This window comes from Spermophilus citellus, assembly GCF_964194105.1.
Source record: "Spermophilus citellus genome assembly, chromosome: 3".
Taxonomy (NCBI): Eukaryota; Metazoa; Chordata; class Mammalia; order Rodentia; family Sciuridae; genus Spermophilus; species Spermophilus citellus.
Window position 1 is genome coordinate 117,313,344 of NC_138184.1, and position 288,358 is coordinate 117,601,701.

The 288,358-nt window shown below is 36.6% G+C and overlaps 1 protein-coding gene and 1 pseudogene across 2 annotated transcripts; one reads left to right on the forward strand and one right to left on the reverse strand.

Annotated features, from left to right (window-relative positions):
- Positions 1-16,576: 16,576 nt before the first annotated feature.
- On the reverse strand, positions 16,577-106,675 carry LOC308643414 (zona pellucida-binding protein 1-like; the record flags this gene model as incomplete). Its single annotated transcript, XM_081283268.1, has 8 exons — positions 16,577-17,115; positions 52,021-52,198; positions 64,072-64,148; positions 73,531-73,749; positions 85,286-85,435; positions 90,564-90,689; positions 104,545-104,625; positions 106,552-106,675. The coding sequence occupies 8 exons, from the start codon at positions 106,673-106,675 to the stop codon at positions 16,577-16,579; spliced, it is 1,494 nt and encodes a 497-aa protein (XP_081139394.1).
- Positions 106,676-108,703: 2,028 nt separating this feature from the next.
- LOC308643416 (protein SPMIP7-like) lies at positions 108,704-177,960 on the forward strand (annotated as a pseudogene). The gene is made up of 9 exons: positions 108,704-109,256; positions 118,860-118,957; positions 149,103-149,180; positions 150,470-150,608; positions 152,331-152,398; positions 156,295-156,336; positions 157,421-157,528; positions 168,841-168,948; positions 177,837-177,960. The product of its transcript is annotated as a protein SPMIP7-like (transcript).
- Positions 177,961-288,358: the final 110,398 nt, after the last annotated feature.

The window sequence follows — 288,358 nt, forward strand, 5'->3', positions numbered from 1 at the left end:
AAGGTATTATGTCCATCTACAACTAATTTTATGTGTGTGTATAATTTTTTTTAAAGAAAGAAACAAATTCAATGAATTTAACTTAAATTAAAAGGCAATCTGTATGGAACCCAGTGTTTCTCCCAGAGTCATTTGGCCCTCAACTATTTGCCCAACTATAGGAGAAGCATTTCAGTCAAAATATAAACCTTTCCTTTAAGCATTAGAATACTTTAAAAATGATGTCTGGGAAAATACCAAATGCACACTTTTCTAACCCATCCACAAGAAAATTATCTGAAGTATATCCATTAAAAAATTTCATCTGTTCCATAACAAAGGAAAAATACTCGAAAAAGTCAAAAGAATACTGGGGAATGATACTGGCCATATATAATGTGCATGTGTAAATATGTAACAACAAATGCCACCATTATAATTATAATGTACCAATGACAGGATTTCATCCTTTCTTATAACCAAATAAAATTCTATTATGTACTTATATATCATATTTTCTTTATCTAGTCATCAGTTGATGGACACTTAGGCAGATTCCATTTCTTAGCTATTATGAATAATACTGCAAGGAATGTGAGATTGCTATACACTTTCATTCCTTTTGGATAGGTTAACCCATAGTGGGACTGCTGGATCTTGTAGTAGTTCAATTAATTTTCTGAGGAATCCCTATACTCTTTTCCATAATGGCTGTGATTCTAGGCTCAGAAAGACAAATACTACATCATTTCATTTATATATGGAATCTAGAAAAAGTGATCTCAAAGTTGAGAGTAGAAAAGAATAGCAGTTACTAGAGGCAGGGGAGAGAAAAGGAGGGATGAAGAAAGGTTGGTCAGTAGGCACTACAATACAGTAAGACAACAGAAATAAATCCTGGTGTTGTACTGCTCAGTAGGGTGGCTACAGAAAACAATATTATACTGTGCACTTCAAAAATTCTAGAAGACTTAAAAAATGCTAGAAGAAAGGATTTGAAACATTTTTGCCACAAAGAAATGTCAAATATTTAAGCACATAGATAGACTTACCCTAACTGAACAAAACACAGCATATATATTATATATAGAAACATCACATGGTAACCCATAAATATATGTGCAATTTTAGTTGACAACTTAATAGTTTCTAAAACCACTAAACATAGTTGGGCATGGTGGCACACACTTGTTGTCCCAGGTACTCATGAGGGCAAGGCATGAGGATAGCAGGAGTTCAAAATCAAGGCCAGCCTGGGTAACACAGCAAAACCCCCAACTAAAAAATGGGGCTACGCCTGGGAATGTAGCTCAATGGTAGAGCAAGCACTTGCCCAGCATACAATTTCCAGTACCAACCCCCCAAAAAGAAATTTTTTTAAAAATATTCTTAGCCAAGCATAGTAGTAGTACAGATCTGTAATCCCAGATACTCAGGAGATTAAGGCAGAAGGATCCTGAGTTTCAAGGCCAGCCTGGCAACAAGTAGAGACCACCATATTGAAGAAAGAAGAAGAGGAAGAGGAAGAGGAAGAAGAAGAAGAAGAAGAAGAAGAGGAGGAAGAAGAAGAGGAGGAGGAGGAGGAGGAGGAAGAAGAGATACACATTTATTAAGCATTCAAAAAAAATAAAAACAAAGTTGAATAACACACTTTCCAATTTCAAAATTTATTACAAAAGACAGCAATCAAGACAATGTGGTGCTAATATAAGAATAGACATAGATCAAGGGAATAGAAGTCCAGAAATAAACCCTTACATATATGGTCAACTGACTTTTTACAGGAATGCTAAGATAGCTCAATAAGAATCATCCTTTTTTTTTTTCAACAAGTGATGAATAACATAAAATTAAAAACCATTACATGGGGCTGGGGATGTGGCTCAAGCGGTAGCGCGCTCGCCTGGCATGCGTGCGGCCCGGGTTCGATCCTCAGCACCACATACAAACAAAGATGTTGTGTCCACCGAGAACTAAAAAATAAATATTAAAAATTCTCTCTCTTTTTCAAAAATTCTCTCTCTCTTTCACTCTCTCTCCTCTCTCACTCTCTCTTTAAAAAAAAAAAATCAAAACACCTAATTCTCCTTTTGATTATATAGCTCCAGATGTGGTAAAATTATGAAACAAGATTAAGTTTAGAATTAAAAGAGAATTTACAGGGCAAAGTTTCCAAATTAATATTTCATTTATTTTTTTGATGGGAATTTAAATTAGTATAGCCATCATGGAAAATAGTATGGTAGTTCTTCAAAAAATTAAAAATAGAACTAGGATATGATTTAGCCATCTCACTACGATGTATATATCCAAAGGAAATGATATTTGTATATGGAAGAAACATCTGCACTACCTGCTCATGGCAGGATTATTTTCAGTAGCCAAGTAATGAAGACAACTTAAGTGTCCATCAAGTCATGAAACAGCATGTATTTCATATACAAAGTTAAATACTGTTTATTCATTAAAATAGAATGAAATCCTGTCATTTGCAGCAACGTGGATGGAACTGCAGATCACTATGTTAAATGAAATAGGCCAAGCACAGGAAGATATATTATTGAACTAATATTTTGAATCTAAAACAGTTGATCTCATAGAAGTTGAGAGTAGAATGGGGGTTACCAGAGTTTGAGGAGAGTAGAACAATGCGAGAGATGAGAGAAATTAAGTGATGATAGTAAGTTACCATTAAATAGAGTAAGAAGTTCTGGTGTAATATTGCTCAGTAGAGTGATTATTGATAACAATAATGTATGGTCCATTTTAAAAAGCCAGAAAAAGAAATTTTGAAAGTTATTACCATAAAGTGATAAATATCTGATGAGATAAATATGTTCAGTTTGAATTAAACTTTATGTAATTCATAATTATATTGAAAGGCACAGTACATCATTAATATGTAAAATTGTATGTCTTTGTATGTTTGTTAAAATATTTTTAATTAAATATTTAAAAATATTTAAGAGCACATGTCTGTATTCCCAGTGGCACTAGAGGCTATGGCAGGAGGATGGTAAGTTCAAAGCCAGCTTCAGTAATTTAGCAAGAAAAAAGAAAAAGAAAGAAAGAATAGCAACAATGGGCTGGTAACATGACTCAGTTGTTAAGTGCTGCTGGATTAAATTAAAGTTATCAATTGACATTTTTATAAAGGCAAAAAATACAGGCTGATGCAAAGAACATATATTATTTGCAGTTTTTCATGATATTTTTCCTGGCATTAATATATTGAAAATATTGTGTAAGTAAGGAAATTTTTGCTACTGAGCTGCAAAAATAATGAATAGATAAATGAAGTGAAGAAATGTATATATAACTGCCTTACAACTGTTGTTTATTTGAAGAAATGTCAATTGAAAAGTAATTACAGTTGTTGGTAAAAAACAAAAATACTCATTCACCTCGAATATCTCTGTATAAAAAAGTACAAGCACAAATCAAAAAGTGAAATTTATAAAAGGAGAAAAGGGGGAGCAAACAAAAGATCTCCAGTTATTCACATAATGCTTTGGATACATTAATTGTTTTATTAGGTTTGTTCACTATTACTATATTTTTTGTACTAGATGGCAACAGAAGGTTTGATTTAAAATGTAACACTGGTAGAATGGAAAATAGTTTTCAATAACCCTTGAGCACATTTATGTACCACCTTAAGATACTTGTTAACGAAATCTGAAACCTCTTGTGTTTGGAATGCAATGTGAATATGTATCTTCACTGTAATCACAACACATAATTTCTACTTTTTTTTCCCCTCACCCAGTGAAATCCTTTAGCAGAAGATGCATGCAGATCCTGGGAGTGATAAGCTAAGCTGAAAGACTTGGAGTGACATTCACTTGATACTCAGTATTTTTTACAAATTAAAAATTATCATGTGTGTCTACAGAGTCTTAATCTAAAATCTAAAAGAATTACCTGTCCAATTTTGATTTCTACTTTGAAATAAAAATATATACTCAGAAAATAGGTCTTGGAAGTTCAGGGAACCTATAGTAGATTTGCCCCAACTTTCACCCCCCCAAAAAAAAGATCCTATCAGAGGCATAATATTGTCAAACTGTAAAAAGTACAAGGTGAAAAGAATAATTTAAAACAGCAAGTAACACCTAGAAAATCTGCACGAGACTAATAGCAATAACTTTTTAGCAAAAATTGTAAGGGCCAGAAAACAATGGGGTGTTGGGTTCAAAGTCATAAATAAAGCACAAAAACAAAAAACAAACAACAGATACCCAAGATTACTATTCTTAGCAAAGCTTTTCTTCAGGAATGAAAAAGATACAATGACTTTTCAAGACAAAAAATATGAGGAAATTTATTATAACTACATAGTCCTTATCATAAAAACCCAAAGTGCCACATTAGAAGTGAAGGATGATAATTAATGTCAGGGATATACAAAAAAATACCAAACTCAGTGCTAGATCAGAAACACAAAAGAAAAACAAAGAAGAGAATCAGTCATAAATGAAGAAAACCATCCAACCACAAACATGAAAAAAAAAGACAGGAAGACAGGAGAATAGGGTCTACCAAACAGTGCAAAAAAAAAAAAAAATAGCCTAAGGACAGGAGTATATCTGTAGTAATCTTAAACTGAAACATTAAGTTCCCAATTTAAGTCAAAACTTGATGAATGGAAAAAAAGCAATGTCCAATGATATTCTGCTTCCAAAAAACCCACTTCATTAAAAAACATTAATGTAGACTGAAAGTAAAGGTATGGAAAAAATTACAAGGTAAAGAAAAACCAAAAACATATAGATGTACCAAGATTTATATCAGGTGGAATAGACATCAAGTCAAAATAAAATATGGAGGATTAACTTTAATCAAGGAAGAAAATAATATCTACATAGGAAACTACAAAACACTGGGGAAAGAAATAAGAGGTCAAATATAAGATGAAAGTAAATATATACCAAGTTTATGAATAAGAACAATTAACATTTGTTAAAGTGCATACTACCCAATGTGTCTACAGATTTAATGCAATTTTTATAAAAATACCAATGAAATTTTTCACATAACTAGGGGAAAAATACAATATTAAAATGTTTACAGGATCCAAAAAAAGAAAGACCTTCAAATGTCAAAGCAATCATGAGCAGAAAATACAAAACTGGAGTCATTTATAACACCTGACTGCAAAATATGCTACAAAACTATAGTAACCAAAGAGCATGGGATTAACATAAAATAAACAAAAAGTTATACAACAGATTAGAAAACCAAGAAATAAACCTATATTCTTAAACAGTCCACTTATTTTAACAAAGGCATCAAGAACATACATATTAAAAAATCTTAGGTCATATTAAAAAAAATTAATTCAAAATGAATCACAGACTTAAATGGAATTACATCAAACCAAAAGCTTCTGTACATCAAAATAAAAGGATCAGCAGAGTGAAGAGATGGTTCAGGTAATGGGAGAAGATATTTGTCAAATATGTATCTAAAATGGAATGACCTGATTTACATTTTTCAAGACATCCATGAGAATGATCAAAGAGTATATTGAAAAGTAATCTACATCACAATCTCCAGGAAAGCAAATAAAAGGCACAATGATCTTACTCCTTTTAGAATAGTAATTACCAAAAGGAAAAAAAAAAAAAGCAAGTACTGATGAGAATGCAGAGAAGGGTAACTACCATACACTCTTGGTGGGAATGCTTTCCATTTTGGAAACCAGTATGGGTGTTTCTCAAAGTCTAGAAATGGAACAGCCATATGGTCCAGCATTTGCACTGAAAACAAAAAGTGCATAAATGCACTCTACTGTCATGTATAACTAATTAAACACATTTCTTGCCAATGCAGAACAGATTCAGCATGTTTTAGCAGCTTCTACTTGCATGAATTTACTCTATTCTAAAGGAGAACCCTCACAAGCTAGCAAAGTCCTTTTCCATTGAGCTACCCCAAACCCTTGAAGTTGTTTTAATCCAGGACTTTATTTTTCAAGAAGCTAGAATCTATCCTGTTGAAATTTAACCATCAAGAAAGACAGGGCCTGTATCTCAGTCTTTGTGAGAAGGAAGGAGAACACTTGTAATAATGGTAATTAGTAATCACAAATTGCCTAATCCTGTCAACCAATCTTACCCAAATCCACAATGTTTTCTCAAACTATGCACTTGTTAATCCCAGTGATTAATAATGTTTTCCTTCAGCAGTTTTGACTCCTGTTATAATTGTCTAAAATAGAGTCTCCTAAGCCTCTTTCCTGGTGAAATTTTTCTTTGAAAACTGTCTCTAAATCAGACACAAAAATTTATTCAGGCAAGCAGACATACAATCAAAGAAGAATGCAGGTTATCTCAAAGAGTGATGACTTTGGGGGAAAAGGAAGAAATACACATTAAGTGGAGAAGGTAAGCCATCTAGAGAGTGAGAAACATTGGGGTAAATCAAGGAATACACATTCAAGGGAGAATATGGACCATTTACTGTAGGAGAGAAAGGAACTCTTTATTCTAAGGTGTTAATATTTATAGATAATAGCTAGGGGCTGGTCTAGAGGTGGAGTTATGTGATTAGTCAGCAGTTTTACAAGTGCTTTCTAATTTTCCCTCCTGTCATATTACTTTTTGCAGGAAAGGGCATGGGCCAATGAGGAGGTTTGGGTTTCTCATGAATTACTTGTTTTGCATTTTAAGGTTCATGGATTAAAAGGCTTCCTGCATTGTTAATGTTCATGGGCACTTCTCTTTTGAGATTCAATATATCTTCTTTTTTCTGACAAATTCCTATGTCAAAAACCAGGTTTCTGGTTTTTCCTGTATTTCTATCTCAAAAACAGGTTTCTATTTCTAAAAAAAATAATATATGCATTGTCCTCACTTATTTTCATCTCTATAATGCAGTTTTTTCCACATCATAATAGCTTTATTAAAATAAGCAAGCACAACACATAGACATGAGCAGATGGAGAAAAAAAAATAGTGATCATCTCAGTTTGAACAATGTAAAATCACTCCCCTTTGGGTGACAGAAACTCCACCCATAACCTAGCCCCCTTCATGCTCAGAAACTACTTTCTTAAACTAGATAAACTGGGTGTAACCAGCTTAACCATTCCACTTTCAAAACATGCGAAGAGTACGAAAGCATCATCATCTGAGGGAACTTAATTCACTTTAATTTTTATCATGACTTTAACGTGCATAGATTTCACCTCGATATAAATGTAAAGTCTTCAACATGGCGAACCTGTATAAACACACTACTGATGCAGATTTTCCAATGTGGCCAAACCAGTGTAGACTCACTACATCATGGCCCCAAAACCACAGTAACCACCCCAATACATAATACATGAGGAGAGAGACTCCCAGACCAAATATACAATCTTTCCATTTGGAAAGACACAGGCCCAGTACTCTCTGGATGACTCCTACTTCACATGGATCACTCTCTTTGCTTATTCTATAAGTTTCTTAACCAAAATTTTCTTTGAGTAAGTGAGAAGTAATATTGCCCTGCAATAGCTTTATATCACTTATAATGCTAAGAAAATATATCTGCATATGATTATAATTTTAATTATTAAATATATGTACCCTACTACCTTGTATCACACTTTTAAATAATATTACAACCTTGAAAGTACAGATATTTAAATCTTATGTAAATAAAATATAATTTGAGTACCTCCTAAAAATAAATGTTATGCTAAATAAATCAAATTTATCAAATAAATTTATCTTCATTATCAGAACAATAACATAAAACATTACACATTTAACTTAATGTTAATATATGTTAAAAATTATCTAATGAATTTAAATTATATGAAATTAAATTTTAACAAACACTTACACTTCACTTTTGCCTGCAAATTTCCAGTGGGTGGCTAAATGTGGGATTAAAGAATTGGCACTTCTGCATCCAATATGCATTAATCTCCTTTGTTCTGAGTCACCTTGGATTCTAGGAACAATGTTTAATCCTACAAATATCTTGTGATGAGTGAAAACTACCCCCAGGCAATAGCAACTTTGTAATGCTGGAAAAGATCCCACCTGACCAATCCTGAGATAATGATGGACAAACACACTTGATCAAGATCACCTGCTTTGGCAATTGTGAGAAGCCTCCCTAGAGGCAAAGCCATATCTAAATCCATAACATATATTCAAGTAAGAAGGCAAAATATAAATTTTTAAACATCACCTTTCTTCTTTGGGAAGAAAATGTAAGTGGAAAGGAAAAAAAATGGAAAGATTTTTATAAGGTTGTTTTAATTCAAAGAACATACAGAATAATGACAAAAGGCAAAAAATATCTTGTTGAGAATCTTGTCACATCTATCAGTTTCTTTTTCACCATTTTTGTGCTAACCTTTGATGGAAACGTGATAATAATAATAAAAGTAATTTATCTTTTATATTGCATCATCTCTTAGAAGAAGGAGGGGAAAAATCATGCACTGAAACTAAAGAGAGTTGTATAATCTGGGAAAAAATCTTGGATTTACTCAAGTACCACTGAATCATGTCACTACTGTTACAGGGGGTGTCACCCTGTAAAGTGTCTCCTGGTCAGCTTGTTTAATTGATTGTCATGAGAGAGAAATGGTAATCAGGGTAGGACCTAAGAAAGGTCAGCAACAAGTGACCTGTGGGCTATATGCAGGAGACATAATGAGGGACTAGTAACTTTGAGTAAGACATTCTTCAGTTAAGGTGTATCCTATTCTTCTTTAAGGTGGGCTACATGAGAATCCTGTCTTTGGGGGAAATTCAACTTTTACCCTAAGTGAAGCTATATATCTGGAGTCCCAAATAGAAGCCTTTTGATTCAGTATTTGAGATCAACGTTTTAATCTGGTTTAACTCAGGTCTCTTAAAAGATTGATATCATACATATAGATTTAACTGGAAAAATTTAGACTATACAGCATATGCTTTATAAACATTTTCATTTATGAAATTAAATAGGCAGGTTGCAGTGGTACACCTCTAATCCCCAGCAATTTAGGAAGCTGAGGCAGGAGGATTGCAAGTTCGAGGCCAGCCTCAGCAAGTTAGTGAGGTCCTAAGCAATTCAGCAACTCTCTGTCTCAAAATAAAAATTAAAAAGGGCCAGGTATGTAGCTCAGTGGTAAAACACCCCTGGGCTAAATCTCTATCACCTAAATCAAACCATGTTTATTATTATTTATTTATATATTTAGGCACCAGGGGTTGAATTCTAGAAACATATTTTATGTCCATAAGATGTCATCTGATGGAAAATCTCTAAAAGTTGTTAATATATATTTCATATGAATGATAACATTTCTATGTTCTGGAAGAAAGAAAATTTGCAAAGTTGCATTATTGATATTACCATAGGGATCCAATCACATCAGATAAGGACAAAGTGGCTGCTGCTTGTGAATCCGAATTTGAATTCTGACCCACACTGGCAAGCTGTACTATATTCTAGTTTCTTCATCTGGAAAATAAGAGTAATAGTAAACACACAAGCTCAGGATTAACAAAGTATTTATAGTAAACACTCTATATGTGGAAGTGATTAATGTATGATATTGTCAAATATCAGAAAGGAAAGTAATTCTAGCTTTATGGTAGAGCACAGTGTCTACTGAAAACAAACAGAATTATTTGAACAGTAATTGGAAAAAAATGCATTTGTATAAAATCACACACATACTCTAAGCAGTAAATAAGGAAAACATTTCCTTTCTTTGGGATCAGTGCAGTTTTAAAGTTTATCAAATAATAATAAAACTGCATTAATTTATTTACATATTATAACATACTTTAGCTCATTTTAACATTAACAATACTTTTTCATTAAAAAACATATTAAGACAAAAATATATAAAATATGCTTAATTAAATATGTTGATAGCAATATTTCCTTCTCAGAATTAATCTATAAGCACAATTTTCATCTTATAAGATACAATTTTTAAATGTTGCAATTGATTTTTTTAATTGAAGGTCAGCTTCAATGTGATACATTTATATGAAATTAACATCTGAATTTGATCAAAAGTATAAAATGTTCTTTTGAAACTATGAAGTACATTCCTTTTAGAAATACTTCATGATTTATATTATTTCAAATGCATACATAGCCACATTAAGAAAGAATGAAAGATGAAAGGGGAAGAGAGTGAGCAGAAGACAGGAAAAGGGACAAGAAGTAAAACTAAGCACAAAAAAATCAACAAAATATTTTATATCAGGGAAAAATTTTTCAGATTGAATTCAATAACTACTAATTTATAACATGTTGCTATTCTTTTTTTTTTTTAAAGAGAGAGTGAGAGAGGAGAGAGAGTGAGAGAGAGAGAGAATTTTTTTTTTAATATTTATTTTTTTTTTAGTTCTCGGCGGACACAACATCTTTGTTGGTATGTGGTGCTGAGGATCGAACCCGGGCCGCACGCATGCCAGGCGAGCGCGCTACCGCTTGAGCCACATCCCCAGCCCCTATTCCTATTCTTTGTTTTAATGCAATATTTTACTAACACGTGTAATCATATATTTTGAAAATTGTCATCTTCATAATTCCATTAATATTACTGAAGATCAAAGAACAGAAACGGTTAGCTATGATGTCCCAAGTATTTGAGTGCTGAACTCTGGTCCAAATCACTCCCACCTGAGAACTGAAAGAGGGTATTCAAGATTGCAGAAGACTGCAATTGAAATCTATTCTCAGGGAATTTCAAACACACAATGGATTGTATTGCAATTTACACAGCACTAAAAAATTGTTGAATTTATTTTCCTGAAACAAAATTTTGTAGTCTTTGATTAACCCTTCCCCCAAATCACTACATTGATAATTAGTTTGTTAGGTAATGTGTATGCTAATTATCTGGATTTTGCTATGCTACAATGTATGTATATTTCAAAATATTATGTTTCACAACGTAAATATTTGTATAATTTGTCTTTGTCAATTTAAAATACGATTAATTTTAAAATTATTTTAAAAAGATAGCATTTAAATGAATAAAGTCATAAAGCAAGATTCAACTTCTTAAACAGGTTGATAAATATAAATATCAGTGATATATGAAAAGGCATAAAATTTTATATATATTATATATATATGGTAATATTTTATTCTTTTATTCAACATATAAAACAAATATTTTATATATATATAATCTCCCAATGACCAAGGTTCTCTCCTCCATTGGCGGGTCCCCCTGTGACCACTGCCTGGTGCAGACCAATAGATGAGCCAGGTGACCCCCCAGTCTCCTGGGATGACCTGCGCTCCTCTCTCACCTTATGGAGGGTTTGCCCCTTAATCTCTGTAGACTTCAGTCCTCTCTACAGACCAGGGCAGCCAGTGTCCTGGACCTCAAGACTGGCCAATCACCAAAATGTGCCAGGTGTGCCCAGCGCTCCCCTGGCTGTGCTCACCTGGTGAAAAGGAAGGAAAAGCTGGTTGTTGCCCCTGAAGGGGTTTAAATCTCATTAGGGTGAGACTCCACTCTCTCCCCCATGAACTCTGAGTCCCTTGAGATGGGAAACATGACTTCCAGCTTCTAATCCTGGAGGATGGCTGGCACAGGGCAGTTGCCTAGTGAAAGGCTGAATGAGTAATTCAAGTAGCATGAAACAGATTTTTCAAGACCAAAAGAGCATGAACAAATATCCAGTCAACAGAGTGGCAACCATTTACTCTGAGTGAGCCTGAGTAGAGAAATATTAGGCCAAATGGAATTTGTTAAGCTGGTGAATAATAATGTATTGAAACAAGCTCTGTGACAAGTCTAAGTCACTGGGTGAACTCTGTCAAACCAAGTTCCCTTGCTGAGCTTCACTTTCCTTTTCTTTATGGCTTTATATTTACATTTTAATCCATGATCACTTTGAATTAATATTTGTACACGGTGTGAGTTTTAGGGTGAGGTTCTTTTCTTCCCCCCCCTTTCTTTCCTTTCTCTCTAGCTGGGACATTCTCTTGTTCTACCACTATTTCTTGAGAAGACTGTCTTCCTTTGCTAAGTTCACTTTCCTCTTCTTTCAAATGAAGGAGTCGGATTTATGCTAGAGGAAATCACTGTTCCCTTGTAGCTTTACGAATCTTTTCAACCCACTTTTCCTGATGTGCACTTCCTGTGAACAAAGCTATTCTTCATATCATATATATGTAAAAAAGGTCATCTAGTTGAAATTCAGAATTCATGTTGGATATTGTTCAGTTGATAGGAGATTTTCCTGTAAAAACTATGCTTTTAGAAGTTTGATGAAAATGCATAGAAATTCTTAGTATTAAAAAAAGAAAAATCATTAGTCTATCATGTATGACTTTTTTGGACATGTATGACTTTTGTGGGTTTTGCTTTACTTGGAATGGAGGGTGAAAGATGGTTTACTTCTCAATTAAAAAGCAACAACTGGTTAATCTTTGTATTGGATTCACAAACTGAAGGGGTAAAATAGTAATTGTGTCATTATTATAAAATAGAGTCAGGTGGAGATCAAGAGGTAAGGCTGGAGTCAATTTTTTCCCTCAAAGGATCACAGAAATCTTAATTCTCAAAAAGATCATCAATCCTCATCACAGAGAAAACATATCAAACAAGAGTGAATGATATGGATGCCCTGTGGAGATTCACATGTTTGTGTATCCAGTATGTAAACAAATATATAAGCAAAAGACATTTTAGAGTTCTGTTCCTAAAGTCCATAGTTGTGAAATATCTTTTTAGTTTTTAGGTAATGAATCAGAACAAGGGGATACAATACATGTCAGAGCTATTCTCTGAGAATGGGTGAGCTCTAGAGTCATACTTCCTGGGGCTGCCAGCTTGTGAGCTTTCAAAATTAAGAGAGCTTGTACTTTAGTAGGAAATGTCCACAAAACACATGCTCAAAGGGAGAAACAATGGTAGAAACCAAATACTAGAGGTTGAAAGGCGCCTGGTTATATTGAGAAAATAATTTAGGTCTTTTTCTTGAAACAAGTTTGGCCTAAAACTCGAGAAATAGACCCAACCATGTTTAGATACAAGCAAGTAGCAAGCCCTACACCTAAGGAGGTACTGATCACTGCATCATATTAGATGAAGTGAAAGAAAAAGAGGATTTTATTTTGGAGAATCAGTCTACAAAAACTCCTACATTGTAAACTAAACCCTTTGTGTTTTAATTCTCACTTCTGTCACTCTATGTCTGACTATCCCTGGGTCAGCCCAGGATTTTGGGGGATCTAGATTTTCTCACCTAGAAAATTAGATATGTGGACTAGATGACATTCAAATTTTCTCCTACCTCTAAAATTGTGTGACCTTTTTCTAGATCATAAATTCTTTCTTTCTATACTGCTTCTCCACTAGTTCAGCAAATATGGAGCCACTCTTTTGTTTCCATACTGTGACAAAAAGTGCCACATCTTATATAATTTATAAGAACTGTTCAAAATGGGCAAATCCATAGAGATGAAAGGTAGATTAGTGGTTACTGGGGGCTGAGAGTAGAAGAGAGTGAGAGTGATGACTAATGGGACTGGAGTGTCTTTTAGGAGTGATGCTGGTTTGGGGATGTTTCCTAGGAATAAAATCATAATATGTGGCCTTGTGTGTGCTTCTTGTAGTGTAATGTTATCCTTGTCTGTTCATGTTGTAGCATGTAGCAATACATTTCTTTTTTGACTGAGTAATATTCCATTGTATGGACACAACCCATTTTATTTATCCATTCATGTGTTGGTTATTGTTTCCACATTTGGAATTTTAGGAATTATACTGCTGTGAATATTATTGTTTAGGGTTTTGTAGATATGTTTTATTCCCCCAATATATGTCTAGGAATAGAATCGCTGGGTCATTGCCACATGCACCCATTCTGTGCTCAGGCCTGTGATCCCTTGTCATCCTGCCTGAGAAACTACCATGTCTTGCAGACACAGGTCATTATCTCAACTTCCTTTGTTCTAGACTAGAATATTAGCTTACAACCCCCAGAAACCAATTACTTAGTGTTAATGTGGGATTTATATCTGTATAGGGTCCTCACTTACTGAGCCTAGTCCTTGTGTTGAGCTGTAGTCAAGCCTCACCTGCCATATCCTCAGCTCTCTGAGAAAGATTGGGTAGTGATCTGAGTTTGGCTTTCATTTGCAATCCTTTAGCTATTCTGTGTGGCAGCTCCTACTCTTCTTTCTTCAGTTTCCCAAAGCACTGCTTGCTTCCTGACCCATATATACACACACACACACACACACACACACACACACACATACTGGCATCATAATATTTACTTAAAGAGCCTCTCTATTATTAAGAGAGGCCACAGATCCTGTAGAATTCCCAGAGGAATAGAGTGCCTGGCTTCAAGATGCTGTAACTTTCCTAGCACCCAGGAATGGGTCTGCGGCAACAAAGCTGAGGAGTGGACACCCTTCCTCTGCTGCTGGCTGTGTTGCATTCTACTGCAGTTTCCTTTCTTTGCATTGCTACACATAACCCCTCCAACCCCCTGTGCTGGCCCTGCTGATCACAGTGGAGAATTTTGACTCCCATGGGGTCAATGTCCTGTCAAGCAGTTTTTATTGACAGCTTTTTGTTTGCTGTGCATCTCCTTGGCTTGCTTACCAACACCAAGTAGATTTGGTTTCTTTCATACCCAAACCAGAACACATTTGGGTATCCTGAGATTTTATAGAGCATGTAATTTTTGTTATATGAACCTAACCTAACTTGTATTCTCATATGAGGTAATGCAAATCTACTTTTGTTCTAGTGGAGCTATTTTGGTAACATATAAGCAATTTTGGTTCAGTATAGGGGGTGAATTCAAGGTTTTTATAACTCAGTTTGAGCTTCATTTCATATTAGTGACAGCCATTTTAACTTATCTGAATAAAACATTTTTGTTTTCTGTCACTGTGTGTTACAAAGATTCCCCCCACTCCCCTGGTTCTTAAGAGAAAGAAAATCTTTGATTTGTGTTTATGGATTCTATCCTCCTTTGAAAGCAGGGTCTAACTGATCATTGACGCAAATTAGTGTTCTAGAATCTACCTTCAGAATTAGAGTATTATTGGGTGAGAAGAAGTGAAGACTATAGGTCGTGGGCTTTAGATATCTGCAGGGTTGAAGGGGGCAAGGTGAAGAGGGGGCAAGGTGAGGGAGAAGTGAACCTCTGCCCCTGTTCTCCAGAGAAGATCTGCTTAGTCCTGTTTTGTATTTTGAGAAACAACATAAGATCATGTTTACACAAGGAAGAAATGGTTCCACTTAACTTTAAAAAAATAAAAGAAAATGGCTTAAAATATATTTCTAGAGGTCATAGAGATAGGACTCAGGCTTTCTTCGCATTGCTGGATGTAAGCCCTTGAGACCACACATGGGGGAAAAAAAGAAAAAATTAGCTACATGTTTACTAACTTCTGAAAATCACAATCACACACACCACACACCACAAAATAGGCAAAAACAGGCACTTCTCTCAGGGCCATGTACATTTAAAGTTTAGATGAAATATGGTTAAGTGGTTTGCTCATTTTCAGAGTAAATGGGACAAATTTGAGGGACAGAATCAAGCTTTCTTATCTTTAAACTGGGGCAAATATCTCATAGTTATCTTTGTGTCTCCTTTTTGGACCTTATCCAGAAAGTATAAAAATTATTAATATTCTCATGTAGTAGAATGACAGGGGACTCAATTTTGTGCAGCCATGGATATATTAGGATACACTCTTTGGATGTGTTACTGCATATAATATTAGGTGGTTACCACCAGCCCTTCCAGTAAGCAAATCTGTAGGCCAAGCTGATGACACTCTACACACAGTGAAGCATTCATTCACCAAGGATGTTTTAAGAAGATATGATTAAGGAAGGGTACCATGGGGTGGAAAGACCAGGACCTGTAATGCCAGACAGATGTACATGGGAGAAGAGACTCAGCAAAAATAACATAAAAAAAAAATGGCATATGCCCTTGGAACCTGTCTCCTCATCAGTAAAAGAAAAATCATAATAACCACTTTGCAGTGTTGTTCTGTTAGAAATAATGTAGAGAAACTACCAGCTAAGAATCGACACATCATAGATATCACCCAGTCAGCACATAGTGTGGTGTGGTTCACTGACCTCATATTGACTTGCTTGGCCAGTGGCATAGCCACTGTGGACTGCCGTAGCCCTGTGCCATTGGCAACTGTTACTCTTGTGGCAATTTTACTTCCCATCCTGCAGAAGAGCAGTGCCTTTGGGGACCTAGCCCAGGGTCTTGAACACATTGAATACTTGATGGAGGGAATTGAGCTCATCCACAAGTATTGGCTCAATGTGTCTCTTCAGAGCCTGCCTCCAGTTCTCATTGTATTGGTGAGACTTGTGCACCATCACACAGGGGAAGGACATTGCCTTCCTACTGGCAAATGAGACGCAAATGACTATGACTTTTAAAACAAAACTTTACTATGTAACATCTATAAAGGTTATGACCTGTGTATCAGGATCACAGTCTTTGACTCCTTTTTCTAATACCTGGCCCCTGAAGCTCTTCCTTTCAGTGAGAGGAGGCTTCAACCCTGTAGTCAAAGTCTACATATTGGGGCAGTTCACCCCTTGGGCCAGTGCAGGAAGGGAATACTAGTGGACCTGCCTTTCAGGAGCCTTGAGAAAGGGGTAGGAGGCAGAGTGGGACAGCATGGGAGGAAAGTTCAGGGTGTGGAGGGGAGGGGCAGAGGGGATCTCTGGAAAAACAATCGGGAAGGGCGATGGGGTCTGGCGCTCTGGCATCCCCTTAGGTGAGGGCTCCTGTGAAACCACCAGAGCAGGTTGGAGGGGAACAGCGGCTTCCTCCTTGGGGCTTCCACCTCTGAAGGTGTGACGCATGTCTTCATGGGGGAGTGGATCCGATGGAAGAACCGGAATCTGGAGTTCAATATCCGTATAGGCAACAGGCTGGGGAGGGTCTATTCTGATGGTGGCCATCATGCCATGCCTGCGTAGTTTGTTGACCCAGTACAGCAGTGGGCTGTAACTGAAGGTGGCAGCTTTCATCACCTCCACCCACTGCTGGGCACGCTGCCTCCTCCGCAGGTTCTTCCTCCAGTGGAGTAAGAGGATGCAGCCAACAGTTATCACGGTGCAGAGCCCCAACAATCCAAAGTACCAGGGCACCCACTCTGAGGCAGTAAAAAAAAGAAAAGAGGCAAGCTGACTGACAGCTCTAGCTTGGGACCTGAACTGTATCTCATTGGCTCATTCATCCTCTCATTCCCTCCCACCTTTCTCAAAGACATGCCTAATAATTTCCTGATTCAGTCAAAGCTATATTTGCAGGGCATGTAAGCGACCCCATTAGCCTTTTACAGATAAGGAACACTAGGTGTAGAGGGGCCATGATCTGCCCAGACTCAAGTCAGGCCTTCTGGCTCCTGCTGCAGTCTGGCTGCAGCAAAATAACCAGGGGGTGATGAAGAACTTGTGTACATTGATACAGCAGGAGTGGGAGCCGTTTATTGTAGGACAACAGAGGTATTTATACATTCCACACAGCTTATCTTAATTAACATAAACTAGATGCTGCAGTCAACCAATAAGAAATCTCCACACTTAATGGCTCCCTGGCGTTACTTCACAAACCACTCCCTCTGGCAAGATGCCAGGCGCCATCCAGACTTGTTTACAGACTCTAACAGGCTCCCAGTCCAGGACCCATACAGTCACTCAGACCCAGAAGCCTCACTAAGGGCAAGGACCTCAAGTGTATCTTTTCTGCTTGGGCAGAACATGGTCTCTGCCTTCGAGGAGTCCTTAGTTTCCTAGAGGAGTCTGTCTCTTAATTAAATAGCACTCCATTCAGGCAGCCACCACCCCCATTCATTCAAAGGGTCTTCCCTGAAAGTTTGTCCCCCACACTCAAAGGTCTGGGTTTACTTACTGCCTGGAAGGCCCATGTCCTCCTTTTGTGAATCCGTAAGTTTCACTCTGGTTACCAGGACTATGGCTCTGGAAAGAGTGAACTCACCCACTACTCTGCCCACCAATGGGAGTCCCCAGAAGGCCCAGTCCCATTGTTCTCTAAAGATGAGGTCACCAGGTTCTGAGCATCAGGAATTCTTGGGCTGGTGCTTGTAGAGTGGTTGGCAGTTGATGGAATAAGGGACTCCATCATGTGACATCTCATGAGCATGTTGTTTTCCATGAAAGACTGGTCCACCATTGAATTGTCTGTTCCCAACTTTGTGTGGTGAACTCACAGGGCAGCCCCCATGAAAGGCCCTTACACCCTCAGGAACTTCTACTTGTGTTTTCAGTTGTTAGGGAGCCATTTTTCAGTGGGGAGTGGGGCAGGGAGGACAGTGAGCATTGGACATCCTTACCCTCAAGAAGTGTCTTACCTAGTTGTCAGGGAACAAAAGGGCTCAGAAGAGCCCTACTTTTTGCTCCTACCATCTCTCTTTTGTTTCTTCAAGTGTTTTTTGAGCATCATCAGGTCCCATGGGAGCTCCCCCATATGGGATCCTACTTCTGTTTCCAGCTTCATCTCCCTCCCCATCCATCATATACTGTTTTCCACACCTCCTTATCCTCCCAGGTGGTCAACTCCCCAACTCTGACACAAAGAGTCCTTTCAGTTGATTTCCAAATTTCTAGAACTCTGAAGCGGATGAATTTGAAACAAATTGATTTTACTATAAGTTTTACTATAAGTTTGTATAAGTGGAAAATATAATGTTCTACAGATTTAATATATGATTTTCTATATTAACTGGTATAAAAGTGATGCCCTTTTAAACAATACAACCCACCCACCATGGACAAATAAAGTTCAGTTAAGTATAAATTAAATTAAAAACTTAACATGAAAACCCCAGCATGATGCTCTGCCACTGAAGTTTATTTTAAAATCAACATTTTTTATTTCATCTTCCTCTCCCCGTACCTTATCTGGGGGGGGAACAGGATTACTTTTTGTCCAGTTATCTGTCCTTGAGCACATACCCACCACAGGAGTGAAGAAATTCAGAGTTGAGAATGGCACCATAAGATTTAAAAAATGATTATATCTCAGATTAACAAGTGAAGTAGGACCAGACACACCTGAAATCACATCATTAAAAACCGTCTGTTCCCCCTGAGGTGTAGAATCACAGCCTCTGGTATAAGAGTCCCCTGTGTTTTTCCTTTGCTTGCAAAGCAATTAAACTTCTGTCCCTCAACTGGTATATGAATAAACAAATGGGATATATCAATCTAACAGAAAATATGTGTGGATTTGTATGTGTATATATACATTATATTTACATAAGATTTTGATATTAGGGATGGACCCCAGTATTCAGTTATTGAATAAACACTGTAGGAAGCCTAAATCAATTAAAAATTGAGAAATAATTTTCTCTCTGAAAAAAATTTAATAGCAATTTTTACTTATTTTATATATATTATTTGTTGAGATGTGCATATATATGTTTGTATATAATATATGTATAATATAAAATATATAATACATATACATATGTATATGACTACATATATTTATTTGTACATACCTATACATATGTATCTATATATTTGTACATATGTATATATAACTAAATATACATATATATATATATATATATATATATATATATATATATATATAATTGCTAAAATTAAGAAATCAAAACCAGTTGACTGGTATGTATTTTAGACCCAGAGCTCAGGCCCTGAAACACTTTGCTTCATGTGCAGAGCTTGACCTTCACCCTGTTCTGCAGTTTCTTCTGCTTGCTGGTTGGCAATCTTGTCTGGTTATCTTCCTTCCATTCTTCCATATGAAAACAGCCTTACTCTCTGTGCCAACCTGAACCATGAAGTACTCTAAATTGAAACTACTTATGATTTTGTAATGAAGATATTTGAAAAAAATGCAAGAAATACCAAAGAGAAAGTAGTCAAAGAATTCATTGGGTTAATTGTTTTTACAAAGTAAGTCTGTTTTTTAAAAATATTACACAATCATTAATTTGATTACTGCTTCTGCCCAAACAAAAGATGTTCCTATATTTGTTGAATCACTGAATGTTGAAGTTTAGGACTAGAAATAGCATGAACTCTACATCATAATAACTATTTGCTGCTCATCTCATCTGTTTACACAGCCTGCTAGAGGGTCTCTAGGCTCTACTGTTCCTCAGTCTCTGATGCCCATTCATTGGGTCTGCTTACCCAGAGCAGCATGTTTTTTCTGCATTTCTTTTCTCTTTTTATTTTTTGGGTGAATGACAGGCTATTTTAAAAATCAGCACTTAAGTATAATGCATTGGCTACTTTTTTATTGGAACATTTTATCTTAATGTTTCTTCTACACAAGAAGTATTCACTTGATAAGACAGTGGATTTGAATAACCAATTACTTTACCAAAGCAATCTTCAAAGGACAAAGTTGGAGAACTCACATTCCCCAACTGTGAATTTATTAAAAAGTGACAATAATTGAGACAGGGTGATACTGGCACAAAGTTTGACCTGCAGGCCACTGTAATAGAGCTTAGTCCAGATGTTGGCCCTCATCTTTGCAGTTACTTAGTTTGACAGGAATGTCACGATAATTAAACAAGGGGGAAAAGTCTTCTCAGTTATATGCTGGGGTGACTGAATATCCACCTGACCCCTCACACAATGCACAGTGTTTACCCAAATTTAATTCCAGAACTAACTCAAAATAGACTTATATGTATGTAAAAGCTAAAGGGGGAATTTTCTTTGAAGGTATAGGAGTAAATTTTGACTTTATTAGGCAAACTATTCTTGGATAGGACACTAAGAGCACAATGATAAAGAACAATATGGGTAGATTGAACTTCAAGTTAACAACTTTTGTTCAAAGTATATTGTCAAAAAAGTGGAAAGACAACTGACAGACAAGGACAAAATATGTGCAAGTAACATGTCTTAAAAGAAAATGTATCCAAAATATATAAAGAACAGAACCCAACACAAAGATAGCCAATGTTTAAAAAATGGACACATCATCTGAGTAGAACTTTCTCTACAGACCTTCCTCCAAAGCAGATATTCTGGCCAGTGAGCACATAAAAAATGTTCAACATCATCACCCAGTGAGACTCAAAATAAGGTACTACTTCACATCCATGAGCTAGCTAAAATGAAATCAGATATAACAACTTGGTAAGGATTTGGGAAATGTAGAACCAACCTTCCTACATTGCAGTAGAAATGTAAAATAATGTAGTTTCTTTGAAAAATATTATTTGAGGAAATGTCAGACTAAAGATAGCACAACATATGACCCGGAAATTCTACTCCTAGTTATATACCTAAAACAATGGAAAACTTTAAAAAAATTTTAAATATTTTTATTAGTTGAGAGACCTTTAATTTATTTATTTATGTGCTTTGCTGAGAATCAAACCCAGTGCCTTACACATGCTAGGCAAGCTCTCTACCACTGAGTCACAGCCCCACCCCAAGTAATGAAATTTTTTGTCTCCCCAAATTGGTACTTGAATGTCCATAACATTATTCATAATTACCCAAAATATAAATAACCCTAAGGTCTATCAACTGGTATACAGATAAACAAATTGATGTATCCATCCAACAGAAAATATATATGTATTTGTGTGTATACATATGCATTGTGTGTATATAAGATTTTGATATTAGATATGGAACCCAGGGCCTCACCCATGCTAGGCAATGCTCTACCACTGAGCTAAAGTCCCAGCCCTTTGTTTTTGTTTTTGTTGTGTTTGTTTGTTTGTTTGTTTTGTGACAGGGTCTTGCTAAGTTGTTCAGGCTGGTCTGGAACTTGTCATCCTCCTAACTCAGTCTTTCTAGTCTTTGGGATTATACACATGGGACATTGCTTCTGGTTCCAATATGACATTATTTGGTAATAGAAAGAAATCAGTTACCAACACTTGCAACAGCCCAAATTAACCTTGAAAACATAAAGTTAAGTGAAATTCAGGAAAGATTACATGTATAATTCAATCCACATGATACTTGAGAAGGCAACTCTTAGGAGGTAGGAAGTTGATTTCTAGCTGACTTAGGGTTAGGAGGCTGGGGTAGAAATGAGTGGTTGCTTGTGTTTCTGATGCTCTTTCTGGGGAGGTAGAAATATACTAAGATTGTTGATTGTACAACTCTGCAGATACAATGAAAGCCATTGGCTAATCCCCTTAAATGGGTGAGTTGTACAGTATGTGAATTGAGTATTAATATATCCTCCAATTACTTGGAGGATTAAAAATACTTTTGTATGCAATGACTAAGTCAAGAATACCCTCTTATGTTGGGATTACACCACAGATACAACAACAGAACCTACAGGGTGGATTCTGTCAATTGGGATCAGACTCCCAGAGATACATTTAAAAAAACAGATGGCAGCTAAACCAGCATTGTGGACTTCTATCACCAGGTAGGAAATTTTATTTATAAAATATATTTGAATCTTAGAATTTTTAACCTTAGTGGAATCAAATTCTCTGAAGTCTTATTTAGAAACCTTAGATAAATAGTATTAACATAGTTTCCTTTGGGGACTAGGACAGCTTCATCCATTATCCATGTGTTCAAGTGCCTGTGTAGGGGGCAATATGGCATCATTACACAGTTCTAGCAGGGCCACTCTGTCAGCATTAGAAGTGGCTAGAATAGTTTTCAACATGTAGACGGACTGTCGGATAAAAATAAAACATGGTCAGTCTTCAGATAGAAAAAAAATGTACTTGTCTAGAAGTCTTATCTCTGTAGTACTTGGTGCAAAAAGAGTAAAAATGATTAATTACATTTGATGTGAAGTCAGTTATGTGCTAAGCCTTACAATTCATGGGTTCCCCAATCTCAAATTTGAGTGTGCACAAAGAAATAAGTAAACTTAGCTCAGTAAACCAGGAAGCGCAAGTTGACATGGTTGACTTTCTAGTTTTGACAAATGAAAGAATGATCATTTAAAGAAAGCCAGACACTTGGAGCAACTAGAAACCAGTTGCAGATAAATGATAAGGAAAAGACCTCTATTTGTTTATAAGAACCCAAAGTATAGCCATGTGCAGCCATTGGAAATACACTGCACTCTAATGGGCATCCAAGGGAATGGCCCAGTGTCAGTGTTACCCTGGCATGTGGGCCAACTTCAATGTTTCTGTATTTTCTCCAATAAAGCAGTTAGTGCCTCAGTTGCATCTTGGCTGTGCATGCTAGGACAGTTGAGTCTCCTGATTGAGGGACTTGGGTTCTCACAGCAGGCAGATAGGATGAATCTGTTCTGATAGTATTTCAGGTTATGGAGATTCTCTCATGGCTCTTTAGATTGTGTGTCATGGAAAACTTCTGAGAAGCTGAAATATGCATGTCAGAAGTGAGCTGTGTGCAGATCAGGGCGAGGAGAATGAAGGGGATGACGGAGGCACAAAGACACACTTTTCAGGATGGGCCTGTTGTGACCCTATCTCAAACAGCTGGTGTGTTCTCTAGAGAAGTAAGATGGATACAGGGCAGGAGGTGTAGGAGCAGGCAGGGGCTGCACCCTTATTGGAAAGTGAGCTAGGGAACACCTTATATAGAACTTTGTTCCCTGCGACAAATTGGACTTTGCTGAGATCATGTAGTGTTATGTAGATGAATCAAGTGATCTGGTTTTTTTTTTTTGGGGGGGGGGTTGTTGTTTTGTTTCGTTTAATTTTGTTGTGGCCCTGGGATTGAACCTGGGTTCTTGAGCATGCTAAGAAAGCACTCTACCACTGAGGCACATCCCCAGCTCAAGAGATCTGTTTTTAAATACTATTTTATCAATATGTACAAAGTGTGGGCAGTGTCTACATAAAAATGGAGGTAAGGCACCCAATGAGAAAGTTGTTAATGTGACTCATGTAAATGGTGGTGTCCTGGCTTGGAGAGGTGAATAGGAATGGGCAGGACTTGTTGATGGTGTGGATCTTTGGGGTACCAGGAAAAGGAGAGGAAATGGGTGGATGATGGCATCCATCATCATCTGGGATGGGGAGCCTGGAAGAAGCTGGCTTGAGTGGGCTGGAGATATGAAAGGCTCTGATGGAGTTGCAAACTGCAGAATCATTGAACTCCATACCATGAGAAAGTTCTAGGACAGGGACACAGGTGAATACCAGGGTTTTTTCTAAATAATTACAAAACTCTTTGCATCAGTATCTTAAGAATTCAAACTAGGAGGCTGGCTTAGAAGAATAGTCACAAATGCCAGATTTGAAGTTGTCTTCTTTGAGGTGTGAGAACTCTTGAACTTCCCAGGTGCTTAAGAAACACCTGGTGCCAGAACCCTTGTGACAGATTATCATTTGCAAGGTCCTTTTTGATGAGTGCTATGGAAGGCTCTAGCAGAATCACTATTTTTTGTTGGGAGGAAAGGCACTTTGCCATTTGAGAATTGCAGCATAAGTGTAGGAAGGTGTTTGTGACATCTTTTTTTAAAAAATGTCTTTTCCTCCTGGAAACAGGAACTATGAGCTTAGGGGGAAAGACTGAGAAGAAATGTTGGGTGTATATCTGTAATTAAAAATTTTAAAAGGGGTCAGGGTTTGCCCTTCCCCATTAGTGCAAGTGTTCTTAAAAGTTCTCAGAATGCTTTAGGAATTTTCAAAGCAAGCTCAGTGAGCACTGTATACTCTTAAGTGTCTTTCAGCCATCACTGCATACAAGGGTAGAAAAGAGAATAGTCACTTTAGTGTAATGCTTTGTGGGATGTATGCCATGTGGGCCATGTATGCCAACAGGAACCACAATGATGGTCTCTTGGTCACAAAAGGCAGATGGAAAAAGTGCAATAGCCTTATTCCCTGTTCACATGTACATCTTGCTGAGCTGTGCTACCTGACAGGTAATGGTGACTGAGGTAGTCTCTGTAGAAGACAACCCTGTCTTTAAAAGTTAGATTTAGCTGTTGTCATGATGTGCATCTATAATCACAGCCACAAAGGCCAAGGCAAGAGGATGACAAATTTGAGGCCAGTTGAAGCACCTTAGTGAAGCCCTACCTAAAAAAAAAAAGGCAAGGATGTAGGTCAGTGATAGATCCCCTTCCCAGTTCAGTCTCTGAATATTAGTATCAAAAAGAATAAGTCACAGCAGTTTTAAGAGGAAAGTTCATCGCCTGGTGGTCATTCCTCAAAAAAAGAAGAAACCAACAAATAAATGAGCTCACACTCCAACTCAAAGCCCTAGAAAAGGAAGAGCAAAACAACAGCAAATGTAGCAGAAGGCAAGAAATAATTAAAATCAGAGCGGAAATTAATGAAATTGAAACAAAAGAAACTATTGAAAAAATTAACAAAACTAAAAGTTGGTTCTTCGAAAAAATAAATAAGACCTTTAGCCATGCTAACGAAGAGAAGAAGAGAGAGAACTCAAATTACTAACATACGGGATGAAAAAGGCAATATCACAACAGATGCTACAGAAATACAGAAGACAATTAGAAATTATTTTGAAAACCTATATTCCAATAAAATAGAGGATAGTGAAGACATCGATAAATTTCTTAAGTCATATGATTTGCCCAGACTGAGTCAGGAGGATACACACAATCTGAACAGACCAATATCAATGGATGAAATTGAAGAAGCCATCAAAAGACTACCAACCAAGAAAAGCCCAGGACCGGATGGGTATACAGCGGAGTTTTACAAAACCTTTAAAGAAGAATTAATACCAATACTTTTCAAGTTATTTCAGGAAATAGAAAAAGAGGGAGCTCTTCCAAATTCATTCTCTGAGGCCAACATCACCCTGATCCCGAAACCAGACAAAGACACCTCAAAGAAAGAAAACTACAGACCAATATCTCTAATGAACCTAGATGCAAAAATCCTCAATAAAATTCTGGCGAATCGAATACAAAAACACATCAAAAAAATAGTGCACCATGATCAAGTAGGATTCATCCCTGGGATGCAAGGATGGTTCAACATACAGAAATCAATAAATGTTATTCACCACATCAATAGACTTAAAGATAAGAACCATATGATCATCTCGATAGATGCAGAGAAAGCATTCGACAAAGTACAGCATGCCTTTATGTTCAAAACATTAGAAAAACTAGGGATAACAGGAACTTACCTTGACATTGTAAAAGCTATCTATGCTAAGCCTCAGGCTAGCATCATTCTGAATGGACAAAAGTTGAAGGCATTCCCTCTAAAATCCGGAACAAGACAGGGATGCCCTCTATCTCCACTTCTATTCAATATAGTTCTCGAAACACTGGCCAGAGCAATTAGACAGACGAAAGAAATTAAAGGCATAAAAATTGGAAAAGAAGAACTTAAATTATCACTATTTGCAGATGACATGATTCTATACCTAGAAGACCCAAAAGGGTCTACAAAGAAACTACTAGAACTAATAAATGAATTCAGCAAAGTGGCAGGATATAAAATCAACACGCATAAATCAAAGGCAAAATTTCTGTATATCAGCGACAAAACTTCTGAAATGGAAATGAGGAAAAACACTCCATTCACAATATCCTCAAAAAAAATAAAATACTTGGGAATCAACCTAACAAAAGAGGTGAAAGATTTACACAATGAAAACTACAGAACCCTAAAGAGAGAAGTAGAAGAAGATCTTAGAAGATGGAAAAATATACCCTGTTCATGGATAGGCAGAACTAACATCATCAAAATGGCGATATTACCAAAAGTTCTCTATAGATTTAATGCAATGCCAATCAAAATCCCAACGACATTTCTTGTAGAAATAGATAAAGCAATCATGAAATTCATATGGAAAAATAAAAGACCCAGAATAGCAAAAGCAATTCTAAGCAGAAAGTTTGAATCAGGCGGTATAGCGATACCAGATTTCAAACTATATTACAGAGCAATAGTGACAAAAACAGCATGGTACTGGTACCAAAACAGGCGGGTGGACCAATGGTATAAAATAGAGGACACAGAGACTAATCCACAAAGTTACAACTATCTTATATTTGATAAAGGGGCTATAAGCATGCAGTGGAGGAAGGATAGCATCTTCAACAAATGGTGTTGGGAAAACTGGAAATCCATATGCAACAAAATGAAACTGAATCCCTTTCTCTCGCCATGCACAAAAGTTAACTCAAAATGGATCAAGGAGCTTGATATCAAATCAGAAACTCTGCGTCTGATAGAAGATAAAGTTGGCTCCGATCTACAGATTGTGGGGTCGGGCTCCAAATTCCTCAATAGGACACCCATAGCACAAGAGTTAACAACTAGAATCAACAAATGGGACTTAATTAAACTGAAAAGTTTTTTCTCAGCAAGAGAAACAATAAGAGAGGTAAATAGGGAGCCTACATCCTGGGAACAAATTTTTACTCCTCACACTTCAGATAGAGCCCTAATATCCAGAGTATACAAAGAACTCAAAAAATTAGACAATAAGATAACAAATAACCCAATCAACAAATGGGCCAAGGACCTGAACAGACACTTCTCAGAGGAGGATATACAATCAATCAACAAGTACATGAAAAAATGCTCTCCATCTCTAGCAGTCAGAGAAATGCAAATCAAAACCACCCTAAGATACCATCTCACTCCAGTAAGATTGGCAGCCACTATGAAGTCAAACAACAACAAGTGCTGGCGAGGATGTGGAGAAAAGGGTACACTTGTACATTGCTGGTGGGACTGCAAATTGGTGCGGCCAATTTGGAAAGCAGTTTGGAGACTCCTGGGAAAGCTGGGAATGAAACCACCATTTGACCCTGCTATTGCCCTTCTCGGACTATTCCCTGAAGACCTTAAAAGAGCATGCTACAGGGACACTGCCACATCGATGTTCATAGCAGCACAATTCACAATAGCTAGACTATGGAACCAACCCAGATGCCCTTCAATAGATGAATGGATAAAAAAAAATGTGGCATCTATACACAATGGAGTACTATGCAGCAATAAAAAATGACAAAATCATAGAATTTGCAGGGAAATGGATGGCACTAGAGCAGATTATGCTTAGTGAAGCTAGCCAAACCCTAAAAAACAAATACCAAATGTCTTCTTTGATATAATGAGAGCAACTATGAACAGAGCAGGGAGGAAGAGTAGGAAGTAAAGATTAACATTAAACAGAGACTTGAGATGGGAGGGAAAGGGAGAGAAAAGGGAAATTGCATGGAAATGAAGGGTGACCCTCATTGCTAAACAAAATTACATATAAGAGGTTGTGAGGGGAATGGGAAAATAAACAAAGAGAGAAATGAATTACAGTAGATGGGGTAGAGAGAGAAGTTGGGAGGGGAGGGGAGGGGGGATAGTAGGGGATAGGAAAGGTAGCAGAATACAACAATTACTATTAGGGCATTATGTAAAATTGTGGATGTGTAACCGACGTGATCCTGCAATCTGCATTTGGGGTAAAATTGGGGGTTCATAACCCACTTCAATCTAATGTATGAAATATAATATGTCAAGAGCTTTGTAATGTTGTGAACAACCAATAAATAAATAAATAAATAAATAAATCTTTAAAAAAAAAGAATAAGTCACTATTTAATCATGATTTAGAAATAGTGTTTTTGCAGAAGTCTATGACCCAGAATTGCAACACCTAAGTTGGTTGGGTGGGGCTCCCCCACCCCCACTACCATAGTTTTCTCTCTTAATATAAATTTATTCTTGCTTGTGTAGCCATATTTTTAACTTTTTACAAAATGGTCTAATACATGCAAACCATAAAGACTGTATAATGATGAGGCCCTGTCTAAAGATATGAGACTGAGTCCCATGAGAAGGATGACAGTACTGAAGGAGTTTGTCAAGTAAGACTGTAGTAATTACTATTTTTCTGACTGTGCTTGTGTCTGCATGGTGTATGCACAGAGGTTGAGCTCTGTGTGTACCCCTTAGCATCTTAGATTCTTCTATTAAAAAATGTCTATGGCTAATGTGGAGAAAATGTTTTGTTGTTGTTGTTGTTGTTATTTTGTACCAGGGTTGAACTCTGGGGCACTCAACCACTGAGCCACATTCCTAGCTCTACTTTGTATTTTAGTTAGAGACAGGGTGTCACTGAGTTGCTAAGCCCTTTGCTACTGCTGAGGCTGGCTTTGAACGTGTGATCCTCCTGCCTCAGCCTCTCTAGCTGCTGGGGTTACAGGCATGTGCCACTGCACCTGGCTGAGAAAATGGTATTCTTTTGGGGAGGAAAGTGAGCAATTCTAGGTTTTCTGATTCTGTAATGTTAGGAAATGCAGAAATAATGAAAGATAGATGCTCTGAATTGCCTGTACAAATATAAATCCAGGGACAAGATTATTTCAGAGTTGTATATTGTTACCAGGGTTAAAATCCAGGTGCTTTCCCCACAACTGGCCAGTCAAGTTGACAGCTAAATAGTTGAGGCAATGAAAGTGACTGTATTTACAAAGTGGCTCAGTGAGAAGAAAGTGGGATTCTGTATCCAAAGCCCTACCTCTTAGGAAGCTGATCTCAGGGGGCTTATGTTAGTGATTCATGCGTGTTTCTAGATGGGCAGGTGTTCTGCAGAGGGAAGGCTGGACAATAGTACCCAATTCATGATGTTTTCCAATTCCTAAGATCTCACCAATAAAGATCATGATTTTTTCCTATTATGGACTAGTTGCATATTATACAATGATAGGGCCAGAAGGGGAGGTAATTCTTTCTAGACCCTCTTGCTGAGCTACTAGCTGAAATCCCTGTAATGAGGGAGAACATCCTTCCTCAGTTAGTAACATACTGTAAACTCCCAGCAGTGAACACAGAGCATCCTTCCTCAGCTAGCTACTCCCATCATGAATAGAAACACCTCCACTGCTGAATTTCAGTATTTCAACATTGAGGACAGACAGTAATTTATTCAAGGAAAATAGTCCTGATTTACAAATACCTAATTGTCATTGATTATTTTCCTTGGTTTCATCACAATAGGAATGTTTTAATTTTCAGAACCCAGAATGCACAAAGAGAACTTAAACACTGATGTTTTAGACTTGACCTAGATTTTCTTAGGAAGAACTTTGAAAGAAGTAAGACTCTTCCAACATTACAAATCAGTAAGATGGATTTTGAAGATATTCATGTCATTGAGGGGTCAAATAAAGACTAATGCACAAAGGAACCTATGCAGTCATGTTTATAGCTAAGACTGTTGCTCTTTTCAGTATCCCTGTTCTTTCTGTGAGACAACAAGCAAACACTGAATCAGAATGTATGTAGAGCCCTTTGCTATAGTGAGCTCTGTCATCTCCTTATCTAACATTGTAGACATTTGCTCATGGCAGTTGGAAGACTGATTTCTCAAGTCTATTCTTAAGGACCAGATACATAGAATCAAAATGATGCAGAGGAACCTACGTTAAAAGAAAAGACTAAAGTTTTAACAGTATTAGAGGAAAGAAGGATTAATGAATTGGGCAGCACTCAGAACCAGAAGATGTTCAGAGTTTCATGGCAGCAGTGTGGGCAGTGAGTTTCCATAGGCTGATGTAGAAGTACAATGCAAATTATATTTGACTAGAGTCAGAAGATCCTACATAGATGTTGGTTAGCAGTTTCTGTAAATTGGTAAATTTCCTAGTTTCATTTTACTAAAAACTTAAACTGGTTCCTAGTTTTCATGTAACATTTTCCATTAATTCTCCATGTACCTGTGGAGGAAGCTGAAGCCCTGGAATCATCTCAGTCTAATGAACTCTCAACTAAACTTCATATCACCCAGGATAGAATCCAAGTTCCAATCCACTCATTGTTAAGACTAGAATTATGAGATTTCAGTAGAAAATAGCACCAATATACAATGAAAATGCCCTTGGATAATGTTGATGTTGAAAAAGCAGTAATTTATGTCTTGTGATTCTTTTTCAGTTTGAGGCTTATCCACTAGCAGATTGTTTAAGAGGATCAAAAATTACATCCTTACTGAGAGTGATGTCACTAAATGATGGGATATTTCTTTATAATAGGAGCTGTGTTGAAATAGAGAGTCATGAGTATGGGAAAAGCAATTATGTAAGTACAGTGGCAATTTTAAATTTCCAATTTAAAAATCCAAAAATAATCAATTATTTACAATTTAAAATCAGTTGTTAACAATCTGAAAGTAGAATCCCTGGCATATCAACATGTAGGAATCATTTTATGAAAACTCTGAAACCCTGGAAGTAAAGGTTAATTTCTGCCAGTCAGCAAACACCAGAACAGGTTTTTATGACATGGTTTGTGGCTGTTAGGATAGATGTTGAAGAAGGCATGGGAATTAGAAATTTGGTGTGAATGGGTGGGGAATACTTTTTAAATTTGTTTAGTTCTATATGACAGGATAATGTACTTTAGCATATATTATATACATTCAGTATATATTATATACACTTTATATATATATATATATATATATATATATATATATATATATATATATATATAGAGAGAGAGAGAGAGAGAGAGAGAGAGAGAGAGAGAATATCACTTATTCTATCCAGGATCCCACTCTTGTAATTGACATGATCTGGAGTTACCCTGATTGTGTATACATATATAAGGCTAGCAAAGTTATGACTGACTAATTCTACTGTCTTTCCTATTCCCCTCCTCCCTCCCTTAGTTTCCCTTTGTTGAATACAATGGATTTCTACTATTCCCCTACCCAACATCACTTGTTTTGGGCTAGCATCCACAAATCAGAGAGAACATTTGGCCTTTGGTGTGTTGGGAGTGGCTTATTTCACTTAGAATGATAGTCTTCAATTCTAGATGGGGGATATTAAGAACTAGATCCCACTTGGCACAGTAGCACAAGCATGTAATCCTGTGTTGCTCAGGAAGCTGAGGCAGAAGCATCACAAGTTCAAAACTAGTGTCAGAAACTCATCAAGGCTTTGAGCAACTTAGAAAGACAGTGTCTCTAAATAAAATATAAAAGGGCTGGGGATGTGGATCAAGGGTTGAATGCCACTTGGTTCAATCCCTAGTAGCAAAACAAAACAAGACAATCAGCAGCAAGAACAACAACACAAAACAATGCTCCAATCATGTTTCCAAAAATTGAACTTATTTTTAAAGGAAATTTAATCTTTTTATGGGAATTTGGGGTTCACAGAAAAATGAAGAAGATACTGAGACTTTCTGTGTACTCCCCCATTATCAATATCTTCCACCAAAGTAGTGCATTTACTCTAATTGATGAATGTACATTAATAGATTGCAATCACCAGACATGGTGGTGGAGTACGCTTGTAATCACAGTGGCTCGGGAGGCTGAGGATTCTGTGTTCAAACCATCCTTAGCAATAGTGAGGCACTAAGCAACTCAGTGATATTCTGTCTCTAAATAAAATACAAAATAGGGCTGGGGTGTGGCTGAGTGTTCAAGTGTCCCTGTGTTCAATCCCTGGTACCCCAATCCCCCAAAATCCATTGCAGTCACTCAAAATCTGCAATTTACATTGGGGTTCATTCTTGTTGTACATTCATACACATATGTGTATGTGACATATATCCACCATTATAATATCAAGAAGAGTAGTTTCAACTAATTTTTTGTTCTTTTTTTCCTACTATCTCGATATTTTTTCCTTTTCCAGAATGTCATATAGTTGAAGCATGTAGTAGGTAGACTTTTCAGATTGGCTTTTTTCAGGTAGTAATATGCATTTAAAGTTCTATTATTTCTCTGGATTGATAGGTCACATCTTTTTAGTGCTAAATGATATTATGTTATCTAGATGTAGTTTATTTTTCCATTCCCTTACTGAAGGACACTTTGATTGCTCCCAATTTTTGACAGTTATGCATAAAGCTGCTCTAAATATTCTTGTGCCAGTTTTTGTGTGGATGGACACAAGTGTTTAACACTTTGTGGTAGATAGCAAGGAACATGATTGTTGGATCATTTTATAAAAATATTTTAGTTTTTAACAAACCACCAAACTGTATTCAAAAGTGGCTGTAAAATTTGCATTCCACCTGGGAATGATCAGAGTTCTTGCTGCTCTAAATTCTCACTGGTGTTTGGTGTTACAGGTGCTCAGGGTTCAGGTCATTCTAATAGATATAGTGTGACATCTTGTTTTAATTTGCATTTTCTCATATGATATGGAGCATCTTTTTACATGCTTACTTGTTATATCTTTTCATATATGTCTTCTTTGGCAAGGTGCTTGTATGTTTGGCCCATTTTAAAGTCAACTTCTTTTCTTATTGGTGAATTTTAAGAGTTTTTGTTATATTTGGGATAACAGCCATTTATTAGATGTCTTTTGCAAATATTTTGTTTTAGTCTGTGTCTTGTCTTCTTTCTTATCTGTTGGCAGTGTCCTTCACAGAGCACACATTGGTTTTAATGAAGCCCTACTAACCTATTTATTTTTTCATGGATTTTGCCTTTGATGTTATATCAAGTCCTTGTCATAATTAATCAAGATCATTGAAATATTCTCCTATAAAACTCTAGGAGTTCTTAATTTTTGTGTTGTACATTTAGGTCTGTGATTTATTTTCACAGTAGTTGGGTGAAGGGTATGAGTTTTGTGTCTGCATTTATCTTTCTTCTGGCATGTGGATGTCTAGGATCATCTGTTGAAAAGATTATCTTTATTGCATTGCCTTTTTCCTCTGTCCAATTATTGATGTAAGTCAAATTCTGGCTATAAAGTCTTCTCCATTTACCAATTTGTGCATGTTTTTCCCCAAACCATTGTAGTTTTCTATTAAGTCTTGATATTGGATAATTCTTTCCTCCATATTTGTTCTTTTTCAATATTATATTATTTAGATGTAATCTACCAATATAAAAATGTGGAAAGAGAAAAAATATATTCTATTGGTCATAGTGGATGTTTTGCTTCTCCTTGTGACTTGGAAAAATTATTTTTCCACTATTCACGAAATAATTCACTGATTTTGATTAGCATTGCATTGACTGTATAAATTAAGTGGGAAAGAACTGACTGACATCTTGACCATAATGAATCTTTCTATCCAGGAACATGGAATAGTGCTCCATTTCTTTATTTTTTGATTCATTGGAATTTTAGTTTCCCTCCGATAAGCCTTGTACACATTTTATCAGATTTACACCTTTGTATTTTATTTTTAGTATTTCAGTTTTTAATTTCAAATTCTACTTTTGTTAATTGATAGAATTAAAAGAAAAGCATTTGGCTCTTATGTATTAACCTTCTATATTGAAATCTTACTGTAAAATCTTATTCATTCTAGGAAGTTATTGATGCCAATTATTTTCACAGATGTCATCTGCAAACAAAGACAAGTTTATGGGTTTGAATTTCTTGTGTTATTACATGAATAATTTTTACTTTGAGTAAAATGTTAAAGGAGTTGATGAGTGAGGACACCACTGACTTTTCAAAACTCAGTTTTCTTTACTCAATCTTTTTGGTTATGAGTGACAGTGGAGCTAAGTTTCTGAGAGTTCTGGCACCCTCCATTGTTTTGTCTGATATTTAGTCTGTCTCTTCTGATTGTGTTTTTGCCTTTTGGTATGGCTGTAATTTTTCCTTGATGGCTGGATATGATGTGCTGGGTCAAAGAGTGTGCTGTAAGTGGTCATGTGGTAGCAAGGGGAAGGGAAACTAGACTCCTATAATTAGGTCTCATTCTCTGGGTAGGTTGTGCCTGTGGACTGTGAACTTCACAGGTGCTTAAGTTCTTTTCTCTTCCCTTTGGATAGGTAGGACTGAATGGCTAGAGTGTGCTAGAGTTGCTATTCCCCTTACCATATGCAGGTTAGCTGCTAATTCCCCACAGATCAGGCTCTGATAACTGGTTTTTCCTGCAGGCCAGCCTTGCTGGGAAGAATAGTGCTATAGAATATTTCAGAAGGATGTTTCTTTCTCTCTCTTTCTGGAGGCATCAGGGAGTTTTTCTCTGGTATTTTTAGGAAAACCTGGTTGATCTAGAACTCAATCTTTCAAAATTATGAGGTCCTCCCTGAGCCGGCATATATATTTTGTTTTTAATTTCCTACAGATGTCTGTACTGAGCCTTCAGCAATTTCAATGAATTGTCAGTTACATTTAGGTGTCTCTTGTCTTTTCCTTGGCTGCATGCTCAGAGGTGCTCAGGTAAGGCCTGACTCCTGTGCTACCTGTTTTTTTTCTTGGTGGCAGCCATTTGCTCTGGGTCTTTACCTCTCTTAGAGACCCCAGAATGATCATTCATTTTTTTTCAGTTGGTCTATTTAGCTTTTTACTTCTTAAATATGAATGGTGACACCTAAGCTCATTAGAAGGGAAACCTGATCTACAGATTCCTTTTAAAAATAATTAAAATGCACATATTGGTGTTTGTATCATGGCTCATTTTGCATTTGATTTATGCATGAAGTGTTATGTTGTATTTCACTGTTCTTTGCCTCTTGAGAATAGATGATACACTTATTTTCTAGGTACAAAGTAAATGAAAACCCTAGCTTACATATAATCATGTTATAGAAGCCTATCACACAACATACACAGATGGTGACTACGTAGTGTGTCTTCTGTCTTTAGTTCTAAATCTGCATTTACAAGTACTTTAAAATTCAATATGCTGCCCATGTTTCCCTAAACTAGCCAACAAACGCCAATGTACCTTTATAGTTAGTTAAATACACACTGTCAGGGTTTAGCTATTCCTTAATATCACCATTTTATGCTAATATTCTCAGACTTGAGAACTGGATATTGTTTTTAAAAGAGAAAGGATACAGAAATGTAATGTAATATGGGTTATAGTAATCATAATTTTCATCCCCAGTCATAATCTAAGTACGTGTTCTATTTCTTCTAACTTGATTCCTTCCCCTTGGTCAATGGAATTCCTCATCTTTCCTTCCATCCATTGTCTTAGACCAAGTTGTCATTACTTGTCATCTGAATGTCTACAGAAAGATCCCATCTTACTCCCTTCCTTGAGTTCTTGTCCTTAATTCATCTTGCATCCTCCTCTTGCTCCTAGGATAATCTTTGGCTAGGGAGGCTTTCTTAATCATGAAGCAAGCATGTTTTTGTTTTTTTGGTTTTTTTTTACATGGAGCCTAGACTTTCTTGTTTTAAGTGCTACAGGAAATCCTGGGATGCTACACTAAGAAACACCTTTTCTGAGCCATATTCATTTAAAAATAAAATACCTTAGCTCTTTAGATAAAAAGGTAAGTTAATATAGAAATATATATTTATTGGATACAACATGTCTGAAAATATATATCCATTGTGGAATGGTTAAATCTAGCTAATTAGCATTCATTACCTAAATAGTTGTGTTTGTGGTGAACACTTAATATCCACTCTTAATATCCACATTTTTTAAACAATGTAATATCCACCATTATCTGTACTTGCAGTGTTAAACATTAGATTCTGGAATTTATTGCTACTGCCTAACTGTAATTATGTGACATCTGACTAACACCCCAACAGGCTCCTCATTCTTTCTAACCAGGCCACCTGTGGTAAACACTTTCTGACTTTCCACTTTTGAAATTAATGTTTTTAGGTTACACACATGAGTGAGGTTTATATGGTGCTTTTGTGTACCTGACTTATTTCACTTAATGCACTGTCCTCCATGTTCACCCATGATATCAGAAATGATGAGATTTCCTTCTTTTTATACTGAGTATCATTAATTGTGTGTATACCACATCACTCAGTGTGACTAACCTGGTTAGTTCTGAGTGGTGAATGTTCAAAATGTAACTTGAGCAGACTTTCCATGATAGCTCCTGGTACTTCTTCCTCTATGGGGCTTTTCAGTTTCTTTAAATTCTCCAAGACACATGTACTTTTATCGGCAGATACCATGGAAACCACAGCCTTGCTTGCAGGGATCATCTCTCTGAGTCCCCATTCTCTCTTACCCTAACCCTGTGATTCTCTATTCATTGTAAACAAGGTTGAGCCTTAAATAGCACACTCTTATACTTTGATCCAGATTCACTCTATTCTCTCAGGAAGCAACAGGTGGTGACAGGGTTGCAAAAATAAAACTGAAATCTTAGGTGGTTTCCAAGCAAGAGCTATGTTAGAAATTACTTTACTCAATAAGGAGAAAACTTTGAACTGAAAGACTATGAAAGTGCTATGCATCACAGCTCTGTAGGCCACCTGGGCAATTCAGCAAGATCTTGTCTCAAAATACAAAGGGCTGAGGTTGAGTCTCAGTAGTATAGCCTCCTGGGTTTCATCTCAACTACAACAAATTAAAAACAAATTGAAAGGTAGTTTTAGAAAATATTAAATTAACATTGTAAAAATGGAAGAAATAAAAACATTAGAGGCAAGTTGAGAGTTCATTATTATAGATATCACTGGAATTTTAAAGAAATGTTAAAAGAACATTACAAGCTACAGTGTGCCAGTTATTTAAAATCTGAAAAAAAGGTAACTTTTTGAAAAAGAATGATTAGCTAATGTGATGATTAATAGAAAAAATATTTATCTTGATCAATGTGATAATGTACTTAAAATTTTATACCCTTTCAAGTGAAATGAAGAAAAATTTTGCTAATATCGAATGAAGATTTTAATCTAATGAAAGAATAATGTCCCACAATTTCCTATAGCTATCACAGGATTTAAAATTTTAAAAAGATTATTTTTCCCATTGGGTAAAGTAATCTCTAACATAGCTTAGTGTCCTGCTGGAGTTCATATTGCAATGTTGGGCACCTTGTAAGTCAGACAGTTAACTTGAATTCCCAAGCTAGTTTTCTCAGTGGTAAAATGGGGATAATAGTATTATTAATGGGTCACTGAAAAAATGAACTAGGTCAAGTAAAACATTTAGCAAGTGCCCTACATACAATAATCATCCTGCAAATGATGATTATCCTGATCCTGGTATACTTCCAGAAACACTTTCAACCCATCTTTTTTAACTTCATCCTAAATTCTTGGAAATTGAGTCACTGGGACAAAGGATTTTGCATGCTTAACCATTGGATGTACATTGCCAAACTGCCAATCCTATAGCCTTTTTCTTCCACCCTCACAGTTGTGGGATAGAATGGGATTCTGCACCCTCCACTTTCTTAGACTGCAGTAGTCACCTAATAGACTCTAGTTTGTCATTGTTCTGCCTTGAGATTATTTTCATTTCTCTTATCATTACTGCATTTTAAAAATAGAATTTCATGTCTGCTTGCTTTCACAGTGGTGTGTATATTACCTAATGGTGTGAAAAACAGGTACTATTAAATTAAAAAAAAAAAAAAAGTAAAACTTATGTGTTCAATACTTGACTCCAAGGAAGTGTGTGGTGACACATCCCATGGACAGACCCTGGTTATTACTAACCATGGCCACAAAGGTTACCCAGCAGATAAATAGAAAGACAGGAGGAGCCCTCCTTCCATGGAGACAGGGGTATGTTGGATTTCATTACCTTTTATTTATTCGTAGTGAGATTTAAGAGTCTAATTTTTTGTTTTCTCAGATCATCAAGCTTTTCTTTATTCAGTACTTAGCAGTGGAGCCAGTTGGTTGAACCCTGACCTGGCTAATTTGGGGGGCAGAAAATTGGCCTTAAGAGTCTACATTTTCATCTAATGATTAAGTTTTGTTCCTCTTGTGTTCTAAATCTACCACTTTTTTTATTGAAAGACAATGTTCATGTGTATTGATTGTTTCCATGATATGGTAAATCAATGGAAGACAAGTGAAGCATTTGGGGCAAAGAATATAAATTAACCAATAGTTTACAAAGATCAGCCACAGGAAAATTAGAAAATAATTTGAGAGGAGTTTTCAACTTACTGAAACTAAAGGAATGCTGTGAAAATAATGCAAATGTCCACTGTGAACAGGAAGAAACGTCTAAAATCAAGAATCTTACAGTAATCCTTCTCTCAAAAAAGTAAAATACCAAAAATTTAAAATAAAAATTAAAAAAACAAACACAAGAGTACCTGGTCGGCGGCCGCCCCGTAGATGGAGTCTGGGACGCGCCCTAGTTAATTAGCGGCGAGGTTCCAGAGCGGGATTACAGCGAAGCGGATTCTGGGGCTCCTGCCAGTGGCGCACTGGCCGTGCTGAGTGCTGAGTGCCAGCTTTGAAACAGAGGAGAGAACCGATCCAGTTCGATTCCCGACACCGGTCGGAACACGGAGGAGGACAGCAGCCGCCATCATGGAGAGCTGATGCAATCATCCCTGTTTTCTACTAATCTCAGCTCATTCAACTACAGAACAGGTGATTCCAGGCTGGTATTTGCCTGCGTCGCGCAGACAGATCGCTCAGGCTCGGGACGGGAAAACCTGAGGAGAATACTCTTATATATACCACATTCTCTTTATTCATTGTTGAAGGCACTTATGTTAGTTTCATAGCTTGGTTAATATGAATTGAGCATTACAATGATTAATATGGCTGCATCCCTATAGTATATCCTGATTTTAGAACTTTTGGATATATGAAAGGGAGGGATAGCTGGGTCATATGCTAGATCTATTCCTAATTTTGTGAGGAATCTCCATACTGCTTTCTAGAGTGGTTGCACTAATTTGTAGTCCCACCAAACATATGAGAGTATACCTTCTTCCCCACATCCTTGCCAATACTTATTATTATATATATTATTGACAACTGCCATTCCTCTTGGAGTGAGATGAAATTTCAATATTCCCTGTGATATGCAGGAGCTCATCCAAAATAAGGGGAAAAAATAAAAGGGTGAGATTCCATAGAAATAAACTTGTACTGGGGGGATTGAGGGAGAGGGAAAAGGAAAGAACAATGGAATGAATCTGACTTAACTTTCCTATGTACATATATGAATATACCACAGTGAATCTCACCATTATGTATATCCACAAGACACAAACTTTTGAAAAAACTCTGTAAATAAACATCAGGAAGGTCAAAAGAGTAGAGGGAAGAGAATGGGGGAAAAGAGGAGTAGAGGGAAAGGGAAAGTACTGGAAATTGAATTAGAGAATACTATATTCCATGCTTTTATAATTGTGTCAGAATGAATCCTTATGTTATGTATAACTAAAAAGAATCAATAAAAAATATTCAAAAAATTCTATTTACAATAGCATTAAAAACAATGAAATGCTTAGGAATAAATTTTTACCAAAGAAGCAAAAGACCTATACATTGAATGCTACAACATACTGCAGAAAATACAGATAACTAAAAAGGAATCCTGTGTTTATGGATTAAAATAATATTTTCAAAAAAGAAATGTTATCCAAATTGATCTATAGATTTAATTCAGTCCCTATAAGAATGCCATCAGGATTTTTCAGAAACAGCAAAGTCCATTCAAAAATTCATATAAAGGACTTCAAGATGTAGGGCCAAAAGAGGAAGCATCCTGTTTTGATATGTGACTCAGGTCTCTCCTAGTAAGAATACAACATCTCAGAGAGTGTGAGAGGACCCCTATCTAGTGGATTTTCACAGAAATCAATAACACTGTGACCCCCGCCCCCATGCAAAAATCAGAGCCTCTGCATTCAAGTAGGACTCTGGACTCTGGACCCAAAGCCTGTAGAGTTCTAGCTCACACATGGCTCTCAAGAAGCTTAGCAGAATCACCTATCAGCACCTCTGCAGAACTCCAGACTGTGATCTGTTCCCACACAGGACAGTTGGCTGCTATCTATCCAAAGCACAAGGCCATCGCCCAGCTCCCCCAACCTCACCAGACACCCTGGCGTTGGAAGCAGACCAACTCCATCTTGGAAAATCTTTCTCGCCATATCTGGGGGCATGACTCTCAGATTAGATCTCCATCTGATCAGGTCCAGTATTCTCACCCTGGTTACCTATACTATCCTGAGGGCAGAGACACCAGCTTAAAACAGACAACCCCACCTACTGGATGAGAAGAGAAGCAGGAAAGAAACGGATCTCTAAAACTAGCAACAACCCTGGTTTCTTCTTTCAGGTTTTTGTTTTCTTCTTCTTCTTCTTCTTCTTTCTCTTCTACCCTTCTATCCTCTGGCCCTCACATCCCCAACATATGTAAAACAAAGAACTTTGCATGAAATAGGCCTTTGAGGACTGAGTCACCTGAATAATATACTATAGAGGAGTTGCATAAGCCCCCCTTTTCTCTTTTTCTTCTTTTTTCTTTCTCTTTTTCCCTTTTTTCTTTCTTCTTCATTCACCACCCCCCATATTTTATTTACTATTTTCACATCCTGTATTTTTCTAAATACATATGTGTGTGTTTTTTATGTACTCTACTGTCTGCCCATGTACTTGTCTACCCTAAATTACTTCGTGTCTATTCCCTTGCTACTAACATTCTTCATTAGATTTCTCTTTCACATTTCCTAAGATATATTAACTATATACCCTCACAGCTTTCCCTCTCCACATATCGTCCTATGCCTTACCCCCAGTTCATTGTCCACTGCCAAAAACTGTAAACCCTTTTATGAAACTACTGTTTATATTTTAAATAAATAATAATGAATCCAACATTCCCAGACATAGAGACTAAACTGTAAATGTCTTCATAACAACAAACTGTTCATAGGTGATGTATTGTTGATATTGGGATCTATTAACATTGTCCTTCCCCACAAAGGAGGGATCTTGGAACCTTACAAGAGTACTACAAATCTATAGGGTAAAAACAATAACACACCAGACCCACAGAGCTGGAAAGGAAGACACACGAGCAACATGAAAAGACAAGGGAAGAAAGTACCACAAACAAATCAATATAACACATCATTAGAATCATTGGAAGCTACAGCAGAAAAAATTACAGGGAAAGATTTCAGAATTTACATGGTTAAAATGTTCTGTGAACTCAAAGAAGACATAAGACAACAAATACAAGCAGTGAAAGATCACTTTGACAATGAGCTACATAAAAAAATTCAAGAAGCAAAAGATCACCTCAACAGGGAGATAGAGGTTCTAAAAAAACAAAACAGAAACCCTTGAAATGGAAAGAAATAAAAAAGCAAATTAAAAGCTCAAATGAAAACATCACTTGGAAGATCCACGGCATCAGACAATGAAGATAAAATATATCATCTTGAAAAGAACATAGACCACACAGCGAAAATGGTAAGAAACTATGAGCAAAAAAGACCAAATTTAAGAGTTATTGGAATAGAGGAAGGCATAGAGGTCCAAACCAAAGGAATGAACAATTTATTCAAAGAAATAATATAATAAAACTTTCCAAATATAAAGAATGAATTGTAAATCCAAATTCAAGAAGCGTACAGGATGCCGAATGTACAAAATCACAACAAATCCACACCAAGAAACATTATAATGAAAATACACAACATACAGAATAAGGAGAGAATTTTAAAAGCCTCAAGAGAAAGGAATCAGATTACATGTAGGGTAAACCAAATCGGAAAACGGCAGAATTTTCTGAAAGCTAGAAGATCCTGGAACAACATATATCAAGTTCTGAAAGAGAATGGGTGCCAACCAAGAAGCTTATACACAGCAAAATTAAGATTTAGATTTGAATATGAAATAAAAACTTTCCATGATAAACAAAAGTTAAAAGAATTTATACTTAGAAAACTGGCACTATAAACCTTCCTTTGCAAAATATTCTATGAAGAGGAAATTAAAAAAAAAACAATGAAAATCAGCAGAGAGAGGTACTACACGAAAGGAAAAACTAATCAAAGAGGAAAACCAAGTCAAGTTAAATTAAAAAAATAAACAAATATGGCTGGAATTACAAACCATGTCTCAATAATAACCCTAAATGTTAATGGCTTAAATGCACCAATCAAAAGATAGTCTAGCAGATTGGATTAAAAAAGACCCAACAATATGCTGCCTCTAGGAGACTCATCTAATAGGAAAAGATATACACAGAATTAAGGTGAAAAGTTGGGAAAAATCATACCACTCACATGGACTGTGGAAACAAGCAGGGGTTTCCATCCTCATATCAAATAAAGTAGACTTCAAGCCAAAATTAATCAAAAGGGATAAAAATGGACATTACATACAGCTCAAGGGAACCATACACCAACAAGACATATAATCCTAAATATATATGACCCAAACAATGCTGCAGCTATGTTTATCAAACAAACTCTTCTCAAGTTCAAGAGTCAAATTGACCACAACACAATACTCTTGGGTGACTGTAACACACTTTTCTTACCATTGGCTAGATCTTCCAAACAAAAGTTGAATAAAGAATCTATACACCTCAATAATATAATCAATAAACTTAGACTTAACTGAGATATACAGAATATTTCAACCTGCATCAAGCAGATACACTTTCTTCTCAGCAGCACATGGATCCTTCTCACAATAGACCATATATTATGCCATAAAACAACTCTTAGCAAATACAAAAAAGTATAGATACTACTATGCATTTTATCAGATCATAATGGAATGAAATTGGAAATCATCGACAAAATAAAAAATAAAAATTCCTCCATCACCTGGAGACTAAACAATATGCTACTCAATGAACAATGGGTTGCAGAAGACATCAAGGAGGAGAGTAAAAAATTTTTAGAGGTAAATTAGAACATAGACACACATATTGAAATCTCTGGGACACTATGAAAGCAGTACTAAGAGGAAAATTCATTGCATGGAGTTCATTCCTTAAAAGAAAAAAAGGCCAACAAACAAAAGACCTCACACTACATCTCAAAGCCCTAGAAAAATAAGAACAAATCAGCAGCAAAAGCAGTAAAAGGCAAGAAATAATTAAAATTAGAAATGAAATCAATGAAATCGAAACAAAAGAAATAATTGAAAAAACTGACAAAACAAAAGTTGGTTCTTTGAAAAAATAAACAAAGTAGACCTACCCTTAGCCATGCTAATAAAGAGAAGGAGAAAGAGGACTCAAATTATCAGCATATATGATGAAAAAGGTACTATCACAACAAACACTACGGAAATACAGAGGATAATTAGAAATTATTTTGAAATCTTATACTCCAATAAAAGAGAAGACATTGAAGGCATAGACAAATTTATTTAGTCATAGGATTTGCCCAGATTGAGTCATGAAGATATACACAATTTAAACAGACCAATATCAAGTGAGGAAATAGAAGATGCCATCAGAAGCTTACCAACCAAGAAAAGCCCAGGACCAGATGGATATACAGCCGAGTTTTACAAGACCTTTAAAGAAGAACTAATACCAATACTTTACAATTTATTTCAGAAAATAGAGAAAGAGGGAGTATTTCCAAACTCATTCTATGAGGCCAATATCACCCTGATTCCAAAACCAGGCAGACACATCAAAGAAAGAAAACTTCAGATCGATATCTCCAATGAACATAGATGCAAAAATTCTCAATAAAATTCTGGCAAATTGAATACAAAAACATATCAAAAAGATTGTGCACCATGATCAAGTGGGATTTATCCCAGGGATGCAAGGTTGGTTCAACATACGGAAATCAAAAAGTGTAATTTATCACATCAATAGACTTAAAGAATCATAAGATCACCTCAATAGATGCAGAAAAAGAATTTAACAAAATACAGCATCCCTTTATGTTCAAAACACTAGAAAAACTAGGGATAACAGGAACATATCTCAAAATAGTAAAGGCTATCTACGATAAGCCTCAGGCCAACATCATTCTAAATGGAGAAAAATTGAAGGCAGTCTCTCTAAAAACTGGAACAAGACAGGGATGCCCTCTTTCATCACTTCTATTCAACATAGTTCTTGTAACACTGGCCACAGCAATTAGAAGGCCAGAAGAAATCAAAGGGCTATGTATAGGAAAAGAAGAACTTAAGTTAGCACTATTTGCTGACTATATGATTCTATACCTAGAAGACCCAAAAAACTCTACCATAAAACTTCCAGAACTAGTAAATGAATTCAGCAAGATATAAAACCAATACCCATAAATCAAAGGCACTTCTGTATATCAATGACAAATCCTCTGAAAAGGAAATGAGGAAAACTACCCCATTCACAATAACCTCAAAAAAAGACACTTGGGAATCAACTTAATGAAAGAGATAAAAGATCTATACAATGAAAACTACAGAACCCTAAAGAGAGAAATCAAAGACGACCTTAGAAGATGGAAAGATCTACCTTGCTCTTGGATAGGCAGAATAAATATGATCAAAATGACCACACTGCAAAATGCACTATACAGATTTAATGCAATTCTGATCAAAATCCCAATGGCATTCCCCATAGAAATAGTAAAAGCAATCAAGAAATTCATCTGGAAAAATAAGAGACCCAAAATAGCTAAAGCAATCCTTAGCAGGAAGACTGAAGTAGGTGGCATCGCTATACCAGACCTTAAACTATACTACCTAGTAACAGTAACAAAAACAGCATGGTATTGGCACCAAAACAGACTGGTAGACCAATAGTATACAATAGAGGACACATAGACTAACCCACAAAATTACAATTATCTTATATATAGACAAACGTGCCAAAAACATGCACTGGAGAAAAGATAGCATCTTCAAGAAATGGTGCTGGGAAAACTGGAAATTTATATGCAACAAAGTGAAATTAAATCCTATCTCTCACTATGCACAAAATTTAACTCAATATGAACCAAAGACCTACGAATTAAACCAGAGACTATGCATAGAAGAAAAAGTAAGCCCTAATCGTCATCACGTGGGATTAGGTCCCAAGATCCTTAATAACACTCCTATAGCACAAGAATTAAAACCTAGAATTAATAAATGGAATGGACTCAAACTAAAAATTTTCTTCTCAGCCAAAAAAAAATCTATGAAGTGAATAGAGAGCCTACATTTTGGGAGCAAATTTTTACCCCTCACACATCAAATAGAGCACTAATCTCTAGGGTATATAAAAACTCAAAAATCTAAACACCAAAAAACCAAATAACTCAATCAATAAATGGGCCAAGGACCTGAACAGACACTTGTCAGAAGAGGATATACAATCAATTAACAAATATATGAAAAAATGTTCATCATCTCTAGCAATTAGAGAAATGCAAATCAAAACTACTCTAAGATATCATCTCACTCCAGTCAGAATGGCAGCTATTATGAAGACAAAACAACAGTAAGTGTTGGCAAGGATGTGGGGGATAAGGTACACTAATGCATTGCTGGTGGGACTGCAAGTTGGTGCAGCCAATATGGAAAGCAGTATGAAGATTCCTTGGAAAACTGGGAATGGAACCATCATTTGACCCAGCTAATCCTCTCCTCGGACTATACCCAAAGGACTTAAAAACAGCATACTACAGGGACATAGCCACATCAATGTTTATAGCAGCACAATTCACAATAGCTAAACTGTGGAGCCATCCTAGATGCCCTTCAGTGGATGAATGGATAAAAAATGTGGCATATATATAATTTTACTCCACAATAAAAGAGAATAAAATCATGGCATTTGCAGGTAAATGGATGGCATTGGAGAAGATAATGCTAAGTGAAATTAGCCAATCACCAAAAACAAATGCTGAATGTCTTCTCTGATATAAGATGACTGACTCATAGTGGGGTAGGGAGGGAGAGGAATGGAGGAATAGATGAATTCTAGATAGGGAAGAGGGGTGGAAGGGAAAGGGATGGGGCAGGGAATTAGCAAGGATGGTGAAAGGTGATGGACATCATTATCCAAAGAACATGTGTGAATACACGAATTGGGTGTGAACTTACTTTATATACAAACAGAAATATGGACAATTGTGATATATATGTGTAATAAGAATTATAATGCAAAAAATAAGTACATGTATAAAGACAGGAATTGGCATGAACATACTCTATATACAAAGATATGAAAAATTGTGCTGTATATGTGTAATAAGAATTGTAATGCATTTGCTGTCGTGCATTTAAAAAAATCAATTAAAAAATTCATTTGGAATCTCATGAGACCCTAAATAGCCAGAATAATCTTTTTTTTTATTTTTAAATTTATCTCTTTTTTATTTGTTCATGTTAGTTCAACATGACATTAATATGTATTTTGACATAGCATACATTCATGGAATATAATTTCCCATTTTTGTGGTTGTACATGATGTGGAGTTACACTGGTCACATATTCATATGCGAATACAGGAAAGTTATGTCGGATTCATTCTACTGTCTTTTCTATTCCCATTCCCCCTCCCTTCCCCCAACTCCCCCCTGTCCAATCCAGTGAACCTTCACTACTTCTTCTCCCCCACCTATTGTAAGTCAGCATCCATATATCAGAGAGAATATTTTGGCCTTTGGTTTTTGGGATTGGCTTGTTTCATTTAACATGAGCGTCTCCAGTTTCATCCATTTACCAGCAAATTTCATTCTTCTTTTTGGCTCAGTAATATTCCATTGTATATATGTACCACATTTTCTTTATTGATTCATCTGTTGAAGGGCACCTAGGCTGGTTCCATAGCTTAGCTAATGTAAATTGAGCTGGTATGAACATGATGTGGCCAAATCACTATAGTATGCTGATTTTAATCTTAACAAAGAACAAGTTAGAGGACTCCCGCCTCTTGGTTTCAAAATTTACTACAATGCTACATTGATTGAGAAAGTGTAAAGATGGGGACATATAAACCACTGTAACAGAATAGAGAGCTCAAATCAAACCATTCACATAATTTCAACTGATTTTTAACAAAGAGGCTATGGGTAAAATGTAACCTTTTCAACAAATGGTGTTGCAATAAATTGATATACATATGCAAATTAGTTATGTTGTACCCTTACCTGTATCAGACATACAAATTAACTCAAAATGAATAACATACCTAGAGTTTTAAGGCTCAAGCTTTAAAACTTTTGGCATAAGAACAAAGTTTCATGACATTAGATTTGACATTAACTTCTTGGGTGTGACACCAAAAGAATAGGAAATAAAAGAAAAAAATACATTGGACTTCAACAATATTTACAACTTAGTGAATTTCAGTGTTTAAGGTATATTCAAGAGAGTTGAAAAAACAAAGTATGAGAGAAAATATATGCAAGTGATATATTTGATAGGGCATTATGTCAAACTCATGGAACTCAAAATAAAAATAAAGACACTTAATTTAAAACCAGAAAAAAAATTTCAATAGAAATTTCTCCAAAAGATATAGAAATGTAAAATAAGAACATATAAGATTTCTCAGTATTTATCAATCATTATGGAAATATAAATAAATATCACAATGGATAACACATCCCATTCATTAGTATAATTTTAAAAACAAACAATAACAAAGTGTTGGTAAGGAGATGGAAAAAATTGGAACTGTTGTGCATTACTCATGATAATATAAAATGGTGCAGCCACTGTGAAGAATTTGGCTTCTCCTAAAACTACCATTGGATCCAGTAACTTCACTTTTAGATATCAAGGCAAAGGTGTACAAGTAGGTACTGGGACAGAAAACTGTATACCATATTTCATCACAGCATTATTCACAAGAGCCAAAAGATGGATATAACTCAAATATCCATCATCAACAGATGAATGGATAAACAAACTGTGGCATATACATGTTCAATCTTAAAAGGAATTCATTTCAAATGCATTCTACCACATGGATGAACCCTGAAAGTATTTTAACTGAAACAAGCCAGATTCATAGGACTACAAGATTCCATTTATCAGTTACCTAGAGTAAGAAATTGAAAGAGACAGAAAGTAGAATAACTATTAGCAGTAGGTGAGAAAACAGTGAATCTAGTTACTATTTAACTCAATCAGAGTTTGTTTCTGGGATGTGAGAACATTCTTAAATTGATGGTGATGATGGGTGCACAATTTTATGAATGTACTTTATACCTATGAATTTTACACTTGATTAAAATGGTATATTTCTTTGGTATGACCTCAACCTCTATGTATAACTGCAAAGCTCTAATTTAAAAAACATACTAAAAAATGTATATTTAATGTTTTCCTTCCCAAGAGTAAAAAAGGAGCAGCGCTCCTTGAGATACAGCTGAGGAAAGGGTTTGGGCAGGATAATTAGAATACAGACCTGGAACATCATACAGTGCCATAAAATAAGAAAGTGATCAAGAAATAAAAGCACACTGAGTAAATATACAATCTCACTTCAGGGAATGTGCAGTGGCAAAACTTGGATAATTTGAATAATATAATAAATAATTATAGCAATGGATTACAACAAAAGAATACATTCATAAGCTTATATTGATAAATAAAAATAAACTAGATAGAAGATAGCTGTCCCTTAGAGAATTACATTCAATAAATATGTAATGATGAACATAAAGAATGGTTGCTATACTTGGATCAGCAGTACTTCTCAAAGGTTCATGTGCTCAAAGACTGGTCCCCAGTCTGTGGTGCTGCTGGGAGATGGTGGAACTTTTGAGAAGTAGGGCTAGTGAGAGATATTTAGGTCATTTGAAGTATGTCCTTTCAGGATACATTGGGATACTGGCCCCTTCCTGTCTCTCAGGCTTTTTAATATCTATGAAGTGAATAGGCCGCTTCTGCCCTGAGCTCTTGACACAATGCACTACACATCACTAAAGCCAACCAACTATGGAGTGACACCTCCAAAACTGTGAGCCAGAATAAACCTTTCCTCTTTATCAGTTGATTATCTCAGGTATTTTGTGACACTGATGGAAAATGGACGAATAATTATCATTAGGGCAAATAAAACATAAACAATTATCATAAGAAGGAAATGTCACTGGATGCTAAAATTAGTGGGCAAAGTGTGATGAATATGCATATGTTTTTATATCTCAAAGAGTTTCCCAATGAGAAATTAATTTTTAAAAAGGGATTAAAATGAAAAAAATTGGAAGATATGACCTTAACTCATCAAAGTGAACATCATAAGTAATAAGATGTTTAAATAACACATATCTCTTGAAATGAAATTTGGAAAGGGACATATCATCATTTGTGAAGTATTATTGCCCAAAATGCATAAATTTGAACCTAATCACGAGAAAAATAGATTCAAATTGGGATACATCTTACAAAATAAGTCTCCTTGTGTCAAGGTCATGAAAAGCAGAAACTCCAATTGATTATAGAGATGCAAGCAATGTAAATATCATATCTTATATTGAATCTTGGTCCTCAAAGGACGTTATTAGGAATACTGGAAAAATATGAATAATTTCTATAGTCTAATCAGTTGTACTATATTAATGTTAATACCCTAATTTAATAATAATAATAATAATGTTATTAAGGTGTTAAAATCAAGATACATGTAATGAAGGGTATATAGGAATTCTCTTTACAACTTTTGCAATTTTTCTTAATTTAAAAATGATTTTAAAATAGAAAGTTTAAGAATATCAGGTGCCTAAATATAAAGCTTAAGTAAAATATCTATAAGACCTCTATAAATATAGTATTTTAATTGAGGTAAGTTTAAATGAAAATATATAAACACATACACACAGATACACACACACACACACACACACACACACACACACCACATATAGGACACAAAATAAAAATACAGCATAATCTCCTGCTCCTTTAATTTTTGAGAGAAGCCTTTCTTGACAATCTAATTAATGAAGCACTAACCTCAACCTAGTTACTCTCCAGAGTGGTTTTTCCCCATTTGAACTCCTAGCATGATCCATTTTTCACCCTTATTTGCCCTCTTCCATTGTACCTGCTTAAAATAAAGTTAAACATAAATTCTTATTTTCAGATATTCTTTGGTCATTTGGAATTAGTCTTTTGTAAAGTACTTATTCAAATTGTTTGCCCTTTATTTTGGTTTTGTGTTTTTAAAAATATTCTTAATATGTTATGGGTACTAATTTTGGGGGAGTCAAATCCATTATGATTTTTTTTACCATTCTCTGGGATTATCTTTTTTCCATGTTTTAATAATTTCTTAATATTTTATAGATTTTTAAATTTTAGTTATACATGATAGTATAATAGAGGAAAGGGGGTAAGGGAGGAGAAGAGGAAGTGAGGAAGTGCTCAGGAGTGATACTGGCCAAACTATATTGTTATACTGTGTGTATGTATCAATACATAACAACAAGTCACACCATTATGTAAAGCTGTAATGTACCAACAAAATAATGTAGAAATAAAATAAAATTAAAAAAAATCAAAATTCCTCGAGATGTAAATATTTTAATAATTTTAATTTAGCATTAAAGTCTTTACTGAAAACAAATAGAAATGCATATAAATAGAGAGCTAAACTACTATGTTCCACTTTCATTCCTTGTTATTTCTAGCCTTTTCTTTATCCTTATCTGTGCTACACTGATACACAATACCACTACTGTCAAAATAGTTACAAAGTTTCCATCTGGAAGTAATTTATTTATTAAATTTGTATTGTATTTTCTAAAACAATTTTAATACATTTTGTCAAATTCCATATAGTTAAACAAAAACAATAGAAGAAAAAAGTAATAAAGCAAAATCTAACCAAACAAAAGTAAAAAGAACACTTGGTTTTCCATGATATTAAAAGATTTTTAATCTAATTTGGATAAACAGGAGAACAAATTTAAAAAGATGAAAAAAAGGTACTGACTTAGCAATATTAATAATAGGAAGATTTTAAGACTAGAAATTAACTGACCCATTCAATTCTTGATAACAAAAATGCAAATTCTTTTAATACAAAGGCAACCACTTTTATAGAATTCCTCTATAATAAAGATGAAGACAGATGAATGTCAGAGAGTGACTAAGAATCTTTAGTGCTAGTATCAAAAGTCAGAAAAAAATTATAATAAAATAATTCAAATACTTATTTCTAAAAGGATAAAAACCCACAAAATTCCCTACCTACTCTAGACTACACAAAATTAAACTCACTGATAACAGTTTCTAAGATATATCATTTAGTTATATCTAGGGTAAATAATTCTAAAGTAACTTATAACTATTATCTTTGTTTATTCCCAGATAACTGCCTAAAGCCATTGAACCTTTGCTGTCATAGTAATACCAAGGTCAAAATTAAGCCAGCTTTTTTCCTTTACATCTTAGATTCACACAGCCTCCTCAAACATACTACCTTGAATAATTTAAAAAAATATACAGCTGACAATAAAAAAAACTGATAGACATTCACTTAGGCATAATGAAATAAGTGAATTTTTATCAATATACAACATGAAATCATAGTTCATTACATACCACAGCATTCAGGACATTTTGGATGCTTCAGGGTATTCATTCCATACCCTGGAAAACAGCGATTGATCCAAACCATTTGGAGAGTACCTTCAATGTAGTATATTTCAGGCAATGGATCTGAACGTCTGCCTAGAACTTCTACTTGTTGATTGAAAAATCTCTCTATGAGATTTTTAGCCTAAAATAAAAATAAAATATGAAAAAATATTAGTCAAAAATAAATGTAATTTTAGAACAGAGAAGACAGAGGCAGGATAAAACAGCCTTGGGTGTTTATTTTATCTTGCACTCATAGGATATGATTACAATAATAACACATGTAAAACTAAAAAGATGTCACGTATATGCCTCCAATATTTCCAAAGGTACTTTCTTAAATAACACAAAGAGACCATTTGAATATATAATCAAACATTTTGTTCTCTTTGAATTTTTAGTAGCACGTAGAAAACATCAGAGAAAAATCAAGATAGTGGCTTGAAATTGAATGTATTCTATGAAATTAAACATAAAGGAATATATTTTAAGAATCATTAAGAAGCATATTCTCTGGAACCCCCTTCACTCTTTTCAAAAAGAAAATTAGGTTTAAAAACAAGGGAAAATGCAACACCTATTACAATCTTTAGGTCTGCATCTAAAAAATAAGTTTATAAAATACTTAGGAGATCATTCTGTTCTATAATTACCTTTATGTTTGTAATATATTCTAGCTTAACTCATAAATCAAAAACAAGATTATACTTTTCTATGAGTGATAAGATCTGTACCAAAAAAACATGAAGCATGGTTATGATTCAAACCCTCTATAGTTAGTTCTCCTCCAATCTTCCACACTAACTTTCACCCACAGTCCAGTCAGAAGCACAGAGAACAGGTTCATCTATAACCACTAGTGGTACACTTCAACTTTTCTGAGTTCTTTAAATATTTTGTAAAGTACATACTTCCATGAAAACTTCTATAATAACAAATAGTTTTCAACATACTAAACTGATTGTAAATATACAAGTCTTTTCTATTACTCAATTACTTCATAGCTTTTCACTGTTTAAATGTTATTTTTGTTATTCTGATAATATGGGGGAAATCCATTGATTTTTACTTGATCAAACACAAATTTTATTTAAATACATACTTAAGAATAGATGTGAATGCTTATTTAACTAATTATATTTAAATTTGAAAATATAATTTGTAAGTTTCATAGACACACATTCATAAATCATTCAGCTTCCTAAAATCCTATACAAAAAAGAAAAAGAAAAAAAATTAAAGAAAAAAGAAACATCAATGAACTGCTAGGTGTGGTCGTGCAAGTCTGAAATTCCAGTATAACAGCAACTCAGGAGGCTGAGGCAGAAAGATCACAAGTTCAAGGCCAGCATCTGCAACTTAGCAAGACCCTCAGAAACTTAAAAAGGACCTACCAAAAAATTTTAAAATAAGAAGGACTAGGGATGTAGTTCAGTGATAAAGCACTCCTAGATTCAAGTCCCAGTACCAAAAGCAAAATAAAGCAATGATCTTAGAATTGAGAAAATCTGGTAGATAAAAATATAAGTGTATTGTTCCCTATTTTCCCTCTAAAAGGAAGAGGAGGATAGATCTCCCAATATAAATGAAAAGAAGGTCATAAATTTTGTAAATCACTAACTTAACATTTTTATATCGAGTAGGGTTAATAATTAGGACCTGAAATTATTAGGACATAGGGTTAGAAAGCAGTACAGCTGAAGAAGTCTATGAGTTGGATAAGGATTCCAAATGCAAAAATAAACTTACTAAGCCAATCTGGATTATTTAAGAACATAATTATAAAACAATCTCAATAAACTAGTAATCTTGTTTAAGTGATAATGAATATGACTAAATAAACAAGATGTTTACCAGTCCACTCTATTCCTCTTGCTACCCCCAAGAAACTTTATAGAAACATATATAAAAAGAATATGTTCTACAACAACTGGTCAATGATCACAGGTCTGAAAAAGCAACTGCTGCTATTTCAAAAGTGAGCAGTAGTTAAAACATGTGCTTTTGTATGGAGAAGTTGAACAACTAATATTAAATACCATAATCTTCCACTGGCCATGCCAAGTATAGACAGTAAATAAAATTTTAACTAGAAAGGTTTCAGTATTTACTCTAGTTTTGTCAAACCAACTTAGAAGACAACTACCTACTTCTGGGTAGGGAACAAATTATACATTATACAAGATCAGAGTCTAACTTGAGTTATAATTCCGCTGAGTGAGAACTAATATACACAAGATTTACAAATATTAAACCTATATAGGAGTCCTTTGGACACATTTGCATAATTCCTATATTTGGGAATTCCTGGGGAAAAATAATTATATATCTCCAAGTGTGATTAGAATTAATACTAAAAAGTAAAAAGAAGAGGAGGTTTAAAGGTAAGAATAAAAGAGACATGTAAATTTTCATAAAATAAAACAAATGACCTTGATTCTCAGGAAATGAATGAGAGGTAATATGTCCAGATATAAAATGTCTCAATGGAGAACTGCAGAAAACAATTATAAAAACTCAAAATTGTCTCTTTCATGTTAGAAACATCAGAACAGGGATAATGTGCTCAATTTTGAGTGGATCAGGCAGAGATCTATGAGACAGAGGTAAGTTTAAAAGCCGAACCAAAGATTTGATGAAGAAAATAAAGGGTTATAAAACAACTTTAATTTTATGAAAGTTAGAATCTACTCCTATCAAGTATAATAAGTACTACAGGATTTGAGGAAAGAAAATTCCACATTGTAACGTGGGGACTACAAAATCCTGAAGCAAAAAACAGAATCCAATCTTTACCAATGAATGCCACTGAAGTGGTGGTTGTTGCACATGAACTGAAACTTGCATTTTAAAAAAAGGCACTGAAGAAGAAAAGTTTAAAAAAAATTTATTATTTATATTTTGTAATGATTAGATATCTAAGCTGATGTATTAACATTTTTTAGTAATATATTGCTCATCAAAATAGATAAGGAGTGAACATGGAGAAAAATATTTTAAAATACAGGAAGGTACTTCCATTTCTAACTAGGTGGTATACCATGTATTTTGAGAAATCTTTGTGCTAAAAATGACCTATTTGGACACAACAGAACAATCTTGTGGAGACATATTTCTACAAAGAAATAGAAAGAGGAAAGATAGAAGATAAGAAGGCAGGAAGGGAAAAGGAAAGGGAGGGAGGTAGGGAAAAAGAAGTAGAAAGCAAGATAAAGAGGAAAAAAAGACTTAAGAGCTATAAATGAGAAGAAAACTACAAACCTAATAGTAACTGTGTCCCTAATTCATTTGATGTCAATCTCAGTATTCCAAGGTGTTACAATTTTATCAGCCTAAAGAAAAATGGAGAAAAGCCTTAAGCCTGTAAAAAGAGAGTAAGACTCTAAGTAAAACAGTGGACACGGAAATTTTTTCAGTTACAAAATTGGGGGGGGGGGGAAGGAAAGCTTCTCAGTGTCAGCTGGGGTGTAGGATGGTGAAGGAGGAGGTGGGGGAAAGGTGAAAAATAGAGGGATAAGGGAACCAAAAACACCTCTGTAAATTCCTACATAATTGTCTGCTTTCAAGTAGATTTGAAGTTTTTCTAACAGAAATTCTAGGCCAAAAAAATTTACATAAAAATTGCCTTTGCTTGAGAACAACCCTGGAGCACTAGGGAAACAGGAACATGGACACTTGATGAAACTGTACAGAAATATACACATGCCTAGACCAAACCAGCTATCTAGCAATAAAAGTCTAATACTCATGACTTCATCCAACTGAATTATGAAGAACATGATAAAACGAAGAAATAATCAGAGACAACAAACAGCCAGATTAATACAAGATAATGAAATGTAAGTTTTATAAAAATGATGTAAAGCATGTTCTAAATATAGACATAAAAATGGAATAAAACCATGAAAAAGTAAAATTATACCATAAAAGAGAAAAAAGTATATATTAACAACAACAACAACAAAAAAAAAAACCCTGCTTGAACTACAAATAGTGAATGGAATGAAATTAAAAATTCAATGGACTAACTGGGTACAGTGGTACACACTTGTAATTCCAGCTCTAATGATCTCCCTTTTACTTTCATCACAGGGCAAAGTGAAAAGAAAAGGGAAGTACTAGGAAATAAAACTGAACAAATTATGTTGTATACATGAATAATGAATATGTAACAACAAATGGCACTATATATACAATTATAATACATCAAAATGATCTTAATAATGAATAAAAAATAAAAATTCTAAAATAATAAATTTACCTGAAGAAAATTCTTCAAAAAATTCAATGGACAGACTAAACAAAAGTAGGTCCAAATGAGCTAAAATAATAAAATGCAAGAAGTATGTGAAATTTTTTTTCAGAATGCAAAACATAACTAGGAAAAAACCATAGAATAGTATAAGAGAGATGGAGAAATCAATAGACAATTCAAAATAAAATGATTAGAAATTCCAGAAAGGCAAATGGTGAAAAGGCAATTTAAAAAGGAGACTGGCTGAAATTCTTCTTGAACTGAGGAGAGCAATTTTTCTGCAGAAATAGGAAGCATGATAAATTCTAAAAGATAATGACTAGAAAACAAAGGACCTGAATGCAAGAAGGAAAGAAAAGCAAATAAAGAGATAAAATTGTGGTTTAATACAAGAAGTCAATGACCTACTGAAATAACTTTGATATCAAATAGAAAAAATCAATAAAATAGAACTAAAATACTGGAAAACAACAATTAAAGAAGAAATCAAATCACGAGTTAAAAAAGGCATTTAAATTCCTTGCATTTTTTAGGAGGATAAAATAAACTAACAGTACTACTGTCAAGTATATTTGTTAAAACAAAGCCAAACCATTTAAAGAGTAAAAAAGAAAAAAAAAACCTGTAAAGCACAGAAAAATAAGGGAAAATTTTATTTTAGATCCATACAAACAAAAATAGTTAACACAAAGAACAGAAAACCACAGTAAATGATATGTAATAGAATGGTAAAAATCAGTCCACATGGAGCAATAAATATGACTTATTGAGACCTTGTCTCTAAATAAAAAATAAAATGAAAGGCTCAGTGGTTAAGCACCCCAGGGTTCAATCCCCAGTACAAAAATAATAATAAAAAAGAAAGAAAGGAAGCAAGCAAGTGGAGCCTGAAAATGGCAGAGGAGACGTAAGCAGGAACGTCCAATCCCTCCATAGTCTATTAAGGAAGTAGTGAAAGAACAGCTGACCAAGAGAGTCACAGTAATAGTACCTTAACAACCTTCCTTGGCTGCAGGGCAGGAGGTGATGCTTCTGCACCACAGGCCACCTACAGAGAGGTCACAATCACAAGTTCCAAGCTTAGCAAACAGCTACCAGGCTCTATGTTCCTTTAAAGAAAACACTACAGAGGAAAACAAGTGCACAGCATTCTATAGCAGTCAGAGAGATGGCCCTGAGCCCAGCATCCTGTGCTCCTGCACCCAACAGAAGGAGCTAGCAGACGCAATACAGCACCCCAGCACCCTCTGAGCATGCAGTCTCAGGCCCCTGGGTTGATGTACAAGAACTGGGTGGTGAGAAATCCATAGCAACCAGTGATGAAGCTCCTGTGCCAGCACCTCTAGGAGGACCCCAAGCTAAAGATTAACTTGGTTTAATACTATAGTAATCAAAAGTTTAGTACTAGAGCAAAGATGATATATTGGTCAAGAAACAGAAGACAGTCCAGAAATGTTACATATGCTCAGTTTATTGTGACAAAATTGTGAAGGTTAAGTCAATGAGAAAACAACAATTTTTCAACTAATGGTACTAAAGGAATCCGAAATTCACAGGAGAAAAATTAACCTAAACCCTTCTTTACAGCATACACAAACACTGACTAGTCTATGGCTCACAGAACTAAATACAAAAGCTTTACTTGGAACTAACATGGAAGAAAATCTTTTTTCCCCCTAAGAATTTTTCAGGTCTTTAATAAATTAATGTTCTGGATTGCTTAGGTTATAAGACTTTAAGGTATTCAGATCTGGTTATGTCCCAGAGGTAATAAAAGGTCTAATGCATGGTGTAGACTGCTACCTAGCAAAATTCAGAAACTATTAAGTAGTTCCTCATTTGAATGTTATCTGCCTTATCTCCTTTGTCATAAGGATCTGACTTCCTCTAAAATGAATGATTTAAAATAAGGTACTTAAAAATTCCATACCAAGTCATAATAGTTAACAAACACTATTCAAAAATGCCTTCTAATCCTCAGTTTCTCCTTCTGTAAGATGAAGGAGTTGGATAAGTGTTAGTGCCACAGGCCAGACCTTATCATGAAGGAGTGAAATACTATAACCTCGACAGTGAGGAGGGTGAGAGGGGAACAGAGCTACTAATGTGATTAAGCAGTAGTAGGCAAGAGTAATGGCCTCAAAAGACCCAGTGTCTACAAGGAATCATCAAGACTTGAAAGTCTGTTTTTGTATTTTGATCTGACAAGTATGTACTTGCTATAAATTTATGTACAGAATTAAATATACCACTAATTAATTTATAAATCATAATAAATCCAGACAATCATTTCCTCTCACCAGCAGATCTTGCTTTGAAAAAGAAAAACATGTACATATGCAAATTTCAGCAATATCAGAAATTTCATTAAACCCAAGTAGAGTCATAATTCATTCTAGAATTCAGTGATATGTTTGCAGAATCACTTAACTATAATCATAGACAACTACCATAACATCTTTGCAGGGCAAAATTGTTGTTATTCACCAGTGAGAATAATTCAACTGCAAGCTCCCCAGCTTTGGTGAAGGCACTCGGCAAGTTCTTTTCACACAGAGCACCATTACAATTGTTTCTTCCTATTTTACACAGCAATTGTCTCAAAACCTGGTATCAAAATATTTACAAATCAAGTGAACAACAGATAAGCAAACAAAGACTGAGACCAGCAGTGCATAAACTTATGCAAAGAAGAAAGTGACCCATTCACAAGCTGATAAAATTGAACCTTTTATTTTTTTTTGATGGATCTCACTTTATTTAATGTCACAAAACCCTACTAGATAAGTAACATCTCCATTTTATTTTATTTTATTTTTTTTTACATTTTTTATTGGTTGTTCACAACATTACAAAGCTCTTGACATATTATATTTCATACATTAGATTGAAGTGGGTTATGAACTCCCAATTTTACCCCAAATGCAGATTGCAGAATCACGTCAGTTACACATCCACAATTTTACATAATGCACTAATAGTAATTGTTGTATTCTGCTACCTTTCCTATCCCCTACTATCCCCCCTCCCCTCCCCTCCCATCTTCTCTCTCTACCCCATCTACTGTAATTCATTTCTCTCTTTGTTTATTTTCCCATTCCCCTCACAACCTCTTATATGTAATTTTGTTTAGCAATGAGTGTCTCCCTTCATTTCCATGCAATTTCCCTTTTCTCTCCCTTTCCCTCCCATCTCAAGTCTCTGTTTAATGTTACTCTTTAAAAAAAAAATGTGGCATCTATACACAATGGAGTACTATGCAGCAATAAAAAATGACAAAATCATAGAATTTTCAGGGAAATGGATGGCATTAGAGCAGATTATGCTTAGTGAAGCTAGCCAAACCCTAAAAAACAGATACCAAATGTCTTCTTTGATATAATGAGAGCAAGTATGAACAGAGCAGGGAGGAAGAGTAGGAAGAAAAGAGTAACATTAAAATTGAACCTTTTAAATACAAAATTTGTTGCTGGGGATTTCTGGAGTAAATCTCCCAGGTTCCTTGCCCACACAGTGCTAATGTCACTCATTTTCATGCTTGAACAGTGAAATTAGAACAGCTATCCTGTAATTCTCAAACACCATCCATAATAATAGTGAATATGAATGGTATCAATTTCCCAGTTAAAAGACAGAGATTAGGCGGGTACAGTGATGCACACCTGTAATCCTAGTGGCTTAGGAGGCTGAGGCAGGAGGATTGCAAGTTCAAAGCCAGACTCAGCAAAAGTGAGGTGCTGAGCAATTAAGTGAGACCTTGTTTCTAAATTTAAAACGTACAAAATAGGGTTAGGGATATGGCTCAGTGGTCGAGTGCCTCTGAGTTCAACCACAATCCCCCTAATCAACCAAAAGACAGATATTAAAATAATGGATCAGCATTGGAATATTACTCAGCCTTAAAGAAGAATGAAATTATGGCATTTGATGGTAAATGGATGGACCTTGAGACTATCCTGCTAAGTGAAATAAGCCAAATCTGAAAAACCAAAGGCTGAATGTTCTCTCTGATAGGTAGATACTAATGCAATAAGAGGGTGGGGAGGAAGGAAAAACAAAAGTTCATTGGATTAGATAAAGGGAAATGAAAGGAAGGGAAGGAGATGGGAATACAAAAGACAATAGAATGAATCAGACATAATTTTCCTATGTTCATATATAAATACATGATCAGGGAAACTCCACATCATGTACAACTACAAGAATGAGATCCTAATTAGAATAAATTATATTCTATGTATGTATAATATATCAAAATACATTCTACTGTTATGTGTATCTAAAAAGAATAACCAAATATATATATTTCTTTAAAAACCCATAGTTGATTTAAAAAGAAAAGATCCAATCATATGCTCTTTGCAAGATCTCACAGGTAGGGACACTCACAGGCTGAATATATAAGGATGGGGGCGGGGAAAAGCCACACTAACAGAATCTCAAAACAAGCCAGAATATCCATTCTCCTATCTGAAAAAGCTGATTCTAAGCAAAAATTAATCATAATAAGATGTCATAAAAGCTAAGACAAAGAGGGCCATTTTATTCTGGTAAAGGGAATACAAAGAGAAGAAATAATGACAATGTATATGCAACAAATGTCAATGCACCTAATTACATTAAAAAATACTTCTTGACATTAAATCCTAGATAGACCACAATACAATAATAGTGGGAAATTACAACAAACATCACCAAGAGGCAGATCACCAAGACATAAAAATCAATAAAAATGAATTCAACTTAAGTAAATCAAATGAACCAAAGAGATATCTATAAAATATTCCACCCCAAAACAGCTGAATTTATTCTGTTCTCAGCAGCTTATTGAAGCATCTATAAAACAAACCATATTCTAGGTTACAATGTTAAGTCGTAGCAAATACAAAAAAGAAAACTTATATAATTCCATGTATCACAATGGAAAAAAACTAGAACACCAAGAAAAATGACAGAAATCACACAAATTCATGGAGATTAAACAATATTTTAAATTAAGAATGAATCAAAGAAAAAATAAGGGAAGAAATCAAGAAATTCTTAGAAACAAATGAAGACAGAGATACAACATATCAAAATTCCTGGGACTGTGTGAAAGAAATACTAAGAGGAAAACTGATTGCATTGAGTGCCTACACTAAAAGAAAATAAGATTCCAAAAATTAAACATCTTGCACCTCAAAGTCTTGTTAGAAAACAAGAACAAACAAATTCCAAAATCAATGGAAGACCAGGAAATAATAAAAATCGGAGTTAAAATTAATGAAATTGAGAATTTAAACAACACAAGATCAACGCAACAAAGAGTTGGTTCTTCCAAAAGACAAGTAATATTGATAAATCCTTAGCCAAACTAACCAAATAAAGAGAGAAAAGAACCAAATCTACAATGTAATTAATCACTTAAACAGAAATAAGAACAAGAATCATATGATCATCTCAATAGATGCAGGAAAGGCCTTTGATAAAATACAGCAACCATTCATGTTAAAAAAAAAAAAAACACTGGAGAAACTAGGGATAGAAGGAACTTATTTCGCATTATAAAGGCAACACATGACAAACCCAAAGACAGTACCACACAAATGGAAATACATACTACAAACTTCCTAAAACATGTTCATGATCTGTATGCTGAAAATGCAAAATGCAAAATGCTAATACAAGATGTATTAGAAGACATAAGAGTCATATCATGTTTGTAGGATGAAAAAAATCAATATGCATATGCAATAAGCCAAAATAGGTTTAATGTAATTCCTACTGAAATCCCAGAAAATATCTTTCAGGGAAATACAACCATATTCAAAATGTATTATAGAGAGGTATTGACCCTGAAATAGCTAACTAGAACAGCGTTGACAAAACACATATACAGTGGAATGAGTAACTACCTGTTATTAAGACTTAGTATACAACTAGAAAGGAAATAGTTTATAGGAATATAAATTTTCAAAATGGTTTCTCATGATCTTCTGTATTTCAGAAGTGTCTGTGGTAACATCTCATTTCTTATCTCTAATTTTGTTTATTTTTAAAAACAATGACAAATTTCTGGACACAAATGACCTACCCCAATTGAACCAAAAAGATTCAGAAAACCTAAACAAACCAATATCCAGAAATGAAATTGAAACAGCAATTAAAAGCCTACCAACAACAAAAAGCTCAAGACCAGATGGATTCTTAGCTGAGTTCTATCAGACATTAAAGAAGAACTAACACACCAGTCTCCTTCAAATTATTCCATAAAATTGAAATTTCCCCTGAAATTAATTCTAAGAAGCTAGTATAACCCTGCTACCCAAATCAGACAAAGACACATCTAGGACACATCTAGGAAACCAAACACCAATGCCCCTGACATACATACATGCAAAAATCCTCAACAAGATATTAGAAAACTGTATTTAAAAAACCTATGAATAAGATAATACACCATGATCAAGTAGGTTTCATTTCAGGGATACAAGGTTGGCTCAATATATGCAAACAATAGTAAAAACTGATCTCATAAAAATTAAAAACTTCTTGGTAAGAATTCATGTGAATATGAGGATTACAGAGCTTACAATGTAAAAAAAATTACAAATAAAAAATTGCAAAGAGGACCATTACCAAAAAGATATGAAGAACCCTTTAAATCATCAATTTTAAAAAAACAATACAATGAAAAGATGAGCAAAAATATTTAACAGACATTTTACCTAAGATTTTGTAGGTGGCAAATAAACATGAAAAGAGGATTAACATAATAAACCATTAGAGAAATGCAAATTAAAACCATAATGGAATATTAGGACAAAACTAGAATAAAATACTGAAAAATATAATGCAGATGTGGAGGGCATTTTTCAATAAAATCAGAAAAAATATTGATACAATTTAATATCTGTTTATAATACACTCCAGTAAATGGGAATAGAAAAGAATTTCCTCATTCTGATAAAAGGCACTTATGAAAACTAGAGTGAACATCACACTTGATGGGGAAAGATTAAATGCTTTTCCCCTAGGACTAGAAACAAGAAAAAAGATGTCCATGCTCACCACATCTATTCACTGTTATACTGTAGATTCTAGCATTCAAACAAGATCAGACAAAGAAATAAAAAGCATAAAAATTAGAATGTAGTAAAAATGTGTCCATTTGTAGATTACATGATGTATTACCAAAAAAATCCTAATTAATCTATAAAACACTGGAACTAACAAGTGAATTTAGAAAGTGGCATGATATAAGGTTAGTATGCAAATATCTACTGGAAATTGAAACAATTTGGGACAATTGCAACAATGATTTGTCCATTTTTTCCCCCAGTACTGAGGATTGAACCCAGGAGGGCCTACCACATGCTGGGCAAGCACTGAGCTACATTCCCAGCCTTTCAAATTTTATTTTGAGACAAGAGTCTCACTTAGTTGCCCCAACTGACCTCAAACTTGTGATCCTCCTTACTGAGTCTCCTTAGTAAATGTGACGTTATAAATAATAATTATATATTGACTAGCAATGGCAAATAAGGCCAAATAAATGGAAAAGCATTCTTTTTATATAATCAGTTACAAAATATTAAATTTGAAAATATTCTATAAAATATCAATTATATTACTTTTATTACTGAATGAAATTTTATTTTTATTGTTGAAATTCCTAACTGTGGGGGTCAGATAATTTTATAAATAGCTAAGATGCTTACTTACACACTGAGCATGTTCATTCAACTTTTTTTTTTCTTTTCCAGCATCACATAACATACCTTAGATAGTCTTTTAGAAGATTCACAATTATGATCTGTACATGGCTTGGGTCCTTTTTCAGTGTCTAGAGATGAAACTGAGAAAATATATTATGTTTTATCAAGGTTCTAATGTACTGCATCACAATATTTAAATTGGATTTTGAAGATCATTTGTCTAATATTCCTCTTCCATTAAAAATTTAAGCAATTTTTTCTAATATTACGTAACTCTTCAGAATGAACCTAAGCCAAATATTTGTTTTATGTAAATCAAGAAAACCTCTTTTCTATAATAAACTTAAATTAAATTTCTTGATAATGCTTGGTTATTTTTATTTTGTAGAAGTTTAATGATAGATTTATTTCAACTTGTATAGCATATGTATGCATAAGTGTGTGTGCATTCATTCAATCATATATTTAACTCTGACCATATATTATAATGTGTGTCACTAGCTCAAATCAATTCTTAATGTTTTCCAATAAAGTGATAAATGCAAGATGTACTCTGCTAATAATACTGGAAAGAGAATGAGACTGGATTATGGTAGTGGCCATCTTAACTGAAATGATAAACATATTCATACACGTATGTCTCATTATTTATCAAATAACTACCAGGAGCAAACTATGTGCCAGATAGTATTGTTCTAGGTATTTGGAATATATAAATAAACAAATTCAATACTGAAAAAATTCCTCCTATACTACCAAGACTTAAAACTGAAAGAAGAAATAGGAAACAAAGGATTTCTATTAATAATCTTTCTGAATCATAGCATCAATCTCACTGCCTCATTAAAGCTCTAAAACCTTTAGTTTCTCTCAACTATTCATCAAAATATATAGAAAGAAATCTTATTTTGAGTCCTAGATCTATCACTAATAAACAGATAAACATATTATTTACTCTCAAGATTTTCACATTCTATAAAAGAATAGGCTGAATAATGTGAATTTCCCCCATTCTTTAACATCTGTGTGAATATGATTAAAATCATAAATATTTCAGACCAACAAAGCTACCAATAATTTAGCCATTAGCAATCATGACAACTTGATTTTCCCTATACTCCAACTCATATCTCTCATTAGCTATTATAGAGTGATCCAAAAATGTATACATGATATTGTTTGTTTTCTATACAATTCTTTCTAAAAATCAACAATTTACTATGGAAGATCTCAATCATCCATCTCCTTAGTAGTATCTCCCCTACGTTAGAGCCCACAGAGCGTCTATAAAACTTCAATGTGTATTTACTAGATAAAATCTTTGAATCAACTATCTCCTATATGTTCAAGGAGCTGGAGAAAATTATGGACAAAAAAACTAAAAAAAAATCAGGAAAATCCTGTCTTGACAAATACAGAAAAAAAGTTAAATAATACAAAGGAATCTAATAAAAATTCTAAAACACAAAATTACAACAAATGAAAGGAATTCATAAAGATTTTAAAATGGATTGAGCAGTCAGAAAAAAGAATCAATCAACTTGAAGATAGTCATTAAAAGTATTTAGTCAGTGAAGAACATAAATAGGAGACCTGTAGGATAACACCAAATGTATCACATACACATAAAATAGGAGTTAAAATAAGAGAAAAGAAAAAGAAAACAGAATGAATATTTAAATAACAAACAGTTAAAATTTCCCAAATTTGAAAAAGGTATAAATTTACATGTATAAGATGATCAGAGAAATCCATATAAATCCCAGGGGAAATGCAAGGAATTCCACATTGTGTCATATTATAATCAAACTGTCAAGTGTGAAAGAGAAAGACAGAATCTTGAAAGCTGCACGAAAGAAGTAATTTGTCACATATAATGAGTCTTATAATAAGATCAACATCAGACTTCTCATTAAAAACCATGGAGGGTAGTATATATTGTTCATACTGAACCTTTTTAAAATATAAATATATGTACAGATAAAAAGCAAAGAGATGGAGAAAAATATGCCATGCTTATATGAATCAAAATTAAAAAGCTGGAGTATCAATAATAATTTCAGAGAAAGTAGATGAAGGCAAACATAATTGTCAGGAATAAATCAATTATCCACAAAGACACCAGAATCTCTAATGTGTATGTACCTAACAATAGAGAACACAGCCACCTGAGGCAAAATATTATTAAAACTGTAAGGAAAAAATACTATTATATGTGGAGATATCAACACCTCTCTATTAGTAACTAAAAAATCTAAAAAGCAAAAAAGTGAAAAAGAATACAGTTGACCTGAAATACCACCCTTCAATTATACTAAACTGACATTCAGAAAATATTTCATACAACAACAGTAAAAAACATTATTTTCAAGCTCACATTAAACCCTCACTAATAGGACCACATTTGGGGTCATATTAAAGATATTAACATTTTTTTTAAAAATATAAACAATACAATGTATGCATTCAATCCACAAAAGCATCAAACTGCAAATCCATAACAGAAAATACCTGGAAAATCCCAAGAACCTTGACATTTAAAACATTAATATATAGCTTATGATTTGTCAAGAAAAATTATATATTTCAAACTACATAAATGTGAAAACACAACTTATTAAAATTTGTGGCATACAATGCTTACAAAGAAATTTATAACAAAGTGAATACATATTATAGAAGATAAAAATTCAATAATCAAAGCTTCCATTAAGGAAAATAAATAAAAGCAAAGCTATCCTTCAGAATTAGTGAATAAATAAAAATCTTCCAAGAAAAACAACAACTAAAAGAATTCAGGAGTACTAAGTCAGCACTACAAAAATACTTAAAGAAATACTACACATAAAAGGTTTGTTTTGTTTTGAAGAAGAAGAGAAGAAGAAGAAAGAAAAAATCCCTGAGCTTGTGAATAGATGAATTTCATTAGAAAAGTAGCAGATGCAAATGAGTATTAGGACTGAATTAAACATTAGAAATGAATCAAAAATGGGAGGAAATAAATACCTGTAATAACACAATATAAATGGTCTCCACATTTAAATAAAAAAAACATAAACTAGCAGACTGAATTAAAAAATAAGACCTAATAATATGTTGCTTACTTACAGGAAAAGACATTCATAAGCTGAAGGGAAAGAATGGAAAATGATATTCCATGCAAATGAAGGTCTAAAGCAAGAAGGAATAACTATTCTCATTTTGGATAAGGCAGACTTCAAGACAAAATTAAGAAGAGACAAAGAAGGTCACTTCATACTGGGAAGAATCCAAAAGTAAAACAAAATGATAGTAAATATTTGTGCCCCAAATTATTTAATTACATAAAATACACACTATTCAACATAAAGATTCTTATGCCAATACAATAATACTAACTAGATGATTTCAATATACTTCTTTCATGAAGAGACAGACTGTCCAAATATAAAACTAATAAAAAATTATTTGGACAAACCTAAAAAATAATACATATGAAATGGACCTAAAAGACATCTATAGAATATTTCATCTAACAACAGCTGAATTCAGTCTCTTCTCAGACTCTCATAGAACCTTCTTTAAAATAGACAACATATTAGATCATGAAGCAAGTCTTACAAGATTTTTAAAAAATCAATTTAACTTCTTGCACTTAACAGATGACAAGAAAATGAAATTAGAAATCATTAGCAAGAAAAACAAACAATAGAAATTACATAAATACATGGAGATTGAACAATACACCATTTTTTTTTGTTACCGGGGATTGAATTCAGGGGCACTTGACCACTGAGCCATATCCCTAGCCCAATTTTATATTTTATTTGGAGACAGGGTCTCACTGAGTTGCTTACTGCCTCACCATTGCTTAGGCTAGCTTTGAACTTGTGATCCTCCTGTCTTAAGCCTCCCAAACAGCTGGGATTTCAAGCCTGTGCCACCGCGCCCAGTGAACAATACACTTTTGAATGATGAACAGATCAGAGATGAAATCAGGGGAGAAATTTGAAAATACCTAGAAATAAAGGAGAATAGCAAATACAACACACCAGAATCTCTGGGACACTATGAAGTGGTTTCAAAGAGGAAAGTTTATAGCTATGCGTGCTTATGTGCATACATCATAAAAATCCCACATAAACAACCTAGTATGTATCTCAAGGTCCTAGAAAAATAAGAATAAAACAATTCCAAAATAGTAGAAGGGAAGATCACAGCTGAAATTATTAAATATAAAATAAAAGAACAATACAAAAGATCAATGAAAGAGGAGTTGGTTCTTTTGAAGGATAAACAATATTGATAAAACCTTTAACAAATTAACCAAAGTAAAGACTCAAATTAATAAAAATAGAGATGAAGAAGAAGATATTGCCAAAGACATTTCTGAAATCAAGAGATTAATTAGTGACTAGTTTAAAAACTTATATTCCAATAAATTGGAAAATCTAGAAGAAATGGACAGATTTCTAGACATGTATGACCCAAACAAATTTGAAACAAAAAAGAAGATAATATCTAAACAAATTGATAATAAGCAATGAGATTGAGGCTATAATTAAAAAAATACAAAACAACAGCAACAAAGTAAACCTCTCCAACAATGAAAATCCCAGGACCAAATCTTTCCCCAGATGCATTTTACCAGACCTTTAAAGAAGAACTATAATCAATGATCCTCAAATTATTCCATGAAGTTGAAGGTGGAAAGAACACTTGTTTAAACACCTGTATTCATTTTATGAAGCCAGTCTTATCCTGATACCAAAACCAGATAAGAATACATCAAGAAAAGAAAACTACAGACCAATGTGCCTGATAAACATAGATACAAAAATTCTTAAAAATATTAGCAATTTGTATTCAAATGCATTAAGAAGATTTTACATTAGGATCAAGTTGCTTTTACCCCAAGGATACAAGGTTGACTGGACATATGCAAACCAAAAAAATATTATTCATCACATATGCAGAATTAAGGGAAAATCATATGACTACCTCAACAGATGCAGAAAAAAAGCCTTTTACAAAATTCAATACCCATTTATGATAAAAACACTGAAGAAACTAGGGACAGAATGAACTCATCAATGAACCTCATCATTCAATGAACAGAATGAACCTCATCAATGCTATATATGAATATCCCAAAGCCAGCATCACATTGAATAGGGAAAAATTGAAATCATCTTCTCTAAAATTAGGAGCAAGACTAAAATCTCCATTCTGACCTCTCCTATACAATATAGTACTTGAAATTTTAGCCAGAGCAGTTAGTCAAGAGAAGGAAATAAAAGGATACAAGTTTTACAAGAATAAGTCAAATTATCAGTGTTTCTAGATGATATAATCCTACACTTAAAAGATTCAAAAACCCCACCACAAGACTTTCAAAGTTGATAAATAAATTCAGCAAAGTAGCAGAAAACAAAAATCAAAAAATTAATAGCTTTTCTATATGTCAATAAGGAGAATCTGCTGAATAATGAATGAACCAAATTGATTCACAATAGAATAAAAAAAAATACTAAATCTAACCAAGGAGGTGAACAATCTCAACAATAAAAACATGATCCCCATCAAAATGTCAATGATCCCCATCAAAATGTCAATGACATTCTTCACAACATATTCCTACAATTTTATGAAAGGTAAAAAATCCAGAATAGTCAAAGCGATTCTAATAAAAAAGAGTAATGTTACAGGCATTACAATACCTGATTGCAAATTATACTACAGAGCCATAGTAACTAAAACAGCACAATACCACACAAAATCAAACATGCAGACCAGCAGAGCAGAATACAAAACAGAGATAAGTCCACATAGCATAGCAGTGGTAGCGAAATAGACATGAAGATCAATGGAATAGAACAGAAGACACAGGAACAAACCCACATACATACAGTCATCTGATTCTTAACACATGTGCTAAAAGCATTCAATGGAGAAAGGACAGCCTTTTAAACAAATGGCACTTAAGAAAACTGGATATCCATATGTAAAACGCAAACCTAGTGAACCTAGGGCCCAATTTCACACCCTTCATAATCCTTAACTTAAAGAAAATGAAAGACCTAGTAATGAAGAGAAATTTTGCATTTTCTAGAAGAAAACACAGGGTCTAACATGTAGGAGCAGGCAGTAACTTCCTCAATATGACCCCTAAAGTTAAGAAAGTAACACCAACAATTAATAAGTGGAATGATATTAGATTGAAAAACTTCTATAGAGCAAAAGAATCAAGACTATAGAGAGAGAGCAAATAGAATATTAGAAAATCTTTGTCAGTTACTCTTAAGACACAGGATTAATATCTAAAATATATAAAAAACTTAGCACTGAAAAAAAACAACCAATTTAATAAATGGGCAAAGGATCTAAACAGACATTTCTCAAAAGAAAAAAAAGAAATGACCAAAAATATGTGAAAAAAGTGTTAGCAATCAAGAAAGTACAAATCAAAACAACACTGAACTTACATCTTACTCAATTAAAACAGCAATCACCAAGAATACTAATAATAATAACAAATGCTGGTGAAGATGGGGGGAACACTTATACACTGTTGGTAGGGTTGTGAATTAGTGAAACCATTAAAAAAGTTAAGTATGGAGTTTCTCAAAAGAGTAGGAATAGAACCAACATATGATCTCAGTGTTTTCCAGAAGAACTAAAGGCATCATACTGTGGTTATACATGTGTATGCATGGTATAGTAGCACAATTTACAATGACCAAGTTATGGAACCAGCTGGTGTCCATCAACCAATGGATAGGCAAAATGTGGTATATATACACAATGGAATTTTATGAAGGCATAAAGAGCAAAATTATAGGACTTGCAAGTAAATGGATGGAAGCATAGAACATCATGTTAAATGAAATAAAACAGACTAAGAAATATCAAGGGCCATATGTTTTTCTCTTATATGTGGGAGTTAGAAGGAAAAATGCACAAAGAGGATGGTCCTGAAAAGAGAAGGAAGACAGTACACCAGAGGTTGAAGATTGGAGAGAGGAAGGAGAGGACAGAAAGGAAAGGTACTGAGAAATGAAACTGACCAAATTATGTTATGTACATATAAAATATGCCACAATGAATCCATTATTTTGTATAATTATATCAATAAAAACTAAATTTGTCACTAAGTTTTCTATACTGATACCTATAAAACACTCTGAAATGAAGCAAAGTTCTTAAATTAATGGATAGATATTCTATGTTTGTGAACTAACATACAATACTGTTAAGCTGGCAAAAATACCCAAACCCATATACAGATTTTAATAGAATCCCTAGCAAAATTCCAATGGCTTTTTGTGTGTGTGGCAAAAAATAGAGTAGCAGATAGTAAACTATGTAATTGCAATCAACATCAAGCTGTCATAGAAACACTGAAAAGTTACAAAAGTTACAAAGTCTTTGCATTTTTGAAAAGCTAAAAATAAACAAACAGTCTGCCTCTGGTCATTTGTTTTAGGGATTGGAGACAAATTTCAGGGTTTTTGTTTTTGGGGTTTTTTTTTGAGAAAAAACATGGCAAGGAAGATCAAGACTGGAAATTAGGTTGAACTGCTTGTGTCCTTTGCCTTTAAATCTAAATGTCATACAATTGTGTCTTTCAAAATTAAATACTAAATGATCAAAATATGAATGAGAGAGAAAAGAAAGAGAAGAAAAAGTTAGGGAAATAGGTAAGTATCATCAAACACTGATTACAGAGAAATCAAAGGAAAATATGGAAGAACAAAGGAATATAGCAAGCAATAGCTTTTGAGATGAAATGGGAGGGGAAGCATGCTATAAAACACATGAATGAGCTCAGTGGAATGCTGTGATGCATGCCTGTAACATAAAGGCTAAAGCAGGAGGATCATAACTTCAAGGCCTGCCTGAAACAACTTAATAAGAACAAGTCTCAAAATAAAAAAAAAAAATAATGTAGTTCAGTGGTAATATACATGTAGGTTCAATCCCCACTATAGAAAAACATCAAAATTTTTTTTAAAAGGCAGAAAATTAAAACACACACACACACACACACACACACACACACACACACGGATGGCTACTCCTGAGACAGCATTCCTTTTTTCTATTTTTTTAAATTTTATTTATTCTAATTTGTTATATATGACAGCAGAATGCAATTCAATTCATATTACACATATAGAGCACAATTTTTCATGTCTCTGGTAGTACACAAAGTAGAGTTACACCATTTGTGTCTTCATAGATATAGTTAGGGTAATGACATCCATCTCATTCCACGGTCTTTCTTACCTTCATACCCTTTCCCTTCCCCTTCCTCCCCTTTTCCCTATCTAAAGTTTGTCTGTTGCTTCCATGCTCCCCAGGCATCTGCTTTATGAATAAGCATTCTTGTGTAAGAGAAATCATTTGGCATTTGGTTTTTAGAGCTTGGCTTACTTCACTTAGCATTATATTCTCCAACTGTATCCATTTACCTGCAAATGCCATAATTTTATTCTCTTAATGCTGAGTAATAATCCATTGTGTATATATACCACATTTTCTTTATCCATTCATCTACTGAAGGTCAATTAGGTTGGTTCCACAATTTATCTGTTTTGAACTGTGCTGCTATTAAATTGGTGTGGCTGTGTCCCTGTAGTATCCTGTTTTTAAGTCCTTTGGATATAAACTAGGAGTGGGATAGATGGGTCAAATGGTAGTTCCATTCCCAGTTTTCCATACTTCTTTCCATATGGCTGTACCAATTTGTAGTCCCACCAGCAACGTTTGAGAGTGCCCTTTTCCCCAAATACTTGCCAACACTTATCGCCAACACACAGTATTTTTAATAGCTGCCATAACTGGAGGGAGATGAAATTTTAGAGTAGTTTTTATTTGCATTTCTCTAATTACTAGAGATGATGAACATTTTTTTCATATATTTGTTGATTAACTTTACATCAGCTTCTGAGAAGTCTCTGTTCAGTTCTTTGGCCCATTTATTGATTGGGTTGTTTATTTTTTTGAAGTAAGATTTTTGAGTTCTTTATCTTTCCTAGAGATTAGCACTCGATGTTATGCACATGTGGTAAAAAGTTGCTCCCATTCTGTAGGATCCCTGAAAGAACATTCTTAAACAGACCATTTATAAATCTAAAATCCTTGCAACTCAAGTTTAATTCTTTGTCTTTAGGCTTCCTTTTAGATCAAGAAAAGTACAGGAAGCTAAATGGTTCTTCTGGTCTACAATGTTAACCAATCTCCTAATTAGATGTTTTCACATATTAAACCATTGTAACTAAATATCACAATATATCCTATGCTAAATTCCATCTTATAGTAAATTATCAAAGGAAGGTTTAAGTTACTGGAAAGAGCAAACTTCTCATTGAGTACATAAATTGGGACTTTATTTGGGAGTTATTAGCCCTAAAATCAAAACACAGAACAGAAAATATACTTAATTTATACAATTTATATTCCAAAAATACTTCTGGTAATTCATAAAGTATTCAAAATTTGTTATGTGATTTAATTTTTTAAGAAAGTTTTTACACTTACCTGAAAATGTAAAGAACAATTCATTTTGCAAACCAGCTCTTTGCATTTTAACACGATGGCATTCAGATTTAAGTAAGGAAATTTCACATGAAAGGTCAAGAACCAATTTGCTTAAAATCTGAAGAAGTTTCTTCTCAAAGGAAATATTATAGATACTATTGCAGGGAGCTGCATGATACCGAGCTGTGAACTGATAATAATAATGAGGTTCACGATATGCTGCAGAAAATTAAACAGAGAAAGATACAATCTTGATTATTTAAATAATTCAAATACATATTGTAACTAATCATAATTTGGGGTAAATTCATATATGTAGCTACATTCATTTTTACTTAACAAATGTTTACCTAGCAGTTATTAAATGTCAAATACCATTACAGGAAATTTAAAAATAGTGACCCATTTAAATCTCTTAACATCATTTAAAATTGACATTGTTATAATACTCTTCATGAAGAAAATGAGGTACACAGAGATTATGTCACATGACTAATGCCTATGCTATCAAAAGAAAGAAAAGCAAAGATTTTCAAGATGGTGGAACAGGAGAGTTTTTTTTTTCCTGGCTGCTCAGTGGCATGAAACCAAGAAAGCAACTCAGCAAATTCTTAGAAAGGCAGGTAAAAAAAATTTAAAAATGGACTTTACCAGGAACTAATATTGAACATTCGAAACAGAAAGGGAACTCAAGAGGTTGGCTATAATAAAATAAGGAAATGCCAGGTGCAGTGACACACGCCTATAATCCCAGCAGTTGGAGAGGCTAAGTCAGGAGGATCCTGAGTTCAAAGTCAGCCTCAGCAATAGCAAGGACTTATTAGCAAATCAGTAAGACCCTGTCTCAAAATAAAATTCAAAATAGGATTGGGGTTGTGACTCAGTGGTTGAGTGCCCTTGAGTTCTATCCCCAGTATTAAAAAAAATAAAAGAAAGCAAGTAATCCCCAGGACCATTGCTGCCACTGGTGGTGCACTCAGAGTGCTTCCCAAACAAGCAAAGTGGAAAGATAAGAGAATTAAGTAAAGGAACCCACATTTTTAGGAGACAACTGGTGTGTTTGGGTATAGAGATATCAAAGTTCAAAGACACTGCACACTAACTCAAAAAAGCATTCTGCACAATATCCTAGTGAAGAAAAGAAGCCACATCTCTCCAAGTTGCCTACAGAAAACAGGATGGAGCCATTCTGCAGATGCAGTACAGAAGCTGACAGCTACTCCCTAACTACAGGACTGGCAAACCAATACCGCATGACATAGAGAGTGGCTAAGTGACGAGGAGAAAATCAAACGTGGAAAAAATTTACACAGGAGAATACAGGTCATAGAAACCCATCCAACTTGACTCTGGTGGTTTAAAAGGCCAGCTGTGAGAGCTGCGCCTAGCAAGGAATTCAAAAGGATGGGGGTGGGAATGATTGAGTTTAGAGATTAAACCTGAGAGACCAGTAATTTTTGAATCCAAGCATGACAGAGGGAACTAAGGATTGACTCCTACACTGCACAAGTGGAACCCAGGAGAGATTTCTGGGGTGGAGTCTCCCAGTGTGAACAAGTAACTGCTGGGAACTGGAGTTGAGCTGATTTAAAACCTTTGGACCAATGGATATTCAAGGAAGAACCTGGAAACTGACCAAGTTAAACCCCACCTCCAGGAGCTCCACCAATGGGATCTTCTCTCTCACACTCCAGCAACCCCACCTTGATGGTGAAGGAATAATCACACTCCAGCCCACCCCACCTAACACTGCTGAGAAGGGAAACTGAGAATTTTCTGAATTCCAATGAAACAATTCTGAAAGTTTTCATCTTTTCCCCCCCTTTTTCCTTTTATCTCTTTATTTGTGAACTGAATGGTTCATGGAAATATATACATATTTGTTTCTTTTTTATCATTTCTAATATTTTGGAAAGAAGTTATTTTTCATGGGTCAGTATTTTGAGGACTAGGATTCTGAATAGTATACTTCAGTTTTGTTATGTACTCTTCTATTTTTATATTTATTTATTTTATTTTACATACTTTTCTCTCACACTTATCTGTTTCCCTTCTCTTTCTCTCGTCTGCTAACAGTCAATCTCTACTGTTCTCTCTTTCAGTCCCCTTTAAGTTTTAACTTCAATTTTCTCTCTTCCTACTCATAATCTACATATCCTACATTGCTTCTATTCTCTTCCTGTTCACCATTTGAAATTGTAAACCTTTTTGCAAACTTTCTGTTTTTACTGTGGGCAATAAATGATCACATCATTTCTGTTTACTGTGCCAATCAACAATGTATAGGTCATAGCAGGAACTATTTGGTTTAATGCTGTATATTGTTTACATTGGTTGTTATTATTATTATTCATTGGCTCCTAAACTGTGAAGTTTCAGGGACACTGTAAGTCCACAGGGTCAAAACTGTACTGCCTCAGATCCATACTTTTATATGGGTTGACACAGCATGAAAAAGCAAAGTAACAAATCACCCCAAACAAACCAAAATACCTCAGTAACAGAATCCATAGACAACACAGTGGAAAATATGTCAGAGAAGGAGTTTAGAATGTTCAGAGTTAAAAACTGACATGTAAGGTAAGGACAATGTAAGGAATGAAATCAGAGAGAAAATACAGAAAGTTAAAGATCACTAAAATAAAGAGATACAGATTTGGGGGGAAAATCAAGCAGAAATCCTCAAAATGAAGGAATCAATAAACCAAATAAAAAAATTCAATGAAAATTATCACCAGCAGACCATACCACTTGGAAGACAGAGTTTTAGGCAATAAAGACAAAATATAAAATCTTGAAAGTAAAGTTGGCCATGGAGAAAAGATGTTAAGAAACCATGAAAAGAATATCCAAGAAATATGGGATTATATGAAAAGACTAAATTCAAGATTTATAAAGCTAAATGAAGGCTGAAATACAAACCAAAGCAATGTTCAATCTTTTCAATGAAATATCAGAAAATTTCCATAACCTTAAGAATGAAATGGAAATCAAATACAGGAGGGTTACAGGACTCCAAATATACAAAATTCCAACAGACCCACACAAAGGCACATTACTATGAAAATGCCTAACTTTATAAAGAATAAGAATAGAACTTTAAAAGTTCCTAGAGAAAAACGATAGGTCACATTTAGAGGGAAACCAATCTGGATCTCAGCTGATTTCTCAACTCAGACCCCAAAAATTAGAATGTCTTGGAATAATATATACCAAGCTCTGAAAGAAAATGGATGGCAGCCAGACTACTATACTAGCAAAATTAAGCTTCAGAACCGATGATGAAATAAAAAACTTCCATGATAAGTAAAAGTTAAGAATTCACAACTAGAAAATGTGCACTAAAAACCATACTCAATAAAATATTTCAAAAAGAAATGAAAAGTTAAAGTGAAAACCAGCAGAGAAGGGAATTATACTGAAAGCATAGCCAAAGGAGACAATAACTCAAATTAAAAGCCAGAAATAAATAAAAATGACAGGGAATAAAATTATTTCTCAATAATACCACTGAATATAAATGGCCTAAACTCATCAATCAAACGACATAGATTGGCATATTGGATTTAAAAGCAAGACCCAACAATATTCTGTCTCCAAGAGACTAACCTCACAGGCAAAGATATCCACAAACTGAAGGTAAAAGGATGGGGAAAAAGGTATATCATTCACATGGATCTCAAGAACAAGCAAAGGTTTCTATCCACATATCAGAAAAAGAAGATTTCAAGCCAAAGTTAATCAGAAGGGACAAAGAAGGATATTCTATACTGCTTAAATGAATTTTAAATCAACAAGACATAACAATTGTAAATATTTATGCCCCAAATGATGAAACATCTACATTCATCAAACAAATCCTTTCAAGTTCAAGAATCAAATAAACCAGATACAAGAATACTTGATAAGTTTAACACACCTCTCTCATCACTACACAAAAACTAAAGAAAGGAGCTATAGAAATAAAAATATAATTAATAATGTACACATAACATATATAGATATTACATAAAATATGTATCTTATAATATATATCTTATTATCTTATATATTATCATTATGATATATATTATATATATAGAATGACTAAAGATACTCTTACTGGCAAAATATATATATATATAATTTTCTAAAATAACCGTATCTGAGGCCAAAATGCAACTTTTACAAAATACAAAAAAAAAGAAATACCTTGTATTCTATCATATCATAATGGAATGAAATTAGAAATCAACAATAAAATACAAAATGGAAACAACTCTAAAATCTGAAGACTAATACACTATTCAATGATCAATGGAGAGCAGAGAAAACAGGAATAAAATTAACAAAACACTTAGAGGGAAATGAGAATAGCGCAAAAAATGAAAATCTATTGACACTATTAAGGCAATTCTAAGAGGAATGTTCACTGCATTTAACTTGTTCATTAAAACAATAGAAAGTATCCAGATAAATAATTTAACTTTACATCTCAAAGGCATAGAACAAAGAACAAATCCACAATAAAATTAGAAGACAGATAATAAATAAAATCAGCTGAAATCAATGAAACTGTACCAACTACAACAGCAAATAACAATTAAAACTTACCAAAGAAACAAAAAGTTAGTTCTTTGAAAAAATAAATAATATTGATAAACACTTATCCATGTTAACCAAGAGTAAGAGGGATATAACAAATGATTAAAATTCTTGATGAAAAAGGAAATATAAACATGAACACTACCAAAATAAAGATGATAATCAGACAATAGTTTGATAATTTAAACTCTAATAAAATGTAAAACCTTGAGACATCAATTTATTTCTAGAAACATATGACGTATGTAAATTGAATCAGGAGAACATAGAAAATTTGAACAGATAACATTTCAACAATGAAATTTAGGACATCATCAAAAGCCTAGCAACAAAGAAAAGCCCAGGATCATACAGAGTCTCAGCCGAGTTCAACAAGCCCTTCACAGAAGAATTAACACCAACCTTCCTCAAATTATTCCATGACATAGAAAAGGTGGGAACCCTTCCAAACTCATTCTATGAAGCTATTATCACCCTGATATCTAAAACAGACAAAGACACATCAGTGAAAGAAAACTTCAGACCAATATCCCTGATGAACATAGATGAAAAACTTCTTAATAAAATACTTTGAAATTACATACAAAAACATATTTAAAAGATAGTGAACCATGCTCATGTGGGGTTCATTCCAGGGATGCAAGGTTGATTCAACATACAAATATTAATAAATGTATTAACAGACTTAAAAACAATAATCACATGATTATCTCAATAGATAGTAAAAAAGTATTTGACAAAATACAGTATCCATTCACTAGAAAAATTAGGAATAGTAGGAACATATCTCAACTTTGTAAAAGCTATATATATTATAACAAAGGGCAAGATCATTGTAAAAAGAGAAAAATGCAAATCATTCTCTCTAAAATCCAGAATAATACAAAGATGCCCTCTTTCACCACTTTTACTCAATATATTACTTGAAACTCTAGCCAAAGCAATTAGACAAAAGAAAGAAAGTGATACAAATACACAAAGAACTCAAATTATCCCTAGTTTCCAATAACATATACTCAGAAGACCAAAAACATTCCATGAGAAAACTCCTACAACTCATAAACAGATAAAAGCAAATCAGTAGGATATAAACTTAACATCATTAAATAAATTGTGTTCCTTCACAACAATGATGAACCAACTGAAAGAGAAATTAGGAAAACTATCCCATACACAATAGCCTCAAAAACAATGAAATATTTTGGAATCAATCTAACAAAAGAGGTGAAAGACTTCCACAACAAATACTAAAGAGCACTAAAGGAAGAAACTGAAGATGATGTTTGAAGATGGAAAGATCTCCCATGTTAATAAATACGCAGAATTAATATTGTCAAAATGGTCATACTATCAAAAGTTCTGTACAGATTTAATGCAATTCCTATTAAAATTTCAATGATGTTCTTCACAAAAATAGAAAAAGCAGTCATGAAATTCATTTGGAAAAATAAGAGGCCCAAATAGCCAAAGTAATCCACAGCAAAAAAAAAAAAAAAAAAAAAAAAAAAAAAAAAAAAAAAAAAAGTGAAGCAGGAGGCATCACAACACCAGACCTTAAATTATACTACAGCACTGTGATTACAAAAAAAGCATGGTATTAGCACCAAAACAAACATGAAGGCCAATGGTACAAGAAGGAAAACAGAAAACCCCACAGAAATACAGTTTTATCTCATATAAGACAAAAGTGCCATAGATACATTGGAAGAAAAAAACCTCTTCAACAAATGGTGGTGGTAAAACTGGAAATCCACAGGTAGCACAAGGAAATTGAACCCCTCTCACCCTGCACAAAATTCAACTCAAATTGGACCAGGGACCTAGGCATTAGACCAAAGACCCTGTGCCTAATAGAAGAAAAAGTAGGACCAACTCTCTCATGTTGGCTTAAGAACCAACTTCCTCAATAAGACTCCTACAATGCAAGAAGTAAAATCAGGAATCAATAAATGGAATGGATTCAAACTAAAAAGCTTCTTTAATGCAAAGGAAAAAATTAAGAACATGAAGAGAGAGCCTACAGAATGGGAGAAAATCTTTGCCAAAATCTTTCCCTTTGAATGAAGGGAAAGGAGGAAGGATGAGAATAGTTTCAATAGTTATGCACCTCAGACAGAGCATAAATCTTCAGAATATATAAACAATTCAAAAAACCTTATATAAAAAACCCAAATAAAACAATCAATAAATGGACAAAGGATCTAAACAACCACTTCACAGAATAAGAAATACAAATGGTCAACAAATATATGAAAAATGTTCAACATCTCTAGCAACTAGAGAAATGCAAATTAAAACTACATTGATTACATCTTACTCCAATAAGAATGGCAATTATCAAGAATACAAGTAACAATAAATGTCAGCAAGGATATGGGTGGAAAGGTACACTCAGACATTCTGATGGGACTGAATATTGGTTTAACCACTCTGGAAAGCAGTATGGAGATTCCTCAGAAAACATGGAATGGAACCACAATTAGACCTAGCTATTCTACTCCTCATTTTATATCCAAAGGACACAACCACATCAATGTTTATAGTAGTCCAACTCACAATAGCTACACTATGAAACCAACCTAAGTGCCCTTCAACAAATGAATGGATAAAGAAATGTGGTCTATAAACACAAAAGAATATAACTCATCCTTAAGGAAGAATGAAATTATGACATTTGCCGGCAAATAGATGGATCTTACGAATATCATGGTCAGGTAAATAAGAAAATTCCAAAAAAAAAATCAAAGGCTAAATGTTCTAATATGCAGATACTAACTCACAATGGGGGATGAGGATAGAAGTTCATTGGAGTAGACAAAGGGGAATGAAGGAGAAGGAGGAAGGATGAGAATAGGAAATACAGTAGAATGAACTTGACATAACATTTCTATGTTCATTATTGAAACTCTACATCATGTACAACCACAAGAATACTCAATGTACATATAAAAAGTCAAAATACATTCTACTATCATGTGTATCTAACAAGAACTAATAAAAACATTAAGAATATAACCTAGGGAGTCTTGCCCCAGAGTTTGTGCTCTGAACCACTATAATGTGATTCTCAAGACTTTCTTCATCTTACAGTTATACAATTGCCAACACTTTTTTTTCAAGCCCATCCCCAAGTCTCACTGAAGAGATACAAGAAATATAAAAATGACAAGTAATCCATAACAATACCAAAGATCAGAAAGTTCACCTCAAATATAGACAGCTCCAATGTTCTTCAGTCAACCAGAGGGGTGTCCCTGCCTGCTCCTGGCTTACACTGCTGAAGAAGAATTCTCCACTTACAATGAAGTGAATGCTGCCATTTTCCCACTATCTGACTTTTGTTGTTGTTATTGTTACCAGGGATTGAAATCAGGGCCTTTAACCACTGAGGCATATCCCCAGGTTTTTTTATATTTTATTGAGACAAAGGGTCTCACTGAGTTGCTCAGGGACTTGCTAAATTACTGAGGCTGGTTTTGAACTCAAGATACTCCTGCCTCAGCCTGAGCCCCTGGGATTACAGGCATGTGCACCAAGCTCCTACCTACTATTTTAAGTTACACTATCGAAACTAGGATTCTATCTACTTTCTTAGTTACTTCTGTTTTTTTATATAAACACTAGACAGCTTCTAATTGCTAAAGAAACATCTACTGGTTTCATCTATGACCAGGAATGAGAACCACACAATGGTCTTAAACAGCATATATTAATAAAGAAACAAAATTACGAGAGCAACATAAAATAAGGAAGAGAGATCCAAGATAACTAATGTCAAACAAAATGAGTTCCAGAAGGAGAGACAAAACAGTGAAGTAATGAAGGACAAACAGGAAAAATATCCTATAAACTAAAAATAAAGATGTTACCAGGAGAAAGAGGTTCATCAAAGAGTAAACAAGAACACTGAAAACAAAGAATATGCCTAGATACAAATCTTATAAATTTGCCACACACTGATTCAACTATAGCATAAAATAAATAATGCACACATTTATCATGTATATACATAAACATACATCATGATTTATAATATCAAATATATATAATGCATACAAATGTCACATGAAATAACTGAACACATGAAGTCAGAGCTGTAAACTAGAGCAAGTCTCATGATAACACATGCAGACAGAGCAAGTGCCTCTCTATCTGTAGATTTTAAGAGCAACTTTTGCTTTCCAGAAATTTGCAACATATCAAGCTATTGCCTCAGGCAAAAGTCTGAATATAAAACAACATACTGTCAAAACATTCTCACTATCTCAAAAGTACTTTCTTCTGAATGCCTAGTGGAAGTCTACATAGACACACATGATAATACAGGATTATCTCATGTATATAAGAGTTAACATAGCAGGATTAAAAAAGGAAACTAAGAAAGTAGAGGCTATTTGTAGGGTTGGCTTTTGGCTAGTAAACATTTCCCTACACAGATGGATCTCCCCCGCCACACACCATCATAAAACTGTTTCCCACTTGAGGCTCTGAACACCTGTCTGTCTTCTCAGAGGCTTGATTTTTTTTATAGTTGGTAGGCACAGAATGCCTAGGCACCTGATTAGTTCTTAATTAACACTGGCTACTGAGATTCTACTGCATCTCTGGGCAGAAACATGGCACATGTTACTGGACTTTCACTACTGAAGAAAGGAGAAGGCTCCATGCAACTCCTCAGTGAAGGAGACTGTAGGGATCTTTTACAAAGATTACTCCTATCACCTTCCTATGCCTCTTTACCCTTGATGATCCCATTGTTTATCTTTCACCTCACCTATGACACAACTATATGCTGTGTCCCTTACATCATTGTAAGGAATCAACTAAGGTGCAGAGACTCCCCCAACAGCTTGTAAACTAAAATCCTCCAATTAAAATCAGAAAGTTTAGAAAAAAAGAAACAAGTCTAGAAAAAATGAAAATGATAAAAATGACATAAAAATCAATACAATACAGAAATTTTATATTATAATTAGAAGAAACAGTATCTAAAATAGATGACAATGATTAAAATCTATAGCAGGTATCTTCAAAACTTTTTGTCTTATGTTCTCTTCACATTTTTAAAAATTACTGAGGATCACAAAAAAACTTTCATTTGGGTTATATGTATCAATATATACAGTACTAGAAATTAAAATAGAAACTTTAAAAATATATACTCATTAAAAGTGAAAATAAATCCATTAGATAACATAAAAACATTTTAGGACAATATCTTTTCAAAAACAGAGAGAAAATAGTATTGTTTTATGTTTTGCCATTTTTTAAAGGCCTGGTTTCATAAAATTCCACTATATTCTTAAATTTATTTCTGCATTCAAGTTGATATATGAACATAAAAATATTTTCTTATACAGGTATATAATTGGAAAAAAGCAATCTTTTCAGGTAACCATGAAGGTTCTTTTTTTGACATCACACACACTCACCAAGTGGGGAATTTCTTAAAAATTTGTTGGATGGTATAATCTGAAACCATATTAATGAAATATCCATCCATTAATTTCTAGTACTTTGAATGAGTATTTTCTGCCCATGCAGGGTTTTGTAACATTATGTTCAAGCAATTCAAACACTATTGGTTCACTATATACAAAGCTTCCAAATACTGACCAATTCCATTAAATGAAGTCAAAAGAAGTAAAACTCAGCTGTCTTCACATATGAGGAAGCCGTCAAGCTCATGATGGTAGGGACATGGTTTCTAAATTTCTTAAAAAGTTAACTGTTATCACTATTAACAATGAGGACAAAAATATCTGTTGTTGTTACACTAAAAATGGTTCTACATGAAAAAAGTGATGTGTATATCTTATAATTACATAGGAGTTTTTCTTAAGAGAACATCATACTATATTATTAAGATATACATAGAAAAAGTGAAGAAACATTTATTCAAGAAAATGTAAAGTCAGAACAGTAATCATATGAAGCAAGTATTTGGGCCAAGAACTATTCCCTTTCTGCCCCTCAGCACAGCAGAAGAGATGATGATTCCATGCCAACTGGTATAGAGGAGAACACAGGGCTCTCTCTGACCCTAGCTCCCAGTTGTAGGATTATCTCCATGAAAGGCAGAAGCTGGCTCCATTTCTCAAGGCTCAAGGTGAGGCACAATATCATAGTGGAAGAGTGTGGCAGAGAGAAGCAGCTCACATGATGATCAGGAAGGAGAGAGGAAAAAGACTCCACTATCCAGGTACAAAATATATACCCAAAAGCTACATCCCCACTGCCCACCTCCTCCAGCCACACACTACCCTCCTTCATTTACCAATCAGTTAATCCCCATCAGGAGATTAATCCACTGATTAGATTAAGGCTCTCGCAGCCCAATCATTTCTCCTCTAAACCATCTTGCATTGTTGCACATATAAGCTTTTGGGGAACACTTTATATCCAAAACATAACACTACTATAACACATAACCACAAATTTAATTGCTTAAATAGCACACTTATTATCTCATAGTTCTATAAAGCAGAAATCCAAACTGAGTCTTTCTAAGCTAAAATCAAGTGCATTCCTCCTTTCTTAATTCTGTGCATTAACAATCAAACTTTTAGGAAAGGAATATACAATGTGCTACCTAATACTTATTTAGTAAATGGCAGTGTACTAGTAATCATGATACTTAGAATTTAAGAGTGGTTCACAATAAATCAACATCATCATCAGAAAACATGATTTATACAGCCCCTACTTTCATTAAAAAACTTAAATGTATATACATCATGACATTCTCCTTAAAAAAAAAAAACCAAGCCCCATTAACTATTCTGTGCCCCAACCACATCAAACTACACAAAGTAAAATAAGCATGGCAGATTCATTTTAATTAAAAAAGACCAAAATAGCAATTTCCCTTTAAAACAATACTGTTAAAATATTTAAGTATTTTAAAACATTAAGGAATATTAAGCCAGGTTGGTGGTGCATGCCTATAATCCACCAGCTCAGGAGGCTGAGGCAAGAGGATCACAAATTCCAGGTAAGCCTCAGCAACTCAGTGAGGTCCTGAGTCACTTAGTGAAACCTTGTCTCAAAATTACAAATAAATAAATAAAAGGCCTGGAATGTACCTTAATGGTAGACTGACTCTAGGTTCAACTCTCAGTACCAAAAAGAAAAAATAAATAAATGATATACAATTAAATTCATTTCTTACCATATACAAGATATTTTAGTTGAAGATTTTTAACAATTTCTTCCACAGTAGGTTTATACTCAAGAAAACATGTGTAAACTCCACTCATAGCCTCCTCGAAGTTCTGGAATATAAGGCTTCCTGTGGATGTTACTTGTGCAGTGCTGTTTTCTAATAAAGCAATAAGATATAGTTGCTTAAATTACATGAGACAGGAAAAATACAAAACAGTTATTAAGCAGAGTCAAACCACCAAAATGTATCTACACAGTCATTAAAAGGAGTTGGGAGCAGAGCTAAACATTGCTTCAGGTACTTGTTTACAGTGGGTGCCAGGCCTACCTTCTTAGTTTCAGATTTTCACTAATCAAAGTTCATCAACTGTGTGATTAAGACACTAACAATGTAATGAACATAATGAGTTCATAATTCACCCCTTACATTGAGCAGAGCACTATCAGAAATATAGTATATATAGATACACATATACATTAAATGTATATACATATACATGAGTTATATATATTATATACAGAATAAATACATAGTTATTTTATATAATATATATCTATATATACTATAAAATACTACATATTTTAAATGATGAATTATTTCTGACTTCAATAAGCTTACAAACTGTGTATGAAATCGATAAACAATAGAAGAAAAGCTAACAAAATATTATCATTAATAAATATTTCTGTCACTACACAGAGTGTAAAGAAAAAATTGGGTTATAACCTTGAGGGATGAAAAAGAAACATATAGAATATTAGATCATCTGACTTGCCCAAGGTCACAGAACAACAGAGGTGCAGTATTGGGAGTTAGAATAGGATATAAACTCCCATTTTGTTTCAACATATCTTATGAAGTATCACATAAGAAAAAAGCTATTATTGTAAAATGGAAAATAAATAAATGTGACTTTGAGGTATTAAGCCCTGGCTTTGAAGTCTACTTGTTAATATTGTTAACTACTTAATCTTGTTAACTACTTAATCTTTCTGAAGTACAACTCTTTCATTTGTACAATGAAGAATCATGATATTTGACAGTCTACATAGAATTGTTATATGTAACAATTATAATAAATATGAAGGTATCTGCAAAGTCTATACATTATCATTCAAGTAATATTTTATTCTGAAAGTTTATAACTACACTTTTGTATCAGAAACATTCTAGGTATTAAAATTTACCTAATAATTTAATATTCCATTTATTAGAATTATCTCAGGAAATGGATGTCTACCTTTTCCTATTTTAAGTAAATGATTAAATACTTGTAAATTTTAAGTTAAAAATTCTTCAAATTAAGACAAAGATGAGTATTATTAATGCTGAAATTTTCATTATTAATTAATTTTATAAATACTGATTGATTTTTTAGTACATGCGAAGCCTTGCTTCAGATATTGAAGGAGAAATGATGGATATACCCACCCTCAAGCAATTTACATAGAGCAATATGCCTTGAGAACTCCCATTTCTATATTCTGGATGAAGCTGAAAAACGTGATATAAATTTAGAATACATTTCTGTTGTAATGCTTTTTTTCATGAATATCTTTTAATAAAAAATTACATATTAATGTTAACATGTTAACTCTTCTAAAATAGATTACAGAGCTTGCAAGTGTTTGATATCTATTTCAACAGACCAATCACCTCACATTAATACAACAGAAAGTGCCTGTAAATTTTAAAGAAATCATCAATGAGGTCATATATTTCTTGGCAATAATTTGAAATGAAAGTTTGCCACACAAAAAGTATCAACAAATGTATCAAAATATTGATTTAAATATCTACTACAAATGTTAAATATTATGAGTTACAGAAAACTAAGTAGCATTAAAACTATAATAAAAATGCCATCTGACTATTAAAAAAATTAAAAATTGCTCTTTCAAAAGATATCCAGAGAATGTCATATTCTATAGAAGGACTCATTCTATAATATTGCTTGTTAGTGATCATTTCATAGACCCTTAAGTGACTAAGTCTAAATAGAAATTCATGAACCCAAGTGCTATGTACTTGACTTTGATAAGACAGTTTAAGAGCATATGCAGCAACAGATATTCAATATTAATGTTTCATTAGTTAGTAATTCTTCCTTTCTAGCTTATATAAAAATTCAGAGTTGAACTAGATCTCTAGAAGTACATGTCTTAAAGCTCTAAAATTAACAAAATTTAAGCTAACTTAATTATAGCTAATTATTTTTGAAATAGGTTTATACTTCTGATTTCAGCTCAGAAAAGGAAAATGAATGTAACAGTACAAACCCATCGTTACAATAAGGAAAGACCAAGGAAAAGCTGCCAATTAACAGTTTTTCTTGATTTATAAAGAAATTGAGGTGGTAGGGCATATCTGAGGATAGATAGGGCTTAAAAGCAGAACAAAGATCTGAGCATTTTTTTTCAGCTGCTACATAAATTGTGGTTATGGTTTAGATCCAAAATGACCCCACAAAGCTCATGCGTTGAGGAGTTGGTCCCCAATGCAGCAGGGTTCAGAAATGGGGTCTTGGGAAGATGACTGGATCATTATAACTTTGACCTCAATGAATTAATTCATTTTTGATTCACAGCTTAATGGATTTGGGGGTGAAAGGGCTAACTTTGGTTATTAAAGTGACACTCAGCTTCATAGCTGCCATGAGATGTACAGCTTTGTTTCACCCATGCCCTGGCAATGATGCCCTGCCTCACCAAAGGCCTACAAACAGGCCAACTGATTATGAATTGAAACCTCCAACACTGAGTCAAAATAAGTCCTTCCTCCTTTTAAGTGTCTGTGTCAGGCATTTTGTCATAGCCACAGAAATTTGACTAACATGGTAAGAAGATTCAGCCAAAATTTTTTGATGAGTTGTTAAAAGCCAAGTGAAGACCAATGTAAAAAAATGAACCCTCAAGGGATCACACACTAGAAAATTGTGCAATGTTATAAGTTTTTCATTCACAAACTCCTCTCGTGCAAACAGAAAGATCAAAGGAAACAAGCTTTCTATACAAGAGCTGTCTAGAAGAATGTAGGTTTTGCCAAAACTCTACCCACACACACTTTTCCCCACACCTCCTAATGGAATAAAGCTTTTAAATACAGAGAGAAACAAAACTGTTACCTACAGTGCTAGAGAAACTTGTTGCAGCTCAAGAAACAGGAAGTAGGAAAAAATGTTTCAGCCTTGGCAAAAAGTCAGGAAGAAGTGCTAGGTCAGAATTACAGCTGGAGGAGGACCCAGAGCAATCATGAAGGCTAAATTCCCAAGAAACTGAGATCTTTTGCTTGTCAAAGATTAAAACTGAATCAATTCAGAGAATGTCCCTCTTTCTGAATTATCAATCACTAATAAACAATTAATTTTTTTAAAAAAAGAAAGCAGTGGAATAATGCTGGCAGGGCTGCAAGAAGGACTTTCTGGGCATCTGTCCAAAATAAGAAATCCAAGGAAAGATTACACACTAGAAAAAAATTCTAATGAATCCAACTATACCTTAAACATTTTAAGGGTATTTGAAGATTTCAATGCACTGAATATAGTCACAGCAACAATCAATATCAAAGTCCGAAAACTTTTTACTAAGTTAACACATCCCTAACATTAAAGGATGATTATCTCAAAGCAGAAAAATATCTACTTTCCTAGTCAAAATGTCCAAGTTCAATAAAAATTGTCATATGAAAAGTCAAAAAATTGGCACATTCACAAGATAACAAGCAATGCTAAGGACAAGACTCTTTCATGGCATAGGTATAAAAATTATTGATGATTAATTTAAAATAATTAATGTGACAAAAGATATACTGGAAAAAAGAGACACTATGTAATATCAGATAAGTAATTTTAGAAGAGAAATTCAAAGTACAGAAATGATTAATTGAAATAATAAAACTATACACTTATTCAAAGTGTTTATTGAAACACAAGGAGAAGAAAAAAAGAAAATATGAAATCTACAGTACTATATTAGAAAGGGTTGTGTAAGTGTGATGGAACATCAGGGAATTATAGAAGATGTGGTGGCACAGAATGAGGCCAAAGGTATTTGAAGACACAACAGTTGAGAATTTTCAAAAACTAATGATGTCAAACTACAGATCCAAAAAGCTTAGAAAACACAGGCATAAAAATATAACAACCAAACAAAAATATACACAAAAGAATCAAATCACTGGGCATGGTGGTGCATGCCTATAATACCAGTAACTCAGGAAGCTGAGAAAGGAGGATTTCAAGTTTGAGGCCAGCCACAACAACTCAGTAATGCCATAAGCCACATAACAAGATACTGTCTCAAAATAAAACAATATGATATATCAAAGTGCATAAATGCATTCTACTGTCATGTATAACTAAAAACAAATAAATTCTTTTTTTTAAAAAAGGCATGAGTGAAATCTCAGAAGGAGAAGAGAAAAATAATGGCAGAAGCAATAGTGTAAGAGATGACAATTTAGAAACGGCCAAAATAAAGAATTCTGTGTTTTTTGTTGTTGTCGTTGTTTTTTGTTGTTGTTGTTTGTATTTTGACATTGAATTACTAAATAAAGGCTTAAAGTTTGAAAAAAATCCAAAAAGAAAAAAATAAAAATAAAAATAAAATAATAAAAAGAGCTGGGATGTAGCTCAGTGATGATTGGGTTTAATCACCAATACCACAAAGAAAAAAAATAGAATCAAATTGCCAAAAATGAAAAGCCAATGGTATTAGAAAAAATATGATACATCAATCACAGAAAGACAAAGAAACACAGCAGATTTCTCATTAGAAATTATGCTAGTAAAAATAAGTGTCATCTTTAGAATGTTGAAAAAAAAAAAGACTGCAAATCCAGAATTCTACCACCAGCAAAAGAAAGACATGCAGATTAGACACAAAGGACATAATATGGGTAAAACAAATCAATAGTTTGAAAACAGAAAAATAATAAGAGAAAGTCAATGAAACCCAAAGCCAATCCTTCAAAAAGATGATACATTTTTGAACATGTAGCCAGAAAGAACAAAAACAAAGAGGACAGAATCAACAATCAATCAGGAGGGAATAGGGCCACACTGCCATAGAACCTGAATATATTAAAAAGATAGGAATATATTACAACTACTTTTTTACTACAATTTTGTACACTAAAATTTAGTTGAAATAAAATCCTACCTGAAACTACAAGAAAAATAATTGAAGAAATAGATAAATAGGTGAGATATATAAGTATTGTTTTTTATCTCTGAGTACATTTCAGATTCATCTTTTTAATTATGATAGTTGAAATAAAATCCTACCTGAAACAATTTTTCCTTTCGGCCCATGCCATTGGAATGATGGATCTATCAGTTCGGAATTTCGCAGTCGTTGGGTTACACATAGCACATGTGGACCCTTTTGATGGAGCATGACATATACTTTCACTGAAAATAAAATATTAAAATGTTCCAATAATATTTTATGTTCTTTCTTTCTGTATGTGCCTTATATTTTTATAGACCAGGTAACAATCTTTTGCAATATTTCTTTGGATTATTTTTTTCTATTACTTGATGATATGAGCTAAATTTCACTGCAACTATGTAACTAACATTAAAACAACACAATGTATCTTGTGTATATGTGTGAGCATCTATGTGTTAGTGAATATGTTTGTGTGAGCATGCAAGCTTATGTCCTCAACATGAACATAATGCACTGGTACTTTTTATTCAGAGCTCACATATACTGACTATATCCCTCAGAGTATAACTTAAATTACACAAAATTAATATGATTCTTTATCTAGACTTGATGTGTATTATAAGGACATTAAACATGAGCAGAGGTTATAAATAGTTTAAATTGGAGGAATAATACATTATTCACAACGATATAACACAAACCACTGGATAAAATAATCCACAGACACTATCTCTAACCCATAAAAGTAAACAAAAACATGCTTTAAGTTTAAATATTAAGCACTATGTCCAATCCTGCTTTAAAATTTAAAGAATTATGATGAGTGAAAATAATACTCTTCAGAAGATAAAAAAGGAACACTGTAAAGATTCAATTGTTTTGCATTCACTCATAAGTAAGCTTTTAGAAAATGCTAACTCTTCACTGATTCACCATATGCAAAGATTTTTGTGATTCATTAAAATAAAAATTTTTAGCCAGGCACTGTAGTGCATGCTTATTATACCAGCAGCTCTGGAAGCTGAGGCAGGAGGATTGTGAGTTCAAAGCCATCCTCAGCCATTTAGCGAGGCTTTAAGCAACTCAGCAAGACTCTGTCTCTAAATAAAATTTAAAATAAATAAATAAATTAATATTGTTTCTGAAAATGAAAATTTTTCTTAACTTTAAAGAGACTGCCTTTAAAGTTTTGCCATAAAACATGATGTTTCTTTAGGGAGAGGGAGCATGGGAGGAATAGATGAACTCTACATAGGGGAGAAGGGTTGGAAGGGAAGGGAGAGGGCATAGGGTAATTAATGATGGTAGAATGTGATGATCATTATTATCCAAAGTACAGATATGAAGACACGAATTGGTATGAATATACCATGTTTACAACCAGAGATATGAAAAATTGTGCTCTATATGTGTAATAAAAATTGTAATGCATTCTGCTGTCGTATACAAATAAAAAATAAAAATTAAAAAATGATGTTTCTTGAAAGTACTTTCACATATGCATATCCCTTTACAGGTTCTGAAAACTCCTAAGTGATTTGTTTTTATCATAAATTGGTATTGAATTTTAAACTTTTTCTATATGTTTGAGGTCATCATATAGCTTATTCCTTCTTGGACGAATTTAAATGAATCCTTGATATTAAAAGTTTACTTTCCTGAAATAAATGAAATTGGTCATGCTATTTTACTTAATTATTGTTAGATATAACTTACAAACATTTTCTTAGGCTCCTTGCAACTACGTTCAAAAATGGAAATGTGTGTAATTTCTTTATACTACTCTTGGTTCTTTTATCATTTTAAGCATTTATTATGATATATTTCATATTCATTTTCAATATTTATTATAATTAAGATGAATATCAGATCTAAGATTATAATGGCCACATGAAATGAACTGGGAAGACTCCTATCTGTAAATTTTTTCTGAAGTAATATGTAATTTATTTTCCTGGTACATTTATTTTTAAAGAGAATAGGAAAAATTTTTTTGCATTAACAAGGCTGAATTTACTTGGTTATAAGTCTACTAAGTAATTTACTGGAAGCTATTTTAGAAATTTATATTTAAACTAGTTATTAAAGTTATTACAATAATATTTTTTCAGATTGTAATGATTTTTTTTAATTTCACTATCTTCATTTGCAACACTTTTTTGCCTTTATTTTCTCATAAAAATTTATCAAAAATGTATCTATTAACATTTCCAAAAAAAGCTTTTGATTCCATTAAACTGTACTACTTTATTGTGGTCTCATGAATTTCTGTTCTTCTTTTTCTGTCCTATATTTCTCAGCTGAAACTTTTTTTTTCTCTTTTCTAACTTCTTGAATAAGCACTTACCCCATAAATTTTCCCTCCTCAACATCACATACTGGCTTCTCTCTTCTCCAATACCTAATTTTTCAAACCAGAATTTATTTGTATTTGGTATGAAGCATAAATCTAAGTTCCAATTCATTCATATATATATATATATATATATATATATATATATATATATATGCACATACATATATATAAATTTTTGCCACTCTTTTTCAATGTATCTCACCACACCTCCTTTCACATTCTCTTCCTTAACCAGGACAAAGCAGTACTGATTATCACTCCTTTGTGATTTTATTCATGAAAGTACCTAATGTCTCATCTTTCGAAAATCAACACAAATATGCACAATTTTACTTTGGCTCTTTGATAGTATCCATGCCATTATTGTAATGGCACTAATTTCCACTAAATCTCTTGTACACATTTCAATCACAACAACAACAGGTGAATCCAAAAGAAGTTCCCAATGCAATGTCAACATACAAAAATAAATAATATTGCTGAAAATCAACAATAATACTTTAAACCATGTTACTAGAAGGGAGATAACAGAGAATGATACACTGAAATTATTCTGTAATCAGATAAGACCTTTGCAAGGAAGATTTTTAGACTCTAAAAAAAGACAAAGTTACTCACAAAGAAATCATGGGAGAATACACATAATTTTTAATTGCCAAGTTATGGATATGTATATAAACATACATATATTTATTTAATTATATAATCAGTTTCCAGAAATTCAATTCTTGAATACTGACTCTAAGATGTATTTTGGAGTTGAGGTTGTAACTTAGTGATCAGAGCACTGGCTGAGCATGTTCAAGAATCTGGGTTCAATCCACACCATACATGCACAAGTGTATGCACAAAAACACACACAAACACAGTATTTGGAAAATTAAAGCTTTATGAATGTCTAAAACTTCTATAAAAGGGAAGAGGAGACACTAACAATAAAAATTATTAAGAAATATTATGAAGTTACACTAAATAAAATCATAGTACGGTTTAAGAACAAACACTAGTATTTCTAAGGGAAAAAAGAGAAGTATAAAAAACTGATATCTGATAGAAGTATCTCATCACTGGAAATAGTACAGGTTAATAAATGATGGCAAAAATTCATACACACACACACACACACACACACACACATATATATATATATATATATATATATATATATATATATATAAAGTTGAATTTAGATTTATACCGCATACCAAATACAAATAAACTCTGGATTGACTAAAAACCTGAACACAAATTATTATTTAAGTAGATTGTTAAAATAATACCTATAAAGGTATTATAATACTTTGCATTATAGAGAAACTATTTTCTTTTTTTAGCAAGCAAATTAAAATATTTAATTGTGCAATGCTTTAATAACATGTCAGATTTACTCAATGACCAAATTACAATCCATATTTCAACTATGAAAATGCATATTGTATGCCCCAAAGATCTTTCTTTGGCATTGGACCATCATCTGTGCTTTTGCTTTTAAGGCATCATTGGTAATGAGCCTGCACTTACCCCTACCTATTCTGCCAATAACCATTGAGAATTATTATCATGTAAATTGCAGAAGTTTGTTACTAAGACAATGAATTATAGAATACAATTTTAGAATTGTATTCTATAAAGACTGTAGAATATAATCTTTCTTCTTTTAGTTGTAGATAAACACATACTTTTAATTTATTTTATTTTTTAAAATTTTTATTTATTTTTTACATGAGCATTATTATTATTGTTGTTGTTGTTGTTTGCATTATAATTCTTAATACACCTTTATACCACAATTTATCATATCTGTGTATATAAGATATGTTGACACCAAATTCACATCTTCTTACAGTATTTTGTATAATGATGAGGGTCTCCTTCCACCATCCATGCAATTCCCCTTCTCCCTCCCTTTCCCTCCCACCCCTCTTCCCTATCTAGAGGTAATCTTCCTCCCATGCTCTGCCTCCCTACCCCATTTTGAGTCACCCCCCTTATATTAGAAAAGACATTAGGCATTTGTTTTTTTGGGATTGGCTAACTTCACTTAGCATAATCTGCTCTAATGCCATCCATTTCCCTGCAAATGCCATGATCTTATTGTTTTTTAGTGCTGAGTAATATTCCATTGTGTATAAATGCCACATTTTTTATCCATTAATCCATTGAAGGACATCTAGGTTGGCTCCACAGTTTAGCTATTGTGAATTGTGCTGCTATAAACATTGATGTGGCTGTGTCCCTGTAGTATGCTGTTTTTAGGTCCTCTGGGTATAGTCCAAGAAGAGGAATAGCTGGGTCAAATGGTGGTTCCATTCCCAGCTTTCCAAGGAATCTCCATACTGCTTTCCAAATTGGCTACACCAATTTGCAGTCCCACCAGCAGTTTATGAGTGTACCTCTTCCCCTGCATCCTCGCCAGCACTTGTTGTTTGTCTTCATAATGGCTGCCATTCTTACTAGAGTGAGATGGTATCTTTTAATTTGCATTTCTCTGATTGCTAGAGATGATGAGCATTTTTTCATATATTTGTTGATTGATTGTATATCCTCTTCTGAGAAGTGTCTGTTCAGGTCCTTGGCCCATTTATTGATTGGATTATTTGTTTTTTTTGTGCTTATCTTGTTGAGCCCTTTATATACCCTAGAGATTAGAGCTCAATCTGATGTTTGAGGGATAAAAATTTGTTCCCAGGATGTAGGCTACCTATTCACCTCAAATATTATTTCTTTTGCTGAGAAAAAACTTTTTAGTTTGAATCCATCGCATTTGTTGATTCTTGGTTTTAATTCTTATGCTATAGGCATCTTATTAAGGAAGTTGGGGCCTAGTCCCACGTGATGGAGTATAGGGCCTACTTTTTCTTCTATTAGATGCAGAGTCTCTGGTTTAATTCCTAGATCCTTGATCCATTTTGAGTTAACTTTTGTGCATGGTGAGAGATAGGGATTCAATTTCATTTTGTTGCATATGGATTTCCAGTTTTCCCAGCACCATTTGTTGAAGATGCTATCCTTTCTCCATTGCATACTTTTGGCACCTTTGTCTAACATAAGGGTTAGTCTATGTGTCCTCTATTCTGCACCATTGATCTATCAGCCTGTTTTGGTGCCAGTACCATGCTGTTTTTGTTACTATTGCACTATAGTATAGTTTAAGGTCTGGTATAGTGATATCACCTGTTTCACTCTTCCTGCTTAGAATTGCTTTAGCTATTCTGGGTCTCTTATTTTTCCAGATGAATTGCATAATTGTTTTTTCTATTTCTATGAGGAATGCCATTGGGATTTTGATCAGAATTGCATTGAACCTGTATAGTGCTTTTGGTAATATGGTCATTTTAATAATATTAATTCTGCCTATCCATGAGCAAGGTATATCTTTCCATCTTCTAAGGTCTTCTTCTATTTCTCTCTTTAGGGTTATATAGTTTTCATTGTATAGATCTTTCACCTCTTTTGTTAAGTTGATTCCCAAGTTGTTTTCGGGTTTTTTTTTTTTTTGAGGATATTGTGAATGGGGTAGTTTTCCACATTTCCTTTTCAGAGGATTTGTCACTAATATACAGGAATGCCTTTGATTTATGGATATTGATTTTGTATCCTACCACTTTGCTAAATTCATTTACTAGTTCTAGAAGTTTCTTGGTAGAGTTTTTTCAGTCTTCTAGGTACAGAATCATATCATCATCAAATAATGCCAATTTGAGTTCTTCTTTTTTTATGTGTATCCCTTTAATTTCTTTCATCTGTCTAATTTCTCTGGCCAGTGTTTCAACTATGTTAAACAGAAGTGGTGAGGGAGGGCATCCCTGTCTTGTTCCAGATTTTAGAGGGAATGCCTTCAGTTTTTCTCTGTTTAGAATGATGTTGACCTGAGGCTTAGCGTAGATAGCTTTTACATGTTGAGGTAAGTTCCTGTTATCCCTAGTTTTTCTAGTGCTTTGAACATAAAGGGGTGCTGTATTTTGTCAAATGCTTTTTCTGTTTCTATCAAGATGATCATATAGTTCTTATCTTTATTCTATTGATGTGATGTATTACATTTATTGATTTCTGTATGTTGAACCAACCTTGCATCTCGGGGATGAATCCCACTTGATCATGGTGCACGATCTTTTTTTATGTTTTTGTATCCAATTTGCCAGAATTTTATTGAGGATTTTTGCATCTATATTCATTAGAGATATTGGTCTGAAGTTTTCTTTCTTTGAGGTGTCTTTGTCTGGTTTTGGAATCAGGGTGATATTGGCCTCATAGAATGAATTTGAAAGTACTCCCTCTTTTTCTGTTTCCTGAAATAGATTGAAGAGTATTGGTAATAGTTCTTCTTTAAAGGTCTTGTAAAACTTGGCTGAATCTGTCCGATACCTGGGCTTTTCTTGGTTGGTAATCTTTTGATGGCTTCTTCTATTTCCTCACTTGATATTGATCTGTTTAAGTTGTGTATATCTTCCTGACTCAATCTGGGCAGATCATAAGACTTAAGGAATTTATCGATGTCTTCACTATCTTCTATTTTATTCAAGTATAAGGTTTCAAAATAATTTCTATCTTCTGTATTTCTGTAGTGTCTGTTGTGATATTGCCTTTTTCTTTATGTATGCTAGTAATTTGGGTTCTCTCTCTTCTTCTCTTTGTTAGCATGGCTAAGGGTCTGTCAATCTTATTTATTTTTTCAAAGAACCAACTTTTAGTTTTGTCAATTTTTTCAATTGTTTATTTTGTTTCAATTTCATTGATTTCAGCTCTGATTTTAATTATTTCTTGCCTTCTACTGCATTTGCTGCTGATTTGTTCTTCTTTTTCTAGGGCTTTGAGATTTAGTATGAGGTCATTTATTTGTTGGCTTTTTCTTCTTTTAAGGAATGAACTCTATGCAATAAATTTTCCTCTTAGTACTGTTTTCATAGTGTCCCAGAGATTTCTATATGTTGTGTCTATGTTTTCATTTACCTCTTAAGAATTTTTTAATTTCTCCTTGATGTCTTCTGTAACCCATTGTTCATTCAGTAGCATATTGTTCATTCTCCATGTGATGTAGGAATTTTTATTCCTTATTTTATCATTGATTTCCAATTTCATTCCATTATGATCGGATAAAATGCATGGTAGTATCTCTACTCCTTTGTATTTGCTAAGAGTTGCCCTGTGGCATACTATATGGTCTATTTTTGAGAAAGATCCATGTGCTAATGAGAAAAAAAGTGTATCTGCTTGATGTTGGTTGATATATTCTATATATGTCAATTAAGTCTAAGTTATTAATCGTGTTATTGAGTTCTATAGTGAGAAACTATTTTCATGGCAAAGGTACAAACACAAAAATACTAAACTCAGATGATTAAATATTAACAATTTCTGTTCAATCCTATACAACATGAACAAACTTAACAGATTTGAACTTGGGAAAAAGATATTCCAACAAAGAAAATCAATGATGGATTTATAATGGAATATAAATAATATGAAATAACTCCTTTGAAAACAGGCAGAAAAAAATGAACAGAGGCAGCTTAACTTTTTTTTGCTTAGCAAACAATGGAAAAATTGGATAATATTTTATGCTGGTGAGTATGTGGGGAAATGGGATCCCTTGAACCCTTCTGGAGGAGATATGAAAACTGGTACAGACACTTTGAAGACCTATATCTTAGTGAGATGGAGAATGGTAAGGTCATATGATACTTATCAACTACTCCTGGATACAATAGGCCCAGAAACTTTTTATACAAGTAAAATATATATATATATATGACACACACACACACACACACACACACACATATATGTGTGTGTGTGTGTGTGTGTTATCATATGTACCAAGAAATGAAATTAAGTGAAAATGCCACAAAAAATGTAAACAAATGCTCACTGACCAAATGGATACATGAGTGAATAAAAACAGAAAACTGACATTAATAGAGCAAGTAAAATGAGAACAAGTTAAAAAAAGGATCACAGAACAGAAAAATGGCCAATAGAGATAGATGCTGAAACCTTGCACAACAGAAGAAACTCCAGGCATAAAAAAGCAGGCAGTCAGCATACACATCTAGCAAAATGTCAGTCTAAAAGAAATTTAAAATACTCTACTTCTGATGAAAACACTACCTGCTGAATTGTAATGTTAATTCATTTAAAGAACAAATTTAATATTATTCAATAACATGAAATAATAAGGAAATCAGATATAAATAACTATTTATGATCTAGATTTAAAAGTTATAGCTAGTAAAATCAACAAACGTGGCAGAGTAAAGAGTTCCAAATTTTTTTCATAAATAATAATAAGAATTTTCAGAACTCTGAAATTCATCAAAGACTTTAAGCAAGGTAAGAAAAATTTACACAAGACAACTGAATTTTAGTGTTGTGGGATGAACTGTTCTCCTCTCATCACCCCCACATTCATATGTTGAAGTCTTAATCCACACTCCCTGAGAAAGTGAATTTATTTGTAGATAGAATTCTACAAAGGAAATCAAAATTAAATCTTTAGGCTGGGTCCAAATCTAGTATGAATGATGCCCTTATAAAAGGAAAGATTTGGACACGTAAGTATAGAGGAAGGGCAATGTGAAGAGACATAGGAAGAAGGAACAGATCTTTCTTTCAGAGTACTCAGAGGAATCAACCCTTACAGCAACTGATTTTGGACTTCTATCCTCCAAAACTGTGAGGTTATTTCTGCTGTATAAGCTATTCAGTCTGTAGTGTTTTGTTATAAAAGCTCTAGTGAAACAACATACTTGTGAAAAAATGGTGCTCTTAAAGCATTTTAACTTGCTCTTTTGCTGTCCTCACCATCTCTGTAGTATCCTTGAAAGTAAAGTCTTAAATTATAGTGAGAACCATCAGCCTCACAACCACTGGAAGGGGCAGACAAGATCAAAATAACTCCAAAACGTCCTTCCCAGAGAACTGTCATTATTAGACCTGTCTAGCAATCTCTTGAAAGACCCCATTCACAAGGCTATCTTCCCTTGATTTTGTGACTGCCTGATACAGTAGGGGATAGTTGGGGAAACTAGTAAGTTAACCAAAAGCTTAAGATAAAAATCTTGTGAGTAACATTTCCACAGAAAGTAAGAACTGAGACATTCCTAACAAAATAGAAGCCTGTATATTCCAGGCTGTATGTATGTCCAGGACGTGTGCCCTCTCAGTAAATACCTAGAAGCCTCATGTTCTCACCTCTAACTGAAATTGAGATTCTACATAGCATAAAGTCAATGCTAAGGTAGAACTGTCAAATACATAGCTAAAAATAAAAGACACTAAAAATTAAAGATACAATCCACAATATGTACACATAGACCTCAGCAAAGACTAAGCTGTTTAATTAGAGTTCTATATAATCATTAGCCAAAGACAACTGTTCATAAAGTTCAGTGGTTATGCATGTAAAGAATAAATAATTTACACAATTAGTTCAAAAAAGTCACTAAACAAACAAAAAAGATAGGCAAACAACATCATATTCTGGGAGGAAAGAAGAATCTTAGAGAGTTGTTTTGCTATATTATTAATATTTCCAGTTTTCAACTAAAAACATAAACATGCAAAAAAAGAGAAAAAAGTTCAATTACATACATAGAAAAAGAGCAGCCAATTGAAACTTACCCTAAAATTAAGATCGAATATTGGGCTTACTGCATAAATACATATTAAATTAGCTATTTTAAATATAGTACAAGAAAACAATGTCTAAAGAAATAAAAAAGTATGAGATGATCATCTCCCTAAACAGAGAATATCAACAAAGAGATAAATTATAAAAGAACAATTAAAATATAATAATTGGGGCTGGGGATGTGGCTCAAGCGGTAGCGTGCTTGCCTGGTGTGTGCGGGGCGCTGGGTTCAATCCTGAGCACCACATAAAAATAAAAAAATAAAGATGTTGTGTCCACTGAAAACTAAAAAATAAATATTAAAAAAGTTCTCTCTCTCTCTCTCTCTCTCTCTCTCTCTCTCTCTCTCCCTCCCTCCCTCCCTTTAAAAAAATATACTTGAGGGCCAGGGTTGTGGCTCAGCAGTAGAGCACTCGCCTAACAAGTGTGAGGCCCTGGGTTCGATCCTCAGCACCACATAAAAATAAATAAAATAAAGGTATTGTGTCCAGCTACAACTAAAAAAATAAATATTTTTAAAAATATAATAATTGAAATTAAAAAAATTATCTAAAAGGAATCAACAGCTTGATCAGGCAGAAGAATCAGTGAATTTTAAGACAAACAATTTGGGGTTATCCAGTCTGAAGAAAAAAAGAAATAAAGATAAATGAATAAAGACTTAGAGACATGAGAGAAATCATCAAATCATGAGTACATGCATAATAATGAGTGTTCCATGAAGTGTGGGAAGAGACACAAAAGATATTTAAAGAAATAATGATAAACACGTCCCCAAAAGGATGAATAGTATGAATCTACAAATCCAAGAAGTTCAATGAACTCTAATTAAAATAAACCCAAAGAAATTTATACACAGGTACATAATTAAGTCCATAAACAAAAATATACTACTGGTAGCAACAAAGAAAGGAACTAACAACATACAAGTGGTCTTCAATTACTAGCATATTTCTCATTTGAAGACAATGAAACAGAAAATCTGAACAGACCTAAAACAACCACAGTGATTAAATTAGTATTCAAAAAACTTCCACAAAGAAAAATCCAGTACCAGATGGATTCACTGGTAAATTCTACCAAAAGACTAAAGCACAATTAACAATAATCCTTCATAAACTTTTTCAAAAAAACAGAAGAGGAGGGAAAACATTCCAACTTGTTCTACAAATCCAATATTTTTCTAAAACCAAAATCAAATGAAGATATCACAAGAAAACTACAGATCAAATTTCCTTATGAATCTAGAGGTATAAAAATCATCAAAATACTGGCAACCAAATCTGGCAGTATTAATAAAAAAGGGACTATATATCACAGTCAACTAAGATTTATTCCAGGAATTCAATGCTGATTCAGAATACTAAAATTTGTCAATATAATGCAACATGTTAATAGAAGCAAGGATTAAAAACAAATGATCATTTCCATAGATGTGAAAAATTTGACAAAATCTAACACTCTCTCTCCCTCCCTTATACATACGTACGCACGCGCGCGCGCACACACACACACACACACACAGAGTAAAACTGAACAGAGTGAACTTACTCAACCTAATTAAGGACATCTATTTAAAAAAAAAAACTCATACCTACCATCCAACTTAATGAAAACAACTGAAAACTTTTCCTTCCCTAAGATCAGGAGCAAGACAAAGATATCTGTTATCATCAATATTGAACTGGAGGTTCTACCTAAGAAGCTGGCATGAAAATATAAAAGGAATTCAGATTGGAAAGGAAGGAAATAGAACTATCTCCATTTGCAGATGTCAAAAAAAAAATTAATGAACCACCCTAAAAATAGAGCTAAATAATGAATAAAGCAAGATAGCACGATATGACCAAAATATCATCTGTATTTCTACAATTTGTCAATGAACAATCCACAAACTAAATAAAATCCTTCTATTTACAACAGCATCAAAAGTAGTAAAATATTTAATAAAAAAAACTGAACAAAAGAAAAGTTAAAACTTGCACACTGAACACTACAAAACATCATAAAGTGAAATTAAAGAAAACTTAAATAGAAAGATAGTCCATATTCCTGGATTGAAAATACTTAAAATTGTTAAGATGACAAAAATAGATCTGCAGAGTCAATGCAATTCCTACTTTAAGACCAAGGGACTTCTTGCAGAAACTGACACACTAAATCAAGAGTTGATATGGAAATGCAAGAATAACCATAACATTCTGTAAAAGAAAAAAATCTATTAAAGATTTACACTTCATAGTTCAAAAATTTATTATAAAGCAACAATAGCCAAGACAACAAGGTATTGACATGAGGAAACATATATGAATGAAAATATCAATTGTACTTCTAGTAGTGAGCAATCCATGAACTAAATAAAATTCTTCCATTTATAACAGCATCAAAATAATAAAATATTTAGAAATAAGGCTAGCAAAAGAAATGTAAGACTTGTACACTGAAAACTACAAAACATTCAGAACAAAAATTAATATACATCAATGGTGCTCATAAATAAAACTCATAAACTATGGCTAATCATTTTTTAAGAAGGGTTCCAAGACAATTAAATACAGAGAAAATGGTATCTTCAACAAATGGTACTAGAAAAATTAGGTAACAACCACATGCTAAAGAAGGAATTTGATCTCTCTCTTGCATCATAAAAATTAACTCAAAATGGATCAAAGACCTAAATAAAAGAGCTAAAACAATGAAACTCATATGAAGAAACATATAAGGAAATTATTGCTCCATTAATGATCACAACTGGTTAGGTGATAATTTCTTAAATATGACACCAGAAGTACCAGAAAAAAATAGAAATTAGACTTTATCAAACTTTAAAATGTGAATTTCAAAAGATACATTAATAAAGTTAAAATACAATCCACGTAATTGGAGAAAATATTTGTAAATCATTTGTATGGTATGTGTCAAACGTTCAGAATATATAAAGAACTCTATAACTCAACAACAATCAAAAATATTTTAAAAACAGGAAAAAGATCTAAATAGCCATTTTTGCAAAATGGTATTCACATGGCCATAAACATAAAATCATTAGCTATTAGAGAAATACAAATCAAAATCACAAGATTCTACTTTATACACATTAGGATAGCTGTAAACAAAAAAAGATGGATAGTATCAAGTATTGGTGAGGATGTTGGAAAGTCTGAACCCTCTAACATTACTAGTGTGAAAGTAAGCTAGTTCAGGCTCTTTGAAAATTAGTTTGGCAGTTTTTCAAAATGTTAAAAATAGGATCATCTGTTTTCTAGCAAATTCCCTAGGAAAATGCCTAAGAGAAAGGAAAACAAACATTTATACAAAATAAAATATTATTCAACCGCAAAAAGGAAGTACTTACATACATATTGTATAACATGATAAGCCTCAAAGACCTTAAACTAAGTGAATGAACCCAGACACAAAAGGCTACTACAATTACAATTATAATTCCACTAATGTCTGGAATCGGCAAATCTACACAAACAGGAAGCCAATTTGTTGTTTCCAGGGGCTGGAAAGTGATGACCTAATGAGTATGATGTTTTTATTGAGAGTGATGAAAATGCGATGTAAGATAGTGGGGATGTTATCTAACATTGCCAACACACCAATTTTATGGAAAATGAATTTATACCCTGATAAAAATGCAAAAACAAAGTTGTGGCTTCTGTGTCTCATGTGACTTTTATAAGATTTTGTAAATCCAAAATCTCATTTAAAATGTTTTAGCATATTTAAATTGTCCATATTTAATATTATAGCTAGTATTATACAATAAGCAAAAACAATATTGGCAACTTTAGCTAAATTTTAGAATTATCCTTTGCATACTTATGTCATTATAGCATAAAAATTAAACTTTGAAGAATCTAACTATATGGAAAGAACTTTAATCCATTTCTGTAGAAGGACATGAACTTTAGAAGATAGGAGAACTAGGAAACATTAGCCTTTTGGAAAACACTAATAAAATTTAAATCACAAAAATGGCAAGTTATATTCCATGTATGTATGATGTCAAAAATAAATTCTTAATGTCATGTATAACTAAAAAGAAAAAATGTAAACAATGTTAACTTTTTAAAATTATTGTGAGTCTATATATGAATACCTGGAAAATTTGATGATCCCACTATTTTCACTGACTCTTGGGTCAAGCGAAAAGTTCTTGGAAATCGAACCAAATATTCAACTATGAAAGGCAAAAAGAAAGCAAAGGGTTAACAAATTTCCTCACTGGAAACTCCAAAACTTTAAAGTACACTTGATCTTACACAAAGGTGAAGCTCATAAATCCAGTTCCTCTTGTATCTCATATCTCTTTTCCAACTCTACTCACCTTCATGTGCCCTAATGAGTTTAATCTACTTACTGCCTTCTCCCTATTACATCTCATTTCTGGCTTTTTTCACATTCACTTAGAACACTATGTTTTACTTTCTAAATTCCAAATCTCCTATCCCTCAAGACCCAAATCACAAATACTACCTCTTTCAGAACTCCTGTTTGTTCGTATTTGTCAGGATATCAGGATATCACTACCACCTCTGTTATGTCATTCATTCCACATTTTATTATAGTTGTTTACGGACAAATATAATTTTATTTATTATACATTCAATTGATGGAAGTATCAGTGTTTATATAAACTTATCAAAAAATAAAACAAAGCATTATACCATGTACATGGCAACTATTAAATAATTGTGAAATATATTGATATCCCTCATTTTTGAATGAACACGTTTGAAAGGGATAATGGTGAGAACAGAACAAGTGAGAAAATCAATATAAAAATACAGTATTACAAAGCATTGTACCCAAGTACTCTCTAACAACAAAGAAGTAAAGCACAAATAAAAGAAAATGGTACTAAAGCCAGAAGATCTGAGTTTAAATCCCACCACATACTGGTTTTAAGAAAGCCACTTTAAAGTTTAGGAGCCTAACTTTTCTCATCTGGAACTGGGACAATAATTCCACCTTACAGAGTTACTGTAGGACTAAATGGAATTTGTATAAATTATAAAATGCCATATAAATACATGGCCTTTAGTACTCATGGTTCACATATAAAGATATTGACTCCATATTCTGCTTCTTATACCCTCATTGGTCTGGTCTGATTAGTGGTTCAAAAAAAAAAAAAAAAAAGACAAGGAAGATATTTAAATGAAAACACTTCCTTTCATATTAGGTACAAAACCATGAACCACTTTCAAAAATATCTTAATCCTGCAAATAAAGGACACTGGATATTCTCATAGATCAATTTTTGGATTCCAGATGACTGGAGTTTAGCATATCTTGTAAATCTCCACTCACTCACTATTTCTTTTCTCCACCTCATCTATCCCATGATTACTTCCATATTCCTTCTACATTTTTCTTGGAGACCTTATTTTTTCATTTTCCTTTATTTGAACAAGTGTTAGCATGTTAGAAAGCCTCTTTTGTGCTTTTCATTCATCAATTCTTGGATTTTATTTTTAAGAAAGTCTAGAATATATAAACAAAAATAAAGTAGCTAAATCTTTCCAGTTAAATAACAGTTCGATTATACTCTTAACTTTTTTCAGCATTTGTTTCTATCATGTTATTTTGAAATATCATAAATGTATTTTGTAAGAATATGGAAAAGCATGTCAGCTCTTCAGATATCAAAACTTAAAAAAAAAACTCAGCATATTCTGCATTTTATATCTCCAGCCAATAGAGGGAGCTCCTGTATCACGGATATTTTAAAATCACAGTACACATACAATGTAATACATTGTTTCAGGACAATACATTATGGAACTCACAAAGAAATATAAAGCCAGTAAATGAACCATGGGTTTAATTTAGGAGTTTATTAATTCAGTTTAAATTTCAAACTTTTAACTCCAGGTGTTTGAGTGTTCTTCTATCTTCAAAAGATTGATTTTCCCAGTCATTCACTCCTCTTTGCAAATACAGGGACTTTGTACGACCTCTACATAAAATACACTTTTTTGGTCAGATATTAATTAAGTACAGTGTTTATATAAACCGGGTGCACGTGACACAGGAAAAACGTAATCAAGGTGGAGTCACGGTTCCCCATCAGAGCTAGACCACCAGCGCCGCCGACCCTCACCTGACGGGGGCGCCCGCACAAGAAAGGCGGAGAAGAGGAGGATGGCGGCTCGGGAGAGCGGGAAGCCCGACGCCCGGGCCCGCCGCCAGGTCCGCCACACCCGGCCAGAGGCCGAGGCCTCCATCCATACGCCGCCGCCGCCTGCCTACACTCCACCCAAAAGGTCGTTACGCGACGCGCGCTCACCCGCCGCCGGAAATTGGCGGGCGGTGGACCGGAAGGCGGACCGGACGGACTCGCCGCCACTTCCGCCGGAGCGGTAGGCTAGAGTTGTGTTGGCATGTCCGCTTGACTTTTGACACTAGGGGAGGAAGGAACACTCGCCGCTGCCCCGCGCTGAGCGTCCACTGAATCTTCCAGACAGCACCGCTGCTGAGGGAATCCTCCAGCGCTTAAGCGACTTGTCGAAGATTCTGTATCTATGCAAGGAATCCGGGAGCCCCCAAGCCCGGCGTCTTGGCCTTTTAGTAGCAATTATGGACAGAGGGAACTCCCTTTTTGCAAGATGGGATGTAGGCTATGTCTTAATGTTTGGGGTTCAACTCTGTTAAACACACAAAACTTATGAGTTAATACACCTACAGTGCTCAGAGATTGCCTGGATCTCACTGTTGGCAACACGTACATTACTGACATATGGAATATACTGGAAGAAAAATGTAGTGAATTTGGGGAGCTAAAGGTACTGCTTTTAACGCCAAGATGCAGCTCGATGGAAAAATGGAAGAAAGGACCATAGATGGAATTGAATTTCGGACTCAGCCTGGAAAATCATCTTTCATCACCTAAATTTAGAAAAACCTACTAAAACACCTATCTGCCTAAGAGTCTGTTTATAACAAGAATATATTTTTAGAGCAATTGAAATGGAATTATGCCTCTACTTTTTTGCTTCTGGAAGGCTTTACCTGTTACTAGCAGACCTATGATAAAAATAAGTCTCATGCAGTTGCTGCAACTAAAGAATGAAGAGCAACTAAAGACTGCCTAACAACAATTGTATTGTCACCTTGATGTAATAAGAAGGAATGAGTGATATGAGTGGACTAACAACTCACTAGATATACTTTGAATATACTCATAGATTTCAAACCTGGCAGCCTTACCAGTTATTTCAATCTCCTTTACTGTTGAGAAGTATATCTTAAAATTTTAATGGTTTTATATTACACCACAGATACCTTAACCTTTTGCTGTCTTAAAACTGACCTGATACACATGTCATATATCTGACTTATACAATTTTGCCTGGGTTGAATTTTGGCTTTACTTAAGTGTGGTATCAGCTTTTATCTCATGTTATAATGTTTGGAATTCCCTTGGATGCAGTTTTCCTGCAAGATTAAATTGTGTGATTTAAAGCAGATTTTAAGTGAACTGCTATATTTCGAATTTAAATAAGATTTTCTTGTTCATGTGGATGAATAAACTGATACCTTGTTGTAATTTCCTAGAATTAGTGTTAAAACCCTCATTGCTGTTCTTGAACACCATGGTAGCATTAGAGAAGTAAGGATTATCTAAAATGTAAAGGATGAGACTTTACTTTAAGTATAATTTGGGATTACTTCCTTAAAAATTAGGCATACTAAATTATCTTTAATATAATACATGTTTACTTTGCAGTAAATTTAAATTTAACACCTATTTAGACCACAAATATAAAGATATTTGTATCAGGAAAACGCTTTCATTTTAGTCACATCTATTCTTAAAAAATACATTGTCACTAAATCAACTGCTTTATACTCCTTAACTTAACCATACAATATCAACTTATGCAAATTTTTAGATAAGTGAACATAGTTGTCCTGAGTATCGGATAAAAATGCATCATGGACACATTACTACCAAGGTTTTCCTAAGAATTACATTATCATGTGCATAATAGTTCAGTGTATTAGAGTTCTAGCTGTTGCCCAGCACCAAGGGCTCTGCTTTTTTTCTGTCTTGTTCTTTTACTGCTTTGCTTCCCTATCTTCCTTTTTATGGAAAAAGAAAATTTTCTACCAAAAATAAAGCCTTATTCTATCAACATTTAGAAAGATGAATCAAAAGTTTTATGCTAGATAAACACTAATCTTCAGTTATTGGAAATGTAAGACTTTTGACTTCAATTTTCTGTCCTTATAAAAGAAGAAAGGCTATAGATATGGAGGTTCGGTGCAAACCTGGAAAGATAAGTATTCCTAAAAGTTCTATCTCTTCAGGAAGAAAAACTGTTGAGAATGATGATTACCCACACTACTCTGATCTCTTAAGAAAAATGAATATGCCCTTTGTGAAAGGATTTGAAGACAGATATGACTATGGCAGATTTGAAATGAAATGTAATCCTGCCTTTCTTAAATTTCATCTTTACCCCCCTTCTGTCCTGCCAAACTATCATGTACATTATCCTTATCCTCCACCTTATGGGCCAGATTATCCATTATTTCCACTTCGGGATGATGTGCCTTTAGTTGATCCCTGTTCAGGATTTGTGAGTCCTGGTGGTGATGCTGATTTAAAGCCTGGCATTGGCAGAACTTTACCAAACCTGGCAGATTTCAGTGATGTGAAACCTCAACATCGAATTCCTAGACCAGACCCTGAATTTCCAACAACAATAAAAAGGCAAACAATTCTGTTCGAAGAACTGCAACAGAGTAGGAGGTGGAATTCCAGGCAAGTACCAGACATTTCCATCAGAACAAAACTTGGAGGTAAATAAAGTAATATGGACTTTGTAACTCTTATTAAATATTCCAGTGAGAAAGAAAAACATGGATATAAGATATAGGATTTTAGCAGTCAAATTGACAAAATGATACCTGAATAAGGCATTTTAAAATTATATATATATATTTTTTTTAAATTGTAGTTGGACACAATATCTTTATTTATTTTTATATGGTACTGAGGATCAAACCCAGTGCCTCACACATGTGAGGTGGGCACTCTACCATTGAGCTACAGATCCAGCCCAAATTATGTATTTTTTAAAAAAATTATAGAATGATAAATATAAATCTATTTGCAAAATAAAATTTAGTTTAAAAAGAAAAAAAATATTTATTATGTTTAAGTCAGGGAAAAAGGTATAACGATCATTTATTTTAGATATATAGATATTATTTTACCACAAAGGAATTTATGTACTACATTGGTAATTGTGTAGCAAGCCTCCTTATATAAGTCTCTCACTTGAAAACAATAATTTACTGATGGTTGTTAAACAGGTCACAGGAGCTCAAATTAAGTGGGAACAAATGTGAAAGTTAATTTGGGGGTACAGTAAGAACAGAGATGAAGAGAAGCATCCCCTGCATAAATAGCTTTACAGGACCAGAACCAGGATTCATGACCTCTTACATGTGCCACGTGGTTTTTCTGTAAGAGTTCCACTATATAACCACAGGCTTGGGCCCAGAAGTTTGGCGAGAATTAGCTCCAAAGGAAACCCTCAGGGACTTTTTCCTGTATTAAAATATGTCTGATAGACAGGGAGGGAAAAAAAGGCTTTGAGTTTGTGAAAAGGAAAAGGCCAAATGACATAGCAGGAAGTGCTTGAATTGCTCCAATGTCAAAGATGGCAGTACCTTGCCATGGCTTTGTTTCAGCACCCAGCCAGACTGGAAGTCACCATGTGTTAGGGATTCATGGTTTCTGCCCTTTATTCCTGGAGAAAGGCCATACAAGAAACCAGGAGAGGATAGGAATAAAGGAAAAAGTAATCAAAATGAAAATCCCCACAAGATAACTCCTCAGCCCTACCATCCAGAGACTGTTAGGCCAGAAGGAAGAATTTTAAGAGATTTAAGCATGAGAGTTTTGATTTTAATTTATACTCATTGTGGTTTTAGCATTTAGACTCACAGAAATTTCTGAGTTATAGAATTTTTCTATAAAAAGTATAAAAATTGCAATAACCTATCTTAAGAATCATTCTATATTCCATTGGAAATACCATCTATGGAAATATTGTATTACTGAGAATCAAATGTGCTTATATCTACAAATGACAAATACTGTCTTAAGTGCTAAAAATGTTTACGTATTGGCAATGAGGGAAATGCCGATAGTTCATCTCACCGACCCAATACATTCTTACTGATTAAGAACCACAGATTCTTTTCTAGTCTATCAAGAAAGGAGCTTGAACTCAACCTTTACTAACATTTCAATGCATAATACTATATTTATTCTAAGGTAACTAAAGTCATTCTTCTCATTTAATTCAAGAATGGCATTTACCTTGTAAGCTGAAAACTCCAGTTTAGTATAATTTTAAAGGCAATATTGTCAATTTGTGTATGTTCTTCTCAGAGTGGACTCTTAAAACATTACTCCAAGAAGTTTAAGTTGAAGAAGTAGTTTGGTAAGCTACCAAATTACTGAAGTGTTGTTAAAAAGTCTTTGGCTCATCTGGTCTGTGTGTTTCACTGTTTGAATCAGTACCATAGGAATTCAGAGAATAGGCTCTAGGATATGGCTATCTACTCTTTACACTTGCAATTCTCTTTATACCCATATACCCTTATTAAAATTCACATAATAATACTTCATAGTATAAGAAGTATTTGATATAATTCATGTAAAATATCTGAAGTAAGAAAGGAAACATAAGGTCAGATAGTACAATTTTTATTCACTTCTTACAAAAATTGAGGATAATAGTACTTATAAAAATGTAAGAATTAAATGAATTAGGACAACTAAAATTCCTAGTAAAATTCCTAGAACCACCTGGTAAAGGACTCAGTCCATAGTAAATATTATTATTATTAACCATAAACAGTTTCAAAGAATAATACTTGGGGATTGATTATAATATTTGTTTTAGAGTTTAAATGACTTTGTAGATCCTAGAAATAATTATTAATTTTAAATGGTACATTTAAATTTCTGATAAGCAATATCTCACAATTAATCACATCACATACCAGTATGCTTTTCAGTTAACTTTCACAAATATCAAAATAAGATCATAAAAACTTTTATTTCTGACTTCTTGTCCTATGCCAACCCTGTCTAAACATTTAACTGGGTTCAGTACATCCTTTCTGTTCTGGTTTGACTCTTATTCACTCTAATCAACTGTTCTAAACTTATTCTAATTGTATTCAAAAGCTATTTTAGACTTTGCCTATCATTGTAGCAGATAGCTCAGTCTTTCCTACCACAGAGAAAATAGAGGTGATCTATTATCACCTCCTTGATTTTCCTCCCATTTGCCTCCTGATAGCTATATTTGTACCTTTAAATGTGCCTTTTTTCTTTTTAAAGCCATTATCTTAGCTCAAGATATTATAACAAAATACCAAAGATTGGGTGGATAAATCAACAGACATTTATTTCTCAAAATTCGGGAGACTGGGATATCAAAGTTAAAGGAATAAATAGATTCAGTTCTTGGTGAAGGTCCTCTACCTGGTTTACAGAGGCTGCCTGTATCCTGTGTCCTCAGATAGCAGAGAGAAAGATCTAGTTTTTTATCCTTAAAAGGAAACCAATTATATTGTGGTAGTCTGACCCTCTTTACCTCATCTTAATCTAATTACTTCCCAAAGGCCCCAACTCCAACTAATATCACCCTGGGGGTTACAATTTCAACATGTGAATTTGAAAGGACACAAAAAATTACTCCATAACAACCATCTTACCATTTTGAAGTATATAGTTCATTGGTATTAAGTATATTCACAATGTGCAAACATCACTACCATCGATCTCAAGAGCGTGCTTCATCTTGCAAAACTGAAACTCTATATCCATTCAGGAATGACTGTGTAATTCCCTCTACCCATGAACACTGGCAGCCACCATTATATTTTCTGGCATTGTTGATTTGACTACTTTAGTTTCATTGTGTAAGTAAAATCATACAGTATTTATCTTTTGTGACTGACTTATTTAGTTTAGTATAACATCCTCAAGTTTCATCCATGATGTAGCATGTGTCAGAAATTCCTTCCTTCTCAAAGCTGCATAATATTCTATTTTATTTATGTACTACATTTTATTTACCAATTCACCCATCAATGTATAAATTATGATTTTGCAAATTTCTTTTTGACACCTGGTTTTAAGTGGGGGGAGGCAGTCCTCTTTAAAACCCAGAAATAGAAATGCTGAATCATATGGCATTCTATTTTTAACTTATTAGAAACTACCATACCATTTTCTGTTGGGCTGCATTATTTTTTTTACCACTAAAAATGCACAATTCCAGTTCCTTGAATTTATGGACTAAATCCTACTTGACCACGGTGCATAATCCTTTTAATGTGATGTTAACTATTGTTTGATAGTATTCCATGAAGGATTTTTGCATCAACATTTATCAAAGATATTTGGAATTTTCTTTACCTATAGTGTCTTTGTCTAATTTTGATATTAATATAATGTTGGTCTTACATAATGAATTTAAAATGTATTCCTTTTCAATTTCTTTGAAAGGTTACAAGGAAGATTTGTGCTAATTATTTAAATGTTTGGTAGGATTCACCAATGAAGCCATCTATTCCTAGGCTTTTATTTATTTTTTGTTTAGTACTGATTCTGTCTTTTTACATAGATCATAGTTCATAGTTTCTGTTTCTTCATGATTCAGTTTGGGTGAGTCATGTGTGTCTCTAGGACCTTCATCCATTTCATCTAGGTAACCCAGTTTCTTAGTGCACAATTATTCACAGAACTCTTTTACAATCATTTTTGTTTCTGTAAAACCAATTGTAATGACTCCTTCATTTCTGGTTTTAGTTTTTGGATTCTTTTCATTTTTACTTTGTCAATCTTGCTAAATGTTTGTCAACTTTGATGATTTTTTTTTCAAAGAACAAAATTTTGGTTTCATTGATTTTCTCTGTTGTGTTTCCATTTTTATTTTTTAATACATGCTCTAATTTTTGTTATTTTCTTTTTCTATGGGATCATTTTGCTCCTCTTTATCTCACTGCTTTTGAGGTATAAATTTCAGTTTCTTTTAAAAGATTTTCCTTCTGTATTAATGTAGGTATTTATTACTATGAACTTCCAAGCCCTTCTGATTTAGCTGCATTTCATAAATTTTGATGTGTTGTGTTTTCATTTTCATTTGTCTTCATGTATTTCCTGATTTTCTTTCTAATTTCCTCTTTGATCCAAAGAAGACTCTTGTTTAATAGTGTATTGTATAATTTCCACTTGTTTCTGAATTTTCCCATTTTATTTATTATTGATTCCTAGTTTATTTCCATTGTGGTCAGTAAAGTATTTTGGCATCATTTAAGTCTTAAATTTGTTAACACTGATTTTGTGAACTAACATGAAATATCCTGGAAAATTATTTTTTTTCTTTAGTAAGGATATATTTTCTGCTGCTGTTGTGTGGAATGTTTTTTATATGTCTCTTAGGCACATCTGTTCTATGTGTTACTTAAATCCTCTGTTTCTTTATTGATCTTCTGTTTGGAGGTTACATCAATTATTGTAAGTGGTATATTGATATATCCTACCAGTACTGTAATGCTATATATTTTTCTTTTAGTTCTGATTCTCTTTATCCTGCTGAGCACTTTATTTATATATATGAATGACAGCAGAATGTATTATAATTCATATTACAAATATAGAGCACAACTCTTCATATCTCTCCTATAAAAAGTATATTCACACCAATTTGTATCTTAATACATGTACTTTGAATAATGATATCCATCACATTCCACAATCATTTCTAACTCCCTGCCTCCTCCCTTCCCCTCCTACCCCTCTGCCCTATCTAGAGTTCATCTATTCTTCCCATGCTCCCTCTCCCTAACCCACTATGAATCAGTCTTCTTATATCAGAGAAAACATTCAGCATTTGTTTTTTGGGGGGATTGACTTACTTCACTTAGCATTATCTTCTCCAACTCCATCCATTTACCTGCAAATGCCATGATTTTATTCTCTTTTATTGCTAAGTAATATTCCATTGTGTATGTATGTCACATTTTTTATCCATTCATCTGTTGAAGGGCATCTAGGTTGGTTCCACAGTTTAGGTATTGTGAATTGTGCTGCTATAAACATTGATGTGGCTGTGTCCCTATAGTATGCTGTTTTTAAGTCCTTTGGATATAGAGAAGAGAGATAGCTGAGTCAAATGGTGGTTCCATTCCCAGTTTTCAAATGAATCTTCATACGTCTTTCCATATTGGCCGCACCAATTTGCAGTCCCACCAGCAATTTATGAGTGTACCTTTTCCTCCACATCCTCATCAACATTTATTGTTGTTTGTATTCGTAATAACTACCATTCTGGCAGGAGTGAGATGAAATCTTATAGTAGTTTTGATTTGCATTTCTCTAATTGCTAGACATGATGAACATTTTTTTATATATTTGTTGATTGATTGTACATCCTTTTCTGAGAAGTGTCTGTTCAGGTCCTTGGCCCATTTATTGATTGAGTTATTTGGTTTTTTGGTGTTTTTATATACCCTAGAGATTAGTGCTCTATTTAATGTGTGAGGGATAAAAATTAGCTCCCAAAATGTAGGCTCTCTATTCACCTCATAGGTTTTTTTTTTTTTGGCTGAGAAGAAAATTTTTAATTTGAATCCATCCCATTTCTTGATTCTTGATTTTAATTCTTACACTATAGGAGTCTTACTAAGGAAGTTGGGGCCTAATCCGACACGATGAAGTTTAGGGCCTACTTTTTCTTCTGTAAAATGCACAGTCTCTGGTTTAATTCCTAGGTCCTTGATCCACTTTTAGTTGAGTTTTGTGCATGGTGAGAGATAGGGGTTTAATTTCATTTTATTGCATATGGATTTCCAGTTTTCCCAGCATCATTTGTTGAAGATGCTCTCTTTTCTGCAATGTATGTTTTTGGCACCTTTGTCTAATATAAGGTAATTGTAATTTTGTGGGTTAGTCTCTGTGTCCTCTATTCTGCACTATTGGTCTACCAGTCTGTCTTGGTGTGCTGAGAAACTTTATGATAGTTATTTTGAATTTTTGTCAGATAAACACATAACTCCACTTTGTTAGTATTATTCTCTGAAGATTTAACTTCTTCCTTTGTGTGGAGGATCTTTGCCTGATTCTTCATGTTCCTTGAGTCTCTTTGTAGCTAAGACAAAGCAGGCACCTCTTCTAGTCTTTGAGAACTGGCTTTGTTAACAAAGACCTCCACTCATCATCCTGATCAGAGTTTCTACCAGTTTTTTCCTTTTCAAGGGAAATTGAAAGATGATAATTTATGATGCTTGCTCTATGCCAAACAGGGGGTGAGCTATGGTTTCTAACACTCAGAATTCCATCTTATTCTCCAAAAGGCAGCTGGACTTTACCAAACCCATTAAAGCTTCAGAGATATTCTGGTTCTTTAGGTATCTTCAGAGAAGTCAAGTGTTGAATCAACTCTTTCTATAATTTATGACTCTGGATCTATGGTACTACCTCTAGATGTAGATTTATGATAAGCTACCAGCCTAATTCATTGTCTCTGTATTCTCCAAGTGTCTAGACTATGCCAGCACCACATAGCTCCAGAATGGTAAGATAGATGGTATTTCTTTGGACAACCCTAAAGAAGGTGGAACACTGGACACCTGGATAAATTGACTCTCTTTGCGGGGATTTTTCACCTGCTCACTTTGTACTAATTATGCAGAGAATCTAGGATTTACTAGCCCAAACTGCCATTTTTTTTTACTCTCCTGGGTCTCTCATTGTGCCAATTCTTTTAGGACTCCCACATTGATGCAAAAGAAGTCAGTTTTCTGGGGAGCACCCTTGGAAAAGATTTGATGCTGGAAATGGGAACCAACTTCCTTTTTCCCAGAGTAAAACAAGTTAAGGGGTCTCTTGTATGACACTATACTAGAAGATAATAAATGATTTCTTTAAGCTAGTAGGTTTTGGGTGGTTCATTTTTCAGCAGTAGATGCTAAATCACTATGGAAGAAAGGACAGCATCAGAAAAGGACTTTGACCTAAATATGATTATCCTGAAGTGGTAGCTATAATTCCTCATTCTGTTTCCATCTCCACCTCAGTACAAAAATTACATTTTTTGTTTTATTTTCCTACTTTCCACATTTTTCAAAGCAGTTGCTCAAATGACTCCAAATAAGGTGAATGACTAAGAGCTATCCTGCATCTTTTGGCAGAGTGTTTCATTTGCCTATATATGTTATAGATAGAATTATGCATATGGTTCTCAAAATCAAAATGATTATGTGATCCATTACTACCTTCTTCCCTTTGCCTTGGCCACTCACCACTGCATCTGTATTAGTTTCCTCTTGCTGCTCTAACATATTGTTGCAAACAAATTAGCTGCTTAAAACAATACCCATTAATTATATGAAAATATTGTAGAACAGAAATGTGTGTAATCTCAATTGAGTCTTTTGTTTAGGATCTAACCATTCAAGGTGTTATCTTGACTCTTACCTAAAATCTGCTTTCAATCTCATTCAGATCATTTTAGCCTACAGTTCCTTGCATCTGAAGGGTCTTCTTCCTTGTTCAGTGTCAGCCAGGATACTCTCTTAGCCTCTGGAGGTCACCCACATCCTCCTTATGTAGCCTTCAAAGTCAGAAATGATATATTAGGCCCTTATGACATTCTAATCTCTCTTATTGGCCCTTCCAAATCCAAAAACCATTCATCATCATGCACTTGTTCCCCATCTTTTCCTTGCGAATCTCCTGTGCATATTCTATCTTGATATCGTAGTCAAATATTGACCAGGTCATAATTATTATTAAAATGATATATGATCCAGAGTCATATATTATAGAAAGAGTTGATTCAACACTTGACTTTTCTGGAGATACCCAAAGAACTAGAAATTTTGCCCATTCCATTATATTCTTTAATTGTAGTTTTCATCTTTGATGGTAGTCATTAGAGGTGAGGAAAATAAAGCTCAAAAGACTTACTAATCTATAGGATCTTGCCTGATTCTTCATTTTCCTTAGCTCTCTTTATAGCTGTTTTTGTATTAGACAAGGCAGGCACCTCTTTGGTTCCTTAATAACTGGCTTTTTAAAAAAGAAAACCTATACTTATCATCCTGGTCAGAAATTTTATCAATTCTTTCCCTCTGAAGGGAAGCTGAGAGATGTGTATTTATTTTGCTTGCTGTATGTAATTATAAGGTGAATTTTATTTTCCTTCATTAACTCATGTAGACTACTCTGGCACGTAGGCAAGAAAGAACATCCATTATTTGGACCCATGATAAATTAGTCTGTTATTGAGCTCCACCAGAGTAGGGATCCACAACTGGACACTGAGCTTCTGTGCTGTCATAGCCATCTCTTGCTATTTCTCTCTCCCATTCTTTCCCATCTTTGTACTGTCCAACTAGCTCCCAAATTCATGCAGCAAAGCTCTAAAGTAGAGGACAAAGTCAGAAGCGTCTTTAATCCCATGGGGTTGGAGAAATAATTGCTATGGAAATACCAGAAATACTACCATTATTTTTTGCCTAGAATAGTCTCCTGTGCAAACCACAGTAATTTCCCAGAGTTATCAATCTCTCTAACAACCTCCAAGGGCACTTCATCTCCGGGTTAAGTTCAAAGCTTTCCTCTGCTGATTTCTGTCTTATTTCTATTGATTTACACCATTCCCTATATACCACTTCATGATCTACCTATAACTAGCATTTTGTAATTCCTTAATGCTGTGATACTGTCACAGGATAGACCTATCATTGCAAATGTTATTTGCCTGCCTATATAATATATAATATGGATTTTTCAAATTAGGTCCTACTTAATTTTCAAGATAAGACCAGGTATTATCTTCAAGAAAGTCTCTACTACCATGTCTGAATATTTCATTTGCTCTTGGGTACCTCAAAGTCAGAAACTTTTTTTTCATCTTTATATATCCATGACCTTCCACTTTGGGTACAATAAGTACTTTTTGAAGACTGATTTTATATTTTGATGAAATATTTTATATTGGTAGTCTCTTGGGACTTTGATAATCTAGCATTAGCTAAATTAGGTGCTTAGTAATCACACTCATTTTATGTTATAATCATCCCCAGAACGTCTACATATACACATGTACAGATTTGTGGTACCCAACAGATCTCTTCCAATAATAAATCAAAAATACTAAATAAGTCTCCAATATTATAATTATACTAACTTACAAGTTCCAGAATTATTCTGCCTTTACTCCTGAGAGATCCAGAAAAGATATTATATAATCCATTACAAATCAATTATCACCATAAAACTTAGGTCTCTAATAGGAACGTAGTGCTGTTAGAAAAGAAATTTCTTCATTATGCTTTTAACCAAAGTACAGGAATTTTGGTTTTCAGGTTGGACAAGCCCACTAAAAGTTACTCCTTTACAACCTCTTCATGAAGGATGCTCAATAAATCACACCTATACATTTGATGAGGATGCAACATGTACAGTAAGACTGTCTTACTATGTGGGATAATACAATATTTCTTATTAGCATATTTTATTATGTGTACTTGGTATTTTATTTCTCAGAAAATGACTACTATTTATAAAATACTTCTTATATGCCTGACACTGTTTAGACCTGCTCAGTTCTTGCATTTTTTATTTTTTATTTTTTGCTTATATTCTGACATACCTACAATATTATAGGGAAGGGATGAGGGAGTAGATGCTGGTTGTTCCCAACCCAAACTCTCTCTACTGGAGAGTGTACATAATCCAAGTAGCAGTGAGTGATGACTATTAAAAGGCTAACAAGCACTATCTGATAGACTGTACCCTCCCACAGTATATCATTTGAACACCAACCCTGACTCGATTCATGCTTCTAAATAAGGTAGTATTGTGAGAGAATGGAAAACAAAGACATTTAAAGTATATGCCATAAATGTTTCTTCTACTCAAGATACCATGCACCCATGGAAAGTCTTTATGTTTTTCCTCATCCTGTGCAATTTTCTTTTATTAAAAAAATCATGAAATCAGAAATCAGGGTAATTCAGCCTGTTTGGGGATGTTATGAATTCAGAAAAAATACAGAATGTGATTGGAAAGAAAATTAAATTTTGTATTTGTTAGTTTTACTTATTCCATCTTTAAACTCATCAAAGGATTCATTACTTCTATAGGTAATTTCTATTAGAGAAATAAAAGTGAATATAAAAAAGTGAAAATATTGGTGCCCTTTTTTTTTCATTTAATCTACAAATTCATGGCAAAGTTCCAAGCCCTTTCTAGTTATTTTAGGATTAGAATTCTAAACTAGTGCTTCTAATGGGAATCTTTACTAGAATATTTATGTAAATTTGTTTTTATTAATGACAAATGAATCTAGATATTTTATTCCAGTAGTGGAAATTTAGTAACATGGGTCAAAATCTCCGGTGACAAAAACAATTAGATTAATATTTAATTTTTTAAAGTAAGAGGTCGTACGGTAGAGATAAAATTGTTATTGTTAGAGGAAAATTTCAATTTCCCAACAAGAGCATAAAATTCTAAAATTTAAGCCTGGCACTTAGGGTCACTTTGGCCTTGCAGGAATATATTGTTCCCAAATAAGTAACTGAAATTTTGATTCAAATTTTTGTTAATATCATAGGATCATAAGTTGAAGCTAATCTATATAGATCACCCATTACTTTTGGCTGATTACTTGTAATTCTATGGTGTAGAAATAAGGAAAGATCAATAGTATAAATCCCTTGAATACTGTACCATGGCTAAGTCAAGGTAAATGAGAAAACTTAAGTCTTGAACTAAAATGAAGGTGATCCCAGATTTCTATTATTCCCAGGAACTAGGCAGAGGCAAATAAAATTCTTCTTTGGAAGAAGATAATATTTTAATAAATCTCAAAGTATTTCTATGAATGACTTTTAAAATATCATGTTTGACATGCAATTAATAGTATCTAAACAAATAAGGATAAGTTCATCACAAGTGAGAATCAATGGAAATTAGAGAAAACAGAAAGGGATAACACATTGATTACAAAAAATGTAAATATCACATGATACTCATGGAGAAAAAGTTGAGCTCACAATTTTCACAAAGAAACTGTAAATTATCAAATATGAAATTAGCAAAGTGGGAGGTAGGGAGAATAGTCCCAGAACTGAAAACACAATAAATGAAGAACTTGGTTGATGGGTACAATAATAAATGAAACATAGTAGGAAAAGTAGAGAAATGATAAATAAGTCAGAAGAAACTATACAAGTCATAATACAATATACAAAAATGTAGAAAATAGAGAAGTAAAAGTCAGAAACATAAACAATAGAATGAGAAAAAATAGATGTGCTTATTGGGAAGCTCAAAAACAGTGAGATAGAATAGGGCAAAAGAGGCATGTGAAGGTACGGTTGTTATATCTATATTTTTTCTGGGGCTCTCGGAAGCACCCTTTCACATTCTCTGCTGTATATTGAGGTCAGAGTGTGGTTCCACACAAGTAAGCCAAAGGTAACAGTGATAATAACATTTGTGACAGTGGCAGAACCAACACCAATGGTATTGGCAGAAAAAGTTTCAAAACAGACACAAGTCATGGAGAACATGAGAATGGAAAGAAATAGAAAATTTCAGAAAGTTTGCCTTTTTGCATATTTTTTTAGTAATTGCTTTAATTGAAATCTGGACATCAGTAGTATCTTTTGTTCGGTTGAATATGAAGACATTTAGGAAATTGAGGCTTACACTATACTATTGGTATTGAAGAATCTTACACTAGGTTTTACTAGCATTTTATTAGGGCATAAATATAGTTCTGCTTCAATGTCATTAGTCCTGTCAGAAGTATTTAAAAACATCTCAATTAGAAGAAAGAATTCCATTGCATCAGATTCTAAGAACAAATAGAGGATAATAATAGAAGCAAGATAATAGATACTAGAAAAAAGAATATCATTTCAGAAAATTATATAGATTGTTATTCTGTGGACCTAGAATCCAAAACACTCCAAAAAAACTGAAGATGCATAAAATATGGAAGCTTATAGGACTCTAAGTGGAAGAGATAGTATATTAGAAAAATTCAGATCCCAATGAAAATTATACCATAATGTCAATCATATAATATACCAACATGATAATAAAAAAGAATATGACCCACAATGCATAAATTTCTGCTACCACTAGAGAAGAATTAAGCACAATTTTTGAAGTAATTGCCTCCAAGATAAAGAAGAACAAATTGGATAGATTACAGAGTGAAATAATCTCAACAGTGATATTTTGCATTGATTGTATCTTCGCTGGTATTTTTTGCCAGCAATTACTAAATTAGTTTAAAATATACTGCTTAAAAACATAAAGCTTAAGATGTTTGTAACATTTATCTACCTAATCAGGAAAAATTCAGAAAAAAAGCAAATATTTTGAGGGAATTTGGAAATGACTATACTTAAATTACATTTCAAAATAAAGGGGTAGTGTGTAAAATATCTCTTAGGACATAAGCAAAATACATGGGCTATTATAGTGCAAAATGATACCTTGCATGTCATATTGGTAATATCACAGCTACAGTCATTAGGCATTTGTTTAAACTTAGAAAACATACATAATTACTGGTGTTTGAGTATATTTGCACTTTGCTGATTAAGCAACATTTCATCAATACTTTTAGTATTAAATTGTTTTTATGAAATAGCCATCAAGGCTCTCTCCATTGGTATTGATTATCAATGTATAAAAATTACCCTGGTTTTCCTATAAATGAAGTGTGAACTATTTTAATTTTTATGATGAAGGTTTTTTATATGATTTGTCTATTTATGGCTAACAAATAGTTTTTTTAGAAACATTTATTTAAAAAAATAAAGTAGGTACAATGTCATATCACTATCACTAAATAGCAATAAATATTTTACTTTGTGTCAGGGATAGCATTCAATCATTATAATATTGTATTAATAAAGGGTGATTATTTTTTATTAGGATCAAAATCAAACAGACTTTATATTTTACCATGTATACTTCAAACATAGCATTTCAATAATTTCTGCATGTGACTCAATACATTAGGTAAACCCCCTCCCGAAATAAGCTGATAAGAAAGTTGTGATTATTTTGAATCATTAAAATACAGCAATGATTTTGTTGATACAACACTGATATTTATTTGAATAAGAATAATTCATATTGTGGATTCCAGAATACTATTACTTTTATAAAGCAATATTTTTAGAAAAAACTTAGGAGTAACATACCAAAAGAACTCTAATATTCTGTCATTTGGAATTCAATTCCCACTGAAATATATTTCAAAAATTAAGATTAAACAAGACACTTTTAAAAATTATTTTTATAAAGGAGACACTTTAAATAAATAAAATCAGAGTTTACTCAAAAGTAGGCAAAAACTAAAGAAAATGTTGAGCTATTCATCCATCAACAGAAAAAAGATGATACAGTTGGTCAGACACATAGGGAGGAATGGAATGTTAAAAAAAGAACAAGTGTATGGCTAACATTAAAGACTATATCAAAGAAGAGTAAAGCCTTATAGGGTTTAATTACATGCATAGCTAGAATTAAAATATGAGAATAATTTGGTATGTGTTTAGGGAAAGATCAGTGACATTCAATGTAAAAAATTCTTCACATTTTGGGGGTCAAGGGTAAAAGTATTAATATTGTTAGTCATTGAAAATATAAGTATTTGTATTATTATTTGTAAGATAAAAACCAAATTAGTAGAAAAATGATATACAACACTAACAAAATTAATGGAAAATCGATCTAAAGAAAAAAGAGGTAGACATGGTAAAAAATATTAAGTAGTGGTTTTAAACTCAGGTGTAATCAGCAAAATAATTTTAAGTTGTGGAACCAATCTAGATGCCCTTCAGTAGATGAATGGATAAAGAAAATGTGGCATATATACATAATAGAATATTACTCATCGTTAAAAGAGAATAAAATCATGGCATTTTCAGGTAAATGGATGGAGTTGGAGTGAAGTTATCCAATCCCCCAAAAAACAAATGCTGAATGTTTTCTCTGATATAAGGAGTCTGCCTCATAGTGGGGTTTGGAGGGGGAGCATGTGAGGAATAAACAAACTCTAGATAGGGTAGAGGGGTGGAAGGGAAAGGTAGGGTGCAGGGGGTTAGCAGGATGGTGGAATGTGATGGACATCATTATCCAAAGTACATGTATGAAGACATGAATTGGTGTGAACATACTTTATATACAAACAGAGATATGAAAAATTGTGCTCTATACGGGTAATAGGAATTGTAATGCATTCTGCTGTCATGTATTTAAAAATAAAATTAATTAAAAAATAATTTTAAGGGGCCTGGGTTGTGGCTCAGTGGTAGAGCGCTTGCCTACCATGCGTGAGGCACTGGGTTTGATTCCCTGCACCACATAAAAATAAAAACAAATAAAATAAAGGTATTGTTTCCATCTACAACTAAAAAAATGTTTAAAAAATAATTTTAAGTGTAAGTTTTTAAATGTTCTAGTTAGAAGACAAATTGTAATAATGAATTGAAAAAACACACATACGTACTGTTTACTAGAAACTAAAGCTCACATAAAGGTGGCAAATAAAACCTGCAAAAATTATGGGAAAAGGCATGTAAACATACCATTTTTGCAGGAAATATATATTAAAAAGTACCATGTACTTTGTCATAAAACAAGTCACCACAAATTGCACATATTTTAAATTGTATAGAGTATGTTCTTAGATCACAAGACAATTATGGCTGAACAAAAGACCCTTGCATATTTATATCTGAAAATGCTAAAATATATTTATGAATGGGTTATGAGACAAAAAACATAAAGGAAAAATATTTTGATCAGAATGATAATAAAAATGTTATAGTAAAATGTTTGAAATGCAACTATAATAAAATTTAGAATTCAAATATATTAAATGTATATAACAGAAGAAAACCTAACAACTCAAGAACTAAACAAGAATTCATATCTAGATGTTAGGAGAACTTGGAAAAATCAATTTAAAAAATAGATGGAAGAAAAAATAAAGGAATGACAAACATATATTATATATCACCAATGTCATAGTTGGTTTTTTGAAAAAATAATTCAATAAATATTTGCCACGACCGATGAAGAAAAATAAAAAATATACCTTTGAGTGATACAAGTATAATTTTATCTGCACAGAACTGGGCCCCTTAAATAGCCTTTAAAGCAAGGCATAATAAAAAAAAATACAAGACAAAAAAATCTGTATCATAAATAGAAGAAAGAAAATTCTAAACTTCAAATTACCACAAGTAAAAAAAAGAAAACACAAAATCCTAACAAATCAGGTCTTAAACTCTCAACAGGAACCTTTTGTGGAAAACAAGAACAGTTTTGGAAAAATTAAATGAAAGATAAAGGAGAACTTTCAGTCTAGGATAGACTTAAAACCCACTGGGAGAAAGATACATCGACTAAGTCTGCAGGAAGAGGTTAAAAGTGCATGATCTGAAGTGAAAGGCATTGAAAGGAATTGACTATACACAAGGAAGATAAAGACAACAGGAAAGACTGTGACTCTTTGGAGGTTGGGTTGTGATGGAAAAAACACAATATTAACTATCCTGAAAGAGAAAACAAAATAAAATAACTTGAGGTTATGCAAACCCTCCAGTAAATACCAACAAAGAAAAAAAAAAAAGTTTATTAAAGAAATTCTGTTTTTGCTACACTGACAGAAGAGGGCACCATTGCATTAAGAATACTGTAAACTATACCATCTCTATAAAGCAAATAGAAGAAAATGAAATAAATCTATTCAAAGCAAATACAAAGAAACGACAACAAAAAAAAAAAAACAAGAATTAAAAGATTTTAGTGAAGAAAATTACTCCCCAGACCACCTGTAAAACAAAGGCAGTATTATAATACATTACTACAAATTGAATCACATATTTTCAAACAAACATTTGAGGCTATAAAAGTCTGCCTTCATAGAGAAACTCAAAATTGAATAAAAATAAAATGGTCAGTAAAAAATAAAAGGAAAAAAGTCATCTTAGAAAATAATTGTTACATGATACAAGAGAAACGCGATTAGATTAAAAACTTAACAACATGGGGCTGGGGATGTGGCTCAAGCGGTAGCATACTCACAAAGATGTTGTGTCTGCCGAAAACTAAAAAATAAATATTAAAATTCTCTCTCTAGAGCTCTCTCTCTCTCTCTAAAAAAAATACTTAACAGAAGTTGAAGAAAGATAAGAAAGGATCCAACAGGATGAAAATGAAATAAAGAATTAGTTAAATGTGTCAGGAAATGGTCGAAGCAGAAAACAGGCACAGAAGAAACAGTGTACATTATAATCAGAGCCTCTGGAGAAGAACAAAAAATAACTGATGGAATGTGATTAATATTTCAAAATTAGTACTAATGTTATTTTCTCAAACTTAGCATGATAAATATTTGGGGCTGAAAAATTCTCTGTTATGGAGAATGGCCCTGTGTAACCTAGGAGGATTTGCAGCATTCCTGACCTCTATCCACTAGATATATGTAGCACATATGAAGCGAATGAAATTCCCTACTCAAAGATCTAGGAGATGACTAACAAACAAAAGGAAATTACAAAGAAAGAAAGAAAAAATAAGACAAGTAATACAGCTGAGGAGATGGAGTAATACAGTAATTTTTTCTGTATTAAACAAAGAGAAAATTGGACACATTTTAAGAAATAATGGATCCCAGAAACTAAACAAAAGGCAGTGAAGGACTGGGATCTCTAAGAAAAGGAAAATAACAATGTGAGCCCTAAAATCATACCTGCTCAACATCTGAATGCAATGTCTAAGCCACAGTCCAGGAAAGGAAAAATCTAAGCATAGCTTTACATTCTTGCTGAGTTGAATAGACAAAGATCAGAGTTCTGGAAGGTCATGGCATCCAGAAATTGCAAGGTATTATGCCAGGAAAGAGGAAGTTACAGAGAGAGGTAGGTTAATGGTAAATGGGCATCTTTGGAGATCTGCAGAGGAGATTGCTCACACCTTTTACTAAGCACCCATCTCTGCATAAAGAAGAGGAAACTCAAAAACTGTGGAAAAAATTCACTATCATTCCCTGAAAGCAAGACAAGAAAAGAAGTTCCACAAACTAGAGTTGAAAAAACTTTGTAAGATATGAAAACATCCAATAGAATCTCCAAAGGATATCACCTTGTTGCTGGGCTTAACTAGCCCTACTTTAAATATTGCTCTGAACTTGTTCTACAAAGTTAAAAGTAAGCCTAAAAAGCTTCTAATTGATTCCAATTCTTAACTACATGTGTGAAAGAAAAATCCAACACTATTTAAATACTAAAACAGTCCCTAGCAATCAAAATCCTGAAGTCTAAGATAGGTTTTCAGAAAAAAAAATATATTTTTCACAAAAAATAAGTAAGTAGGAAAATATTAGCCATTCAGGAGAAAAATCAATCAAAACTGGAAGTCCCAGAAGTAAGCTTAAGCAGATAATGATGCATTCAAACAGCTATTACAAACAGGTTCCCCACACTGAGGATGGTAAAGAAAATAATAACCAAGGTGAGAAAAACAGATGATATAGTAGAGTCTTCAAAAGGACTTAGAGAAATGAAAAGCTGTATCTAAAAGGAAAGAAAAATCAGAAACTGTACATATGAGACACACCAACTGAATATACCTGAGCTGAAATACAGAGAGAAAATGTAACTTAAATAAATGAAGCATCAGTTATTTGCAAAACAGTACTCTTAACACACGTGTGTTGGAGTCCAAGAATAAAGGGAGATAGAAAAAGTATTTGTTAAAATAATTGCCCCAATTGTTCCTAATTGATGGGATTTTTAAACCTACTGGCACAAAGAGTTCCACAAATGCCAATCTGTATAAAAATAAATAAAATAATTAATCACATCAATCAAAGCATATCAATCACATTGTTGAAAAACAGTTGAAGACTGAAAAATCTTTTAAAAAGCTTTTAAAAATGTACAAAAGAACACATAAAACATGTAAAAGGGTGACATAAGCTACTTATCAGAATCTGTGCCTGTCAGACAAAAATGAAGACCTATATATACATCCTATACTTCTATAAGTAACTCTGACAAGTAACTCCCCCAAAAGAAATCAACTAAGAACACTTTAACCAGCAACAAAAAAGTTCAAAATTGAAGCCAACTTAGACATCATCATTTAAAAAAAAACAAAGCTGAAAGAAAATATTGCCAGGACACCTGACAGAGGTCTTTAGATAAAATTAAATAATACACAATTGAAATTTTAGCTACAAATGGAGTGCAATTGATGTTATCAGAATTGAGAGAGACAGGAGGATATTTTTCACTTTAAAGTTCCTTACACTATCACTGTTTAAAGCAATAAGAATAGCAATCTATTTGGTGGCTACACTATATATAGAACTCAACTGTATAGTAATAACACAAGGGACATTGAGATAAAAAAGGGGATTTGCTGTTATAATTTGTTATACTACTTGTGAAATGGTATGATATTATACAGTAAACCCTAGAGTTAAAGGTATGCATTGCAAAATAGGAATATTGTAAATCCTATAGTAGCACCAACAGCAGCAAAGAAAAACAATTAAAGAAGTATAGGAGGTATATATAGGAAGTATGGGAGGTAAAATGGAATTTAAAAAGAAAAATCATTCTTAACTAACCCAAACTTGACCCAAAAGGAAAAAAAAGCAGGTGAAACAGAGAACAAAGGCAGACTCAAACCAAATTGTGTCAGTTGTTTTATTAAACATAACTTAAGATAATTAAATTAAAAATAAGAAATTATGTTAAATGAAAACACTCAAGACCCATCTATATTCTGACTATAAGAAAACCACCTGAAATGTAAATAGAAGCTAAAATTAAAATGTGAAAATATATATCATGCAAATACTAGTCAAAAGAAAGCAGAAGTAACTATAATAATATCAGACAAAGTAAATTTAGAACAAGGAATTTTACTGGGGACTCAGAAAGATATTTCACAACAATAAAGAGGTCAATTCATAAAGTAGATACATACCTAATAACAGAGTTCAAAATATGTACAACAGAACTGAAAATCAAATCCATTAGTTATCATGGAGATTTCAAAACACCATTCTTGGTAATTGATAGAAAAGATAGAAAGAAAAAAATGGGATATAAAATATATGAAAAATATTATTAGTTAACTTAGTCATAATCAAAATTATAATGCAGGCAAAACTATCAAATATGAAAGAATATTTGCAGATATAAGAAAAGGGGGATACCACTCATTAGTAATCTTCATTAAAAGCATAATCTGAAATACACATTTGTTCAAAATGGTGAAATAAGAAACCGAATTTCTAAGGAAAGAGCAAGACGCAAGAGAAGAACAGGCAGATATGAAAGGGAACCAGTTGTAATTCTATAAATGAAAGTTTCCTATGTGGCAGAGTGAGCACCTAAGAGAAAAACTCTCCCACAGCCACAAACTCTGATGGAATACAAATTCATCTGCCAAAAGCCTCTGGTGGTAGAACCAAATTTGGCAGATTTGAGAAAGGAGTTGAAATGTGAGAAAAGGTCAAGAACAAGATGAGTTTCCCATTTGGGGAGCCTTTTGCTTTCAGAAAACAGAAGTAGTCAATTTTCTGAGGAAAGGCCTATCTTTCTGGTCTAAAAAGAAACTAACAGATCATTAAATAACTACATGGCCACAAGGGACAAATGAGAGTCAGGCAGGAGTAAGAGGGAACTATACATCTGTGTGTGAACTCTGCCCCAGTCTCTGATGGTCTCCTGAAAGATCTTTGTCAGAACAGACTCCATGCACTTAACCTTAAAGGAAAACAAAGTGGGAGGGTTGTGTTCCTCCTAGAGGCTCCAGAGGAGAATCCATTTTCTTGTCTTTTTCAGTCTGCCTACATTCTTTGGTTCATGGCCCTATGTTCATCTTCAAAGCTAGCAATGGTAGATGGGATCCTCTTATGTAACAAGACTGTGACCTGCTGTTCTGCCCCAGTCTTCTACTTTTATGAGTCTTATGATTAAATTGTGCCCATATGCCCATATGAATGCCTAGGACAATTTTCCCATTTGAAGGTCACTTGAATAGCAAATTTAATTCTATCTGAAAATGAATTCCCCTTTACCATGTGACAGCATATTCACAGTTTCTAGGGATTATGATACAGATATATTTGGGGACCTATATATACTTAGTATATTAAAATGCTTACTAAAGAAATTTTTAAGTAAAGAAATGGGGAAAAATGATTGTCAACAGATGTGTCCTATAAGAAATTTGTGAGCAAAAGAAAGACAATCTTTTCCTGTTAATGCCTTTAAATAAAGTATACATTACTATTTAAAACAAAGTATAACATTGGCATCTGCAAGTTTTGTAGATACAGTACATATGACAGGTGTAGAGTAAGGAGAGATAGCCTGTGGTAAATGAACTATAGTTGCAATATTTGTTCATAATATGTGAAGCGATACAGTATTAACTATAAGTAGACTGTGGATTCTGGTTAAAGAATATATATTGTTACCTCTAGAACAGCTGTTAAAATGTCATATAAAGAGATACAATAAGAGCCAACTGAAAATTTAAAATGGAATTCACTTTTTAAAGACAAATATATATTGCAAAAGAAGGAAGCCAACAGGGAATAGAGGAATAGAAATATAGGGAACAACCAGAAAGCCAGTAATAAAGTGCTAACTTAATCCAAATATAACAATAGTTAAAATAAATGGTAAAACACTAAAGATCCCAACTGAAAGGCAGAGGGTGCCAGAAAGAATAATAAAGCAAGAGACAACTTTATGGTATGTTCGAGAGGCACACTTCAAATATATATAAATACATAAATACATTTAAAATGAACTAGTGGAAAATATTGACAATGTAAACATAGCATAAATAGGCTGTAGTATTTATTTTAGGATCAAATAAATTTCAATACAGAATATTATAAGTTATGAATTATATAAATTATAAAGCATCATCTTCTCAATAAAGCCTAATAATTATAAATATATGTGCACATATTAGCAAAGTTAAAAATATGTGATGCAAAAACTAATTGATCCAAAGAGGAGAAAGAGATATTTCAGTTTTTTAGCATCTGTTTCTGGTTGATCAAACTAGACATAAATCTAAACAACACATTAATCACCTTCAAGTAAGTGATACTTTTAGAATACTGTACCCAAATATATTCAATAAATATTATTTTCAAATGCACATGACATGTTCACTACTATAGATAATATGTGGGAGAATAAAACCATCTTATAATACATTTAAAAGTATTGAGATAATTACGCATGTGTTCTCAAACCACAACAAATTTTACTTAAAAATCAGTTACCTTGCTGGACTAGGTGGTGCACACCTAATTTTTTATGTCTCTGATTGTACACAAAGTAGAGTCACACCATTCATATCTTCATACATATACTTGGGATAATGATGTCCATCTCATTCCACTGTCCTTTCTACCCCCATGCCCCCTCCCCTTCCTACCCCTTTGCCCTATCTAAAGTTTCTCCATTCTGCCCATGCTCCCCCCGCCTCATCCCCATTATGGATCAGCATCCACATATCAGAAAAAACAATGGTATTTGTTTTTGGGGGGCATTGGCTTACTTTACCTAACATGATATTCTTCAATTCCATCCATTTACCTGCAAATGCCATGATATATATCACAGTTTCTTTATCCATTCATCTACTGAAGGGCACCTAGGTTGGTTCCACAATTTAGCTATTGTGAATTGTGCTGCTATAAACATTGATGTGGCTGTGTTACTATAGTATGCTGTTTTTAAGTCCTTTGGGTATAAACCGAGGAAAAGAATAGTTGGGTCAAATGGTAGTTCCATTCCAAGTTTTCCAAGGAATCTCCATACTGTTTTCCATATTGGTTGTACCAATTTGTAGTCCCACCAGGAATGTATGAGTGTGCCTTTCTCCCCATATCCTTTCCAGAACTTATTGTTGTTTGTATTTATAATAGCTGCCATTCTGGCTGGAGTGAGATGAAAGCTTAGAGTAGTTTTGATTTGAATTTCTCTAATTACTAGAGATATTGAACATTTTTTTATATATTTGTTGACTGATAGTATATCCTCTTCTGAGAAGTGTCTGTTCAGTTCATTGGCCCATTTATTGATTAGGTTATTTGGTGTTTTTGGTGTTAAGATTTTTGTGTTCTTCATATATCCTAGAGATTTGTGCTCTATCTGATGTATGTATGGTAAAACTTTGCTCCCATTCTATAGGCTCTCTATTCACCTCACTGATTATTTCTTTTGCTGAGAAGAAGCTTTTTAGTTTAAATCCATCCCATTTATTGATTCTTGATTTTATTTCTTGTGCTATAGAAGTCTTATTAAGGAAATTGGGGTCAAATCCACATGATGAAGATTTTGGCCTACTTTTTGTTCTATTAGGTGTAGGGTCTCTGGTTTAATTCCTAAGTTCTTGATATACTTTGAGTTTTCTTCATGGCAAGAGATAGGGGCTTAATTTCATTTTGTTGCATATGGATTTCCAGTTTTCCCAGCACCATTTATTGAAGAGGCTATCCTTTCTCCAATATATGTTTTTGGAACATTTGTATGATACAAGAAAACTGTATTTATGTGCATTTGGCTCTGTGTCCTCTACACTGTACCATTGGTCTACAAGTCTATTTTGGTGCCAATATGATGCCGTTTTTGTTACTATTACTCTGTAGTATAAAGTCTGGTATAGTGATGCCACCTGCTTCACTCTCCTTCTTAATGATTACTTTAGCTATTCTGGGTCTCTTATTTTTTCAGATGAATTTTATGACTGCCTTTTCTATTTTTATAAGGAAAGTCATTAGGATTTTGATTGGAATTGCATTAAATCTGTATAACACTTTTGGTAATTTGGTCATTTTGACAATATTAATTCTGCCTATCTAAGAACAAGGGAGATATTTCCATCTTCTAAGGTCTTTTTAAATTTCTTTACATTCTTTAATTTCCATTGTAGAGGTCTTTCACCTCTTTTATTATGTTGATTCCCAAGTGTTTTATGTATTTATTTATTGAGACTATTTTAAATGAGGTAGTTTTCCTAGTTTCTCTTTCAGAGGATTTGCCACTGATGTACAGAAATGCTTTTGATTTATGGATGTTGATTTTATATCTTGCTACTTTGCTGAGTTCATTTATTAGTTATAGAAGTTTTCTGGTGGAATTTCTTTTTTTTTGGATCTTTTAGGTATAGAATCATATCATTGGTAAATAGTGAGAGTTTGGGTTCTTCTTTTCCTGTCTGTGTCCATTTAATTTCTTTCGTCTGTCTAATTGCTCTGGCTTGAGTTTCAATAACTATGATAAATAGCAGTGGTGAAAGTGGGCATCCCTGTCTTGTACCAGTTTTTAGAGGGAATGCTTTCAATTTTTCCCCATTTAGAATGATGTTGGCCTGGGACTTAGCATAGATAACTTTTACAATGTCGAGATATGTTTCTGATAGCCCTAGTTTTTCTAGTGTTTTTAACATGAAGCTGTGCTGTATTTTGTCAAATGCCTTTTATCTATTGAAATGATGAAATGATTCTTATCTTTAAGTATATTGATATGATGAATTACATTTATTTATTTCCATAAGTTGAACTAACAACCTTGCATCCCTGGATGAACCCTACTTGATTGTGGTATACTATCTTTTTGATATGTTTTTTATTCAATTTGCCAGAATCTTATTGAGAATTTTTTCATCTATGTTCATTAGATATATTTGTCTGAAGTTTTCTTTCTTTGATGTGTCTTTGTCTGGTTTTGGAATCAGGGTGATATTGGCCTCATAGAATGAGTTTGGAAGTGTTTCCTCTTTTTCTATTTCACAAAATAATTTGAGGAGTATTGGTATTAGTTCTTCTTTGAAAGTCTTGTAGAACTCAGCTGTGTATCCAGCTGGTCCTGAGCTTTTCTTGGTTGGCAGGCTTCTGATGGCATCTTCTATTTCATTGCTTAAACTTGATCTGTTTAACGTGTGTATATGATCCTGATTCAGTTTGGGCAAATTATATTACTCTAGAAATTTGTCAGTGCCTTTGATATTTTCTATTTTATTGGAATACAAATTTTCAAAATAATTTCTAATTATATTCTGTAGCTCTGTAGTATCCGTCATGATATTTCATTTATCAATACCAATGTTAGTAATTTGTTTTCTCTCTTCTTCTCTTTGTTAGCATGGCTAAGGATTTATCAATTTTATTTATTTTTTAAAAGAACCAACTTTTTGTTTTGTCAACTTTTAAAATTGTTTCTTTTGTTTCAATTTCATTTATTTCAGCTCTGATTTTAATTATTTCCTCTCTTCTACTGCTTTTGGTGTTGATTTGTTCTTCTTTTTCTAGGGCTTGGAGATGTAATGTTAGGTCATTTATTTATTGACATTTTCTTCTTTTAAAGAATGAATTCCATGCAATGAAATTTCCTCTTAATACTGCCTTTATAGTGTTAGAGAGTTCAATATGTTGTATCAGTGTTCTCATTTACCTCTAAGAATTTTTAAATCTCATCTTTGATGTCTTTTGTAACCCATTGTTCATTTAATAGCATATTATTTAGTCTTCAGGTGGTGGAGTACTTTCTATTTTTTATTTTATCATTGATTTCTAATTTCATTCCATTATGGTCTGATATAATGCAGGGTAGTATCTCTGTTTTTTAGTATTTGCTAAGAGTTGCTTTGTGACATAATATATGGTCTATTTTAGAGAAGGATCCATGTGCTGCTGAAAAGAAAGTATACTCATTCATTGATGGATGAAATACTCTATATATGTCTGTTAAGTTTAAGTTATTGATTGTATTATTGAGTTCTATAGTTTCTTTATTTAGCTTTTGTTTGGAAGATCTACCCAGTGGTGAAATAGGTGTGTTAAAGTCACCCAGAATTATTGTGTTGTGGTCTATTTGACTCTTGATCTTGAGAAGAGTTTGTTTAATGAATGTAGGTGTTCCATTGTTTGGGACATATGTATTTATTATTTTTGTGTCTTGTTGATGTATGGTTCCCTTAAGCAGTGTGAAATGCTCTTCTCTATCCCTTTTGATTAACTTTGGCTTGAAGTCTACTATATTTGATATGAGGAGGGAAACCCCTGCTTGTTTCCATAGTCCATGTGAGTGGAATGTTTTTTTCCCAACCTTTCACCTTCAATCTGTGGATGTCTTTCCTATGAGATCTCTCGAAGGCAGCATATTGTTGGGTATTTTTTTAAATCCAATCTGCCAGTCTATGTCTTTTGATTGGTGAGTCTAGGCTATTAACATTCAGGATATTATTGAGACATTATTTGTATTCCCGTTCATATTTGTTTATTTTTCGTATTTTACTTGACTTGGTTTTTCCTTTGATTAGTATTTCCTTCTCTATCATTGATTTCTAATTAGATCTTAGCATGAAAGAGGAATCTAAAGAAGTTGGTTAGTAGCAGGAGAAAAGAGAAAGTGATTTGGGGGAGGCAAGTAAATGGGAAGACAGTAGAGTACAAAAAACCAAACAAACATAAATATTAAGAAAGGTAAAAATAGGAGAAGAATACACAACATCACTGTAATATACTATTCAGACATCCTAGGCCTCAGTATCCTAATTCATGAAAAGTATTTGGTTTCACAAATGTTGGGGGTGTGAGGGCGTGAGGAGAGAGAGAGAGAGAGAGAGAGAGAGAGAGAGAGAGAAAGTCTCAAAGGAAGATGGAAGGATAGTTTTTGTTGGAGATCATTATCTTTCCAGCTTCCATTCTTATTCAATAAGTAGGGCTGTCTGTTGTTTGCTGGGATGTCCACCCTCAGGATAATGAAGGTTATTAGGATGGGAGGGTTGATCTCAGGGGCATGACTCCTTGAGGTAGGATATAGTACTTGCCAGTCCATATGGGAAACTGTACCCCAAGAATCTTCTTTGGGGCCTGCTCATGTGATGTGGGTGCCTGTTCTTATCTCTTATATTGCCTCTAGACCTCATAATTTCTGGTCTCTAATTTAGTCTCTAAACTGTATCTCACTTCCCCTCTCCCTTTTTAACTTCCCAAAGGTCTTGTGGGCTGTACTCTGGGGGCTGTGCACCTGTCACAGATAGCTGTTTTATATTGGGCAGTTCAGGACCCAGTTTTACAACCTGGTTTTTTGAGCTATGCATCAGCAGAGTAGCCACGGGCGCTGTGCCGGGTTTGTAGCTGCCCGGGAGAGAGGGGAGTTGGGGACTTTCGGAGTACCTTGATATTGTTTCTAATCCCCAGCCAGTGTTCCAAGCTGGGAGTTGCCCCAATTAAAGATGGGGACTGCTTTCAGTGATGGGGTGTCAGGTTGTGTAGGGCCAGGTGGTAGCTTTGAGTGGTTCAGAGATGCAGCTCTGTGGCATGCAGTATTGTGTCTGACAACTGTCACCAGACCCAGTGCAGTGTTCAGTGTTCAGGGCAGGCTACAGTGTGTAGGGGACTGTGGCAGTGGTTGCAGTGCTCCAAGCTGGAAGCGACCGGAGGAGCCCACAGGAATGGTGGCTGGAGTTCCTGCACATGGACTGAGGCTGGGTGTCTTGTTTGGGAGCAGCAGCTGGGATTCCTTCACAGGTGAGCAGCCAAGGTCCTGTGGAGGAGCTAATGCTGGTGGTCCTAGTTGGATACCTGGAGGACTTGCATGGTCAAGTGGCCTGGACTCCTGTGCTGATACTGAGGCCTGGAGACCTGCACAGAATGGAGGCTGTGATTTCTGTGCAGGAGTAGCTGACCGAGGTCCTCTAATCACTTGCAGAGAAACAGTATCCCATTACTTGCATCCCAGGTCCTGGAGCAACACAGAATGCAGCCTCCCTCCACCCTGTCATCTTGGATCCCTCCCAAAATTCACATTCTTGAATTACTGAAAACTGAATTTTAGTAACAAAGAAAATGCAATCAAGAATCCATGGTGTAAAAACAAGTAGAATAAAAGAAGCAAAAGTAGACAAGAACTGGAAAATGTCATAGAAAATCTAAATAGTAAGCAGTAGAGGGTTTCAAGATGGTGAAACAGAGAAGGTTGCTTTCCTGGCTGATCCACAGCATGAAACCAAGAAAACAGATTAGCAGCTTCTCAGCAAGGTGGATGAAAATAAAAGGGGAGGGGGAGAGAGGCTTTATGGGATTTAATACTGGACATTCAAAGCAGATTGGGGACACAGGAGGTTGGGTATAATAGAATAGGGAAGAAATCCCCAGCACAACAGTCACTGCCCCAGGCAGAGGCACCAGCCAGAGCAGTCCTTCTAGGAGCAAAGTGAAGGGAAAAGGGATAAAGGAATCTGCACTTTTAAGAGACTTGAGGTATGTCTGGGTACAGAGAGTTTAGAGAACAAAGACACTGCCCAACTAAACTGAAAGGTGTGTTGCACAATATCTTTGTGTGAGAAAGAAGCCCATCTCTCCTGACTGCACACAGAGGTCAGAGGAAGTTACAGATCAATGTCACGCAATGAAATTGAAGACACCATCAAAAGCCAACCAACATTTATTATTCATGTATATTACATTTTTGTGAATTAGCAGATTTTCACATTTTTAAAGAGAGAGAGAGAAAAATTTTTTTAATTTTTTTTTTTAGTTTTTTGGTGGACACAACAACTTTATTTTTTTTATTGATTGTTCAAAACATTACAGAGCTCATGATATATCATCTTTCATACATTAGACTCAATTGGGTTTTGAGCTCCCATTTTTACCCCAAATACAGATTGCAGAATCACATCTGTTACATACTCACATTATTACATAATGGCATATTAGTGACTGTTGTATTCTGCTACCTTTCCTATCCCCTACTATCCCCCCTCCCCTTCCCTCCCCTCCCATCTTCCCTCTCTACCTCCTCTGCTGTTGTTCAGTTCTCTCCCCTTTTTTCCCCCTCACCCTTACCCCTCATAACCTCTTATAATTTTGTGTATCATTGAAGGTCTCCTACCATTTCCATATGCTTTCCCTTCTCTCTCCCTTTCTCTCCCCCCATTTGTCTTTGTTTACTGTTAGTCTTTTCCTCATGCTCTTCCTTCCTGTTCTGTTCTTAGTTGCTCTCTTTATATCAAAGAAGACATTTGGCATTTGTTTTTTAGGGCTTGGCTAGCTTCACTTAGGATAATCTGCTCTAATGCTATCCGTTTCCCTGCAAATTCTATGATTTTGTCATTTTTTAGTGCTGCATAATACTTCATTGTGTATATATGCCACATTCTTTTTATCCATTCATCTATTGAAGGGCATCTAGGTTGGTTCCACAGTCTAGCTATTGTGAATTGTGCCGCTATACTCATTGATGTGGCCATATCCCTATACTGCGCTCTTTTAAGGTCCTCAGGGAATAGTCCGAGAAGGGCGATAGCTGGGTCAAATGGTGGATCCATTCCCAGCTTTCCCAGGAATCTCCATACTGCTTTCCAAATTGGCCTCACCATTTTGCAGTCCCACCAGCAATGTACAAGTGTACCCTTTTCCCCACATCCCCGCCAACACTTATTGTTGTTTGACTTCATAATGGCTGCCAATCTTACTGGAGTGAGATGGTATCTTAGGGTGGTTTTGATTTGCATTTCTCTGACTGCTAGAGATGGTGAGCATTTTTTCATGTACTTGTTGATTGATTGTATGTCCTCCTCTGAGAAGTGTCTGTTCAGGTCCTTGGCCCATTTGTTGATTGGGTTATTTGTTATCTTATTGTTTAATTTTTTGAGTTCTTTGTACATTCTGGATATTAGGGCTCTATCTGAGGTGTGAGGGGTAAAAATTTGTTCCCAGGATGTAGGCTCTCTATTTACCTCTTTTATTGTTTCTCTTGCTGAGAAAAAACTTTTTAGTTTAAGTAAGTCCCATTTGTTGATTCTTGTTATTAACTCTTGTGCTATGGGCGTCCTATTAAGGAATTTGGAGCCCGACCCCACTATATGTAGATCGGAGCCAACTTTTTCTTCTATCAGACGCAGCGTCTCTGATTTGATATCTAGCTCCTTGATCCATTTTGAGTTAACTTTTGTGGATGGCGAGAGAAAGGGATTCAATTTCATTTTGTTACATATGGATTTCCAATTTTCCCAGCACCATTTGTTGAAGATGCTATCCTTCCTCCATTGCATGTTTTTAGCCCCTTTATCAAATATAAGATAGTTGTAACTTTGTGGATTAGTCTCTGTGTCCTCTATTCTGTACCATTGGTCCACCTGCCTGTTTTGGTACCAGTACCATGCTGTTTTTGTTACTATTGCTTTGTAGTACAGTTTGAACTCTGGTATCGCTATACCTCCAGATTCACACTTCCTGCTTAGAATTGCTTTTGCTATTCTGGGTCTTTTGTTTTTCCATATGAATTTCATGATTGCTTTATCTATTTCTACAAGAAATGCCATTGGGATTTTGATTGGCATTGCATTAAACCTGTAGAGAACTTTGGGTAATATCGCCATTTTGATGATGTTAGTTCTGCCTATCCATGAACAGGGTACATTTTTCCATCTTCTGAGATCTTCTTCTATCCCTCTCTTTAGGGTTCTGTAGTTTTCATTGTATAAATCTTTCACCTCTTTTGTTAGGTTGATTCCCAAGTATCTTATTTTCTTTGAGGATATTGTGAATGGAGTGGTTTTGCTTATTTCCATTTCAGAGGTTTTGTTGCTGATATACAGGAATGCCTTTGATTTATGCGTGTTGATTTTATAACCTGCCACTTTGCTGAATTCATTTATTAACTCTAGCAGCTTCTTTGTAGACCCTTTTGGGTCTGTTAAGTATATTATCATGTCATCTGCAGATAGCGATAATTTAATTTCTTCTTTTCCTATTTTTATGCCTTTAATTTCTTTTGTCTGTCTAATTGCTCTGGCTAGTACTTCGAGAACTAAATTGAATAGAAGTGGTGAGAGAGGGCATCCCTGTCTTGTTCCAGATTTTAGAGGGAATGATGCTTTCAGTTTTTCTCCGTTTAGGATGATGCTAGCCTGAGGTTTAGCATAGATAGCTTTTACAATGTTGAGGTAAGTTCCTGTTATCCCTAGTTTTTCTAGTGTTTTGAACATAAAGGGATGCTGTACTTTGTCAAATGCTTTTTCTGCATCTATCGAGATGATCATATGGTTCTTGTCTTTAAGTCTATTGATGTGGTGAATAGCATTTGTTGATTTCCGTATATTGAACCAGCCTTGCATCCCAGGGATGAATCCTACTTGATCATGGTGCACAAGTTTTTTGATATGTTTTTGTATTCAATTCGCCAGAATTTTATTGAGAATTTTTTCATCCAAGTTCATTAGAGATATTGGTCTGTAGTTTTCTTTCTTTGAAGTGTCTTTGTCTGGTTTTGGGATCAGAGTGATGTTGGCCTCATAGAATGAATTTGGAAGAGCTCCTTCTTTTTCTATTTCTTGAAATAGCTTGAAAAGTATTGGTATTAATTCTTCTTTGAAGGTTTTGTAGAACTCCGCTGTATACCTATCCGGTCCAGGGCTTTTCTTGGTTGGTAGTCTTTTGATGGCTTCTTCTATTTCTTCCTTTGTTATTGGTCTGTTTAAATTGTGTGTGTCTTCCTGTCTCAATCTAGGCAGATCATATGCCTTAAGAAATTTATCAATATCTTCACTATCTTCTATTTTATTGGAATGTAGGGTTTCAAAATACTTTCTAATTATCTTCTGTATTTCTGTAGTGTCTGTTGTGATATTGCCTTTTTCATCCCGTATGTTGGTAATTTGAGTTCTCTCTCTTCTTCTCTTCGTTAGCATGGCTAAGGGCCTGTCTATCTTATTTATTTTTTCAAAGAACCAACTTTTAGTTTTATCAATTTTTTCAATGGTTTTTTTTTTTGTTTCAATTTCGTTGATTTCTGCTCTAATTTTAATTATTTCTTGTCTTTTACTACATTTGCTGTTGTTTTGCTCTTCCTTTTCTAGGTTTTTGAGATGTAGTGTGAGTTCATTTATTTATTGGTTTTTTCTTTTTTTGAGGAAAGAACTCCAAGAAATGAATTTCCCTCTTAAAACTGCTTTCATTGTGTCCCATAGATTCCGGTATGTTGTGTCTGTATTATCATTTGTCTCTAAGAATTTTTTCATCTCCTCCTTTATGTCTTCTGTAACCCATTGATCATTCAGTAACATATTGTTCATTTTCCATGTGATGTAGGATTTTTCCTTCCTTCTTTTATCATTGATTTCCAATTTCATTCCATTGTGATCAGATATGGTGCATGGTATTATCTCCATGCCTTTATACTTACTAATAGTTGCCTTATGGCATAATATATGGTCTATCTTTGAGTAGGATCCATGTGCTGCTGAGAAGAACGTGTATCCACTTGATGATGGTTGATATATTCTATATATGTCAGTTAAGTCTAGGTTATTGATTGTGCTGTTGAGTTCTATATTTTCTTTATTCATTTTTTGTCTAGAGGATCTGTCTAATGGCGAGAGCAGTCTGTTGAAGTCACCCATAATTATTGTGTTGTGGTCTATTTGACTCTTGAACTTGAGGAGAGTTTGTTTTATGAACGTTGCAGCTCCATTGTTTGGTGCATACAAATTGATAATTGTTATGTCTTGTTGGTGGATGGTTCCTTTTAACAGTATATAGTGTCCTTCTTTATCCTTCTTGATTAACTTAGGTTTAAAGTTGATTTTATTCAATATGAGTATGGCCACTCCTGCCTGCTTCCGACGGCCATGTGAGTGGTATGATTTTTCCCAACCTTTTACCTTCAGCCTGTGTATGTCTTTTCGTATCATATGAGTCTCTTGAAGGCAGCATATTGTTGGATTTGTTTTTTTGATCCAGGTTACTAGCCTATGTCTCTTAATTGGTGAGTTTAGGCCATTAACATTTAAGGTTACAATTGAGATATGATTTGTACTTCCTGTCATGCTTCTTTATTTATTTTAGTTTGGCTGGTTTTACTTTTTGGTTATTTTCCTCCCCCTTTACTGAGAAACCTCCTGCTGTTAGTTTTGGGCACTATTTTTCAATTCCTCTTCTTGTAGTATTTTGCTCAAAATGCTTTGCAGTGCTGGTTTTCTTGCTGCGAATTCTTTTAGCTTTTGTTTATCATGAAAGATTTTAATTTCATTGTCAAATCTCAAGCTTAATTTTGCTGGATACAGTATTCTTGGTTGGAATCCATTATTTTTCAGCGTTTGAAATACATTGTTCCAGGATGTTCTCGCTTTCAAAGTCTGTGATGAGAAATCAGTCGTTAACCTAATTGGTTTACCCCTGAATGTAATCTGCCTCCTTTCTCTCGTAGCTTTTAATATTCTCTCCTTGTTCTGTACGTTGGCTATCTTCATAATTATATGTCTTGGAGTTGGTCTATTATGGTTTTGAATGTTTGGGGTCCTGTAGGCTTCCAGGATTTGGCAATCCATTTCATCTTTCATCTCTGGGAAGTTTTCTAGAATTATTTCATTTAATATGCTGTCCATTCCTTTGGTTTGAGTCTCTGTGCCTTCTTCTATCCCAATGACCCTCAAATTTGTTTTTTTATGACATCCCATATCTCTTGAATAGATTGCTCGTGGGATTTAAGCATCTTTTCTATGTTGACTATATTCTTTTCAAGTTGATAAACCTTGTCTTCATTATCTGATGTTCTGACTTCTACTTGATCAAGTCTATTTGTAATATTCTCGTTTGAGTTTTTAATTTGGTTTATAGTTTCCTGCAATTCTAGGATTATTGTTTGATTTTTTTTAAGATCTCTATCTCCTGGTAGAGCTCGTTCTTTGCCATTTGAATTTGTTTGTTTAATTCATTTTCAAAATATACTTTTATTGCTTGGACTTGCTGTCTCATGTCTTCTCTAATATTCCTTTCCAGGTGAGTTAGGTATGCCTTGAGTTCTTTCCCTATCCCTGCTTCTGATGTTTCTATGTCCTCCTGTAGAATTAAGTTGTCCTGCATTGTTTGTACTCCTTTTTTCCCTTGTTTTCTCATGTTGTCCACGTTACTTTCCAGCTCTATTTGATTGCCGTGTTTCTGCTCTCTTCTATAGATTTGTTTTGGTTCTGTATTACTCTGTTGTTTCTTCTTTGTGTTGTTAAACTGTGCCTGCTAATGTGGATTCTGCTGGGAAGGAATTCCGACGGCCGAGCTCCAGTGACGTCACTACTCTGCTATGACGGGCCCCAGGCTCCTTGCTGGGGTGTCCTAATGGGGCTGTGTGACTGGACTGTCTCTGTTTGGTTTCAGCTCCCCGTTGAGGCAGGCGGGCAGTCTCCAGCCGCCCAGTATCACAGGCAGCGAGTGGGTGATCGGTTGCCAGCGGGGGGGGGGTGGACTCCAGCCGCCCAGTTGCGCGGGCAGTGGGCCGGCTGTCGCCGGTGGGTGGGCGATCTCTAGGCACCCAGTCCTGCGGTCGGTAGCCGGCGGGCGGGCGTTCTCCTACCGCCCAGTTACACGGGCAGTGGGTGAACTGTCGCCGGCGGGCCTGCAGTTTCCAGCCGCCCAGTCACGAGGGCCTGGCCTCTAGTCCCCTGGTTTCTCCTGCTAGTCTTGGTTTCTCCTGCTACACCAGATTTCCCCTGAGTGATGGCTCTCGGCAGTTCAAACTGTACTCTGGGCCTGCCGTTTGTTGGGTGTAGAGGGTGTCTATTGGGAACCCCGGAACTCTATTGTTTTGTTTCCGTTGTGGGGGATAGAACTGTACCGCTTCCTTTCCCCTCTGAAATCCCGTACTCAGCCCGGGGGTCAGTGCGGGCTCATCCGGCAGGATTCCACAGAATTGCAGCCACTTTTCTCCCTGCTTGCTAATTAATCACTTCTCTGCAGCGCCCCGCCTTCTGTAGCCGCAGGGAAGGCCGGGTGAATCAGTCAGCCCGGATCTCCGGGGTCGCACAGTTGGCTATTGGGATCCCTGGCACTCTATCGTTTTGATTTTTTCTGCTTGCCCCTCCCCCAGCGCTGGCTAGACAGGTTTCGTTTTGGCTGCTGATGGGAGGGGGAGTTGAAGGTCAGGTGTCTCTAGTTTTCCCCTAGTCTTTATGCGGGCTCACTCTGATACTCCCTCCCCCGGAAAGCCTAGGAGAGGTTTTATGCAAATTCCCCAATGTATGGGGGATGGGCTGAGTGACACAGACCTTTTTTATTGATGTAGTCTGTCGGAGAGTGGCGGTGGATACTTCAGCTCTCCAAGATGGTGGCCGCTGATTGCCTTGGTGGGGTTTCCGTTGTGGGGGATAGGACTGTATCGCTTCCTTCCCCGTCTGAAATCCCGTACTCAGCCCGGGGGTCAGTGGGGGCTTGGCCGGCGGGGTTCCACCAAATCGCAGCCACTTTTCTCCCTGCTTGCTAATTAATCACTTCTCTGCGGCGCCCCGCCTTCTGTGGCCACAGGGCAGGCCGCGGGAATCAGTCAGCCCGGGTCTCCAGGGTCACACAATTGCCTATTCAACTTTATTTTTTATGTAGTGCTGAGGATCTAACCCAGCGCCCCACGCATGCCACGTAAACGCACTACCATTTGAGCCACATCCCCAGCCCCTTCAAATTTTAATCTTAGTTTTTAAGTTACATCTTGATTGTAGAAATACTTTATTAAGGACTGCCGCAGTCTGGCTGGGCACAATTCAGGAGCCACTTGTCAAAAGAAACTAACTTTATTTTTAGAACCACAAACGCCAAACAAAACAGCTCCTCAGGAAAAAACCCTCAGAGCCCAACTGCCACCACCAGCTTCCCACAAGCCTCTCACCCCCACACAACCCTCACCACCTCCCACAATCCTCCTGTTCTTGAGGCCGATTGGCTGGGTCGCGTGGGCGGAGCCAAAGAAGTCCCCCAATGAGCAGCTCCGTGGAGGAGCCAATCAGCTAGATGTTGCTGGGGCCGCTGTGAGCCAATCATCAGCTGGCAGTCTGAAGGGCAGGGAAACAGCCCAATGAACATCACCGCAGAGGAGCCAATCAGCTAGATGTTGCTGGGGCCGCTGTGAGCCAATCATCAGCTGGCAGTCTGAAGGGCAGGGAAACAGCCCAATGAACATCACCGCAGAGGAGCCAATCAGCTAGATGTTGCTGGGGCTGCTGTGAGCCAATCATCAGCCGGCAGCTGGAAGTTTGCTGGCAGCTGGAAGTTTGCTGGGGCCCCTTTGGCTGTGGCTCTCAACAAAGGACATTGACTTTCATGTGGCATATAATGCAAACATATTTAACTGATGTTGGTTAAAACTTTAATTTCCTCTTCAGTGATTATCTTATTTTATATAACTGCATTCATCCATATTTTTCTAAAATAATTTCTCTTGTTGGCATTTTTTTTTCCTATTTTTTATTTTAATTTTTATTTGTATATGACAGTAGAATACATTGCAATTTTTATTACACATATAGAGCACTTTTTCATATCTCTGGTTGTATATACACAGTATATTCACACAAATTTATGTCTTCATATCTGTAGTTTGGATAATAATGATCATTACATTCCACCATCATTAATAACCCCATGTGTCTTCCCTTCCCCTTTAACCCCTCTGCCCTATCTAGAGTTCGTCTATTCCTTCCATGTTCCCGCTCCCTATCCCTCTATGAATCAGCCTCCTTATATCAAAGAAAAATATGCTCACTAATAAGAAATGTAAATATCAACAACATTTTAAAATGGAATTTTTTTCCTGAAATTGTTAGGAATATGGGTAAAACAATTCTCCTTTATATTGGGTCTGTATATTATGATTTATGCTGCTATGTTGCTTAAGTTTTCTGAATACTAATTTAGAGAATGAAGCAAAAGCCTGAAAATATTTAATGCCCAGAAGAGACAGCTTTTCTTCTAAGAATTTATACTAATAGTTGTACATGTGTACAACATGCATATGCAAAACATTGATTACAAATAGCATACTATAGCAAAAACTAGAAACAACTATTGAATCTAAAGATAAGGGACTATTTAAGTTATGATAATTCATAACCATTCAGCATGCTTTTATAGAAGAAAATTTATCAAAGCAATATTTCTTACTATATTATGTTAAAATAAAATTATATATGCTAAATTTAAAAAAAAAGCCTACCAACAGAGAAAAGCCCAGGACCAGACATATTGTTAATCAGGTTCTATATCAGACCTTCAAAGAAGAACTATCACCAACCCTCTTCAAATTATTCCATAACATAGAAAAGAAGGGAATCCTTCCAAACTTGTGTATAATTCTAGTATCACCCTTATACCAAAACCAGACAAAGACACATCAAAGAATGAAAACTTCAGATCAATATCCCTGATGAACATTGATGAAAAAAATTTTAATAAGATACTGCCAAATTACATACAAAAACATATTTGAAAGATGGTACACCATGATCAAGTGAGGTTCATCCCAGGGATGCAAGATTGGTTCAACATATGGAAATCAATAAATGTAGTTCATCACATCAATAGATTTAAAGACAAGAATCCCATGATTATCTCAATAGATGTGGAAAAAATAATTTGACAATATACAGCATCCATTTATGTCTAAAACACTAGAAAAACTAGGAATAGTAGGAACATACCTCAACACTATAAAAGCTGCATATGCTAAACCCAAGGCCAACATTATTCTAAATGGAGAAAAATTGAAGGCATTCTCGATAAATACTGAAACAAGACAAGGATGCCCTCTTTTACCATTTCTATTCAATATAGTGCTTGAAACTCTAGCCACAGCAGTTAGGCAGAAGAAAAAAATTAAAGGGATATGAATAGGAAAAGAAAGACTCGAACTATCGCTATTTGCCAATGATATGATTCTATATTTATAAGACCAAAAACCTCTACCAGAAAACTTCTAGAACTCATAAATAAATTCAACAAAGTAGCAGGATATTAAATTAACACCCACAAATCAATTTCATTCCTATGTATCAGTGATAAATCAACTGAAAGAGAAATTAGGATAACTGTCCCATTCATAGTAGCCTCAAAAAATATTTAGGAATCAAATCTAACAAAAGAGGTGAAAAAACCTCTATATTGAAAAATACAGAACATTAAAGGTAGAAATTAAAGAAGACCTTAGAAGATGGAAAGATCTCCCATGTTCTTTAATAGGCAGAATTAATAGTCAAAATGGCCACACTACCAAAAGGCACTATACAGATTTAATACAATTCCTATTAAAATTTCAGTGACATTTTTCATAAAAATAGAAAAAGCAGTCAAGAGATTCATTTTGAAAACTAAGAGGCCCAAATAGCCAAAGCAATCCTTAGTGAAAAATGTAAAGCAGGAGGCATCACAATACTAGACCTTAAATTATACTGAAGAGCTATAGTAACAAAAACAGCAAGATATTGGCACCAAAACAGACATGAAGACTAATGTTTCAGAATAGAAGACACATATACAAACTCGCATAAATATAGTTATCTCATACTAGACAAAGGTGGCAAAAACATACATTGGAGAAAAGATAGCCTCTTCAACAAACGGTGCTTGAAAAACCATATATAGCACAATGAAATTGAATACCTCTCACCCTGCACAAAACTCAACTCAAATTGGACCAGGGACCAGAGACTCTGTGCCTACAAAGAGAAAAAGTAGGCCCAACTTTTCATCATGCCAGCTTAGGAGTCGATTTCCTACAACAAGAAATAAAATCAAGAATCAATAAATGGAATGGATACAAACTAAAAAGCTTTTTCAGAGTAAAGGAAATAATCAGGAACATGAAGTGAGAGCCTCCAGAATGGGAGAAAACCTTTGCCACCTACACCTCAGATAAAGCATTAATCTCCAGTATAAACAAAGAACTTTAAAAAATTAACACCAAAGAAACAAATAACCCAATCAATAAAAGAAAATGAACAGGCACTTCATAGAACAAGAAATACAAGTGGTCAACAAATATAAGGAAAAATGTGCAATGCTGCAGTCCGGCTGGGCACAATTCAGGAGCCACTTGTCAAAAGAAATGAAATTTATTTTTAGAACACACACACCAAACCACACAGCTCCTCAGGAAAACCTTCAGAGCCCAACTGCCACCACCGGCTTCCCACAAGCCTCTCAACCTCCCCCACTCCTCCTGCTCTTGAGGCTGATTGGCTGGATCACATGGGCAGAGCCAAAAAAAGTCCCCCAATGAGCAGCTCCATGGTCTGAAAGGGCGGGGAAACAGCCCAATGAGCATCACCGCAGAGGAGCCAATCAGTTGGCAGCTAGAAGTTTGCTGGGGCAGCTGTGAGGCAATCATCAACTGGCAGCTGGAAGTTTGCTGGGGCCCGCTGTGAGGCAATCATCAACTGGCAGCTGGAAGTTTGCTGGGGCCCGCTGTGAGGCAATCATCAACTGGCAGCTGGAAGTTTGCTGGGGCCGCTGTGAGGCAATCATCAACTGGCAGCTGGAAGTTTGCTGGCCGCTGGAAGTTTGCTGAGGCCCCTTCGGCTGTGGCTCTCAACAGTGCAACATCTCTAGCAATTAGAGAAAAGCAAATTAAAACTACACTGAGATGTCATCTCACTCCAATCAACAAGAATACAAGTAACAATTAATGTTGGTGAGGATGTGGGGTAAAAGGTACACTCATACATTGCCAGTGAGACTAACTGCAAATTGGTATAACCACTCTGGAAATTCCTCAGAAAAGGTGGAATGATAACACCATTTGACACAGTTATCTCATTTTTTGGTATATACCCAGAGACTTAAAATCAGCATACTACAGTGATGTGGCCACATCAAGGCTTATAACAGCTCAATTCACAATAGCTGTACTATGGAATCCTTCATAGATGAACAGGTAAAGAAAGTGTAATACACACACACACACACACACACACACTCACACACAAGAATATTACTCATATATAAAGAAGAATGATGATATGCCTTTTGCCAGTAAAGGAATGAAACTGGAGACTATCATGCTAAGTGAAATAAGCCATCACCAAAAAACCAAAAGTCAAATGTTCTCTGTGATATGGAGAAGCTAACACACAATGGGGGGGGTGGGAAGCATAGAAGTTCATTGTATTAGACAAGGGGAATGAATGGAAGAGAGGGGGTATGGAATAGGAAAGATAGTGTGATGAATTGGACATAAATTTCCTGCATTCATATATGAATACATGACAAATGTAACTCCATAACATGTACAACTACAAAAATGGAAGATAACACTCCATGTATGTATAATAGATCAAAATATATTCTACTGTCATGTATATCTAAAAAGAACAAATAAAAATAGTAACCAGTAAAGATTATAATAATGATTATAATAATAAATAGCTATATAATTTTGGCAAACTAGGATGAAAGACAAAGAGATGGACAAATTTCCCAGACCAATGAATGTTTCTAAATGTTTAAATTACTTTGTGCCAAAACTAATTGTTTGCCAATTTCAAAGTCAAATGCCTTCTTATAAAAATCTTACTTTTAACTAAATTCAATATGCTTTTGTAAATGAAAGAGGAAAAAAATATATTAAAACTTGTCAATCCAAGATGTTCTTGGAAGAAAAAAAGGAATAAAGTATAAAAGAAAACATGGTGAAAAGAAAAAAATAGCAAATCTCTTTACACCTGATCTCTTTTAACTTACTATTCATGTCTTCCAGGAGGATGGTGAGGCACTTGCTAAACCAAAAAAAAAAATATAATGTCAAGAACTCATTTTACAAGTCCTCTACACAGAAGTAAGTTTTTTCCCCCAGTAGAATTTTCATTTTAAAATATATTTCTTTATCCTTAATGACACATGTAATGGGTTGATAATATCCTGGATCCTATGAGTAATTCAGAAAACATCAAACACAGACATTTACTTACTCATGTTGGCTAAATAATAAACATTTAAGGGTCTTAAAGAACATCTACATTCGATAGTTAATAAAATAAAAACAAAGGAAATGGAGAGAGACAGACAGACAGACAGATAAACACACTAGAGGAGAGCACAGTGTCATAGAGAATAATGGCATACACTACAGAAAGCTTACAGGAGAATGCAGTGACTCAGGAGCCCATGTGCTAGGCTATGAAATATGTCCATGAACAAAGCAAAGTGAGGTCTCTGTTCTCAAAGGCTCTCATTCTAAAGGGAGGGAAACACATAGATAGAAAGTAAATAGTTACTGCTTTAGAAAGTGATATTTAAAAAAGAAAGGAAAAGTAGAATGCCACAGGTATGGGATAGTGGACTTCAGGCATCTGCAGAAGGTGTGGAGAGGCCTCCTTGAGCAATGGGTTTAAACAGAAACTTGGGAGAGAAAAAGTTGTAAGGATGTTGGGAGAGAGCAACTAAACTGTAGGCAGAGGGAGCATAACACAAAAGCCCCCATTGGAAGTGTTTAAGGTATTGTGGGAGGGCACTAGGCCAGCATGCCTGGAGCCAGGGTCAAGTGCAGGGTGGGTTTGGGGGTGGGGGTAGTGGTAGCAAAAGAATAGGTCAGCAGTTTTTACTGTCTGAGAGTTCTGTTGATCAAAAGTCCAGACATGTCCCAATGGGGTTCACTGTCCTGGACCCTCCAAGTAGGAATGAAAGTGTCTGCTGGGACAATGTCCTCATCTTCCAAGACCATTTGGGCTGTTGGTGGAATTCAGTTTGTTGCAGCTCACAATCTTTGTTTTTTCAACAACAAAGAACATCTGCTACTGTTTTGTCACTTTTTAGGGTTCCTTTGTTTAGGCAGTCCCACTCATGTCATCTACCTTTTGACTAATTCAAATTCAGCTGATTAGGAACCTTAGTCACATGTCCTCAATCCCCTTTGCCACATAAAGTAACATATCATAGGCATACTCTCCCATTGTGTTTACTTGCTGCCACACTAAGAGGGCATGGGGGATTCCATCTGGCATGTACCCCAAGTAGCAGAAATCGGGGCAGGGGGTTGTCATAAAGAATGTCACAGAATGTGATGGTGTTATGAACTACATCAATTGACTATGTGCTTTGCATAAACTGATCTTATTAATTTCCCAGAGCTTATGAAGCTGTTCCTTGGGACAAAATGCTACCACCAAAACTAGATCCAGAAATAACAACAGTAGAGAAAGCGGCTGACCTCATCTCACAGTGTTTTACACTGAAAAGATATGAAAGATTACCAGCAATAACCCAGGTCTGTGAACACTGCTTGAGCATCCTTGAGTTTGTTACTGTTAATGAACTGGACTCCAAAACTTTGGTTCACAATAGTATTTTGGTTAAGAATTACATATGAAGTTGAAAGTTCCTTAATCATGAATGCCATGACTAACTGGAAATATTTTAATATTATCAACTCTGAAAATTTTTATTATGGGATTATTTCTCAAAACTCATTAGCAACAACTTTATTTTTTAAAAAATCGCTATAGAATAAGTAAAAGAATGAAGGAGACAGAAACAAAATATTCCAACAGATAATATATGCTGAGAATAGTTCTGAAAATAGGTTCTAGAATTTCTCTCTGTGCTCTTCAAGGAAGAAGTTATATCTATGAGTTATACATTGCTATATCCTTTCTCTAATTATGTGATAATGATAAAGCATACCAAGCTGTGAGGAGAGATGTCCTCTTTTTTAATTTGTGAATATTAGAGAATTTGCGACATAGATTATATTCATTCCAAAGAGTATTTTTATAAACTGTGAATCTGTTAATGTTCCTCTTCTGATTAAACATGTCTTTTTAAAACTATCAAATTCGTGCTTCTAGACATGACACATGCCCAATATTCCATATTTAGCCATAGATCCCTTTTCTCCCTTCCATAGTGTTCTTTTCCTCTGGCTTTCCCTTCTATCACCCAAGCACTAATCCATAACACATTCCAAATTCTCTCTGTTGAACTTCTTCCTAGTCCCCAAGTCTGCCATGCTCCCCTCTCAGATCTTGTGTTTTGCAGTGTTATTTTGCCTTGGTCCCCTTTCTTTGTTCCAGGCTAAACCCAAAGCATTCTTGAGATCTCAGTCCTCACTTTTGACCTCCCAACTCTGCATTAGATATCTCTGCTTTGTTCTTTCTAATTCCATTGATTTCTCATCCTTTGCTGACATACTTCATTACATAAAGTTTAGTTAAGCAGTTGATTACTTCTCATAATAAAGTTTTTGAATATACAAAATGCATAGGATTGAGAAAGACGTCATTTGTATTGAAATACAGTAAGAAATGTGGATCCTTAAGAGGTTGGTGAACCACAAATTAAGAAGCACACATTATCTGGTAAATTTTCTTCAGATTTTATGGAGAAAAATGATAATAAGACAGAAAAACATAGCTTCAATATAAAAAAAAAATCAAACCTGGGATTTTCACATAGGAATTAAGATCAATTAAAAGACAAACAAAAATTTGTATGGTTCCATCTATTTGTAAGGATCTCTCAATTACTTCAAAATATTTTTATATCATGCAAAAATTGGTTTCATCATTATATTTTTCCTAAGTGCTAAATTATATTAGCATCCAAAATCCCCCCCAGGAAAGATGAGGTTCAGAACTTAGGAGCTAGGCTGGGCTGGAAAGGGGCACTAAGGTGGACCTGAGGGCAGTAACTGGATGAAACTGAAACCAGACTTTTCACAGAGGGTTGGGGCTGAAGGAGGTGGATCTGAGGCAGATTCCAGCTGGGAGAAAACAAGTTAGAAAAGGGAGTCAAAGCGTAGAGTAGAGACAGACCCAGAGTGACTCAGGAATCAAGCCCTGAGTTGCAGAAATGCCTAGAGAGTGCCTTCACAGAGAGCCTGTGCTCCATCCTGATGTGAGAGTGCTAGAAAGGATGCTGGAGCCTATCTGTATCTTTGATGGGATAGTGATTTGTTCATTAACTGTCTCTTATTTGGTTATGATTTTAGATGGTCAGTGGACTCTGGGACAGATTTCAGACAAGATCATTCTTAGCACCAGTCAAACCAGTCAGTTTGTAAGTTTGATCTCCTAAGGTCCTCATTTCAAATTTATAATCATCACACATTTATCATGAATTATCTGATGCCCTAACTCAAGGATTAGAGGGACAGAAGAGGGGCCTATTCTTTGATAAAAGAATGTTCCAGCAACCCTCAGTTCAGCATCTGTGAGACAATATGATATTGGGTTTCTTGTTTATAAACTCAACATAAATTTTATCATGCATATTTATGCCATTTAACATTCTGTCCTGTATTGTGCTTGCCAGACACATAGGTATTGACTGTCTCTAGATTTTTGTTTTCTCTACAGTGTAGTCTTCCACTAAATAGATTTACCACAATTTATTCACCTATCCTTATAATGTAATTTTATTTTTTTATTTTTTATTTTTTTTAGAGAGAATGAGAGAGGAGAGAGAGAGAGAGAGAATTTTTTTAATATTTATTTTTTAGTTCTCGGCGGACACAACATCTTTGTTGGTATGTGGTGCTGAGGATCGAACCCGGGCCGCATGCATGCCAGGCGAGCGCGCTACCGCTTGAGCCACATCCCCAGCCCCTAATGTAATTTTAATTCTAATTTTTATCAGAGTTGGAACAGCATTTACATATTTCATATATACAAATATAAAAATATTTCTAGTTTTTATATATGGAAATTAGGTCATAATTGCTTGCTCAAGCAGTGTATACTTCTTCTGAACCTTCTAGATTTTTCATATTCTTCTTTTTTTGTGGGGGAGGGTATACCAGGAATTGAAATCAGGGGCACTGGACCACTGAGCCACATCCCTAGCTATATTTTGTATTTTATTTAGAGACAGGGTCTTACTGAGTTGCCTAGCACCTCGCATTTTGCTGAGGTTAGCTTTGAACTCTTGATCCTCCTGCCTCAGCCTCCCAAGCTACGAGATTAGAGGCATGGGACACTGTACCCAATGATATTTCATATTCTTAAAATGAATTTTACCAATGTATTCTCTCACTGGTGGTGCTTAAGTTCCCATTACAGCACATTGTGGAAAGTTTTTAGAATTTTCAGATTAAAAATCATTCCGTCTTGGAAGAATGAAATTGTACCTCATTACAGTATCATCCTACACTTACCTGATTACTAATAATCATTTTTGTATGTTTATGAATTAGTTGAATTTTCTCATTTTGAACTTATTTTGCCCCTTTTGCTGTTGGTGTCCTTGTCTTTTACTTACTGATTATAGAAACCTTTATGTTTAATATTCTGTATTAAAATCCTTTGTTAGTAATAGTCACAAAATAACTTCTTCTAGTCTGTGACTTTTCTGTATTAAGGTGTCTGAAGTTTTAAATTTTAATTTATTCCATCAATGTTTTCCTTCAGGTTTCATTGGTGTGGTGGAGTGTTAAATAAACTTTTCCTACTCTGAAACAATAAAAGATAGTCTTTCTTGTCTTAGTTTTTTTTCTAAAATATTTGAAGTTTTGTTTTTCACAATTATCTGTTTAAAACAATTGATATTTGCTCTTGTCTATGATATGAGTTAGGGATTCATTCTCTCAACATGAATAAGCAATTATCCCAGTTTGGTTTACTGAGTAGACATTGTTAAATAGTTTAATGGATGATTTGTAGCCTGATGTTTCCAACTGTTGATGGTGAATCACGACCAACATTTTCAAAAGTTAAATAGAGTAGAAAACATGAGTTTTAAAACAGAACTATGTGCTTTTCAACAAATAATGTAGTCAGTTACAAAGAGTAGCCTGAGGCAGTCATCACAAAAAGAAAAGATGTGCTTTCCAGGAAGATGTCATCCCATCTTTTGCTCTCTGGAGTTTCATATGATTTTCTGCTTTTATGATAATCAATTTGATCATCACCTCAATAGGAGGGTTCCTCTTCCACATTTAATCATACATTTACTGATTCACAATTGATTCCAAAGTGAAATGCAGGAGACTTTGTCCACAGTTAGAAAAATTAATGAGAGTATTTTCATAAATTTCAGTTATTAAAAAAATAATATCAAGAATCACATTTTTTACATCTTTGAATATTGCCCTTTGAAAGGGAATTTTTAGGGAAGGGAAAGGAGGACAACGGGGAGGGGTGGCAAGAGAGGGTAGAAGTGAGGGTGGATACAATCACAAACATTATACGTGAAAATAAACAAATACGGCAACTAAAAAAAATAAAATAAAAATCTACTATAAAGTAACTTTAAAAGGAATTTCTTATCATTAGAAAGAAAGGAATAATGAAATGGAAATATTTAAAACCATAACTAAGGACCACTACAAGATCCACAAATGCAAGTAGGGACAATTTTTGAAAAGAATATTGATTCTCACAAAATAACTTATATCTTATTGATCCATATCTAATGTGCAAGATTTTTTTATAGAGATTATTTACAATGTCATTTTGCCAAGTATGTAAATCACTATGTTAGTCAGCTTTGTGTTGCTATGACCAAAACACTTGACCAGAACAACTTAGAGGAGGAAAAGTTTGGTGCTCATGGTTTCCGATGTTCAGTCCATGATTGGCCATCTCCATTGCTGTGGGTCTGTGTGAGGCCAAACATTAAAGGTGGAGGGATATGGCAGAGAAAAGCTGCTCAACCATGGTAGCCAGAAAAGAGGGAGAGGGAGGGAGGGAGGGAAGCAGAGATGGGGGGTGGAGAGAGAGAGATGTGAATGCACAAGGGATCAACTATAAACCCAGACATGCCCCCAGTAATCAACTCCCTCCAGCCACATCTCACCTGCCTACAGTTACCACCCAATACAGTAGTCCATTCAAATTATTAATCTATCAAAAGGATTAATTCACCATGTTATAACTCTCATAATCTAATCATTTCACCTCAGAATATTTCTGTGTTGTCTCACACATGAGCTTTCAGAGAACAACTCATATCCAAACCTTAACAATTACTCCAGGATACAAATTGAATGATAATGATACTATATAAAAATTGAAACACTCATATATACAGCAAGATGGAAATGTTGAACATTCAAATGTCTTTAATTCAAAACACATGAATTTTGAATACTAATTCTTAATATGTGAATGTTAATTAAATATTTTTACTTCCATCTTTTTATTTCCATATCATGTGTTCAAATAACTCACCCATATTGGGGAATACTATTTCAGTTTATATGAATGTACTGCATTTTTATTTTCATTTTGGTGATATATCAGCTAGCAAATGAAAACTTTTTCTCAGCAATGGCACATCTCAGAACTCCTCAGGGTACTATGCACCTTTAAGCCTTCCTCTATGAAAATTTGCTCCCAAAAATCTACACATAACCTATTTGTGAGTGTCTATTCATAATCTCCAGAACCTAGAAACAACCATGATGTCCTTAAGCAGATGAATAGACACTAGAATATTTCCATACTGTGGAGTACTACTCGGCAGTGAAAAAAGCATTTGCATACAGCACACAGTAGGGACAAATCTTTTTTTATTTGTTTTAATTAGTTACATATGATAGTACAATGATATTGACATATCATACATTTGAATCAGATGGGGTATAATTTCTCACTTTTCTGAGTGTACAGGTTGCAGAATCATATTGGTCATATAGTCATATATATATATATATATATATATATATATATATATATATACAGCAATAAAACACTCTTTGTGTATGACTGTTTTAATTGACCAAAATATATTTAAGATTTGTCCCTATTTTAATAGAGTGATTTATCATATGGTTCCATTTATATGACATTCTGAAAAGATAAAATTACATCTTTAGATTATTTCTAAGATTATAAACTTTTAAAGATCAATTCCTATGAGAGATATCTGAAATTTTTTAATATTAATAAGAGAAATACTATAATCACTCATTAACAATTTCAATAATAAAACTGCTTATATTTTCTTTTTCTAAGTGTGAGTCCAAGTTCTAGAAGTCAATACATTCCTCTCTATACGTAAGTAATGTCTCTCTCTGTTTTAAAGAACATGAAATTTATATCTAAATAGTAGTTGCTTTTAGCTCACTTATGTTTGTACTTCACTTTTTAGAACAACTATGTGTTCTAGCAGATTTATAATGTTTTCCTGGCATAGAGACTGATCAGTGTCAGGAGTGTCATTAAAAGTTTGTTAAAGAATTTGATTAAGTTAAAAATAAAAAGAAATATTTTTTTCTGTTTTTACAAATAGAATATTTTATAAAATCAATATCATGGGTGTTACTAGTAGTATTCTCAAAAAGAAAGAGTCATATAATTCATGGGAAAGGAGAGGCGCTCATTGACACCTAAGTGCAGGAAATGCCACCTCTTATTCTTATGCATGTAAATCTGGCTTTCTGGGAATGGCAAGGAAATACATCATGTGCCTTTTGGGGATCTTCTTTTTTTTTTTTAATTTGAAGAATAACCCAGGAATGGAGTAGATTCAAGATCATGGAAGAGGATCTAAACCTTTAGTCCTTACCTCCCCTACTCATCACTGTCTCCTCTTCTTGCCTATGATAGAATTAATTAGTGTCTCTATAGATGGCCCCAGATCTCCTTGAAACACTCTCCAACTGACAGGACTCACCTCCTGACCTTCTTTCAGCTCCCAGGGGCTCATCATCATTGACAGTTTCCAACCATCTACCCAGACTCCCATTCTGCAGGAAACTTGTTGCCTATGGTAGATACCAACTTCCATCACGCCTCAGTACCCACCCGGTGTCTACAGAAGGGTTTGTCCTAGGACTGCAGAAACCGAAACCCTCACTTCTTTATTCAGAAACATAAAGTTGTTGTTATTGTCCATCAGCCTCAAACTTAAGATCAAACAGCATGGCATCTCTGAAGAAAAAGAAATCTCCATTGGTTGATTTGATCATTTGTATTTTTTAGGAAATTGTTCCATCATTATGTCTTCATTTTTAACATTCTGAGCTTTGGATTGATTTTGGCAAAACAGATTTCTTTTAGAAGTTAGAACCCTGTCCAACTATTCCTCCTAGGTTTCATATGAAGACACATGGATTTTCTTCTCTTTTCACTTTAACAGTGGTCATGTGCAGACTACAAATGCTGATGATGTGGACAACCCTTTTGGAGACACCAGATCTTTAGCCAAGCCTCGGTGCTCTAGAACCCTTTATTCAACCACAAGTCAGTAAGTGCCATTCAGAATTATTTCACTTATTTTATTATTAAGTTTGAGACAATGATGGGCTTTACAAATGAAGGACTAGAAAATGGCCTAGCCTGTTAATGAGCATAATGTATTCATCAGTTTTCCATTCCTATAACAAAATACCTGAAAAAATCAACTCACATGGAGGAAAGATTTATTTATTTTGTTCATGGATTTAGAGGTTTCCCTCCACAGTCACTTAGCTCTTTTGCTTTGAGCCTGTGGTGAGTCAGAACATCATGGTGGAAGCAAGTGATAAAATAGAGTTGCTCACCTCATAATGGCTGAGAAATAAGGAGAGAGAGAGAGAGACAAAGGGACCAGGGGCCTAACATCCCCTTCAAGTGCACACCCCAAATAACCTAACTTCCTCCCACTAGGCCCCACCTTAAAAAGGTTCTAGCACCTCCCAGTGGCATCACAGGCTGCTGATGAAGCCTTTAACATATGGCCTTTGTGTGACATTTAAGAGCCAAACCGTAGCACATACCTTAAAAAGAAAGATACTGCTTCCTGAAAGAAATGTAGCTTATCACAAAGGAGATTAGAGTTCTGAACAAGCCATCTCTGTAACTTCAGTGTCTTTGTCTGACATCTGGGATACAAAATGCCACCAAGCAGGCTGATTATAGGAGGACTGATAATGTTTATAAAAGCACCAGAGACATGCTAATGAATAACAGACCAGTGTAAAAGTTGGTAAAACTGGGTTCTTTTTCAAAAACAACACACCTGAGTTTTTCAGTTCTAGTAAACTACTTCATAGAACATTGGTCTGAGAGTGGTCGTGCAATCCAGAAACCCTGAAAGTGCCTTTGATGCCAGAAGTAAGAAGAAAGATGACAATGAAATGTGACATGCCTCAGTAAAAGATTTGAGGAAAGACCAGACACCATCAAACCAAAGTCTGATATTGGGGACTTTTCACCACAGTCTTTATATACACTTAATGAGATACTCCTTGATATCCAAATAACCCCATCATAATGTTGGGTTATTTGAATAAGTCAAAAATGCACTGAATGTGTCTAACATATTTTGAACATGTTAGCTTTGCAATATGACACACTGTAGAGAGACCCCTGTCCACCTTGATAATCAAGGAGCTGACTGGGCTCACTGAGCACCATCTCAAAAGAGAACTGAACCACATAGCAATAGCCAAAGAATGGATCCAAATTGAAATTCAAAGTATGTTCTCAAAATATGTATCACTTTTGCACATTGTAAAGTAAAAAAATAAAACAGATCATTTTTTAAAAAATTGAGGATTATCTGTATGTGTTACAAATAGGTTTTGTTTATATCTATTATTTATACACACAAACATATGGTTTACCAATGGGAATACTGGAGTTCAGAGAGCTTAAATTAATTATAGTTACCCTTAGGTATGGGGGCAGCGGAATTGGTTCCATGACCCCCAAAAATATCAAAACTTGAGTATTGCTCAAGTCCCTTTTACACAATGGCTTAGTATTTGAACCTGTATACATCCTCCCATATACTTAAATCACCTCAAGATTACTTACTTATAACATCTAATATAATGTACTTGATATGTAAATGATGTTATATTTTATTGTTTAATTATAATGACAAGAAAAAGAAGCTTATACATGTTACAGACAGGTACAATTTTTTAAAACACTTTTGATCTGTGGTTAATTGAATCCATGATACAGAACTTGTGGATACCGAAGATGTATTGTTCTCACAAGAATGGTTCAAAATTTAAGTCCTATTTTCTTTTTGTTATGCCACAGCGTTGCCAAATATCAGAGACACTCTACTATCCGTTTCTATAATGGTTGACAAATCTTGTTGAAGATTTCACGCAAGGCCATCGCATGAATTACAATGGTTTGCTTTTGGCTTTGTTTCGGCTTTTTCCCAGTTCTGGGAATTGAACCCAGGGCCTTGTGCATGCTATGCAAGTGCTCTACCATTGAACTACATCCCAAGTCCTAGTATTTTAAATGATAATAAATGTTTGTTTCTTTAAAACATCAGTCGTACCCATAAGACAACCTAGTTAAATTTCACATTTTCTAGCCTTCAGACATATTCTGCTTTTTAAATGTAATGTGCTCTATTATAATTTTGAATTTTTATGTAATCTATTTTATCTACTTCTTTGACTACTACATTAAACTATGAAATGTGGCTCAAAACTCTTTGGTTTCAAATATAGCTACGTAAAATATCTCATCAAAGAATTTAATAATGTCTACCTAACACTGGGGGTATAGCCCAGGGATAGAGTGTTTGTTTATCATGTGAAAATCTCTGGGTTCCATCCCTCTCACTGCAGAAAATAACAATAATAATGATAATAATAGTGTCTACCTAAATTACTAGTAATAACATCGAAAAATGAGTTTCTAAAGTATTTCAAGTACAATGCCAAGGGTTATGATATATAAAAATAAAAAGGCAAAGGATTTACTCATAAGGAGCTGAACATATTGTGGGATAGATTAGCTGTATACACAAATAATTATAAAGCAGAATAAAATAAATCTCACAAAAATTAAACTTTAGAATCGTATTCTTTGGGGTAATCCTTCCAAGAGAGGGTGAATTTTAAATATTCAATGTAAAAACATACAATTTTACTTAAAAATTTGGGATTATGTTATTCTACTTTATTTTGCTGTAAATTTCTTTTTTCTTTTCTTTTCTTTTTTTTTTTTTTTTAGGCAGTGAAATTATAAGTAGATCATGTAAATTGGGCATTAACTGTAATTCTCAGATTTGGGCACTAGATGGCCTCCAAGGTTGCAAAGTTTCTTCCTTTGATTAGTTTTCCATTTTTAAGATTCTCTTAACATTTTGACACAAAGAAATGCCTTCTATTTTATTATAAAATATTTATATATACAAAATGATAGTATTATGTGTAACTTATAAAATAACACAAAAATGCCTGTATATTCTTCATGTAACTTAATAGATTTTTGTTGAAATCTTTTAAACTACCATGTGCCCCTTCCGGCCTCATCATCCCATTTCCCCTTCCCTACCTCGGAGGTCAACCCTGTTAGACTTTGTGATCATTCTTGTCTTTCTTTGCTATATAGTTTTACTACCTGTATTTGAATCTTTAAGCAAAATATTATATTGCTTCCACAATATCTCCTTGAACTATGAAACAAAATGCCGAACATATTAAATATGATGGGATTTACATAATGTCCCAAACCCAGAAGCACATAAACTTACTTTGTGCTAAATAGGGAATGGAAAAAAATCCTATTAAAATGCAAATATGACTCTTCCTGAATTTTCTCATCTATAGTTTGTTGCAGAGAAATATCTTTATGTTATTCTTTAGGGTCTTCTGCATGATCAATGGAACTTAATCATGGCTGGTAAGCCATACTGAGAATGTTCTCACACCTTAGATGGAAGCAATATTTCAGGCAAGGATTAAGGCCACCTGACTTGACTGAATGCTTCCATCCTTGGAATCACTGATTTCCCTACAGGATGAAAGTTTTTAAAATTTCTCTCATTAGTTGATTTTCTTTTTTGGTCCCTGAATCATCTGACATGTCCAGCATTTTTTGGTGTTGGTAGGAATGGTACTAAAATTTTTTAAATAGTTTGTTTTTATTGTAGAATTGAATCTGATCATTATAGAAAAAGATATATAATATAAATGACAATTACAATATAAACAAGCTTACCCAATAAAATAACAATTGTTAACATTTTGACATCTATCACTTGACATCTATCACATGCAATTTTTGCCTTGCTTTTGTATATTTATATTGCTATGATCATAACATTTTTGACACCTTATCATTTCAACATGATCATAGGCAAACCCTTTCATGAATTCACCATAATTTCTATTTGTGCAAATTTACTAAAATTGACTAGTTCATTTAGGTTATATATGTAAATTGTCTCCATTTTGGCTATGAAAAATCATTCTTTCAGACACTTTCTACATAAATCTTTTGTACTTCAAAATTATTTACTTAGGGAGACTCTTGAAGTAGATTCTGGGATCCAAATATACAAACAAGCTTATTGCTAAATCATTTTCTGGAGGTATCATATATATATTTACAGTGGAATCACATTTAACACTCAATATTTATCCTCATTTTTAATATTAGCATGGATACTCATCAAACATCTTTTTATCTTCCCAATGTGTTCATGTTAAAAATAATTCAAGTATTTTTGAAGTGTTAAAAGTAAAATACCTTTTCTACTTACAATCCCAATATTAAATGTTTGATGTTTTTTGTTTTTTGAAATCCCTACAAATGTCTATAACATATATTTACATGTGCATTATGTGTGTGTGCATTTTGGGGTGTTTATATGTGTGAGACTGAAATACGCACTGGATACTTTTCACATGTTTAAATCATCTTAATGGCTGCATGGTGTCCCACTACAAGATGGTATCAATTTTACATAGGCCAAATTCTGACTACAGTATTTTTTGTTGTAAACAATATAATACAGCAAAATTACTTCTTCACATATCTTTTCACTAAAAAATGCATGCATTCCTGTAGATCACATCCCTAAAAATGGAATTACTACACAAATTTTCTCATTAAAATTTTAAAATTTTCTTATTTGGTAGACATGCTTATTACTAAAAATCATTTAGAATTAGAAAACTCAAAACATTAATACAGTTTCCCATGCAGTTCCTCTTGTTTTTTTTTTTTTTTTTTTTCTTTTCCTTTCTTTTCTTTACTGGGGATTAAACCCAGGGTTTGGTGCATGCTAGGCCAAGTATACTACTACTGAGCTACAACCCTATCCCTGCAGTTTCTCTTATAATTTGAGTCTAGTTGAGGAACTATGATAATCCAAAATATCCACTGGGTTTAAGAAGAATTATTAAAACTCAGGATACTAAACAGTTTTTCCATTTCTTCAAGTAGTAAATATTGTTTACTGGATTTGAATAATGTTCAGGAATTTTTTTATTGATGTAAATTCACCCCCATTTTTCATCTATATGTTAAGCAGAAAAGTTGAGATAAGGATTGTCTTGATTTTTAAATCTGGCTTTTTTCTCTTTATCTTTAATTCAAGAGCCGTAGTCTGTAAGAGTTCAATAAATCAGGTTTAAGAAAAGTTCAGTACCTTTTAGTGATTATTTTAGTTTCCTGTAGTTTCTGTGCTTTGCAATCAGCATTTCTCAGTACAAGGCACATAATACCTAAATGATGTGGTACAGGTCTATGCACAGTCAGGATCCAGAAGCATTTTGTTCTGGCTTTTTCCTAGGAAAATGGAAAGATCACCTGAAAGTGCCCTTTCTTTTGTAAGGACTCTAAATACTGCAACCACGTGGGATCTTGAATAGAGACAGCTCACCTTGTTTTTCCAATGAAGAGAGGTTTGGCATAGGCAAGGCCCAGGCCCAGGTGACAGAGACAATTGAAGAGAGCCCGGGGTGAGGAGGGAGGGGCACTGGCCTTCTAATCCCAAATCAGAGCATGCAGTCACCATTCCTTCATTTTTTCGAACTAGGCAGTGGCCTCCACTGTATCTTCCTCCACTAAATTGTCATCCTTTATCTCAGAACATCACTCCATTTCCTATTCAGTGTGCTTTCTGTAAGGAATCATTTGAAAAGAGAGGAGTTGACCAAAATGGATTCCCAACAAGCCCGTGGCAAAGGTCTAAGAGGCAAAATGAGAGGCTTCCCTGCCAGTCACTGGGCTGCATTGCAGTGTTAAAAAAAGAAACACACCACAACCCAGATTAAAGAATAACTATGAATAGTTCCTTGCCTTAGCCTGACACTTCTGCCTTTTCAGAGTACTTTCACATCTACTCTCATTTGTTTTTCAAAATAGTATGATGAGACCAGAGTTTCAGGAACCAATTCTATCCCCATTTTGCAGATGAGGAGGCTGAGGTCAGAGCAAATAATATAAAGAGCCCCAAGTCACTCATTTCATAAGCAGTAAAGAGAAGTCCAGAAAACAGGCCTTCTAATCCCCAGGGCAAACACTTGCTCTTAACCTACATCAAGCAAGCCTTTTGCCTCTGGCAAGGAACTGGCTTCTTAACTAAAACATAAAAGCTTTGTGCTATATTATTTCTACATCCCCCTCTAAATGCGAGATGGGAAGAGTCTAAGTCCCCAGGGGAAAAATATAACCACTAGATGATAATAATAACAATTAAATTGTAACTTCTGAACTATATAACCTGGGGCCATAATGTCTCAGGACATTCAGAGAAACACAGTCTCATGAGCAAAAGTCATCAAAGTGATTCTAGTTTTATTTACATTTCTCATTGATCAATAACATCAGACAAATTACAACTCACAATAGACCTCCTGTCTTTTCTTCTCCAGCTGCACAACCCTCAGTGTTCTCTGTAGCCTCCTCCTCCTTTCAGTCCTCTGGACTCCTGGACCTTTTCTCTTTCTCCCTTCACCTCTCATCTTTACGGCCCTGCTTCATTCCCTCCATATTTGCAGCTCCTTTTGCATTGAATCTGCACCACTGTGGACTGGGCACTATGCCTGAACCTTACCTGCATCACATTGACCCCAGAACACCTTCACAGGAAGTATAGTTACTATAACTATTGGTGGGTTATAGATGAAGATAGCTACTTCAGAAAGTTCAGTCAGCTAGTCAAGGGTAGCCCTGAAGTTAAATGGGTCTGTCTCATGCATCCCCCTCATACTTTGCATCTCTGATCTACTTGGGTTCTTTAAACATCTAGATGTGCACTTAAAAAAAAAAGTACTTATGAGGATTGGGAATGCATCTCAGCAGTAGAGTACTTAGCTAGCATGCACAAGGTCCTGGGTTCAATCTCCAGTACTGTAAGAAAAACAAGTTATAAAATGTACTCATGAACTTGTGGAAGCTATCAGGAGCCATGTCTGCTTTTGACTTCTACCTGGAACTGTGCCTGATAGAGAATAGTTTCAAATAAGAGGTTGTCACATATTCTTGAACTTGCATTTACACCCACAGGCTGAATAACGCAGTCTATTTTGACCTAACAAAGCTTTCCTTGGCTAGGCTGGGAGAATGCCAAAAGTCCTTTCCAAGTAGTCCAATTGCATCATTTCTAAAGCCCAGGCATTTTGGGTTGAGGTCCATTCTGCCACTTGCCAGTTTGGTGACTTAGACTTTCTTTGTCTCAGACTTTCATGTAAAAAAAATGTGCTAATAATAATAATTCTCACAGGTTTATTGTGAGAATTAAATAATCAATTTATATAAAACATTTTTAAAAGAGAATTTAGTACACAATGATTATTAGTTATGTCTCTAATACATAGAAGTTATGTGCATGCTTAAATTTTTATCCACTTGTGCAATACCTGTATTTTATTTCTTTATTTTCTATATAGTTTTTAATTTTAAAGCATTTGTGCTCCCTTTTTTCCAATTTACTAAACTTCCTTGTTTTCTGAAATTATTTAATTTCTCTTTTATTGTGTGTTGTTGAGAGAAACCAATTAGCTTTAAGCTTAAGAAGTAAAATATTCATATTTATCCATATAGGAACAAAATCTGGTTTATGAGAGAATAAGGGTACAAAAGAAGGAATTCCAAGGACAAGGAGCTATGGAGCGAAGACAAAAAGAAGACTTCACATTTTTTAATGGGCTTCCACTTTTCCCTGTTGTCCTCAATGGAGAGATGAGGTTCATCCAACATAATGAATTTGGAATCCACTTCACAGCCTGTACATTTCAGTATCATGAAACTTTGTTTGCTCCAGCTGAAAAATATAGCCTGGCAGTGGTGTCCCCAAAGAATACACTTTTCTTGATGTTAGGTCAATATGTTGCAAAAAAATGATGGCAAAAATTCCCCCTGTGATGTCCTTGCATGCAAGGGTTAAGTGGAATAAATTTAGTAGCAGCATGAGTGAGAACTTTCATTTTCAAATATTTGGCAGTTTATTATGCAACTACATTCATTCTCCAGTATAATCAGTCTACTGTTTCATGGTTATGTTGTTGTTAGATATGATGTCCTATCATATGATAGCATTTATATAATGTATGTTACCATTTAGCATCAATAAGTTGCATGCCACTCAGGCACATGCAACTCTTTGTTTTATGTCAAGCCCTTCATGCTACCGACAAATTGAGTCCATCTCTCTGACTTCTTGTCTGCTGTGCTGGAAGGCTCTGATGTTGGAGGTATTTTACTTGCAGGTGTTTCAGAGAGAGTGGAAAAAACCTGTCATACAGATGGAGGGGATTTCCTTTGTAACATGCATGGAAGCTTTAATAAATGTTTGGGGGAAGAGGCACACACATGAATAATTTTCCCTCATTTTGGTTACCTCTCTAACTTATAGCTACATTTCTTCAAGAAAATTCCAAGAAATCCTAAAGGGTATTTCCTAGAATTTGGCAGTTTTCATTCATTTATCCCCTCAAGAAACCTTACAACTCTGCTCTGAAACAGGTTCTTAAACTCCCCACTCTGAAATCATTGGGGAATTATTAAAAGTCCCAATGCCCAGGCCATTCCCCTACTAATTTATTCAGAGTGTTTGAGGTGAGAGCCAGTCACTGGTATCTTCTAAAGGTGCCTGTGAGATTACAGTGAGTAGCACCATTTGGAAACCTCTTTTATCTTTGTATCTTTGCAGTTGAGTGTAATGGATAAACTTTGTATTCTCTGCATACCAGGTGTCTATTTTGTGAATGTTTTATTTCTTTAAAGGCTTTTATTTCAACCACAATTAGTTGAGCGCCTACTAAGCACTTAGGATATGCTAACTGCTTTCATGTCCTTTTAATTCCCTTAGTGCCCATAGGGCCCCTAGGAGGGTAGTGTTGATGTCTCTGTGCTGCAGTTGTCTGACCTGAGGCCCAGACACTTTTCTCCACTGGAATAACATTAGGTTTGGATGGGAAGCCTCCCTCTCAATACGGGGCCTCCCCTGCTCTTTAGCTGCCTCATGTTCTAAGCCTCACAAAATCTATTGTTTGTGCCATTTATCCTGGTGTTGTTCTTGATATAATTTCCCTTCACTTTGTTAGTGTCAAGGTGTCTCTGATTTCATTGGCTGCAAGACAATAAGCCATCACCAAAACAGTCATAGAATTACACACTTGGAAGAGAAATATGAAGCTTATTAGTGCAATTCTCTGCCTAATGAATAATGAATTGTTTTCCCCTAATATTCGGACACTCGTGCATAACAAACATGAGAAGAACACCAAGAAATTGTAGTATGAATCACAGCATTTTTTCCACTCTATTCTCATCCAGGTTCTTTAGATTGGTATTATAACCCCATGTCATGGCTAAGGCAATAAGCCTCCAACGAATTTCACCCAAAGTCAGGATCCAAGGGCTGATGAGGGGAGTCTTGTATCTGATAGAATTCCATAAACATGGACCTCTTGATCTTCAAGAAGTGTGCCTCCTAACCCTTGAGCACACACATTTCACTAACTTAACTCTTTTGTCTGCCTCATCACCTGTTTTGTGTTAGTCAGCTCTTCATCACTGTGACAAAATACTTGTGATAATCAACTTATAAGGGGGTAAGGTTTAGTTTGGTCTGCAGTTTCAGAGGTTTTAGTCCATAGTTGCTTTGGGCTATAGTGGCATGGTACATTATAGTGAGGATCACAGGGCAAAGGGCATCTGTTCACATCATGATGGCCAGAAAACAGAGGGAAAGAGTAGGAGAGAGCAGGATCCCAATATCTCCTTTAAGGGCATGCCCCCAATATCCCAACTTTCTCCTTTGAGACCCTGCCTTCTGAAGGTTCCACTACCTCCCCATTAGTGCCACAAACTGGTGACCAATCCTTTTAGCACATGGAGGACATTTGCGATCCAAGCCACACAAAGAGTAACCTTCCTTAAGTTCTATTTTTGAAAATTACTCCAAAGATAAATAGTTCCCGGAGAAAAGTTTTATTTGGCTTATTGGATGGGTGGAAAGGACAACCACTCCTCCACTTTCAGCAGAAGTTTGGTAGTTGCTACTGCATTTAATTTTTGTCTGAGTGTCATTTTTGAATAAGGAACCCACCTCAGGGAAGTCATGCTCTCAAAGACTCAGGGAAAGGAAATACAAACCACTGAGTTGAGCAGAAGCTGCAAACCCAAAGCACATTCTTGATGGTGGCCTTTCTGTTTCTCTCTGTGAAGCCAGCACAGCGAACAGAGTCCTTAGCACTGATAGAATTCCATAAACATGGACCTCTTGATCTGCAAATAGTGTGCCTATGCCCCTTGATACACAATATAAGTTGTATTTTCTGTTGCTCTCTCTCTCTCTTTTTTTTTAGTTATAGATGGACAGAATACCTTTATTTTATTTATCATTTTGTGGTGCTGAGGATCAAATGCAGTGCTTCACAAGTGGTAGACAAGCACTGTACCACTGACGCACAACCCCAACCCTTTGTTGCTCTTTTCATTAAAGTGACATCATAAGCAGTACCATGGCTAGCCTCACTCAAGGTCTCAGCCAGTAATTCTGCTTTTCCCATCTCCTAGGAAAGAATCTGTGTAACCACTTTGAATGTTATCATGGCAAGCATATTAGTTATTTTTCATATTTCTCTGAACTACTGATTTAAGTTGTTCTCACGGAAGCTTTTCTAGAGTTTATTTGTATACCCATTATAGAACCTTTCTCTGTATTCATGTATTTTCCTTTTTTTTCCTTTTCTCTTTTTTTCTCCCTTCTCCCCTGGTAGGGAGGACAGGAAAACAGAACAGTAAATGAAATTGAAATAAATAAACCAATGTGGAATTTATGTGCTGGTTTATGTTTCTTTTCAATGTGCAATTTTAGGAAATCATCTGAAATTAGTGATATATGGCATTAGTGCTGATAAGAAATATATTTGTTAAATAATATCATAGATGTAAATGTGTGTGTTTATTAATATCAGAGTTGCATTACAGAGTGATGTGTGGAATATGGGTCTGTAGTTTTGTCAAGAACAGTGCCTTCCTTCGTTATGAAATGGAGCTCAGCAGTGAGTCATGTATGTAAAAGATATGCAAATTTAAAATAATAGCAAAACATGCACTTGAAATAAGTTTTTTTTCAAACTCAGAGCACAGCTGTTATCTAAATATCTATGTGTCAGCATACCCTGTGCCTGAGACTTCAGTCTTCTCTGGAAAGCACACATTCCAGATCTCATACAAGGAAAAAAAAAAAAAGGACTGTATCCTTTATATTTTTCATATTTGTGTTATAGTTACCATAACTATTTCATAAATCATTATTTTAATTTCCTCTCATCCCCCTCTTTTAACTCTTCACTTTAGTGCTCCAAATATCCCAGGATATACTGGCAAGGTTCATTTCACAGCCACCCACCCAGCAAATTCTAATATTTCATCAACAACCCCATCACCAGATTCAGAACTGCAAGGGTAAGTGTGAATCCTATTACTCAATTTGCCCAGATACATTAGAAGGAGAAATCCTAATTATGGTTACTCCATTAAAGAATAATTAAACACTAAGAGTAAATTTGCACTGTTTCAAAAAATGGACCGTCAATTTCAAAAAAGAGAGGAGTTAATTTTCTTACAAAGTTACAGTTTATCAGGGCTTCTTGAATGTTTTCCTTTTGAATTTTACTCAAAATTACATTGAAAATCAACTGCAGATTAATGTTCATATTCTGTTGCCAAAAAAAAAAAATCTTAAGACACTTAAGGCACATCTAGGGGACAGGGGACAGTGACTTTTCCTCTTGGACTCACAATTTTACACACACATCATTCTTTTCCAGTCACCACAAGACACATGGTACCTGGATGCATGGAACATACATGAAACACATACCTACTTCTTGTGAATAACCATCTTCTTTTTTTTTAAGACAAAATTCTGTTGAAAATCACATATTTCAAACCTCATTTTTGAAAATTGAAAACAAGACAATCTACAGAAGATAATGGCTGATTATTTTGTTGGAAGCTACTCGTAGAAGCAGCACATTATTTCTCATTAGAACTCAAATTTGAAAGCATTTGATGGAAGTCCTGGCCTTGCAAAAAAAATGACACAGTTTTGAAAATGCAAATACTCTGAACCCAGAGGCTGGCCCAATGCTAATGAAGAAGCTGTGGTGGTAGGACAGTAGGGGAGGATGGACAGAGGGTAGCAACATTCTCCCCTAAACAGGTAACATTTCTCCTAGATCATTCATTTATCACCCATTTATTGAGCACCCACTCTGGATCAGGCACTGTTCAAGGCACTGAAAACACAGGTTAAACAGAAAAGATCCTGTTCCTCGGGAGCTTTTGTTTGGGGGTGAAAGGAAGTAAAGAAGCACACAAGTAACCAAAGAAACAAAATGATTTTGGATAATGACATATGCTGTGAAAAAACAGGCCACAGTCACTGAATACCTGGGAAGGGCTTGTTGAGCTTAGTAACTAGAGAACGTTTTCTGAAGAGATGACCTTCAGAAGGAGTTCGTGCCTCAAAGAAGTTGGATTTTCTCTAAAGCAGCAGCTGGAATGGAAGCAGCTGTCATGAACAACTTCTTGGACCATGGTTCCAGTTTATCTAGCTGTTCATTCTTATACATTTGTCCATTTTTTGGTCAATTCATAGTTCTTTGATTAAGTCAACAGATATCGACTATATTCCAGCAAATTCACAGGAACTAAATCTGTTTGCAAGTAGCTCAGGATTTCCTGGTAGATAAAAAAACTAATGACTATAGCAGAGAATGATGACCAGCATCAAATACTATAATAACTTGCTAACTGAGTGCTTCCTAGATACCAGGCACTGCCCTCTGGGTGTCGTGGACACTAACTCATTTCACCACCCAGGCATCCTGTGAGGAAGGGACTGTTACCGTTTCTATTTTATACATAAGGAAACTGAGGCACACACAAGCCACAAGGGAGATTGGAAGTGCTGAAGAAGACCTCACAGAGGAGGTGGATCATGGCTGACTCTTGGAGGATTGTGATTTGGTCTTACAAATATTTAGGGCAGGGGCTGCAAGTGGGCAGAGCTTGGCATGTTGTAAGGAACCCACAGCAAGCCACCCCTACAGGAGGGAGGAAAGTAATCAGCGGAGGGTTGCCCCCTCCGTGTACCACTATATTTAGACAGTCCTGTACATCCCATGGAACCTTATGTATTAAGGACAAGGAAAGGAAAGGTGCCTGCTGGCCAAGGGCTTCCTCAATACAACTCAAGTTTTGGTTGAAATTTATGTAGAATTTCTAGCCACCTGATGCACATTTTAAAAAGTAGGCCATTGACCTTCTAGGAAAATATTGTGCATTCAGCTTCCTTTCAATATATTTTCCATTTTCCATAACTACTTATATGATTTTTTAAAATAAATTTCATTATGTATATCTAAGACATAATTTTTAGGACACTTATAACCAAATGGTTACATAGTACAACAAATTAATGTATATATTATCTCACACAGTTACCCATTCATTTTTCCCCCCATGGAAGAGGAACTAAAATCTATTCATGTAGCAAATGTTCAATATCCCTAGCAATCAGGGAAATGCAAATCAAAGCTACATTGAGATTTAATCTCATTTCAGTTAGAATGGCAATCATCAAGAATCCAAATAATAACACTGGTGAGGAAATGGGGGGAAAGTACACTCCTATATTGTTGATGAAACTGCAAATTTAGTACAGTCATTTTGGAAAGCTGTATGAAGATTCCACCAAAAACTAGGAACAAAACTACCTGTGACCTAGCTATCCCATTACTTGGTATTTATCCTAAAGAACTAAAATAAGCATAATATAGTAATATAAGCACATCAATGTTCACAACAGTGAAAATTATAATAGCCAAGATATGGCAACATCCCATGTGCCTGTCAAGAGATGAATGGATAAAGAAAATGTAGTATAGATACACAGTGGAGTTTTACTCAGCCATAAAAAATAAGGAATATATGCCATTTGCTTGTAAATAAATGGATGCAACTAAAGAACATCATGCTAATTGAAATAAGCCAGACTCAGAATGTCAAGGGTCAAATGTTTTCTCTCGAGTCTGGAAGCTAGAGCAAAATAAGGGCGAAAAGGTGTGTGTGTGTGTGTGTGTGTGTGTGTGTGTGTGTGTGTGTGGTGGGAAGGATTCCATGAAAATAAAAGGGAGATCAGTAGAGTAGAGGAAGGGGATTGAGGGGAAGGAAGTAGGGACAGGAAAAAAAAAAAAAGGAATGATGGAATGAAATTGACCAAAATTTGCTTTGTACACATATGAATATACCACAGTAAATTTCCCCTTTATGTGTATCTCTAAAGCACTAATTTAAAAAAATTAACTAGATACAAGGAAGAACAGTGGAGTAGAAGAAAGGGGACCAAGTGGAGAGAGATGGGGAGGGAAAGAGGAAATCCTAGGGACTGAAGTAGAGTAAATTATATTCCATACATGTATAATTATGTCAAAATGAACCCCAGTGTTATGTATAACTATGATGCACTAATGAAAACATTAAAAATAATTATGTAAAAGAATTCTGAATAGAGTACACTATTTTTACTGCTACTGTCCTCATGTTGTACCTTAGATTTCTAGACTTGTTCATCCTACATGTCTGCTACTTTTTATCCTTTGACCTATGGCTGGCTCCCCATTTCCTCCCCACAGCCTCCCCTTCATAACCACTACTCCGTTCTCTTCTATATTTGACTTTGACTTTTTAAAAATATTTGACATATAAGTGAGACAGTCTTTCCATGTCTGACTTATGTCACTTAGCATAATGTCCTTTAGGTTCTCCCAGGTTGTAGTAAATGTCAGGATCTCCTACTTTTTAAAGTCTCAATAATATTCTGTTAGCTATATCTATGTCTGTGTGTCTAGTCTATCTTACTTTTGTTTTTTGTACCAGGAATTGAACCCAGGGGCACTTAACTACTGAGCCACATCCCAGACACACACACACACACACACACACACACACACACACACACACGCACACATACATATATATATATATTTTTTTTTTTTTTGAGATGGGGTCTCAGTAGATGCTTAGGGCCTCATGAAGTTGCTGGGGCTTTGAACTTGCAATCCTCCTGCCTCAGCTACCTGAACCTCTGGGATAACAGGAGTGTGCTGCCATGCTCAGCTATCTTACATTTTCTTTATTCATCAATGGATACCTAAATATATTCCATATGTTGGCTAGTATGAATAATGTTGCCTTGAATTTGGGGTGGAGCTGTCTTTAGGAGGTGGTGACTTCACCTCTTTTGGATAGATACTGTACCCCCAATAGGAATTTCTGGATCATATGGTAGTTCTATTTATAATTTTTTGAGGAACCTCCATCTATTTTCCTCATGGTTTCACCAATGTACACTCTCACCACCAATATGCAAGGCTTCCCTTTTCTCCCCACACTCACCAACACTTGTTATCTTTTGTCTTTTTGATAATAGATTTCCTATTTATCTTGTGAGGAAGTAAATTTCCTATTTATGATTGTGAGGTGATATCTCATATGGTTTTGATTTCCATTTCTGTGATGATTAGTGATATTGAGCATTTTTTCACATGCTTATTGGCCATTGTTATATCTTCTTTGACAAAATGCCTCTTCTGGTCCTTTGCCCATATTTTAACTAGACTATGTGGTTTTTGTTTGTTTGTTTGTTGCTATTGATTTTATGAATTCTTTAAAAATTTTGGCTCTTAACTCCTTCTTATACATATAGTTTGAAAATATTTTTTGTCCATCCATAGGTGACCCTTTTATTTTGTTAATTGTTTCCTTTGCTCTAATCATGTTGTTCAGTTTATTGTAGTTCCATTTACTTGTCTTTAATTTTGTATCCTGAGCTTTGGTGTGATATTTAAACAGTCATATCCATGGTCAATGTCCAAACACATTTTGAAATGTTACAAAGCAAATTTCAAAGGCAGAGTGATAAACATGTAGACAGTTAACACGTTTCACTACGTGTAAGGACATTAAGAAGCAATGTCAAAGTTAAATATGTTCTTATATCTACCATTTAGATTTGTCCCCCACAAAGAACTCAGATAAAAACCCTGTGGCTGGATGGTTCACCATTGAGGGAGCCAAATCAAAGCCGTTCAGACAAAGCAAGTGCTTTACATTTGTAATCCCTCATCTTTTCCTATATAATCTATTTTCTCACCTCAAATATCTGAGATTTCCATCCCAACATCCTTTGATCTAACAAATTTCCATAATCACATAAGTCAATTATCCAATGTGTGGAAAAAATATCATTTTATCTTTAAGATAAATATCTACCTTTAAGTGGAAAACTATTCCTTACTATTATAATTAGAGAGAAGAACTTGAGTCTTTCGTGGGGATGCTAGGTCTAGTTTCAGGTTCATGAATACTCCCTAGTGGGGGTTCCCATAACCCTCCCCCCATCCACACATACTGCATACACAGCTGTCATCTACTGCCCTGGAGTGGAACCCAGAACCCTCTGAAGTGGTTTCTCTAGTGTTCTCAGTCCAGATAAGATTCTGGATAAAATGACATCAGCTAGTGTCACCCCTGACTAGGTGATGGCTTGTATTGGATCTACACTACCCCAATCTACAACCTCCTCATTCACCCTTCTCAATAACTTCCTGGGGCACAAGGAAGTACAGTGGGGAAGGGATAAGGAGAGTTTAAATGAAAAATATCCCTATATGGACCTGCCATCTGCATTTAGGTTTGCTCTTGTGATTAGAAAATTGGTCCCTTGAGACTATCCACCAAAAAGAGTCACCTCTGAGTTTTTGTAACACTATATATAATTTTTAAAAAATTTCCAGACAGTGTGAGCCCAGGTGTCTCTCTGCAGAGTATCATGGGAACATAGTGAGGTAACTTCCTTCTGTTTATGTCTACTTGAGCTGATGCATTTTTTCCTATTATTTCTACACATGGGCATCCCCTGGGAATTCCTGAATCTTAGCCTTTGCTGTACGCTTACTTTTTCTCTATAATCTGCTTTTCTTTTAAGAGACTACTAGAACTAATCCTTGTGGTGCTATCTTCAAACTGTTTAGTCTACCTTAGCTTCTAGTCCCTTCCCCACACCCCTGTCAAGAGACCTGGGCTGTCCAAGGTGACCCCTCATTTCCCCTGCCATTCATCTGAATATGAATCTCTGAAATAGAGATTTTTTTATCTTTTTAAAAAAATTTATACATGACAGCGGAATGCATTACATTTTTTATTACACATGTAGAGCACATTTTTCATATCTCTGGTTGTATACAAAGTATACTCACACCAATTTGTGTCTTTATACATGTACTTTGGATAATAATGATCATCATATTACACTATCATTTATAACACCATGCCCCCTCCCTTCCCCTCCAACCCCTCTGCCCTCTCTAGAGTTTGTCTATGCCTCCCATGTTCCCTCTCTCTATCCAACTATGAATTAGCCTCCTTATATCAAAGAAAGCATTTGGCATTTGATTTTGGGGGGATTGGCTAACTTCACTTAGCATTATCTTCTCTAACTCCATCCATTTATCTGCAAATGCCATGATTTTACTCTCTTTTACTGCTGAGTAATATTCCATCATGTATATATGCCACATTTTTTAAATCCATCCATCTATTGAAGGGCTTCTAGGTTGGTTCTACAGTTTAGCTATTGTGAATTGTGCTGCTATAAACATTGATGTGGCTGTGTCCCTGTAGTATGCTGTTTTTAAGTCCTTTGAGTATAGACCGAGGAAAGGGATAGCTGGGTCAAATGGTGGTTTCATTCCCAATTTTCCAAGAAATCTCCATACTGCTTTCCATATTGGCTGCACCAATTTGCAGTCCCACCAGCAATGTAGGAGTGTGCCTTTTTCCCCACATCCTCACCAATACTTTTTGTTGTTACCCCTCACACATCAGATAGAGCACTAATCTCTAGGGTATATAAAGAACTCAAAAAGCTAAGTACCAAAAAAAATTGATAAATGGGCCAAGGACTTGAGTCTCTATTTCATCAGTACTTTCCCCCTTCCCTCTCAAGAAGACAGGCTTTGACTCTTCTAAGCCTCAACCTTTTGAGTTCTTGATACTGTTCATCCCTGCCTCCTCGATGCTTGCCTCTTGATGGCTGGCTTCTCTACAATAGACAGTTGCTTATGAAAATACCCAGTCGACAGTTGAGTCTTCCCGCTGTGCCCCTCTGAGCTCCTCTTTTTCCTTTCACTTCTAAACTTCTTTAAGAAGCAGTCACTCCCCTGCTGCCTGATTCTACTTCCTCCCAGTCTCCTCTCCTTCACTTCTAGTCATCTGGATGCTAACATCACCAGTGAGGCCAAGTGCCCTGCCTGCCACATCATGGACTGATAGGGGAGGAGAGGGACTGTTGATACCTCTTCATGCAGAGGACATGGACACTGCCTATATCATGGATCTCTGTGGATGATAAGACTACAGTGGTGGCTTGGAGTTTTGAAGTTGCTTAGGCTTTTTTGAATGTCAATACAAAGGGGTCTCCATCCCAAACATTGCATGAGGTGTACACTCACTCAAGTGCCTTAGGATTTATACTGGGACGAGACACAGAATGAACACAAGAGATGCCTGAAAGAGATCTGAAGTGAGGAGATGAGGATGTACTTAAGGTGGCTAAGAAGGCATGTTGTAGATCTCCATATTCATGAGTAAGGGACTAGGGACCTAAGAGCTTCTCCCAACTCTTGTTTCCATCACATAGTTTTGTGTTTTTTTTTTTAATGTGTTCCCTCATACCAGAGTGGACCTTGCACCAATGCTGGCATTCTCACTTTAGCAGCCATAATGATAATTTTAAAAGCCATATATAATCATACATACATACTCACATGTAAATGTGTGTGTATATATGTATATATGTGTGTATATATACAAATATAGAGCTCCAACTTTTCTAAAGGCTAACTTTTCTAATGATCTGACTTTTCTAAAAGCTCAACCTTCCCTTTGAGTTCTTAATACTGTTCATCCCTCCCTCCTCCCAGCTTTCCCCTTGATGGCTGGCTTCTCCCCAGTAGACGTTGCTTATATTTGTATATATAACATATATGTGTATATATACAAATATATACACACATATACACATGTTTGTGTGTGTATATATATATATATACACACACACCTCTATATGTGTGTGTGTGTATATACACACATGTACACACACACACACACACACACACACAAATAAACTTTTTATTAATCACAGCATAAAAACAAAGCCACTTTGTATTGAGTGGCACATGGGGGCAGTCAATTTCCCACACCAGAGCTGTCACTTGTTGCTGCACATGAGTGTCACTCTATGCACATGTGATTGAAAGAGCAACACATTTGCAGAAGAATCACTACAGGCCATGGGCTTGGGCTTGTTCACAATATTTGGCAGAATGCATGTTAGTGCTGGGACTGCCACCTCTGGTACAATAGGGAGTTCAGGAATGCCGTGACCAAAGGATAAAGCATCATGTGCATGGTACTTGACACCGTCACCTCCTCCATATACTTTCTTTCATTCTCATAAGAAATGTGGTAGGGAAAATTTGTTCCTGCTGTGTAGACCAGCAAACTAAGACATAAAGAGGGGTGAGCAGATGGTTTTGTGAGCTCACAACCTCAACCCACGGGCAGAAGAAGGAAAATGCAAACTCTTCACCTTGCTCCTCACCTTGGTGGCTCCTGGAGTGTTCCACCCCAGTCTCTCATTGTCACCACCAGCCCTCCCCCAGGCCCAGCCCTCTTGCCCGCCTCACTTTGCCATCTTAATGAGCTGCCTCATGCTTCTTGATGTGGACTCCATAAGAATGCCCATTCACCAAGATGAACATATCTCTTTTGTCCCCTCCATGCTCTGGCTCACCCCATAGAAGCTTTCTGCAGTAACTGTTGTGTCACTTGGCTGCCTCTTGGCAGAATCACCCCCTTCGGAAGGACCTACAGTAATTCTCAGCACATAGATTTTCATGAAATGAAACTGAAGGCAGATAGAATTAATCATACACAGTCTCCTTTTCTTCAGTTCTCCCCTAGCCCCCACACCACCATCCCATTTATGTGTACCATGAGTTGGGAAAGATACGAAGGTTTTTTAAATATTCTTAGTTGTAAATGGACATAATAACTTCATTTTATTTATTTTTGTGTGTAGTGCTGAGGATTGAACCCAGTGCCTCATGTGTGCTAGGCAAGTGCTCTACCACTGAGCCACAATCCTAGACCCTGAAGTTATCTGTCTTTATGTTGACTTTGTATGTTAATTTTTTTCTTTTTCTTCCTTTATTCTATCCTAGCGTCTTACGGAAAGAAATGAAAGTTGACCAATTCTGTCATCAGGCACCGCTTTCATGAATGGTCACAACTGTGAAACCTTACAACCCCTTCAACAGTATAGAAAAAAAACCGATAGACCTCTGAAAGAAGCCACACCCCGAGAGAGATTTCTAAGCCACTCATCCTGGAAAGGCATTGTGTATTACATGATGGGAAAATACAAGAGCAAGCCACAGTCTGAGTGTGTGTGAATGAGTTGTGGTATAAAAGGCAGTGCAATCTTGCCTTGCCTCAGCTGGACATGAACCAATCCACAATGGCAGCTGAGACCCTGAAAACCACCCCACCAGGTCTTGCTGCAGGAGACTCCTCTTCAGGCTTGGAATACTGGATCTCTCTAGAGGTTTCCCATCCTGGTAATGTGACACAACCAGCAGGGTTATAACTGCACAGCCTAGATCATAAATTTGAGGATCAGAGATGAACTTGTCAAAAACTGACACATTATCAATGGGAAAGTTGGACCATGGAGAGAGATAGTCACATTCTTCCTTGTCACATGGGGGACATCACCACATGGGGACAACAACTATATGTAGAGGGGAAAAATACACTCTTGATTTACTCTGGTGTTTCTCAAATAAACACATCCTGGGTTCCATGAGGGTCCTTAGGCAGAAAGGATCACTCGTGCCGAGATTCAGGTTGGAATGGCCTCGACCAAAGAGAACGTAAGTGCACAATCAGTCCAATTTTGTATGCAGGCTGTGGGGTTCCTTTTGGCCCTTCAGCTTATTTATATGTGTGTGTACATATCTGTAGAACCCATTAAAGTTCACAAAATACTTTCATAAACCTTAGCTCATTGACCTTGCAACCCTATCATAAATTCTTATAGCAGGCATTTTACATATATGTTGCTATTTAAAATGTTTTTATTGGTGCATTATAGTTGTACATAATAGAGAGATTTATTAGGCTGTATTTGTATATGCACAAAAAAATTTGATCAATCTCACTTGAATAAAATGTACTGAGCCTAGGAGAAGTATTTATCTGGAACTCAGGTTTCGAGTTCAGATATCTTACCACCCCACCCCCCTCCATTTCTCTGCAAATTGGATAACCTCCATTGAAATATTAAAACAAACAAACAAGACAAAACAAAGAGAAACAAAAAGCTCACTGCATTTCTCGGGTTTTCTGAAGTGTATCTCAGGGCTTCTACCTGACAATCCCCTTCTTCCCCTAAAATTCAGAACAAATAGTTGTCCCACAGAAGTCTAAGTAACTGTAAATTCTTTTTTTTTAAGAGAGAGTGAGAGAGATAGGGAGAGAGATAGAGAGATTTTAAATATGTATTTTTTAGTTTTCGGTGGACACAACATCTTTGTTTGTATGTGGTGCTGAGGATCAAACCCGGGCCGCAAGCATGCCAGGAGAGCGCGCTACCACTTGAGCCACATCCCCAGCCGAATCTGCAAATTCTTTAAGGTGCAGCTTGGCCTTTCTTTTCCAACTGAAAGGGAAAATCAACTATTTTTCTTGTGGAGTCATTTATTTCCTCAGTAAACAACTAAACAGACTTTGAAGTTGACTCTTTAACCAGGACAAACAGGAAGATGAGCAGCCATCCATCCTGAGGACTTGACTCGCCTTCGAGAAGGAATGACTTCATCTGAACCCAATTTTGTAGCCTTAATTATTTTCAGAAAGAGCAAGTCTCTGAAAAAAAAATAATCAGATAAAAAAAATCTTCAACTTTGGAAGATTCTCAGCAAAACATAAATGGGGCAGCATTAGTCCTGTCCCATCTGTAGATTGATGTGGATATCTGAGATTACATTTTTTGGTAAACATCCTTGGCAAGCCACTTCATCAGAGGTGTTGCTGTTCAACATCTGAGGTACCTGTTCATCATTCTGGGTCTTTCTATGGCAGGGCAGCACTGACACCTACCTAAACATTTTGAAGACCTAAGATCATTTATCCATTTTCCACAGTGCAAGTGTCTGCACACCCATCAGGGTCCTTGTGCAATCTTGTGCGCCTCCAAAAGCTGCTTCTAGAAGGATGTTGGCTTTAGCGGTATTCTCCTTGGACCTCAACCAGGAGATGAGAGACGGTGACTCTCCTTTTGCTCCATAACTCATTCGTATTTCTCACCTGTGAAGATAAAATGCAAATCATGCTCACCACAGACCTCGAATTGAGACCAGACACAACAAAAGACAACACAGAAATGCCAGTACTCTAGGTCCTTAACCTGTGAGTGTGAGTAGTAGTATTTGGGCTTCTGTGGCCAGAATCTGAAAGTTATAAAAATTAAGGAAGATAGTCACAGGGATAGCATCTGCTTTTCTAATTCTGAAGGGTTATTTCTGAGAATTGGGAGCTAGCACATGGACTTCTTATTAGGTCAGCAACTTGTCCCTTACTCACTGTCCTCAAAGCCCAGTCTCCCCTACAATGTCACCTCTCAGCTTTTATTTATCCCCAGGGATTACATAAATACAAGGAAAAAAATTCACACTAACAATAATTCTAGTCAATGTGATGTAGAAATACTACAAAAGTACAGTAATATGGAAAAAACATGATCCATATGATAGAGCAGAATAGAAAATTAGAAATGAACAGATGAAATCCTTCTGAACCCATCAGTAGAGGATAGATGTTTTTTCAATAGAAGCTATTGAGGCAATTACTTGGAAATAAAAAAAAAGTCGAGTAGATCCATTAAACTATTCACAGAATAAAGATTTAAATAGACACAGTAGAGTCTTAGATTACCTGGAAGTTCTGGGGAATTCATTTAATATACGTGTGTAGAAAATTTTGTCTGAAGAGGACACTGAAGCAAAAAACCATGAAGGAGAAAAAAAGACTTTTAATATAGAAAATGCCACCAAAATTTTTAAGATGAATCTGTTGGGAAAATATATCAAAGGATTCATATTTTATTTATAAAAGCAGGCTATGTTTTTTTTTAAAATGTTAGACTAAGAATCAAGGCAAAAATATTTTAAAAATTCAAAAACTAAGAAATATAAGTGACCAATAAATAGAATATTTATACCTCAGTAGTATTGGAGAAGTGACTATATGTCATGTTTCACCCATGAATTGATGATGGAGAGAAGAGACATTATTCAGTACTGCTGTTAGAGGTTTACATTGGGAACACCCTTCTAGGACATTTGCAAAACGTTTCAAACACCTTTTCAAGTGGCATACATTTCAATTTAGTAATTTCACTTTAAGGATTTTGTCAAGCAAGTAATTATACAATTGAGCAAATGCATCTGCATAAAAATGTTAAATGTGCAGCCATTTATTTAATTAAGAGAAAAACAGAGGCAACTTAACGCCCCATCAAGAAGAAATTTGATAAATTGTTGCACAAGAATACATAGGTTTTCCTCCATATCCATTGGTCCCACATTCCTAAATTCAAACAACTGCAGATTGAAAATCTTTTTGTTAATTGTATCTGTTCTGAATATGTACAGACTCCTGTTGTTTCTTAAACAATACAGTATAATAGCTATTCACATAGTATTTACTTTATACTGGGAATTATAGATAATCTAGAGATGATTTAAAGTATAAGAGAGGATTGCATAGGTTATATGCAAATACTACAATATTTCATGTAAGACATTCAAGCACCCGTAGATTTTGGTATGGGAAGAGGGTAGTTTGGGACTCAGTAACCCATGGATACAGAGAAATGACTATATGTTGAAATGCATTAGAAACATAAAAAAGCTCAATATTTATTATCATAGAAAAGGGGGTACATGTACATTTTACAACAGCATTTAAATTTAGTTTGCATGTATATATAGAATAATACAGGGAGATGTTTAAAAAGGGACTAATAGTTATTAGTTCCAGAATAATAGGTAATGGCATTTTTATGCTGTTACTCAGTAACCATGTATTTCTTTAAAATTGGAACATATGAAAAGTGATAAAAAAAATCCCTAAAACTCTTCAAAGCCCCTAATATAACAAACTATTACAAATCCCTTTTAAGAAAACGTTTGTTCTTCCTGAAGAAATAGTTCTGAGTCTGAGAATCTTATTATCCAATTCAATCATTTCTAAAGTTTGAGGTTTATAGTATATAGATGACTAAAAATTATAAAGGGTAAAGTGCTTCTATTTTCCCCTGCCTGCCAGGAAGCTCAAAGCTGATTAAATAGTATATTAATTAACTAAGAGGCTTACAAATATAAGTAAGCCAGAGTTTCACATTCAAAACTGCTATTTTAAGAAGACTTTTGAGTCATTTTGGTGTATACCACAGATTCTGGTGGTTTGGGGATATGCTCCCCCACCCCATCCCTGCTTCCTACATAGTTTTACATTTGTCAGTGTCTGCTTAAAGATTCTTACAGTATCAGGAGATACATAGATGCTTAAGAAAATCAATAATATACAGATTACATTGAAATTAGTGTTTCATGCCCACTATGGAGTAGAGGCTGGAGAAGAAAAAAGAAAATCAGATTCCTCCCTTAAAAACTGTTCAAATTTCCTTTGCAGTTAGAAATGGCAATTACCCGGTGGTAGGAACAACCTTACAATTCAGAGTTATTTTATTATTAGTGAGAATATTCTAAAATAAATTCATTTTCTCCATTTAGCCCAGGGTGGACATCTGAAGCCATAAACTGCTAAATGTAAAAGACAAAGGAGGAAAGTGCAAGTTAAAGAGTTGTAATTAAATAATGACTAGATGTTTCTCTGAAAGAAACATTTTCAGAATTGATATTTTAAAATACCTCCTTCAAAAGTAGTTACTTGATCATCACCAGTCTTTATCATCCACCCTGAGGCATTCATGTTACCAGCTTGGGTTTCAGAATCAGGCTGAACCAGGTCAGAGGCCCACCTCCAAGTTCTCCAGTTGATCTGCCTTTCCTGAAAATCTTTTTTTTTTCTTTTTCTTCCTTTTTTTTTTTTTTGGTACAGGATATTGAACTCAGGGGTATTTGACCACTGAGCCACATTCCCAGCCCTATTTTGTATTTTATTTAGAGACTGGGTCTCACTGAGTTGCTTAGTGCCTTTTGTTGAGGCTGGCTTTGAACTTATTATGATCCTCCCTCCTCAGCCTCCCTAGCTGCTGGGATTTCAGGTATGTGCCTTGTGCCCAGTCTTTCCTGGAACTCTTAATGGACCTGACTTACTTGGACCCACAACTTCTTGAAAGTGAAATAATAGTCACCTAATAAAACATATACACAGTGATATGATTTCACATATAAACATGGTTTATAATGGTAGACAGGGAATCTTATTCCCTGAGATAACACAGGAAGGGTGGCTTACTCTTTTCACATGCATGTTCATTCTTTCAACAGACCCTCTGGGACACAATGATGCAAGACGTGACCTATGGGGTCCACACACAATAGTCAAGTCAGCAAGCAAATAGGAGTGGCAAAGAGTCATTAAACAATGTGTGTGCTCAGGAGGCCTCAACATCAATATGCCATAATTTCTCAACTCGACAAGTACAAAATTAAATCTTGAGTGGAGCAAATTGAGCAATTTTTCTCAAAAAACTAGACTGCATGTTTAAAAAGTATTATTATATCTTTCATAATGTAGGTAAGCTTCTCCATACACTTATACACAAATATACTCAAGAGGTAATTCAATAGAAACGAGTTATATATCTTTACCATAAAAGATTTTAGTTTATCTAAATTAATACTTTTTCTGAAGATGAGAATTCACAAACTGTATTGGGTTTGGAAGAGTAATTATTAATCCATAGGACACAGGCATCTATACTAGGCACCAGTAAGATCTTTATAAACTGCCAGAAACAATGCAAATGCAAATATTCTAGTCTGGGTGCAATAGTTTTCATTATTTTTTTTCTGTGACATTGTGTCATAATAAATTCTTATGATTCTACTGAAATTGTATTCAGAAATAGTAGTATGATTTTATTTAATGAACTTGTATTTGTTTTCTTTATGGTTGGTTTTAAATATGCTCCCGACTACTGTTGTCAAAGCAATTCCTATTTTGCCCCTCATAAATGTGTGTTCCTTGGGTATTGGTGAAAACTGACAGTGAAGAGTGGCTTCATCCTACCTGCTGATCACAGGTGTACAGGAAGAGGGCTGGCAAGGGAGAATCAGACATTGTTGTTTACCCTGGGTGGGTTTCCAGGGCAAACTCCACTACTTCTAAGTTTGCAAACTGTAATTGGAAATAGCTTTACTTCCTTACATTCACACTTTGAAAATAAAGCCCTAAAATGCGTAGGGTGTATTTTTCTAGTGCCGGGAGACCGTTTTTATTGTGTCTTCTGTGGGTAGAGCCACAAGATAGAAGATAAAGAGAGACTTGGTGTGCAGCCTGTGGGGACTGGCAGGAAGAGGCATCAGAGCAGAGGAGAGGAGGGAAGAGGCCCTCCAGGGTGTGGTGCCTGGGGCTGTAGGGTGTGGGGGAAGGGTCTGCCTGTAAGGTCAACACCACAGATTGTTCTAGATGGAGGCTGACTGCTCTAGAGGAACACAGGTGGCACTTACCCAAGGCCAAGTGCAGCCTCAGGTTTCCCTGGAGGATTGCTGAGCTTCAGGGAAATTCTGGGGGAGGTTAAAAATGTACTAGGCAAAGCAGATAACAAAGAGAAATGTCCTGACAAATAGTTGAGAGAGTAGAGAAGGAGTGGAGTATCAGACTTCTGTGTTATCCATTTCTTGCTAGAAAGAATGACTGCAGGGCAGCAATTCCAAACCCAAGTCAGTATATTAGGTAGATCTGTTGTGTCTTGGTATCCATGAGGGATTTGTTATAGGTATCCCCTGTGGATGATAAAAATCTGCAGAGGCTTAAGTCTATTATATAAGCTTGCATGCACAAGGCCATGAGTTCAATCCCCAGCACCATACACACACACACACACACACACACACACACACACAACATAGTATAGTATTTACATATAACCTATGTACATTCTCCCTATACTTTAAATTATATCTAGATTACTTATAATACTGAATACAATGTAAAGGCTATAAACATAGTTGCTATACTATACATTTAGAGAATAAGGACAAGAAAAAAGTGTGTATATATTCAGTACAGACACCTTTGCTTTTCCTGAATATCTTCCATTCACAGTTGATTGAGTCCATAGATGAGGAACAAGTGAATACAGATGGCCAACTGTGTCACCCAACATTCCGTGTTATAGTACTATGCTCAAGAGGGCGAATATAACCAAAGCCTTCCCTGAGGTGTTCACTAGAAAGTGATAGTGTTTCAAGGTCTTTACTTTTTTAAAATTTTAAATTTTATTTTTAAGTCTTTTTAATTTGTTCTTTCTAGACAGACATGACAGTAGAGTATATTTTGACGTATTATGCATACATAAGTATAACTTGTTTCAATTAGGATCCCATTATTGTAGTTGTATATGATATGGAGTTACATTGGTCGTGTATTCATATGTAAGAATAGGAAAGATACATCTGATTCATTCTGTCTTTTCTATTCCCATCCCCTCTTCCCTTCATTCCCCTTGTCTAGTTCAATGAATTAATAAACTAATCTTCCTTTTTATTGTTATCAGTTATCATCCACATATCAGACAGAACATATGCCTTTGGTTTGGGGGAACTGGCTTATTTTATCAAGGTCTATTGAGGATCCTTCATTATTGTTATTTCCATAACTAATATGAATTATTGCAGAAAAGCTAGTCCAAGAAAATTCCAATAACAACAGAATTTCAGATGTTATTGGGAGGACCAAAACTAAGGAAAACCTTGGCCTTCAATTTGATTCTTAGCTCCTATGGTGCCATGGCCTCCATCCCAGCTTCGGCCCCAACTAAGGTGGTCAGCTTTCAAGCATTAAGTCTGCTTGATTTGGAGCTCTGCTTAGCAAAGTAGGTACATAGAGAGAAAGCGCTGCATCTCTATGCCCTTCAGTCATCAGGATACCCAATGAGGAGGTTCACGGCAGCAAAATCAAATCCAGGTCTCATGGGCAGTTGGTTCCTATAAATTCTGGCTCAACACCAGGGAAACTGAGCATAACGATGAGGAAAGATGCTGAACACTTGCTGTAGCTCTGTGTGGTTCAGGGGTTGTATACTTTGGACAGGCAGCTTTTTTCTCTCTCCTTGCACTGTGACTTCCAAATACTGACTGAATATATAGTCCTGTAAAAATCCATAGGAATTATGTGAGATACAATATGAACGGGGGCGGGAGTGTTCAAGTACAATTCTTCATTGTACTTGAACTTTACAGGTTCCCTTGATTGCATTTGTTCTTTGGAAAAAGACTTATCTTCCCTAACTTGCTCATCAAACTAGGGTCAGAAATATGCATTTTAGGTTATTGGTTTTCTTACTTTTGCTATTTAAAAGAATATGTCTCAACTGCCTTCTAGTAAAGGTCACAGAAATATTAATATGCTTCTAAAACAAGAGGACCCAAAGGCTCAGCTTTCAACATAAGTTAAAGTGTGGTGATGCAAATTGCAGAAAATCAGTGGCCTGTATCTCTCCAAGAATTATTTAATAATGAATTTACCAGGAGAAAAAATACAAGGACCTCTCTTGAATAAGCTGTACATACTAACAACTGAAATACGCACAGGGAGAGTCAGAGCCGCTCAGATTCTCAAAGAGAGCCTCTGAGAATGACGAGGGACAGCCATGTAGTGTTTTCATGCCCCTGAAGCCCCAAGCATGGCCTTCCTATGATATGGACCCATCTGAAATGATGTTAGCTTCTGTGAAGAAGCCCAGGAAATGTGTAGAAGAGGAGCCAGCACAGCAAATGCATAGCAGGATGGTGAGTGTTGGGAAGTGAGCCTTGAGTAGAGGTTTTCAGACCCAGGAAGTCAGTGCCCTTCTCTTTCCATTGCTGAGGGGACCATTTTGAGTAAAATATCCCATGTGAGGTACACATTGAACACATACCCTTTCCTTTCATTCACACACAAATAGTTCTTCCCAGCCCAAGAAAGTCAGATTGCTCTTTTGGAGTTATTCTGACCATTTGTGTAGTGAAGTCAGTTCTTGGCTCCTAAGAACCATAGTGCTGAGGGAAGGTGTTCCCCTTCTAAATTGAAATCATGGAATCTGTGAAGGCTGGGGACTAAGAGGTTCTGCCATGCCTGTGAGTTGCATAGCTCATCCTCCCACAGTGGCCTGACAACCAAACTCTCATGCTGGATGCTGTGCTGCTCTAGAGCTCAGGTGTGGACTTCATAACATGTGGAAGTGGAAACTCACATGTATTTCTCCAAAGCACTGAAACCTTCACAAACCCTTCTTCTGCTTAAAGGGCTGGGTTAGTGAGGGTGGGGATATTGTTTGTGTTGATTGTGGTTTGATCATTGTTCCTTTGAATTCGTTATGGCTTGTCTTTCACGGTGTCTGGAGTCTCAATTCTCCTGAGAGAAGGATGTTTTTGTTCAGATAGCTTCAGCCCTCTTAAATCAGGTTGGCAACACCCCTTCCTTTCTTGTAGGCCCTGCAGAGAGGTAACCCTTTCCACCAGAAGGACCTCTCCTGAGCAAAGAGCTCAAGTTCACTTCCTGCCTGTGGGGAGCAGATAGTTCTGAGGTGAAGGTGACAGGGAGAGGCAGGAGAGGGGCCTTCACAGGTCAGAACCATTCAGTATGTAGATAGACCCTGGAACTCTCCTGTAGCCCTTGCACTTGGGACAAAAGCTTTTGCTTAATCTTTGGTCAAAGTTTCCTGCTAATCCCTTATTGCTATTTTCCTAAATTTCTAACATTCTAAGAATTTGAAAATTCACATGGATATGCATCATCAAAATCTATTCCCTGGGAGTGTGGCTATGAGTTGCCTGGACCCTGTCCTGGAAGTAAATTCTCTTGACTTGCAGCAAGGTGGCTAGTCCAGCAGACCACACCTGGGATGAGAACATATTTTAACATACTGAAGGTGTTTGTGTTCTCAAAGCCACAAGTTTTCACTGGGAAAACATAAGGCTGTGGGGATGTTGAATAAGAGAACATGCGTAAGTACCTGGTACAGTGGAAATGTTCAGTAAAAATAACAATTATTATTTAAAAGAGTACTCCTCTAAAACACTATAGCTCCTCTCATGGTCCATACATATTGTTCATGTCAAAAAACCCAGCCCTTCCCCCACTCTGCCCAGCCCCTGTGTTCTATCACCACTAGCTCTCTCCTCCTGACCTTCCACCCTTCTCTGCTCCCAGTGCTCATGAAAAATTAGTGGGATTATGACTCATGCAGCTGCCTTTGCTGATGGGCTTTGTGTTCCAGCAGCAGAAGGTTACAAACCAGTGTGGACAGGTTAGTGAGGCCACCCTGTGCTAAATTTATCTTAAAAAATTATATGTATGTATGTGTGAACATGCAAATACACACATGTATACACACGTTACTGGTTTTGAGTGTATTGTTGAACCCTCTAACCAAATAGAAACCTCAAATTGATGTTTCGCCCCCACCATTATTTTCCCTCATAGACAAATGAAAGAGAGACAAAAATCCCCAAGCATTTTCAGACTGCTCTTTGAGAACTGCTGGTGCTGGGTACCTGTAAGAAATAATAGGAAGCAGCCTAGGAACACATCTTAAAGGGTCCTTGGAATCTAACAGAGGAACTTTGGAATTCTCCCTGTAAATAGGATGGAATGAAGATTTATAAAGCTTTATGAGTGCTTTAAGATGACTTTGAATTGAGCACAGGAAGTTTGAATGGAAAAGAGACTAAACATATATATAACATTTGGGTAAAACTTGCCCTCTATGTGAGCTCTCAGCTGCCTTCTAATGATTAGGGACTCACAAACGGATCTTGAAACCAACTTAGTTCAAGTTTCAAGCCTGCTATGTGGGACTCTGTGTCTCTCTCCTGAACTTAACTAGACCACTCCACTTGGCCCTCACTCACATGGCTCAGCTCCATACATTGTGTGTGTGTGTGTGTTTTAACATTTTCCTGCTTATATGTATCAATCATATATATTAATGGGATTCAGTATGATATTTACATACATGCCTTCAGAGTGCACAGATGAAATCCAATCTCCTTTTTCTACCCTCTCATACACTCTTCCCAGCCTCTAGAAATCACTATTCTGGTCTCAGGTCAATCCTAAATTCTTAATTCTTCCCTCTATTCCACTTAGCATCTGCACCCTATTAAAGACAGAAAACCCCTCATTCTGCTGAGTATCTCTCCTGATGTTTTATTTTGTAAAAGCTGTCTTTTTCAATGTTGTTATATGATGGCCCTAAAACACAAATATGTTCATTTAGGTGGATTTATTTTCCATCTCCCCCCTTTAGGAATTGTCAATTATGAGAGTATTCCCGATAATATCAGCCAACTATGCAGCATCTATTTGCTAACAATACTTTAGCTCCCATTTTCCTTGACAACAAATTCCCAGCCCTTAGCAGGACACACCAGGTCTTTCAGAACACAATCTCGTGGACCCGACCTCTGTTCCTTTTTAGGCATAACTTCTTTTTTTTTAATTAAAAGAAATTTTTATTTAATTTTTAGAAACTATAATTTACTCTAGGCATGGTGTTTGGTCATGGAACAACATCCCAATCCTTTGAGACACCACCTCCCTCATTTTCTATTCACATTTTCAGATGATTCTTGATTTTTATCACAGAAATTTCCAATACCCCATTTTCAAAAAAGACATAATGACATCACAGGAATGTAGTGGCAAACTGTTAACTACCTTGTTGGAAGTTGCTGAAGTGTCTGATTGATCTTGATTATCATTGTTTTTAACTTAAATTTTAAAAAATTCTGTTGCACTCCATGAGTTTACTGTGGTACCTTGTCATCTGTTTGGGGAATTATAGTTCAAGAGGAATCTGGATATTCTTTAAGGATGGAAGCTTTGGAGTTCAGAATTTCTTGTGAGTTATTTATAAACGTATCTTTTTTTATTGATTGTTCAAAACATTACAGAGCTCATGATATATCGTCTTTCATACATTAGACTCAACTTCTGAATGCCACCATCTATCCCGGGTGCCACAGCTGACTGCCAGTATTTGATTCATACCTTTCTATAGGTTCTCTTGCCTTTGTCTGGAACATTTGTCTTTCCCCACTAACTTCTACACCCTCAAATCCCCATGGTAATACCCTGCGCCTTGTGAAGAGCTCCTTACGGGGAAAGTGATTATTATTTCTTCATCATTTTCTTTGTACTTTATACGTTGTTTCATAATTTCCATCTGTATGCCCTGTTTGTCCTATAAAGCTGGAAATTGTGTCCCAGAGGGGAGAAAAATGGTCCAGAATATATTGGGGACTCAACCAATGTTTGAAGAAAGAAACTGACATTCACATATGTGAAAAATAGAAAGTGATATTCATTTATACCTTATCTAATATGATTCCTAAGATGGCAGGGATGAGGGGAAAATTGTAAACTCATTCACTTTAATCTTTCACTACTTTAGCAAACCTTTTTTGAATGACTCCTATGTGCCAGGAAAATGTACACTATATTCTGCATCCAGAGAAACGTGAGCCCTGAGGACATAGCATGGTTAAAAAGAATTCTGCACAATGATCACATGTGTAGACATATGGAGGAGATTTTTTTGTGTGTAGGATGGGAAACAATTGCATGTTGATTTATAGACAAGTATGCGCATTGATGGAGCTTATGTGGGTAGAAGAAGTAGGAGATGTGCTTCCAGGACAGAGTCCCAGGGAGGGAAGATGAGTAAGCCCTTAGGCAGGCACTGCTGTTGATCCTTATTTTCAAATAAAATAGAGGAATTTCCTTTTCTGAGTCTGGTCAGGTCAAAGGGTAAACTGAGAAAGAAGCAATGTGGCTGCTGATGCCATCCACAGATAGTGAAGTCCAATTTGATTTCAGCTCCAGTCTGAGAGACCATCTTCTATCATCAAGCTTTTCTTTCTCACGTTCATATCATCTATTCGTTCAGAAAGGAGAATGCACCATGGCATTTCACATCCCTTCAGTATAAAGCTGGTTTTCTGGAATTTTACCTTAAAAGAAGTGTTTCTATCTGTTCATTAGCTGAAAACCTGCTCCTTGGATTTCATTTCACAGGCAAGGCCTTTCTGAACAGCCCACATCATTCCTGGACATATTTCATGCTTTTGTGATATTAGCTTTTCTTATGGAATAATGAAATAAACATTTTTCAGCCAATTAAAAAATTAAAACTTAGGTAAATAGTCTAATTTTTTAGGCAAAAAAGTTCGATATGATAGCATACATTTATTTTTCATGGTGGTCTCAGAAATTAATAAATCTTACCAACAGCCTATCAGGAATTGTAGGAGTAGAAATGACATAAAAAGGCTGACCCGGGACAGCAAGTTCTGCCTTCAGCCAGCCTCAGGATCTGCAGCAAGTCACGTGGCATCTCTGGGCCTCTGGGTCTTTGTATTTAAAAATTGTTGACTTCAAGGATTTTTATTTTTCATCTCCACCTTTAGGTAACTGTTGGTAATGAGAACATTCCTGACCACATCAGCCAACTGCGCAGAACCTAGAAGGATTGTACAAAGTCCTTCAGGTTTTGATGGGTTTTAGATGTCTGAGATCGTTTATGCTGTTATAACAAAGTACCACAAGCTGGGTATTCATAAATGACAGAAAATTTTTCCCCATATTTCTAGAGGCAGGGAAGTCCAAAGTCAAGTTGTCAACAGACCAGGTGTTGGTGAGACCCTGCTGCCTGGTCCATGGATGGCCCCTTCTGGTAGGAGAAGCAAATGCATTTTCTAGGAATTTCTTGTGAAGAATGCTAATCCCATTCACCTCCCAAAGCCACCACCTCTTAATATCATCATATTGGGTGTTAAGATATTAAAATATGAATTTGGGAATGGAACATAGCATTCAGTGTATAGCAATAGATAAAAATGATCATGATTACTTCAAAGTACAGATGCTCCCTAATTTAATGATGGTTTGACTTTAAGATGATACAAAAGTGATACACAGTCAGTGGGAAACATTGAATTTTCAATTTTATTTTTTTCCTAAGGCTAGCAAGATGCACAATGATCCTCTGATGTGATGCTGGATAGCAGTGGCAGTCATAGCTTCCGGTCAGCCAGGGAATCATGAAGAGACGTGCACTGTGTTGCTAAGCATGAGGCTTGGTAGGTTGGGTGTATTCATTCATTTCAACTTACCATATTTTCAAACCACCTTGGGTTTATCAGGACATAACCTATTGTAAGCTGAGGAGTATCTTCATATGTCCTTCTGGCTACCCATTTACAGAGCCATGGAGGAGGAGCTCACACCCTTGCATGCGCAGGGTACAAAGTGAGACCATGAGACTTTGTTCACCTTGGACTTCTGCTCACACATTCTCAGGTTATAGATCACAGTCAGTGTCTTAGATGCCTCATTCCTGCACCCATGGCTTCACTAGGAGGGAAATAGAGGTGTCAATCAAGGGCATTCGGTAACTTTGAGCCTATGTTTTACTCAAGTCATTCTCAGCAATCCATGGTCCAGACCTGGAGCTCATGATGGCTGGGATAGCCCAGCCAGAGTTCGGAGGTCTGGTGGACCCATTGCCTTACTCCAGGTCAACCTTCCTGTAAAGCAAGGCTCAGACTGGGTCTTTAGTGCTGCCTTTAGCATATTTCCCAGGAACTCTAAGCCTTCATGCACATTGGCCTGCTGGAGGCCTGCCACAATTAGTGCAGGGGTTACACAACCACTTCACAAGTCCTCTTTTCTAATGCATTCCTTCGTCCCTCTAGTCCTCTCTGCCTTCTTCCTGTCTGTGGTCCCACTCCTATGCTTTGGACTAGCAATTTGCTTAGTGATAATTTTGAAGATGTTGGTGTAGATTTACTGGATTGTTTCAGATATCTTGGGAGATGCTTCCTTCTCTCAGGTGCCAACTCCACACTGGTGATGGGAGTGTTCAACCCAGAAAACAAGTGGCTTCACCAGAATGCTAACTGAAGCAACAATCTCACACAAAGCTATCTCCCACTATCATCACTGCCTCTGTCACTGCAGAAATGCCATTGAAGGAGCAAGATTTTGAGCTAAATGTTAAGTATTCAAGTGGAGTGGGCCATGGGGAAAACCCAGTGTTTGCATTTCTCTTGACTCTGTATAGATGTGTGTGCAATTTGCAAAACTATTTTTAATTGTTAGATATAAATATGGTAGAAAGAGATTGTCTTTGTCCCTGAGAAGCTCATCTTTACCCTTCCTTGATTCTTTATGGGGAAGATGTGTTTCATAAACAGCAACAGCAACAACAGAAATACAGACCAAAACTTGAGAGCATAAAATTTATACAAAGAAGGAATGTGGGCCCTTACCTTATACCATATAGAAAAAAATTACACTGAAATGGACCAAAACTTAAATCTGAAACCTAAAACTAGAAAACTCTTAGGGGAAAACTGTACATTGGATTTTGCATTAATTTCTTGGATATGACCCACAAGCATATGAAACAAAGGTAAAAATAGTTATGTTGCAATATGTTGACATTATAAACTTCTGTATATCAAAGGACATGATCAACAGAGTGAAGAGTTAACCTATGGAATAGAAGAGAATATTTACAAATCATGTGTCTGATAAAAGAGTTAACATCCTACATATATGGATACTTCCTTAACATCAACAACAACAAAACTCAATTAAAAATCAGGCAAATAATTTACACAGACATTTCTCCAAAGAAGATATAGGAGAGTCCAACAAGTACGTGAAAACAAGCTTCACTAATAATTAGGGGAAAATAAGTAAAAAACACAATGTGATATCACTACATACCCATTGGGATGCCTACAATAATAAAAAGCAGAAAATAGCAAGTGTTGTTGGGGATATAGAACAATCAGGACCCTCATGCAGAGATGGTGAGAGTGTAAAATGGTTTTAGTGACTGTGGAAAAAGTGAGGTGGTTCTTCAAAAAAAAAAAAAAAAAGAAATGCAGAAACCAGTAATCCCACTTCTGAGTATATATCCAAAAAAAATTATAAAAGCAGAGCCTTGAAGAGATATTTTACAGCCATATTCATAGCAGCCTTTTGCATAATTGCTAAATGGTAAAAGCAAGCCAGGTGTATATTGATGGGGGAATGAATAAGTAGGTGCGGTATATACATATAGGGCAATGTTTTTCAGCGCTAAAAATGGAAGTTCTGACACATATTGCAACATGGAAGAAACTTGTGGACATTGTGCCAAGTGAGATTACCCATTTTTGAAAGGAGAAATGCTGAATGATTCCCCTTACATGAGGAATCTAGAGCAATCAAATTCATAGAGAATGAAAGTACAATGTTAACTCTTTGGTGGCAGAGAGGGATGGGAAGTTAGTGTTTAATAAGTAGAGTCCCAGTTTAAGAAGATGAAAAAGTTCTGGAGATGGATGGTGGTAATGTTTGCACAAAAATGTGATTGTACTTAACACTTTGAAATGGTGAAGATGATAAACTTTATGTTATGTGTATTTTACCAGAATGAAAAACCAAACTTATTCTGTGAACAATGATCAATATTGGCTGTGGGAAGAAAGAACGGAGAAGCTAGGAAGGAATTAGCAGCCTATTTAAGGTTCCAAGATTTAGAGGAAAGGAAATCTGCTCTATCAAATATGTAAATAGATATTTCTCATCATCTTTTGGACACATTTTACATTTATAGTCACCTACAGAAAGATATTTCTCTTGGGTATCAGTCATACCAGGTCAGCTTCTCAAACCATGGAAGGCATAAATAGATAAAAGAAAATATGCCTTGTGCCTTCAAATAGCTAACTCCATGGGGCAACAGACATGCATCCAATTAGCTGACAGCATAATTTCATCCGTATTTTTATGGAAATATAAACAAAGTTTAATGAAAGCAGCTCATTTTCCCTGTGCACATCAGAGAATTGCCAGAGAGCTTTACCTTAAGAATGAGATGGATGTGTTAATTAGTCTGATTTAATCATTCTGCAACCTATACATGCTTCATAACATCATCTTGTACCATAAATATGGTTATCACTCAGTGTCCATGAGGGATTATTTCAGGACACCCAGCAGACACCAAAATTCATGGATGCTCAAGTCCCTTAAATAAAATGACATAACATTTGCATATAACCTATGCACATTCTCCCATATGCTTTAAGTCATATCTACATTGCTTATGATATATATCACAGTGTAAATACTATATAAATTATGGTACTGTATTGCTTAGGGACTAATGATAAGAAAAAAATCAACATATTCAGTACAGTTGCCATTTTAAAAAAATATTTTCAATCTGCAGTTGGTTGAATCCAGGGATGCAGAACTCACAGACATAAAGGGATGATTGCATATATACTTTCAATTATTATTCATCAATTAAAAATTAAAGTGAAGCTTAAGAAAAAGTGAGGAAGGAACTTTCAGGTAAAGATGAAGGATAAGAGTGCCATGTCAGAGACCACATGTGTGTTTTAGCAATAGTACATATGTGTTGAACTGGGTGTTCTATGGAGATAAGGGCACACAGCTCCACATGAACAGATCAGACCATGACAGCTGAAACTCAAACAGGACATGCAGAACAGCCAGTGAAGAGCTTTGAATAACATGAAGAGGACTCTAAGTCAGCTTCAATATCCATCTGCACTTGCCTCTGTATCATTACCTACTATGACCATCTGGGGAAGGAAGCTTTTGCTGCAGGGGTCACCACGCTTATTACTAAATAATGAAACACCTTTGCATTCCCAAAGTCATTCCCAATTAACTGATAAAATCCCAATTCTTCTTGTTCTGGAGCAAATATATTTCATTACACACCATGAGCTAAGATGACAACTTTTACGTCCCCAAGCTAGTGGTCTGAGTGTGTACAGCTCATGCTCATCCATACCCTGTTTGCTTAGTGCCAGAGAATCAAGAAGGGCATGAATCAGATTACCCACCTCATTTGTATGGAGGTAAACTGAGGTTTAAAAAATGAGAACTCATTGCTTCTAGTTTTTACTCCACACTAGAAGCATGCTAGTCCTTTCTTCATGCTTTTTACTCAATGATAATTTGAAAGGACCTATTATCTACCAGCATTTATATGAGGTGCTGAGGATTCAGTGGAAATCCAAAAACATTCCCTGCTTTCACACAGCTCATACAGTAAGGGAAAGAGAGGCACAGACATGATGGTGAAGCCAGGTGAAGCTGCCACCTGGCAGTTGAGATTGCTGTGTATGTGGTGGCATAACCAAAATCATGCTCACAGTAAACCCATGCCATTATTTATCCCATTTTACAGATCAGGAAACAGAGACCCAGAGAAACAAAATACTATGGCGGGGCAGGAATTGACCCAGCAGTCTGAGTCACTATGAAGAGGAGAAAGAGTCCTTGGAAATGAATACTCCAGGCAAAAAGCATGATTGGGGTTAGCAAAGTGAGAACTTCTGGGGCAGCAGAGAGCGGGGTGTAGGAGATGACCCTGTGATAGCTGCTCAGGGCCTTGAATGCCAAGTCATGCGTTTTTCATTACTAATTTATATCCAGGGATGTGGCAGCTTTTCTCGCAATTCCTTGGGGATTTTGCTTTTTCTTTGCCTTAGAGTTAATTAAACTAATGTGCTGGCCCTGATAGCCGTGCAATTATATTCCCTAAGTGCTTTCACACACGGCTGAGTCTAACAGCAGCAGATTAACAATTCCACTATCCACACTACCATCAGCCAAAGTCCAGCACAGAATTGAAGGCTATATCTGTCCAAATTTGCGCCTCAGGAATCCAAACTAAAGGAATGGACTACGGATGGCAGTGTGACCCACAAAGCACCCCTGTCCTTGGTAGAGCCACAACTAGTCTGTCCTGACTCCTCTCCGTAGGCCCCAAATGGCAAAGAAAAACCCATATCTGCTCTCTTGTGTTATCTTTTTTTTTTTTTTTTTTTTTGTATAAACTTTCCAGGAAAGAAATCCTGTCACCTTCACCAAGTTCCTCATCCATCCTGACACTTCCGTTAGAAATGCGTTTTTGTGTATAATAAATTGCTTCTACTTGGCGGAAAATCATTTCTCGCTGTTATCTCTGCGATCGGTTACTTCTGCCGCTCTTTAATGGACTTCACCTGATTATACGCTAGTCATTAAAAGCTTAGTCCCCGGTACAATGGTATCTTATGTAGAAGGATCCATGAGAGCTTTATAGAGGCTTAGCAGCCACAGCCTTAATTTTACTCATTCGTCTTAATTTTTTGTAATCATTTTTTGTAAAGAGGGTATAATGTCAGGCTTGCTTCCCGGCCTCTGACAGATCCAATCTAGCAGATAATTACCATAAGGAAATTGATGCTTTAGTGTGCGGGAGAGAATTTAATTTACTCAGACATCCTCCAGTACAATGCATTCCAGAAGATATGAGGATTTAAGTTTTTAAGAAATTAAATTTTACTATTTAACATGATTACTTATGTTGAACATCATTAACTAGCTTTTTTAACTGTTTGAAATAATTACAAGCATACTTGCTGTGTCTAAAATCCAGACTCTGCATTAAATATGGGTTAAGGATCCATGAAATGAAAAGAAAGAACTGCACTCTTTTTTTTTCTTTTCCAGTCTTCCAAAAACTGCTCTTTAAAACCTACAGAGCAGTGCTCAGATGATGCTCTCTTTGAAAGCTATATATTCTCTTCTGCATGATGTTTTAATGCATACTTTAATGTAAGTATTCTATTAACTGGTCTGGCCTGTTTTATTTTTTAATTTCAAATGGTTGGGCCTGGGGCAAGGTTCTCATTATAAAGGGTTAGAAAAAAAAAAAACAGAAAGCATTTTGGGAAGGAGTCTGGGGAGCACTCGTTCTGTTACACTTTGCAAAAGCATGGCTCTAAGGGTGTGCAAAGATGAACCACTTCCCATGTTTCCTGTTTTGCTTTATTTAACTTGAAGGGAAAAGCGAAAATTGCCAAGTATATACTTGGGACTACTAGAAAGTAGAAACAAAGACAAAAAAAGACAAAGTTGGAAAACAAAGACAAGATGAAAAAAAGGTGGAACTTAGCAGAAAGCCTGGGTCTCCTTGACCTTCAAAGTCAGCAGCTGGTCCTGGAAGCCCTGAGAGCCAGTCACGGGTGTAGCATTTACTTTTCACTGTGTTCTAGACCTTTGTTAACTGGATTCCCAAGAGTTCCTCAATCCTTTCCTAAACGTGAAGTGAAACACTCAACAGGAAATTTCTGGACACAGCCAGCCCAGAAGTTCCCTTTATCCAGTGCCTCTCCCCAGTCACATTTCCTCTCAGGAGAAGCTATCACTGTCCTGTGCCCTCTGAAGACCCTGTGACCGTTTGGGTAAGAGCTGGGGGATTGCCCAAGGGTCCCCATTTAAAATTCCCCTGTCCCCTCTGTGCGGAAGCTGGGGGCTGTGGTGGTCCTGGTCGCTTTGGCTTCTGGAATACCACGCCATGGGCTTGCTTGTCAGCTTCACCTTCAAAGTGTCTGTGAGGGCGGCCATTTCTGATTCAGATGCATCCAGTCCTGGCAAAATGAGGATGTTTGATCAGGACTGTTTAAGTCCCTGAACAGAAGTCCATTCCACACACGGGGAGAACAAGTACCAACATAAAAACCAAAATAAAGCTGTAATTCTTAGATACGAGCATGGTGCATTCTCGCCCTTCCAGAAACACCCACCCCCCGCCTCTCTGGTACTTGGCTCAATTGTTTGAAATCTTAAATATGATTCAATCTGGGAACATACTCACAGTTAGGGTCTTTATTTTTAAGCTGCAAAGAAGAAAAAGGAAGTGAGGATGCAGGCAATATAAAAGTGTCACTACATGGTGTAGATATGAAAAAGCCAAGTGATATGTATTGAACAGAGATGTTGTATCAGATACGGTTACCCACATCATTCTATTTATCTTTTACAGCCATTCTGTGAAGTAGAAGATTCCTGTTCAGACTTTACCGATGAGGAAATTGAGACTTACTTTATTTAAGTGTCCAAACAGATACAGCTACCATTATGAGATATAAGTTATAATTCCAGGGACCTCATTGTGGGCTAGGAGCAGTTCTAAGCATCTCACATATATGGACTCAACACACACACAAATGCATAGAGTTCTATTTCCATTTCATTTATCATTTGGTGAAATTAAGTAACATGCTCAGAGTCTTACAGTTAACAAGGGGTTGAGCTAGGATTTGAACCCAAGAAAATTGACACCAACATCATTATTGTTGTTTGCTGTTCTGTGTTTGTGAAAATCATGCCCTGTCCCAAGGTTAGATCTCCACTTTACCAAAGTCCACTTTTAGCCATTGATATTGTTCTGTTTAGTTACTATTATAATCAAAATTCCACAATGGAGTTAATCATTGCATCTGTCAGCCAGTCACTTATTCACAAACATGATACCTGCCACATGCTGCACTAAGCACTAAAGATGCTAGAAGCATTAGGGATACTAGATAAAAATCATCATCTATGATAATGTGCCCTCATCCATATCTATAAAAAATGTAGGTATCTGTGAACATACATGAAAACATCCAAACTCTCAAATCACTTTAATCTTTATTGTAAACACAATATTGTGGAATCCTTCATGTCCTGGTTGTTTCTTTCCCAGCCTCCATGCTGCAGGCCTCCCCCACCCCAGACCGCACAAGCACAAGCCTGCGCTTCCTCTTTCCACCCGCCAGGCTCTTCCCAGTGTGGGCTCCTCACTTCTGCTCCCAAGGAAATGCATATGGCTCATGCAGTTCAAGTTAACCATCACATTGCTGGATTTAGTCCTGAGTCAAACCTGTAATAATGAAATTGCCTAATTGCCTGAAAAGCTCAATTACACATTCTAAATCTGCATAGTTTTCAGAGAGAGAGAGAGAGACTGCATTTTCTGACCTGCATCCACTCATCCCCACAGATCTCATTCCCACAGCTGACTGGAGGGAGGCATGATGGTGGAGATGCTTCTGCTCTGGTTGGGATCTACTCCAATGGAGTGGGGAGAGGAGGAATTAGACACTTTGTGTGGCCATCACTTGACACTGAAGACATTTAAACACAGAAAGCACCCCAAAGGAGTGCCAAAGTCATCACTGTGACTTAATAACTCACCAGAAGAAATGGTGGGCTGGAGAAAGTATTATGAGTTAAGGTTCAAGCTTGCCTCCCTCTCCCCACAGTCCCCGAAAATATATAATGAGCTTGTTGAGTATTCATTTGCAACAAGAGTGTCTTGGGATAAATGGAGTAGACATCCCCTTTGGTAAGTCCAGAATGGCCAATTACTTTATTTTATTTTATTTTAGAATTCAGGAGCTAAGGTGATTCCAAGAAACTCCTAGCAGGTGACAAGCAGGGGCAATCCCTGCAATCCATGTGACATTTCTTCCTCTAATCAAACTCATTTATTGATAAGAGCATAAGGTCCACAAAGCATCAGTCATAAAGTCCACATCCCATCTATCTGGCCAACTGCGCAGGTCCTAGTGCCAGGCAGAGACCCTGGCACAGACCGGGTGCTCGGAAACCAGGAAGTGAATAAATGAGTGGCTGGATGAATACATGACTCTTCAATGAATGACTGCAGATCAGTTTTCAACCATGGTTGCTCACCCTATGGCCTATAGAGCTTTTTCAGAGCTCAGATTTACTGAATCAGAATCTGAGGAAGTAGGGCCCAAAACAGATGTATTTCCAAAAACTTCTAAGGAAATGGAGAATCACAGAATTAAGTAGTTTTGCTCCAAATTACACAGCTAGTAATTGTCAGGGCTCAAGTCCCAGTTTTGTTGACTTCCTAAACATATACTTATTCTACCAGATCCCCTATCCCTGGTGCTCCAGTATCATTCACTCCTCAATCCCTCAGTCTTTAAACCCTGACAGTTGGTATATGCTGGATGGGACACCTGGGACCACAGTCCACAGAAAGCTGACTCCACCCCAGTGCCCTCAGGGAGAACTACCCACTGTAGATGAACTTCCTTTTAAATCAAGGAGGGTTAATTCTTGAATTCAGTTAGTTTTACAATCACAGGTAATTTTTATGTGCCTCGTAAATCTTATTATTTTTCACTTAGGAAAAATAAACTTCATTTAAAAGCACAAAGCTCAGCTCAATCTTTTCTAGAGTGGTGGGCTAGAGAGCATCCTTGAAGGAAACTTTGTCTGGGTCCACCTCACCCTCCACAAAGTCAGACTTGGTGCCTGCCCCTCCTGGCTTTCTAAAGATGTAGATGTATGTGTGTTCTATCAGCAGATGGCATTGCAAGCATTTGGCCATATTTCAAGCCAAAATGATATCTGACACCCAAGTCTCATTATTAGTGAGACTAAAAAGTTGATACTGAGCCTCAAAATTCTGGGGGTGGGGGTGGCTGCTCTGGACTATGTTCTTCCTGAGGCAGGAATATCAACTCTTCACATCTGTGAGCTGGGCTAACTAGCCTACTTCAGATATAGTCCCTTTTTAACTTAAATTCCTCAGTTCCTGCTGCTTGTCACGCAGAGCACCTTAACTATCCATGCCTGCTACTACACGTACAAGTCCACTTATTCATCGAGTTCTGATAATTTTACTCATTAAACATATAAACCACCTCTTTCCTGTTGCCACTACCTTCAAGTCTTCATGGTAGCTGAACTATTGCAATAGTTATGTAGTTGGTCTCTTACCCAGGTCTCTTCTCCACAGCCTACTCCATCCTCTGAAGCATGCATAGCTTCCTAACCTAGGGTCTCCACCTTCCTCAGGGGCTCCCTGTCATTAACAGGACCAGACCTCCAGCTTTTGCTTAGCTCCCAAGGCCCTCTCTGACATACACCAGCCTCAGCTTTGCCACTTCCCTTCTCTGATGCCTCACTGCCCCCACCCTCACCAGGAACTTCACTTGAGTAAAAACCACAGGTGGTTCCCACAGCATGAGATGACCTTGACCTCCTCCAGGCGTGGGTGCATAGTATTTCTTCAGCTACAATTTTCATTTCTTCTTCTCTTGGTAATTTTTTACTCAGGCTTCCAAGATTCCAGTCAAATACTGCCTGCTGTTTTGGCTCTTTCTGGCTTTGCCAATCAGATGTGACACTTTTAAATCTGTCATCGATCCAGCATGAAGCCCTATGAAAGTTTGTGTGCTGTAGATAGTTTGATAAGATCTGCATCCTGACCTTATCTCCAGACAGCCAAGTTATATTGAGGGAGTGATTTTTTACCTTTCTCAATGTCTGTTTCCCCACATGTAAAATGGGATAATATTAGTACTAATTTTTTTAGGATTTTCTATGAAGATTTATTAAGATTGTGTATGTCAAATATTTAGCACAATGTCTAATACAAATAATAAAAACACTTGCAGCAATTAATTCGTAGTATTGGTTATGCCCGAATCTATAATAACCTCGGGTAGTTTCTAGATAAACACGGGTTGGACCGTTCCATAGGTGTCTGCCCAGAGCTCAGAGGCATGGCTCTAAACACTCTCTCCATGGGTGTTGGTGAAATGACCAATGTAGTTAAGGTTGAGCTCCCTGAAACTTGTGGACTTTGAATGCGCTTCACAAATGGGTGAACTGAAATGGGGCTACCCCAAGGGGAGAGCGTTAGGTCTTCAGTCATTGTAGATCTTTGGCTCCATTAGACATCTTCAAAAAACTCTACCTAGGAAAAATAATGGCCAAAATGTTAGCTTTCTGCACGGCTGTAGAACTTTTGCCCATGAGAGTTGGCAGCAGCAGAATTAATCATGTTGTCTGACAGTGATGAGGAAGCGCTGGGGAGAATCTGTTCAGGGAAATGGTCACAGTGGTGGGCTTTGGGCTCCTTGGGTGATGGGTGCCTGAGGCAAAGGGAACCGAAAAGGGCAGTGGTTGTATGACACAGCAAACTGGCTCAATTTATTTTCTTTTCTGGAAACCCAAGGTGTTCCATGAACTATGCTCCAGTGTCAGAAATGACCGTCCCTGGCTATTAGCACTACTGTTAAGAGCATGGACCACACTGTTGCACAAAATTTCAACTCTGTCACTTAATGGACATGTTAAGAATGAATCTGGAGACTTTGACTTAACATCTCTGAACCTAAGTGTCCTCATATGTAAAACTACTTTTCAGGTATTCACGGTGTAACAAAGATTGTGTAGAGTGACTGCCATATACAGAAAATGCAGCAGCTCGTGACTATCAAAATCAAGGTTTTCTTAGACAATTTCTGCAACTTGGTGCATATCCTAGGTCCAGTGAGAACCTCCAAGAAGCTTAGGAAAAGAAAATAAAGATAATAGCTATTGGGAGCAGCTGCAAAAAAAAAAAAAAAAAAAAAAAAATCACAACTACTATCTATTGAAGTGTTTATTGAGTACTTATTGTTTCCCCCACACAGTGCAGGCACCTCATATGTTATCTTGTTTATTTCCTCAATATCCAGAGGGTAAACACCAAAGTATTAGGACAGCCCCTTTTCCTTCCAGAAATCCTTGTGATTGGAGGTACCAGATTGTGCACCCAATCCTACCGGACAAGCGTTTTTATTAGAATATCTTTGCACATTGATCAGCAATAACAGGGTTAATGATGCTCTTATTCAAAGAGTCGCAATTCTGTTTCAACATTAACACCCATTAAGATGAATGACAATGCATTATAAGTAGTGTTTCAATTTGAAATTGAAATTGTATCAATTAGCCTTTAAACTAGCCTAAATAAATTCCGAGTGCTAGCTTTAAAATTATTCAGATGCCATGATTTTGAATAAGAGGTTTTTAAAAAAAAAAAATTATATTCTCTTCTAACGATTCATAATAATAATCATATCTGCTTTTATAATCTCTCATCTTAAGAGAGAAGTGTAACAGGGACCGTCAGTTGCTAAATCATCACCACCTGATTATGAGTTTACAGCAATTTTCAGAATGATTATTTCCCAGAGGGGGAAATAAACACAGAGGAATGAGGCCCCTTCAGGTTGCTGTGAAGGAAGACAAATTTTATGATCCTGGGAAGAATGGCCTATAGCTGTTTAATGGGTCTATAGTAATCAAAGACTTGCAAAACCTCATGGGCTGCCTATAATGTGGGAGGCCCTGGGTTCAATCCCCAGCACTGAAAAAACAAAAACAAACGAAAAAAAAAAAAAAAAAAGAAAAAAGAAAAAAAGGACTCCTTACCTCCTTAGCTACTGTCTTTAGATGGCCCTGTACCCTCAGCCATCAGTCTGGAAACTAGGTGGGATTCCTGTTCTCAGTTCCTATTTGGCCCATTTCTACCCAGCTTCACTTCCCCTGCTGTATGTGCCCATGCCCCTGACTTAATTGTAAGCACAAATGAAGGCTGCAAAATAGATGTATTAATCTCTCCAATTTCCTTGATCTCCCATTATCTAGAAAACTGGTTTATACTGACTATATATAAATAAATATTTGATACTGTTAGATAACGTTCCAGCTCATTGAAGTTTCCAAATGGACACACATTCAGTGCAATGGATGTATGTCTGTGTCCTCCTGAAACTCAGGGTTGAAACCTAATCCTAGTGTGATGGAATTAGGAGGTGGGGCCTTTGCGAGTCATTAGGCAGGATTACTGCCCTTCTAAAGCGACATGAGATAGCTTGCATTGTCTCTCTACTCCACTTTCTGCCACATGAGTACACAGCCAAAAGTGGGTACTCGGCAATTGGGTATAGGGCTCTCACCAGGGATTTAGAATCAGAGAACTCTGTCCCAGCACAGAGATGCACTTGAGCAAATAATTTCCCCTTGAAAATGAGGGTTCCAGCAACTCAGAAAGCTGAGGCAGGAGGATTGCAAGTTCAAAGCCAGCCTTAGCAACTTAGCGAGGCTCTGAACAACTTAACAAGACACTGTCTCATAAAAATAAAAAAGGGCTGGGTATGTGGCTCAGTGGCTGAGCACCCTGGGTTCAATTACTGGTACCAAAAAAAAAAAAAAGGGAAATGAGGGTTAATTTTCTCCAAGTGTTTTCCATTACCCTTTCTCTCCATAGGTAGCATGGAATTGATTCTTGTTTTGATGCTGGTCTGATTGGCCTTTTGCTGCATGCTGCTGGATAAGATGTCAAGCCTTTCAGAGGTCAGGCTTATTTATAAAGTAGGGATAACTGTTCTTATGTTTAGAGGGGCTGATTGAAAGCTATGTGTGTGTCTGACACGTAGCAGCACTCAGGTAGAGACCGATACCTGAGACATAAAACATGGTCAAATCTAAAATCATCCATGACATCTACAAAACATCTTTACAGTTCTCTTCATTTTGTGATGGCACAAATATAGAATCATCTGGTCAAGAAGCATAATAAAAACCAAAAAAACCTATGAGTGCCTTTTTATGGGGAAGACCTATGCCACTTGCTGTCTTTCCCTGCCCCAACCCCTCATCCCCTATTTTATAGCAAGATATTAACTAAATAGACCATGTGCCAGGGAATTTGAGTAGATTTTATCTGCAAAGTATTCTCACTAAAGTCTTGAAATACACATGCATAAGCATTCACTTTTACTGTTAACATAAAAAAGTGAAAGAAGGAATTAGTAAAGAAGAGCTGCAGATTCACACTCCTTCACTTAAAAGTTGCATAATCTTTGGGGCCTCTGTTGTCTCCTTGGTATCCTGGGGCTTGTGGTAATGATTCAGCCAGGGAATTCTGTGAAGATGAAATGGAATTATGTGTATGAAAGCACTTTGTAAACTGTGAAGCCCTATAGAAACCTGATAAGTGTTGTAAGCTGAGAAGCCCTATACAAATGTGATAAAGTGTTAGAAGCTGGGATGTCCTTAACAAACCTGAAGTGGTCTGGCCTGACCTGAGAAAGACTCCTGGGGTTTTCTCCAGTGATGTCAGTTGCACTTGGTGTACCTAGAGCCTGGAGGAAATCGCCATCTTGGAAAAGAGAATTCCTAATGATGGAGCTTAGGAAATGCCACCTCAAAATTTGCTGGTGTGATATGTTGATCACTTTGAGCTGAAGGCACTTGAAACCAACAACTGCAAACAGAGACTTTCTCTGAACTTCCCTTATCTGACCCAAAACAGAACCTCCACAAGGAAGATTGCTCTTATCAACTCTGAGAGCTTGTCAACAAAGAGAGGATGCTAGAAGTCAGAAGAGAACTCCACACCCAGACAAAATGTCACAGACTATCATCTATTCCTCCAGGGCCCATTCATTCCTGCTCCCCACACCCGCCCAGAAAATCATTTACTCCCCTCTAAGTTGCCTACATCCCTCTCCCCGCTTCTCTGCAAGAGGGTGTATAAATTCTTACATCTCACTGTATTTGAGGAGACGTATTTTTCTTTCCTAAGATGCCCTCATGCTCGTAATCAGTGTGTATAATATTTCTCCTATTAGTTTACCTCTGTTGGGTTATTTCAGAGACTCGGGTATTAGGGGACCCTCACAGCAGAAGGAAAGCCTCCTCTCCCCTACACTGACTGTGTGTGGGTCCTATTGATAAATGATGTAGAGGCACTGACTCCCCTCGCCCAGTAGCAGGCATGTCTGACACCTGTTGTGTCCCAGCTCCCACCCTTCTGCTGCCTCTGGCTCCAAACACTGCCTGGCATCCAGCTTCCCGTAGATGTTGCCAACAGGATCAGGCTCCACTGCATGGGGAGTCCCTATTTCCATGCCCCATCCTTTCTCAGATGCAGATGGAACCTATCTGAGACAACTAGTGAATGTGAGTAAGTCCCATGAGCAACAGAGGATGCAAGCCAGGGTGCAAATGCCCCCGCATCTGTAGCTACACTCTCAGAGGACCCCAGTGAATGAAGCCCAGTGTCCCAGCAGTGACTTTTCCTCTTCCCTGTTTTCCTCCTCTCCATCTGGAGTTGCCAATTGTGGGGATTACTTGCTGCACTGGTCAAGCCTGGTCTCTTTCTGCTTGCTGCCAAGAACCCAGTTTGGCTCCTTGAAGCAGTAGGCTGTCTCCAGAGATGATGTGGCACCTCCTCTCCATGGCACTCCTAGCTTCCCCGGTTTCGATGGAGGCATGACTTGCTGGAGTTCCCAAATGCTCACTAATGAGGCTCAGAAAGCACCCAAATTTGGCCAAAGAATCTCCATCCTATTTTCTGCATTTAATAGCAGTGGTATAGTAGAAACAGCAGAGCTTAGGAGTTAGAAACCACAGATACAAAAAACAGCTCCATCATTGACACAGAGGAGCCACTTAGCAAAAAGATGATGATGCTTAATATGATTAACTTTTTGTTACTCAACAAATGGTGGCTGCAATGATGATAATGATGATGATGGGTATTATTAATGTGTTACTTTATGCCTTCTGAGTTTAAATTCTCCTTACACTGAGAGAGTCACTTTCTCTCTATGTATTATTTTTCCCTTGATATTTTAAAGTAGTAATAAAAAAAATTCTGGTCCTTCATACATTCTTTCCAATTTTGTCTTTTCTCCTATCTTCCCTGGAGCCTTAGTTGACCCTTTATTATTCTCTTGCTCCTGTCATTTCCCATTTCCAATATGGTTCCACGCGGGTAACTCTAAGCTGCTGTTTGAACCTGTCTCACCATAAATACAATTTGACAAACTATTTCCAAGCAGTCAGTAATGTGAGAAGGGAGGTGAGTCTTGCTTTGCGTCTCATTGAACCTCACACATCTTTTCAACGTGAATGGCCAAGCTGAGCAAAACAGCCATATTATTTTGCTTAGATTTCAGACAATAAAAACTGTGATTGTCATCCTGGGGACTGAATTTCAGACTTGCCCCTTCTCTTTGCTGGTAGAGAAAAAGGTCACAGCCATGACAAGAAGGATAATGCAGGCACAGAACAAAGCCTCCCGGATGCCATGCCTGATTCCTATAGCCATGTGCTGGGTTGTCTCAGACCACGGAGCTAAGCAGACTTATAGAAGAGGAGGGACTTGGTTTCTGGGTACCACCCCATCTCATTGAATTTTAGAAAAGGGACACAAGGCTAGAGCAAGCCCATTATTTATCTGTTTAACCATGGCTTAACATTTTTAGAATACACACAAATAATTCATTAACCTGTCACAGAAAACTTAAGAATTCTGACTATCCATTGTCTTTCTGTGGATTGTGAGTGACTATAGCCCATTAACCATGTGTCAAGAAGCAAGGTTGTTTTTACTTATTGGATTATAAAACATTTTAAAAATACCTTCATGTTTTTATTTACTATCTGCATCTTTTAATTTTTTTAATTTATCAGCTTAGCTGACAAAATAACCTGGAGTACCAATTAAAGTACATTTTCCCTTTTTTAATTGCTTGAGCACCCATCTTTCCCTTAAAGAAAGAAGGTCTGCATTTATGTGCTGAGTTTACCTGGTTCACTCAGTCTGTCTTGCCTCCCTGTTGTAGGGAGAAGGGCAGGGAAGTGTATACGTGTGGTCCACCATGACTTTCAGTCATTCTGCTGCAGCTGCTGCTGTTGAACTTGGGTTCTAACCTGCCATAGAAATGCCCATTCATTCTGCTGAAATTGTGGGCTGGTTCCCAGTACCACAAGTGCCACAACAGTGGTCTCTAACCTCCATGGCTCATCTACTATAATCTGCCTGTCACTTTCAAGGGCTCTCTCCCAAAGCTTCAGCCTTGAGGCACTAGCCATGGGGCTGGTCTTCATATGACAGGTTCTGACTTACTTCACAATTTGATAGGTAGATTTTTTTTTCTAACTCTAGATCTTAGTGACCTTAGCATACAAATTTCTTTCTTTATAAGCCAAGAATTTTCACCTTTTTATTAAAGGAGACACTTTATGTCTTCTCTTTGGCATCATTACTCCTGTTCTTTGGGGCCGTTAAGTAAAATAAGAGCTACACGAATACAAGCACTGTGATACCACAACCACTGATGTGATCATTTAACATCTGACTAATAGGCTGGTAGCAAATACAGTGTAGATGCACTGGAGAAAGAGATGACTAACATCCTGTACAAAGTGGGACAGTATGAGATTTCATCACGCTGCTTGGAACAGTAGGCAATTTAAACCTTATGAATAATTTATTTTTAAAATTTTCCCTTAATATTTTTGGACTGCAGTTAACTGAGTGTAACTGAGACTTTGGAAAGTGAAACCATGGATAAGGGGAAATACTGCACATCCTCTGCATTACAAGATGTTTTGCTAAAATGACTAAATGATTTAATATAGAAGGCCTTTTCCAAAGTGAATTTTGGTCTCACAAGCCATGGTAAAAAATAAGTAAGTAAAATGGCCAGACATTGTTTAATTCCTAACACCCCATTATATATAGCAGAACAATAGTTCTGTTGAGAATGAACCATGCATGTAAATCTAAGTGAACCCCCATATCATGCATAACTATAATGCACTGATGAAAACATAAAAAATGTTAAAATATGGGGGCTTCAAGGGAGAATCATGCCTATTAGTGGCCTGAGCCACATGGTAGATCTGTGTCCTGAGACTGGAATTTATAGTCACTGATGTTGAGAGATGCGAGCTCTGTTTTACCATCATGTGGTGGAAAAGCCCACGAGACACCCATGCAGAGTTGCCAGGTGTGTGGTTGGCAGTGAGTCTGGATTTTCAGGAAAAGGCCAGGACAAAACTGGGGTCATTAGCTCAAATATGGTGTTTGGATCCATGGAGCTAGATGAGGTTCAGGAAATTGGAGGTAAAAAAGAGAGAGAGTCAGATGAGAGCTTCAGAGCCCTGCAAAATTGACATCACAGTGAAGAGAAAGGGGAAAGAAACTGAGGTAGGAGGGAAACCACAGTGGAGGAGTTCACAGAAGCCTGTAGAAGAGCAGTTTTGAAAACAAAATAGTACAGAATGCTGGTAAGATACAGAATAAGAGCAGAACAGAGGGCCACTTTTGAACTGTGGTTGGGGGATCCTCATAGTCCTGACAAGGGCCAACTTGTAAAGGGGCCAATCAGCCACTGGAAGAGCTGGAGGAAAGACAAGAGCCAGCACTGAGGCATAATCAGAAGTCCCCAACTCAAGGGACTTGATTGTGAGCTTTAGGAAGAAAACGGGTCACAAGTGAAGAAAAACATGGGACTCTGGGAGGGATTTTTCTTTTAAGATATGAAATACTAAAACATGATTGTATGCTGATGTCCATGACCTCTAGAAAAGCAGAGACTGGAAAAACAGTTGTGTCAGGGGGATGTGCTAGTTTTCTATTGCTATCAGCATTCATTTACTGGGGCTACAGGAACAGGGTGCCACGGACAGGGGGATTTAAACAAAGGATATTTACTTTCTCATAGTCTCGGAGCCTGGAAATCTAAGACCAAGGTGCTTGCAGGATAGGTTTCCTCAGAGGCCTCACTCCTTGGCATGTGGTGGTGGCATCTCTCTGTGTCTTCATATGGTCATCTTCTCCGTATGTCTGTGTCTTGATCTCTTCAGGAGGACATCAGTCCTATTGGGTTAGGGCCCACACTAAAGCACTCATTTTACCTCAATCACTCCTTGACAGGCCTTACCTGCCATATTCTGAGGTGCTGGGAAGTAAGACTTCAACAAATGGATTTGGGGAGGTAACACAATTCAGACTATACCTCTGCCATAACAGATTTAGTAGCTTAAGGCAATACGGTCTCACGGGTCTCTAGATCAGAATTCCAAACAGGCTCAGGTGGTGCTCACAAAGTTAAGATCAAGGTGACAGTGGGGCCAGCCTCCCCTCTGGAGGATCTGAGAATAATGATGAATGTGTTTTGAACTCATTGAGTTGGTTGGCAGAGCTCAGTTCCTGGGGCTGTAGGATTGTGATCCCGATTTCCTGGCCAGCTGTCAGTCAGGGCTCATCTTAGCTCCCAGAGATCCCTGGTTCCTCCCTATCAATAGTGAGCCAATACCCTCACACTCTGCATCCCTCCAATGGCCCCTTCTGTCTCTTGTGTCCTGTCTCCAGCCAGAGAAATTTCTCTGTTTTGAGGGTTTACTTGATTAATCAGGCCCATCTAGAAAATCCAAGACCAATCTCACACTTAGAATCACTGGGTAGTACCCATAATTACATCTCTGATGCTCCTTTTATTATGTAGTAAATTACAGGTTTCCAAGATATTAGAGCATAACATTTGCAGGGACTCTTCTACCTATGAGAGAGAGAGAGAGAGAGAGAGAGAGAGAGAGAGAGAGAGAGAGAGAATGTGTGTGTGTGTGTGTGTGTGTGTGTGTGTGTGTGTTGCTTCTCATTCTTAGAATGATAGAATTATAATCATGGCTTTTACACTATTGACTCCTAACTGTACTTGTCATCAATTTAAATTTTTATTCATTCATCATTTTCAATACGAAATTTTCAAACTAGCTAAATCAACCACACACACACACACACACACACACACACACACACAGGTTTGATGATTATGAGTGGATCCAACAATTATGGTAAATGATGATTCCTATGTCCTCAGACTAATTTTCCAATATGATGAAAACATTGAGTATTCTTTACAGAACAGAACAGAAATTACAAAATTATCTCCACAATGTCTAATACTGATGATCTGAGGTTGACCACCTCTGATATAGTCTTATTTCCCGTGCAAGTAAAGTTGGAATGCTCATGTGCTTGAGGCCTTATGATAACTTGTGGCTGGCTTAGAGTTAGAGCCATGATGCCCCAACTTTTGACCTGGGGCCTTGCTTACACCACATAGATCTCTCTTCCTAACACACATCAGACGAGAGAGGACTTGGAAGGTTTGCATGGCAGAAATAGAGGAGGAGCACAAGACAAAAGGAAAGGAATGTGCAACCAAGTGCACCAGCGATAGACCAAAGCGTGTTATTCAGGGTTCTTCAAGGAACAGAATGTATGAGTATAGACAGAGATTGATTTTAAGGAATCAGCTCATGGGTATATGGAGGTTGGCAAGTTGTAAATCTGTAGGCCAGGCTGGCAAGCTGGAGACCCTGGAACAAGGTGATGTTGCAACTTGAATCTAAAGTTGGCTTGATGGACTAACTCTTTCCTCTCCTGGGAACCTCACTATTTTCTCTTAAGGCCTTCGACTGATTGGATGAGGCCATCTCAATAGGGACACCCCCCAGCTTTACTCAAAATCTACAGAGCAAAAATGTTAATCTCTACAGGAAAGAATCAGAGATTATAAAGCCTGTGGAATTAATTCTGAGAATATGAGAGCCAGTTTTGCACCTGAATTAGCAGTGTCTTCTGATTTTCTCATAAAATACTACATAGCACTCAGGACTCTAAATGAATAGAAAACAGTGTGTTCGTTTTGGTGTTACTAAATGCAGAACCTTTATATCTCTGACTAATGTTTTAAAGCTAGTCATTACCTTAAAATAATCTCATTATTTTTATTCATTGCAACTCAAAGTTTGCCTTTAAGTAAGGTACACGTGTAGGCAAAGTCTATTTTTTGCCTGTAAATTCCATAGTTTGCAATAGCATCTGTTTTAACATCATCTTGCCATGCTAAATATCTTAGTAACCACCCGTGTGTGTGCCAGATGGAGGTGACTGCTCTAACTCTACATGGTACCTGTCAGCCATCCAGCAATCTAAAGGAGTTAAATTACTCCATCTGCTCTTCTAAATCGCCCAGAGACTGCCTCTCAAATGTTAATGTTTTTGTTTGTTAATAAATAATAAAAGGGCACTTTGTCAAAAAAAAAAATGTTAATCTCATCTAAAAACTACCTTCACAGATGGGTATTTGACCAAAACTTGGCCATGACAGCTGAGCCAAGTTGACACTTAAAATTTGTCATTACACTGAGTAAAGATGTGGACACCCAATTCTGAAGCAGGCCTGAGTGATTAATTTAGGTGGAAATGTCAGTTTGCACAAACCATATAGTTAATATTCAAAAATGTGAGAAATTTTCACCTTGACCATCTCCAGCTTTCCAAACTGCTCCCCTTTCGTTCCCTGGTGTTATCACACTCCCTGCCTCTCTGCTCTCAGAGTCTCTGTTTCTAGAGTTCACAATGATCCTCACAGGACATGTTCCTTCACCAGCATTATATATGAATCAACCTTAGGATTAGGACACCTTGACACTTTATCTATGATGATCTCAGTTTCCTCTAGAAATGTACTGAAATGACAAGAGTGTGTGCAATACAACCATCCCCAACTCCCCCCACCTTTTCCACTGTCTTCTGAACAAGCACTAGGTAAGCCCCATCCTCCTGATGGAAGCAGCTCCCTGGAGACCTCTGCTTTCCTCAGATCCACCCTGACAAGGGACATCAGCTCTTGTCACCCCTCCAGCTTTCTGGAAATCATCAAGCTATTTCTCAGTGGGATCACTGTCAGAGCTTATCCCTCTTAGCCTCAAAACACAGCTCAACCCTAGACTGACACTTACAGACTCACCTCAGGTGGGAGGCTAGCATAAGAGGATTGCTATGAGGAGGGAAAAACTTAAAGCTGATGTCACCTCTGCCTGAAACTGGCATCCTCTGCTTTACTGCTTAGAATTCGCTCCCACCTTGGTTCCAACATGGCTACCAGGTTGCAGAAGGCCCACTCTTTCCTCTTCAGGACCTACCCCAAGCCCATCCCTATATTTGCCCTTCATAGCTATAAAATGGGAAACAAATGACTTCTTGACACCATCCTGTCACTTGGGCAGAAATAAATGCTGCTTCAAAGAAACTAGAGTTCTCTTGCTATTAACAAGCACAGGTTAATCTCAGTCTGATGCAACAACTAAAAGCACATTGAACTGTTTTGTCTCCAAGAAAAGAGGAAGAACCTACCTCTACAAATGATTTAGAACTCCAGAAAATGATTTCTAGTCAAAAACATCCTGACCAGTGGGGTTGTGCTGGCAGCCTGGGAACTGGATGATAGGAAGCTCCCATCCGACGGGGGAGGATCTGGGAGGCTGACGGGGGCTGGGCCTCAGGGGTGAGTCATGTCACCCACCAGAGCACAGATGGGTGATAGGATCAGGGCCACACTCTGACTCAGCGACCTGCTCCCCGCCAGCACCTGGCACATTACATGATGTTAGGTGGGAGTATGGAAATGGCCTTCAAAGCCATCGACAAGCCTAAAACCTAGTTTTCCAGAGAAAAGTGATGTTTTGATTCTAAACCATCTTTCCTTAGCCACAAATGCTGCTGGATATGTAAATTGAGTTTGAAAACATTACATATAATTTCCAAATTGCTGAAAACATATTTGAAGTACAGAATTTTTAAAAAAGATGCTATGCTTTGCTCCCACCTACATGATGTGTGCCAGGACAAATAATACCATGAGTAATTAAAAGAGTTTCCTTTTCTGATTTTTCAAAGGAATTGAATCAGATGAATCTTTCATGATAGCAATTCATCATTAAAATTTATTTTAAGGAAGAAAAAGTGAATTTTCCTTTCTTCATCTTCTACCCTTAAAGAATATCCTTGAGCAAATGTGAATGAAATATTGCCACCAGTAAAACTATATCTGTAGAACTTAATATTTCAGGGTAAAAGGATTAATATACTTTTTGAAGTCTGCTAATTACTAGGCATCTTTGCAAAATAAAAGAGGAAAAACAATGAACATGATTCTGATTTTTCTTTTAACTCTGTTCTATTAGAACAAGGGCACAATCTGATTCATTAACCTGGTAAATACCTAGAAATCATTGTCAAATAAGTGAATAAATAATAGTTGGTTTTAAACTTGCACAATATAGCATAAACTTTTGTTGTTCTTGCTCCATCAAGAAACTTAAAATCGTGTCTTTTGAGGACAGTGAAGCTCTCTGGTTTGATCCAAAGTGCATATCCATCGGTACCTTTGCATCACCCTTATTTAGAAACTTCCCCTCTGCCAGGCCAGCTCTTCTCTCTGAACTGCCCACCTCTCCTCTATACCATCATGTTTGCCATACCTGTTCATCAGCCTCAAATCTCCACCATCCAAATCTTAATTTCTAGATCTGACTCATTTTCTAATGCAAGTTCACTTGCAAAGTGCTTTCCACTTTGATTTGCACAGACACGTTCTTTCCATTTTGTGTTTCCTGGTTCCTATCACCCTCTGCTCAACTCCCATGTGTATCCTTATCTTGCTAGGCATTTCATGTACATGACTTCCTGGAGGAGGCAGGGAGATAGTGATGCATAAGAAAAAAGGAACCTAAGAAGGACAGAGAGAAGCTTCTTAGAGGATCCTTTGGAGAGGGACTTGGATGGTTAGCAGGATTTGGACGGTTAGCAGAACCAGGTCATGTGAGGAGAGAAGAGTGGCACACGCAATCTGGAGAAGGTCCGGCATAAGACAGGTAGGGAGGGAAGGATGTGAAGGTCTGTTCTGGAGCTGAGAGAGCAGCTATCTGCAGATGGAGATGTGAGGAGAGGAGGGAATCACAAAAGGGCATAGGCTATACATGGTGGCCTCAGTGGGGACATCAAGCTGCACATAGGCTTTCAGCTTAGTGGAAGTCCTTCAGTTCTTATGACTTACAGTAAGAGATCAAATATTCTTTGATAAAGGAATTATCCTTCCCCATTTGTGTGTGTGGTGCTGGGATCAAATCCAGGAGCTCTCACCATCTAGGCAAGCCCTCTACCACTGAGCTGCATTCCAACCCAAGATAGGAATTATTTCTGATATTTCTAAAACAGGAGGGTAATGAGAAAAGTGTAGTTTGGGGAAGTAGATGCACTTGGATTTGTGTGCTAACTTTCCCACTTACCAGATGGGTGATGTTGGTAAATGAACCCATCTTTTTTGAACGGCAAGGTCTTCTGAATGGGGATGAAAATATTAACACCCACTTCTTAGGGCAGTAAGTGCGTGAAGTCAGTGGGCACATGAAAGAGCCAGCAGAATCCCTGGCAATTCATCTCTCACCATCCTCTGAGTGGCCCAGGCTCCCCCAGCTGGACTGACTGATAGTGAGTTGCACTGGGAACAGATGCAAGATTGAGCCCAGATAAGCCAGTAGGGAGTACAGATGTCATTTCTGAGGTTTGTAACTGAGTGGAACTTTTCATGTAGGAAAACAAGGTAAAAATTTCCCGAGGGGTTTCTACAAGATTTCCAGCACTTCCTAAATTAGCCTTGACCAGTAAAACCACGAGAGAAGACTTCCTGGCAGGGCTTGGCACTTCCATTTCCAGTCCCAACCGAAAGCAGGAAGCATTGAGACAAGTAATAATTCAACTCTTCAGTTGGCTTCCAAAATTATCCACATTCAGGTCTCTTGGCATTTGCACCAAAGGTCAGGACTTATTCTGATTTTATACATTTATTCAGGTTATTGACTTGTTTTTTGACCAAACCATTTGCTAATGGAAATATTTTATACCTTCTACCTTATCCCACCTTAGGCTGAGTATGCCTCCCATGATGAACAGTTTTGTGCAATTAGCAGAAAACTCCAGGAGCCTGAGGACATGCACCATTATTCTGGAATAAAAATTTCCAAGTCCTGCTCCTTGGATTCAGATCACCTGAATGCAATTCCCAGCTCTACCATTTATTAGCAAGCTGTTGATACTCCCATAAAATGAAGAAGCTCCAAACCCACTATAAAATTTTTTTAAAAATCCCAGAAAATAGCAAGTGTTGGTGAGGATGTGGAGGAAGTGGAATTTTTATGTTGATGGGAATGTAAAAAAAATGCAGCTTCTGTAAAAGTAGTATGGTGGCTCATCAAATATATTAAACAAAGGATTATTATATAATCCAGCAACTCCACATCTGGATATATGCCCAAAAGAACTAAAAACATTCAGGAAGCAATATGTCTACACCCGGGTTCATAGCAATATTCGTCATGATAGCCAAAAGGTAGAAGCTTCTCAAGTGTCTGCCACCAGGTGAATGGATAGACAACATGTGGCATATCCATATGATGGAATATTATTATTCAGCCTTTCAAAAGGAAAGAAATTCTGACATATGTTATAACATGGGTAAACCTTGAAAGCATATGCCAAGCGAAATTAGTCAGTCACCAAAGGACAAATACTATATGAACTCCTTTATGTTATGTCAATATAGTAGTCAAATTCATAGAGGCAGAAAGCAGAATTGGGGTTGCCAGAAGCTGGGGGAGGGAAATAAGGAGTTCATGTTTAATGAGTAAATAGTTTCAGTTTAAGTTGTGGAGATAGTTGATGGAGATTAATGCACAATGATGTGAATGTACTTAATACCACAAAACTACATTTAAAAATTAGATAAGAGTACATTTTAGGCTGTATATATTTTATCACAATCAAAATTTTTTTAGGCAAAACAGTTTTTAATTTTCAAAAGTAGTGTTTAACCATTGCAATTCTTCTATACTTGAAATTCTATTATAATTCAAAGCAAGAAGAAAGCCAAACTCAGTGGCCACTGGACCTCTCACCTTGCTGGTCTGACCTTGGCTCTAGGGTAGCAAACCTTCTGTGGATCCAGTCCCCAGATGTTCACTCCTAACTAACTCTGAACATCTGGGTGCATTGGAGTTCCCCAGCTTCTTTGTAACTGATACTCAAGCTCAGAACCAGCCCCTCCTCTAAGAGTGAGCCCACAATCTTGTTTTGAGCATCCATCTGACAGACCAGGATGCCAGGTGTAGGTTTGCTGCACCGATTTTCTTCCTCTGGTTTCTTTTACTGTTGTATTTCTTTCCCTGCTATTCTTGGCTTTATTTGAATGATTATCCTCCTCTGTTGCTTTGACCAAAGATAAACGAGTAAATTGGACAGAATTTCCACCCTTATCAAGTAGATTTACTTACAGTGTCACTAAAGTAGGGGCAACAGTGTGTGTGATCTAGTGTGTGTGAGATCTGCAGAAGATGGGGGATCCGGCTCCTTGAGGGGAGGTTGGTGGATGGTGTGCGGGAAGGGACAGAGCAGTCCAGGTGGAGGGAATGCCTTTTTGATTAAGATTTGAGATTATTGAAGTGCCATATCACTGCTATTAAATCAATGCCTGTCTCCCCTTCCTTTAGAAAATGTGAAATCTCCTGAGGCTTGCCACAGTCGTAGATCTTTGAAAAAGTGGAATTTTTCTGTTATGTCGTTTTGGAGGAGTAGAGGGATAAAGTCAAATGACTATTTTTTATTTGAATTATCAGATGATTCCCTTACTTGTGTTCATTTTCTACACTTCTTCCTAAGAAGTCTTTGAATCATTGCCGCAGTCTTGGCTGGGCACAGAATCACGAGCCACTCAAGCAGGAACAAAACTTTATTTTGAAAAAGCCGCCAAGACTCTGTAGGCGCCGGCAAGCCAAACCTGGTCCTCCCACGCGGGCGTCCACCGGAACTGCGCGTCTCCCGGAACCGGGGTCCCCCGGACCTCCCCCGGAATTTCCTCCTACTATCCTTCCCCAACCAATGGGAACTCTCCAAGAGTCTGGTAACATGAGTCCGGTAGCAGGCCAAGGTGAACAGCGGGAGTCCAATTTCCATATAAATGTAAATCTTAACATAATCATCTCAGTGGCTAGCTGGCGTCACTTTACAACCAAAGGTGCCATACATCGTATATTTGCTTGTGGCTCCTAGCAAATCATCACTAAACAGGTCACGTGTAATGTATGGTACTCTTATGCCAATTACTGGGGGCACAGGTGACCACCCTTGCTGAAAGTGTTAGGATCACAGGTAACTTCCTGTTGTGAAGGGACATCACAAGAGGGTTGCTGGTGCATGGTGGGCTATGGAAACACTGGGTCAGGCATCTGCAAAGGACCCCTACCTTTCTGTCTGCCTCTCTGAGAGGTGACATATGTGATCAGCAGCAAAAGGTGATGGTATGGTGATTACAAGATTAAGTTATAGCAATTGTACTTTCCTTAGTTTTTTTTCTTGTGTGTGTGTGTGTGTGTGTGTGTCTTTCTTATTCTTTCTCCCTCTTTTCCATTTTTCCGACCCTCTCTCCTTTCCTCTCCTCTCTCCTATCTTCTCTTCCTTACCCTTCCCTTCCTCTCCTCTCCCTGCTAAGTGTGTGTGTCTGCTTTCCCTCCCTCTATTCCTCCTCCTCTCTCTATTCTACCTTATCTCCCTCTCTCCTGTTTTTCCCTGCTGCCCTCCATCTTCCCCTTTTTCACTTCTTTCCTCTCCTCCTCCTTCTTTTCTCTCTACTTCTGTCTCTGTCTCCCTCCTTTCCAGGGGAACAAACTGCTATTCTGTGAGTTTCCCACAGACCAAATCTTCTGCCCATCATGACACACTTGGAAGTGGAGGCTGCAACCTCTTCCCATGCCTTCAGCCCCACCAACAGCTTAACATCCTCAACAGCCTGCCTCAGAGTCCTCTCAGCTGTCATATTTGGGGACAACTCACTATGCTGCAATAGGTAACTGAAACTCACACCACTTGTGGTTTTCTGAAGGATTTTGCCAAATAGCCAGGGAATGTGGATCCCAATCAGAGTAATTCCAGGTTTCCACTCAGAAAAGCCAACAGAAACAAGCTCAAGCCCATACTTTTTCTTTGGTATCTTTGAGACTCTTTTGTCTTCTCTGGTCACCTGATGGCCCTTGCTCTGAAACCAGAAAATGTTGTAGTTTGGGGGCTCCAACCTCTGCTGCAAAGTTCTATGACATCCTCTTTTACTGCATCTCTGTGGCTTTATGGACCAGTGAAATGGACTGTGGAGCCACATCAATGTGAGTGCAAATTCTAGCCCTGCCATTTCATGGTTACTTACCATGTCTGTGAGGCTCAATTTCCTAATCTGTAAAATAATAAATTAATGAGAATCTTGTAGAGTTGCTGGAGATTGAACACAATGATGCACTGAGATGCATGATGTGAAAGAGGCAATGAAGCACCCCAAAATCTAGTGGACAAAGAATGGCAGTGAACTCCTATTCCTCAGGATTGTGTGCAATGTCAAAGGAAGTGTCCTCCCTGTATCCTGAGCTCAGCCAACAGCTCCATTCAGCTGCAGGGTCAGCAGAGCTGGAAGGTCACCAGGCTGGCAGTTAGCGCCTGTCTGGGTTCTCCACATGATCCTTTTTGACCAGAAGACTGTACAGGTGTTCCTCCTCAGTGGGCTCAGGGAAGAATTTCAAGAGGTCAAGCCTTAAATTTGCAAGTCCCTCCACCCCCCGCCCTGTGGCTTGGATTCTAGGATGTGCACAACTCCACTTCCATCCATTTCATTGTTAATTACTACCAAGCAAGTCTCAGACCACTTTAGATTCTGAGGATGGGAAAAGAGACCCCACTTCCTCATAGAAGGCCACAGAGTTACATTGGTGGGGGATGCACATACCCCTCTAGAAGGAATCTGTGCCCATATTTTACAATCTACCACAAACATGCAAGAAACAATCTCTTTGTAACTATTTTCCCTTTTTGTTACTAAAGTAGCCTTTTAGAATAAAACAATGAAAGCCAAATAATGAGTGTTTCTCAGCTTTGAAATGTTATACATGTGATCCCAAGAGACTTATTTCACCTCTGCAAATTTTACTTACCTTAGAAATGCATCTATGTGGTACAAGGCTACTGTCTTTAGCACTTTTTCTCTCCTATGATGCTATCTACTGTCACATGAAGTCTTTAACATGAAGATAGAATGGATGGAGATTGGTGACTGACATCCAAGGATGTCTGAGTTTTGAACCCAGCTTGGGTCAGCAACCTACCTCTGTAAGCTCCCTCCAGGAAGCTAAGCCTCCGTGAAAAGCTCCTGAGAGTCACCTCTAGCCTTGGAGCTACATCTCACCTGGACATCAACCTATCCCAAAGAGAACAGGTAGAATTTTTTATTTTCCTCATCTTAGTGCTAAATCATTATTCTTGCCCTTTGATTGTAAGAGGGTGGTATTCAGCAAGGAGAAACAAATGTAAAACATAAAATCCAGAGCAAAAGAATGGGAGAGTGTTTGCCCCGTGCCTCCTAATGTTGTATCCCTCTTTCTAGCGCTTACCAGAAAACTAAGCCCAGTTAATATCCTTGGACGTGATGGATCCAAAGGCAGTCCTGTCTCTTGAAGATAAGCCAAGGGGAAGGGAGATTAGTTAGGGGCTCAGAGCTTCCTTGTACTAGAGGTCTCCTCTCTTGCTGAGGAACATTTCATTCACTCATCCAACAACCACATATTTAGCACCATTCCTATACGGGCATGGCTGGAGTGCGTGCAGAAACCCTGTGTGTTGGTATGACATTTTTCTACTAGCATATTCTCCCAGTTTGCACACCGGCCTTGCAGTGCATGATGCCATCTGCAAGCCACTGCCCCCTGGACAGCTACCACCAAGAGCAAACTGTGCCTTCTCCTGCAGGAGCCTGGGGTTTCTAGCACACAGTCTCTCAGGTCCCTTTCTCCCCACTTTGGAGCTCTGTTCCTTTTGTGGGGTAAATTCCTATTCACCCCTCATTTCTCTGTACCAAGTTTCTTCATGGGAGAAGCTTCACTGACCCTTGGGCTAGGTAAAGCTCCTCTGCAGTATGCTCTTATGAAACATGTCGTTCTCCTTTGTAGGATTCTTGGTGGTAATTATGCTATCATTTCTGTGATATTTTGATTAATGTCCATCTCCCCCAAGGCTCTGTTTTCTGAGAACTGGAGTCATAGTGGTTTCTTTGAACAACCTATTCCTAGCCCAACATATTCCTTGGCAGTAGACTTGTCATGACTGTCTGGAGCTTAAGGGAAAGAAGGTAGGAAGAAAGGAAGGAAAAGAAGGAAGGAAGAAAGGATCTCTGTGCGTATCCCTTGAGTCTGCAGATAGGATAGTAGGGTCCCTGGACAACTTTACCTCACAGTACGGCACTTCCTGAGAAGGTACTGATACTCCTTTGTCTCCCTTCTTTCAAATCTTCAACCGAGAGCCCCAGTGACCTTGCCCTTTGTCCCAACAGTCTCTTGCTGTTCCTCCCATGTAGATGAGGAAATACGGGTGTAAATAGATTCAGCCAAGTCCCAGCCTCAGTTCCCACTCATGCCTTGTTATAATTCAGGAACAGAGAAAATTTAAAGGACTTTGCATAAATGCAGCAATTCATGTTGGGCTTATCAGACATCCTCAAATGCCACCTGGTTGTGGTCTGCTGAGAAGGACAAGAGAGAGAATAACGGGCACCATAGGCAGGTTAGTTTTCTGGTAAAAACACATGAAGCTCAGAAGCACAGACGACATACAACTTCCTGTTGGCTGATCTTCCAGACAGTCTGACCAGGCTGCTGACAGGCCCCTGGCTTTGGAGGGGAACTTAATCCCTGCATCGAAGGGTCTAGATCATTGTCTTAATGATGAAAAAGCAAGTGTTAACAGTCATTATTTTCTAGAATAATAAGAAGAATGAGAAGATGCTGACCAGAGTCCTAAAAATGGGTATGATCTCATTATCTCATTCCCTGTTATGGAAAGCTAAAACAAAAGGAGTATCCCTGGTTGGTTGGGCTTGTTTCTAATTTACACTTTAACGTGTTTTTATTTTGGCAGAAGTGAAATCAAGTGCTGTGTTATAGTCCTGGAGCTGAGAATAGGGTGGGTCCTGCTAGGCCATTCTGAGCTGCTTCTGAACTTGGAGGTGAGGCTTGTGGAGCTGTGGGTGGCCTGAGAATCTGCTTATCTGCTTTCCTCAGAGAACCCTATGTGCAGACAACCAGATAGCTCCTGTAAGTGGTCACGAAACCAGGCTTCTCCTCAGCCACAAGCTACCAGCGTGGACTGTGCATGTCTGGATTGAGATGGGAACTTGGGAGAGAAAAACATGACGCGGAAATCCCTTTCCTCTCACACCAAACTGTTTTTCTCTGTGCATGGAGAAAAACTGAAGATTGCACTAGAATTTTTTTAATAATAAAATAGCAGATTACAGTGAAAGTAAAAAGAAAAAATCACTTTTTTTTTTAAATCTAAGAACTCAACTCACAAATGGGGTAAATGGCCACCAGGTGGCAGTAGCGACAGGGTGTTTGCACCCATCAACAGAGCCTGAATCCTGCTGTAGGAAACTGAGGACTGATAATGTTTGTGACTCTCCAGATATTATACAATTAGCTCAGATAGAGAGTCACCATTCTCAGATAACTATTCAGCATCTCCCACCGGTCAAGGCTATTACATGGCTGACTTAAAGGAATTCACAGTTCCTCCATGATGGAAGCAGATTCCGTTGTCCAGTTGGGCCTCTAGGTTTTGAGCATTCAAGGCATGTGGACACCCACTGAACTCGGCTTGGGGATCTTTGTGGAACAATGTCACACCCTGCTCCCTGGGAGCTCAGGGTATACCTGCTTATTACCATGTACTCAACACTGCCAACCCTAAGTTCTCACCCAGTTGACAGGAGCTCAAAGGGAGACTGTGTCTGCTATGGATGGGGGAGGGCAAGTCAGGAAGAGGGGCAGGTGAGTTCAAAGAGGAGGTGACATTTGAGTTGTGTTTTGAAGCCCTGTGTGACTCACATTTGCCTGCCAGGGAGGAAGGTGAGGTTATTCCAGGCAGTGGAGCTGTCTGGCCAACCAGTGCCTGCATGGCCTGTCACGGAAGTCAGCTGAGGTCGCAGCGTCGTGGAGTGTTGAAGTGGGGGTTGGGAAGAGAAGTTAGAAGCCAACGTGGGGCAGCTTGTAAGGCGTGCCAGGACTGTAGTCCTCAGCACAAATCCACCTAATTTATACAGGGATCATTCTGGGCTGGGCAGGGAGGATGGTGGATTAAGAGACAGAAACCCAGGGCTCGCTTCCTATGGATGGGAACTGGACCTAGATGATCCTAGATGGTTGCCAGCCCTTTCCCAAAGGCTGAGTCAGGGGTCCCCTGTGACTTCCACAGCACCTTCTGTCACAGTTTCACCCTCTCCAGTACCTCTGTTAACTTGTCTGTCTTCTGTATTATGCAATGGGCCCTGGGACAGGACTGGAGATGTGTTGTTGTTTTTATTTGTCTGTGTCATCTGGATCTACCCCAGTGTCTACTCTATTCGGGGGACTTGGTGAAACACTGAGTGAAAGCCACGTTTATGGAGGAAAGAGGGATGATGAGGGCTCCTGAGCAAGGACCCAGATTCTTCTGACCCCATGCAAAGCTTTGCTGTGCCTCTCTGGAGTTGGAGCTGGAAGCCAGCCCAGGCAAAAGCCCAGGGAGTTCAGTGTTCGGTGAAAGCTGATGCTCCAGAAAGGATGTCCAGCAAGACAAGTTGTGTGGAAGAAGAGGGAGATGCTGAGGTGGACTGAGATGAATGATTAGGGAGAAGAGTCAGTCAGCAAGGAGATCCACTCAGCAGCTCAAAGAGGAAAGAATTAGAAACGGGAGGTGTAAGGTTGTTCACTCCCTATTTACTTGCCTCTCTTGGGCTGCCATTGTTTGGAGCCCTTACCAAATCTCTCACAGGGATCTTGGGTTCCAAGGAGAAAAGGTTGACCAAGAACAGAATAGCAGCAAAGTGTTGGGTGAAGCCCATGGGGTGTGGATAGGGCACCCCTTTTTTGAGGTAGTTATACTTAAGCAAGACCTAAACACAAAAAGCAGCCATCCCAGGCAGAGGGAACAGCTAGTGGGAAGGTCAAGAGGCAGGGTCTGCAGTGGAAAAGGATGGAAGGGCAGGTTGTGGAAACCAGGAGAGTCCATGCTAAGTGTGTCTCCAGAACCCCCAAAAAACTGAGATCTCACTCTAAGAATGAGGGAGGCCCAGAACACTTTTCAGCGAGGCCTGACATCATCAAGAGGGATTGTAAAGCTAACCCTCTATGTGAGAATGACACCGTAGGGGTAAAAATGATAAAGCCAGGGAATATGGAGAAAAGCCACAGTCATGGTTCAGAGAGATGACTGGAGTTTGAACTAGCAGGTGGGATAAGGTGAGGCATGGTAAGGTTTGATAATGTTTAAAGTGAAGGTAATACCTGCAGAACAAACTGGTGAATCAGATGTGATGGCATCAGGGAAAGGAGGGGAGTGAAATGGCAACTGGAAGGAAATGTCACTGAGTGATCAATCACATGACATTGAAGATGGGAATGATGTCATCAGAGACTTTGGGCAGCTGAAGATGAGGTTTCTAGCAAAAGGTAGATTCCAATAGAGAATGAATGGAAAATGTGGATGTGCACTTGGGTACAAAATGGTACCTCTCTTACCGACTCGTGGAACAATCCCTCATTGCCTGGGTGTTTTCTAACTTGCCCAGGATTCTTCTCGCAGACTTGAACTTTTCATACTTCTATGTCTCTCAGTCTAGTCAGTTGACCTTCTCCTTTCCAGGTTGTCACTGGCATTTCTCCACCTTGGAGATATAGTTCTTTTCTCTTTTTAATGTTACTAGCCCTTTCTAATGAAAGTGGAGCTGTCTACCTGTTTTATTAATAAGAAAGGTATCAACTTATTTTTGGGCCCTAACAACAGCAGATGAACTGGGACCAACACTGAAAAAAAAAAACAGAACTTTCTTTTTTGATCAGAAATTTCTTCTTTTATCCTTGCAAAGAAAAAAAAAACCTACAGCATGAACTACAGCAGTCATCCCCTTATTCTGTTATGAGATTCCACGCTTTACTCATAGTAGTCTAACCATAGCTGAGGGTTTCTCATTGATACATACTGTCATAACTTGACTTACTTTACATTTCTTTGGCAATATTGCCCTCTAAGAGTACTAGTATCTAATTTTCAGGAACTAAATATTTTAAAACATTTTAGCAGAATCTTAGAAAGGCTTTTGGACAGAAATTCAAGGTGGTTTCCCACCAAGGGAGACGCAAATAAAGAAGACCTTTATTTTGGTCACAATCGTGTCTTTTTTAGAAAAGAAATTCTTTGTAGATTGTTGTATTTTAGATAATCACCCTTTATTTAATTATTAAAAACTACTAGCAGGTGTTTTGTTTTGTTTTTTTTAAAGGACATTTAAGTGTTTGAGAATTCATAGCTTACAAATGGCAAGCTTGGCTTGTGCTGGGGTCATTGCCAACCTGAGAGGTTTAGCATCCAGTATGGAACCTCAGACCTGCAAGGAGGATCCAGTAGAGTAATCACATACATAAAAACCTTCTAGAAAGATCTTTCATCCCCCCATTTCTGGGACATTGATTTTTTATTGCACTTCAAGTTTTGGAAATATCATTTACAAAGAGATAACAGTTTTAATTCAGCATATTTTTTTCAGTGAGAATGGCAGGTCATGGGGGCCCAGGGACCTTATGACTCACACAGCAGAGGTGAGGAGGTCCCTCATCTCAACTTTCAGGCGCTCTCTGCCAGCAGGGATAGCATCACATGCCCAGTGCTCCAGCGCCACGGCAGGTGTTCACAGCTTACGGAACCTGCTGCCCCTTCTTAGCGTCCCCTTGTCACTTCCGTTGACTCATTGCTCTGTCTCCCTGCTGGGACTCTGTTGGTTAGACATTTTCCTTCTGTGGTTCCTTTGAGCGTATCTCACATGTTTCCACACTTTCTTCTCCTACTCATACCAGCTGTAGGCCGACCCTTTTGAAAAGCTGGAGGTGGAAGAAATGGAGAACACTCTCAGCCCAACTCTATCCTTTCTCAGATAGAGAAATGAGGCCAGAGAAGTGAAATGAAATGCTGCCTGGATTGATTCACGCCATCTTTTCACTAATGACGATTCAGACCAAAATAACTGTGATAGTCACACATCACAGGGGAGTGGCCAATAAAATGGTTCTCAAGAAAATGGAACAGACCTTGGCTCATAGCAACATGGAAGCCCCAAGGGATTCTCCCACATAACACCCTGAGTTGAAGTGGCTGAGACACAGTGTCCACACCTCATGTGTAAGAGGTCTTTCATTTGGCAAGTGTGACCTTATTTCATTTTTACAGAAGCCTTTTAAAATAACTATTGCCAGGCCCTAATTTTCCAGATGGTGGAAGCCAACACTCAAGAGAGGTGAAGTTATTTGCCTGAAGTCACACAGAACACAGTGGAGTTGGCATTGAGGTCTTTGTGCCCCTCAAACTTATATTCTGAACCACTGTCTATTCTGCTGATCCAGGTGAAGCATTGATCTGCTTTCTAGTTTCTGTACTTGAAGTGAAGTGCAGTCATGGGGTTTAAGGGAGGTGGAAGGGATGGCCGCTTTCTACTGTATTCTCCCACCAGGGAACGGTTTCATGACCTGAGCGTTGGGTCAAATGGGAATGGGTGCAAACTGACCAAGGAACTACGCAAATTTCTCCTTATCTGTGCGGGTGTCACCTTTGCAAAAGCTGTGTCCCCAGCACAAGCCAGAGAGAACACTCAATGGCTTGACCAAGCGACCTTGTGCAATGGCCTGCCGTATCCAGAAATCTCTTACTCAAGATCTCTTTCAGCCTTGCTATTCTTGAATACTGGAAGAGAGAATGGCCAGCCCAAGGTGGCAGGGGCTCTGTCCACACAATAAGTACCTCACAGTCCTTCTGTATATACTAGTATCTGAAGTTATTCAAGAAAGGCCATGTGTAGGAATTTTATTCATCTTCATATCATTGAGTATGTTTATCTCCTTTCTTGGTGACAACTGCAACATCTTGGGACAACACAGTTCTCTAATGAGTGTGAGATGTCTGCTTCCCACAGGTGGTCATTGTTACATACTGACATCTTCCAAGTTTAGATTTTGTACCTATTCTCTTTTCCCCTGAGGCTGCTTGTAATCTCACATTTTGTATACTTAGAGTTTGTTTTCCTTATAATAAATATCTATTTGTTACCCAGTCCTTGACTTATTAGTTGCAGTGTTCCTTTTGTAAAATGAGATAAACAAGGTCCACATCACAGAGTTGTTGTGAGGATTAGCTGAGACTGTAGATTTGAAAACATCTCCCTGTAAGGTATGACATGAATATAATGAATTGTGTTTAATCACGAAAGGCAGTTTTCAAAAATTGACCCACCTGATTTTTATGTCTTTAATGACTTTTGGTGTTGAAATGCTTTATAGTGTTAAATATCTCTATTTTACAACATTAAAAATGTGATTTGTACTAATATTTATAAAAGAAAATTATAAAAATATGATATCTGATTAAGGGTAAATAGAATCAATAAAATTAATATTATGAAGTTTCTGTGTGTGATCATAAATAACATATCTGAAAGGCCAAAACAGATATTTTGAATAAAAATGCACTACACTCTGCTCATTCCCACCACATTGCATGTTTCCCCAGCTCCTTTATTTGATCATATGTATTCCTAGATCACATATAAAGAACACTGTGATAGTCAACCTAAAGCTTCCTTCCTTTCTTCCTTCCTTCCAATCTCTGTTTTCCTTGCCTTCTTTCTTTTAATAAGCATCTTTAAATGCCCACCATGTGACAAACACAATGTTTGATGCTAAATATTTTTTAATAATGATTAAAATAAATTTCTTGCACTAAAACCCTATATGGTATAGACAGATAAGATCAGAGACTACTATAAAAAGAATATTAATGCACATGACAGCGGCTGGGATTGTGGATGACAAATACCATGGAATCCAAAAGTGGCCAGAATAGCCTTCCCACGGTTGGTCCATGTCTGAATTCCTTTCCGATCCTCTATTGGGCAGCTGAATTCAGGAAGTCTGTGAGATCATCAAAGATTTTTTAGAATGTTCATCTGCCAAAAATCCCTTCTACAGAGGGAAGGAGGTACTACCTGGCGCCACCTACAGGCCCATGCACACGATGGCCAGCATCAGGTGGTATCCACCTCAACAGTCAGTCTCTGGAATTCAGTGACTGCACCTGCTTTGATCACCCTCCATGGATGGGGTTTGCTTCCCAGGCTGAAAGGAGTTGAGATCAGGGCCAGTGAGGCAACTGGCTGCCACCAGTTTAGGTTCCTTTGGCTTCAGCGACCTGAGCAGATTCTGCCCTTCTTCTTCCCATGTCTCTTTCCCTTTCCTTTTCTTCTCTGACATAGCCCTGCTCAGGTGTCTGTCACATGTCATCATGCCTTCACAGCAATACTCTGTGGGCTACAGTTCATGTGTCCAGTCCTGGTTAGGATATATCCATGATGGTGATAAACTACCCAAAGACCACCAGAGATTCACTCACAGTGGACCACATCCCAGAACCCACTGGAAGGAAGGGCCTCCAGCTCTTGAGTGTGCACCCAGTCCAGGGGCCTTGGAGTGTGCTGTTGGTTCTATCTCACAAGTGCTCTTGGACTCTGGGGTTGGATGGAGCAGCCCATGAAAAGAGGCCAGAGTGAGGCTTAGGGTAGAGCTCAGCTCGGATGATAGACAGAGCAAGCAGAAGCCCTGTGTACTGCAAAGCAAGAATGAGCACTAAGCACAAGTGATGAAAAATGCTGGGGACAATGGTAAAGACAAATCAGGGCAAGGAATGGGGTAGGAAGGAAGGGCAAACCTACACTATGGGTATGGACTTCGCTAAATTATTTTATTACTAACACAGTGACTCTTAACTATGCATGCAGAACAAGTGTGTTCATAATAGAAATGAGAGCAACTGGACATTGTCTATGGCCATTGGTCAGACAGAGGTCACCAAAGCTGGGACTGGTGAAGTAGGGGGCAGGGAAGGCCAGGGGAGCCCAAAAGAAGGGACCAGCCTGGGCAATGGGGAAAGATAAGGATTTGTATCAAACACCCCTACCCCTGGCTCCTCTCAGTTCCAGGCAAGTGCTTATCTCTAAATCAAGCATGCATGAGGCCAGGATACATATCTTTTGGGGCCTCCAGAGAGTTGGAAACCACATCCACACCTTGGCTTCTACATGAGAGGAACTGCCCGGAGATGGAGAGCGCCTGGTCTCTACCAGCTGCCTCCACTTCCTCCCAACAGCCTCTGCTTCACACTGTGGGATCTGCTTTTCTCCTCCCTGGCTGGAGAGCACAGGCCCATCTACTATTCTTGGCTTTTCCACGTGTGCATGGTTCATCCCACTTCATCCTCCCTTCTCTGCATTTCAGAGTCTACACAAATTCAGCCCCACCCACAGTCCCATGGACATAGCTGCAACTGCATCACCCAGTGCTTCCTGTGTGCACCATGGGCAGCACAAAAAACAGGCCTTAGCCCTGAACCAGGTGGGGACAGGCCTGACCCGTTCTGGATACATGGTTGACATGTCTAGTCTATCTGTACTATGCTTTCTTCCTTCCCTCCAGCACTACCTCCGTGGATCTCCTTATATAAGCTACCTTCAGTTTTCCCAGCATCATGCCCAGAAAGGGCCTTAGAGGACGTAACACAGCCTCCCATCCCAGTGGACAGGGAGAGAAGCCTAGCAGACCAATTCCTCTATGTGGTCTCAGTTTCCCTTTCTGTAAAACAGGGGGCAGCACCAGGCTTAGCAGATGAAACAATTAAGTGATGGTGTTGCCTGGCTCATGACCACCCAACTGTACACATTAGTTACTTCACTTAGTGCTGGGCCACAATGACTGGACATATGAGCAGTGTCTGACCTCTACAGAAAACCCAGGGCAGGTCCAGCCTTTATGTTCAAACCCAGTGAAGCCTGATGAGCATCTGGAAAGCAAAATTGCATCAGACAGTGTGTAGAAATGAGTGTGGCAGACATGAAGCACAGGTTGGCAGATACTCTGCTACTGAAATTGAGTTAGAAAAGGAAAACTTTGATTTTTGGAAAGAGCTCTATAACAAGAGGCTGGTGAACTGGTTGAATGTTTTCCCAGAGAACCCTGCGGCTTCAGAGGCCATGTCTCCCTGAAAGAAGCTCTGGCTGACCTGCTGCCTGAGATGTCTGAGAGTCGTAGCCACAGCTGTGTTCTCTGAGGTCCTCAAGTCTTTCTTAGCACAAAAATGAACTCAGGAGATGGGGCTGTGCAGCTAAGAATTATCTCACATTGCTTCTCCACTCCTGGCTTGGAGATAGTGATTTCTGTAGTGCCCTGGGAAAGAACCTGGGGGAACACATGAATCTCTAGTTTGCCTGAGAACACAGGGGCTCCATCCCACAGAAAACTGCCTCATTGCCGCAGTCTTGGCTGGGCACAGAATCACGAGCCACTCAAGCAGGAACAAAACTTTATTTTGAAAAAGCCGCCAAGACTCTGTAGGCGCCGGCAAGCCAAACCCGGTCCTCCCACGCGGGCGTCCACCGGAACTGCGCGTCTCCCGGAACCGGGGTCCCCCGGACCTCCCCCGGAATTTCCTCCTACTATCCTTCCCCAACCAATGGGAACTCTCCAAGAGTCTGGTAACATGAGTCCGGTAGCAGGCCAAGGTGAACAGCGGGAGTCCAATTTCCATATGAATGTAAATCTTAACATAATCATCTCAGTGGCTAGCTGGCATCACTTTACAACCAAAGGTGCCATACATCGTATATTTGCTTGTGGCTCCTAGCACCTCATGTCATCTGTCTTGGCTTTGGCTGGCATGGTTTCCACAAAAGAGGCATCTGTCAGCAAGACTGAGGTAGAGACAAGAGCATCATCTACTAAAGTTTTCCTGGGCTCCTCTGAATGGGCCTCTCTTCCCCCAGGTCTTTTCCTATCAGAGCAGCTCTTTATTGTATAGTCGGAGTCATAAAATTCCCCTTATCTTTCCCTGTGGGACCCAGTTTTCCCATCTGTTCCTCTGAGATAACATGTTAAGTGACCTAGCACAAAGCCTGGAATCAATAGGATTTCAATTGCCACCAATTCTATGAGTCCTGGGGTCCTGCCACAAGCCTGCAATCCTCAGACACCATGGCTTACAAGTTTAGACCCTGCTGCAGACTTCCTGGAGTCTGAGAAACATCAGTTCTTAGGAAAAGTCACAAATGGACACCACTAAATTTTCTAAAATTACAATTAAGTTCTGTGGGACTAAAAGTGAAAAATTTACTCATCAGATATTTTTACAAGTGCAGGAGAGGATTGATAAGTTAATGTTCCACACCACTCCAGAGCATCACATTAATTGATGGACTCAGATATCAAAATAGATAGAGGACTGAAATTTCTGTTTTGATCTAGATGCTGGAACTACCATAGCAAAGGCACTGGAGGCTCATTAGGGAATTACATTGACTCCTGGAACAGCAGGTATGCGGTGCTATACCATGCATGTATAGTTTACATGTACAGTTTGCTCCTTGCTACTGGGTGAAGCACTTCTGGTAGTTCAGGCTGGAGAGTGGTTGCAGAGGACTAGAGGAGAAATGCTCCAGGTTCTGCAGGGCTGTATATCTCTGCTTCAGGATTTAGACTCAAGCTTGCAGGCTCTCAGGAGTCATAGCAGGGTTAAAGCAAGGGAGAACAGAGTTTCCTTTATACTTTAGAAAGTTCATTTGACCCAAATGTGGAGAATAGATTGGAGAAGAGGGTAAAGTAAGTTGGACCAGTGGACCAGTGTTTCAGTCAGATTTGCTTCCGAATACCTGAGATATTAAACAGAAAAGATTTATTTGGTGTCAAAATTTTGGAGATTTCTATTTATAATTGATTGACCACATTGTTTTGGGCCTGTGGCGATTCACCATTACATGGTAGGAGCATGTGGCAGAGAAAAACCACTTTATGGCCAGGAAGCATAAAAAGAGAAGAAGTAGCTGAGGTCCCACAATTCTCTTTAGGTGCATTCCCTCAGCTACGTAAGAATCTCCCACTAGTCCCACATCTTAAAGATCCATCACCTCCCAGTAGTGCCATCCTAAGGACCAATACTCTAACACACACCTTTGTGGGACATTCAAGATTCAAACTATACCAACCAGTTAGGGGCAATTCTAGTGGAAGAGACAGCTCAGTGCATGTGGCAGGGAGGAGAGTTGGGGATGGAGTTGTTTTCCAATACTCAGAAAAGATGTTACCCACATTCCCAGTTCACTGGGGTTGTTCCCATCAGCTTCAGAGATCAAGAGCTTCCAACCCTATGATCAGAGGATATTGAGGTTGTTTTGACACAAAACAAGCTCTTGACACAAAAAAAGCTTCTGGAAAAAACAATACCTCTTTCCTTATCTGCAATACCCACATGCCCTACGTTGGTCTACTCAAGTTCCCTGGTGGAAAGAAGGGAACTTCATGGTTATTGGTGCATAGGAAGCTAGTGGTGGACAAGCAGACAGCCTAGAATCTTTCCTCAAAGGCTGGACCTGACCCCAGAGTGAGGAAAGAGAATGACAGAGCAATGTTGCCTGAGGACCCTGCTTCCAGGGTCCTGTTCCTGTCATTGACTGGCTAGGACATAAACGAAAGATTGTTGAGATCTGGTGAGTCTTCCCTGGGTGTGGTGAAGGACACAAATCACCAGAAGCAGCAATACCTTCCCAGTCCAGAGCAATGCTCTCTCTACCCCTTCATCATCATAGGGACAATGTGCAGCCCTAACGGGAATTTCACCCTGTCTCATCCAGTGGTATTCTCAGAGATAGTGGACCACTTACCACTTGGGCCCAACTTCTTTCCTGACATGAGGGCTGGTTCAATTTATACCTCAGCTTGACCTAGGACTTAGGCTGTTATGTCTGTCTGTTTTAAGTGCAGGGCTGAACATTGCCTTAGGTTATGTTGCTGACTTGGGGCCTCACTCTATCCATTCTTTTATCATGTTTTGGGGACCCTTTGAGTTCTGTGTGTGTACAATTGGGCTGTTCATAATTGTTTCCAAGCACAGGCAGTGTAGCTGCCCCAAAGGCTGCATATTTCAAAATTCTAGAAGTCACCAATTCTATAGATTACTCTGTGAATGGTGAAAGGCATCCCCAGGACTGCACACCCTGAGGCCTCACTTCCCTGTCCCCACTCTGTGTCTCAGAATATAACAACTATGAAGGGAGAAGATGGGTCAGTAGAGGTGAGATCTGGGTCTGTGCAGCATGCCCACTGTCCTAAGAGTCAAGAGTCTTTGTCTCAGTTCGGCTCCTAATTTTTTCAGTCATGGACTTACCCTGGCTGAGCCACATACTCTAATGCTGTGATATGAGGTGGTAGTCTCTGTGACACTTGCTAGCACTGTGAATCTGTAACACCATGGTGAAAATCAAGATCTGATGTGAATGTAGCAGAATATTCTAAGGGGTGTTATACTAAAGTTACCTGATAATACAGGGAAAATCAGTGTGCCTTTTTTTTTTTTTTTTTACACAGAGTTTTACAATTGCATGCCCTTATACATTGAGGTCATGAAAAATCAAATGAAATGGCATCTCTCTGACTTCCATAAGATGTTAGAACCAGCAAGTTTTCAGATTTGGGGAATCCATAAGACTGCTTTGATCCCTTAAGTTTCTTTCCAATCTTTGATGACATTGTGGAGATATTTAACTACCACTTTATTGGTATTAGTCTCCAATACCAATAACCACAACTGAACAAATCTTTTTTTTTTTTCCTTTCACTTCAACTATTGATGTTAGAGACAGAGTTTAAATGGCCAAGAGGAGAATGATCTGTGAAAACGAATTGAGAAGGCTCTGATGCAAACTCCCTTATCAAGGTTGCATTGTGTGCTTGGCATCTATTTCACTATCTCCCATTTCCTACTTATAATGTAATGGTCAGCCTTTCCTGTTACCCAAGGGCAGCAATTTCCACTTTAGAGAACATATTTCTTACATATCCTTTGGTAATCATGAACAACTTAATGAATTCCCCTTGTTCTCTATGTGAGAATGTCCTGCTCTTTTTTGAGTAGAAATGCCAGGCTGTCTGTCCTCTCTTTTGCAGGCAGGAAGCCTGTGGTCAAAGTCCTGCTCAGCAATCCCACATGACAACAGAAACTGCAGTTATTTTAAGATGTCAGGGAGGAGCCTCTTCCCAGGATACCATCAGGCTGCCAGGTCTTTGGGGAAACACAGGTCAGTAGTTAATCCCTAAGAGGGACAGATCACCATGAGAAAGAGATGTGTTCACAAAATAAACACGAACCCCTTTTCATATGCAGAACTGTTTACCCTCTCCAGATAGCAGCCTTATCAAGGGGGAACAAAGGTGCTGACTATTTACCCTCCCTAAATGAGGTCACAAAGTTAAGTCACCTTTCTACAGTGCCAGTAGATGGTGAGAGTCCAGACCAGGTGTCAGACCTCCAAGGTTCAGAAAGAACACAGGGGTTGGGATCTGTGACCAAGATATCCGAGAAAGGCTGACTCCTACAGAGGATGAGCTGCAGCCAAAGCACAAGACTGAGCACTCTAGAAAAGGCCCTGAGATAAACTGTGCCAGGTCCTGTGTGGGGATTCTCAAGACAGAGGCCAGAGACTGATTGAGGAAGGACTCAGATGGAACTGAGGGAAAGGTTTGGTAAGAACTGCAGGTGGCAGACACTGCCCAAGTCTAAGCATACACAAACTCCATCCTCACAAGCAGCAAAGAAGTAATCTACTCTAATCATCTCTACTCTACAGACACAAAACTTGAGGCTCAAAGAGGTCATAAAGTTGAAATTAATGGAAACTAAAATTCCAGGTTAGGAGAGTTAGACTCTAAGCCTATGACTTACAGACAGATCTTTGTCACTTTAGATCCACCTGGAAGCTTGCTAGTAATGCAGACCCTTGAGTCCCATGTAAGCTTTACAGATTCAGAATCTGTGTTTACCAAGATTTCCAGATTCTAGGTGCTCATTCTACCTCCCTGTGAATGGTCCTTGAGCACTATGGGTTCAATACTCAGTGCCTGAGCACATGGTGGTATTTCCTCAGGCCAGGAAGAGGCTAGAGTGGAAACTCTAAGGGATATAACAAGCAACAATGCTCTACTGCAATGATAAAACACAGAAGTAAAATGATGATAAGTGATATTTCTTAAAGACAAAAAGACTATAAATATTGAATGTCTAATTTTTTGGAAGTTTATGGGCTCTTGGCCTACCTCTCTATCCAGTCCTTCATCAAAATTATCAAATATATATATTCTTAGAAAGATACAGATTATATCAGACTGTTGTCTCCCGTTGCCTGTTTGGGCGACATAGAGGGGTTAAAATAGCATGTCCTTAGACCTAACAAGAGCTTCTAAAATCAGTTTAAAGTCCTCAGGAATGGAAAAGATGAACAATCTGGTAATATTAAAGTGATGGAGTTTCTCATAATAAGAGAGAGCATGATGTCATGCAGACATCAAATGTAGGGTCAGCAGTACTATCAATGGTAGAAATCTCATACCTGGAGAGGAAGCACCAGTCAAAGGGAGATGGTTCAGAAAAAGGAAAGGAGGGAGTGTGATACATGAGCAGGTGCTTGTTAGTGACCCCAAGTAGGATGCTGGAATGGACAGATTACAGTATTTAAGAGACTTGACTTTGCCAGGAATTGTTCTGGGAGATTTTGCAGGGTCCTCAAGTAGTATCCACCATCCTATGCCCTAACCATAGCTGTATGGCTATGGATTTGAAAGAGGCACCCTAGGTAACACACAGATATCACTAAAAAGGAAAGACTTCTTGTTGCACATTAACTACAGGACTATTTTGAGATTATAGTTTGGTTATTTGTGAGTTTGAATATTATGAGTCTGAGGTAGGTTCATTTCATGAAGGCTTAACAAAATCGATCTTCTCCACCCTGAAAATTCTGAGGCCTCAATCTAGAAACTTCTCCAAGGGGTTATCAGCTGGTCTCCTCACCAGACATGTCACTGTACTCTCACAGCTTTTTAAAAATCTTTTCTACTACTTTCTTGCAAGTTATTTAAATAATGCCCTGTAACAAGATGCATGCTGAGCTCCTGAATCAGTTTTGACTGAGGTAAAAAGGTACTTAAAGTTCTATGCCTATTTCCTCTTCCTGCCCAACAGGTAGAATTTAATACCATCACTTTCCCACGGGCTTAGTGTGAGCACCTATTCTTATCCCCAGGCACCCACTGTCCCTGTGCTCTGCACATCCCTGTCTGTGAATAATGACTTTCAGTTTTCTTCTCAGTTTCCAGCCAGTCATCCAAGCTCCTTACTTAGATAAGGGATTGGGCCTCTGAACTTTGAAAGCCAGACTTTGAGAGTTCTACAAGTGGCCAGGACCTAGTTGCCAAGAATCTGTCTTCCAGATGGTTCCGTCCCACAGGGCATCATTTACCTGATATACTCATGATCTATGCTTCATCTACCACCAGGGTCCCTTCACCTTCTGCCTCCTCTTCTGTTACTCCTATTTCCAGAGCTGACAGCTTTTCTGAATGCCAACTAAAGTTTCTGTGTCCTTGGATACTCTTTGGCAACCTCCCCTGCCCCTGACAGCATCCTCAACCCTGTGGGCTCTTCCAACCACTTTTTTTTTTTTTTACCCTGAAGAACAGATCAAGTACCATCATTTAGATCTACCTCTTCTTCTGGTTACATGACTGGAAAGGGTGTTCCTTCTGTAAATGACTTCTACACTCTTTCAAGAGAGGGGAGCTCAAAGGAGCAACCAGAGTAGATAAAGGGAATTAGTGGTAACTTCATGCAAGGAGGCTTGACACACGTCATGAGGATGAGTTAGGCAAGTGTTGGAAGAAGACCTCTCCATAGAGGAAGTGAGGTAACACTGGCAGGGGCTAGGCAATCACCAAACCCAGCAGGAAATGGAAAAGAGATTAGCATGTGGGGAGAAACCAGATGGGAAGTGGGGAAGGGTAAGTCTGAGGCGCCATTCCTCCACTTGCTCTGGAGGCGCAGCCATGGACATTCATGTGTAGTTTTTCAGAAGAGAATTGAACAGCTAAGGTTGAGATGTCAGGCCTCAAATCTACCAGAGCTACTAAGAAAATTGGAAATAAACAATCTAGGATGAAAAACTAATTTGCATGTAATTGTACCACTTTTTAACCCAGGGCAACAATTTCAACTGTAGGTTAAAGCCATCCCAGATCACCTATATGAATCATCTCATAATTCTCACTAAAGAATCAAACGTAGAATTATGTTTAATAATATATACAACTATATATGACACGTTTTGAAAATGACATATGTTTAATCACATGTACACACATACGTGTGTGTGTGTGTGTGTGTGTGTGAGAGAGAGAGAGACAGAGAGAGAGAGAGAGAGAGAACGAACATAGTATTTGCTTGAGGAAAATTAAATAAATAATGCCATGTAGTTACATCCTCAAAAAATGATGAGAGTACTAACATTTTGCTTTTTAGTCATTAATTCCAGTTAATGTAGTAATTAGAAAAGGAATCCTACATTTACCGGAATCAAACTTCAATTCAAATCTAGTGAGACAGATCTTGCTTTTTTAATAGGACTTTCAGAGATTATTCCTTTAAAAAAAAAGGAAGAAAGAGGGAGGGAAAAGTCAAGTCCATTCAAAAGTGCGTTCCACAGTTGATGCCAGGATTATGCAGGTATTGCCATTATTAACTTAGTCCTTACCTCTTCATCCAATTAAAAAAATAAAATCATAAATGAGACAAAATTGACTAAGGAAGGCCAAAACATGTGTAAAGAGTGAGACTTACTCTGGGAATTCAAGGTTGGCTTGTTTTCTGAAAATCAATTAATACAGTACACATTAACAGAATAAAGAACATAAAACATGGTCATATAAATTGGTGCAGAAAAATCATCTGACAAAAATTCAAACCACTTCATGTTAAAAACATTTTAAAAATTATGAATAAATTGAAACTTCTTGACCCTAAAAAAGATCTCTATAAAAATCCTACAGCTAACTTAATAGAAAGGGTTAAATGCTTTCCCCTGTAATCAACAATAAAACAAGAATATTCACTCTTAACATTTCTATTTCACATCATACTGGCAGTTCTAACTAGAGCAATTAGGCAAATAAATAAATAAATGGCTTTCCAATTGGAAGGATGAACTATCTCTACTTGTAGATGTTATAATCTTGTATATGAAATATCTTAAAGAATAACACAAAAAAAACAACAGGATTTGTGGTGGGGCACACCTGTAATTGAGAGGTTGAGGCAGAAAGATTGCACATTCAAGGGAAATTTAGTGAAACCCTTTCTCGAATAAAAATTAAAGTCTGAACTCAAGTAAGAGTTGGGAATTTGACTCGGTGGTAAAGTAGCTCCATGGCCAATCCTCAGTACCAAAAAGCAACAACAATAAAAACAACAAACAGAATTACTAAGTTCAATAAGACTCTAGGAAAGAGCATCAATATGCAAAATTTAGCTGCAAATCTATAAACTAAAAATGAACAGTCTAAAAATGAAATTAAAATAACATCCAAAAGAAGACTATACTTAGAAATAAATCTAAGTAAAGAGGTACAAGATTTTTACACTGATATCTAAAGGGATATTGTTGAAATAAATTTAAAAGTTACAAATGGAAAAGTAGATCATATTCTTGAATTACAAAATTTAATATTACTAAGCTGGGAATATGTCCCCCAAGATGATCTAGCTATATATTTAATGCAATATCTAGCAATATAACAATAGTTTGATTTGACAAAATATATACAATCAATCTATATGGAATGAAATCAATATGGAATGAAAAAGACCTTGAGTAGTCAAAACAATCTGGAAAAGGAAAAATAATGTTATAACACAACACTTACAAAACATGTTCATATCTTACTGCAAAGCTACATTATGGTTCTGGCAATAAAGAGAGGCATACAGATCCAAGTAACAGAACTGAGACTCCCCAAAAGAAAGCTCATAAATATATGGTCAATGATTTTTTTATGAGGTATCAAGACTATCAATGAGTAGAGAACAGTTTCTTCAAAGAGTGGTGCTGGGACAACTGGATATTCACATGCAGGAGAATGATATTAGGCCCTACCCTCAAAATATGCACAAATGTTAACTCAAAATGGATCAACAACCTAAATATAAGATCTAAAACAATAAAACTCCTAGAAGAAAACTCTATTTGGCAAAGTTTTCTTAGCTGTGATATCAAAAGCAGAAAAAAAAATGGACTTCAACAAATTATAAACTCTGATCATCAAGAATACATTTATAAGGGTGTGCAACAAATCACAGACTAGGAAGAATGTTTGCAAAGTGTATATATAAAACAGGTTTAGTATCTAGAATGTATAAGGAACTACTAACCCTCTATAGCAATAACAAATAAAGCAACCCAATTTAAAAATGTACAAAGCAGTTGAGTAGACATTTTTCAAAAGATGACATATGAATGGCCAACAAGCACATGAAAAGATGCTCAGCATGGTTAATTATTAGGTAAATTCGAATGAAAACTGCAGTGAGGTACCACTTCATTCCCACTAGAACAAAAAAAAAGTAAAAAAAAACAAACAAACAAAACAAAACAAGCATTGGTGAGGATGTGAAGAAATTGCAATCCCCAAACACTGTTGGTGAAAATGTAAACTGCTGTAGGAGCTGGGTAAAATGGTTTGGCTGTTCTTAAACAATTTAAGCAGATAATAACATTATGACACATATATATTTTACACATAAGAATTCTCAGTAAGTAGCCAACAGAAACATACAAAAATATTCATAGTTGCCACAACCCAAATGTCCATCAATGAAGGAATGGATAAGCAGACTGTGGTATATCCATTCAAGTTACAAACTTAGTTACAAAATAAATGACATTTCAGTCTACAAAACCATTATGCTAAGTGAATGAAGCAGACACATAAGGTTACATATTGCATAATTCTTTGATTCCTTTTATATTAAATATCCAGAATGGGAAAATCCATAGAGATAGCAAGCAGTTTTGTGTTGCCATGGTGATGATGGGGTAAATGAGGAGAGATTTTTTGTTTAATGGGTACAGATTTATACTTGAAGAAATAATAGTTCTAAGATTAGATGGTGGTGATGGAAGAAAAGTATTGTAAATATACTGAATGTCACTGAATAGTATACTTGGGAATTATTAAAATGGTAAACTTTTGTTAAGTCTATTTTATTACGTTTTTCAAATACTTGTGCCATACTTTAGATCAAGATCACAAGATGTTCACACTTGTCTGAAAATTGCATTTCACAACAAATATTTTGGAAGTCAAGGAAGTATTGTCATTGTCAATTTATGGAAGAAAAAGAAGACACAAGTGTGGTGTCTCATTTATGGCCTAAGTCTGTTCCTGAAACTTAGTAGAAACTTAAAATATGAATGAATGAGTGAATGAGAGAATGAATGAATGAATAAACAAATAAACTGCTATTCAGAAGGCTTAATTGATTCTCACATTTCCATAATTGGTAGGTAGGTGAGCCAAAATTCAAGCTATTATCTACAGTCTCTGACTCTCACATCTATGTCACTTTATTATACCATCTGCCAGAAATATATATTCCCTGAATTTTTTTCTATACTTCAAGGATTGGTTAATAATTCAGAAAAATAAGTTGTGCACATCCATCATTCTCCATTAGTTCAGACAACATAAAACCAAACCAAACAAAATCAAGAAAAACCATCAGGGATAGTAGAGGATAGGAAAGGCAGCAGAATACAACAGACACTAGTATGGCAATATGTAAATCAATGGAAGTGTAACTGATGTGATTCTGCAATCTGTATACGGGGTAAAATGGGAGTTCATAACCCACTTGAATCAAAGTGTGAAATATGATATGTCAAGAACTATGTAATGTTTTGAACAACCAACAATAAAAAAAAAAAAAGTTAAAAGACAAGGTATTCCTAAATGGAGTTCTGATAAACTCTCAGAAGGGAAGGTCCTTAGAACCTCACCTTGTGCACAATTCCATACCATCTGCCTATTATTGTCAAGTTCTGTGACATCCTTGGACTCATTGATAATGCTCCTAGGCATGAAGTGCCCTCTCTTGTCTTTCTGTAATCCCACACAATTCAGCAGAAATAGCTATAATAAGAGGCTTAGTTGCTTGCCACTGGACTCATGCCTTATGATATTTAATGTGAGCTACGGACCATTTGCACAAGGACTCAAACATCTGCTTAAAAAAATAAAGATGTTATCTAATTTTCAAAAGATTTGTGTTCGCTTGACACAAAATGTGAATATATTTATGACAACTTGGATTTAAAAACTTGTTTAATCTGGATAATGAATCACAGGTGTGCATATTTACACCCCACGACTTGTCATTAAATATTTAGATAAGGAAAGGAATAATTCAGGATTCAACACTAAGAAAGCAGTAGAGTGCTGCAGTCAGAGTTCAGATCTGAAATCTGAGGTCTATGAATCCCAGCATCAGCTCTTCCTAGCTACATCATCTTGAGGCAGATGCTTCACCTACCTGTGCTTCATTTTATCTGCCAAATGGGTTAATGATAATACCTATCTCAGACACCAGCGCAATGATTAAAATACACTTGGTGTAGTGCCTTCAGATAGCAGTCACTCAAACATAGAAGCCATTATTGAAACAAAACAAAACTAAACTAAACTAAAAAAAAAATAGCACATGGATTGGTGTACATTAGAATCAAGTCACATTAAGAAAATAGTCAAAATCCCTTTTTTATTCCTGTTTTTCCCCTAACTTCCACATATAAAACATGTGACCCTTGACTTTCTGAGTGTTTTGTAATTCAGTTATCATTATGTCCTCCAATCCCATCCATTTACCAGCAAATGACACAATTTCATTCATTGTTTTTGGATGAGTAAAACTTCATTGGGTACATATGCCCCATTTTCCTTATCCATCCATCTGTTGAAGAACACCTAGGCTGACTCTATAACTTAACTACTATAAATCACACTGTCATAAACTTTATTTTCATGGATCATTATAGTATCTTCATTTTAGAAGAAGGGGAACAAGAGGGAGGGAGGAGGGAGGGCAAAGAGAGATACTGGGGAATATACCACAATGAATCCCATTTTATGTATAATTGTAATGCACTAATTAAAAAAAAAAACAATGGAAGGGACACTAGTAGAGGAGAAGAAGGGGATCCAAAGGAGGGAGGAGGAAAAGGAAAGGGAAGATTCTGGGGAATGAGATTGATCAAATTATATCATGTGCATGTACAAATATGTCACAATGAATCCTACCATTGTGTATCATGATAATGCACACAAAAAATAAGAGCCATTAAAAAAAAAGAAAATAGTGAAAGAAACAAAGTTGGGGTGCACCAATTTACAAAGAATTTCTCTATAAGACCCAGGTTTCTAGGCACAGTCTTATCAGTATCAAAACAAACAAAAAAGAGAGGGTTCTGTATAACCCAAGATTCTCAAAAAAAAATGTGCCACAAAACATTTGATGTGATCAAAATCCAACTTGGACTTGAATTTTCCAAGAATAGGCACAGATAAAAAGAACATGTAATCAAGGAGAGAAAAAAAATGATCCATTGCTTGTCCATTGGAGTAAAGATGAGGCTTGTGGAAACTGAACATAGCCAAGAAACTCCTTCAAGCACTGTTCAAAAGAAGAAAAGAATAGGTTGCTGTGGCGTAGAGCTGGTGGCAGAAAGTATGGGGAATCCCTGAGAAAAGAAAAATGAAGCCCAGCATGAGCCAGGAGAAGAGATCACGAGGCTATGCTGAACTATTTCAGGTCCAATAAAATTACATCCCAGGCAATAGAGAAGACTTGCAAATAAACTGTCCCCACTTTTTGTCAATAGTGATATGGTGGCTTTTGATAGAGAGAGACCCTGAGACCCACCTCCTGTTCCACCATGCTCTGTGTCACAGTGGGCTAATCTTTTCATCTCTCCAAGCCCCGTCCTGTCTATACAGATGATAAGAATGATACTATTAAGTTCAAATGTACATAATAGCCAATCCTGGGCCTTTTTTTTAACCTCCAAAATTAGCAATTTAATGTGGTTTAACCTAAACCTAATTTGTCCACACGATCACAATAGTGATATTAGATAAAATATAAACTTACCACAGCTTGAAATATTTGCTGGCTTTTATTTATCTGATTAGATTTGCAGACAACTGTAAATGAGAAAGTATTTAAAAAAACGAGTCCTGATTTTATACAAATAGGATTTTAATATTTGTTATGGTTTGGACCTATATACAAAATACTTGATCATCAAGCCATGGTGCTGTTGGGAAGTGATGGAATCTTCAGCAGCTAAATTTCTGGGGTTAGATCATTGGGGTTGTGCCCTTGAAGGGGAGGTGGGGACTTCTGTCTCTTGTCTTCTCTTTTTACCTCCCAATCACCCCCACATGCTCCCATGGCCATCATATACTGTGACACTGCATGCCCAAAGCGACTGGGATGAGTGACCATGGACAAAAATCTCTGAAACTGTGAGCCAAAATAAATCATTTTTCCTTTTAAGTTGATTTCTCAAATATTTTGTTACAGTGACAGAAAGCCAACTAATAAGATATTTAAACAATTGGAGCAGTCTAAATAAGTCATTAAAATGGTTCTAATAATAATAATAATAATAATACCCTTCATATTATAACTCCTGGGATACTTGTAATAATAGAATAACCTTCTGAGTTATATAGCTATCATTGGTCACCATACCATTCTTTCAGAAAACCAGGGATGGCTTAACCCAAGAATGGTAAATAAATGGCACAGATAAGATTCTTAGCAAAGGTTTGCGATTCCAAAATCAGAGTTCTTTCCACTGCACCATGCTACCTCCTACATCTGAAAGTAAAAATTCCCAGAAATAAGTCATCAGATCTAAAGCAAAATAAGCACAGGCCATTAGGTTTCATGTTCCTTGAATCCTGGTAGAGCGAATGCTGGGTTACTTGGAAGCTGGAGGGGAGGGGCAGGGATTCTCGTTCTTTGCTTAAGTGGGTGGTAAGTACCAAACATTTTCTGTTTGGAACAAGGTTTCCAATTCCTGGGGAATCTTACAAAACAGCTAACTTATCTGAGCTGCTATTAATAGAGAGGAACTCCTTGCGTCATTATCTAGTGGAGGGAATCAGGATTTAGGTTTCAAGCTGGAGATTCTCAGAATTAATTTCCTATTTTCAACCAAAGGTCACCTTCCCCATTTTGTGCTTTCTATCATAGATGGTAAAACTTCTTGTTTTGCTCCTTTTACAAATGGAGTGGGGTTGGGGGGAAATCCACATATTTAAGTAAGTAAGAACTGAGCACTATTGTGCAGGGATAAATGTGGTTTAACTGCCACAGTTAGCATTGAAATCAACATCTATTTCCTGTCTTGCTGCTTGTCAGAAATAATCTCATTACCATTCAAATCCAGAAGAATATCTATCTTGGAGCACAGCACCTTGCTTCTTTGTTCTGCTAATAAATGTGAGGGTCCTGACTGCTACTGGTGTTCTGGAGTCTCTCTGCAAACACTTTAACTTTTATGGAGGGTTCAGAGTTCTCCATGATGTACCCACTTCAGTGCCTGAGAAGCACATCAGCCTGTTCAAGAGCCAACACAGCAATTCTCTTTGCCACAGGCAGATTGTTGATAACTTTATTTCAAAGAAGAAAATAATGTTACACTACATTACACACACACACACACACACACACACACACACACACACACACACCAGCCTCTTTGAATGTCTCATCTCTTCCTCATCTAATGTCCTTCCAAGGAAGGATCTAGAACTTTGTTTTCATCTGTTTATAGTTATAGGGAATTTCATTTTTATTGGTTTCATTAAATCATTCATTTAAAATTTCCACTAAAATTTGTTGTTCTTACTAAATGAGAAAAGCAAAACAAAGGTCTTCTAGTTTGAAGTGTTCCCCTTTTCTATAGATATGCATTGTATTTCAGTGTTTAAAGGAAGCAAGTCTCATCCTGAAATGTAAATGCAGCTCTCCCATTGGCTCCAGATGTGTCTTGGCTTTGTGGCTGAATTTCCACAGATGATCAAGAATGGGAAGGCCATTCTGCTTTACTCAAGTTCTTAAACTACTATGTTAAAATTCAATCATTCCTGTTCAGAATCAAGACAGGGTTCTCAAAAGGGAAATGTATTCTATTGTCTTCATTGATTATTGAACCACCAAGGATGCCACTGATTATTGAACCACCATAGCTTTAATAATGTTTGTAAGCATTCATGCTGGGGAAATAATAACAAATTCCTACATTGATAATTTTTCTGTTATTGGGATGTATTGTATGACCAAAACATATATATTAATCATACATAGATAATGCAGTCTAGACAATGTTAATACTGAAAACATGATAAAATATGCGTCGTAGTTTTGAGGAAACTCAGTATCTGTGTTTACCTTTTCCAATAAAGGAGCCAGAAGAGAAAGAAATCAACTTTTATGTAGGGATATCCAGAAGCAACTGAAAATCATTGAACTAATTTGAGCAAGGCTCTACTCAATTAATTATCTGTGCATATCAAATAATCCACTGAGACTATGTTATATGTAATACTGCTGGCAGAATATTTCATTAACCGCATCCTTTCAGCCCTTAGCCACTGTGCATTTCCTTCTCCCGCTCCTATCAGAAACATGCTCATTGTCTCCTCTGCATGACTGCTGCCATGTATAGTCAGTTAGTAAACACTGCTAATCTAGCACCAACCTACAGACATATCACTGTCTCTGTCTTGCAATCCCCTGGTAGGAAGTCTTAGTTCAGGCCCTTGGTAGTTATCAGGGCTACTTTGATAATTTTCTAATATGCTTTCCTTTTTCCAAACCCTCTTCATCTTATCCTGCTAAAACTGGATGCTCAAATGTTTTAGAGACCAGGGTAATCATTAGAACCCAAACACAATACTCCTCTACTAAAGAGATAACATACCCATGGGGGTGACATGTGCCTCTGACCATGACATGTGACTGAAACAAAAAATTTAGGAACCAAATTTACCTTGAAGTTAGCCATTTCAAGAAAAGAATAGAACCTGTGATTACAGTAATTCACCACCAGCTGACAATAGTGTTGGATCTTCTGGTCCTAACAGCGTTTTGTTTTGTTTTGGGCTTTTCAATTTCTTAGTTATTATTTTAATTATTAACACATATTAATGTTAGTTGTACAAATTAATGGGTTTCAGTGTGACCTCTCCTTTCATGCATACATCACACATTTATCATGTTCATTCTACCTTTTTCTTTTCTTCCTTCCCCTGGCCTGTTTCCCATTCCCTGATCATCCCTCTTCTTCTTACAGGTCATCATTTTTAGTTTACATATATCAGAAAAAAACATTTAATATTTATCTTTATGTTTATTTCAATTAACATATCCTCTAGTTCCATCCATTTTCCACTAAATGACAGATTTCATTTCTCTTTATATCTGTATAATATTTCTGTGTGTGTGTGCATGTGTGTGTGTGTGTGTGTACACGTACCATATCTTTATTCATTCATTGTTAGTGGGCACCCAGGTTGATTCCATATCTTGATAATTGTAAATACTGCTGCAATAAATACAGGTTTGGAGGTATCTCTTTTGTACACTGGTTTCATTTCTTTTGGATATATACCCCAAAGTGGTATAGCTGGGTCATTGATAGTAGTTCTATTTTGAGATTTTTGGGGGGAAGCTCCATACTGTTTTCAATACTGGCTGCACTGATTTGCATTCCCACCAATAGTGCACAAGTGTTCTTTTTTCTTTACATCTTCACCAGCATTTTGTTTTGTTTTGATAATAGCTATTCTGACTGGGGTAAGACACGATCACAATGTAGTTTTGATTTATGTTTCCCTGATGAGTAAAGATATTGGGCATTTTTCATATATTTATTGGCCTTTTGTACTTCTTCCTTTGAGAAGTGTCTATTCAGATTATTTCCCCATTTTTTTTGCTGCTAAGTTTTTTCTTTTTTTAATTTGTTCTTTTTAGATACACATGACAGTAGAATGTATTTTGACATATTATACATTCATGGAGTATAACTTATTCTAATTAGGATACCATTCTATGGTTGAACATTATACAGAGTTACACTGGTTATTTATTCATATATATTCATATATAAACATGTTGTTTAAGGGATTTACCTAAAATATAAGAACGTCAAAAGTTTAAAAAATGGAAGAATACAGAACAACACTGATATCATTTGAATATATGTCCTTAGATGTCCATGTGTTACAAGCTCAGTCTCCAGGTGGTTCTATTGGGGGGTAATGAAACATTTAGGAGGTGTAACCTACTATGTGGAAACTTTAAAGTCATTGGGGCCTAACTTTGAAAGGAACTGTGAGATCCCAGCTCCTATCTCTGTCTCTTTGCTTCCTGGCTCATGAAGCTCATGCTCTGTCACATGTTCCCCCACAAATGCCATTTGGAACATGTACCAGACAGCCAAAGCAATGGTCCACCTAACTCACTGGGCTGGAAATTCCAAAACCTGACATCCAGAATTAATCCTTTTGTTTATAAGTTAATTATCTCAGGTATTTTGCTATAGCAATGTAACGCTAATGAATATAAGTATAAAAAGAGTGGTAGCCTTATGTTTTTTAAAAAATAAAATTGATCTAATCATATTAATAATAGACAAAAATAGAAATTAAAAATATTAGTAAATGAGACCCTCATCATTATACAAAATACATGTACAAAGATGTGAATTTGGTGTCAACATACCTTGTGTATAATCAGAGATATGATAAATTATTGTATAATGGTATATTAAGAATCATAATGCAAAAATAAATAAATAAATAAAAGTATTAGTAAAGGAAAGAAGGTCAATATATAATGATAAAAGTGTCAATTTACGCAAAAGATATTACAGCTTTAAACCTATATAATATAATTTTCTAGATATAAAATATATAAAGTTAAACCTGCCAGAAATGCAAAGAGAAAATAAAAAATAAACCATCATGATAGTGGGAGCTTTTAAATATAACTCTATAAATCAATAATAAGTTATTTAGACCAAGATATTCTTGAAAAATTAGATCATATTCATGAAAATTTAGAAAATTTCAAGATATTCATGAAGGTTTAGAATATTTTAATGACATAATGACTTGGTCTACATATGTGAAATATTGTGCCTACCAAGTAGACAATACATATTCTTTTCCACCACAGGAAAACTTCATAAAAAGTACCTAAATACAAAGGACATTAAACAAATCTTAATTAATGCTAACATGAATGCCATGTATAGCAAAAAGAATAAATATTGTGATATTTAAATCACACTTCCAAATAGCTGTTCTTCTTAAGAATACATAATTTTTGGAACACTATTATAGTTTTTAACTAAACACTATTGAAAATACTACATATCAAGACATATGGGCACTTCACACCCATGAAGATGGCTACTGTCAGCTGATGGTTCATACCTATAATTCTTGCTACTCTGAAGTCTGAGGTAGGGTAATTGTGAGTTTGAGGTCAACCTGGGCAAATTAATAAGACTGTCTCAAAATAAAATTTAAAATAAATGGTTAAGAGTGTAGCTCAGTGGAAGAGCATTTGCCTATCCTAGCATGGGTTCACCCTCCAGTACCAAAAAAAAAAAAAAAGTCTACTATCATTAAGAAAATAACATGTTGATAATGGTGTGAAGAAATTGGAAAGTGTTACCCTTCTGTACAGTTGGTGGGAATGTAAAATGGTGGCCACTATGAAAATAACAGAGTTGTTCTTAAAAAAAAATTGAATTTCCATGTTATGTAGCAATCTTACTTCTAGATATGCTTTTGAAATATTTGAAAGCAGAGTGATGGGATATATACATACCCATATTAATAGCTAAAACATGGAAGTAACCTGAGTGTCCATCATTGGTTGAATAGATAAACAAAATGTGATCTTTACATGCAATGGGATATCATTCAACCTTAGAAAGGAAGAAGGGTTTTTTTTTTTTTGTTCTTTTTTTTAATTGGTTGTTCACAACATTACACAGCTCTTGACATATCATATTTCATACATTAGATTGAAGTGGGTTATGAACTCCCAATTTTACCCCAAATGCAGAAAGAGGAAGAAGATTTTTGACACATACTAAAACATAAATGAACATTGTGGACATTATGCTAAGTGAACTAAGCCAATCCCCAAAAGACACTCCTATATACATTTACACTATATGATATGTAAGATACTAAGAGTAGTCAAAATCATACAGACAGAAAGAAGAATGGTGGTTATTGTGGGCTAGGGGGAAGGGGGAAGGGGAAATGGGGAGTTATTGTTTAATGGGTAAATTCACTTTTCCAAGATGAAAAGAGTGCTGAATGTGGAGGGTGGTGATGGTTTCATAGCAATATTAATGTCTTTAATGCCCTAAATGGTTACAATAGTAAATTTGATGTTATGTGGATTTTACCCTGTTTTTTTTTTAAACTGGGGTGGATGGACCCTGCATCATGAACTAGTAGTTACTAGGATAGTTATAGACTTAAAAATTGAAAGAAATAAAAAGCTGGGACTGGTGGCACATGCCTATACTTTGTAGTTTAAGCTACACAAGAGGCTGAGGCAGGAGAGTTGCGAGTTTAAGGCCAGCCTGGAAAATTAATGAGACACTATGTAAAGAAAAAGAGAAAAACACAAGAAATAAAAAGAGAATCATTCTATTACAGTTGGGGAGAAAACAACAGATTTATGAGATTTATTCTAAATCAGAATCTCATAAAATTAGGAAATGTCTATTGAAATTTTTCATTTTAAAAGGAGGATTACACAGAAGTCACTTTTGAAACAGAAGAGAAATCTAAGATATAGATGCTTTGATCACTAAAAATATGAGGATACCAAGTACAATGTGGTTATAATTTAATATGTAAACCAAAATATAGTGAACAAACTTTCTAGAAAAACATAACAAAATGACTCAAAAAGAGTTTTTTAAAAAATCAAACAAACATGCCTTATATTAACCAAGTTAATTGCTTAAATTTTTTCAAAAGAAAATATTATGCCAGATAATTCTTCAAGTGAATCCAAGAACAATTTATTAAGCCTAACCTTACACTTTTTAGAGTATAGAAAAGTTAATACTCATCAACTCAGTTTATAAAGCAAATTTCCCCCAGAGAAACCAAAACAGACAAGAATAAAAAAGGCTAAAGAAAAGTCTAAGACAACCTCATTCAATTCATAGGAAGTGAGAGGAAAGAGGAGAAAGGAAGAAAACAGCAAATATAATGTGTATAAAATGTTGTGTTATGGATAAGTAAGGTTTAATCTTACAAATATATGGCTTAGCATTGGAAAACTGTCTGATAGATAAAAAACATTCGTAGGTACATGGGAAAAATGTTGCTTAGAATAGTAAAAAATTAAGAAAACTTACATAAACTGATAAGGGTTGACTATTACAAAATGTAGAGAAAACTTCATATTTAACAGTAGACTATTAAAAGTTTTCCCCTTAAAATGAGTTACAAGATAATGACTTCTGTTATCACAATTCCCTTTAACACTTACTTGAACCTGTAGCCAACTATTAAGAAAAGAAAAGAAAACAAAAAAAGGAAATAAATGTAGAAAATGTTAATGGAATGAAAAAATTACTATTAACAGATAATATAATGGTCCATAGCAAACACAAAATAATCTACTAATGAATTATTAGAATTAATAAGCTTTCAAAGAAAGCTAGATACAAAATAAGCATAGGAACATCAATTGGTCACAGTGACAAAAAGCAAACACATAACATAACAAAATCATTTCAAGATAAATTTATCATATAAATGTTAAAAGAAAAAAATATCAAACTTAATGTAGGGGATGATAAACAAGGATGAGGAATACTTTTGTAAAGATGCAAGAAACACATTCCATCAAGAAAGTGATTGACCAATTGATCTTAAAATTGAAGTGCCATGAAGATGTGAAAAGACAATACACATTAAGATAAGATCAGTGAAATACCCATCACTAAGTATTTTTCCTAAAAGATGTAAAATGTTCCCATGTAAACCCCAAGAGAAAAGTGACAAGATTATTTCAGTGGGCCCCTGCTACAAGGAAAAGAGTATGAAAACAAGAAAAAAAATATGAAAAATAATAATCAGATGAATTCTAATCAAAACCACAATAACATTATAGTTTTACCACTAGAGTGGCAACAAGTTTGAAGACTGACAATATCAAGTGTCAAGGTCATGGTGGGTTTTGTGTAGCACAGGTGGGTTTTTGTGTAACTACCTGGGGCTTAATGGAGCATACTTGGACCATTAGAGATAAGTTCAGCAATGACATGAAAAACCAAGTGGTTCTAAGCTCTAGTCGAAGTCCCAGAAGACAAGGCAAAAACTAGTCATACTATATATTTCAATTTATTCACTCAGTGGACCTGAAATTCATGCAATATCTGAAATCATAATGACCAAATTAAGCCAAATGTCACAAAATCATAGTAATGCACAAATCAGCTGCCACCTGTTTTTGCAGTGGGAAAGAGATATTTTAGATAACCATAAAATAAAAATAGTCACTAGTATGTTTTTTTGAAGTCATTAAGCTAAAGATTATCAATCTCACCACCTTGGTAAATGCTTTATTGTGATTGGCAAGTCATAAGTTTTCCAACAAATATCATTATTATGGTGACTAATTTAAAGCAGATTCCAAAAGGGGTTTTGTTTCAATTTGTGTCTTTTTTTACATTTTCTGTGAAGCAGTGATATTATAAAGGAGAGACAACTGCATTGAAGAGGTAATTGAAACTTTGTTGTTTGTTCAATGCATTTCAATGGGCCCTCAGTGAGCTCTAATAGCTTTTTGCAAAGTTACCTCAATTCTGTAGGTATTTTAAAAGTTGCCCCAATTTTTGAAATTTTAAAAGAGAAAACTGATAAACTGGCAACTAAGTTAAACCAGCCCTGAAATTTAAAAATTCTAGGCTACACCATTGCTTAGTTGTGAGATTGCAAGGTCTTATGGTCACCTACTGAATCTTACATATCTGACTACATACTAAAAGGAAGGTGCCCTGCCATTTTTCTCCCAGCATCATTCTACAAGCTTTCTTGCTTTGCAGTAGATTTGAGTGGAGCACTAGGGCTACAAACACAAGTTCTTAGGTTTTGGAGCCAGACAGCATTTGCTCTTTAAAGGAAGTAAGTTTCTGCATTTCTCTTAGCCCTAGGTTTACTATCTACAAACTAAGTCTCAATAATATTGATCTGGTAGTCCAGTTGTAAGTATCAAGCTTGACAGATAATGTCTCTAAAATGCCCAGGCTGTTCTTGGAACAGAAAAGCTCTCAGTAAGTTTCTGCTCAGCCTGTCTCCATTCCTGCCTGATAAGCTCAGGAGACCACAGAGAACCAGAGAGGCATCCGCAGAACAGGTTCGAGGAGTCTGCCGTTGGACCCATTCGCACATCATCCCACCTCTGGCCCCTTTGCAATTGGCCTTGGCTTACTCTCCTTTGTTTTTCCTGCTCAGGCCCTTCAGCTGGTTTGCTATTTTCATCCAACCTTAGCTATGTTCCCGGGACTCTGATGCTTATCTCTGTCCTCAGGCACCTGCTTGCATGGAATGCTATTAGGCATTTGTCATCCTGGCACTTGCTGACGTGTCCCCAAAACCTCTCACCAATGCCATGAGCACAGCCAGACACTGAAAACATCCTTTCCCCAACTTTCTTCCATTCAGAAGGTCCCAAACAGGATCTCAGCTTCCCTTCTGCCTGTACAGTGGTTATGCTGGCCTGAGGCATTAGAATGAATTTGTGTTTGTGCAACTGAGCTTTGCTTCTGTGGTTGATTTAGTCATGATCCAGGTATATGAACACATGAAAAATCCAAAATGCTTTCCATTATATCTGATTGCCAAAGCTTCCACTTCTTTGTTTCCCATTTGTTCCTTATTCCATTACAATTCAGTTTCCAGGTAACCATTTCCCCTAACTTCTCTTGCTGTTTGAATTGCCCCAGCCAATGGATGCACGATAGGGAACTTCCTGAGTTCTCATCCAACAGTATCTAATTTGCTTTATAAACACTGTTTCCTTTATGCGTACTCTTCATCTTCATTATAGATTCTACTAAACTGCATAAATCATATTTTCTATAATATAATATGGATAATGATGCCCCTTTCCATAAGATCCTAAAACATCAAACCTATGGATCATATGGTTCTTCATAATTAGCTCTAACTTCACTTCCCACTATTTCTTCAAATATTTATAAGTATGCTATGTAAGGGTCCCACGAACGTCGGAGTAACAGACCACCAAGAGACTGGCTCATGCAATCAGCAAAAGGGGATTTATTGAGAATCCAGCATGCTGGGGCTCCGTGCTCACTCAAGAAGGGAGAGCAGCCCAGAGCCCAGAGCAGAGGTGAAGCAGTGCTTAAGTACACTTTTTGGGTAGGGCGGGGGGGGGTGCTTTGCATACATCAGAACAAATCATCATGAGGCACAGGAAAATTGAACAACAACTCTCATACATGATTAGCACATTCATTGGCGGGAACAGGTCGGGCTGGGGTGATTGGTCATTCCTAAGCGGGGTACACATTCAAACTGAATGGTTCAGGCCCTGAATGCCTACTTGCCAAGCTGCACAGGGTCCTAGGTTATTAAACAACTAAGTGGTCAGCACCGGGCATTGTCTTAACTGCCTCAGGAATTTCAGGTTCTGTGTGCAGTTCAGAAACTTTACAATACCTAGTCCTTTACTTTTTAACTCAGGCTTTGCAGCTTAGAAACTTTACCCTTTCAGCTATATTTCCTTCTTCATGTACTTCATACTCCAAACATACTAACCCACAAGCAATTTTAGAAATTGGCTATGATTTGGATTATGGCTTAAGTTTCTCCTCTAGCAGTTTATGTACTGGCATTTTGTCCCTAGCATGAGGAAGTGGAAGATGGCAAGACTTTTATGAAGTAAGGTCTTCTGGGAGGTCCTTCAGTGGATCAAAGATGTGCCTTTGGAAAGGATTGTAAAACTCAATCTCTCTCTCTCAATCTCTCTCTCTCTCCCCCATCCCCACTCCCCCTCTGTTCTTCTCTGCCTGTCTCTCCCCTCTCTCTCTCTCTCTCTCTCTCTCTCTCTCTCTCTCTCTCTCTCTCCCTCCCTCCCTTTCTCTCTTTGACTTCCTGTTTTAAGATGTGATCTTTTCTTCCCATATGTACTCCTGTCATTGTGATGCCATTTGCCATGAGGTTCTCACCAGAGCCAAGCCCAAGCTGGTATCTTGTCCTCTAATCTCCAGCTGTGAGCTAAATATACCCCTTTTATTCAAAAGGAGTCTGCCTCACGTCTTTTGTTACTGTAATGCAAAATTGTTTGAATGCAACAATGTTGTTTCTTTACAGTGTTTTCCAAGATGATTTAAACTTAGAGAATATTCTCAAGAACACTACTTATGAAGTCCTCTGCTCAAATCATTTGATAGGATGTTGTTAACATGATGACTCATCAATCCCAAATTAAAGTATATGTTTTACAAAGAAATGATCCTAAAAACTTCCTAAGTCTAAAAAAAATGGAAAATTAGCATTGCTATATTACTATCATTCAATCCATAAACCCTATTCAAATATTGCTGGTGGGTCCAAAATGTCTTTTATAGCAAAAGGATCAAGTTTAGAATCACACATTGACTTTATTTATAATTTATCTTCAGTGTTTTTGATCTCAAAAAGTCACTCAGTATTTCCTTGACTTTCATGTTCTAGACATGTTGGAAGAGTACAGATGAGTTGTTTTAGGAATTCCTCACAATTTGGATTTGCCTCACATCTTTTCAGAGCAATTTGTTCTTTGCTGTGTCCCTAGTAAATCTATCAGGTGGAATAGAATTTTGAATTGTCCTATTACTGCTGATATTGAATTTGATTTGGCTTGTGTTGGATTTCTTCACTGTTAAATTATTTTTCACATTTTTAGCATTTTTATGAGTAACTACTGTAAAACAATGTAAATATACTGATGCCTGGTTAAGGTTATAATTTATTTGTTAATTTATTATTTATATCATGAGTAAAGACTCTTGCTTTCCCATTCCATCCTATTGTTACCACTGTTGACCAGTGCTGAGTCCTTGCTTCCCCAATGTTGAAGTATAACACCAGAGAAGCACGCCGAGGCAAGTTTAGAGTGGAAAATAAAAGTTTATTAAAGGACAGCAGAACAGACTTCTCCCAGAGGAAGAAGGGGACCCAAGAGATGGAATCCGTGGAAATGCGGTTGTCTCTCCATTTTATAGTTTTTGGTGATGAAATGTAGGTGGGAAGGCCCTAAGGGTTGGGACACAGGTGGGCCAAAGAAGTAATCTGGGCTGGAAGGACTTCATTAACACTTCTTTGGGATGGGCTATCTTTAAATCTGCTGGGGCTCTTCATTAACATTTCTTTGAGAGGGACTTTGGGCCTAGGGCTTTTCTGGGGACTTCATTAACATTCCATGAGTTGTCCTGCATTTCCGAGAATTCATTCTCAACATGGCCTCCATTTTAGATTTCACTCAATATTAGACCCGATTTACCTAACTACACTGACTGCCTAATTTTAAATCTGGCTTCACTATCTACTTGATAGTTATAAAGTCTTTCATGGTTCTTTGACTAAGTCACCTTATCTATGATAGCCTTCTTCCTTTATTTATTAATTAGTACCCTGTCATTTCTGAGCATGTTAGAGTTTCTATCCTGCCTTTTTGTCTATTGATTACATGGAATTTGTTTGCATGTTTGTTTTACAACTAAACTTCTAAAATTTTGAGATAACTGTATATTCACATGTAGTTACGAGAAATAATAAATACCTCATGTTCCTATACCTAGTTCCCTCTTCTGATAATATCTTGCAAAACTATAATACTAGTATCATAATCATGGTATTGACATTGATATATTCCATTTATCTTAATCATAGTTCCCAGTTTTACTTATGCACTGTGTATGTGCATTTAGGTCTATTAATCTTACAATATGCATACAATTAAGCATCCACCACACGGTCCAGATCCACTAGGAGGACCCCTCATTTATACTTTCTTAATACTTTCTCCCCTGTCCTGTTACCCACCAACAACCCATTCTTAATCAGTGGCAGCACTAATCTCCCATTATTTAATTTTGTCATTTATTTGAAGGGTTTACAGTGTATTTCTATGTATCATTTTCTTAGTGATAGCTCTGGGTATTACAACCCATTCAGTAATATCATAGTATATTGGCATTCAAACCTATTATCATTTTTATATTTGGTAATCCTGGCTAAGGGTTATAGTAACCTGTTATGAATTGTCTTCAGCATGAATTTTCCTAGAGATATTGATATTATAATATTTTCTGTCAATACCCATGATGTTGACTTAATAGGCAACATTTCCCAAGGTTATTTGTTTGGGAAATTTTTTATTTGTAACATAATAATTAATGTCTCATGGAACTTGTATTCTGTGAACACTATTCAGAAAATGTTCTAACATATCTTTTTATTGAAAAGATATATATCCTTGTTTCTAACAGCAAATATATATATATATATACTTTTATTTATTCATCCTGCTCCTTCATATTATAACCCTAAAAAGTTTTAGATTCGTTTTTCTCTAGATTATGAACTATCTTTATGTTTACTATTTCTTAGCTATGGAAATGTAAGAGTGTCATGAAAGAGACACATGAATCTTCACACCTACTTGTGCACTCTAGACAGGCATCACAGATCAATCACAGGAAATACCACTTATCAATCACAGCATTCTTTCCCTTTGAGTCACATGTAGTCTCAGATTCCTTCACAAAAACTGTCTTTAAGCAGACATACAAACAGATCAAAATTCAAATGGAAGATAAAAATTGCACTTTCTTTTGCAATACTGTAAGGGTCCGGCGAAACGTCAGAGGAAGAGACCACAAGAGACCAGCTTCATGCAATGAGCAGGAAGGAGTTTATTGAAGAGGATCCTAATTCAGCGAGCTGAGGCCCAAGGCTCACTCAGGAAGGGAGAGCGGCCCAGAGCCCAGAGCAGAGGTCAAGCAGAGCTTAACTACACTTTTTGGGGAGGGCAGGGGCTTTGCATACATCAGAACAAATCATCATGAGGCGCGGGAAAATTGAACAACAACTCTCATACATGATTAGCACATTCATTGGCGGGAACAGGTCGGGCTGGGGTGATTGGTCACTCCTAAGCGGGGTACACATTCAAACTGATTGGTTCGGGCCCTGTGACAAACTGCACAGGGCCCTAGGCTAAATGGCCAGTAGGGCGTTGTCTTAACTATCTCAGGAATTTCAGGTTCTGGGTGTAGCAGAGGAACTTTGCAATGCCCGGTCTTTTACATTTTAATTCAGGCTTTGTAGCTTAGAAACTTTACCCTTTCAATACTTATCACTTTAATGACTGTTATTAAATTACTTTTCTATTTCAGATGTAAAATAATATTTTTATTTGATTCTAAATCAATCTTAAATAAATTTATTTTCACCTCTATTCCTTTGATACCTTCTCTATTTTTTTAAAAAATATTTTTTAGTTATAGATGGACACAATACATTTGTTCTAATTATTTATTTATTTTTACGTGGTGCTGAGGATCGAACCCAGCACCTTACATGTGGCAGACAAGCGCTCTACCACTAAGCCACAACCCCACCCCAACTTTTCTATTTTTAATTGATTACTTTTGATGCATTTCTTGGCCAACTGAAACAAATTCGTATATCACTATTAAAAGGTCATAAAAATGGTACATCTTCTATAAATATCTGGAAATGTCTTTTTGTAGCCTTCTTGCTAGAATAAAAATTTGTGGTATATCACATTCTGCAGACATATCTTTTGCACTCAAATTTCTATTGATGCTGCTTCTGGTTTTTGTTCATGAAAATGCTATTACAGAGAAAAGCTGTGAGGCAATGATAGTTAATAAACATTTAGGGGTAACCAATTTTTTCTTCATCTTTTCTGTATTTCTTTGAGACTTACAAGGGTTTTTGTTGTTATCTTTATATTGCCAAAATAGTTCTGGTGGAACCCTTTAGCTCAATTTTGCCAGGATCAAAGTGCACACCTTTATGAGCTGTACTGGTCTGTCTTCTATTATCATAACAAAATGCCTGAAGCTTGATGCTATACAAACAAAACAAGTTTATTTAACTTGCAGTTCTGAGGGCTCAAGGACATGGTGCAAGCTTCAATTCAGTTCTGAAATTCTCATGGATGATGTCATCATAATGGCAGGAGCATGTGAGATGGAGAGATCACATGATGAGGAGACAGTAAACTAGAGACTAGGGAATAACTGGGGTCCTCTAAGAACTACATTAATCCCTTCTGAAATCATGTTCCTGTTAAGCTCGAATTCGAGACCCCCAAAAGACCACCAGAGACAAAGATCCATGTAAGCAGCAAAGAGATGTTTATTGCGATCTAGCTTGGTCCTCCGCGCGTGCACACACAGCAACTAGTGACGCTGAGAGGCCCCGAGCCCAGGGTTTGCAGCAGTTTTATACATTCTTTGGAGTATAATACATCATACATCATAGCATCTCTTAGCAAATCATCACACACCGCGGAAAATCAAATAACAACTCTAAAACATGATTAGCACATTCACTGGTGGGAACAAGTTGGGTAGGGGTGATTGGTTACTACAAGAGGGGGATTCGTTTGAACTGATTGGTTTAAGCCAAAAGGGGTGTACCTGCTGAACTATAAGGTTTCCCAACACGTTATCAACCACCATAAACTTCTGGGAGGGTCATCTGGCATCCCAGGTATTTCTCTGTCTCATGCTGATTGGTGGCTGCTAGGGGGTTGCTATGGATCCCCACCTAGTCTGAGTCAGGGATACCTGGCCAGCAGATCTCTCTTGTTATTTGTAGATAAACAACTTAGCAGGGTGGGAATGTGCCTGGGAGTGCTCTGTGGGTCTTTCCAAGGACAAAGGTGATGTCCCTTCCTTGGACAGGCTTTGCTCTGTGGTAGAGGCTGGTTTTTCATTCCCAATGACCTAAGGACCTCTCTCTAGGTCCTACCTCTTAAAGGTTCTACTATCCTTTAGCATTGCCACACCAAGCATCAAGCCTCCAACTCATGAACACTTGGAGGCACACTCAAACTGTATCTAAAATGTAGCAAACCTCAGGAATGTCTTAGTCAGTTTTGACTTTATTTATTGTTTCTATTCTAATCAATTGGTTTACTTCTTTTGGAACACTAACACTTGGTTAGTCTATATTCTTTGCCCTCTGTAATTACCATATTGTCTTTCATCTTTTTCATCCTTATTTCTCTGTCATTAGAAAGATAGTAGTTTCTCACTGAAAAACCAGCCTCTACCTCAGAGGAAAGCCTGTCCAAGGAAGGGACATGACCTTTGTCCTTGAAAAGACCCACAGAGCACTCCTAGGCACATGCCCAACCTGCTGAGTTGTTTACCTACAAATAACAGGATAGATCTGCTGTGCCAGGTGTCCCTGACTCAGTCAGGCTGGGTGGGGGACCCATAGCAACCCCCTAGCAGCCACCAATCAGCATGAGACAGGGAAATACCTGGGATGCCAGATGACCCTCCCAGAAGTTTTTTTTTTTTTTCTTTCTTTTTTTTTTTTTAGAGGGGGGGGGAAGAGAGAGAGAGAGAGAGAGAATTTTTAATATTTATTTTTCAGTTCTTGGCGGACACAACATCCCTGTTGGTATATGGTGCTGAGGATCGAACCCGGGCCGCACGCATGCCAGGCGAGCGCGCTACCGCTTGAGCCACATCCCCAGCCCCCTCCCAGAAGTTTATGGTGGTTGATAACGTGTTGGGAAACCTTATAGTTCAGCAGGTACACCCCTTTTGGCTTAAACCAATCAGTTCAAACGAATCCCCCTCTTGTAGTAACCAATCACCCTTACCCAACTTGTTCCCGCCAGTGAATGTGCTAATCATGTTTTAGAGTTGTTATTTGATTTTCTGCGGTGTGTGATGATTTGCTAAAAGATGCTAAGATGTATGTGGGGGTCCCTGCCTTCTCCAAAGAATGTGTAAAACTGCTGCAAACCCTGGGCTCAGGGCCTCTTAGTGTCACCAGTTGCTGTGTGTGCGTGCAATAAACACCTCTTTGCTGTTTCCATAGATCTTGGTCTCTGGTGGTCTTTGGGGGGTCCCGAATCCGAGCATAATACTCACTCCAAATCACTGATCTAATTTTCAACCACATGAGACCTTTGTTTACTGATCTAAACAATTTATGTGCATTTAATACAATACAAAATTTAACTAGACCTAAAAGCTGCTTTTGAGATGTTGTTAAAAATACATATACATCTCAATCAAAAGATTTAACAAATTGAGAAGCTCAATAAAGAGATTTAAATTATTTTTAAAATAACTAAATCTGGAATTGAAAATAATAACTGAAATGGAAAATCCCCTAAAGGCTTCACCAGAATATCTGAGATGACAAAAGGAAGATTCAGTAACATTGAAAATGTTTTAATAGAAAATATGTATCATGAAAAACAAAGAGAAAATATTGAATGAGCATGAAAAAAAACCCCTCAAATACCTATGATAACTCATCAGGCATATCAGTATATGAGTAAAGAGAGCTCCACAAGAATAAGAGAGAGTGGGAAATAAAAATTATTTGAAGACATAGAAAATAAAATTTTCCAAATTTGAAACAAAAGTAATAATTTATAAATGCAAGAAGTTTAATAACTCCAAGTTCAACAAACATTAAGAGAGTCACACCTAAAACATCTTTATTACATTTTTAACAAAGACAACATCATGAAAACATCAAAAGAAAATTATTTATTATGAAAGTAATACAACAAAGGCTGACTTCTAATGAGAAACAAAAGAGGCCTCCAATCAATGGGATGACATAATCAAGCACTAAAAGAGCTGGGTGTGAGGCAGGAGGATGGCATTTCATGTTCAATCTGGGCAATTTAGCAAGGCCCTGCCTCAAAATAAAAATTAAAAGTGGTTGGAGATAGAGATCAGTGGTAGAGCAATCCTGGGTTCAATCCCTAGTACCACACAAACAAAAAAAGAACAACACACTAAAAAAAAACTGTCAAAAAAGAAGTATGCATCCAACAAAACTATCTTTCACAAGTGGAAAAAAAAATAAAAACATTTCTGAATAAACAAGACTGAGAGAATATGTAGCTATCTAGATATCTACTTACATGAACTCCTTCAGAATGAAAGGAAATAGCATCAACAATAATTGAAATCCACAAGATAAAATAATGAGCAATGGAAATAGTGATCTTGTAGCTAAATATAATACACTAAATAAATGTATTTTATCATTTCTTTTATTAACTTTTAAAAAACATAAGATTGTATAAACAATAATTAAAATACTATATTTTAGATTAATAACCAATATAGGCATAATATATATGACAATTTCAGCTTGAATGGGAGGTGAGGTAAAGGGGCATCTTGAAGCTAGGTTTCTCTCTAAAGTAGATGGTGATGAGATCTATATTGAAACCTCTGGCACAACTATTAAGAAAAAAATTATATAGTTTTAAAACTGAGAAGATTTAAAATGGTAAACATATAGCATTTATCTCACACTAAAGAATGTGGTAAAGGAGGAATGGAAGATCAAAAAAGACATGAAGGGCTGGAGATATAGCTCAGTTGGTAGAGTGCTTGCCTCATATGCACAAGGCCCTGTTTTCAATCCCCAGCACCACACACACACATACATGTGCACAAAAAATAAAAGACATGGGACAAATAGAAAACATATTTGATAGCCATAATCCACCCATTTCAATAATTATATTAAATATAAATGGATTTAAATACCTCATTCAAAAGATATTGAGTATCTGACTGAATAAAAAAACAACGTGTAGTCTCCAGGAAATGTACCTTATTAAAGACACAATACTTGAAATAAAAATGATGATAAATATATATAATGCAAAATAATAACCACAAAAGAACTGGAATGGCTATAGTAATAACAGATAAAATATACTTGAAAACAAAACAAAAAAAAAGAGATTGTGTTAAGACTAGAAGAGATTCCTGGGAAAGCTGGGAATGGATCCACCATTTGACCCCGCTATCGAACTTCTCGGACTATTCCCTGAGGACCTTAAAAGAGCGCACTATAGGGATACGGCTGCATCAATGATTATAGCGGCACAATTCACAATAGCTAGACTGTGGAACAAACCTAGATGCCCCTCAATAGATGAATGGATAAAAAAAATGTGGCATCTATACACAATGGAGTATTATGCAGCACTAAGAAATGACAAAATCATAGAATTTGCAGGGAAATGGATGGCATTAGAGCAGATTATGCTAAGCGAAGCTAGCCAAGCCCTAAAAAAACAAATGCCAAATGTCTGCTTTGATATAAAGACAGCAACCAAGAACAAAACAGGAAGGAAGAGCATGAGGAAAAGACTACAGTAAACAAAGACGAATGGGGGGAGAGAAACGGAGAGAGAAGGGAAAGCATATGGAAATGGTAGGAGACCTTCAATGATACATAAAATTATAAGAGGTCATGAGGGGCAAGGGGGAGGGGAAAAAAAGGGAGAGAATTGAACAACAGCAGGGGAGGTAGAGAGGGAAGATGGGAGGGGAGGGGAGGGGAGGGGGGATAGGAAAGGTAGCAGAATACAACAGTCACTAATATGGCATTATGTAAAAATGTGAATATGTAACAGATGTGATTCTGCAATCTGTATTTGGGGTGAAAATGGGAGTTCGAAAAAAAAAGACTAGAAGAGACACTTTCTAATGATTAAAAAAAAGTCAACACATCAGGAAGATAAACACTTTAAAATAGAGCCAAATGTGTATGCACTTAAGACAGAAAGAAAAATATTGGCTGAGTTGAAAAGAGAAGTATGTAATTCATCAATAATAATTGGAAATTTTGATACTCTTTTCTCAATACTCTGTAGAACAATTAGTATAAATTAGGAAAATTTAGGAAAAACCTACAAAATTAACATTCTCCACTGACTGACTTTTGTAGAACACTCCACCCACTGACTACAAAATATATTCTTTTCAATTGCTCATGGAACATTTGCCGTAAAAAAATATTTGGAGAACACAAGGTAGTCTCAATAAATTTAAAAGACTGAATTCACATAAAAAATATATTCTCTGACCACAATGGAATTAAAATGAGAGATCGACAATACTAAGAAATCTGGGAAAGGCCCAAATATTTGAAAATCAAATAACACACTTCTAAATTACACTGGGTCAGAGAGAAAAAAAAATCAGAAGGGAAATTTTAAAAATGTTTTAAATTGAATTAAAATGAAAATACAACATATCAAAATTATTGGGATGCAGTTCAAACAGAGCTTGCAGGGAAGTTCACATGTGATCATCTTTATCAGAAATTAGACAATGACAAGCAAGCAAAACCTAAAGCCAGCTAAAGGAAGTATATACTATGTGCAAAGATTGTACTAGGCACCAGGCACTCTTGTAACACGATTTAGAATGAAATATAAATTGGGGATAAGAGATCAGGAAACATCCTTTTCAAAAGGATCAGGTAATTAAATCATTTAGACTTTTGGAGCAACTACTCAACTCTGTAGTAGTAGCATGAAAAAAGAAAAGCACAGACAGAAAATAAATAAAGTTTCTTTGTATACTTTATTGGTGGACCCTGAAAACTGAATTTCCTTCAACCTCTATGTATCACAAAAATATTATTCTTCTTTTGAGTTTTTTTCCACTACTTAAAAATGAAAAAAAAAATTCTTAGCTCACAGATTAAATATAAAGCAGTGGACTAAGTTTTGTCCATGATCTATAGTTTGTTCATCTCTATGTAGATGGTACATAGAATCCAACAGGGAAAAAAATTGCCAGGGTTGAGCCCCACTGAGGAAGAACGTTATCTTTTTAGTTCTATATCCCCACAGTTCTTTATTTGTGAGATAATAGAATTTAAGAAGAGTGCAAGCATCCTGTAGAATCTTAGGATAAGAGATGACAAGCATCTGGCTTACCAAGAGTAGCAATTTGTAGAAATGTGAATACTTGATTTTGGGGAAATTCTAGAGGGAGAGAACTAAAGATAGAATCTCACCATATTAGAGGTGTCTAATATACTTTATTTTGTTTAATTCTCACAAAGCCCTGCATTTTATCAATATTTAAGCTGAAGTTTGGAGAAGTTAAGTAACCTTCCCAAGACTCCATCATACTAAATGGCCAAAATAGGGAGGGGAGAGGTTTGCAGCTTAAAGCTCAAATATTTTTTACAAAGCCAAGCTTACTGTCTTCAAGGTCTTGATCTCTTTTTTTGCTGTTCCCTCTGCTGCTCCTCTTAGAACTTTCTTTCAGTATTAGCCATACAGATCATACCCTCCCCTTAGGGAGGTCTGAGCCTTGATTCTGAGCCTTGATTCACTTCCTGCAGAACCTTATAGCTGTCACTCAACATGATTGAGCCTCAAAGATCTCTAGGTAGTGGTGATGATGACACCTCCATCTATTACATTTGATGATTAGTAAAATCAAGTAAGATAATGAGCATTAGGTTATTTAAAAAAATTTTTTTAGAGAATTTTAATATTTATTTTTTTTTAGTTTTCAGCGGACACAACATCTTTGTTTGTATGTGGTGCTGAGGATTGAACCCCGGGCCGCACGCATGGCAGGCGAGCGCGCTACCGCTTGAGCCACATCCCCAGACTGCATTAGGTTATTTTGAAGAGTATAAACCATTCTACAAATTGGTGGTGGATGTGTGTGTGTGTGTGTGTGTGTGTGTGTGTGTGTGTTTTGCTGGAAATTGAACCCAGGGTCTTGGGCATGCTAGGAAGATACTCTATCACTGACAATATCCACAGCCCTGATGGTGAAATTTTATGCATTCTTAATCGCCTCTGGTCTTATTGTTTTTCTCTTCCAGAAATGAACACATCTTTTTGAGCCCATTACTTTGCTTTATAAACGTGCATAAGTTTTATTGACATGTGATGCGTGCCTGGTTGAAGTCCTTATTGATGTGTAGCCTCAGTGTGGGAGAGATCTGTATCTGTGGATATTCAGATAACTAGGACACTCTGTTCTATGTATAAGTCAATCTTTTACTGATTGGATTTTGCACTCCCACTCCCAGGAGCTTTTTGTGGAAATTATTTGTTCTTGGAACAAGTAAATATGAAGTTAGATTAGTAAGCATGCTCCTCCTAAATCATAGCAGCATTGGTAGTAATAAATAAATAATGATAGTAAAAAGAGGGGGGACTTTCTCTGATTTGAAATCTAATGAACCTCAGATGCTTCAACTTTTAGGTTAGATAAGTATCAACAAGCCGAAGGCTTATCTGGGAACATTGAACTTTGGGTGCCTATTTGGGTAGGAAACATCATGATTAAATTTTGTTGCCTGATTTTCAAAACATCCTGATTTTAAAGGGGTCAGAAATTCTTTGAAAACAGAAAAAAAGAAAAGTCATAGTGCCTGGGTTGTTTCTAATGGTGAGCGAAGACAACAGCCAGACAGAAGTGCTCATAAAACCTGCCTTCTAGATATCCCTTAGATCCCCAGCAGCCAGAGGAGGGCTGTGTGAGACTCTAGTCCTCATGATACTTGATGGCTTTATCTTTCTTTGGAGGCAGCATAGTTCAGCAGATGGCTCAGATCTTCTGCTCTCAGAGTCTCAAATTTCTCATTGGAAAGCATGAATAGGGATTGCCTTTCCTGATGTTTTCGAGAAGATACATAAGCCAATGCAAGACACCTGGCACCCTAGGAACTGGAAATATTCATCTCCTACCCTTTCTCTTCCATTTTCCTCTAGGAGGACCTATCTGGTGATGGGATTGCCTGAAATAAGATTGGTCATGGAATCCACCTGTGCAGTAGTGCACCATGTGGTGAAGAACTAAATGTCGATTCAGTGAGTTTCTGTTCAGGGTCATGGTTCAAAAGCAGCCCAGGATGATATTGAGGGGTAAGGGATGAGCATGCAGAAGAGAGGATATGCTTCACTGTGAAATAGATCTCCAGGGTCTCAAAAGAGTACTAGATCCTGCTGGATCAACTATGTTTTTCAGTCAATTGACTTTTTTCTTCTAGGCATTTCTAAGAATAATTTTGACCTTCCCTGGCTGCAGTGCAATGATTCAAAAGCAGACTGGGAGGAGGGGAAAATGGGGTCCTTCTGTCTCTTGCTTTCCCTAGATTAAGTGAGTGAACCAATGAGTCATCTTTAGATTCAGTTCTCATTTAATAGCTTCAAACCCACCCAATTTTGGACAAACAGGAAATGAACTGAGCAAGAAGGCCTACAGAGGCCAAAAATGACATGGCAGGGTGCTCTCCACCCAGATGAACTGGAGGTTAAACTGTAAAGTTTACCAGATAATTGCCAATCCAGGAAATTTCAGAATAGCACACCTGATCTTTTTCATTCTGAAAATCTAATAAGGAACTTGTTTTTACTCTATCACATCTTCACCCTTCTCATCTCTCCTTATTCTAAATATCTATAAAATTAGGATATAAAATCTTTCTTTGGATACACTTTCTCTCTTAAAATTGAGTCTATAAGGATATAAAACACAGATTGGCCTGGGAATTTAGTTCAGCAATAGGGTGATTTCTTGCTTTCTTAGTTGCATTCACAAGGCCCCGGGTTCCAGCAATGTGGAAAGAAGATAGAAAGTTGAGACACAGATTGTATATATTCCTGTTCATCTCTTAGTACTAAAGGAATAAAATCATTATAAAAGTGATCTTACTGCTGATTAAAGTCCCATGGGTTATAAGTGTCCCAAGAACAAATCTCTATCATTTTCTTCATATGTACCCTCTCGATAGAGCTTACCATCTTACCTTCCTCATAGAAAAAAAAAAAAAACTGAGTGAATGAATTGATGAGAGCATTAAACATTTATTGAGTATCTCATGGAGATCAAACTGAAAAGAAGAATCAAGTTCCCTCAAAAAAAGAAAGTTTTTTTTGAGGATAACATTTAGGTGAGAAGAGATGATGTAAATACAGAGCACTAGATAGGAGTGTTAAGGGGTGTATGAACTGTGCATATACCAATGCTGATGAAAAGTCACTAATCAAATGATCATAGAGGAGAAGGGAAGTCTTTGGGGGGAGTTTAAAGATGATTTAGTCCTCACAGGAAGGGTTTTAGAAAATGGAAGATGTATGCAAGGAAACTAACATGTTGTCCTGTGCCTGTTGCATGTGTTCTTATTTTATCTTTTCCAGTAGTATTTAAAGAGGAAAAATAGGGGAGGATACCATACATTGTAAATAGTGAAGTCAGGATTTGAATCCAAATCCAAATTTTTTTTTATTCTTCCTAGGAATGCCTCCGACAGAAATAAAAAGAGTTAAGTGAGACTCTCATGAAGAACAGTGGAGAATTATCATGCATGGCTGATTGAAAAAAAAATTGAAATTATAAGACAGAGTATTTTGTTTTTCAGAAGGCAGTGCTGGAAATACAGATAAATGCCAGATGAAGGTTATCTTCCAATGAAGTTTTGCAGTTGGGACTTTATTCTGTGCTTCATAAGGGGAACTTTAAAGAGATGTCAAGAGGGAATTGGTGTTCTAAGAATAGTAAGCAGACTCTCATCTCAGATAAGTTCAGTGGGAAGGAGAGCCCAGGGCAGGGAAAGAGAGCCATTGATGATGTCAGGCTAAAGTGAGCCAATCACTCACTCACTCACTCACTCACTCATTCACTTACTCCCTCCTTAAGTATTCTCAAATCATGCTTATGAAATGCAAAAAAAAAAAAAAAAAAAAAAAAAACAAACAAACAGACAACGATGGTGATTTTTCTAATGGAATGTGCAGTCCAGTGGAGGAAATGGACAATTAACAAGAAGGAAAGAAATAATATCAGAGAGTGATAAGCATCCTAAAGAATCCTCAGACTAATGGGGCATCAAGAGTTGGGTGAATGGGTTAGTGACAAATGTGGGTTGGGTTAGACAGGGAAGATGTCTCTTTGGAGACATTTTCCCTGGGTGGATGATAAGCAGTGGTTATAGGTGCCTGTAAATGGAGGCAGAGCAATGGCCCCAGGACCAGAAGGGCCCAGCTGCTGAGCAGGGGCAGGGGGCATGGCTCAGTGAGAGGCTAGAAAGAGGGTCATACAGGATTCAAACTGAGTGTGGGAAGGAAAACATGAATGAGAAAGACACTCTAAAAATGGGTTCTGTTGTAGAATATGGGGGTGGGTGGTAAAGAAGAGGTCCGAATTGATTCAGATTTGCCTTTATCAAGGAGAGGCAGGTGCCTCGGTGTAGGGGGAGGGAACATTTAGGTTTAATTAAGATGAATGCAAGGACATAGAGGTAACTCATGACTCATTGGTGGCTTGAAACCTATTTATTTTAAGAGCAAAACTATTTTCTTTTATACCCTTGTGGAATTTCCATAGTTGGAATGGCTGACTCTACCACATTCTTGGCGGAGCTAAGAATGAATCTCTGTGTGTCTTGGAAAAGATAGTCATATTCACCTCCACCTACAGTGTGTAAATGGGAAATTGGCAAAACTGCCTAAGTGACACAACTCTAGCATCATCCCATCAAAACACAACTTCTCCAGCTTTTATAGTTAGTTATGAATAGCTCTCCTTATTCCAAAAATTGTTCTCAAGTTGGATCACAAACAAAACAAAAACACCCAGGTATATTAAGAATGAAATCAGTGAATGTTGAAACAAAGCAATAAGGATGGTAGAGGATGTGGGGGAAAACTCTTGTTGAAAATTGTTGGATGGAAGACGACATGACAGGAACATAGAAACTGATTAAGGCTGTAACTGTAAGTTTTCTTAATTTGTTTAAGTCCGTACAAACAGGAAAGCTCCTGGCTTCCCCATTTGCAAGATCTGGTCACACTGGATCTTGCAGGATACTGGATAAAATAGTCCTCTCTGGCCCTGGGTTTTAAAAGGATATATCTGTATAAAGAACAACATTATTAGTAAAGTACCCCATTTAAAAAATGGAGCCCAAAAGACAATTGCTCCATGTGGTTATTTCTTTCATCACTCTTGGAAGAAAAAGAGATCAACCAGCCCAATCTGAGCCTCAGTTGTTTTGTGGGAAAGAAATGATATGTGTTTGTGATGATGGATATTCTAATTAATCTGACTTGATCATTACACAACACACACATATCAAAACGTCACATCATGCCCCATAAATATATGTCATTATTATGTGTCAATCAAAAATAAAATAAAAATTTTTAAAAGCATTACAGGATCCCAGAGGGGCAAAGAGGTGGATACATACACGTGCATTTCTGGCTATCTGGCTTAGTTCTGGGATAACAACTGGGTAATCGAGAAGAAGAGGCAGCTAGACACTCTAGCCTCCCTTCCTGGATGAAGGGTACTTCTGGGGGTGGCAAGTCTCACTACCGCCTCCCCCACGGGTTTCCCATCCATGGCAGGACAGAATACAGGACAGATAGACTGATGTTCAGGCTACCAAATTCAAGGGGGCCAGAGAGGATGTTCAGCTTTCACAACCTCAGAGCTGAATTCCTGCTGCAGCATGGGGCTCTGCCCAGACAAGAATGGCAGATAACCGAAGGCCACACTGCTTTGTGGCTCCTATCAAGACCACCTGGTGTGAGGATCCCAGTGGCCCCTGTAGCTGTGATCTACACCGAACAACTCACACTTGTGAATTTCTGGTGATCCTTTGCCTCCTAAGCATGGTTCCCTCTCCGTTGAGAGTCCTGTTACCACTGGGAAAGTTCATTGCACCAATCTTTCTAGAGAAAAACAGACATTTACTTTTCATCCTGATCTCCTAGCATGTCTGTTTGCATAATGCTTCAGAGTGAGTGGATGTCACTTTATACCTTGAAATCAGGAATGTCAGTTCCTTCCCAAGGCCACTCCAGCAGCCCAGGGTGGAGGCCACCTGCTTCCATCCTCTCTATACTGAGGGCTCTCAGGTTGCTTCTTTCAGACACTCACTGTTGCGCCCTTGTTCTGACTGCCTTTGCTTATCCTATTTAAAAATTGTAATGGGGAAAAAAAATCAAAAACTGGTAATCACAAGCCTTCCTTGTTAAATGAAAAGCAGCTTGTTTCTATCATTTGATTATTTGCAACTTGTGCTGCCAGAGAGCCCTGACAGTGCATTTCAGGACGATTAGGAGTTCTGGCCTGCATTTACATAACATTAAAATCACTGTCTACCTGTGCAAAACAAAATGAATCGCTTCCCAGTTCTCCTGCAGGGATGGCCTGAGATAGGTTTCTGCCACGCTTTTACTCCTTTAGCCACGTGGACTTACTTGATCTGTCCATTATTTGTTTTCCAAGTAACGGGTCTGTCCCTTGCTCTAACTGTGGGTTGTGGGCGCCAAGCAGCAGGCTGGGCTGCAGGAGCCAAGCTGCGGAGAGGGGGCAGGGAAGGATCGAGGTGGGGCTGGCTATCTCATCTCCCGGCAGGCCTTGCAGCTGCAGGAAGCCACCCACCCCTATTTCAGAAACCACAGACTCCTGTGGGTTCTGAGAGTCCCTGTTGCATGTGTCCTTAAAATATGCACACCATATATGTAACAGATATGATTCTGCAATCTATATTTGGGGTGAAAATGGGAGTTCAAAACACAATTTGAGTCTAAGGTATGAAAGATGATATATCATGAGCTATGTAATGCTTTAAATAATCAATAAAAAATTTAAAAAAAAAATATGTGACTTCAGTCTCATAGAACATAAAGCATTGCCATTGAAAAGCTAATAGTAATTCACTTTTATTTACATTTTAAGTCATTCATATTTTTGCCTGAATACTCAAAGGATTGTTTTTTGTATTTCAAAATAAAATAGACACATATATTAAAAAAAAAAATATGCACACCATTTAATGTCTTGTTAGCACCTTCTACGTGACTTAACTGGAACTTGGAAAGAGCACTACTTACCCCTGAACCACGTGTGGTTTGGTCTTCACTGTTCTGATTCCGCTACTAGTAACCATTTGGGTTGAAATATACCATGGCTATGTGATAGAATTCAACCCCATCTGGTGTGCATAAAGCAGTAGCCCATTTTCTTCTCATGGAGAAGTCTCCACTACGCAGCAGTGGGCTCTGAGCAGAAAAGGGTGCCCTTTGTCCTGCCAGGAGCCAGGATGCCACCCCCACAGAATAAAGAAGAAAAGATCCCAGGTTTTGAGCCCAGGGCTGAGAATTGTTTCTCCCCCTCTCTGTGCCTGTTTTCCTTCTGCCTAGAGTGCTCCTTTCCCCCTTTCACCTGCCTACCTGCTACATTTCATTTAAGACCCAGCTGAGTCACCTCCTACCTCTCCTCTGGTCTCCAAGGTCCCTGGCACTGCCGCTGCTGCTCTAGCCTATGGACTGAGCCCTGGTCTACCTCAGTCACCTAGTTGCAGAACAGTTATAGCAGGAATGTCCCAGCTCAGAAGCAGACAGCTGGACCCAGAGGTGGGCTGTGTAGCCACCACTTCTGGCCTGCCTGAGACCAGCCCCAAATGCACCTCCCCTGGCCACACCCATCCAGCCTGACCACAGACCCCCAGAGGCCAGCCACCTTGGCAGCTGCAACTCCAAAGTGGAGCAGTTACCCAGGGAGCAATCCCCTAAGGCAGCATTGTGCATTTTACAAGGCCTGTGTACTCCATGATTTTTCCATCACACAGTATCCTGTAGGGACTACAGATGAGGAAACTGAAGCTCCAAATCCTATAACTCATAAAGATCATATTTGTAAAGCTATCCATTTTGGTAAATCCACTGCATTATTTTCTTTTCTCCTGGCGACAGGGCTGGCTTCCTGGGCCTGCACCAGCATAGCCCCTCAGGGACACACAATTAGTAAAATCTGTGGTTATGATCTTGAAATTGTTAGTTTTATCTTGAATTTGTGTTTTGTCAGTGAAATCTGATGAAGCATGCACAGGGACTTGGAGCCTTGGCTCTCATTTACCAGCTGCCGTCCCCTCCCTGGGTTGGGTTCTCAGCCAGTTTCTTAGCACTCCACCCAGCAATGGTTTCACTAAGGGGACCTGGGCTGGGGCGTGAGGATGGTTAGGCAGAGTGACTGTGAGTGTCTGCAATCTCCTATGAGGATCCCCTGTCCAGTAAAAAACACCATGACAAAAGAAGAAAGGGAGAAATGTGTTTCCTGCTTTTTGCTTTTTGAAGGATAGGCCACATATTTCAGTTTGCATGAGGTCCTACAAGTTACGTAGCCAGCTCTGCCTGGAAGATGTGAGCCACATAACCCAATAACCCCATGGCACAAATTATTGATGGAACATTGGTTCTTAGAGTCACCTGCATGGCTTGGTATGTTACAAAAAGGTAAGGAGCAGGATATGAGGAGAAGCAGTAAAATGCCAGACACATGAGGTGTTGAGAAGACCAATTCCCTTTTCACCTCTCTCGAAAACTTGTGATTGCTGAAATCAAGAGCCTTGTTGACCAACAAGGTGGTTCAGGCCACCTCCTACTCAAAAAAAAAAAAAACAAAAAACAAAAAAACAGGATAAGAGATATCGTATTTAACAGCTACATTCTCAACGCTTGTGTCTAAAATAAGGCCCCAATTTTGCATCTGCAATTATTTATGCCTGGAAATAAGGAAGTGAAATTCCCACCTACTGGAAAGACAGTTACCAGGGCTGTTCTGCAAGGCAAGTGTGGCTTAGCACTGTGCAAACTTCATTGCACGTGCAGGGGGAGACTCAGGGGCCGTGAACAGGCAGCTGGCTAAGCACGGCTGCTCAGGTCAAGATAGGGATCAGCCTTCATTCCTCATCTAACATGCATGAAAGAATGGGAGAGCAAACTTCACAGGGTGGTGGCAAAGTTTGAAGGAGAAAGTCCCAGAACAGGACTTGCTCTGTGAGATGAGTGCTCGTGTGGTGACAGTAGCATTGCTTTGTCCAATCCCAGGATTCTCACTGCCTTGCTAGGATGCTTGCAGTCCTCCCCTTAGGGAATCATTTCTATGTATCTCAGAGCTTTGTTAGGTTCTAAGTAAACTGAATATAGCTCCTGTCTGTCCTTGATGTACTCAGTTTCCTATTCTAGGCATTCCTTATTTATTGTTCAGCCTCCAACTCTGTTGGAATTTTTCCCTAAAACTCCTCTGAGCTGAGAGGTGAAATTGTTACTGCCTCCACAGCCAGTCGTAGGAATGGTCTGAGGGCTGACACCCATCATGGTCATACCACCCTGAATACCCCAATAGGTTAAAGTACATTGTCAGAAACAAGGATATTTCCTGGGGCCTCTAGGAAAGACAGGCTTTGTCTTAGGTGACAATGTCAAGGGCAAACATTCTCCCTTCCTCTGAATGGTAAGGCAGGAAAACCTCAGGTCTGGAGTTGACAATCAGGTTTATCTGAGAGTTGTCATATGGAGTCCAAGGATGAAACTGACATTGCAGAAGGCAGACCATGGAAATGGAGTTATCATTTCATTGACCATCTATCTGTTGGATCCAGCTCCTCCTGCAGCTGGGGTGGTGACCTTTACATTTGAGATGATACATTTTTATATTGTTTAAATAAGTATCTGTTGTTATTTTTTGTTTGTTTTAAAATAGTGCCTATTCAATAGATTTAAAATTACATCTAGATGTTCAGTTTGCATTTTCATAAAGTAATGAAATTAACTATTAATTTCAACTTTTTTGACCATACGACCCATAAAAACATTTCAAAGCCCTTAGTGAGATAATGCTGAGGACAGGGTGATTGACATACCTCTCATCCCACCGTCCTCGAGGAAGAGAAGAGCCCCTTGATGTGGTTGTCCACCTGAGAGAATGTTAACCTGGGGCTTGCATCCTACACATCCTACACAGTTGATCTGAACAGGGAAGCTTAGTGGGAAGTGGGGAGTGTGGTAGTCAGAATACTAAGATAATCCCAATGACCCATACTCTTATATCATTTCTTCCCCTTAGGTGTATGCAGAACCTGCTAGATAAGTTGAGATATCCATGCCTGTACTTATGCCTTGTTTTATCACAAATGGAGTTTTGCAAATGGAAGCAAGGTTAGTAATCAGTTGAATTTAAGTTAAACCAGGGAGATAATATCTGGTTGAGCATTATTAGCCTTTTAACTCTGGCTTAGAGACCAGAAACCCCCTTCAGTCTGAACCAGGTTACAGACCCACCTACAAACCTCATACAGAGGTTTCCTTACTGAGCTCTGCTGGGATGCATTATGGTGAACCCCTGCCGTGCTGTTTCTCCTCCCAGGAATGACCATGGTCACCTGTTGCAGCTGGAGAGCTTGTATTTCCCAGACTGCTATAGGTCTCTGAGAGGGCCTCAGTCTTCCAAAGAACCTCATATCTGCTTCTTTTCTTTGGAAAGGTGTTTTGTTCACTGAATCTGGACCCCTTTGTTCTAGGAGACCAAATCCAAAATCTTTGAATAAGGAGAATAAGAAAGCAGGGTTCTTGTAGGACTTCCCCCAAATATCACTGTGTGCTTACACAATTTACTACATAGCACTTTAGAGATGCCTCTGGGCTTCTTTCCTCAATAAGTCAACTTGGTAGTAACTCACTCCTCATGGCCATGTCCCATTGCAATATGTTATGATTAACTTTCAAGACATGTTATTTGGGGGAACAAACTTTTTTCTTTGCTATCTTAAATACTTCTGTTTTCTCTGGTGCATGTTGGTTAATTTTATTTGCATTATCGGAGTTTTGATTTTAGTCAGCACTATTAATAATTTACTCTTCAACTTAATGGGGCTGCAGAGGGGATGAGACAGGTCTGGTTCAAGCGGTGTGAGCTCCCTGTTATGGACAGCTATGGGCATCTTGCATATGTTGCCAAGTGCATTACAGAGTAATAAATGTATAACGAGCTGGGCTGTCTGTGGGTATGCTAAAAATGAACTCTGAATTAAGTAAGAGGACCATTTCCATTGTGCTGCCTCTGCTATTAGGAAGCCCTATCTGAGAACAGTCAGAAGCTATAGAATCTACTCCTTAGAGTGGGTGCAGTGTGTGTGAACAACCCATCTCCACACCTGTAAACCCTGAATTATTTTTAAAGCTTCTGAACTAAATTACTTTAATTAGGAGAGATCCTTAGATCCAAATCCTGTGCAATCTAACAGGTCTTCTGATGTTACTCAAAATCTCATTTCATTCATTTAGCAAGGTGTGCATGGTCTAAACTGTTCTAGCACAGCTCGTGAGTGTGAAATGGTTAAACAGTAAAACCTCAAAGGTCTGCAGCTGTTGGGGTGGGGGTGGACACAGTCAATGTGGGAGAGAGAACCACATTCACAATGGGGGAGAATTTGCTGGCGTGAGAAACCTGTTTCCCCTTGGACTAAACCCAGTGGGGTCTATGTATTTTCAGACAGAAGAGAGAAAGCTCATGCTCAAGTCACACACACACAAAAATCATTGGAACATTCTAGAAAGACAACACTGGAGGAAAGACAGCTGTCTTAGAATCAGCAGCAACCAAATCTATTTAAATACAGGAGTGAGTGACTATCTTTTAAATGTGATTATGGATCATTTGCAAACAGAGGGACAGAGAATCCTTTTCAGTAGGGACAGAAATCTCCTCAAAAGGAAGAGCCCCTTATAAAGCAGGAAAATATGACAGGAGGAGGTACTCTCCAAAGCAACTCATGAATAACAAGAATCTAATAATTGAAGATGTTGGCAAACAACAGGACCCAAATCATGCCTTCAATTGCACACAACTAAGAGCTTTACCAACGTTCCAACCATGACAGTGTGATGGGTAGTGTCAAGACACCCTGGACAAATTCATTAGTCATTTTCATACATATAATCAGAGGAACTCTTCTCTTTCTTGTCATACAGAGCAATCCAAATTGGGCAGCCCACAACCAGAAATTCAGGCTGTGTGAACTGCACATTATAATACATAATGACATCTCTTTAGATTCATACCTTTGGATCAAGGTTTTCTCTATTATCTTAACAGGAGACAAGGAAAGCAGCATTCTTTAAAAATCTTTACCTGAAGGTCACTGGCTGTTGATACTACTGTATAATGACAAGATTTCCAGATCTTTAAGTGGGTGAAGGAATAGAAATGACTGGGTTTAAATTTGCTGGGCTACTTCAAGATACAACTGTGATTTCATTGTGTTCCCTATAGCCCCTTCCCCTTAGGTAGGAATGAAAGGGTCATTACACCCAGCCCTCTTTTCTGTCCAGTAAAGTAGGAATTAAGCATTTCATTTCATGCCATGCTCTGTGATATGCTCAGGAGTAAGTGGATGGGAAGATTAATCAATCACCCTCCAGCCATCCCCTCAACCACTGAGCAGGAGTTCTTGTCCAGCTACAAACCGTACTGGACATTGAAGAATGGCAGCCTTCCAATGGTGTTGAGCCATGAAGACAGGGTCCTGTGGGTCCCTCCTGCCCACAGAGGAGCTCTGTTGGCAGCCTCTGAGTCTCCTGGTCAGAATTAGCCACCATTTTGGAGTAAAAACCCAGTCTTTACTTATTCATCCCGTAAACATTTATTGAACACCTGTCATGAAATATAAATACAGAAAAAGAAAGAAAGAAAAAAAGTTTAGAATCCTGTCCTTGAGAACTCATAACATAAAAGAGACCAAAATCTTGGGATCCTAAAGCTAGGGCACAGTGGGCATGGCAATCCAAACAGCTCCATCCTGGAAGGACCCTGTCAACACTAAGGGACTTTCAGAAACTTCTTGTCATGCTGAGCAAAATGCAGATACTTATCACTGAAGATGGAGAAAAACAAAGAACAGCTATGCAGAATGAACACATTAAGTTCTTCCAGAATAACACATTCAATTAAGTGTTTGACACACTCCAGGTGCCGTTCTAAGCACTTTACGTTTCTATTTAACCATCACAATTACCCAGACCTAGGCCTGACTGTGGGCCAAGCATGCCTTTGAGTGTTCTACAAATACTAATTCGTTTAGTCCATTAAGCAACCCTATGGGGAGATACTACCCATTGTTCCCATTTTACAGACGAGAAAACTACGACACAGAAACAAACAGTAACTAAGAGGAAGAGTCAGAATTTCAGGCATTTTTCATAGCAAACTCCATACTCCTAACCCTGGTGCTTTATCCTAAGTGGAGAGGCAGCAAGTGTCAGTCACCAAAGCAAAAGTAGGAAGGGTCTGATTAAAGCATCCCCACCACCAGATATTCAACCAGGGAGAGAGTTTCCTTGCCTTCTGCTGTGAAGACAAGGGGCAAGCAGGTCATGGAAGAAAGAAAAGTTAAGCTTAAAGTCTCAGCTTCACAAATGAGCAGTTTGCTGGGCCTCAGTTTTAACCTATGTACAAAGTGGGAATGATAATGTCGGCCTTGTAGGGAGGGGTGTTTTGAACTTTCAATGATGCATGAATAATTTCTCACATAGTGTCTAGCACACGGTTGGGGACCGGAAAATCCTGACCTATTGTATGTCTCAGCTCTCACCAGATGGAGATTTACTGTAGGGCAGGACCAAGCAATGCTCCTCAAGCCCTCCCACCACCTCCTTGGCAACTGGAAAGATGCTGCCTCCAGGTTCTGATGAAGACACAGACACAGAAGCCTCCACACCACAGTGATGTGATGAGGTTACACATGAGGCTCCTTCCGGTCTGTCTACCTTCCACCAATGGAGATGACCTTAATCATGGTCATTGACAAACAAGTCAATCAATATTGGTTGAATGGAAATACATTTCCATTGGAGAATTAAACTCGCTTTGCTTTCTATCGAACAGATTAGCAGTAAACTAATAAATTGAATGTACCATACTTGTTTAAATACGAGTGCTAATGAGTTATTCCCCCGTTCCAGTAAGTTCTAGAAATAACAATGCTTGAACAGAGTAATAGTGATATTGGAGATAAAGAAGATCCTATTTGTTGAACGTCATTTTGTCAGTTTGAAATTTTCATAAAATGAAGTAAAGGATTTGGCACATTTTCAGAATGTCTAAATGGGACACAATTATTTTAGACAGAAAGTCAGAAAGTAATTGTCCATACATTGCTGCTGTCCAGAGAGTGACAAATGGTGGCAAATGTTAATATGCATCAGATATATATCATATATATATATATATATATATATATATATATATATATATATATCTGTTTTAATAGTCAATATAGAAGATTACATAAGTGAAATGACTGGGAGATGAGGGAGAGAAAGGAAAGGTAAGCCAAAAGGTGATACGTTTTTCTAATCTGATTGTACAATGGCTCAATTACTCTCTTTTACACTTCATTTACTCTGTGCCTCTAAATTTATACAGCTCGTGAATGAGTCCCACATGCCCTGGAATATTGCCTATCAGGCTTCATATCTTAAAACCCCACACCTCTGGCAGAGCTCCCTTGTCCTCTTTAGTGGCCGAGCTGATTGATCTCATTAATTGGTGAAAGCTATTTATTTCTTCTATAATAAATACTTCTTAATTCAATTAGTCTCATTCTTAGAGCGTATGCTAAATTTAGAGGTGGTGCTTCAACTGCACAGGTACCATGATGCAGGAAGATTTCTATAGTAGCAAATTCATTCTTTCCAGAACATTAGCCCAGAATTTTTAATAACCTTGCAGGAGCAATCAGGTTTGCACACCACTACTACAATGGCTAAGTCTCTGGCCCAATTTATTCTCTTACTTAGATACCCACTCTAACTAATTCATGCACTTGAAATGTATCAGTTTTAAATTGGGAATTTAGAGTTCTTCTTGATGGAAAGCAGTAAAGTACTATACTCCAATTCCAGGCATGTCTAATGGAAATTGTATTCTTAAACTGTTATTAAATTACTTGGATATTGTGCTCTTGGTTTTTGTGACCCATTACTACAACATCTTTATTTAAATGGCAGCTTGGATTATCTCTTCAACAACATATTTTAAAAATACAGTTTCCTTATTAAAATAACTCATTTATTAACACTTCTAAATTGAAAAAAAATTCTTTCTTTATTAGATAGTCTGTAAATTAAATAATCAATAAACATTCATTAAGCCTCACAAGGGTGGGAGGAACTATATGACTGAGGCTCACCAGTGCCTCACACTGGGCATCCTGGCAAAGATAGATTGAAAAGGAACTTTATACCTTCTCTTTCTTTTCCTTCTCATCCCCTTGTATATCAATCCCTTATGCCTGCATTTTCTGCTTGTTCTCACTCATCATACTGAAAAATGCAATTCCTTAAATTTACAGAGAAAAACAAAGCACACTAAGTTTGCATAGAGGAGAATTCCATGCAAGAGAAATTTGCATGTGGGTGGTAAATAGGTAGTAAGAGAAGTCTGAGCAAAATTGAAGTTTCCACTACCAAGTAGTTAAAGGTAGACAGAAAGTCTTTTGGTGTCTTGGAATATGATAGTCTTCCAGAATAAGAGTCAGCCTCACAGAGTGACTCACTCCTGTCTCATCTGTTTCTTTTTGTTTCACCTTCTACCCTCTCCAAAGGAAAAGAAATCCCTCTCCTATTCTTGCAAACCTTAGGTTATCTGACCATTCTCTGGGCCTGCCTTTGACCCAACAATGTCCTTGGCATCAAATCTCTACATGAAGCAGGTACAAAGCATGGGTTTGTTTGTTTTGTTAAACAGAAACACTTCCCTTTATTTTAAAATAATCTTTTATAAAAAGTTCAGTTAGTGACTTAATATTCTTAATAATAATGAACTTAATAAGTTGTCTTTTAAATTTTTGTGACATGAGAATAGCCCCAAGTTGGGAAAAAAACTCTTATATTTACATCAATAGAAAAATTATTAAGGTTTCAAAATGAGGTAGCCATGCCATGAAATATTATGCATATAAAAAAATAATGTTGAATTATATGTTTAAATTAAAAACCTGTCCAAGACATTATAATTTTTTTCTTAAAAACTAGAATATACAATATTATAAAATGCATAAAATGTAATGATTAGTCATCCCCTAGCCATGAACTTGGTTAGCACTTTAATCATCACTTTGAAACCTTCTGGGTATTTCTCATTTCACTCTCTCCTGTCCCTGCTAAGAGTAAATAACTATCTTGAATTTGGGGCTTATTTCCCTATGCTCTTTAGAAAAATATTGCTATTTTTCCTTTTTCTAACACGCATTAAATTTTGAGAGCTTTTCTATATTTGAATTCCACCTGACTGAATTTTAACTTTTTACTCTTTCGTAATTTGGTTCTTCCACTCAAGAATAAATTCATGGCATTCATTCACATTGGTATACAGTAAATAGTTAGCTCATTCCACCTGCTCTATGGCAACCCATCATAACATACATCACACTATTTTAAATATTCACCACCCACTGGATCTTCTGGTTTCTTAAAACTTTGATTATTACAAAGATTACTTCTACAAAATTTTTGAATATTTTAATTTTTACCAATCTGGTGATAGGTAAATATGGTTTTAATAAAATAATAAATAATATGGTTTTAATTTGCATTTTGCAATTCCCTAATTATGAATGAGATTGAGCATCATTTCATATGTTTATAAGTCATTTTTGTTTCTCTTTCATATGTATTCAAATATTTTGCCTATTTTGTTACTACTTTATTATCAATTTTAAAAATCTGACTTGTAAGGCACATTTTTTAAAAAATTCAGTAGTTCACAATTTCACCTTTAAGGATTTTAGAGGGAAGGATTAAGGAAAGATTTAATTTTCATTTTTTCCTATGTGGATAGCAAATTAGTCTTCACCTATGACTTAATGAAAAATCTGTTCTTTCTGCTCACTCACAATCCTAGCTATATTATGAATTAAGCTTTCACACACACACACACACACACACACACACACATACACACACACACATACACACATCTGTTTTGGTTTGGTCTCTTCTGTTTCACTCATCAATTTGTCTATTCCTAAACCAAGACCAAACCATCTTAATCACTATGTTTTTATATTTCTCATTATCTGGTAAGGCAAGTGGTTCTACATCTTTTCTATGGCTTTGCTTAGCTAATCTTAACTCTCAAAGCTGTTTAACATAGTAATAAAATCATCTTGTCAATATCTGTAAAAAGGTGAAATTTCAATTAAGATTGAATTGCATTCCTAAATCAATTTGGAAAATTAACATCTTTCAAACATCAAGGTATCTATCCATGAATATGGTATATTTCTCTTTATTTAGATTTATGATGGTATATGTATTTTCCTTCTAGACCTATACTTTTATGTTTCTTTATTATAAAGCTATTTCTTAGTTTAAAAGTTTAGTTTCTGAAAATAATAACTTCATATTCTCTCATAATCCCCTTTACCTTAAAACTAATTTATTTGATAGGAATTTAAACGCACCTGTTTTTTCATTTGTTTGCTTGCTTTAATCTCTATTTGACTATTTTATCTTTTCCCTCAGTTTTGCCTTTTATACTTCAGAAAACTTATGTGTTTTACATCTATTTTATATAGCACATAGTTAAATGATCTTTAAAATCCATGCTTAAAATTTGGTTCAATCTTAACTATCGAGAGAATTTAGTCTATTGAAATTTATTTCAAGTAATGATATATTTCAATTTATTTGTATCTCCTTTTTTTTGGATTTTCTATTTTTCCTGCCTTCTACTCTTACACTGTTCTTGCTTCCTTTTAGATTCAGTGTTTATTATTCACAATTTGGAAGTCATATGTCTTATTCTTGCAGTTTTATGGGTCACCATAGGAGTTTTAACATTCATAAAGTTAATAAACAGCCTTAGATTTGTCTGGATAGTATTTTTCCTGATGCCAAAATTTATTTCCAGAATCAGTACAGCCCAAATTCCGTTCTCTTAGGAGCTTCTATCATCAACTGTGGATGGAACCAGAAGAAGTTCATCCATAGAATTGTGAAATCAGAGAAACTGACATTGGGGAACTATTTCACTTGGGCACATCTTTACCAGGATAAAATTGACCAGGGAACATTATCCTTGTAACCTATCTACCCCTGACCGATTTGATTCTATGAAGGCTCAGGGTGTAATAAATCAAGAACCATGTCTAATAGATTCTAGGTTCTTAGATTTAATTTCTGATTGTAAGAATATTCTAAAGTTCTTTTCAGAGAGGGGAACTCTGAGTGTCTGAGAGAGGAAGTGACTGAGGTCACCCAGGAGTCAGTTGGCAGAACCAGAAATAGACCCCAGGTCTCACTCTCAGTTCAGACAAGGCAGCATGTTCTGCTTTGATGGAGAGAGACAGAGAGAGAGAGAGAGAGAGAGAGAGAGAGAGAGAGAGAGAGAGAGAGAGAGAGAATATGAATATGAGATTCAACAGACACCATATTTTCATGGTGGATGCAGGAAAATTATTTCCCTAAGAACAGTTCTTTCACCTTCTTTTTCACTCAAATTCCTCTGCCATCTGGTTCAAAGACTTGGAATATTCCACGTAGAGGCAACCCAGACTGGCAAGAGCTGCAGCTGCCCTCCCCACAGCTGCAGCTCCCGTCTTGTGATTTCCGCTATACTTGGTTCTGGCTCTTGGTTTCTCCTTGCCCCGAGTGCTGAGTGTGGGAAAATTCTCTGTGGGAGATGTCTGTTCTTCAGTACTTTGGGAGTTTGTCTTGATGAGCCTCTTCCCCCTAGGACAGCCCTATAGACACCTGCATGGGGGACAAGTCAGACAGTTTCAAAATCAGTTCTGGAAACTGCAGTGAGGAGGTATAATTGACTTTGAACTCAGTTCTCACTCAGCCCCGAAATCCCCAAGGTAGGGCCTCAGAGAACAGAGAAAGCGTGGAATTATCTGCTCCCAGAGCCCTTAAGTGAGGAGATTTATCTTCCTTTAATTTCTTCAGTTTGTGAAATTTCTCCCCAGCGGGGCTGCTCTAAACATGGTCCCCCTAAATGAGACTAAGACCCACTCTTTATGATAAAAGAGAAATAAGTACAAGCCACAGTTCTTCCTGATGGCCTCTCTTTCCCAGAAATAAGTGCTTATAGAGAAAACACAAATGGAATCTAAATCTGGTAAAATTTGCAGAACCTCAAGGTTTCGCTGGGTCAGGGACAGGGTAAAAATAGTCTCTCAGGATGAATCCTGGCCAGGAAAATAGAGACAAGCAAAGGACAGGAAAATGCATTGTAAAATTTCACTTTTTTTGACTTCCTATTTGGTTTCACTCTTTTTCTCTGAATCATTTGTTTCTCCCATAACACTTCATATGAGCTCATGGAGTACCAGAAACCAAGAGATTATGGCCTGGGGACTTTTAAAAGGTCTGATTATAAAAATGTGTCATAAAAATAGACCCCAGATGGTCAATAGGCCCACAAAGCTGGCCAGATGGATTCCTGTGATGCAGGAACCCACCCCCTCCACTCAAAATATGGCCGTGAAGTCCACATGAGGAGCCCCAATGAAGAGGAGCAACCAAAGTTCACCTCATTTTCAGAATGCTTCCAGCTATCCCAGACAGGCGAATGAGTATCTTATTACTGAAAATGTTCACAGTGGGGACAGTCCTCTGACAGGAATTGGGCAGTTGTTTTGAACACTTGCTTTGATTTTCTTGGGGGTAACACTGCCCTGTTTTCATCCAGCTCCTCATTTTCTCCAGATGGTCCTATTATATTCTAGGGTCAGAAAGCCAAATAGATAGACTTGAAGATTACATTTGTCTGCCATTAGGGTCATAATAATTTTCCTTTAAAGAATGGCCTAAAGAAATTCAGCCATGAAGGTCAGCATAGTGAGAATAAACCACACTTTCAAAATTCTATCTTTGTGCTGAGCACAGTAGTGCATGACTATAATCCTAGCTACTTGCAAGGCTGAGGCATGAGGATCACAAGTTTCAGGCCTGTCTTGGTGACTTGGCAATACCTTGTCTCAAAAAAAAAAAAAAAATATGCCCCACTGGATGCTCCTGGACCCTTTCCTGGTGTTGTCAGTGGCAAGCACTTCCTGTCAGTGAGCTGATCTGTCTGTTCAGAGATCATGAATTAGACCACTAGTAGACCCACTAATCATCACATGGTCCTTTCACAGGTTTGCCTTCAATACTAAATGCATGTCCAGTGTGCACTGTGGATCACAAGAATGTAACTCAGCCCCTGAACTGAATTCCCATATTGCAAAAATAGATAGATAGATAGATAGATAGATAGATAGATAGATAGATAAAAATTCAATCTTTGAATAATAAGCCAAGTTCTTTTAGGTTATAAGTGAGGGAGATCCAGTCAAGCTACTTACATCACATTCTGAGTTTTTTTTTTCTTTATTTGTTTCTTTACTAATAGGGAATAAAATATGCCCCTTGATACCAAAGAGCAGACAAATGTTAGACTTAATATCAAGAAAGTTCAAGTTTTCTCAACCAGGCACGTTAGCTACTCTTTCCTCCCCACTTTTCTGTGCCTTATCTCTTCCTTGCTAAGTGGCTTTCTCATAAATCTGCAAAAGTCATTTCTATGTTGTGCCATATATGTGACCAAATATTTTCTGTAATATAGTTTTTTCACAACCTTCTTAGATATTGCCCATCAGGTTAAGTATCAATTTTAAATTCTGGGGAGTAAAAATATAACTGACTCATTTTGAGTTAGGTACAGCCCCTAGTCCAATTAAGGGGTGCCCAGAAGGGGAGGGGATGAAGACTGAACAAAAGATACACACCCATCTTTTAGTAGGACTTGTATAGATTCCCAAAACCTACAATGACAGAGAATAGCTGATCCTTTCATAAACTCATGCATTAACTAATAAGCTTTGTCCACCTGATGCGTATGACCTTTAATGAAAGATTATTGGAGCATCTGAATTCTTCCATTGCATTCCTTACCTTTTTTTGGATTATGCCCCACTGGATGCTCCTGGACCCTTTCCTGGTGTTGTCAGTGGCAAGCACTTCCTGTCAGTGAGCTGATCTGTCTGTTCAGAGGTCATGAATTAGACCACTAGTAGACCCACTAATCATCACGTGGTCCCTTCACAGGTTTGCCCTCTATACTAAATGCATGTCCAATGTGCACTGTGGATCACAAGAATGTGAAGCCAAGGCAGTGAGGACAAGTAACCTCCAGCTGTCACTTTTGGGAAGGAAATCTCAAGGCCCCAGCACTCTATATCATTTTTGTAAAAATGAAATAAAGAAGTGAATGATTTCATGGAGAGCTGGGTCAAAAGCAGAATATAAAGCTATAATGATGTCCAGATTTCAATAATTTAGGTTCAGGGCTGGGGATGTGGCTCAAGCGGTAGCGCGCTCGCCTGGCATGCGTGCGGCCCGGGTTCGATCCTCAGCACCACATACCAACAAAGATGTTGTGTCCACCGAGAACTAAAAAATAAATATTAAAAATTCTCTCTCTCTCTCTCTCTCTCTCTCTCTCTCTCTCTCTCTCTCCTCTCCTCTCCTCTCCTCTCCTCTCCTCTCTCACTCTCTCTTTAAAAAAAATAATTTAGGTTCAGTAACAAATGATTTATGAAGAAGTTGTTAATTTCCTTGACATTTTTCAATATATTCAACTCCTCTTCTACATAGCATTTGTCACCCTGAAGGACATTTGATGCCATCTCCATCTTCCTCGCTAAACATTGTAGTTGTTGACTGAGGGCAGATGTCTTAGCATCTCCCAGATCTCTGACCCTCCATATAAAAACTCTAACACAGTTGGAGGCAGTTTCAGGGATTCATAGTCCCAAAACCTATCATCAGAGCCCGCTAGATTTTTTATGATTTGCTTCAGTAATTAATTTTTTTTCAATTTTAAACTTCTTATCTCTAAGAAAAATGTCCTACTTAGAGGTTATCAGATACCAATAACCAGATGGAGAAGAAAACATTTCTCTGGTCAGAACCAGAACTCAAAGTGCACAAATGAAACTCTTCTCAGTCTTCTGGATAATTGAGGAGAAATCAGATAGAAGGGTGTCATGGGTGCCCTTATCCCATCCCTTGAGCTCTCATTGATCTTGGGCATGCATACCCACTCACACACAACTGGACTTGGAAGTCCAGAAATATTAACACTCTGGAAAAGCTGCCCTCTATCAATGTTGACATGAGTCAATGGTGAGCTGCCTAGCTTCCTTGATTCTTGGTGTTCATACTACAAAGATGTGGGTTATGCAATCTCCCAGCAGTCCTTGGGACCTGAGTTACCCACAATGGTTATCTGCAAATTTACACCGCAGCATTGGCTTCCTTCCCTTCCCTGTGTCTCCATCCACCTCCACACCAGTGCTTCCTGGAATTCTCTCCAGAGAAACTACCTGCTATCAAATCCCTGCTTAAGGATCTGAATTTGTGGAAATGAAGACTAAGACAGATGACGCTCAGAACTTTGAGTAACAGATGATTTATATGAAGGAGATTTATACAATGACCAGTAGAGGTGGGTTTTAATAATTATATTCAGTGTCTGGCTCCTGAGAAAGATGAGCAGGAAACAGTCAGGAGCCACCTATACCTAGAATTTTCCAGGAAAAAGAGAATGTCAAGAGCTCACCTGCAGTGTATCTGGTGATGTGACTCTGCTAGGAAAGAAGGTATGTAATTGGTTTGTTTGTTAACTTCATATATCTTTATTAGCATTTAATTGCAATTTTCAGACGGTATTTACTATGTAGTTTGTAGTTATTTGGCTATTATTTGAAGTGGTTGTAGTCTTCACATGCTGTATTAATCAACTTTTCATTATTATTACAACATATCTGATAAAAACAATAGGAAAGGTTTATGTTGACTCATAGATTCACAGATTTCAGTCCATAGTCACCTGTCTCCATTGCTATGGGATTGTGGTAAGGCAGAACATCATGGCAGTAAAGGTGTGGCCAAAAAAAGCTGTTAATTTCATTGTGGTCAGAAAGCAGAGCAGGGGAAAGAAGAAGGGACTGGGGACAAGATATAATCTTCCAAGACATACTCATAGTTACCTACTCCCTCCTAGTTGGCCCCACCTGCTACTGTTTCTACCACTACCGAATAGTCCATTTAATTATGAACCCATCAGTGGATTAATCCAATGATGCTATGCATATCAGCTACTCTACCATGTGTTTAGGAAAGGCAGATTCTCCTAATTAGACAAAGAAAAATAACCAAAATCCTATTTATATAACACCAGAAGATGCTTTGCTTAAGATTTTCCTTTAATCCCTTCAGAGCAGTTCTCAAAGGTGGAGCCCCTAAACATCTGCATTAGCAGTACCTGGGAACTAGTTAGGCATGCAGTGTTAGTCCTCACCACAGACTTCCTATATTTGAAATGGTGTAGGGACTAGCAATTTGTTCTGCAGTTGACTAGAATACATGCTCAAATTGGAGAAACACTCTCTAAAGTTACAGCAGTACTGGAGGACCGCTCTTGAAAGTATAATTTTCTAACTGTTGTTTAGACTTGGAAGCATGGGGCAGTTGAATGTCTGAGATAATTGGTCATCTATGTGTACATCTGATTTCAATATTTCATTAACCAGGCTTTCACTTCTCTGGCATCAGTGATCTGGACCTTTTCTGAGGATTTACCAAGAAAGGTATTTTAGTTAGCCTTTATTTCACTGTGACCAAAATACCCAACAAGAACCCCTTAGAGGAGGAAAAGATAATTTGTGGCTCATGGTGTCAGAGGTCCAGTTCATAGACAGCTGATTTCATTACTCTGGGCCCAAGGTGAGGCAGAACATCATGGAGAAAGAGCCCAACCAGGAAAGCTGTTCAGTTCATGGCAGAATTGGGAAGTCGAGTGGGGATGTGGGGCAGGGGCTGCAGGGAAATGTACCCTTCCAGGGTATGCCCCCAGTGACCCACCTCTCCAATCATGCCCCATCTGCCTAGAGTAACCATCCAGTTATTCCATTCAAACTGGGATGGAGTGATCAGGTTACAGTGCTCAGAATCCAATCATTTCACCTCTGAATATTCCTGTGTTAACAGGAGCTCTGAGGAACA